Raw genomic sequence first — 288,358 nt, 5'->3', positions numbered from 1 at the left:
GTTAAACAACAGCCAATAATTGTTTCTAACAAAAGCACTGAAGATAAGGCTTTTATCACTGACTGAGCTCTGGGTTAGGTCAAATAAAGACAAGTACTTGAAAGGGGCTTTTCTAGGGAGCTGCAAGACCAATCAAATAATGACAATTCTCTGAAGATGAGGCTGTTCAGGAGCTTCAAATCCATTCCACCCCTCCAGAGGCTACTAAACTGTGGTTTTTCACAGCTACCATGGTTGCAAGGCTGCCTATTTTCAATGCTACCACAGAGTTGGGAACTGGGGAATGAGAATGTGGCAAAGTTAAGTGTGACAAAGCTTACTGTTCTTACAGAAATTCAGCAATTTTTCTTGAATAAATTCTCCTCAGATTGCTGCAAGCCTTAATTTCCAAAATTCTGAAAATGCTGATTTTGAATTTTTTTAGCATTATTCTCATTCTTTTATGGAGAAGTAGATTTTCAAAGGTCATGAGTTTTCCATTCCTTAAGTGCTCCTTCATTACATCTTTTGTTTTTAACAGTCAGCTGTTGAAATAGAAACTGTGATTGTGTTATTTGTTGTTCTAGCACTTAGTTTATCTGCCTCCAGTATCTGATTAGTAAAGTCATGTTTGATTAAATAATTCTTTTCTTTTGGTGTTTTATCCATATTAATATTTCCAAGGTTCTGAAGCTAACCAAATCATCAGCCACGCTGAAGAAAGCTTAAACCAACATAAATTTAATGAAAACATTTTATAAGAGACTCAATATACAGTGACATAGATCAAATCATCCATATTATGTAGACTTTTGCTAGCAACAGGCAATGAGCTAGACTTTGTAACTCAAGCTAGATAGAGGAGCAAAATAATGAATTTGGTAAAATGCATTACCGAATTGGTTATTACAATAATAACCATCAAGCTTTGATGTAAAAAATGAAAACGATCCATTTCTTAATGTAACCTGAAGTGAGAGAGACTAGTCAGGAGACAGCAGCTAGATTCCAAGCAAAACACAATAGCATCTGGATAAAGTTAGTTGGAGGAATTGAGGAAAATGGATAAAGATGTTGGAATACTGATATTCAGAGAGAGTCCCCCGTGACTGCTGAAAGACAGATATCTTTCATCTTCCCAAATTTTAATAGGCATATGTAATTCAGATTACATTTTATTAAAATATTCTGTATTTGTTCTATGATTATTTATTTTGATTTAGCAGTGCCATTTTATTCTTCCAAAAGCTTGTAAATTTTTCTATACATGGAGCTGTATATCTTCAACTGTCCTCTAAGCTAGATTAAGTGAAAACAGGGGGAAATCCAACCTAGTTAATATGTTTTATAAATAAATTTTAAATTATTTTGTTACAGGTGATGTAGAACATGAAAAAATCATGACAACTTAGTTCCAAACTCTCACTCAGTGGCTGAAGCTCCTCAACAACAGGACTAATTTCTATTGATCCAACCTGCATTTGGATATTTAGAGTGATGGGAAATTCACTCTTGCACGTAGCCTGCTTCACAATGGGTTAAATCAGATTGTGGGAAATGTCTTTTAAAAATTTACTCTAAATCTGTTTCACTGTAGCATTTGCTACGATTCTGCACTCTAGAGCAGGATTTCTCCATTTCAATATCATTAAGATTTAGGGTTGGAAAATTATTTATTGTGGGGGGTGTCCTGTGCATTGTAGAGTTTTTAGGAGCATCCCTGGCCTCTACCCTCTACATGCCAGTAACACATCCTCCCCCTCATTCATGACAATCAAAAATGTTTTTAGATATTGCCAACTGTCCCCTGAGGGACAATACCACTCTAGTTGAGAATTATTGCCCTGGATTAATTCAAAAGAACAAGGCTATGTATTAATAATGATCTAGTCTCAAAATCTCACTCTGCCAAGCAGTGTGACCTTGGGCACGTTATCTTCCCTTTCTGAGACTCAGTTCCCTTATTTTCAAAGTGGGGCTGATACTATCTACCTCGCAGAGATGCAGTGAAAGCAGATGAAAAGCACACAATATGTTTCCTAGTACTCAACAAATGATCAATAAATGCTAGTTCCTTTTGCAGCCTCAAAAAAGTTCCTGCTGGCCACACAGCACAGGGAGATCAGCTGGGTGCTCTGTGACCACCTAGAGGGGTGGGATAGGGAGGGCGGGAGGGAGACGCAAGAGGGAGGAGATATGGGGATATATGTATATGTATAGCTGATTCACTTTGTTATAAAGCAGAAACTAACACACCATTGTAAAGCAATTATACTCCAATAAAGATGTTTAAAAAAAAAGAATTAAGAGACTAATATGGACAGAATCTCAATCTTAAAAAAAAAAGTTCTTGCTGGTTGATTGACTCTGGTATACAGCTATATATTAAACTACATACAATTTAAAGAAAAAACTTGAGCAGTATATGATGACAGACTTTACAAATAGGAATAAACATTCCTGCATTCTGAAGCAGCCATGGAAGTGTGGGAATATACTCCTCCTAAAAATACTCAAAGTGAACATGGATTTCAGCCCACAGACACACACTGTACTTTTATGACCTTAAGGACATTGCCAACTGTGTTGGCACTGTTATGCTTTCCTGCAATCCATTCTCAATAAATGTTATGTTTCCAATTAAACAAAGGCAGAGAGAGAGAGAGTATCTTAAGGAAGAATGGGAAGAATGCATTTTCGTAATAAAAAAAAGGCCCCCAAAGTTTTCAAAGAAAAGGACATTGCTAAAACATTACCAGAATTAATTAAATTCAAATGACACAGAATATTTCAATGTGTATTGCATTGCATACATTGCTACAGTTTAAGAAATGACTTGCTGCATTCTGAGGTAAAGTTAGACCAAAGACCAATTTTACAAACTCTTCTCTTTCCTTTAATATTAGTCTTACTAGATAACATGCAGAACACCCAGTTAAACTTGACTATCACGTAAACAACACATAAATTTTTAGTATAAGTATGTCCCAAATGTCACATGGGACATACACATACTAAAAGATTATTTGTGTTTATTTGAAATTCGAATTTAACTGGTGTGAAAGGAAAAGCCAAATGGAGTCGGTATTGCTAAGAGAGCGCTCTAAAAAGGAGCTGGGAGGCCATTGAAAAAGTGTGACTTATGCACTCCTCAGCCCAGATGGAATCTAGCCTTTTGAACGCTTGTCTTAATGCAGGCATCCAGAACATGTGTCCAATATTCCAGAAACTCAAAATACTTAGAGGATGCTTATCCTAAAATAATTTGTGACAACTTAACACTTAAGGACAAATATCTCCTTTCTTGCATCAGAATTAATCATAATTCTTGAACAGCCTTGTGTTTTTTGTCTTCATAAACCCCTGACTCTTTCTCTTTGCAATACCCTATTCATTTTACCCCAATTTGTGTCTCCCAGCTTGTAATTCTTAAGACTTGAAATAAAGCTCTTTATTCTTTGCAGCCTTGATATTGATTATTGTTCTACACTGGGCATCTTGTTTTTGCTTTTGTTTTTTTGTTTGATTGATTTTTCTAATACTGGCCTACCTACTCAATATGTATTAAGCTTAATACAGGTTCTTATCATCTTTGCCCTGGAATACATGTTCCCAGTCTTCGTTCTCATTCAATCTCCCTACTCCAAAAAGCACAGAATGATGTGTTGCTCACCATGGACAGAGGATCATGTCCATACATAGCACCTTTCAAAACAATGTACCTTCAACCTGCCTTTACTGCTAATTACCCCCTTCTCCTCCAAAACACACAAATAAACACATTTCTTCCCCTAACAGTCTGTGCTCCATCCACATCATAGCTTTTGTACGACGCTCCTTCTGCCTGTAACAAGCTTTCTTTTCTGCATCCTCCCATCTTCTGCCTACTGTACACCTATTCATGTATCAAGTTCAAACTCAAATGCAGCCCCCTCTGTAGGCTTCCCCTACTGCAGACAGAGCTACGGAGTTTCTTCTCTATGGAACTGTGCTCTCACTTAACTGTACATCTATTCCTATTGCAGTACTTGCTCTATATTTGAATTACAATTCAATATGCATTGCCCCACAATAACAAGAAATTGGGTAATGCTCTGTTAGTAATGAGTTTCTTCACATACTCTCCACTCTTATAATGGGATAAAAGGCAAGCTAACATTTCATCTTGGTATGGGGAAAGAAACAGGAGACTGCGAACAGATACTATAGGCAACCCCATCTTGGGAAGCACTGCAGCGGGTAAACAGTGGATACTTGTCTCCGGTGTTCCCTGGGTCCACCTTCCACTGATTTGTAAATAGCACGGGCTATCCAAAAGCTTCCTGAATCATTAACAGTGTCCAGGAAAGCCACAACACCATAACTGTCTCCATTCTCATTTCGGCTGGAACAGACAAGCACCACTAGTTGATGTTAATTGCAACTCTTATAGAATAATATAGGCTGAATCCTGGAATATGAGGAAGGCTCGTTCTGTGCAGACTTGCATTCAGTAACCTTCCAATAATGCTACATTATTTTTTCACAAGAGTTTATATTTGAGGAAACCCACTTATCAAGTTAAGGCAGGGTATTCTGTGTTATTTTTCCCCAAAATATTTGCTTCATTGGACAGTGACTTCCGTAAGTACAATGACTATGGTTTACTCATCTCTGTAATCTCAGAGCCCAGCATAGTGCCAGACTCAGGGGAAGTGATTCATAAAAGAATACAAGTATTTGTTAGTGACTAAATGAAATATGGTATATCATTTGCTCTATCAAAAATGGAAACTACTTAATCTGGTTTTAGTATGAATATACAAATTCATCCCAGTTGCAGAAACATGCCATTGATATGATCACTCATTTTCAATACCACTTATTTCTCCAATAAAAAGGTATTTTTAACATTCATTATGCTAGTTAATAAAACTTCTTGTATAGATTTTGATAACACTATTGCTATGTACTAAAAATGTCACACTCGACAGTGTATATTCATGATTAAGGTGCCCTAAGCACCAATTAAACACACCTCCAGGGAGTTTTTCACACCTTAACTAAAAATCACTAAGGTACAGATTTGACTTAACTTGTATATACACAAACTGAATTGTTTATCCTGAAGTATTTTTAATTAATAATTTTTAAAATAACTTCTAACACCAACACTACCACCATATCTCCTGTTCAGGGATGGATGGTGGCATCCACATGTATTCAAATATTTAAATAATACTGAAGAAACTTGTTCCCTTGACCTCCGTCCACAAAAGTCACCTGTCATTTTAATGTGACTACATTTCAGGGTTTTTTTTGTAATAGACCCTATTTTAAGGAATTAAACATTTCTTTAGTCGACTAATATGTTTCAATGAAACAATTCACACAGTTAAAAGTGATTCAATTTACATATCTCTTTAGGAGTTCTCATATTGATAAATTTACTTTTTAAAGTAAATTCTTCTGAAGGGCACGTTAACTGCTTCATTTCAGAAATATGGTAAGCTACAAACCAGCCTCTTCACATTCAACCTTACCCAAAACACTCATGCATTACTCCATATCAGTAGAGGCTTTGGGTTCAACACTTTTTTTTTTTTTTACCTTTTTGACCGTTTCTTCATTCATTTTATTCCCTTTCTTATTTTCCTTATTAGCTAAGCCTGTCTTCTATAAGCTGCATGAAAATGAAAGAAAACACCTGCAATTTGTTTTTAAGTGTTATTTGGCTGCATTGAATTGCTCTCTAGAACAATGTTGTACATTATATTACAATGACATAGATTATAATAAGAATGGAGCTCTTTTCTCATTATGATGAATATAATGAGATTTTCAAAACACACTGCTAAGTTTCCTATCTCCTCCTTAGATGCTGTACATAGCCCTGTTTCATGATGCTATTATTGTTTTGGAAATTAAAGAAAAAATAGCTAACAGTTTAAAGCATCTGTGACACACACTTTATATATGTATACTACAATCTCTCCAATTTAGGAGACATTTCCCTGTCACAACACTGTTCAGTCCATGATTAATCTGTTTGCCATTGAGTTTAGGGGAATTTAGGGGAATTCAGGATTACTAAAGATTATGTATAGTGTAGTGGAAACAATTCCAAACTAGGAGTCAGCTGATCTGAGTTCTAGTTTCAGCCCTGTATCAGTTTCCTATTTCTGCTATAATAGATTAACACAAACTTACTGGCTTAAGACAACATGAATTTATTACCACATAATTCTGTAGGATACAAGCCTGATACAGGTCTCACTGGGCTAACTCAAGATGTCAGCAAGGCTATGTTCCTTTTGGAGGCTCTAGAGGAGAATCCATTTCATTGACTACCAGATTCTAGAGGTTGCCCCCATTTTCTTGTCTTGTGCCCCCTTCCTCCATCCTCAAAGCCAGCAATTTTGTATCTCTCCAACCATTCTTTGCCATTAACATTCCCTCTGACCCTGATCTCAGCCAGGAAAGGTTCTTCTAAAGACTTGTGAAATTAGATGAAGCCCATACAGACCATCCAGGATAAGGACCTCATTTCAAGGTCTTTAACTTTAATCATATTTGCAAAGCCCCTTTTTGTCATGTAAGGCAACATAGTCACAGGTTCCAGGAATTAGACATGGACATCTTTGTGGGGGCGGGGGGACATTATTTTATCTGCCAGAAGCCTTGTCATTAGTAAATCATTAACCACTTTAACTCTTGGTTTCCTCTTCAGCAAAATGAGGATAATTAATCTCTCTGCCAACCAGAGAGTGGTCTTTTTTCCCTTTATTCTTTGTCCCTTTTCCTAAGGATTGTCATAAGGCTAAACGCGGTAATAAATGTGAAGTTTTTGCATATTAGAAATCAAGTTATCATTAGTCCTGCATTTGTATAGCAGTTTGCTATGTTATTTATTAATTCATGTATTTAGTAAATAACTATGGAGTACTTACTATGTATCTAATATTATTCTATATTTCACAGATATAGTAGTAAACAGAGTACCTAGTGTCATGGAGTTTCAACGAAAAGATAGAGAATTTGCATAATTGAAAAAATACTGTGTCTTTATTCCCGTACTCCAATAAAGATGTTAAAAAAAAAAAAATACCAGGTGGCTACTCCAGTTAGGGTGAACAAGGACTACATTTCTAAGGAGGTAAGCTGAAAGCTCAATAACAAGATGAGAAATAAATTCAGATTGGCCTTGCAAGACAGGAGAGAGAGTATTCCAGGCAGAGAGAAAGGATCTGTGATGAAACAGCAGGGAGGCCTAACTGAGCATAATGAGCAAAAGGGAAAGAGGTAAGATCAGTGGGGTAGGCAAGTAATTGACAGAGTTAGTAATAAGAAGTGAGAAATGGTGAGGACTGAAATATATGTTCATGATGAAGACCACTGAAGTTTCTCTTTTTCTATTTTATTGATCTTAAAAGATAGCTGCTAAAATTACTTGCTTGGAGAGGAATTTATTAAAGTCAATACAGTTTTTTTTAATGAATCTGGATAATAAAGTAATATAATATTAAATGTAGGAAATTTGGAGAAGATAAGACATTAAAACCAATACTTAAATACTATCAGTGAAACAACTAATAACAGAGTCCTGAGAAACGCTTGGTCTTTGTCAACTGTGGTCTGAGAATGAGAGAAATTTGTCTTCACTAAATATACCTTTCTCACCATTACTCTTAAATAGGAAGTTTAGCTGAGTATTCTAGTTGGGTAATTTCCCATTGATATATAAGGATATTGTTTCACTATCTTCTGCATCAATTTTTACTGAAGAAAATAAAATTTTATTCCTTAGTAGGTAACTGGCCTTTCTTTTCCTGTTTTTACCAATTATTATTTTCTTCTTGCCTTTGGTTTCTGAAGTTTTACTATGAAATGCCTAAAGTACATTTTTCTCATCCTTCTAAAAATTCAGTATGGTTTTCAAATTGAGGATATATACCTTCATTGTTTTCAACAATTATCTCCTCAAATGTTGCCTCTTCCACATGCTTTGGTTTTGTTAATTTTACCTATTTGTATTCCTTATTTCCTTGACTTTTACCCTTAACTTCACTATTTCTTTCTTTCCTGATTCCCTGTGTCTATTCTTATCCAATTTTCTAGCTTCTTTTATTGAAGTCATTGCTATTTCCTCATAAACATAGTCACAGCTTTAACTTTTTTTACCAAATACTGCTTCACATTCATCTCACAATTTCCACATGCACTGCTTTTATTGTCATTCAGTTCTAAGTATTTCATCATTTTATCTTCATGATTTTCTCTTTAACCAAGTGATAATTTTATAGTTTATTTTGTTTTAAGTTCCAAAGCATATTGGATTTTAAACTATTCTTTGGTTACTGATTTCTAATTTAAATGCATTTCTATCTTGTTAACAGAGAACAGAAGCTGTACAATACCAATTCTTTTGAAAGTATGAGTCTTCCTTTGTGGTCTAGTTGTGTTGGATACTCTGCCCAGATTTCTTCAGGGCTGACTCACCTATGCCCCAGCTGCTGCAAATATCAGCTACTCACGGCTCCCAGCATATCCTTCACTGGAAATCACCCTCAGGTGCAGGGAAATGCCTCTGGCAAGGTTATGCTCCTTCTCTGGTGCAATTTGTAGCCAGTGAGAAGTCCCCTTATCTCAGTTTGGAAAAACTCTGAAAGTCCTTCCCAACCCCGGAGCTCCCACTAGGGATGTTGAGCTTCACTTGTAACCTCACTGTGGGTCAGCTTCCCCATCTGCCTTTCTCATTAATGTACCAGCATCTCTCCTAAGAGCATACCCCTGTAAAAATTCTGCATAAAACTCTCTACCTCAGGGGCTTCCCTGGTGGCGCAGTGGTTGAGAGTCCGCCTGCCAATGCAGGGAACGCGGGTTCGTGCCCGGGTCCGGGAGGATCCCACATGCCGCAGAGCGGCTGGGCCCATGGGCCGTGGCCGCTGGGCCTGCGTGTCTGGGGCCTGTGCTCTGCGGCGGGAGAGGCCACAGCAGCGAGAGGCCCGCGTACCGCAAAAACAAAACAAAACAAAACAAATAAAACTCTCTACCTCAGATTCTGTTTCCAGGGGACCCAATCTAAGACATTAGTACAAATTCAATGCTGTGACTGTGGCATGTGTATTAAGGAGAATGGGTATTCTGTGTTTATTGGTGTAAAATTCTATAGGCACATTTTATATGGAGCTGATTCATGTTTATTTTTTGTCATTGTGATCTAATTTTCTAAAAGGAGTTCTTAAAATCTTTCAACTACACTTAGTATTTTACCTGTATCTCCCCAATATTATCTAGATTATAACTTTGTGTATTTTGAGACTATATTGTTAACCGCATATGTAGTCAAGAACTTTAGGTATTCTTGATCATTATCAGTATGTAGTGATTTTCACTGACGCTTGCCACTTTCTGCCTTAGGTTCTTTTTGTTGGTTTATTTGATATTACAACTGTACCAAACTTTTACTTAGCTGCTATTTGCCTGCTTCACCTTACTTTCTATCTTTCCACTTTCAATCATTCTATGTATTGTAGCTCTACGTGTGTGAGACGATTAATAAATTGCAGACATGCTCAACAGGGTTTGCTCTACTATGAGGGGAAAGAATGGCTCGGAGTAGAGGAGAGCCAGGGATTCTATTTTCTCTCCTCCAGGTGTGTCAGCAACATGTACTCACTTAACCCTTGGTGGATAATTTCCTACCCTGTGCCTGCAATAGGACAGGAAGGACAGAGTTTTACCACCCATGGATTGTAGAGTAATATCCAGCCTAGGGTGAGCAGTCAGTAGTGATGGACACAGTCCAAACTGGACATTTTTGAGAGAGAATATTAATATTTTAGTTGATATTTACACCAGGACAACTGACATAAACCAGGACTGACCTGAAGAAACTGGCACATAGAGTCATCCTAATTCTCCCTCACCTTCCACCTCCATCCTGTAGGCTAGGTAAATAGAACAGTGTTTTTGAGGGAGAAATCTAAAGAGATGGAACAAAAGGAAAAGTCTAAAATTCTGCTCACAACTGAAGAGAATTTTCTTCAGCTTAAAAAAGAAAGGAAAACTTGTATACAGCAAACTCAATATTTTGCAAGAAAAAATAATAAGACACAATGCATATCTCGACATAGCCTGAAAATACCTCTGAATTAGATGAATAAAGAAAAATCCTCTAAGTATCTATGCAGAAAAAAACAGTTAATCTACAAAAAAACAAGAACCATGCTTACCTCAGATCCCATCTTAAGATGCTTAAAGTCAGGAAACAATGAAGTAATTTACAGAGAATTTGAGAAGGGAAATGATGTGATCTTTAAAGACTATAGTCAGCCAACTTATCTCTTACACATTGATAGCATAAAAAAGACATTCTCAAATACACAAGAGCTAAGAATATGACACTCACTTAACTTGGGTAACCAGGAAGCCAAACAGGAAAACAAAGGTGAAAAATTCAGAATAAAAAAAGCCTGGAAAATGTTCCTATGGGGATATACAGAAAGGTAACATCCAAACCATCAGAATAGTGCTGATGCCAGTGAGTACTATATAGATTAAGCGCAGGACAGCACTGAACCTGCAAGAAAGGGGAAGTATTTAGAATTCATTTCACAATGACACCAAAATGAAGCTTTAAAATAAACAATCTCATTTTAAATTATTATCTTGTTCACTGAGAATAATACCATAATACTGAACAAATAATTTCCCCCCAGAAAATCATTTTCTCAGGCAAGTTTATCAAAAAATTTAAAAGTCTAATAAATATGATTGCAACTTTTTTATTGACGAACTTAAGTCATTCTTGAAAAACATCTTACAAACAAATATGCCAGAATGTTGATGTGACTTTCCTTGGTTATTTGGATAAGATTGATTTCTTTATTCATGATTCTTCTCTGTAGTTTAATATAGTAGTAAACAATTTACTTTGTAAATAAGAAAATAAAATTCATATGAAAAAGAACCGAATGCCCAAATCTAGATTTTCCAGAGAAGCATATAATTATTAATTATAAGCTCAGGTCAACCATTCCCCTCATCTTCATCTTATCCTCCTGAATTATATTTCTAGGAGTTGTTTTTATCTCTTGAAAAAGCAAGAGTATCTCTTCAGGCAACAGAAGATGACGGAATATAAAAAGAGGAAGGGAATTTAGGTATGTTTTATTACAGTGTTTCAAAACTAGGAGTGATTTTGCCCCCAAGGACATATAACAATGCCTGGAGACATTTTTGGTTGTCACAACTGGGGAGAGAGTGGGCTACTGGCATCTAGTGGGTAGATGCTGGAGATGCTACTAAACATCCTATAACGCACAGGACTGCCCCCCACAACAAAGAATTATCCCTGATTAAATTCAATCCTCTGATTTTATATATATTTAAACACAAGCTCAAAGAAATTGCAACTTTTGTCCAAAGTTGAACAACTATTCTGTGACAAAGAGAGTAGGCAACAAGTGATAGTACATAGTGAAAGGAGAAAATTACAAGTGATTATATGAGTGTAGTTGTTTCTACCCTAGAAGCAGAGAAATGGCCAAGGTGAGGCTCCAAATTGTTCACATGGACAATTTGCATCTCTTCTTTGGGCAAGGGCCCATGCAGTCCCGCAACTGGGCAGATTCTGGCTTTTTGTGCTGTCCATCTCTCACCTAGCCCACCACGTAGGCTCCTGCAGTCCATCAAGGTGATTATTCCTGCTTAAATTTATAAACAGGAAGATTTCTCTTCCTCCATAGTTAATGAGGGTCTAAAAAAGGGTGCAGATTTTTTAAGTCTCTGCCAGACATTGTTTAACAATACCATCACTCAGTCTTTGAGGAGAATGAATTCTACCTGCCATGTGCCAGGTCACTGGCCCTAAAAGTTTATAGCTTCATTAATTTTCTTTATGTGGACATAGACAAGGCCAAAGTCTCAACCCCCTACTTGTTCTTTATAAGCATATCTTCCTCAGCCATTAGATACAGGCAGAGATAACCAAGTTGAAGCTATTATAGGCAAGGGTAGTATTTGAATTTTAACTTTCTTGGTGTTAAAGTCAAGGATTATGCATAGTCTCTCAATTAGAACTATCAATTTTGAATCATGTTGCATTTAGTCAGGGGACATTTGGTCTATGAGGCTGGAGCAAATTGTGTGAATATGCTACCTACAGGGAGGTACCAATTTATAGGGGTTTCAAGGAGAAAATAAACTAATATGATCAAGGGGAAGCCTAAGTAATATTCAGAAAAATAATACCAAGTTCCCACAAAGGCAAAGCAAGAAATAGGATATTTAACAATGAACTGAGATATCTGACATTTCAAAAGCAGGACAAAGTTACGGTCAGGTCAAAAACCATGAATAGGTTAAGAATTTTTTGTTCTCTTTTTGTGGTGCTTTTTCTATGTCATGTGGAAAAAAATTAAAAAAAAGAATTTTCTTAAAGGGACTGTACACAGCCCAATAATTAGGACTCAATTTTAGTTCTAGCAAAAAATTTAAATGCTGGAGTTGAAGAAAGAGACTTGGATTTCTTTGGTGCAGAACTCAAGATAAGGGAGCTCAGTAATGGACCAAGCAATGGAACAATGCCACCCTTTGCAGCAACATGGATGGACCTAGAGATTGTTATACTGAATGAAATAAGTCAGACAGAAAGACGAATATTATATGATATTGCTTATATGTTGAATCTATAAAGAATGGTGCAAATGAACTTATTTACAAAACAGAAGTGGAGTCATGGATGTAGAAAACAAACTTATGGTTACCAGGGGATAAGGTGGGGGAGGGATAAATTGGGAGGCTGGGATTGACATATACACACTACAATATATAAAACAGATAACCAATAATAACCTGCTGTATAGCACAGGGAACTCTACTCAATACTCTGTAATGGCCTATATGGGAGAAGAATGTAAAAAAAAGAGTGGATACATGTATATGTATAACTGATTTACTTTGCTGTACACCTGAAACTAACACAACACTGTAAATCAACTATACTCCAATAAAAATTTTAAAAATAAATAAAAATAAAATTCACATTTATATTAAACTGTGTTATTCTACTGATTCAAAAATTCAGCCAATGGACAAAAAACTCACCTGTATAAGCACCTTATAAAGAAAGGCAGAGGGGAATGTGGAGGAGAGGGAAGAGAGGGGAAGAGGAAAGGGAGGGTGAGCGAAAGGGGAAGCAGGAAGGAGTGAGGGAGAGGGAAATGTCTCCATCACCCGGGGGAAACAGGGGCCAAAAGGCTACCATGATCTCTGTTATACCATTTAAAAATTTCCTTCTGATTATCTTTCTATTTTAATTTTTTTAATTGAGGTATAATTCACTTATAAGTCTAATGCAAAAATCTGTTCTATGTACTGTTCAATGTACTTCTCTGCAAATTTTTATCTTTGTAGGCAGCATGTGGCCACTACCCAGATCAAGATTTATACTATGTTCATCTCCCAGAAAGGTCCCTCCTGCCCGTCCCAGGCAACGTGACCACTACAAAATCAGAGAGAGGAAGTCGCTATTCTAATTTCTATCTCACCATAGATTAATTTTGCCTTTGTCCTTCAAATTCAAATAAACATAACAATAGGGTATGCATTCTTTTGTGTCTGACTTACTTTGTTCAAAATAATGTTTTTGATATCCATCCATGTTGCGGTTTGTTGCTTTTTTGTTACTGTGTAGTATCCCATTGTCACTATTAATTCATTCTCTTGTTAATAAACATTTAGTTTGTTTTTGCCTTAGGGTTATTACAATTAAAGCTACTATGAACATTTTGTACAAATCTTTTTGTGGATATATCAGCTTTTTTCTCTTACATACATATCTAGGTGGGAAACGGTCAGGTCATAGGATGGTGGGTATATACTTAACTTTACTAGAAACCATGAGAAAACTTTCCAAAATATTAGAACTATTTAAGAGAAATGTGTTTCAAAAGGAATGTATAAGAGTTTTAGTTGCTCCAACATTTGGTAACATTAGTGTTTGCGGTTTTTTGGTTTTTAATTTTTAGCCACTCTGTTGGAAGTGTAGTGATATTGTGCTTTTAACTGGCAATTCCCTTGTGAGTAACAGTATCAAACAATTTCTTCATAAGTCTATGATTCATTTAAATATATTCTTTCTGAAGTGTCTGTTCAAGTCTTCTGCTATGGAGTGTAGGGATTGTGTCTTTTTCTTTTTGATTAGTAGGAATTCTATATAATTTCTGAATATGAATCCTTTGTCAGTATTGTGTACTGTATTAGGAATATTTTTCCCCAGTCTACAGTTTGACTTTTCTCTTTTTTACCAGTGCTTTTTGATGAGCACTAGTTTTTAACTTTAATGAAGTCAAATTTATTTTTTTCTTTTTTTGCTTAGTGCTTAATATCCTCACCTACGCTAAGGTCACAAAGACATCCTCCTATGTTTTCCTCTAGCCCTCACACTTATATCTATGATCTATCTCAAATTAATTTTCATATATGGTATGAAATAGGTGTCAAAGCTTGTTTCTTTTTCCACTGGACATCTAATTATTCAAATGCTACTTATTCAACACCCTTCCATTCTTCCATTGAATTTCATTAGCACCTTTTGTCAAAATTATTTTTTCTTTACACCAAAAGAGAGGGTAGATCACTTTGCTAAACAGTCATTATGCACTTCAGCACAAAATGTCCTTCACAGAGAAGAGAAATTCGAGGTACCTTGGGAATATAAGCAAGCTGGACCTCTCATTAGCTTTTATAATCAAAAGCCAGCCTCACTGCTCTCTCCCTCATTTCTATTTTTTTTAAATTTATTTTACATTTTTATTGGAGTATAATTGCTTTACAATGGTGTGTTAGGTTCTGCTTTATAACAAAGTGAATCAGTTATACATATACATATGTTCCCATATCTCTTCCCTCTTGCGTCTCCCTCCCTCCCACCCTCCCTATCCCACCCCTCTAGGTGGTCACAAAGCACGGAGCTGATCTCCCTGTGCTATGCGGCTGCTTCCCACTAGCTATCTATTTTACATTTGGTAGTGTACATATGTCCATGCCACTCTCTCACTTTGTCACAGCTTACCCTTCCCCCTCCCCATATCCTCAAGTCCATTCTCTAGTAGGTCTGTGTCTTTATTCCCGTCTTACCCCTAGGTTCTTCATCACCTTTTTTTTCATAGATACAATATATATATGTTAGCATATGGTATTTGTTTTTCTCTTTCTGACTTACTTCACTCTGTATGACAAAGTCTAGCTCCATCCACCTCACTACAAATAACTCAATTTTGTTTCTTTTTATGGCTGAGTAATATTCCATTGTATATATGTGCCACATCTTCTTTATCCATTCATCTGTTGAGGGACACTTAGGTTGCTTCCATGTCCTGGCTATTGTAAATAGAGCTGCAATGAACATTTTGGTACATGACTCTTTTTGAATTATGGTTTCCTCAGGGTATATGCCCAGTAGTGGGATTGCTGGGTCATATGGTAGTTCTATTTGTAGATTTTTAAGGAACCTCCATACTGTTCTCCACAGTGGCTGTATCTATTTACATTCCAACCAACAGTGCAAGAGGGTTTGCTTTTCTCCACACCCTTTCCAGCATTTATTGTTTCTAGATTTTTTGATGATGGCCATTCTGACCAGTGTGAGATGATATCTCATTGTAGTTTTGATTTGCATTTCTCTAATGATTAATGATGTTGAGCATTCTTTCATGTGTTTGTTGGCAGTCTGTATATATCTTCTTTGGAGAAATGTCTATTTAGGTCTTCTGCCCATTTTTGGATTGGGTTTTTTTTTGTTACTGAGCTGCATGAGCTGCTTATAAATTTTGGAGATTAATCCTTTGTCAGTTGCTTCATTTGCAAATATTTTCTCCCATTCTGAGGGTTGTCTTTTGGTCTTGTTTATGGTTTCCTTTGCTGTACAAAAGCTTTGAAGTTTCATTAGGTCCCACTTGTTTATTTTGTTTTTATTTCCATTTCTCTAGGAGGTGGGTCAAAAAGGATCTTGCTGTGATTTATGTCATAGAGTGTTCTGCCTATGTTTTCCTCTAAGAGTTTGATAGTTTCTGGCCTTACATTTAGGTCTTTAATCCTTTTTGAGCTTATTTTTGTGTATGGTGTTAGGGAGTGATCTAATCTCATACTTTTACATGTACCTGTCCAGTATTCCCAGCACCACTTATTGAAGAGGCTGTCCTTTCTCCAGTGTACATTCCTGCCTCCTTTATCAAAGATAAGGTGACCATATGTGCGTGGGTTTATCACTGGGCTTTCTATCCTGTTCCATTGATCTATATTTCTGCTTTTGTGCCAGTACTGTACTGTCTTGATTACTGTAGCTTTGCAGTATAGTCTGAAGTCAGGGAACCTGATTCCTCCAGCTCTGTTTTTCATTCTCAAGATTGCTTTGGCTATTCGGGGTCTTTTGTGTTGCCATACAAACTGTGAAATTTTTTATTCTAGTTCTGTGAAAAATGCCAGTGGTAGTTTGATAGGGATTGCATTGAATCTGTAGATTGCTTTGGGTAGTAGAGTCATTTTCACAATGTTGATTCTTCCAATCCAAGAACATGGTATATCTCTCCATCTATTTGTATCATATTTAATTTCTTTCATCAGTGTCTTATAATTTTCTGCATACAGGTCTTTTGTCTTCTTAGGTATGTTTATTCCTAGATAGTTTATTCTTTTTGTTGCAATGGTAAATGGGAGTGTTTTCTTGATTTCACTTTCAGATTTTTCATCATTAGTGTATAAGAATGCCAGAGATTTCTGTGAATTAATTTTGTATCCTGCTACTTTACCGAATTCATTGATTAGCTCTAGTAGTTTTCTGGTAGCATCTTTAGGATTCTCTATGGATAGTATCATGTCATATGCAAACAGTGACAGCTTTACTTCTTCTTTTCCAATTTGGATTCCTTTTATTTCCTTTTCTTCTCTGATTGCTGTGGATAAAACTTCCAAAACTATGTTGAATAAGAGTGGTGAGAGTTGGCAACCTTATCTTGTTCCTGATCTTAGTGGAAATGCTTTCATTTTTTCACCATTGAGGATGATGTTGGCTGTGGGCTTGTCATATATGGCCTTTAATAGGATGAGGAAAGTTCCCTCTATGCCTACTTTCTGGAGAGTTTTTATCATAAATGGGTGTTGAATTTTGTCAAAAGCTTTCTCTGCATCTATTGAGATGATCATATGTTTTTTCTCCTTCAATTTGTTAATATGGTGTATCACGTTGATTGATTTGCGTATATTGAAGAATCCTTGCATTCCTGGAATAAACCCCACTTGATCATGGTGTATGATCCTTTTAATGTGCTGTTGGATTCTGTTTGCTAGTATTTTGTTGAGGATTTTTGCATCTATATTCATCAGTGATTATGGCCTGTAGTTTTCTTTCTTTGTGACATTCTTGTCTGGTTTTGGTATCAGGGTGACGCTGGCCTCATAGAATGAGTATGGGAGTGTTCCCCCCTCTGCTATATTTTGGAAGAGTTTGAGAAGGATAGGTGTTAGCTCTTCTCTAAATGTTTGATAGAATTCACCTGTGAAGCCATATGGTCCTGGGCTTTTGTTTGTTGGAAGATTTTTAATCACAGTTTCAATTTCAGTGCTTGTGATTGGTGTTTTCATATTTTCTATTTCTTCCTGATTCAGTCTTGGAAGGCTATACCTTTCTAAGAATTTTCCATTTCTTCCAGGTTGTCCATTTTATTGGCATAGAGTTGCTTGTAGTAATCTCTCATGATCTTTTGTATTTCTACAGTGTCACTTGTTACTTCTCCTTTTTCATGTCTAATTCTATTGATTTGAGTCCTCTCCCTTTTTTTCTTGATGAGTCTGGCTAATGGTTTATCAATTTTGTTTATCTTCTCAAAGAACCAGATTTTAGTTTTACTGATATTTGCTATCGTTTCCTTCATTTCTTTTTCATTTACTTCTGATCTGATCTTTATGATTTCTTTCCTTCTGCTAACTTTGGGGGTTTTTTGTTCTTCTTTCTCTAATTGCTTTAGGTGCAAGGTCAGGTTGCTTATTCGAGATGTTTCCTGTTTCTTAAGGTAGGATTGTATTGCTATAAACTTCCCTATTAGAACTGCTTTTGCTGCATCCCATAGGTTTTGGGTCGTCTTGTCTCCATTGTCATTTGTTTCAAGGTATTTTTTTATTTCCTCTTGGATTTCTTCAGTGATCACTTCGTTATTAAGTAGTGTATTGTTTAGCCTCCATGTGTTGGTATTTTTTACAGATCTTTTCCTGTAATTGATAACTAGTCTCATAGCGTTGTGGTCAGAAAAGATACTTGATACAATTTCAATTTTCTTAAATTTACCAAGGCTTGATTTGTGACCCAAGATATGATCTATCCTGGAGAATGTTCCATGAGCACTTGAGAAAAATGTGTATTCTGTTGTTTTTGGATGGAATGTCCTATAAATATCAATTAAGTCCGTCTTGTTTAATGTTTCATTTAAAGCTTGTGTTTCCTTATTTATTTTCATTTTGAATGATCTGTCCATTGGTGAAAGTGGGGTGTTAAAGTCCCCTACTATGAATGTGTTACTGTCGATTTCCCCTTTTATGGCTGTTAGTATTTGCCTTATGTACTGAGGTGCTCCTATGTTGGGTGCATAAAGATTCACAATTGTTATATCTTCTTCTTGGAGTGATCCCTTGATCATTATGTAGTGTCCTCCTTTGTCTCTTGCAATAGTCTTTATTTAAAAGTGTATTTTGTCTGATATGAGAATTGTTACTCCAGCTTTCTTTTGGTTTCCATTTGCATGGAATATCTTTTTCCATCCCCTCACTTTCAGTCTGTATGTGTCCCTAGGTCTGAAGTGGGTCTCTTGTAGACAGCATATATACAGGTCTCATTTTTGTATCCATTCAGCCATTCTATGACTTTTGGCTGCAGCATTTGATCCATTTACATTTAAGGTAATTATTGATATGTATGTTCCTGTTCCCATTTTCTTAATTGTTTTGGGTTTGTTATTGTAGGTCTTTTCCTTCGCTTTTTTCCTTCCTAGAGAAGTTCCTTTAGCATTTGTTGTAAAGATGGTTTGGTGGTGCTGAATTCTCTTAGCTTTTGCTTTTCTAAAGGTTTTAATTTCTCCGTTGCATCTGAATGAGATCCTTGCTGGGTAGGGTAATCTTGGTTGTAGGTTTTTCCCTTTAATCACTTTAAATATGTCCTGCCACTCCCTTCTGCCTTGCAAAGTTTCTGCTGAAAGATCGGCTGTTAACCTTATGGGGATTCCCTTGTATGTTATTTTTTTGCTTTTCCCTTGTTGCTTTTAATAATTTTCCTTTGTATTTAATTTTTGATAGTTTGATTAATATGTTTCTTGGCATGTTTCTCCTTGGATTTATCCTTTATGGGACTCTCTGTGCTTCGTAGACTTGATTGACTATTTCCTTTCCCATATTAGGGAAGTTTTCAACTATAACCTCTTCCAATATTTTCTCAGTTCCTTTCTTTTTCTCTTCTTCTTCTGCAACCCCTATAATTCGAATGTTGGTGCATTTAATGTTGTTCCAGAGGTCTCTGAAACTGTCCTCAACTCTTTCATTCTTTTTTGTTTATTCTGCTCTGCAGTAGTTATTTCCACTATTTTATCTTCCAGGTCACTTATCCGTTCTTCTGCCTCAGTTATTCTGCTATTGATCCTATCTAGAGTATTTTTAATTTCATTTATTGTGTTGTTCATCATTGCTTGGTTTCATCTTTAGTTCTTCTAGGTCCTTGTTAAATGTTTCTTGCATTTTCTCTATTCTCTTTCCAAGATTTTGGATCATCTTTATCATTATTCTGAATTCTTTTTCAGGTAGACTGCCTATTTCCTCTTCATTTGTTAGGTCTGGTGGGTTTTTATCTTGCTCTTTCATCTGCTGTGTGTTTTTCTGTCTTCTCATTTTGCTTATCTTACTGCGTTTGGGGTCTCCTTTTTGCAGGCTGCAGGGTCGTAGTTCCCGTTGTTTTTGGTGTCTGTCCCCAGTGGCTAAGGTTGGTTCAGTGGGTTGTGTAGGCTTCCTGGTGGAGGGGACTAGTGCCTGTGTTCTGGTGGATGAGGCTGGCTCTTGTCTTTCTGGTGGGCAGGTCCACGTCTGGTGGTGTGTTCTGGGGTGTCTGTGGACTTATTATGATTTTAGGCAGCCTCTCTGCTAATGGGTCGGGTTGTGTTCCTGTCTTGCTAGTTGTTTGGCATAGGGTGTCCAGCACTGTAGCTTGCTGGTCGTTGAGTGAAGCTGGGTGTTGCTGTTGAGATGGAGATCTCTGGGAGATTTTCGCTGCTTGATATTACATGGAGCTGGGAGGTCTCTTGTGGACCAGTGTCCTGTAGTTGGCTCTCTCACCTCAGAGGCACAGCACTGACTCCTGGCTGCAGCACCAAGAGCCTTTCATCCACACGGCTCAGAATAAAAGGGAGAAAAAGTAGAAAGAAGGAAAGAAAGAAAGGAAGGAAGGAAGAAAGGAAGGAAAGAAGGAAGGAAGGAAGGAAGGAAGGGGATAAAAGCAAATAAAATAAGATAAAATAAAAGAGTTATTAAAATTAAAAATAATTATTAAGAAAAAAAATTTTTTAAGTAAAAATAAAAAACAAACAAAAAAACGGACAGATAGAACCCTAGCACAAATGGTGAAAGCAAAGCTATACAGACAAAATCTCACACAGAAGCATACACATACACACTCACAAAAAGAGGAAAAGGGGAAAAAATAATAAATCTTGCTCTCAAAGTCCACCTCCTCAATTTGGGATGATACGTTGCCTATGCAGGTATTCCACAGATGCAGGTACATCAAGTTGATTGTGAAGATTTAATCCTCTGCTCCTGAGGCTGATGGGAGAGATTTCCCTTTCTCTTTGTTAGCACAGCTCCTGGGGCTCCGCTTTGGATTTGGCCCCGCCTCTGCGTGTAGGTCGCCGGAGGGCGTCTGTTCTTCCCTCAGACAGGACAGGGTTAAAGGAGCCGCTGATTCGGGGGCTCTGGCTCACTCAGGCCAGGGAGAGGGAGGGGTACGGAGTGCAGGGCGAGCCTGCGGCGACAGAGGCCGGCAGGACATTGCACCAGCCTGAGGCACGCTGTGCGTTCTCCCGGGGAAGTTGACCCTGGATCCCGGGACCCTAGCAGTGGCGAGCTGCACAGGCTCCCCGGAAGGGGGGTGTGGACAGTGACCTGTGCTCACACACAGGCTTCTTGGTGGCGGCAGCAGCAGCCTTAGCGTCTCATGCCCGTCTCCGGGGTCCGCGCTGTTAGCCGCAGCTCGTGCCTGTCTCTGGAGCTCCTTTAAGCAGCACTCTTAATCCCCTCTCCTCTCGAACCAGGAAACAAAGAGGGAAGAAAAATTCTCTTGCCTCTTCGGCAGGTGCAGACTTTTTCCCGGACTCCCTCAGACTCCCTCCAGGCTAGCCGTGGTGCACTAACCCCTTCAGGCTGTGTTCACGCCGCCAGTCCTCTCCCTGGGCTTTGATGGAAGCCCAAGCCTCAGCTCGCAGCCACGCCCGCCCCAGCGGGTGAGCAGACAAGCCTCTCGGGCTGGTGAGTGCCGGTCTGCGCCGATACTCTGTGCGGGAATCTCTCCTTTTTGCCCCCCGCATCCCTGTTGCTGTGCTCTCCTCCGCGGTTCCAAAGCTCTCCCCCCTCTACCACCTGCAGTCTCCGCCCACGAAGGGGCTTCCTAGTGTGTGGAAACCTTTCCTCCTTCACAGCTCCCTCCCACTGGTGCAGGTCCCGTCCCTATTCTTTTGTCTCTGTTTATTCTTTTTTCTTTTGCTCTACCCAGGTACGTGGGGAGTTTCTTGCCTTTTGGGAGGTCTGAGGTCTTCTGCCAGCGTTCAGTAGGTGTTCTGTAGTTGTTCCACGTGTAGATGTATTTCTGATGTATTTGTGGGGAGGAAGGTGATCTCCTCATCTTACTCTTCCGCCATCTTCCCCCTCTCTCTCAGCATAAGCTTCCCCCTCATTTCTTTATAACCATTTCTCATTCACACCAGTTACAGGGAATGCCCAACTGCTGTTTTCTTTTCCAATTTCTATTTTAATTATATGATTCCTTGAGCAAAACAGTTATTACCAGATATACATGGCTTCTGAATGGCCTTTACTTGAAAATCTCTTTTGCTTGTTCCTGGGGTGACACGTCCTTTAGTGCTTGGAAAATTTCTAACTTGGGAAACCGGACACAAGTCCTTCTCTTCACTGATACTGTGAATGACCTTGGGCATGTCACTGATCAATCCTTGTTCTTAATGTCCCCATTTAACAAATGATAGTGTTACATGGCTGATCTAAAAACCCTTTGGCTCTAACATTCTAGGATTCAGTGAGGGAACGAGATGTTTTGACTTGATTAACTGCCTGTGCTTCATCATCCATTAGCGTTCTTGACAGCAGAGAAAAGAGTGAAGGTTTTTTTTCTCCCACACTTCTTTCATCCAACTACCCAATCCAATTAACTCCAATTAAAATTTGTAGTTTGTAATTAGTTTGTCTGATAGGTTTTTTTTAAAACCTTATAAATGTAAATCTTTGGTCTCCCTTTTTCAGGCTTGGCAGCTGTCTTGCTCCTTTTAATTTGAGCTCCTCTCACCCATTTGTGCCACTTCTGATTCATCATTCTTTGTTCTCGTTTATTGATTGTCTTTTTTCACCCTTTTCTCCTTATAGTGATAACACGTTGCTTAAACAGAATTTAGAAGAAGAGTGAAAAAGATTTTAAATTACCTAGAAACTATTTCATTCACAGGAGAATTAGGCATTGTTACAGGACCTCGAGCCCAGCTGAAATATGTCAGTATCTCGGACACAGGCTTTAAACACTTTCCACACTGTATATCATAAATCTGTGTATCACGAGAGATGACTCCTCTTGTGACCTGCTGAAGCTGATCATCAATTAAGTGTTCTGAGAAGTGCCAAGGAAACCCCTCGCATCCAAATATACTTCCCATAGTGGGAGATGTTCACTGATGCTTGGTTTTGTAAATTTTATTTTTGTTTATTTCCATTTTATTGAACTTATGTACATCAAAATAATTTACAAGGAATCTAAGTTTCATCAGGGCAAAAGTTTTTGTCTGCTTTTTAACACTCATACTCCTAGCACCTAAAACAATACTAGAAAATAATAGATGCCTGATAAATACTTGTTGAATTAATTAATTTATAAATTTAAAGCAAATGAACAAAGTAATTTAATTGTACTGTGTAATTTGTTATTTTACCTCAAGATTCTTGTCCTCTACTACTAAAGATTTATTGATAACAACATACCTTGAGTACTTACTGTGTGCAAGCTACTATGCTCAAGGTTTTAATAGGCATTCCTTCATCTACTGCTCAAAACAATTTTGTGAGGGAGTTACTATTACTATTTTTATTTTTTTAATTACTAAATTCAGATTAGAAAAAATAAGTAACTTACTGAAGGTATTAGAGTTAGTAAGTAATAGAATCAGAATTATAACTCAATTATAAAAAAATTAGACATCAAGAAAATAGAAAAGTAGTTCTACTACCCTAACATAACTACTGTCAGAATTGTATCATAATTCTGCCTAACTTTCCTTCCCATGAATTTTTGGTTTCATATTATGGCATCAGAATATATGTTTTTAGAAATTATGTTCTAACTTTTACACCTGGTGATAACTAGTCTTTATAGCTATGCCATTAATAGTCACATATGCCATTAATTAGTTACCTATCATACGCCCATATAATGACACTACCTTGGGGAGTAATCCCTTCTCTTGTCAGGCTAAAGTCATTCTCACCTAAAAAGCAATAATGATTATACTATAAGATATTATTATTGTTCTTACTATTGCTAGTACTGATAGCCAATATACATGAGCCAGGCATTGTGCTAAGTACTTTAGATGCAATACCTTATGTGGCAAAATATGCTTTTATTAACAAATTATACCTTATCAGCCCTTATTAGTGTGTTTGTCAGTTCTTTATCACAGAGAAAGCTTTGAAAACAATGAGAAAAATGGGGTGGTAAGAAAGAGGCCCCAGATAGAAAGGTTAGAAAAATGAAATAGTCTGTCTTAATTTTCCTGAGAGACATAATCAAGAAGTCCTTTATTATGAAGAACTAAACTGAGCAGAAGCTTATATGTAAATATCATTTGCTAACCCTTCCAAGCCCTGTATCTTTTTCCTCCTCCATCCTTTCTATCCACTATGCTATTACTTTGTTCCACCTCTTCCTTCCTATCAAACAGACCTCTACCACAGCCTCTCAAGAGTCTTCCTAACTCATTCCAAGCAAATGCCACAGGTCCCTGAAACATAGTTCAGCTTTATTAACTACCCCAAATTCCCCCCAAATCTCCCTACTTCCCAGGGAAACACCCACACACTCCTCTCCCTTTCATAAGAGGCAAGGTTCAAGTCATTTCCTCTTCCTGTATTATCACAAAAAATGCAATGCCCCGGTACTTTTTCCAAATCCTCTCCACACCCTATGCCTACCATCCACATGCTTCAGGTTCCATTATGTTTTCTTCCAAATTAGTAAATGAGTAATAATCCACATTACCATGTTCTGTGTCTTGTCTTGTAGTACTCCTTCCAATCCCTACATACACTCAGATTTTACCCAAAGGAAGAGCCACAGAACATTCTCACCAGCGACAAGCTCAGGAGAGGCAAGGGGATGGTGGGAAGGGGAAGAGCTGGCATTGTCTCAGTGCCAATGTCTGTTGAGTGGCAAGGATTGAGTCAGCTGGCACTATCACTCTTTTAATTAGAAACTTGGCTTAAAGAGGACTGAGTTCCTACAAATATCTCACATTGTGACATTACTAACTTGAATCCTGATCAGTGGGACAAGAGAGTCTTTTCTTAATCACCATACTTAATCATACATGTGTCTGTCCTACTCCTCACCTTCCTGGATCCAACTTTGCTATTTCTCCTCCTTTTTGTGTCTTTGCCTTTCTTGGCACCATGTTTCCAACCATGATCTCAATCATCTTGTGATTATAATTTTGGTTTTCCACTCTAGCAACACATTTGATTCCATGTGGTCCAAGGACCTGCTCAAGAGCAGAGATCTTGATCTTCAAGTCTAAGCCACTCCCCCAAACAAAGCACACATCCTCCCACTTTCTAATGTGAAATAATCCAGATTTCTTTACACTTCCCTGGGAAAACCAAACCAGGCTTTAAGGATATTCCTATTAATATTAAGTAATAGTAAGTAATAGTAGAGAAAGAAGAGTTGGTCCTTCAATTTTATATGCTACATGAGCATCTTCTGTCACTAGTCATATTATGTTTATCTCAAATTTCAAGGGGTTTCTCCCCTTCTTTTAGGATGTTCTAATCACTGACTTTTTGAGTATACAAATATGTTTCCAGACTTATTTCCACATTCACTATAGTTTTATTATACACTTTTTCCTAAACTATTTCCCCCATGTTGGAAGAAAGGGCTGAGTCTTTTCCTGTATCCACTAGATAAATGTTGGATTAAAACTCAAAGTAGCTATAAAATATGTCCAACTCATCAGTTCCCATTTTTAAAACTTTTGCCAATTTTATTAAAAATAACCTTTTAATCTCAACCTCAAATATTTAGTAAATACCCCCAATGATATGGCTAATACTTGTAAGGGACATTTATTGAATGTTTACTATATGCTAGGTACTTGTATAAAAGCTTTACATGTATTAACACATTTATTCCTCACAACAGCCCTATGATATAAGGTACTTCCATTATCACCACTTTACTAATAAGGATATTAAAGGATAGGTTCCCAAAGCTATTAAGGTCTGCGCTCAGACAATCCATTTTCAAAGCCTAGGAAATTATTCATCACACTATAGCTACTTTTCTATATTTAGCCCACATTTATTGATTAAAGGGAAGCAGATTGTTTTAAAACGCTGGTAGATGATATCATCACAAGATGGTTGAATTAAATATCAATTTGATACTAAAACTGAAAGGTGTATTATCAATTATCAAATCTAGCTCCCTTTCTCTTCCAAATAAAATAGGTTAAAATAAAATAAAATGATTCATAGAGAGATCACGTATTTGTCCCAAATCATGGAGATTATCTGGGATTTGAACAGAGATTTCCAGTGCTAATTTTACACCATCACACAAAATCAAATATACCCAACCTTTTAAGACAATGTATCCTTGATTTTTCTTTAGCATGATTCTCAGGTGTTTCTGACCACTGGACCATTTCATCAAGGCAAAACTCCCTGACCTGTCAGTTCCCTTCTCTCCTTTATACTTCTACAAAGCCAAGGTTAAAAAAAAAATCATCCTAGGATAATTAGAAAAATAACAATTTTTATAGTCAATCAAGGAGAGAAAATAAATTATAAGCCAATCAGTCTTATACATGTCATAAGGCAAACTATGTACCTAGTCATACAGTAAACATTTTTAAAAACTGCTCTTCCCTGGAGAGGATAATGAAACTGTTGCCCATTAATAGGGTATATATTTTAAATTCCTCTCTAACTGGAATATTCCATTCCTCAGCAAGACTTCTTCCACTCTGCACCCAAACCTTCGATTTTCCCTGCTAATTTCTTCTCCTTTGTTTCCTTTTAAAATCTTCGCCTTTGGGAGACCTTCTCTAACACCCACCATATGGTTAGTATGGTCAGGCACCCTTCTGTGTAATGCCATAGAATCATGGACTTACCTCCTGATACAGTATTTAGAACAGAGTACCCAGTGATTAATTGTCTGTGTTCTCCCCAGGACACCAACATATTTCAAGTTACACTGTGTCCTATGTCCGCATACTTAGATCACAATGTATTTCTTGAATAAATGAATGACCATCATGAGTTTGCACCAAGTCATACCCTGCCCAGCCCAGCTCCCTGATGACCAGCATTACTTATTGACAAGGACTCTGCTGACCATGGAATGGAGCAACAATAAGAGGCCTCATCTTATTATATATTTAATATATTATTATACATTATAAAGGAACATGGCCCATCATCACAGATTTGTATGTCCACACTCCTTCCCAAAGCTAACTTCTCCATCTCAAAACAACTCTCCATGAACACTAAAATAGTGACTCCAAACTTTTATATTCTTGGCCACACTTTAAATTCTAGAATTTGTATCCTAGGGATAGAGTCAACATGGTGGACGTGGAATTCATGTCTCCACACAAGTAGGGCACCTACCAGGCACTGGTGGGGGACCACGGACACCTAAGGGGATGGGAGGAACCCCCAGCAACCAGTTGGGGTTCTGTTTTACCTTGTTGTTGTTGATTCATTTATATTTTTAATTTTTCTAATAAATCTTTTATTTTTCTACTTTTATTTTATTCTTTATACTGTTATTGATCTGCTCCTTTTGGTTTGTTCCCCCTTTTGTTTTTTCTTTTTTTGTTGTTGTGGTTTGTTTTACCTTGTTGCAGTTGTTTCAATTATATTTTTATTTTTCCTAATACATTTTTTATCTTTCTAACTTTATTTTTTATTCTCTGTTATTGTATTGCTCCTCTTTTTCTTTCTTCTTTTTTCTTTTTGCCATGCCATGTGGTTTGTGGGATACTGGGTCCCAGGCTGGAAGTTGGGCCCAAGCTCCTGTGGTGGGACACTGATTCAAAACCACTGGACTAACAGAGAACCTCAGACCCCAGGGAATAGGAGTGAGGCCTCCCGGAGGTCCTCATCTCAGCACCACGTCCCAGCTCTACCAAACTGCCTGAAAACTCCAGTGCTGGATGTCTCAGGCCAAACAACCAGAAAGACAGGAATACAGCAGCCCATATCAAAAAAAAAAAAAAAAATGAAACGACAAAAAAATATGTTACAGACAAAGGAGGAAGGTTAAAACCTACAAGACCAGATAAATGAAGATGAAATAGGCAGCCTACCTGAAAAAGAATTCAGAGTAATGATAGTAAAGATGATACAAAAATCTCGGAAACAGAATGGAGAAAATACAAGAAATGTTTAACAAGGATCTAGAAGAACTAAAGAGCAAACAGTGATGAACAACATAATAACTGAAATTAAAAATACTCTAGAAGGAATCAATAGCAGAATAACTGAGGCAGAAGAACAGATAAGTGAGCTGGAAGATAAAATGTTGGAAATAACTGCTGAGGAGCAGAATAAAGAAAAAAGAATGAAAAGAACTGAGGACAGTCTCAGACACCTCAGGGACAACCTTAAACGCACCAACAATCGAATTATAGGGGTCCCAGAAGAAGAAGAGAAAAAGAAATGGTCTGGGAAAACATTTGAAGACACTATAGTGCAAAACTTCCCTAATATGGGAAAGGAAATAGTCAATCAAGTCCAGGACGGGCAGAGTCCCATGCAGGATAAACCCAAAGAGAAACGGGCCAAGACACATATCAATCAAACTATCAAAAATTAAACACAAAGAAAAAATATTAAAAGCAGCAAGGAAAAAGCAACAAATAACATACAAGGGAATCCCCATAAGGTTAACAGCTAATCTTTCAGCAGAAACTCTGCAAGCCAGAAGGGAGTGGCAGGACATATTTAAAGTGATGAAAGGGAAAAACCTACAACCAAGGTTGCTCCACCTGGCAAGGATCTCATTCAGATTCAATGGAGAAATCTAAAGCATTACAGGCAAGTAAAAGCTAAGAGAATTCAGCACCACCAAACTAGCTTTACAACAAATGCTAAGGGAACTTCTCTAAGTGGGAAACACAAGAGAAGAAAAAGACCCACAAAAACAAACCCAAATCAATTAAGAAAATGGTAATAGGAAAATACAAATCAATAATCACCTTGAATGTAAATGGATTAAATGCCCCAACCAAAAGACACAGACTGGCTGAATGGATACAAAAACAAGCCCCATATATATGCTGTTGACAAGAAACACACTTCAGACCTAGGGACACATACAGACTGAAAGTGAGGGGATGGAAAAAGATATTCCAAGCAAATGGAAATCAAAAAGCTGCAGTAGCAATACTCATATCAGATAAAACAGACTTTAAAATAAAGACTGTTACAAATTTACCACTGCAACAAAAAGAATAAAATTTCTAGGAATAAACCTACCTAAGGAGACAAAAGACCTGTATGCAGAAAATTATAAGACACTGATGAAAAAAATTACAGATGATACAAATAGAGGGAGAGATATACCATGTTCTTGGATTGGAAGAATCAACATTGTGAAAATGACTCTACTACCCAAAGCAATCTACAGATTCAGTGCAATCCCTATCAAACTACCACTGGCATTTTTCACAGAACTAGAACAAAAAATTTCACAATTTGTATGGCAACACAAAAGACCCCGAATAGCCAAAGCAACCTTGAGAACGAAAAATGGAGCTGGAGGAATCAGGCTCCCTGACTTCAGACTATACTACAAAGCTACAGTCATCAAGACAGTATGGTACTGGCACAAAACAGAAATATAGATCAATGGAACAGGATAGAAAGCCCAGAGATAAACCCATGCACATAAAGGAGGCAGGAATGTACACTGGAGAAAAGACAGCCTTTTCAATAAGTGGTGCTGGGAAAACTGGACAGGTACATGTAAAAGTATGAAATTAGAACACTCCATAACACCATACACAAAAATAAACTCAAAATGGATTAAAGACCTAAATTTAAGGCCAGATACTATCAAACTCTTAGAGGAAAACATAGGCAGAACACTCTATGACATAAATCACAGCAAGATCCTTTTTCACCCACCTCCAAGTGATATGGAAATAAAAACAAAAATAAACAAATGGGACCTAATGAAACTTCAGAGCATTTGCACAGCAAAGGAAACCATAAACAAGACCAAAAGACAACCCTCAGAATGGGAGAAAATATTTGCAAATGAAGCAACTGACAAAGGATTAATCTCCAAAATTTACAAGCAGCTCATGCAGCTCAATAATAAAAAAAACAAACAACCCAATCCAAAAATGGGCAGAAGACCTAAATAGACATTTCTCCAAAGAAGATATACAGATTGCCAACAAACACATGAAAGAATGCTCAATATCATTAATCATCAGAGAAATGCAAATCAAAACTACAATGAGATATCATCTCACACTGGTCAGAATGGCCATCATCAAAAAATCTAGAAACAATAAATGCTGGAAAGGGTGTGGAGAAAACGGACCTCTCTTGCACTGTTGGTGGGAATGTAAATTGATACAGCCACTATGGAGAACAGTATGGAGGTTCCTTAAAAAACTAAAAATAGAACTACCATATGACCCAGCAATCCCACTACTGGGCATATACTCTGAGAAAACCGTAATTCAAGAAGAGTCATGTACCAAAATGTTCATTGCAGCTCTATTTACAATAGCCAGGACATGGAAGCAACCTAAGTGTCCATCATCAGATGAATGGATAAAGAAGATGTGGCACATATACATGATGGAATATTACTCAGCCATAAAAAGAAACAAAATTGAGCTATTTGTAGTGAGGTGGATGGAGCTAGACTTTGTCATACAGAGTGAAGTAAGTCAGAAAGAGAAAAACAAATACCATATGCTAACACATATATATGGAATCTAAGGAAAAAAAAAAAGGTCATGAAGAACCTAGGGGTAAGACGGGAATAAAGACACAGACCTACTAGAGCATGGACTTGAGGATATGGGGAGGGGGAAGGGTAAGCTGTGACGAGGCGAGAGAGTGGCGTGGACATATATACACTACCAAACATAAAACAGATAGCTAGTGGGAAGCAGCTGCATAGCATAGGGAGATCAGCTCGGTGCTCTGTGTCCACCTAAAGGGGTGGGATAGGGAGGGTGGGAGGGAGGGAGATGCAAGAGGGAAGAGATATGGGAACATATGTATACGTATAACTGATTCACTCTGTTACAAAGCAGAAACTAACACACCATTGTAAAGCAATTAAACTCCAATAAAGATTTTAAAAAAAAAAGACTGTTACAAGAGATAAGGAAGGACATTATATAATAATCAAGGGATCAATCCAAGAAGAAAACATAACAATTATAAATATTTATGCACCCAACATAGGAGCACCTAACTACATAAGGCAAATGCTAAAACCATAAAAGGAGAAATCGACAGTAACACAATAATAGTGGGGGACTTTAACACCCCACTTATACCAACAGACAGATCATCCAGACAGAAAATAAATAAGGAAACACAAGCCTTAAATGACCAATAGACCACATAGACTTACCTGATATTTTCAGGACATTCCACCTGAAAGGGAAAGAATACACTTTCTTTTCAAGAGTACATGGAATGTTCACCAGAATAGATCATATTTTAGGTCACAAATCAAGCCTCAGTAAATTTAAGAAACTTGAATTTGTATCAAGCATCTTTTCTGACCATAACGCTATGAGACTAGATATCAATTACAGGAAAAAAACTAAAAAATACAAACACATGGAGGCTAAACAATGCACTGCCAAACACCAAGAGATAACAAGAAATCAGAGAAGAAATTTTAAAATACCTAGAATCAAATGGTAAAAAACATAACGACCCAAAAACTTTGGGACACAGCAAAAACCGTACTAAGAGGGAAGTTCATAGTAATTCAAGCTCACGTCAAGAAACAAGAAAAATCTCAAATAAACAATCTATCTTTACACTTAAAGCAACTAGAAAAAGAACAAAGAAAACCCAAAGTCAGTAGAAGGGAAGAAATCATAAAGATCAGAGCAGAGATAAATGAAATAGAAACAAAGAAAATAATAACAAAGATCAATAAAACTAAAAGTTGGTTCTTTGAGATGATAAAATTGATAAACCTTTAGCCAGACTCATCAAGAAAAAAAGGAAGAGGACTCAAATCAACAAAATTAGAAATGAAAAAGGAGAGATTACAACTGACACCACATAAATACAAAACATCATAAGGGACTTTTATAAGCAACTATATGCCAATAAAATGGACAACCTGGAAGAAATGGACAAATTCTTAGAAAAGTACAACCTTCCAAGATTGAACCAGGAAGAATTAGAAAATATAAACAGACCAATCACACAGGTAATAAAATTGAAACTGTAATTAAAAATCTTCCAACAAACAAAAGTCCACGACCAGATGGCTTCACAGACGAATTCTATCAAACATTTAGAGAAGAGTTAACACCCATCCTTCTCAAACTCTTCCAAAAATTTGTGGAAGGAGGAACACTCCCAAACTCGTTCAATGAAGCCACCATCACCCTGATACCAAAACCACACAAAGATATCACAAAAAAAGAAAATTACAGACCAATATCACTGATGAACATAGACGTAAAAATCCTCAACAAAATACTAGCAAAGAGAATCCAACAGCATATTAAAAGAATCATACACCATGATCAAGTGGGACTTATCCCAGGGATGCGAGGATTCTTCACTATACACAAATCAATCAATGTGATACACCATTTCAACAAATTAAAGAATAAAAACCATATGATCAACTCAATAGATGCAGAAAAAGCCTTTGACAAAATTAAACACCCATTTATGCTAAAAGGCTCCAGAAAGTGGGCACAGTGGGAACCTACCTCAACGTAATAAAAGCCATATATGACAAACCCGTAGCAAATATTATTCTCAATGGTGAAAAACTGAAACCATTTCCTCTAAGATCAGGAACAGACAAGGATATACACTCTCACCACTATTATTCAACATAGTATTGGAAGCCCTAGCCACAAAAATCAGAGAAGAAAAAGAAATAAAAGGAATTCAAGTCATAAAAGAATTAAAAATGTCACTGTTTGTCAATGACATGATACTATACATAGAGAATCCTGAAGATGTTGCCAGGAAACTGCTAGAACTAATCAATGAATTTGGTAAGGCTGCAGGATACAAAATTAATGCACAGAAATCTCTGGCATTCCTATACAATAACAATGAAATATCAGAAAGAGAAATTAATGAAACAATCCCATTTACCACTGCAACAAAAAGAATAAAATACCTAGGAATAAACCTACTTAAGGAGGCAAAAGACCTATACTGAGAAAACTATAAAACACCAATGAAAGAAATCAAAGATAACATAAACAGATGGAGAGATATACCATGATCCTGGATGGGAAGAATCAATATTGTGAAAATGACTATACTACCCAAAGCAATCCACAGGTTCAATGCAATCCCTATCAAATTATCAATGGCATTTTTCACAGAACTAGAACAAGATATTTTACTTTGTATGGTAACACAAAAGACCCCAAATAGCCAAAGCAATCATAAGAAAGAAAAACGGAGCTGGGGGAATCAGGGTCCCTGACTTCAGACTATACTACAAAGCTACAGTAATCAAGACTGTATGGTAGTGGCACAAAAACAGAAATATAGATTGATGGAACAGGACAGAAAGCCCAGAGATAAACCCTCACATATATGGTCACTTTATCCTTGACAAAGGAGGCAAGAATATACAATGGAGAAAAAACAGCCTTTCAATAAGTGGTGCTGGGAAAAATGGATAGATACATGTAAAAAATGAAATTAGAACACACCTTAACACCACACACAAAAATAAAATCAAAATGGATTAGAACCTAAATGTAAGTCCAGACACTATAGAACTCTTAGAGGAAAACACAGGCAGAACACTCTATGACATAAATGACAGCAAGATCCTTTTTGACCCACCTCCTAGAGAAATGGAAATAAAAACAAAAATAAATGGGACCTAATGATACTTAAAAGCTTTTGCACAGCAAAGGAAACCATAAACGAGATGAAAAGACAACACTCAGAATGGGAGAAAATATTTGCAAACAAAGCAACTGGCAAAGAATTAATCTTCAAAATATATAAGCAGGGCTTCCCTGGTGGCACAGTGGTTGAGAGTCGGCCTGCCGATGCAGGGGACACAGGTTCGTGCTCCGGACTGGGAAGATCCCACATGCCACGGAGCGGCTAGGTCCGTGAGCCATGGCCACTAAGCCTGAGCGTCTGGAGCCTGTGCTCCGCAATGGGAGAAGCCACAACAGTGAGAGGCCCACGTACCACAAAAAAATACCTATATCTATATCTATATCTATATATATATACACAAGCAGCTCATGTAGCTCAATATCAAAAAACAACCTAATCCAAAAATTGGCGGATGACCTAAATAGACATTTCTCCAAAGAAGACACATGGACGGCCAACAAATACATGAAAAGATGCTCAACATCACTAACCATCAGAGAAATGCAAATCAAAACCACAATGAGGTATCATCTCACACTGGTCAGAATGGCCATAAACAAAAAATCTACAAACAATAAATGCTGGAGAGGGTGTGGAGAAAAGGGAACCCTCTTGCACTATTGGTGGGAATGTAAATTGATACAGCCACTATGGAGAACAGCATGGAGGTTCCTTAAAAAAACTAAGAATAGAACTACCATATGATCCAGCAATCCCACTACTGGGCATATACCCTTAGAAAACCATAATTCACAAAGAGACATGTACCACAATGTTCACTGCAGCACTAATTACAATAGCCAGGACGTGGAAGCAACCTAAGTGTCCATCGACAGATGAATGGATAAAGAAGATGTGGCACCTATATACAATGGAGTATTACTCAGCCATAAAAAGAAACAAAATTGGGTTATTTGTAGTGAGGTGGATGGACCTACAGTCTGTAATACAGACTTAAGTAAGTCAGAAAGAGTAAAACAAATACCAATACCATATGCTAACACATATATATGGAATCTAAAAAGAAAAAGAAAAAATGGTTCTGAGGAACCTAGGGGCAGGACAGGAATAAAGACACCGACGTAGAGAGTGGACTTGAGGACACACGGAAGGGGAAGGGTAAGCTGGGATGAAGTGAGAGAGTGGTACTGACATATATACACTACCAAATGTAAAATAGATAGCTAGTGGGAAGCAGCCACATGGCACAGGGAGATCAGCTCAGTGCTTTGTGACCACCTAGAGGGGTTGGATGGGGAGGGTGGGAGGGAGACGCAAGAGGGAGGGGATATGCAGATATATGTATACGTATAGGTGATTCACTTTGTTGTACAGCAGAAACTAACACAACTTTGTAGAGCATTTATACTCCAATAAAGATATGAAAAAAATAAAATAAAATGAACTTAAAAGTAAAAGAAAAAAAAGAATTTGCATACTTGAAGACCACATTTTATTCATAGGTATTCCACCATTTCCTCAGTCTCCTTTCAGCATTCTATCGTTATCGAGTTGAACATTTGACTATATTGCTTCCTTCACTTGACAGAGATCCCCTGTATTCCTGTAAATAAGCCATTGCCATGTTATACCACACTTTTTGCCATCCAGCAACAAGGACTCACCTATACATAAGCTTGCACAAAGCCCTCAGTTCGATATTGCATCTGCTGTAAGTCAAGGTAATATGTATACTTAGTTGCTTCCAAAGCAAATTTTACACATCATTTAAAATTTGACAGCTGGCCCAATAATGAAGAGTTTGCCTGACACTTGTGTACCACAGCCAATCTGCTGAAAACTACATTCTTAAGAGGACTTTTACCACCTGCACATCTCTGACCACCAATGAAAATCATTTCACCATGGTCCTTTTGAACTCAGGAACTCACCCCTTTCTCAGAGAAAAATTGTAATAACATAACCAAAAGTGATCTCAGAACAGGGAGTTCTTGATTTTCCATCCCAGCAAACTTCCAGAGCTGCACTGTTATCATAAATGTTCCCATTTATGCTAGCATTATTTTATCATCTGCTCAATCTGTTTTGTGGAAAGGAGATGTTGAAGAAAGGAACCACAGAAAGTCACCTAGTTTTCTGGAAGTCTTAAGGGCAGTCACCCTGATCCTCTCTTGTATGTCTTTTCCATATATCATGATGGACCACTTTGCCACCCATTTTCTTTAAGGAAATGAAGAAGTGAAACATCAAGATTCAGTTAATGTGATAAATTAACGATGTCTGGGGATCCATATGGAATTTTTTTTCACTTTATAAGACCCAAAGCCACACGGTGACGTTTTGTCATTCAAAATGTGTGTGTTCATGAGGGGTGGGGAAGGTAGTAGGTGGGTAGGCATGCACACACTTGTGTTTAGCATTCAAGTGTACTTAACAAGAACTAGATTTCATCTTTTTCCTTAAGAGAATGGAAAAAAAGAAAAACACACACAGAAGCCATCCAGTATCTTGGTCCCTAAATCCCAGCCAGACTAACAGATTAACTGCATTTCTTAACCAATAATTAACCTCGTATCTGTACCTTCCATCCCTCCCACTCTTCCTACCCCCCCTACATTTTTTTTGTCATGAAAACAAAGCCTTGATTTTACCAAAGTTAAATTCAATGGAAGAGATATGACAAGCCAGATGTAAGTGTCAAAAATGATAAATAGGAGGAAAGAAGATGGACCTCTGCTTTATTTTCATAACACTTTTTCCAACCCTCTATTCTAACACTTACCATATTGAACTGTAAATATAATGCAATGGCTTGCCCACCAGTGTTTGATAAATGATGAATGAACAAATGATATAACATGGATTGTACTCAGCCTGGAAAGTTTCACAGTACCATGAGCAACTGAATTCAGTGCTGAAGAATTACTAAGAATTGGATAATCCAGAGGTAGAAGGTGACATGAATAAAGATAGATGAGAGGGAATGAATTTGACTCACTAATGGGTCAGTATTGTGAGCTGATCTCAGCCTATCTATAACCAATGTTGTAGCTGGACATGCCTTTGTGGTTCTTATTTTCATTGCAAGATGCCCTCAGCAATAACCATCAGGAAATTTTTTTGGGGAAAAAAAATGTTTCTTACCTACAAGTACTTGAGCATAAAAGGCACACCTGAAAAAAAAAGGCACACCTGGGGGTATATGGAGAGGTTGTGGATAGAGAATAGAGAGAGCCTGGGTGGTTTTTGTTTGTTTGTTTTTTCTTTCTAAAGAAAGAAGGAGCCTGGGGTTCTACTTTTATTCGGTTCAAGGGTAGGGGGCCTAGGGTTTCAGGGGCTTGCTCTTTATTGGTGAATTTAAAACATAAAACTGGGAATTTAAAGCAAGAGAATAGAAAAAACAAGGGATCCAAATGGTCAGTTATCAAAATCAACCAAGGTCTCTAAACAATAAAGCCAGGGGCAAAGCAGGGGTGGGGGCAACTGGCTCTTTAACTAGACCTGTGGCTGGCAATCTGTTTATTCAGGATAGCCATCTTTGAAGTAGATGCCTCTCTGAAGTGGATACTTCAGCAATCAAAGCTTTTGCAGGCACTTGCATACAAAAAAGAAAAAAAATGTCATGGTTTACCTACAGACAGTAGATTAGTCCAGGTACAGAAGTAAGGATGGCTTTAGAATCCTTCTTCTTTAGAATTTGTACAGTCTTTTCTACTTTATTTTCCCACCCCAATACTTCTAGTGAATGACTCTGGTCCTTTCAGCTCTTGGTGACTGCCAATTATATGGAGGCTACAAAGCAATGTGAACAAATAAAAGAACAACCTGGAAGTGCACATATATGACAGTTCAATTAAAAGTTTTATTTATTAGGAAATAAAGCTATTTCATTAAAACAGTTTCATTAAGAAAATGTAAATAACTTGGGAAAGCATTACCTGGATAACTTGGTGACGCTGAGTGATTAGTTATACTTTTAATGGCAAGAAACTTTCCAGTAGGAAAATGTCATCTGGAACTTTATCATTTACAACTCAGTAATGAAAACAAAAACTAATAGGAACTTTAATGCAATACCGAAGAGTCAAGGAAATAAATGTCACCAGAATGCAGAAAATAACATCTCTTCTGGCATCTATCATTTAATTTGGTTTTGCTTCAATCCTTGCCTTTAAAAAATGAAAAGCCCCTAGTCACAATCTCTAAGCTTACTGAGGAAGCCACTGTCTTCATTAACTTCCTATTACACAGCAGGTGATGTTAGCATTTCTGAGAAGTCATGACCTCCAGAGAAACTTTGGTAACACTTCATTTCCTTTATCAGTTTGCATTCACTGAGCACTTACTATGTTCTGAGCATTGCAGATCTCTGCAGGGGCAGAGGAAAATGGCAACAGTAAGTCAACTGGGACTCAGTTGTCCACACTCTTGACTGTTGTCTGAGAGCCCTCCAGACCTCAGACTGAATTTTAAGCTTAGCATTCCTTTTCAAAAACATTTTAAGGTATTTCATGCGTTATCGAGGCATTATCCTGTTTCCCAGGTCATCTACTGGGTACCTTGGAGTGGCCCTAAACTGCTCTTCCTCTCTCATGTCTGCCCTTACAGGTAAATAGATCTGTTAAAGACTTCTTCAGAAGACACGATTCTATCAGTTCTTGCTCTCTGTCCTCACTGCCACAGCCTGGGCTCATGCTTTTGTTCTCTCTGACCTGGCCTGCTATGATCTTATCCTCCTAATGGATCTATTCTCAGCACCTTCTCCTGGGGAAAAATGTGTGTGTGTGTGTGTGTGTGTGTGTGTGTGTGTGTGTGTTTTGAGAGCATATCAATTTTACACAAATAAATTTGGAGGGCATTGCCAATTATCTCTGAACCCACCATTCATTTATTCATTCAACAAATTTGATGTCTAGTTCCTGTGCTTTGCACTAGGGCCATAATAATTAGCAATCCTTGCCATAATAATGATCACTCATCCTTGCCAATATATAGCTTAGGTCTAACCTATATATTTAAATATATAAAATCTAAAACTCTCCTTTCACTCAGAAACCTACAAAATATTTGTCTTTACTAGAGGAGAACTGTAGAACAAATCTGCTCTAAATCTGCCTGATACTCCTCCTATTCTTCATAAATCCCTTGATTATTCCTAGGCTTAGAGTATTAGTACCTAGGGGTCAAAAGTGTTAAATCACCTCACAAAATTACTTCAGGTTATTGGAACTAACAATACTAATACATTATTTAATAATAACATACTATGTGATAATAATTATTATTATACATTAGTATTAATGGGGGTGAAGGTATCTATCTCATAGAGTTGGTGTGAGGAGTAAGTTTGTATATGTATGTATAATATCCAGCATGTAGAAGTCAAAAATGTTGACACAAAAAATGTTGATGCATTTTTTTCTTCTTGTTAAGACTCATCAAGAAAAGGATTAAATATGATAAATTAATGTAATGCCACAGTGTTTCATCAAATTATACTCTTTAAATATATCTACACATAGTTTTCTTGATCAATATTTAAAGTTTTTGATATTAAAATTATCACAGAATTATCAAGCTTTTGATTTAAAATAATTTTTAATCCCATTCTATTCTTGATCCGGAAGAGTAAAGAGTATCTGAGGATGCTGTATCCTCTGCACCCCATTGAGATCACTGCTACAGCTTATAATAAAATAAGGAAGCTCACGAGCAACATACATGAGTGCACTTGTCTGAGCTTCAAATGCCTAGAATTAAGCCTTCTGGAAAACATTTCTTATAGGTTTCAAACACAAGGGTGAGATTTAGATCCTTCACTTTTCTATTATAAAGGCCAGTGAGTTCATTACATAGACTTATCTCAATCTTGTCAGATTCTGCTTCCATCAAGTTGCCCATTTTGGAGAAGGTTCACAGTAATACTTGCTATTCCATGGTCTGTGTTTACCTGAGATTTCATAATCACTTGGCACCCCTGGCTTTCCTGAACTTTCCTCATGCCCTCTGACAGTCCTGTCCTCCCAGCAAGATATGAGGGATTTTGACACTCCAAGTTTCACATGTGATGAGGGCTGACTTTATGGCAGCTGCCTTTTCCTAATCCCATTCCCAAATAGCCATGTTGTTTGGCACATGACATTCAACAGGTGTGCATATGTCTTACAAGGTCTGTTGCTGCCAGAGGAGACATACGTAGAAAAGATCTAACACTTGAGTTGACCTGCAGGCATCTGTCATGGCCTGGTAGCCATGGCCATGGGCAGGAACCCAAATACAGAACAAGAGGGCATGCTGCCATCTTAGCAGATGAGCATGTATGTAGAAAAGTAACCAAGAGCCTCTATTAACAAGCACCATGGACACAGCAGCAGGACAGGATGTGCAGCCAATAACATTCAATTGACTCTTTATCTGTTGCCTAGGAACCTTGGGTTCATAAGCAACGTCCTTTCTAATTGTGACTTAAGCTGGGACATTCCCATCCTAAGAACCAGTATCTGTGAACTGCCGTGGATAAGTGTTGGTCAGCACAAGGCCAGCTGGATCTTTGAAACCAACAGAGCCAGCAATGAGATCTTCACTCGGGATGAGAATTGCCTCCCCTGGAGCTAGGTCAGCAAATGCAGTCTGTTTGTCAGAGCTAAGAGGTAAGGAATAAAGGTGGATCATTGCATGTTTGTGTTTTTTTCCCCTGCTTTCACTCTGAGTGAGCAGAAGAATCAGGGGAGGCACAAAATGGTCAAGAATAAATCCTTCCTGTAATGACAGTCCAGATTGGGGTGGCCTGAGTCAGGGCTAGAAAGAATAGAAAAATAAATGAGAGAAAATTGGACTCTGAATCAATAAGTTAAAGAACCAGTAGGGGCTTCCCTGGTGGCGCAGTGGTTGAGAGTCTGCCTGCCGATACAGGGGACACGGGTTTGTGCCCCGCTCCGGGAAGATCCCACGTGCCACGGAGCGGCTAGGCCCATGAGCCATGGCCGCTGAGCCTGCGCGTCCGGAGCCTGTGCTCCACAACGGGAGAGGCCACAACAGTGAGAGGCCCGTGTACAGAAAAAAAAAAAAAAAAAAAAAAAGAACCAGTAGGATTACACTAGAGGATCATGAGGCTTGGACTCAGAAGTCAGGTCATCTAATTCCAACACCAGCAACCCACTTATTACCTCTGTAACTATGGTCAAATTGCTAAACTCTCTGAGCTGCTCTCCACCATTTTTTTTAGAGATCTTCATTGAGTTTTATAACTAACCATCTGGGCCACTTGCTTTTTCTCTTCCTGGGCCTTTAAATTCCAACTATTATGCTTTAAATCCACCAATAAAGAGTGAGCCCTCAAAACCTCAGCCCCCCACTTTGACCCCAATAAAAGCAGAACCCCAGGCCTGCACCTGTGTTCTCTCCATGTACTGGTGAACTTGCTGTGTGACACCAGGTGTACTGGTAATTTCCAAGACTCATAAATAATAAACCTTATCTCTTTCAAAGTTTCCTGATGGTTATTGCTGAGGGTGACTTTAATCATAAAAGAATCACAAGGGCCAGTCTAGCTACAACACTAGTTATTGATAGGCTGAGACCTGTACAGAACACTACTACAAATAACAATATCCAGTACAGCTACCACAATCCAAGAAACTATCATCTCCCTCCTGGATTATTAGAATAGGCTTTTTTCCTTTCTTCTCCTATCTTTTTAAAAATTAATGTTTTTATGTTTCCATTTTTTTCTCCTTTATTGGCCTATTAGTCCTACCTCTTTGTATTTTTTTTTTCAGTCATTGCTCTAGGGTTTACAACACACATCTTTATTATGGTTTATCTTCATTTAATATTATAGCACTTCATATATAGTATAAGATACTTCCCACATATTTACCATTTGCTGTGCTCTTCATTCTGTTATGTAGATCCAAATTTCCATCCGGTAGTATTTTCCCTGGACTAAAGAACTACTTTTAAAATTTCTTGAGTGCAGATCTGCTGGTAAGGAATTCTCTCAGCTTTATTTGTCTGAAAAAGAAATCATTATATCTCTTTTATTTTTCAAAGGTTATTTTACAGATTATAGAATTCCAGGTTGACAGTTCTTTTCTTTCAGTTTATTAAAAATGTCATTCTATATTGTCTTCTGGTTGTGAATCTTATTTTGTTCCTCTGTATGTAATATATTATTTTTCTCAGGCTGCTCTTAAGATCTTCTTTTTATCATTGCCTTTCAGCAAGTTGATTATGGGGCGTATTAATGTAATTTTATTATCATATAGTCAGCTAAGAAATCGTTGGGCTTCTTGAATATGTGTGTTTGATCATCATATTTGGGAATTTTTCAGCCATTATTCAAATATTTTTTCTCTCATCTCTTTTTTCATGTACTCCAAATAAATATATGTGGTTAATCAGAAAAATAGAAGGAAAAGAAAAATCTGATGCTGATTTTGAGACAGCTATGTGTTATTCAAATCCAGATATCAAGAATGAACTTAGAAATGTATACCTGGAGCCCAGTACAGGTCGACTGAGGAATCAGAAATTTGGACACAATATCCTAAATTAGGTTCCAAGGAACATTAGTTATGCAAGATGTTCTTCCAAGAAGGGTTCCACAAAAAATAAGCTTGAGTAAGGCCTAATACTGGATCTTCTTAGTGAGTCACAATATTTATCAGCATGCCAAATGCCATGAAAAGATCAATTGTTAAAAATCCATTGTCTTCCAAACTTAGTAGTACACATAATTTTTAAATCAGCAGTCCTCTTTGCATCCCTCAGAATACCATATTTGGGAGTCATCAGCCTTAGGTAAAAGGTAAAGCATGGACACGGGCAATATTCCCCAGGGAGACTATGACAAGTGACACGGCAAGACAGATTTCCCTACATGTTTGTTCTGTTAAACTGAAAATGAATAAAGTGGGAAAGGCATGTTCAATTGGCATGCCCTAACTAAAGGAAGGTAAGGATAGCAATGTGGAAATACAGGAAAAAACTCAGTATAATGAAGAAAATTACTCTCATAGGGGCACAGCTACCTAATCCATCTTTTTTGAAGTAGCTGGAAAAAGATACCAGAAAGCAGCTGCTGTAAATCAGGGAGACAGTATCTGAAAGTACTTATGAGCTCAGATTGTCAGTGTGTGACGGTAAGCAGGTTTCTTAAACTCTTTAAGGCCCAATATATGCATCTGTAAAATAAGGATAAGAATAGTCCCCAAATTATAGTGTTTCAGACAGAAATAAATGAAACAATGACTGCAAAACAATTTGCATAAATTTTGTCCTATAGTGAATACTCATTAAATATAAGCTTCTATTTATTTTTTTCAAAGAAGCATGGAAGACACAAGAAAGAAATGCATGGCTTTAGAGTGAAGACGTTTTTACTAGCAAAGAGAGGGATATATAATCACAAAATTAAAAAGAAAGGTAAGAACAAGCAATGTGTCAAAATACAGAGACAGAAGTTTAAGTCCTGGAACTTTCCATGTTATTCTAGGGCTTATAGAGAAGTCAGCTCACCTCTGTATTTCTCAGTTTCTTTTTCTAAAAGTTGGAATAAAAATACTCTCTTGGGGCTTCCCTGGTGGCACAGTGGTTGGGAGTCCGCCTGCTGATGTGGGAGGCGCAGGTTCGTGCCCCAGTCCGGGAAGTTCCCGCAGGCCGCGGAGCGGCTGGGCCGTGGGCCGTGGCCGCTGGGCCTGCGTGTCCGGAGCCTGTGCTCCGCAGCGGGAGGGGCCGCAGCGGTGAGAGGCCCGCGTACCACAAAAAAAAAAAAAAAAACTCTCTTGGCTGGGTTGTTGAAAAGATTAAATGACATCGCAAATGTGAAGTCTCTGTAAAGGCACACACATCACGTACGAAATATTAAATGAGGATATTTGTATTAGTCCGGGTTCTCCAGACAAATGGAATCCACAGGATATATAATAAATTACAGGAATTGACTCATGGTTATGGAGGCCAAGAAGTCCCATGATCTGCTGTCTTCAAGCTGAAGAACCAGGAAAACTGGTGGTGTAATTCAGTCCAAGTCTGAAGGCCTGAGAATCAGAATATCAGTCTAAGTCCTGGACTGAGTCCAAAGGCCCAATGTCAGAGTGCAGGAGACAATGGATGTCTCGGCTCAAGCAGAGAGAAAAGATTGGCTCTTTCTCCACTTTTTGTGCTATTTAGGTCCTTAGTGGATTGGATGACTCTCATCTGCATTGGTGAGATGATTCACCAATTCATCAGTACTCAATCTACTGATTCAAGTGCTAACCTTTTCTGGAGATACTTTCACAGACACATTCAGAAATGTTTTACAGCTATCCGGACATTCTTTAGTCCAATCAAGTTAACACATAAAACTAACCATTACAATATTATTAGTGAAAAGAGTATAGCCATAAATAAAAAGAGCAGCAATATCTAGTCCAGATTCCATGAGAACTACTATCATCATATTTATATCAAAGTGGAAAGTGATGCAGAAAGAGGTTCAGTGATTAAGCAAGAACTCCCAGAGATGCAGAGAAAGAGCCAGGACTAGAATTTCAGATTTTTTGACCACATGTTCAGTTCTCCCGGTACAGACTTGGAACTGTACAGCCCTTCCTAAGTCTGGATCAATGACACTTTACATTCTGGTCATGAGAAAATCCCTCTCTGCTGCTGTTTTGATGCTTTGCTGCTGGCTGAAGAGTCCAAAGCTACACTGTACAAAAATCACATATCTCCCTTGAGGTCAATAATATTGACATTTTCTGCCTGATTTGGAGGTGCTTTGTCCACAAGCTACAATAAATCTGACTCAGTCTCATTCTCCATATCACTGATAATTCTGACTTTGGCAGGAGCATGTATCATGCCATAGAAACAAAGTGAAGAAGAGGAACTAGATTCTGAGATACAAGTGTGATATATGATGAATGATTCTTCAGTTTGGCTTCTGTTTTGTTTTTGTTTTTAATCTAGAAGGTTACCTCCAAAGAAACTTCGAAATAATTTTTTTTTTTAGCACACTGGATCAAATCCCACACAGACAAATTTTTATCACCACCTAATCTGGCTTACTAATAGCCTGTTCAACCAACTGTGCAAATTTAGTCACAAAAGCACCTTTGTACATGGTGACATAGGATGGAGGAAGTGTTAGGAGGGGGAAAATAACAAAATATGTCTTAATGAGAAATTCCATAGAGTATCTCTAAAAACAAGATAAAAATCTAGTTGAGAGATATGGAAATAGCCATTATCTTTTCTCATAAGGTGCTTTGGGTATTATGAGTCTCCATTCATGATGCATGAACCAATCTTGAATGTGTACTTAGCCCCCAGAATAAATTTAAAAAGAAACACAAAAAGAGCCTCAGCCTATCCCCTCTGCTAATTTGTAGTGGAGATATGTTTTGTTGTTGTAGCCCATCTCCATTCTTCTGGTAACAGAGAACTGCTTTTTCTATCAGAAATCAATGCTTCCACCTTCCATGTGGTCCTGGTGAAGCTGTCAATTATAGCTGTGAACATGTAATTAAGGCCAGCCAATCAGAGACTCCATCTCTCTAGTACAGTGATTGGATTAAGAATGGACACATGGCCTAAAGAAGTATAAGCCTTCCAGATAATAGATATTTGGAGACTGATGGGGGCGGGGGGGGCGGGGAAAGAGTTATTCTTTTTATGACTCACAAGCTATAAGGATATAAGCTTGGTTATCTCTCCCACCACAGAAAGTCTGAGAACTGAACATACATGTAGAAGGAAGAAGAGCTAAACGATGGAGACAGAAGAGACAGACAGCAACAAAGAAAACTTCAATAATACAATTTATGTCACTTAATTTTGATATGCAGAATCAAATGGTTCCAAATATATAAGCCAATATATTCTCCTTTTAGCTTCAGGAGTTTAAATTAGATTTCTGTGGATTTGGCTAAAATAGTGCTAATACAGTATATATTGTATACTGTAATACAGTATATATTGAAGTCTTTCATGATCATAATCTCTAGGACCATGTTTTAGCAGTACAAAATAAATATAAACCAACTTGCTTGTGATACTCCTTTTGAGTAGGGGACATGATTTATACAAAACTAAGAATATGAGATGGGGCAATCCTTAAACATTGATGATCTGAGTCACTGAAAAAAGTTTAATTGTCTTTAAAAGAACACTGAGCAAGACTTCCCTGGTGGTCCAGTGGTTAAGACTCTTCACTCCCAATGCAGGGGGCCTGGGTTCGATCCCTGGTCTGGGAACTAAGATCCCACATATCGGAACTAAGCCCATGCGTCGCAACTACTGAGCCCATGCTCTCTAGAGCCTGCACGCCGCAAGCAGAGAGCCCACATGCCACAAGTAGAGAAGCCTGCATGCCGCAACAAAGACCCAGAATAGCCAAAATAAATAAATAATAAATAAAAATAAATTTATAAAAAAATTAAAAAAGAACACTGAGGAACAAAATTCAGGAGATGCACCATAGATGTAACAATGAATATTGACTCCCCTCCCTGTTTAAGGGGTAACTATCCTTTCTCCACACCTACAACTAGCTTTGATTAAAGTTGATAAAAGATTATTTCATCAACTGCATTTTTCTATAAGTGATGGAAATACCAAAATTATTCTGAAATATTAATCAATGTTTTTATCCAAGATGTTTCTCATTACCCAACCTCTTCTCCTAATTAGAGCAACTAGGCATCTGGTCTTATTATTCCAGGGATGGGATGACCCAGCAGAATGTTTAATTCAGTTTGTAGCTTTCAAACTGTAAAAACCTAAACAGAAAAAAGTCAGAAGGAAATGAATGAGATTTTAGCTCCTATCATCAGGGGAATGAGCTCTTGAAACAGAATTATGAGTCACAGAAAAACAAAGGTTACAGTTCTGAAGCACTAGACAGAGAATCATACTTACTAGTGAAATGTTAAAAATAATTTTTCAGAATAAAATAACCAACAAAAATTTTAAGTCTTTTATTCGATATTTGCATTTGAAATTATGGATCACTAAGTTCTGTGTTAAATTTAAAAAGTCACTTTTGTTGCAGACAGTACATAACTCTGAGCCATGGCCTCCAAGACTCTGCATCTCTTGGACTTGTGTCTGGGGATATTTCCTCTTCCAGTTATCAAAGAATCTTCTACCCTAGGCCAGCATAGCATAACGATGAACTATTAACAATAAGTAAGGCTAAGCTCAAGAAGGTGGCCCACTCAGCACCCCTGCTGTACAACTGTCAACTCCAAACCCATCCTTTCCTCTAATAGAGGGTCAATAGAACTCATCTGTATGTGAAGCAAAGCACTAAGAAGTAGGGGAAAGCAATTCCCCATACTCCATGTTAGAATTGTCTGCTACAAAGAAACATCTTTGTCTTATTCAGCTGTGATGACGCATTATCCTTTTCTTCATTTTAAGAAGGGAATATGTGTTGAACACAAAATACGCATCAGGAGTTATGCTAGATGCTTTATGCGTGTTGTCTCATTTAATCCTCACAACAGCACTGTCTGGTCAGTTTTATTCCCATTTTCAAATGAGGCCAGTGAAGCTCAGAGAGGTTTAGTGACTCATCTTAGGTCATATAACTGACAAGGGGAAAATTCTGAATTGAAGTAAAATTAGCCTGGCTTTGAAGCCTGTGCACTTCAACTCCACCACACACCTCCCAAATTTGAACCACATTAAAAGGGTTCAAATTTTGACTTGATGGCTTATTGTTAACTGAAAATTCATTAATCACTGTGTGATGTTTGAGCAATGCTCATCCTTGCTATTCTTTGGCCAAGCATCCTCTGCTCCTTTATATTCATAAAGCTGGGTTTTCTCATCTTCTCATCTAAGCTAAAATGTTACTTCCTAAGAAAGACTGACCCTAATGACCTTATCGAAAGTGGAAGATTAGCCACACAGTCTCCAACACCCTGTCACATCAGCAGAGTTGTTCTCTGTATTTCTCACTTCCTAAGATGATCTCTTTCATCTATTTTCCATCTCCTCCAGCAGAAAATCCCCCATGTGCCCTTTAGCAGGTTTCTGACTTCCATTCTGTGTCTCTATCCTGATATCACAGTAGCCAGAATGATACTTTTAAAATATGTCAATTATTACATTCTTCTACTCAAAGTTCTTAAAGTCCTCCTACCTCATTCAGAGTGAAATACCAAGTCTTTACCCAGTTCAGTCTCCGAGAGTCTCTCCCTCTAGTCTCCCCAACTCACTCTGCTCCAATCACCACTTCTTGAATAGGCCTCAGGGCTGTGCCCTCGCAACTCATCTGCCTGGAATAGTAGTTGCCTTGATATCCTCACTCCCCACTTTTTCACTTCTCTCAAGTCACAGCAAATCATTATACCTGGTTGCTTAAAATATTAAAGAGTAACATAAATAAATTTTCACTTTTATATTTAAACAAAGTTACTTTACAGGCATCCTCACAAGGCTAATTAATTGTTTGTTTCTACTGAACTTTAAGCATGCAAGCTTCTAAAGGAGGAAGTAAAAATGTGCTCATCTTGCTATTTCCAGAAATTAAAAAAAATAGATTTAATCTACCCCCTACTGGCCAAAGATTTGAATGACCTCATTTGGCTTTTTTACCATTCTACTTTTCTTTCATTTCTATAAACTAACATGTATATATTTCCTTCATTGGTTCATATATTTATTCATTCACTCTTATTCAATGTACAGTTTTGAATATCTACTAAGTAGTCAGTGGTAGAGATACAAAAATGAACAACACCCAGTTCTTGTCCTCAAAGACCTCACAAAATCAAGGGAGAGACACTCCTAGAAACTATTAGAAGGGACATCATGAAACGTGCCATCTGCTGTTTCCATGGGGGAATTCTCCATTTAACTATTCCAGAAATTGAGAATTACAAAAGCAAAAAGAGCATTCTGGAATCTCATTTTTAGAGGGCTAGTGTAATAAGAGACATACTACAATTATGAAATTTAATGTTCATACAAAATAGTATGCTCCTTTTTATATTTGTAAGTATCTCAGTTATAGAGATTTGATTATGGCTGCATACTTTTCTTAATCCATTGTTTGGTGCCTGCCCAACCTGTCACATAGTTGATACCTTTGATGAAATCCAAGGGAAAGAGTAGAAGGTAAGGCCAAATTTGGTACTTATTTATTTATGATACTATGTAGCTAAGTGGTATCTCTCTTCTTCTGGTTCCTGGTCCTGGCTTCCACCCACCCCAACAATTCCTCTTGAGTAGGAAGAGTGAAGAGACGGTAGATGAAAGAATAAAGTATGAAGCGCAGGAATCACTGAAACATATTTTTCTTTCAGTTATAATTTATTTGTGACCAAAAAATTGCATGTCAGTGGAAAAGGGCTACAAGCAAAGTGCATGTAGGAACTCAGGTTATTCCTGAGTGCACAGGATTATGGATACATAGAGGAGGTGGCATTTGATTCTACTGGGGTAGAGAAGGTAATAACTGTAAAGAATTCTAGATTATGGAGGTTCTGAAATATGATTTCATTGCCTTGTTATAATTTGTGTGGCAATTTATATTAAGATACTTCCATATAAATAATAGTATATTATGTAGATCTGTGTTTGTGGGTGTGTGCACTGTGCATGTTTATGTGTGTGAATTAACTTTAATTTGCACCCTAGGGACAGCTACTTAGTACTTACAGTGCTGCTATCAAGAATCCACATTCCAAAGTGAATATGCCAGCATTTCAAATATTTATTCTAAATATATTCTAATAACACAGCTGTTAATTTACAAAAGGAATGTTGATTTTCCCCATTGGTAAAAATAAGTGGCGTTCAAGACCTCTTGTTGACTAGAAATATTTTATAAGCTCCAGTGCCTTTCCCTGAAACACATATCAAAATCTGCCAAGTGCTCAACACCTTCAAAGCATCACTTTAGCTCTAGAACTTATTTGGGACCTGGGTCCCCCTGGTCTAACAAATGCTCCTATCACCTTATCCAATAAGAAGGTGGCTAACCTAGAGTCCATTTTAGAAAGAACCGTTCAAACATGGTACATTTGGAGTGTTTGCAGTCATAGAATGGGGTGTCACATTACAGAAACAACAGTTCATGCCTGCTCAGTAGTAAAGTGATATAAGAATTTGGTAGGAGACCCTGTAACATCTCATTAACAGTGAGGTGTGAGCGAGGGAACTATACAAAGTCTATTGCCTCTAACCTCAGAGGCTTCTGCTGTACAACGCCCTACCGACTTAGATCAGTTTACATAATAGGCCTCCACCAGGGACCACTGTCTTCCTTTAATCTACTTTGAATCATAAGTCTTGGGTGTGGAGCTACAACAAACAATCCCTCCTCATTTACAAAATGTTTTATAGTTTTGGAAATCATTTTAAACCCACATAGAGGAATAAATGATTCACAATGCCCCAATCACCTGAGGCAATTCTGAGAGGTCATCTTCCTTGAACACAGTCTGGGGTACAATGGAAGTAACAGAATCTAGATTAGACATATCTCAATTATCATACAAGAAAACCTACTGTAAATGCCTCATGATTGGTGCTGTAAGAAATGAGTGTACAAAAAAATAACCCTTTAAAACATCTGTTAGAATAAGCACAAACCAATCCTCAGTTATTTAAATAGGTAATCTCAAAGAAGTACATCTTTGGTTAAAAGTTTCTGTAGAAGAAACATCATCTATTTGTTCTCCCAGTTTCCTAGACTGTATTAGTGGAGTTTAATAGGGAAAAATAAATAAATAGAATGGTATTTTGAAGCAACTTAAATCTTCATAAAGTTTACCTGCTTCCAAAATGATGTAAGTAGAGGAGCTAAGGGCAAGCAACGGGAGAATGAGATTGCTCCCTTAAGGTAATTGGTGTGTGATTATTCCTTAGTAGGAAATTGGGTGCTGCATAATTTTCTTATTGTTCATTGCTGCCACTTCATTATAATCTGAAAAGATCTGAACAAATCCAAAAATAAACAACAAATTCCCTAAAATGCTAAATTATCCTAATGGCACTAAACATCTTTAGATGTTTTGATCATCAGTAAAAAAATTTTTGAGGTTTGAAGGTAGGGGTTATATTAAAAATCATCTTTATTGTAGAATTTCAGTTAAACTGAATGTGCACAGAGTACAGACATCCTAAATAAAAGCACACTGCACACACAGAGTATAGATGGTGATTAACCTGTTGGTATAGTCAGTATAGAATGGCAAATAGAAGAATTCCATTCTAGGAACTGAATTGTCAATGTTTGTCTACAATGCTCAAATCAACTACATAATCTCTAAATCTTTACTGTGAAGCAGACTATCAGCCAGGGTTCTCCAGAGAAATAGAAGAAACAGGAGATATATATTTATATATGAGATTTGTTATAGGAATTCTCTTATGCAATTATGGAGGCTAAGAAGTCCCATAATCTGCCATCTGCAACCTGGAGAAACCAGGAAAGCCAGTGGTGCAATTTAATGTGAGTCTGAAGGTCTGAGATCCAGCAGCACTGATGTCTGAGGACAGAGAAGATGAATGTCTCATCTCAAGCAAATTCACCCTGCTTCTGCTTTTTTGTTCTAATCAGGCCCTCAATGAATTGGATGATGCCCACTAACACTGATGAGGGTAATCTTCTTTACTCAGTCTACTTATTCAAATGCTAATCTCTTCTGGAAACACTCTCACAGACAAACCCAGAAATGATATTTTACCAGCCATCTGGGCATCCTTTAGCCCAGTCAAGTTGACATATAAAATTAACCATCACAAGCAGTGTAAAGCATAGAATTGAGGCAATTCTCTAGATAATTTAAATTTGAAAGAGACACACACACATTTTAGCTTAAAATCATCAGAGGTATAGGTCTAAATATTTTGAATAGATAAAACTAATTCTCTCATTCACAGGTAATCAGCATAGAGTGGAGTTTTGCTATTATTCTGGTACACTGACTCATGTAGACATTCAAAACAGCCATGCCTTCTTAATTCTATTATTTTTCAAATCTGGAACAATTGCTTTCAATCTTCAAAATTCGACTTGGGTAGTTGGATGTTAAGACTTTTTCCTCTGTCCTTGTTAACTTTGTTTCTAAACAAATTGAATTTTTTGATTAAAGGTGAACAATGAGAAGAACTTACTGGTCCTTTTTGTTGTCTTTTGGTTGTTGTTATTGTTGTTGTAGACAGGAATAGAACCATACTGGGAGTAGATTTAGTGTTTTATGTTGGCTTTCAAATAGATATTGGTAAATAACAGTGTACTGAATATCAAGTGTAGTAACTACACAGCATCTCCCAACCCACGTACTCTCCACCTGACGCAGGAAAAAGACGGGCCCCCAGGGCAAACAGTTTGAGCTCATTCCTTGTGGACTCTGAGATGGGAATAACAGGACAGTTGAGAGAGGAGGCTGGACACTGTCCAGATAGAAGAGAAGAGACCACGTATTCCTCATTCTTGAAGTCAGGAGACCTCCCCGACTACACATGTGCAGAAAAGCTCCTTGGACGTCCAAAGGGGAGTAATGCCAACTAATGCTCACTTAGCCACAGGCCTCTTCGGTAGAATCCATCTTGGCTAAGAGATTCGCATGCACACGTGGGAAAATCCCGAACTATGCCAAATATGGACTTTGAACCAGGCAAATCAAAATGACTGGCCAAAGGAAACCCGGAAGAAATGTCCCATTAAAGTGATTCAAACTGCCACGAGGGCACGACTCTCTCTCTGAGCCTGCCCATGTGTCTATCCACACGTACTGTACTCTTTTATCTCCTAATAAATACTTTTCTTGTTTCACTACTTTCCGTCTTTGTGGGAATTCTTTTTCTGCAAAGCCGTATGGCCAGGGCCTTTTCAGTGACCACTGGTCTAGTGGCTAGGATTTGGTGCTGTCACCGCTGTGACCCAACTTCAATCACTGGCCGGGAACTGAAACCCTCCTGGAAGCCGCTGCAGACTGAGGCCACCGGAAATCTCACCCATTTCAAGGAAAAGCAACCCCTCATTCTTTGAATTGTGCCAGCAGAACTACCATGCTTCTGTATTGCTTGACTTCTGCTTCAAATTCTTGTTCCACATGCTGAGCCAATCAGAGCCCTTATCTGGGATTTACAGGATTCAGAGATAGTGTAGCTGCTGGTGGTAGAAGCTTAAAAATACAAAACTCAAAAGCTGTCACTGGCCATACCAATTGCCAATCAGGAGAAATCCATCTACAGTAGGAAAAAATTAAGTTAACCCAGCAGCAAGTAGGGGAAAAAAAAAAAAAAGGAGAGCAAATCCTGGTAGTAATTGAGACTCAGCTCTATTCCTTCCGTTTCCCCAATTTTGTGTTAAACTATTCCTTTGATTCTTTGATCCAATAAATTTCTACTTTAGCCCAACTGTGATTTGGTCTTACTAATTTGCAACTAAGCTAACATTAATTGACATATAATATCTGATTATCTTATTAATACCAGCATAAACCAATCAAAGATAACACATTTATTACAACATGGAAAGAAATCTCCTAAATCACATTTTAATCTACTCTAAAGCTGACATACAAACAAGATAATCTTGTTATATACACCCCCCTCCCCAAAATAAAATTGTCTGTTTAACACTCCACATCTGATTGTATTAACTTGAAGCCCAAATATACAATTAGAATTTTCAAAATGCTATAAATTTGGATTTAATTCCATATTGCTTTAAAAAATTTTAATGCCAAGCTTGTTTCCACCTCAGGGCATTTTCACAAGCTGTTTCCTCTCTCTGGAATACTCTTGTCCAGATACTTTCATGGCTCATTCTACCTCATTAAGTCATAATAAAATAACACTGTTTTTGAGAGACTTTTTCATATCAACTACACAAAGTAGACTATTCCAACCTCTAGTTACTTTCTATTATGTTATCCTGTTTTGTTTTCATTATAGCTCTTTGTGAAATTCTTATCTGTTTGTTTTTTCATCTCTACTTTGTTTAGACTATAGACTTCATATAAAAAAACATATCTGCCTTATTTATGAAGCACCTAGAACAGTGCCTGGCACTGTAGGCATTCAATAAATATCTGTTGAATGAAAGGAAGGAAGGAAAGATGGAAAATCAGAATGCAAACTCAATTGATGAGGTTTTTTTTATTAAATAAAAAAGATTTCAATGTTGGGAATGCATAACAGGAGTATTACCCAGGACTATCAATTGGCTACCAGCAAAGCTTCTGAGGGACAGCACCTCTTGCGACACGACATTTTCAGAGTATGGATTTCCATCTTAACATTCCAGAAGCTGCATATTCTTATTTATCCAAGTATGATTCAATTTTCAGTGGTAGCCGAACACTCAGTTAATCACACAAGACACTTTAGCAACCAAAATGCCACTGTGTTGCTTTGTAATAGATGAGCATAATGTATGTATTCCATCCCAGGGTCCCATGCTTCCCCCTTTCCATACTTAACCTTACTTCCTACCAGTATAATGGTATCAAGTAAGCCAACTGAATAATCAAATCATTTTTTGATAAATACAAAATTCAAAGGAGAAAAATAAATTGGTTTTAGGAAGCTACTGAAACCTCAGCAAATGCAATATATCAAACTTAACTATAACTGAATAGTTAAGAAATATGCTAGCTTGATCCAATATACTGTATTCTTTTCCTGCACAATATTGAATACACATTTTTAAACTCTTTTCTCTATGTGAGGCATTTCTCTTACATTAATATATTTTTCCCTTTATAAGTATTCATTTTATATCACTGTTCACCACAGGATCTAGCTTTCAGAGTTGAATTAACTTAGCTAACTCCCATGGTACAAAGCACCCCATGATTTTAGCCTACACAGACTAATTTTAATATTCGCCTTTTAAAAAGCCTAATGAAGTCCTTATGATCTTAGATACTGTGGGGAGAAAGAAATTTTCTTCTACCCTTTTAGGTTCTTCTGCCTAGTCTAAGGATTAAATTGACATGAGACATATTAACAAGAGAAAATCAAATAAAGTTTAACAACCTGTATACATGGGAAAGACCCAGCAGAACTGAGTAACTTTCCAAAATGGCTGAAACCCTCACTTTAAATAGCATCTTGAGCTAAAGACAAAAGACGATGGTAAGCGTAGGGGTTTGGGACTTCACAAGGGAGAAAGGCAATTCACATGAAGAAGGAAAAGCAAATGTTTGGTAAATAAATGTTTGCTGGGCCATACAGAGACAGTGGGACACAGAGTAGAATTTTTTAACAAAGAGACTGCTAGGCTCGTTTGTCTACCACACTAGTTCATACTAGAGTTATCTATGGTGATAGCTCTATTTCTGGAACAGACCCTCTAAATTCTTCAGGCAGTTAGGGGCAAGGTCAAATATTCTTCCCAAGTCTTTTGGGACTTGATTGTTTTCAGCTTGAAATAATCCACATGCAAAAGAGACATTTTGGAGTGGGAAATTTTGTTTCCCTAAAGTATACATATTTTTCCTTGACTTACAATGGGGATACATCCCAATAAACCCATCGTAAGTTGAAAATATTTTGAATACACCTAACCTACCAAACATCATAGCTTGGCCTAGCCTACCTTAAACATGCTCAGAATAGTTATTGCATTAGCCTACAGTTGGGCAAAATCATCAAACACAAAGCTTATTTTCTAATAAAGTTTTTAATATCTCTTATAATTGATTGAATGCTGTACTGAAAGTGAAAAATAAAATGGTTATATGGGTACAGAATGGTTTTAAGGGTATTGGTTGTTTACCCTGTTGATTCCATGGCTGACTGAGATCTGTGGCCTGGTGATGCTGCCCAGGATCACAAGTGTACTGTATATCACTAGCCTAGGAAAAGATTACAATTCAAAATTCCAAGTATGGTTTCTATCTCTTTCACACTATGACAAAGTTGAAAAATCCTAAACTGAACCATTTGAAGTCAAAAACTGTTTGTAAATGGGACATGAGCAAATAATACAACTCCAAAGGCTCTTCTCCCCAATTGATATCTGTCTCCTCTGAGATAACTTCACCTCTCTCCTGTATTGCTCTTGTTTCCTTAGTACTATTCGACCCAATAGAATAAAACAAATGTCATTAAGTGAGAAATAAAAGTAATATTGGGCAACTTTTCCCTAATGAAATGTAGTTTATAGAATACTAAGCAGTTGTCAGAAACAATGAATTAGAGTTACATACAGAAACACAGAGAGATCTTTAAACCACAGGATTGATTAAAAGAAATAAAAAGCATATTATTCATGTAAATTAAAACACATACATACATAAAATATTGTCTGTATGCTTATGTGTGGACATACATAACAATATTGCATGGATTTTCAGTGAGATATACATATCCGAAGGCATATATACAAAACATTAGAGTAGATGTGGAGATGGATGGGGGATGAGAGTAAGGAGTGGAAGTATGGATCAAGTACAAAGGTCACAACAAGGTAAAACAAGAAAAGATGGATGTTAATTATCTGTCACAAAGTGTACAGTATGCTTGACTCATCTCAGTACATCTTAGATCCCAAAAAAACTAAAATATTTTAATAAGTTAGATATATATAAACTGATATGGAGTGATATCTGAGTTATAAACTAAAAGAGGTAGTTGAAGAGAAGTTTGATTCCATTTGTGTAAAAGTAAATACTTGCATTCGCACACATACCTATGCTCCCAAATGTTCAGAGAATTTCTGAGGAGACTGGTTAGAGATGGTGGAGTAGAAGGACGAGCTCTCACTCCCTCTGACAAGAACATCAGAATCACAACTAACTGCTGAACAATCATCAACAAGAAGACACTGGAACTCACCAAAAAAGATACCCCATATCCAAAGACAAAGGAGAAGCCACAATGAGATGGTAGGAGGGGCGCAATCACAATCAAATCAAATCCCATAACTGCTGGGTGGGTGACTCACAAACTGGAGAACACTTATACCACAGAAGTCCACCCAATGGAGTGAAAGTTCTGAGCCCCACGTCAGGCTTCCCAATCTGGGGGTCTGGCAAGGGGAGGAGGAATTCCTAGAGAATCAAACTTTGAAGGCTACTGGGATTTGATTGCAGGACTTCGACAGGATTGCGGGAAACAGAGACTCCACTCTTGGAGGGCACACACAAAGTAGTGTGCGCACTGGGACCCAGAGGAAGGAGCAGTGACCCCACAGGAGATGGAACCAGACCTACCTGCTAGTGTTGGAGGGTCCCCTGCAGAGACAGGGGGTGGCTCTGTGTCACTGTGAGGACAAGGACACTGGCAACAGAAGTTCTGGGAAATATTCCTTGGCGTAAGCCCTCCCAGAGTCTGCCATTAGCCCCACCAAAGAGCCCGGGTAGGCTCCAGTGTTGGGTCGCCTCAGACCAAACAACCAACAGGGAGGGAACCCAGCCCCACCCATCAGCAGACAAGTGGAATAAAGATTTACTGAGCTCTGCCCACCAAAGCAACAGCCAGCTGTACCCACCACCAGTCCCTCCCATCAGGAAACTTGCACAAGCCTCTTAGATAGCCTCATTAACCAGAGGGCAGACAGAAGAAGCAAGAAGAGCTACAGTCCTGCAGCCTGTGGAACAAAAACCACATTCACTGAAATACAGGCAAGATGAAAAGGCAGAGGGCTATGTACCAGATGAAGGAACAAGATAAAACCCCAGTAAAACAACTAAATGAAGTGGAGATAGGCAACCTTCCAGAAAAAGAATTCAGAATAATGATAGTGAAGATGATCGAAGACCTCAGAAAAAGAATGGAGGCAAAGATCGAGAAGATGCAAGAAATGTTTTAGAAGGAATCAATAGCAGAATAACTGAGGCAGAAGAATGGATAAGTGACCTGGAAGACAGAATGGTAGAATTCATTGCTGCGGAACAGAATAAAGAATGAAAAGAAATGAAGGCAGCCTAAGAGACCTCTGGGACAACATTAAATGCAACAATATTTGCATTATAGGGGTCCCAGAAAGAGGAGAGAGAGAGAAAGGACCCAAGAAAATATTTGAAGAGATTAGAGTCGAAAAATTCCCTAACGTAGGAAAGGAAACAGCCACCCAAATCCAGAAAGCGCAGAGAGTTCCATACAGGATAAACCCAAGGAGAAACATGCCGAGACACACAGTAATGAAATTGGCAAAAAATAAAGACAAAGAAAAATTATTGAAAGCAGCAAGGGAAAAACGACAAATAACATACAAGGGAACTCCCATAAGCTTAACAGCTGATTTCTCAGCAGAAACTCTACAACCAGAAGGGAGGGGCATGATATACTTAAAGTGATGAAAGGGAAGAACCTACAACCAAGATTACTCTTCCCGGCAAGAATCTCATTCAGATTCGATGGAGAAATCCAAAGCTTTACAGACAAGCAAAAGCTAAGAGAATTCAGCACCACCAAACCAGTTCTACAACAAATGCTAAAGGAACATCTCTAAGTGAGAAACACAAGAGAAGAAAAGGACCTACCAAAACAAACCCAAAACAATTAAGAACATGGTCACAGGAACATACATATCGATAATTACCTTAAACGTGATGGATTAAATGCTCCAGCCAAAAGACACAGGCTTGCTGAATGGATATAAAAACAAGACCCATATATATGCTGTCTACAAGAGACCCAATTCAGACCTAGGGACACATAAAGACTGAAAGTGAGGGGATGGAAGATATTCCATGCAAATGGAAATCAAAAGAAAGCTGGAGTAGCAATACTAACATCAGATAAAATAGACTTTAAAATAATGTTACAAGAGACAAGGAAGGACACTACGTAATGATCAAGGGATCAATCCAAGAAGATATAACAATTATAAATATATATGCACCCAACATAGGTGTACCTCAATACATAAGGCAACTGCTAACAGCTCTAAAAGAGTATTTCAACAGTAACACAATAATAGTGGGGGACTTTAACACCTCACACCAATGGACAGAGCATCCGAACAGAAAATTAATAAGGAAACACAAGCTTTAAATGATACAATAGATCAGACAGATTTAATTGATATTTATAGGACATTCCATCCAAAAACCGCAGATTACACTTTCTTCTCAAGTGCGCATGGAATGTTCTCCAGGATAGATCACATCTTGGGTCACAAATCAAGCCTCAGGAAATTTAAGAAAATTGAAATTATATCAAGCATCTTTTCTGACCACAACACTATGAGATTAGAAATCAATTATGGGGGAAAAAACGTAACAAGCACAACCACATGGAGGCTAAACAATACGTTACTAAAGAACCAAGAGATCACTGAAGAAATCAAAGAGGAAATCAAAAAATACCTAGAGACAAATAACAATGAAAACACGACGATCCAAAACCTATGGAATGCAGCAAAAGCGGTTCTAAGAGGGAATTTTATAGCTGTACAAGCCAACCTCAAGAAACAAGAAAAAACTCAAATAAACAATATAATGTTATACCTAAACGAACCAGAGAAAGAAGAACAAAAAAACCCCCACAGTTAGCAGAAGGAAAGAAATCATGAAGATCAGAGCAGAAATAAATGAAATAGAAACAAAGAAAACAAGAGCATATATCAATAAAACTAAAAGCTGGTTCTTTGAGAAGATAAACAAAATTGATAAACCATTAGCCAGACTCATCAAGAAAAAGAGGGGAAGGACTCAAATCCTCTTTAGAGGATTTTAATTTTAATCCTCTAAAATTAGAAATGAAAGAGAAATCACAACTGACACCCCAGAAAAACAAAGGATTACAAGAGATTACTACAAGCAACTCTATGCCAATAAAACGGACAACCTGGAAGAAATGCACAAATTCTTAGAAAGGTATAACCTTCGAAGACTGAACCAGGAAGAAATAGAAAATATGAACAGACCAATCACAAGTAATGGAATTGAAACTGTAATTAAAAATCTTCCAACAAACAAAAGCCCTGGACCAGATGGCTTCACAGGTGAATTCTATCAAACATTTAGAGAAGAGATAATACCCCTCCTTCTCAAACTCTTCCAAAAAATTGCAGAGGAAGGAAAACTCCCGAACTCATTCTGTGAGGCCACCATCGCCCTGATACCAAAACCAGACAAAGATACTACAAAAAAAGAAAAGTACAGACCAGTATCACTGATGAATATAGATGCAAAAATCCTCAACAAAATACGAGCAAACAGAATCCAACAACACATTAAAAGAATCAAACACTATGATCAAGTGGGATTTATCCCAGGGATGCAAGGATTTTCCAATATACACAAATCAATGTGATACACCATATTAACAAATTGAAGAAGAAAACCCATATGATCATCTCAATAGATGCAGAAAAAGCTTTTGACAAAATTCAACACCTTTTACGATAAAAACTCTCCAGAAAGTGGGCATAGAGGGAATCTACCTCAACATAATAAAGGCCTATATGACAAACCCACAGCAAACATTATTCTCAATGGTGAAAAACTGAAAGCATTTCTTCTAAGATCAGGAACAGACAAGGATCTCCACTCTCACCACTATTATTCAACATAGTTTTGAAGTCCGAGCCACTGCAATCAGAGAAGAAAAAGAAATAAAAGGAATACAAAATGGAAAAGAAGAAGTAAAACTGTCACTGTTTGGAGATGACATGATACTATACATAGAGAATCCTAAAGATACCACCAGAAAACTACTAGAATTAATCAATGAATTTGGTAAAGTTGCAGGATACAAAACTAATGCACAGAAATCTCTTGCATTCCTATACACTAATGATGAAAAATATGAAAGAGAAATTAAGGAAACACTCTCATTTACCATTGCAACAAAAAGAATAAAATACCTAAGAATCAACCTACCTAGGGAGACAAAAGACCTGTATGCAGAAAACTATAAGACACTGTTGAAAGAAATTAAAGATGATCCCAACAGATGAGAAGATATTCCATGTTCTTGGATTGGAAGAATCAATATTGTGAAAATGACTATAATACCCAAGACAATCTACAGATTCAACGCAATCCTTATCAAAATACCAATAGCATTTTTACAGAACTAGAACAAAAAATCTTAAAATTTGTATGGAGACACAAAACACCCCAAATAGCCAAAGCAGTCTTGAGGGAATAAAATGGAGCTCGAGGAATCAGACTCCCTGACTTCAGACTATACTACAAAGCTACAGTAATCAAGACACTATGGTGCTGGCACAAAAACAGAAATATACATAGATGGAACAGGATAGAAAGCCCAGTGATAAACCCACGCACCTATGGTCAACTAATCTAAGACAAAGGAGGCAAGGATATACAATGGAGAAAAGACAGTCTCCTCAATAAGTGGTGCTGGGAAAACTGAACAGCTACATGTAAAAGAATGAAATTAGAACACTCCCTAACACCATACACAAAAATAAACTCAAAATGGATTAAAGACCTAAATGTAAGACCAGACACTATAAAACTTTTAGAGGAAAACAGGAAGAACACTGTTTGACATAAATCACAGCAAGATCTTTTTTGATGCACCTCCTAGACTAATGGAAATAAAAACAAAAATAAACAAAGGGGACCTAATGAAACTTAAAAGCTTTTGCACAGCAAAGGAAACTACAAACAAGACGAAAAGACAACCCTCAGAATGGGAAAAAATATTTGCTAATGAATCAACAGACAAAGGATTAATCTCCAAAATATATAAACAGCTCATGCAGCTCAATATTAAATAAACAACCCAAGCAGAAAATGGGCAGAAGACCTAAATAGACATTTCTCCAAAGAGGACATACAGATGGCTAAGAAGCACATGAAAAGCTGCTCAACATTACTAATTATTAGAGAAATGCAAATCAAAAATACAATGAGGTATCACCTCACACCAGTTAGAATGGGCATCATCAGAAACTCTACAAACAACAAATGCTGGAGATGGTGTGGAGAAAAGGGAACCCTCTTGCACTGTTGGTGGGAATGTAAACTGATACAGCCACTATGGAGAACAGTATGGAGTTTCCTTAAAAAACTAAATTACCATATGATTCAGCAATCCCACTACTCGGCATATACCCAGAGAAAACCATAATTCAAAAAGACACATGCGGGCTTCCCTGGTGGCACAGTGGTTGGGAGTCTGTCTGTCAATGCAGGGGACACGGGTTCGTGCCCCAGTCCAGGAAGATCCCACATGCCGCGGAGTGGCCGGGCCCGTGAGCCATGGCCGCTGAGCCTGCGCGTCCGGAGACTGTGCTCCGCAACGGGAGAGGCCACAACAGTGAGAGGCCCACATAGCGCAAAAAAAAAAAAAAAAAAAGGACACATGCACCCCAATGCTCATTGCTGTGCTAATTTACAATCGCCAGGTCATGGAAGCAACCTAAATGCCCATCGACAGACGAATGGATAAAGCAGATGTGGTACATATATACAATGGAATATTACTCAGCCATAAAAAGGAACGAAATTGGATCATTTGTAGAGACGTGGATGAATCTAGAGACTGTCATACAGAGTGAAGTAAGTCAGAAAGAGAAAAACAAATATCGTATATTAACCCATATATGTGGAACCTAGAAAAATGGTACAGATGAACCGGTTTGCATGGCAGAAATAGAGACACAGATGTAGAGAACAAACGTATGGACACCAAGCCGGGGAAAGCAGCGGGGGGTGGAGGTGGTGGTGCAATGAATTGGGAGATTGGGATTGACATGTATACACTGATGTGGATAAAATCGATGACTAATAACCTGCTGTATAAAAAGTAAATAAAATTAAATTTAAAAAAAGAAAATTTCTGACAATATGCACAAAAACCTTAAAATTTATGTCTGGAGAATAGATCTGGGAGGCAAAAGTTCAATTTTATGCATATGTAATCTTTTGACTATTTTTTATCTAGAAGGAGTTAATAAAGGTATAAATTTAAAAAAAAATAACTAGAGAGATTTGAAGACCAAGATAATTCAGAAGATACAGACAGAGAACCGTGCTTCACTTAAGACTCTGTAAACTTTGGAAACAATTCCGTAAACATTTATTTCAGATTCAGTAGAATGTGTGGGAAGTAGGGATAATAATATGTGCAAGTTGAGGAAGTTTATGTGGATGAGGTATTAATTTAAAAGTTAAACACATTTGTGCCCATGAGGAAGCTAAAGGAAGTAAAAAGATAACGAGAAAACTGTGTTTTTTCCCCACAGGGTTAGGGGTCAGGTTGGCTAAGCTGACAAATACTTGTAACAGTATATGTGACCTCAGAATCTTATTCTTCCGGGCAATCCTCCTCTCCCAAGCACATTAAGAAATAGCTCAGCAAACACGGAACACCATGTCATATAAGTAAACATATTATTTATATAGAGTAAAGGTAGGACTGGAGTACCCATGGAACTTCAACAACGGAGATCCCAAGGAGATGGGAAGTTTGGCAGGACTGCTGAGCATGTACATTGCCCACGTCCAAAAGCACAGCTCATGTTGAGCCTGTGTGTGTGCTCAGACATTTTTTAAGTGTCTTGATACCCATTTTTAATGCAAGAATACATATAAAACACTAAAACAGTGCCTGGCATACAAAAAGTGATCAATAAATTCAATTGCTGTGCTCAGTATATATTCAGTGCCTACTACTTAACAGGCATTGTTTGAGGTTCTGTAGAAATATCAATGAACAAAATAAACAAAAATCTAGAATTTCATCAAAGTTACATTCTAATGGGGAAACAGGACATAAGTAAGAAGAATATATAGTGTATCAGATGGTGATAAGTGTATGGAGAATGACTTATGAACAGATAAGGCAATAGAAAATGTAAGGTCAAGGCAGGGGTTTCAATCTAGACAGAATGAGATGGTGACATTGGACTAAACACCTAAAGAAGGTACGGAAGAGTCATGCAGACAGGTGCTTGGAGGGTTCCTACTCATTTAGCATACATCTTCGAACATTTGCTAATCCATGGCACTATGCCAAGTCCTGTGTGCATAATAATAAAAGTAGCAAAGTATTGAGCATTTATTATAAGCTGAGCAATGCACTAAGCACATTACTTTCAATATCTTACTTAATCTTCATAAAAGTGATTTTATGAAGGAAGTAGGACTTGGAGAAGTTAAGTGTTTAACACAAAGTCACTCAGTTACCCAGAAACAACACAAGGATTTTACCTGAGGGCTTAGACACCAAGTCTGTTATCTGAACCTCATGTTTACTTATTGAGCATCAGACAAGTTTATGCTCCCACAGAGTCTTGTATTTTTCCTTGATAGCACTTAACATTGTATTTAAGATATTCGTCATATAATTACTTCTTCAATGTTTGGGGGGGATTTTTTTTCACACTCGATTACACACAGTAGGAGGGCAAGGACCAACTGAGCTTCTCTTGTTCACCACTGAATTTGTAGCACCAAACGTCATGTCAAAGTATGCAGGAGGTGCTCATTTCATGTTTTATGAATTAATCAGTATAACTTATCTAACCATCACAATTTCTTTGTAATATTAGACTGGTTGCAATGAGAACATGTTACTTTTCCCAGCTTTCAAAAAATAGTTAATAAAGGAAATTTAAAGGCACTAAATGGCCTTGACATTCTGAGAAACATGACTGAAGTAGGGTTTTTGGAAGATTATTCCATTTTATGTGTTTGTAGTTGATGACTGTAATTTTGCCTGTCCAGCATCTATGTTTCAGATATAGCACCTTATCTGTTCTTTGAAATATCATCACTCTCTCTCCTGAGAGCTCCTTCTGTGGGAGTCTACCCCATCAACTAGCTTCAAGGATGATTAAATGACTCAGTTATAACATCCACAGATCTATCCTCTGGCCTCAAGTGTACCCAGCACAAAGCAGGCTAAAAAGACTCAGTCTTAGTCATATGCTTAAACTTTGGGGAAAGAGACAAAAGTTTCTCTGAGTTGCTAACATGTTAGGATGTATATCTGGAGTTACTCCTACTCATCTATGCCAACTCATAAGCAGACTCTGTCTGAAGAAAGAAGCCCACAGAGGGAAAAAGAAGATGCCGTTTGTCTTCTATAAAAGATATGTGAATAAACATATTCCTAACAACAATTGTTTGTATCCAAATACATCTATCCTTTCTTTAAAAATTTTACAGAAGTATAGTTGGTTTACAGTGTTGTGTTAACTTCTGTTGCACAGCAAAGTGACTCAGTTATACATATATATTCTTTTTCATATTCTTTTCCATTATGGTTTATCACATGATATTGAATATAATTCCTTGTGCTATACAGTAGGACCTTGTTGCTTATCCATCCTATATATAATAGTTTGCATCTGCTAATCCCAGACTCCCAATCCTTCCCTCCTCCAGTACATCCATCCTTAAAGCCATGCCCCTGGACTTTTCTGTTATGTGAACAATACTTTTTTTTCTTGAACCAATTTGAATTAGCATATTAGTTAACAATTGCTCATAATGCTCAGAATGAATTATTCCAACTTTAATGGCTTAAAGCCAAAAAAAATCACATTATATCTCACAGTTTCTAACAGTCAGGAATATAGGGTGGCTCAGATGGAATGTTCTGGTTCAGAGTCTCTCATATTGTTGCCCTTAGATGTTGACTGGTACTACAGTCATCCAATGGCTTGACTGAAATGGAGAATCCCTTTCTAAGATGACTCACTTACATGGCTGACAGGTTCATGCTGGCTGTAGGCTAGAGGGTCTCAGTTTCTTTCAACAAGGGCATTTCCACAGGGCGGCTTGAGTGTCTTCATAGCATGATAGCTAGCTTCTTTCAGAGTGAGCTACCCAAGAGCTCAAGGCCAAGGCTGCAATGCCTTTTACAACCTAACCAACTAAACTTGAATGTCATACCATCACTTCTGCCATATTCTATAGGTCACACAGGGTCAGCCTTAATTCAGTGGGGGAAAAAAACATTCAAACAGATGAATACCAAAGGTGAACACATTTAGAAGTCATCTAGAAGACTGATTACCACCACTAGGTTTCTGTCATTGCATTATAAAGAGTCCTGTCCGAATGAACAAGTTACACGAATATAAAGTATCATATGTACTGTGATAAAAGGTTCAAAGACCTATTAAAGAAAACAGAGAATAACAAACCAGCCTCATCAAGGTAAGCTCCAGGGAGGAAGCAGACTTGAATCAGGACTTGAACATTGTTTAACTTACTTATTTGTTTAGGTAAAGATGAAAAGAAGGCATTTCAGGCCTGAGAAAAGACAGAGGCAGGAAGGAGCAAAAAGTAGTTTGTTATGGCTGAAGTGAACGGAGGGATCCTAATGGAATGCAGTCAACAACTGATAGAACCATCTTATGTTGAGGCTCTCTATATTTTTTAGAGAGGTTATATTTCATTTGGTAGCAATTTTCCTCAAAAAATAAAAACAATATTAAAGTGACTGGAAAGGGTAGGCCCAACCCTGGTATCTCTGGTACACACATTGCTAAACTCAGACTTACCAACTTCTCAGTAGAAAGGTTTTTGGAATCTTATATGGTTCCTTTCAAAGTCTCCATGGGCAAAGACCTGATTCTTATCTTTTCAATGTCGAACATTCTCTCCTATTCATTTATTCAAGGTTGATTAGATTTAAGGGGACTAGTTAATGGGAATCAAACTCTCTAGATATTGATTAGCAACTTGAAATCTAATTTCTTCATTTATAATGAGAAACATTATTGCCTCATGGACCAAAATTCTCAAGTTAAGTGGATAGTGTGTTCTTTTTCTAGTAGCGAAGATTTCTTGGAAACTGAATTAATTTGAGAAAGTTGCTTGGTAAGTGCAGAGATGAAGGAAAGGAAATATGATGATCTTAATTTATAATTAATTGATTTCTCTTCTGTGTGTTTAGGGCACTTGACTTACTTGTTCATTCCACAAATATTTACTCAGCATCTTCTATGTGCCTTGCCCCATATGAGTTGCTAAGGCATGTTAAAATATATGAAAGCTAGCCTCTGCCATCAGTAGGAAGACAAATGGGGAGCCAACATTAATCAAGATCTTAGTATGTGCCACACCTTACACTAGGTGATTTATGGCCATATCTTTCAATTTCCATAACTCTATAAGGAATTTAAATTTTACTGAGGATGAGAAGTAATTTTTTAAAGGAAAAATGCAATTTAAGCAACTTACTCAAGATCAAAGAGGTAAGTAGTTTCATGACTGTATGTATCTGGGTAAACTGGGACGAAGTGAGAGAGTGGCATCAACATATATACACTACCAAATGTAAAATAAATAGCTAGTGGGAAGCAGCTGCATAGCACAGGGATATCAACTCGGTGCTTTGTGACCACCTAGAGGGGTGGGATAGGGAGGGTGGGAGGGAGATGCAAGAGGGAGAGGATATGGGGATATATGTATATGTATAGCTGATTCACTTTGTTATACAGCAGAAACTAACATAACATTGTAAAGCAACGATACTACAATAAAGATGTTAAAAATAACTCATTAGATTGTATACTTAATTGGGGAAACATGTCATATGTAAGTTATACCTCAATAAAAGTGATTAAAGGAAACCATGTCAGAAAACCAAAGAGAAGATTTGTGAAAATACATTTTTGAAAAAGGCTCTTACATGCTGTGAGTTCCCAACCCCCAAACAAGGAAGGAAAGTAAAATGGTACTTCTTTTGCCTCAAGCTTACTTAAAGGTGCTTCCTTGGTACAACTCAGAGAACCAGAATTGTATTCCTTAAGGTTCCCCAGATGATTAGCCCTGTGTAATGGTTAATTTTATTTATCAACTTGGCTAGGCTATGGAGCTCAGTTAGTTTTTTGGTCAAACACAATCTAAATTTTGCTGTAAAGGTTTTTTTTTTTCAGTAGTTACTAATATTTAAATCAGTAGACTTTGAGTAAAGCCGATTACCCTCCATAATGTGGGTGGGTCTCATCCAATCAGTTGAAGGCCTTAAGAGCAAAGACTGAAAATTCCCAAAGAAATAGTTCTGCCTCCAGACTACAACATAAATATTCTGCCTGAGTTTCCAGCCTTCAGACTCAAGACCAAAATATCCATTCTTACCTGAATCTCCAGCTTGTCAGCTTGCCCTATGGGCTTAGGACTTTCCAGGCACCAAAATTATGTGAACCAATTCTTTAAAATCTCTCTTTCTCTCTCTCCATATATCTATACCTATACCTATATCTATATCATATTGGTTCTGTTCCTCTGGAGAACTCCGACTAATACAGATTTTGGTACATGGAGTGGTTCTATACAATTTAGGATTTATATATATGGAATCAAAAAAAAAAAAGGTCATGAAGAACCTAGGGGTAAGACGGGAATAAAGACACAGACCTACTAGAGAATGGACTTGAGGATACAGGGAGGGGGAAGGGTAAACTGCGACAAAGTGAGAGAGTGGCATGGACATATATACACTACCAAACATAAAACAGATAGCTAGTGGGAAGCAGCCGCACAGCACAGGGAGATCAGCTCAGTGCTTTGTGACCATCTAGAGGGGTGGGATAGGGAGGGTGGGAGGGAGGAAGACACAAGAGGGAAGAAATATGGGGACATATGTATATGTATAACCGATTCATTTTGTTATAAAGCAGAAACTAACACACCATTGTAAAGCAATAATACTCCAATAAAGATGTTTAAAAAATAAAATAAATGCAGTGAAGATAGTTGTATCCCAGTGTGCCAGTGGCCATGTAGAGACATTTAAATTCCAAAGGAAAAATGGAGGTAGTTACTCTAATAGATAGCAGAGTCAAAGCTGTAATCAGAATAGTTTGACTTACAGAGATCTTATGACATTAGTTGATGGATCATGGTGTCCGTAGACGTTAAATATATGAGCAGTGTACTAAATTCTTACTTGATCTCTGTAAGTGGAAGAATCCAAGGTCAAGTACACAGAAGTCTGACTTGAATCATATGAACGGATTTGAACCATTCCAAAGTTGAGTCAGTTTACAGATCAAGACAAACTTTAATGAAAGGGAGACCAGGGCCCCTTAAGGAAGGACACAGCTATGCTGCTAAAATTTTATACTATTACTCTTTTTCCTATTTTTTTCCAAAAGGAAGGTCTGTTACCAAGGTGACTGTATAGTGGGGAAAAGGAAATTATCAGAAGTTTCAGAGAGATTACTGGACCTTGACTCTGAACTGACACTAATTCAAGGAGACCCAAAAAGTTGCTGTGATCCACTAGTCAGTGTAGGGGTTTATAGAATTCAGGTGATCAATGGAATTTTAACTCAGGTCCATCTCAGAGTATGTCCAGTGGGTCACTGTGATGGTTAATTTTATGTGTTAATTTGGCTGGACAGCAGTGTCCAGATATCTGGTCAAACATTATTCCAGATGTTTCTGTGAGGGTATTTTTGGATGAGATTTACATTTAAATTACTGGACTTTGAGTAAAGCAGATCACTCTCTATAACATGGGTGGTGCTCATAAATCAGCTGAAGACCTGAAAAGAACAAAAGGTGGATCTCCTCCAAGCAACAAGGAATTCTGCCAGCAGACTGCCTTTGGACTCAAATACAGCTCTTACCTAAGTCTCCTGCCTGCCAGCCTCCCTCATGATATTTTAGACTGACCAAGCCTGCACCACCATGTGAGCAATTTCTTAAAATAAACATATATTTTTAAAAATTTAAATATATTTAAAATAAATATAAATGTATATATAAATATATCATATGTGTGTATGTATGTGCGTGCTTGTGTGTGTGTGTGTGTGTGTATATATATATATATATATATATATATATATATATACACACACACATCTCCTATTGGTTCTGTTTCTCTCATGACCCTAATAATACAGTCTCCAAACCCATCCTGTGCTTATTCCCCCAGCTTTGGAATGTATAATTGGAATAGACATATTCAGTAACTTACAGAATCAGAATCCTCACATAGATTTCTTGAATTGTAGAGTTTATGCTATTATATAAGGTAGGAAAGGCCAAGTGGAATCCTCCACCTAGGGAGAACTGTCTCTACCTGGGAAAACAGTAAACCAAAAGCAATACCACATTACTAGAGGGATTGCAGAGATTAGTGCCACTATCCTATTTGTTTTGTTTCTCTGGAGAATTCTGACTAATTCAGTCTGACTCATACCTGGGAATATAAAGCAGGCCAGATTAGCAGGATAATGTTGGTTTACCTACATTTCCAATTTGTTGGGACAAGAAATGAATGCTTCCCATGGATCAATGTGGGTCACTTGAGGTCATCTTGGTCCTAATGAATAGGGCTACATAAAAATGGAGGCATCCCGGCAGCCAGAAGCTAGAGTGGACAATGGATACCTACGAGTGTAAGAAGGAGTCAACAGTTTCCACCAAGGAAATGCCCGGATCAAAGGAAGTATTGGATAAAAGTCCCTGGTATTGGGAACTTCCAACAAACGTAAGAAAGCACATCACCAAATTCAATCCATAAATATTTATTGAGTTCCTAGACAGTGTAAGTACTGTTTTAGGTGCTGGGGATATACCAGTACACAAGACCAACATGAATCACTGCCCTCATAGAACAGTCAGGCTAGTGAGGGGTGAGGACATAGATAATAAACATAAAAGTCAGAGCAAGGGGGATCAGGAATGCCAGGGTAGATGAGGTAGGCATCATTGAAAAGGTAACAATCTGAGCAAAGATGTGAAAGAGGTAATGGAGTAAGGCACAGAAATATAAGCAATAAAGAGACAGAACATTCCAAGTAGAGGAAGCAGTACAAAGACTCCAAAGATGGAAATTTTCCTAGCATGTTTAAGGAATAAGAAAAAAGTTAATATGGCTGTTGCCAAGTTAATAAGGAAAATTAATCATAAATGAAATCAAAGAGATAAATGGGTACCGGATTATGTTGGGCCTTATAGGCCAGTGTAACAACTTTGGCTTCTGCTGTGAGTCAAACAGAGCCATTTCAGGGTTTTAACTAGGATCACCTAGCTACTCATTAAGACTAAAGGGGCAAGGGCGGAGGCAAGGAGACCAGTAGGAGGCCATAATCCAGGTGAGAAAAGATGATGGCTTGGACTCTTCTAGTAACAGACAGAGTGGAGAATTCTGGATGTATATTGGAAGTAGCACCAATAGGACTTTCTGACACATCAGACTTTTAAAAAGAAGAAAGAATCAGAAATGATACCACAGATTTTGGCCTTAACAATTAGAAGGATGATTTCCTAAGATGGGGTACACTGCAAATGGAAAAATGTTTTGGGGAAAAAAAATGTAGTTCAGACTGGGCATCTTAAATTTAAGATGAGTATTAGAAATCCAAATGGGCATGCTGAACAGGCAATTGAAAATATAAACCTAGAAATTAAGGGAGAGATCCAAGCCAGTCATACAAATTTAGGATTTATTACCATAAATGTGATTTCACACAAAGGTATCAATGTACTTATGCCCTTAAAACCTCTTCCTACACCTTCCCGCTATTGTGTAAAAGACCAAAAAAGTGAGTGGAATAAAGGAGCAAAATCTGACTATACCTCCATTCCTGAAGTCTACTAGTCTTTACTTTAGGGGCATGGACAGGTAAGGGGGGAGTCTTACCTTTGAATGAATATTGAAATGTTTAATTAATATCTTAGACTGGAACATCTAATCTCTAAATTAAAGCCACATTTAGAACTTTATGGAATCATAAATCTATTATCTGAGTGTAAGAAGTAAAGTCATAGGAAATGTGCAAGTTTCAATCCAAGGTCATGAAAATATTTCCCCTAGTGAATACAGCTGGAAACAGCATTTAGAGACAAAAACAAAGTTGCTAATCATTCTTACAGCATAGTAATTATATTCACAATTAGTTTATGCATTATAATCTTTTTCACATATCCACTTAAGTTACTCCTTTCTGCACCATACGAAGAGAGAACATATTAGTGGTTTTTTTCCCCAAAAACCTTCCAATTATGAAGGAGTTAGCTAAAGGATGGAGCTCTTATGAATGTGTGAATGGATGAAGCTTAAGATTTCTGCAAGATTTCCTGCTCAACACTGAGCAAATTCAAATAACCAATTGCTCTCCATTGATATTTCCATTTTTACTGCAACCACAGGAATAAATGTCCTTGATTAGGTGCTGAGATAAATAGACTGTGATAAGGCAAGCTGCTTAGAAAGGTATTTGACTAGCTCAAACCCTTACTTTTATTCAGCCATAGTTCATCAGCTCAACTGATATGCTTCAGCACCAAGTTAAGAGTTGAAATGTCATGATGGTATACAACATTTTCCTTGATGGCTCAAAAAGCTCCCTGACTTAATTTACTTCAATTTTCCTTTTTTATTGTAGAGTTTTCTTCTGAAAAGATGCATCAGACTTTTATAACTGTATTAGAGGTGGAAATTATAAATGTTGCTTTTACAAAGCCCTCAGAAAAAGCATCAGGTGTCAAGATCTAAAAAGGGCTGTCAAGATGACCTTGCATTAACTGGTGTTCTGGCTGCTTGAAGGAACCTAAAAATATTCACCACCACGCAAGCCCTACTGCCCAGACACACATAAGAGGATGAAGCAGAGTCAGAGGCCAGCTATTTGTTATGAACATTAATGTAATAGAAGGCATTTGCTTGTTTCAGCAAGACTGCTATTATAAACCTTGCAGAGTAATACCTTGCCTTTAATAGCACAGCTCAGGAATCATTACAGACAGCAGCCACAATATGTCTAGTACAGTAATGGATGGCAGTTCAAGCTAGAATTTCCCACCCCACATTAGGAAGTTTGTAAAGGCGACCTGGAATAGTAAAAGCCTCAAATATCAGGCATTCTACCATAGCACTTTTCCAAAACAGATTGAGAGCAGAAGTGATGCACTTATCCAGGATACTGTCAGGCTGCTAAACTAGCCAAAGTTCCTGGGACCTGGCTAGGACTAGATGTTTAGTTCCATCTCTCCTTGCTCTCTGATTATAGAAGAAGAGACAAAGCCATTGCATGAAGGAGAGTCTAAATTTCTGCTTATCCTTAATCAAAGGTAAACATGTGCAAGATATAGAAGACTCAGATAAGAAATCAACCTAGATAAAACTATATTGCAAAAGGTACACTGCATACCTTTTATGCCCATTTGGACCACTAGACTTGCTCTTGCTTTCCCTCCCTCCCTTTTTCAGAGAATATTTGCTTCTTTATATTTTAAGTTAGCATATTTCTCTTGTAGAAAATATAAGCATTTATAAAGGAAAAACAGAAGTTTCCCATAATGCCTCCAACCCATGAAAACTGCTATTATTATTTTGGTATATATTTCCAGTATTTAATATTTTAAATAGACAAAGGCAAAAGTTGAAAATTTGGATACCCCTAAGATAGTATTCGTAGATATTTCCAGAATTGATTACTCAAATATGACTAGGAAAGAGAAAAGGTGGGAAGCAAAATATTTTTAAAATTAAGAAAAATATATGAAGAGCTGAATCTATTTAATCTTTCACAAAGTAAAACCTGAATTAAAGGTAGAATGGAAGAAAAGTAAAATTTGTCAAACACCTAGTAAGTGCTAGGCACTGTATATTATCTACCTTACTACTGTAAGCTAGTGAGGAAAATAAGGATAGCTTCAATTTTTTAAGCTGGGCATTGTGCTAAGTACTTTACAAATACTATTACATTTAATCCATATAGCAATCCTGATTATAGTCCTATTATATATTAGGTTATCCATTTACAAATGAGTAAACTTAAAAGTTTTCAAGATCAGATTGCTAAGTAAACCTAAGATAATATACACAAATCTAAGATACATGCACTTAGTTACTATGCTTTACTATCTCCTTGTGAGCTATGTTTAATCACTAATTTTAGAGCTCAAAAATTGAGCCTCAAATCCATTAAGAAACATAGCCAAGGACCTTCAATTCCAGATCATTTTGCATCAAAGCTCTAAATTAACCAACCTCAAGGGAAACAAATAAATAAACATTTCCTTGTTAAAAATAAATTTCTTGGGTCTGAAAGTATGGATGGCTTTTAAGGAAAACTATCAAGCAATGCTAATTAAATGAATAGGAAAGAAGCCTCTGATATTCTTCTAGGTAAGAAAAGCAAAGTTTCTCACCAATTCTAAATTCTAAAGGTTTTTTTTTTTCCATTCCAAAATGACCAGTCCTGAAAAAACGCCTACTCTTTAGGTCAGGATGTTAAATATAATTGATTATCTCTGCTTCACTGTAAGTAATTAGAACACGCAGTCATCAACAGGGCAAGCCACTTGAAACAAATCATTTGGAAATGCCAATGAAATAATGAGGAAATTTTGCTCTGAGCAGAGTCACCTGAAATAGCAATCCCTATAACAAGTGATGGTTCCACTATGGAAATTCTGATTTGCAGATTTTAGGATAGCTAGAACATATCTAAGTATAAATACATGTCAAATTATTTCTTTAAATAATGAGTCAGAAAAATTCTCTGTGAAAAGAACTTTACAGAGATCTAACACAGTCAGAGGTATTGTCAAAGTATAGAATTTACAGGTTAGAAGTTTGATGGTTTCTTTTTTTTCTTCTTTTTTCTTCATTTATTTATTTTTAATTTAGTTTCCTCTCTCTCCTAGGCTTTATCAAGTCAATTAGGCAAGGCCAGTTTTACTCTAGAACTGGTCTTCTGAATGCTGAAAAGACTATTCTTTGATAAACTCTACCCAAAAAGTGAATAAAATCTAAGCCAAGGAATATGTGGATTTAATATCTATCCTCCAGATTTAAAATATAATTAAAAGTAAAAACATTCTGAGAACTGAATTGGTTTGGGGGACACATCTCACTTCCTATCTAGAGCTGATCTATTCCCAGTCTTGAGCCATAATTAATAAATAACATACAGGAAAGAGTTTCATCGTAAGTGCAATTTATACTAATTGATAATAGCTATCTTCAGGGTTTCCTATATAACCTTCTGCAGTAATAGATATGTCCTATACCTGTGCTGACCAGCACAGTAGCAACTAGCCATATATACTCATTGAGGATTTGTCCTCAATGTTCATTAGTGTGATTGAGAGACTAAATTTTAAATTGTATGGTTCTTTACTTTCTTTACACTAAACTTAATGAACAACTTTACACCACTAAATCTGACAACTTGAATAAAGTGGACAAATTCCTTGAAAGACCCAAACTATCAAAGCTCACTTAAGAAGAAATAGAAAAACAGAATATTCCTATATCTACTAAAGAAATTTAATTTCTAGTTAAAATCCTTCCCTCAAAGGAAACTCCAAACTCTAGTGGCTTCATTGGTATATTAAACTTTTAAAAATGAAATAATATTAGTTGCACACACATTTTTCCAGAAAATTAAAAAGGAGGGAATACTTATAATTTTATGAGACTAGAATTACCCTGATACCAAAACCAGACAAAAATATTAGAAAACAAAATCATATACCAATATCCCTCATGAAGATAGATGTAAAAATTCAGAACACATTTTCAGCAAGTTTAATCCAACAGCGTATAGAATGGACAACAGATTATGACCAAGTAGGATTTATGCCAAGAATGTTTGGTTTAATACTAAAAAAAAAAAAAAATGAAATTCACCATATTAACAAACAAATCCCCCCAAAAGGGTACAATTATATCAATATATGCAGAAAAGAATTTGTCAAAATTCAAAATTCACTCCTGATAAATTCTCAGCAAAATAAGAACAGAAAGGATCTTTCATAATGTGACAAAGCACATCAATGAAATATCTACGGATAACTTCATTCTTATAGCGAAACACAGTGGTTTTGCCACTAAGATCAGGAATAAGGGAAGCATATCTGATCTTTATTTTTTTCCCTGCAAGTTTATACTTTTGACCACCTTCGCCCATTTTCCCTATCCTCCACACCCCCAACCTACTCTGTTCTCTGAGTTGTTCTTTTAGATTCTACTATATTTCTCTTTCCCCGTATGACTTATTTCACTTTGCATAGTGCCCACAAGGTCCATCCATGTTGTGTCAGATGGCAGGATTTCCTCCTTTTCTATACATGAATATTTTATTATATAAAAAGTATATATATCACATTTTCTTCATCCACTCATCCACTGATAGACACTTAAATTATTTCCATATCTTGGCTATTGTGCTATTGCAAATAACACTGCAATAAACATGGGGGTGCAGATATCACTTCAGGATAGTGATTTGGCTTCCTTCAGATATACACCCAGAAGTGGAATTTCTGGATCATATGGTAGTTCTATTTTTAATTTTTTGAGGAACCTTCACTGTTTTTTGTAATAGCTGCACCAATTTACATTTTCACCAACAGTGCACAAGGGTTCCCTTTTCTCCACATTCTTGTCAATACTTGTAATCTCTTGTTTTTTAGATGGCAGCTGTTCTCACGGGTGTGAGATGTATCTCATTGTGGTTTTGACTTTCATTTTCCTGATGATTAGTGATGTTGAACACCTTTTCATATATCTGTTGGCCATTTGTAGGTCTTCTTTGGGAAAAGGTTTATTCAGTTCTTCTGCTCAATTTTTAATTGGATAATTGGGGGGTGGGGTTGGAGGATTTTCTTGGTTTGTTTTTTGGGTTTTTTGTTATTGAGTTGTATGAATTCTTTGTCATTTTGGATATTAATCCCTTATCAGATAAATAACTTACAAATATTTTCTCCCATTCTGTAGGTTGCCTATTCATTTTGTTGACAGTTTCCTTTGTTGTGCAGAAGCTTTTTAGTTTGATGTAGTCCCACTTGTTTATTTTATTTTTGTTGCCTTTGTTTTTGGTGTCAAATCCAAAACAATCATTGCCAAGACATGTCAAGGGACTTCTTTCCTACATTTTCTTCTAGGAGTTTTATGGTTTCAAATCTTAGGTTCAAGTCTTTAATCCATTTTGACTTAGTTTTTGTTTATGGTGTAAGATAAGGGTTCAGTTTCGTTCTTTCATATGTGCTTTCCAGTTTTCCCAGCACAATTCATTGAAGAAATTATTCTTTACCTAATGTATATTCTTGGCACCTTTATTGAAAATTAATTGACCATATATGGGTGGGTTTATTTCTGGGCTCTCTACTGTTTCACTGATCTATATATTTGTTTTTATGCCAATACCATACTGTTTTGATTATTATAGCTTTGTAACTTAGTTTGAATTCAGGAGTATGATAGGCACAAAGAAACTCTGGTGAATGATAGATATGTTCTTGATTGTGCTGTTTTTATAGGTGTATACACATCTCAAAATTTATCAAATTGTAAACTTTAAATATATGCAGTTTATTGTATGTCAAAAACCTCAAAAAGTTGTTAATATTTTAAATTTAAATAATCAGATGTGTCAAATGGGTACAGCATTGGATAGTGCATATCTAGACTATCAAAGCATTCAGAGGTATTTACAAAGTTAATGAATCAAGTGTTACAATCAAATATGATATCTGCTTTGAATATGAGAGAGGAAAAGGAAGCACTTGTGTTTTAAGCTTGTCAGTACTTATTGTTATGTGACTTTTCTCAGAATTCCAATTACCTGGTGTATTCTGATCCAGTCATGGCAAAATGTAATAGAATTTCCAGGCCATTCAAAAGGATAGGTTTAGGTCCCTTGCCAGGGTGAAAAAAGAAGTCAGGAGAGGTTGCTAATGAAACAATAATATTGCTATTCAACTTTGACACCTTTCTTGGCATTTTGCATGTCATCATTATGCAATAAATCCTTCTTAACTTATAATTGTCATAGCTTTATGGAAACATAATTAGTGCTCAATTAATTTAAATATACTACAAGTTTTAAAGAAATAATCCTACCTACCTAGAAATAGGCTAATGGATCACAAAGTTTTTGTTTAAGATTTCATTCTTACCCTCTAAAACATATAATAGTCCACTCAAAAAAAACAAACAAACAAAATAAGAGTGCCATGGCTATAAGACTGAGAAACACTGATATAAGTTTACCTAGCAAAAGCTCTATCTTGCTTTTTAGGATTCATAAGAACTGAAGTGTTCATGCTATAGGTAATACATGGGGAAGGGAAGGCAATAGTGAAGGGCCTTAAAATAAATGAAATATGGTATTACTTTCTGAGAGTTAAAACTATAAAATAACTACATGGTAAGAGCAGTAAAGAATGTCAATATACAGAGAAAAACATAGATTCCATGACAGCAAGATGAGGGTGTAACTTAATTTCGGTTATTAACATAACTAAAGAAATAATATCAAGTATAAGAACATTAAGCAGTGATGAAAACATAGAAAAATAAAAGTCAGGAAGATGTGACTGATATTTGCCCACGTCCTTCCAGCACTAGCCAGGAAAAAGAGTGCCCTGTCAAGATGACTGAAGTATCCTCTCACCTTCAAGGCTTATCTATTCCTGGGGTGCATATTAAAGCATCCGTGTGTCAGAACTCAGGGAAAACAACCCTGTTCTCCTATCTAACAACCATTGCTCCCTTTTTTCCTTGTTAAAATAAACTGATTTTATTCAATTATCAGGTAGCCATATGTTTTAGAGAAATCTAAACATGTTCCAAGTTCAAGGGGTAAATAATAATGGACTTTAATATCAGTAGGGAGGTTTGGAAAGTTATCCCTCTGAGATACTGTCATCTGGAAGTGACACCTGGAGCTGTGGCAGCTATCCTGACACCATGAGGTTAGTCAACTTGAGAGGACAAGCCAAGAAAACAAAGTGATGGAAAGGAATCATCTTTGATAATGTCATACAGCCACTAAAGTTAACAACTCTAGAAGAAATTTAAAATAATCATCTTATCTTTCCTGTTTTCTTTTTTCTTGCTTTCTTCTTTTCTTGCTTTAGCCTGTTCTCTTTGCCCTTTCTTCTTTTACTTTTCTCTTCTCCTTATCTGTCTCTTCATTTGCTTCCTCCTCTCTCACTCCCTCTCTCCTCCCTCCCCTTTCTTTCCTTCTTTCCTTCTTTTCCTTCCTTCCTTCCTTCCTTATCAGAAAAAATCATGAGTCTGAAGAAACAACTGTAGGAGTTAGCTTTGGTAAAGTCCATACCATTATGATGCACACATTAAATCAAAGAAGTTGGAGTGACAAGGTCATTTATCAACTGATTGTTGAATAGAACGGTAGCAAATGAATTACTGTGTCTGCTCATCTTTCTCAGAGGTAATGTCAAACATGAATCAAATACACTGATTTTGAATTTCCTGGTGAGGTATAACAAAATATTTTGCTCACAAATTGGCTTGAGTCATTCCAGGCAAAGCTGGAGTAGACTGAGCATATCAGAGGAAGAAACTACACACAATGACATTGCTCAGGGTCATTTGTGAAAGACCCTTACTCTTCCCTACTTCCACTGACATCACAGTGTCATAATCCTTTCATAATGACAACCATCACCTTTACTTTTTTATATGTTTCCGATAAGGAAGAAATTACAATGAAATTTAGCATTACCTTGAAATGAGCTTGAAGTGAGTTTAAGACATGTACTAAATGTCTGTGTTACAAATTAGAGAATATTCTCTTTCCCTAGAAGTCTTCTATGGCAGATATAATGTAGACATAATTACAGATTGTCAGGATCAAATTTTGTTTCAATTTAACATAATTAAAAGTAGTTCTAGCAAACTCAGTGTTCCTTTTTTGTAGCAAGGATAACTTAATGTCTTCTTTCTGTAGTTATAAAACTATAAGCCTAATGGAGCATTTCTGTTTCAGAATTAAAGTGCCATGTTTGTCAAAGATATATCTAAATCCAAGGCCAAGGCTTTCATTAGCTATGTTATGACAATTAAATAACAGGTTTACAATTTAGGAGGCAAGAAATACCACATTTTGAATGGAATTTCTAAATAATTGAAAATTTAAAAGACATATATAGCTTTTCAAACACTGTATGATTATACAACCTGGCAGATTTTATCACCCAAAGAAATTTCAGTCCAGCTCTACAACAACTCCAGTAAATGGTCATTGAACCAGGATTGCAAAATTCTGGTTGTAAAGTACTTCATTCAATTTTTGGATAACTATGACGTAATTACTTCCTTCCTCTCTCCTTCCTCTCTTTTTCTTTCCTTCTTTCTTTCCACAATACTTAATAAATGAAAATATGTGACATGTTCTGTGTTAGGTCTATGGATGTAATAATGAACAAGATAAAGTCCCTAACTTCAAGTAGCTTATAGCATATACTGAGGCACAGTAACATTAAAGGCAATATAGGATGAAAATTGCCAAGACAGAGATAAGCTCAGGCATACTGGAAGCAAAAATCAGCAAATATTACTGGATACCTATTGTTTCCTAAGCACTGTGCTTAGAGCTTTGGAGCTCACAAGACACTTCTTACTTATGGTAAGGTAAGTAACTTTAATTCACTGCCCTCTGAAAACTTGCGGAATAATTCTAATCCTTTGCCATGTTTAACAGTCTTCTCAAAGAATATTCTTTCTTCTTTTTTTCCTTGGCAGGCACTAAAGAACAAACTCAGTGTATGATTATCCCCTAAATGTTCCCTTAAATTTTTCTTATGATGGGACTAGAAGGAGGAATGTTTGTTTGGAATTTTCCAACTTTATTTCAGCTGTGAAAACAAAGCACTAAAGACTGTGATCCTTCACAATTTCATTTTCCCAGAGTATGTCCTATGAACAGTGGTATTAATAAGTCATCTTCACCATCAACACAGAAGTCAGTGCTCAGATTAGCATTCCAGGCTGCACTTGCATTTCAGATGGGAAAAAATGCCAAGTCCTTAGAGGACTAAGTCTATCAAAGTTGAATTTTCTAGATGATGTGCAATAGAGACTTTAACTTTCCTTCATTTCCTTTCCTTTGGTAAAAATTTTTAAAAGCATGACAGGGAATTTAGGATTTGGTATATACATTGTTAAGAAATGTGAATTAACTGAAGAAACCATGGTTTGTGACTCAGGAGTCTTGGATTCTATTCCTAGTTATGCCACTAATTAGCGATGTGACCTTGAGAAAGTCACTTAATTATTCCAAATCTAATACCATCAACTAACTCTTGATAATATGAACCAAGTACCCCCTAACATCACATTCTATGATTCTGAAAGGACTTTACCAAAGAAATAGTTAAGAAGTCTGAGAATCATATGAAAAATGTGTCTATAACTCTTCCCCACACTTCCCCAACAACCCACCACTCAATAAATCTAAGGAATTCTATATTTCCCCCATATAATATTTGCCTTTTAAATATATAGGCCAAAGGATGAGGGTGGCTCAGCCAGAACTAAAAATAATTGTCTTCTAAATACAAAACAATATGCTAGATTCTTGACATACATTTTCTCATTCAATCTTGTAATCACTCATTTTGTATTCCTTTTTCTCTTCTTTCCCACACCATTATCATTGTGTTGTTTTAATTTCTGAGTAGTCTCGGATTAATCTAATACAATGATAACACGTAGTTGTTGCGTTCTTACTATGTACCAGAAAACATTCTAAGTGTTTATAAGCATTAGCGCAGTGCTTGGCACCTTTTAAATGATCAGTAAATGTGTGTCAAGTAAATAAACTCATCATAAGTAAATTTAAAACAATTTCTCAATAATTATTACATTCTACGACAAGTCTATGACCTATTGTCTTTGTGATCTGCTAAATGTTTGCCTTGAACCAGTGTACTTTTTATTCTCATTTTCTTATCTAGAAAAGGGGGGAAATAGTTCATGAAGTGCTTGCTAGGATCAAGTGAGATTAAAACAAAGTTTGTTCTGATAAATACATATAAAATTAGTATGGGTTTAAATAGCTATTGCCTAATCCTATACTTGAGATATCTGAAAAAGTAGATCAGTATTATAAATTCCAGACATGGTAGCAGGAGAGAAAGAGGAATCTAAAGATGGATGTTGAGAAAGGTGAGTTCTTACAAGCCATTCATATCTTAACATCATCAATATTATCACCATCATTATTCCAACCATCAAGGCCAAAAGTCCTAAAGCAGGGGTCAGGAAATCAAATGCTCACATGGTCTAAACAAGTTTGAGAAGTGTGGCATATGCAGGATATAATAAAGTTCAGAGCACGTAACTCATTTTAATTGTGCTGCCAGTACTCTGCTCTAATGCTGACCCTGTAGAAATTCAGGACCAGCATTACCAGACATTCCAAATCTTGCAAAGTAGCTGGAAATTCATTGTTTATTCAAAATTACCCATTTTTTAAAAAGTGCCATGCAGGACTTCCCTGGTGGCGCAGCGGTTGAGAGTCCGCCTGCCAATACAGGGGACACGGGTTCGTGCCCCGGTCTGGGAAGATCCCACATGCCACGGAGCGGCTGGGCCCGTGAGCCATGGCCGCTGAGCCTGCGCGTCCGAAGCCTGTGCTCCACAACGGGAGAGGCCACAGCAGTGAGAGGCCCACGTACCGCAAAAAAAAAAAAAAAAGTGCCATGCAAACTAAACACAGAAGATTTGCAAATCACATCTGTCCTGACATTCATTTTCTGACATCAGGCCTCAACTCATTTTGACTCTTTTTTTTTTAATCCCCTCTACTCAGTAGGTAATCATGTCCTATAATTTTAAGTTTATCCTTTTCTCTCCACATCCCCACCTTCACTGAAGTCTAAGCCCTTGTCATCTCATGCCTACATTATTGCAGCGATCCTCTAACTGGTTTCATTACTTCTTTGCCAGATTCTTTCTGAAACACTAATTTAATCAATTTAATCCCATACTGGATCATCTATAATGACTCCCTATTATCTATCACATTAATTCTATATTATTTTGCCTGATGTTGAAGATTCCCTCTAGTTGGAGGGAAACTTTTATTTATTTAATTTTATTCTGCTTTTCTATAAAGACAAGAATGGAGTTTCAGGAGGCTAGTCTCCCTCTGTCCTTGTAACCACCAAGTTTGCTTTCCCTATGCCTTTTCTCTGCTAGTCCCCCCAACCTGGAATAGGTTCTGACCTCTCCATACCTATCAGACATCTATTCTTTTCATGAAGGCTTCCTTGATACCCTCACTCATACTAAACATACTAAACAGACACGACTTTCTCTGAATTTCTATCTCACATACCTTCAGCAACAAATAGCTTAACAATATCCAATTATTCTCTAATTGTATTACATGTCAGAACATAGAAGCCTGAATAGGAAAACTTGAGTTTGAATAGGAGTTTTATTGTTACACAGACCTGGACCGAAGTACGGGATCTACCATGTAAGAGTTGTGGATCTTGGGCTCTGAAAATCAATCTTCTTATCTGAAATAGTAACAATAGCTAACATTATTGAATACTTACTATTCCAGGCCCTCTTCTAACTACTTATATCTATTAACTCAATAATCATCACAACAACCCCCAAGCTAGATAATTTTCTTATTCCCATGTAATCTGACATTTAAAAAAAAAGAAAAACTGAGAAAACTGAGGTGTAGAGAATAAGATTAAGTAACTTTCCCAGAATCACAGCTAATATGGGTTAGAGTCAGAATCTGAAACCTGGCAATCTTTGTTCGAAGTCTACACTTGTAACCACATTGCTATGGGAATAATATAGTACTTTCCAGAGAGGGTTGGTACCAAGTTGTGGTGATAGTGGTCAGAGAAGCAGTATCTGTTTCATCTTTGGAAAATTATTTCAGTTCTCTGGTGTTCAGTGTTCATTCTACTGTACCTACTTAATTGGAGCTGTTGGAATACACAAATGAGATAATTCACAAAAATTTAAGTGCATTATATAAATTCTTGTTGTTTTATTAACACTATTATACTGTGAAAGACTCCTCAGCCTTTCTATCACTGATAAGTTCTTGAATTTTTTATTTCTTCATGAGCCATTGTAATCAATACCAAAACCAGCCAATCAGGGCTTTTAACCTGCCACAGATAACAGATATCCTAAATGACTCAGCAGGTAGACTTCCAGGCCAAAACTTAAGTTTTTGTTTTTAACCTATACTGTATCATTATAGAAAAACATGTGCAATTTTTTACTAGGCTTTAAAAAAATATTTGGAGGAAAGTAGACAACACCTACATTGCTGCCTTGTGGATCACTGGTTGGGAATTACATGGGTTGGTAGAGAGGCTAAGCTGAGATTCATTTACCTCTCACCCTTCCTCCCCACAGACTCAAATATCTCAAACGGCCCTCAACTTACCCAGGAAAGGTTTTATTTACTGCTTTCTTATTTATCTACAATCGGTACTTATACTTGTTTTTTCAATCAGTCATATGATGACTGCTTTCTCGTTTGATTCAGCAGTTATAAAACCTTGCTGTGAATCTGTTCTGACTGATGACCCAAGAGAAATGACCAATAATTCTTCAAGTGAGGAGTTTGAGGAGAGCTAACATAAATAGTCCAACGGAGAGTAAATGAGGTAGAGCTCTCTTCTGGAATGCAAATATCCTGACCTCACAGAGAGAGTGGTTTAGCAGCCATTGGGAAAGATTTTGCTCAAATAAAATTTGAAACAGAGTGCAGAAAACTGCTCAGGAGTCTTTGTTACAACAATGAGGACCTCTTACCCTGGGACCTATGAGCTCTAGATTCCTGGAGGTATTCTAAAGACCAGCAGCCACCATTTGCTTGGGAGACTATTGGAAAGTTATATTGGTTTTACAGCATTCCACACACTTATGAGTTAAGCAGTATCTTCTTGGGTCCTGGCTAACTCAGACTGAAAGTATTCTTAAAGATTTTATCATTTTTAAAATTAAAACAATTTTTAAGTTCCTTCTAGCTAATACAATCCCCTTCTCAAAACCATAGCATATTCACAGATGTAGTTTGGGAGAGGAGTGAAGAACTAGGAGATGATGAAGAAAAACTAGTTACAGTAATGTTTCCCCTGTCCTAAGAGGCTTTATCTCACCTTTTAAAATTCAAACTAATATGTAACCAGAATTCTTGGCAACTTGTGCTAAACAGAGAAAATCCAAAATTCTACCTTTTTATTTCCCATATTGAGGGAAAGAGAGGTTCTTCACCTTTCTACCTCTAATTTTGTTTATAGAAAGTTGTGGCTGGGACAAAGTGTGAAAGCATATTTGTTTAATAGGTGTAATCCAACTTGATTAGCTATGAAGGAGAGAAACAAAGGACAGCCACTGTGCAAAATGTGATCATTTAATGCTGTTCTGCATAAAGATGAAAATTTTCATTCCCCTCTCAGTTCACTAATAACTACCATTAGACTTCAATATGCTTGATTTTAACTCAACATTATTCTATTCCTAAATAGTAGCAGCCATTAAAAAAAAAAACTTAATATGGAGGTGGATGGCACAGAGGGTATTCATTAGGCTTTCATTTAGAAATAATAATAATGTCAACAGTGACCTTATTCTCTTTTTCTCTGCTTGCTGATCTCTCTCTTCCTCTACAATAGTAAAACCAAAAGTGAATGAGCCAAACCAGCTCTTGCAGTAGGATGAATGCATACATCATCTTTTCTAAAGATAAGAGGCATCATTCTTAGAACTTAGAAAAGAGGAGAACATTTCTGGAAAACCAAATCTTTAATTTTATCCTGTATTTTCTAAGTGAAGAAAAAATGACAAAGGATTTAATTTTTTTGATAAATGCTAATAGGAAATAACTAAATCAACATTAGGAAAAAGTAAAAATTAAAAGGGAAGCCATCCCCAAAGTTGGCTCTATGTTTATCACCTTTCTCTTTACCAGCCTGTAGCAGAGGACCCCAAACCAGTATTTTATAGCACTCTGCCATGCCACCAGTGGACTGAGGGTCTGCCCAGATACTCATACCCGCAGCCTTCTTCATGGCCAGGTATGGCCTGGGGAAGCCAGAGCTGTTCATCTTTTATATAACCAGACCCATTAAGTTTCCCCAATGTGCCTACAAGTATTATCATTTTTTACATATGCCATTACAAGATAAAAGTAATTGCTTACAACAATCCTATATAAGCCTTCTCCATAGGATAGACCATACTAATCTAGCCATTTCTCTCTCTTTCTCTGTGTGTGTGTGTGCACACCTGTGTGCGTGCTTTTAGAATTAGCCAAACATTCCTAATATTCTTTGAAGGCAGAGAATCAATAGTATAAAATTTTGCAACACCATGGTGCATAATACAATGCTCCACTCATAGCGAGATCATGATAATATAACACTGGTTAATATCAGTCCATTTTGTGTCAATATGAATATGACAGGACACATCACCCACTTGCTCAACTGAGGCAGCACTGAGACAAATCCAAATGAGGGAATTACTTTCAGCATTTAAGCCACATTTCATGTGCTGCCCAAATTTCCAGAAAAGACTTTGCATTCAATGTTTCCAATTATATAACTGATGATTGGCATAGCAATATTGAAACAAGGGTTGGTGTGTAATATACAATTCAAATTGGTAGCCAGAAAGCTGCAAGCTAGTTGCTCGTCCTCAGAATTGCTTTAAAAGTTGTTCTATGCATAATTTTTTTTTTTTTAATCTCTTCCTTTAGTTTTAAGTCGCAAAGTCTGTGGGTTCCCCCTGCTGGTTCTTTTAACTGCTAGAATCAGAAGCTAAAAACACTTACGATATCTGTACACTGAAAACCAGCTCCAGAGAGAGGAAAGGCATCTGAATGGTGCCTGCTACTGGAAGATTCTAGTTCAAAAGTGCAGAGATGTGAAGATAGGACTAAGTCTATTAAAGCCAAGAACCAGTGAGACTCAGTCCATTTTCTTTGATATGTTCATTCACTTAATGTTTTCATGAAGTGGTTGCCAATATTTAAAACCTAGATTTAGTTTCCCTTGAAAGGTTGCCAACAGTGAGCCAATATTCCCCCAGACGAAGCGTACCCACTGTAGTTTGCCAGTTACCAGGATTCCCTGTGACCTAATCCACATTGACCTAATGTCAATTGCTCATTATCATCAGGCATGAGCAGTTAGTTTTTGGATATTCGGCCAATTTCACTCATCGTTTTGTGCTCCAATTCTACCAGGTATTTAAGTCTTGGAATTCTGCTTTGACACATAATTCAAAAGCCACTTTCTCTAAAAACTACCATTGATTGTTCCACATTCTCATACCTCAAACCCTTTCAAGCTATTTTTGTTATTTTGACATAAAAAGAGCTAATATGCCTGGGGAAAGTATGCTAAGTAAACTGTAATTCAGGACTTAGCTGCTTATAATGAGAAAGCTTCTATCATTTGGAGTTTTAAGCATGAGAAAGTACATATAGAGAGTTTTTTAATGAAGAAAAACTATCAAAAAGAATACAGTTTAGAGTCACTGTCTCATTTCTGAACTCATTTCTACAGCTACAGCAAGAGAGAGAGCAGTATCCAGAAAACCTTATCAGTCAAATAGCAGAAGAAAAAATGTACTGTGTGTGACTGAGAAAGGGATGAAAGGAATATTTGAGGTCTTTCAAGAAAAGACCATATAATCTTATCAAGACCTGCCCAAGACAGGCTGGAATTTAGGAAACTTAAACCTCCTTTTAAACTGCATTTGGACAAAAAAAGAAAAAAGCAAAGCTTTATTTGATCTGTTATTATATGCCCCCAAGAAACCTGAACCTGCTATCTGGGCTCACAGCTCTTTGATAACAGAGACTCCAGGCATTAACGGTTCACCAACACAGTCATTAAGTTTACTTTGCTTATATATTTGGCATAAAATGAGTTTTTGGGCTCGGTTTGGTTTTTCACTTTTTTTTTTTTTTTTTTAGCACTGGAACAGTTAAATAATGGTTTTCTGAGAACTTTCTGTTATAGGACCCTCCAATTCAAGCTCAATTTCTTTCCTTCATCCACCTCTCATTGCACATTGCAATTACTTCTTTTCCCACATCTCACTAGTTCCTTTATTGAGATAACAAAAAGGAGCAGCATAAAGATTATGGCCTGGGAGTGAGGATTTCTAGGTCCAAATCACATCTTTGCCAATGACCACTTTCTGGGCTGTTTTCTTACATTGGCAAAACACAGAGTTTGAAATATAGGAAAATACATTTTTTTCTTTAACTACTACATAATTAGACATCTATGCACACCTAGTTTAATATTTTTAATTGAAAACAGGTGAGTTAAAGGGTCCATAGTTGGTATATGAGAATTACCCATGACCCAAATACAAGTAAAGTGCATAGGAAGGCCATATCACATCTATTTTCCTTTTAGCAGGAAGTCTTTCACAAGGATCCCTCTTTTGTGATGAAGTATTAGTGAAATGAAACCTGAATAGCTCAAACTGCATAATGAATTACTATCAGCATCAAATAAAATGACTCATTGATCTAAGCCAGTTAGCCTGATTGCTGGGGAACTGGTCTCACAGAGAAATCGATGGTTAGGTCCCAATGGCTCAAGTGATCATGAGTGATAATCACATTTAAAACAAAAATTTTAGGGAATTCCCTGTGGGTCCAGTGGTTAGATCTAGGCGCTTTCACTGTGGTGGCCCAGGTTCAATCCCAGGTGGGAGAACTAAGATCTCACAGGCCACGTGGTGTGGCAGATAGATAGATAAATTTTAAAAGTCTCCAGGGCCAAGTTGGCCACTAGCTCATGGGGTGAATAGTGGGTGCCATGTATTAGATGATCATTAGTATCTCTTCACATTCAAATATTCCCCTCCTGGTCCTTTTTGCTAAAGCAGTATTTTTCAAAAGGCATTTCATGGGATTTCACTTGGTGTTCTAAAAAAAACCACAAAGGGTGGGGGTGGGAAGGTGGGGAGTGAAGGGGAAAAGATGGGAAGATCTATATTTATTTAGGACATGTTGAATTGAATAAAAACTGTCTTTTATTTATTTATTTTTATTTTATTTTTTGCAGTACGCGGGCCTCTCCCTTTGCGGAGCACAGGCTCTGGACACGCAGGCCCAGAGGCCATGGCTCACGGGCCAAGCCGCTCCACAGCATGTGGGATCTTCCCGGACCGGGGCACAAACCCGTGTCCCCTGCATCGGCAGGCGGACTCTCAACCACTGCGCCACCAGGGAAGCCCAAAACTGTTTTTTAAAAGGAATTATTCTCAGTCTTTAATACACCGAAAAAAAAATGCTCTCTGAATTTGCATAACGTTATAGCTACATTTGTTCTCCGTGAGATTTGGTACCCTCCATCAAGGGTCATTTAGAAATATTTTAGGGCAAATTTTGATTATCATGATGGCTGAGAACCTCCTTGCACTTAAAGGCCAGGTAGCATGGATGCTGAATGCCCTGCAGTACTTGGGACAATACCACACAACAAAGAATTGTTTGACCCTAAGTGCTAGTAACCTCTCATTGACATTGGAAGAGAATGCAAATTCCCCAAAGGAATTTGACCACAGAGCCTTTAATTTAGAGAGTAACTTGTGAGACTAGTGTTCCCTGGGATCATTTTGGGAAAGTTAGCCTACGGTTTATACTTCAAGGCTTTTTTTTTTATGGAAAGGCATTTTATTTTAAATATAGCAGTGTGTATATATCAATCCCAAACTCCCAATCTATCCCAATCTATAAAGGCATGGATTGTAGCACTAACCTGCAATCCCACCTGCACCCCCTCCCCACACTTATGAATTTCTCTTTTTTAAAACTGAGCTATTATTGACATATAACATTATATTAGTTTCTGGTGTACAACATAATAATTTGATGTTTGTAGATATTGCAAAACAATCACCAAAACAAGCCTGGTTAACATTCATCACCACATGTAGTTAACAATTATTTTTCTTGCAATGAGAACTTTTAAGATTTACCCTCTTAGCAACTTTCAAATATGCAATACTGAATTTCTCCTTCTAACTAGGACTAAGTGAAGACTATAATTATTTCAATTCCTTTAATCAAGATGAAGTGAAGGCAGTGGAAGGGAGATGGTTTTTTGTGAATTGAAATTCTGCTTTGAATCCATGGAGTCAAAAGACCAACTTTGTCTCTTTAGGATATTTATGGCTCACTCCTCTTTCCTCAAGTGTTAAGATGAGTTTATAATCAAAGCCTTTCCACACTGTAGGACAAATTGCTGAAGTGGAAGAAAACCATCATCTGTCTACTGGGATTGGTGTCAGGACTTTGACCAAAGATGAGAAGATAAAGAATTAGAAATGTGTTGGAAAAAAAAATCTGAGTCTTATATGTGTCTATACAATCAACTGTGGCATTTCCCCACTCCTGCACCAAGACATCTGTTTCTTTCCACTTTCAAAGAAACCTTCTCAAATTGTTACCCTTTTGGGACTTTTTCCCTACTTTAAGTGTTGCTTGCATCATGTGATTTCATTTCCAAATGAAATGAAAAAAGGAGAGTAGAAGGGGGATAAACTAGGGATATGAGGGCCATTTTCTTTACATTTCCTCCCCAAATGACAGCTTCTTTACCTAGTTCATCTTGGGCAAATCATTAATATTTTTGGAGTCTCAGTTCCCCTGTCTCTAAAACAGAGTGTCTAAAAATACCTACTTCAAAGGGTTGTTGTACAAATGAAATGAGATCAGGTAGCAAAAGCCCTTGGTCCTGGCATATAGTTAAGTGCTGAATACATAATACAACTGTTATTTTTATTATTAATAATAATGAAGTAGATCTTCTGACTCTTAGTCCACAGGTATTTGGCTATATAACATGCTCAAAAGGAGCCCTCCTGCTTCCACATATAGCTAAGAAGATGTCTTTTTCATACAGCTCAGACCATCCTGGTACAGGGAGATGGCAACTGCAGTCCACTAGCCTGGCTTCTTCTCCACCTCCCCAGGCTTACTTTTCTCATTCCCTTCTTCATCACTTAAAATTTCAATCAAGAAGGCACAGCAGCAGAGGCCACCAAATTAACAACTCCTCCAATATTCAGTTCTGTTAGATTTACTACTCCCTTTTCTATCTGAATTGATCCCCAGGGTAATTGCTAAATACCATCATATTTTTTAGTCTTTCTAAGCTGGCCCATTTGGCAGCTTGTGGGTAATATTTGCATAACTGACCCTGTACGGGAGAATAAAGAGATCCACAATCATCAGAATTGACTGCAGCTGTATCCAGCAACCAGCCCACCCTCCACATTTTTACAGAGGGGAAATCTGAGGCCTAGTGGGGGCAGTCACTTGTCTAGGCCTCACAGTGGGTAAACTGCAGAACTGGAACTGCAATTGGATTCTCTTGGTCCTTTCAGAACACAGAGAATACTATTTTAGCTCAGTGCTTCTTGCAATCATAAGCCAAAAAAGCAGGAAAATTCAGTTGTAAGAATATTAATAAACTAGCAATGTATTTAGATTAGATTCAGAATCCTTAAGATTACTGGACTAAATAATACCAACGCAACAAAATGCAACAGACCCACCAATACAGGTCATGAGAAAAAGAAGAAAAAAACATCCAGAAGGGGAACTTGCCCAAGAGGTCCTGCGGTTGACCTCCCCCCGGGGTGGGATGGGATGGCAAGATTCTCTTAACCCAGTTCTCACAGGCACCTTGCCATTAAGCTCTGCCTCTTACATCACCTCCTTGAACACTCTGGCTTAAGAAAGGCAAAAGCTATCCCTTGCTAGACTTGACACAATGAAGAGAAAGGGAGGAATCTTTACCGCCTTTCCCTACTTAGCTAGGGGAAGCAAAAGGGCAGTGACTATCCCCTCCCTAGACCCTTCACACAGCTCCTCTCCTCAGAGCTTCTGTAGCCTCTCCAGGGCAGTGCCAGGAGTCAGGGATTGGATCCCAACAGCCCCCGGACCCACACAGCTCCCCCTCTTTTCCTTAGCCATGAACTGAGGGAAGTCTTTCTCTGCCGTCCATTACTCCTACTCTCTCAGCCTCTTTCGTCAAACCCTAGGCTTCCTTTTCACTTTTCTCAATTGACTTTAGTGGCTCATTAAAATCAGGCTCTAAATCATTCCCCTTTGAGGGAAAAGAAGACTTAATCTTCAAGCCATCCAGGGGGTGAGGAGAAACACATTCAATTCTTGCAGGTTAGCAAAGAAAGGCAAGAAAAGCCACCCATTTAAGTTTCCACCTTAACATCATCTTAATATTTATCCTCTATCCTAATTGTAAATGTGAGGAAGGTAGAGGGAGACACAAAATTCTAATCTAAATTCCTCACTGCTCCTCAACTAATTAGCCTCTGCTCTCCGTTTCTGATCTCTTCAACCAGGGTTTCTGCCCGGTAAAACCTCTCACCTCGTTTAACCTTTAGTCTCTTCCTTCTTCTGTTTCTTCTTAGACTTAACAATTCCGACTCTTGAGAGCTGACAGTAGGGGAAAAATGGGGAAGTGCGGATGGTTCATGAGCATAGACAACATAGTTGTTCGTAGACAAGACAATAACCAGAGCATCTGTCACCGGCAAAGCCCGTTAACAATTCCTGGGCAATAAATATAAAATCTGGGTAATAAAATAAAGTCTAACCTTTTTTCCTTTGTGCTTCGTCCAGTTTCACTTGCTCGTAGAGGGCCACGTGCAGAGGCCTTGCACCAGGCACTTCAGACCAGAGCTCCTAGTGAGAATTGGCTGCGCGCGACACCCACACCTCAGTTCAAGATGGCGGCAGGCCGTTTGCGGAGACGCTGCCCAGACACAGGCATCTAAGCGACCTGCGCAGCGCACCTGCGCGAGCCCCGCGAGAACTGAGCCCCGCGAGAACTCCGCCCCTCCCCGCAGACAGGAACCCTATAAAGCAGCCCTGCTCATGGCTTTTCGGGGAAAGTGTGTGCTGAAATCTCGCACCTTTCCATTCTCTGATCAGAGCGTAAAGCTTTCCTTTGCTTCTGAACCGAGCTCGGTCTTGTTGCATTGGCTTAAGCAACACCAGGCAGGAAGACCCTTGTTGGAGCCCGACTCGAAATGGTCGGTAAAACATCCTGTTCTGTAAAATGGGGATAATAATAGGGTCTAATGTATTTTGTCATCATGAAGATTAAAGGGCGATACTTCATGTGAAGTATTTAGCCTGACCCTGGCGCATAAAATTGTCCAAAAAACGTTTACTAGTATTATATTTTTGCAACAAAATTTTCCTCAGAGAGTAACGCCCTCCCTTCCAGTGAAGAATCTAACCTCCACAGTACACTCCCCTCCTGGTGACACTATGCACTTGGCATCATTAGAAGAAAAATATCAGTTAATTCTTTTGCTATTGTTCTATCAGCTATGAGCTTTAAATGAGATTAAAGCAGAGAATCTTTTCTGTTCACTTAATAAGGGCCTATTGTTAACCAAGCATTTTCAAGACCCGGGGGGGAAAAAAGGGAAAAGGTAAGCAAAATTCTTGACACCAAAAATTTATAACATCACTAGAAAATGAATAATGCTTATGCTTTTGGGGGGCTGAACTGAAGTTTACTTTTCCCTTTTCTTACATGTCATATTTGTACTCAGCAAAACTCTAGGAAGAGTATTGTTTATAAGCCTTGATTCTCTGCTGTCTCTTGCCAAGAGTGTGGCTTACTGGCCTTTGACTGATTCACTAAGTAATCACCAAATACCGATTTATACGGTTCCTGTTTCTCAAATGATCTAATCTGGATGGAATTACCCTGAACTATAAGATTCCTGATCCATCAGACATTTCCAAAAAATGTTTTTACTAAAAGCTGGAATCAGACACCTGCCCCAACATATATTAATATACTAAGAAAGGAACTCAAGCAAAACCTTGAATTTCATAAGGCATATGCATATCCTTCAGGAGATTTATACATATAAGTAATATATAAAATACTATGTAAAGCACTATGTGAAATTTAACTATTTTATTAAATGGTCATTGCCAATGTAAATAAGAATAATAATGATGAACCATATCTCCAAACAGCTATTGTCATGAAGCTCCAAAAGGAAAAAATAATGTATTCAAGAAAAAAATAATAAATTCAAGAAATAAAATCCTTACCATTCAGTTACATAGTATGAGGAAGAAATATTATCAGTTATTCAGAGAACCCAACTGGAGTCTATACAGAGCATTCAAAAGAGCTCTGATTTTGAAAGCAAGTATAGAAAAGAGGGGTGCTAAAGAAAAATCACACTGGACAAGATGAGCAGACAGAAATTTATTTTATTCCAATACCATTACCATAGGGGAGAGACTAGAGACCAAATCTCGCTGCCCAGCTCCTTTGGGCAAAAGGGCTGGAGAGTTTCAAGAGCTGGGGTGGAAAGAGCAGGCCATCTGTGTTTGCTAACAGGCCAAACCCAAAGGAAAAAGTAAAATTTCTTGTACCTTCATGGCAGGAGGTTGTTTTACAATTTGGAGCAAGGGGCCAGCTGAAGTTAGTCTCCTACTAGCCTCCCACAGAGACTGGGAGAGAGGGACCCTGTCTTCCTTGATAATTACATTTCAGAGATGATTCTCAAGTCCTTGACAAAGACAGCATTCTTGGGTTGTAAAATTAGCAATTGGCTTTTTAAAAGATTTACATCTCAAAAGAGTAGGGAAAGGATTTGGGATTACAGCAGATTTTCTAAAGTAAATTCTCCAAGAAAAGGGAGGTCTGGGGGCCTGGGCTCTGGAAGAAACCAACGTTTAGTCAAGCTGTGGACAGGCTCTCAGTCAGGAGCACTTCTTTTGCACCTTTGCAACCTCATGTCAGGAAACTGAGAATAGTGTCAAAAAGGCTAAATCCTAGACAGAAACAATACACATCCATTACAGAAAGGCAGCTAACATACTGGAAAACCTTTTTACAAGTTGCAACAGGAACAGGGGCAAGTTTTGCACTTAGATTTAAAACACGAACGCACATTTTCAAGAGTATAGAAATTTTACCTAGCATCACTTCAGGTAAATAAACTTGGCTTCCTAAAATAACTAAGCCCTCACTAAGTAAACAGAGGTATAAAACGAAACCTACTCTGAACTGCTATTGAATTAATGTGGAGACACCTGAAGTGGCATCAGACCTTAGGATTGCTCAAGTTCCTCAAATGGAATTGAAGCAGGAGGGAAGGGGCAGGGCACAACCTTTAAAAGAATGACACAGCCGTTGAGGATACAACATAATTTGTTAGAACCTATTAGGCCCAAGATGGTGGAAGATTTGACTTCCAGTAGACATTGAGCCTCAGTATATGCTCATTGTAATGCATTAGCATGCTAAATGACACATCCACAGGTACCAGGACAGTTCCGAGGTCGACCATAAAAGGCCAAAAAGTGGGCAGTGGCACAATTCCTGGAAATCCCCACCTCTTCCCCCTGAAATAGTTGGAATAATCCTCCTACTCATTAGCCTATGAAATTACCCAGCCCATAAAAAGTAGCCACCCCATATTTCAGGACCTCTCACCTTCTGAGATGGCCTACACTGTGTGTGTGCAGTGTGTTTCTCCCATGGCCGCTCTTGCCTTTTGAAACTGACTGCATTCTGTCTATGGAATGTGTATCTCTCTAAATAAAGCCATTTGTTACTTACCACTTTGCCTCTTCCTGAATTCCTTCTGCGCCGACATAAAGAACCTCATTAAGTCCTGAGACCAGGTGTGAGATCTCAATTAAAAGACAGTGGGTTTGAGTCCCAATCTGGGTTTTGACTGGGTTCGAGTCCCATCTGAGTTGTGCGGTTTCAGAATGAGCAAAAACACAGAAAGTAAAGACTGTGTTTGGGGTCTCAAAAAAAAACCCTTTTAAATAATTGGTGCTTACATCTAACGACTCAATTTCTCCCATCTTCTGACTTTTAACATTCATTCAGTAAATGATTACCAAGTGCCTAGTATGTCCAGACACTCTTCTTGGGTATCTTCCTTTCATTTCCTCATGGTGCTTACATTTATTGGGGGATACAGACAATAAAACAAGTATATAAATATATATCAGATGATTATAAGTGCTGAAAAAGAACATAATATTGTTTAAGGAAGAAGAGAAGGGCACAGGTAGAAGTGATAGGGAGGGGGTAGAACCCCACGAGGCCCCTTCTCCACGGAAGCGCTCCCAAGTTGGACTTTCCATGCTGCTTCATCACAATGAACTTGTCCCATATTCTATTTGTTGCCTCTGACAAATTTTTGCCACGATAATAGAAGGTGCACTAAGCATAACAGATCACTGATAACATAATATAAATGATCCATAGTCTGCCGTTTAGCACATTTCAAAACAGGAACAGAGACTTTCACTCCTGCAGTTCTGATTCCTATCAATTTATAACATATACTTTTAAATTTGAGTTAAATGCTGCCTGTTTTCTTTGCAAGTCAGCTCTTCTAAAAACTGAATTTCCTTGCATGAAAGGAAAAGCTCTACTTAGCACTTAAATCTATCTGGGTGTTTTTCTTTGAATAACAAAAAGCAATAATACTTACATTGCTTTTGTATATTAGTATATTTTACTTATATGAATAGATAGTACTTCACATTTTAAAACTACTTTTCTAACTACTCATTTATTTAATCCTCACAAAAATCCTATAAAGAATTATTATCCCGATTTTACAAAGGAGATTAGTGAAGGTCACTGGTGGTAGTGCCTGAAGTCCTACACCTGGCAAATGTCAGCACTACCAAGAGAAAAACAGAAACAATCATTTATGGCTTTGCTTGGAAAGGCCTCAATCTCAACAGTGCTTTCTTTCCCAATTTAGAAATGAGGAGCTTAGACAGGCGTGGTTTAGCTCCCTTTTAGCTCTAAGTTTGTGGTTTTGCTTTGGTGGTTTTTGTAATTACAACTTCAATTCCGGGTCTATATGGTACTTTATCTCTGTTTGCACTATTAAAAGGCCTTCTGAAGGCACAGTTGTCTATCAAAGGAAAAACTCAACTCTTGAGTTCCCCTAGTGTTAAGAGGCTGGATGAGAATATATCTAAGATATTTCCCAGTTCTATTATTCTGCAAAGTGTTTTGTAGAACTGTAGTTTTGTAGAATTTTAAATTGTACAAAGTGTTTCTTATTTTTCTCTTCTCTTTCTACTGTAAATATGCTTACCAATATTTGTGCATTTTTTCTGTAAATTCACAAGAAAATCTCTTTGCATTCCCTAAGCGAACATGCACAAATAACTTCAGAGTCGCGGAAGCAGCCAATCCGAGCCCACCAACCACCAACGAACTGGAGATCTGCCTTTACTGGACTGAATAATTTAATATAGGTGATTCAAGAATATTAAAGTGTTCCTTTCCCAACCTCAATTGACATCTTATTCATCTCACTGAAAATTTATTTTCTAACCAAGGACTCAGATGAAACCACCAGAGCAGTTATGCTCTGTGAAAAAGGTTATACCTATACTGCATGTATTCTGAACAACTTGGCAAAATTTCCAGGCCCTTCTGCACCAAAAATGCGATTGGTGGTGGTATTATAAAACCACAGTGATCGCTCAAGATCCATACCCTTCCCTTATTTAAATGATGTGGCTACTCACTTCCAAATATAAAAATATAATTTATAGTATACAGCTAAAGGAACAAGCCAAAAAAGGAAAGAACCTCTGCAACTCAGCTGAATTTACATCCTCTTGATTAGCACCTGTGTGTATGAGGTCCGAAACAGAAGAGGAGAATGCCAAGTTTCACACACTCCCTCCATGGCATGGGGTAAATCATGTCTGCTCTCTGAGGCCTCAGTTTCTCATCTGTAAAATGAGGGGATGGGCTAGCTTAGTGGTTCCTGAACCCAGCAGGGTGTTGGAATGGGGAGGAGGGAGACTGACACCCACACACATGCACACACATGCACATTCCCACACCTTACCACAGATCACTGGAACAGCCACAGGTGAAGCGGGTAAGCCCAAGGCTGTATTTTTAACCAGCTGTGAAAGAAGCATTGATGATCTGTAAAGGCTTCCTGCCTCCTGCAGTCCTAGCCCAATCCCAGCTGCCCATTGCCCTCTAGTGTCTGCCCGGTTGCCAATAAACAGTGTTTCCTTAACTTGTCTACAACCCTCCCACCTCAGACTCCCACCCCCTACATATGCAAGTAAGTATGCTGGTCTACCTTTCACTTTAGAGACGTCTTTTCCTTCCATAATTGCTCCATAATTATCTCCTTCCCCCTAATCCTAGGAACACTCCCATTCTGCTACTTAGGTAAGAATTTCTTGGCTGTAATGAATTTGATTCAACTAGCATAATGGTTAAAAGCCAGGTTTTGGAATCAGACAAACTACACTGCCACTTACTGTCTGACATTAAGTAAATCACTTGACCTCCCTAAGCCTACTTTTTTCATCTGTAAAATAAGGATAGTATTACCTTTTCACCAGGTTTTTGTGAGTACATAGTTTCTGCCCAATGCATATAGCCATTGTTTTTGTTGTTATGATTTTAAAGAGAGAAAATCCTTTCGGAAGAACATAATTTGGAGGGGGAAAAACCATTTTAAATTGGATGAACTCATGAGGTAATATATAAATTTGACATATATATATTTATGGTGTAATATATATTTTTTAGATGTAAAAAATATACGGTGCCATATATATATTTTACACTGGATTGGGAATTGGAAGATCTGGGACCTGGTCCCATCTCCTCACTGTGTAAACTTAGGTAAGTCCCTTAGCCTCCCAGATAGTAAAATAAACTATCATATAGCTTTATGCTTTTTCCAGTTATCAATCTATTTCTTTTCAGGGCCAAATTCATGATTCATTTCCTGCTATGAAAATGGAGCTGGACCCTTTAACAGTTTTTCTTTGTCAGCAGGCACAGTGTTAAGCTTTGTCAGTAGAGGGCGCTGGAGAGACACTGCAGAAGGAAGGGGTTTTCGCTCCTGCTTATGCAGTGCTTTCTCGGCAGGGCTCTGCTGCACCCAGCTCCTGTAGTGAGTGTGGCTTCCCCAAAGCCTGGCTGCTGCCGTGCACAGTGGGCAACAGCTTCCCCAAGAATCCCCGCACCCAGGAAGTTCTGCAATTCAAATTGGTCGACTTTTTTTTTTTTTTTTTTTCCGGTACGCGGGCCTCTCACTGTTGTGGCCTCTCCCGTTGCGGAGCACAGGCTCCGGACGCGCTGGCTCAGCGGCCATGGCTCACAGGCCTAGCCGCTCCGCGGCACGTGGGATCTTCCCGGACCGGGGCACGAACCCGTGTCCCCTGCATCGGCAGGCGGACTCTCAACCACTGTGCCACCAGGGAAGCCCAAGTCGACTTTTCGTAGATAACCTTCCCCACCCCCTACAAGGTGGATTTCCTACAAGTTCAGAGGGCCCATCCCAGCAAATTCCACTAGTGAGACACCACAACAATCTCTCTACCACCCAGTGAACCAGAGAAGAGCCTCCTCTAACAAGATCTGGATCTCAGCCCTGGGGCTGAGAGGTGGATCTCCCATTGGGTGCTCTATTTCAGCCCCAGAGGTGCTAACTCCTCATTATATCTGCTATTCCTGTATTCTTTAGAACTTTCTTTACTTCTTCCTCACAAAGCCTCATTACTCCAATCCTGTTAGTTGATAATTCTTTAAATTAAACTTTCCCTACTCAATATGGTGTAGTGTTTGTCTTCTGACTGAGCATTGACTGATACACAGCTCTAAGATTTTGAGACCCAGAAATGCTGATTTCAGAGATGATTTTTTAGGAAAGGTGTCTTCTGATTTCACTGCTAAGCCTCCCGGTGGGGCACTGTTTCTGAAGTGAGAGGTGAATAGAAGGGAAAAAGGTTTTTGGAAAAGAACTATATTTGAAGGACAGGTAAACCTTAATTTAGGATGCAAAAGAGATATGCCTTTTAGATTCCAAAATCATGTAGATAATCAAGAGGAGGTATTCAAAAGCTTTGATGTGGTTCTGTTTGGCCAGGACTTAGCCAGATTTTGAGGTTAAGGGCACAACTTTTCAGACCGCCAAGCTGCCCAAGATTTCTGACACCAACTACAAGTTTGATGGTTCCACCATTGTTTTTGATAAATCACTAGAAAGTCTCACAGAACTCACTATGATACTTAAGGTTCACATTTATTACAGAGAAAAGAGGCAAATTAGAAAAAGCCAAAGGAAGGAATGCATAGGGCAAGGTCTAGGAGGAGTCCAGTCATGGAGTTCCAGTCATCCTCTCCCTGTGGAGTCATAGACAGATAGTACTACCTCCTCCTGGTCATGAACTATGGCAATATGCACAACTATTTCCAACCAAGGCACCTTACCTGAGCTTTGATGTCCAGAGCTTTCACTGGGGTTCATTAATTGGTTGAATGATTGGTTGAATCATTGCACATGTGGTTGAACTCAATCTCCAGTGCCCACTCCTTACCTGGAGATTGGGCTAACACCACATGGCCATAGGCACCCACCATGAGCACCTTTGTAGCAGGTAGCAGAAATTATCAGGTGAGGTCCAAGGGGTCCACCTTGAATAACAAAGATATTCCTATCGCTCAGGAAAATCCAAGGGCTTTAGGTTACTTCCCAGGAATCTGGAACAAAGGCAGACCTCTCTTCCGGAAGGTCAAATTTCTTACCACACATGCACCTAACATATTGGAGAGCTGAAGTAACATGAGCTATACTAGTTATTACACTAAAGTTTGATTTTATTGGAAACAAAAGTATTTGCTTACATAAGTCAGTCTCATTGAAAGGATAATAGATAGCATGCAGAAAGAAGAGGCAGTAACAAAACATTATAGGATTTGCTATCTCACCATTTTTTACCTGCTCTTTCAGGTTTGGGACCCAAGGTTTCATACAATGGCATGAAACGTTGATTTAGAAGTGAAATTAGTCACATTAAATCCCCATTTCCTTCCTTTTATATAACAACATTTTCATCTATATACACTAGTGTGCTTCATCTCACTGTAGATTTGCTTCCATAAGCATTCTGAAAGCACAGAGAAATCATTCTATGCCTGCTTCATCTCTCCTCAACCTCAGGAAGAGTTAGTATGTCAAAATGTCACTGCCCCATTAGATTCTGTGGTCATGTGATCTCTTCTGTCCTCTTGCCTCTTGTTTTAAGTGGTTTTATCTGCTAAATCACTGTTTTACATTTCTACGTATTCAATTACATCAGGAGTAGCTCCAGGGAATTTCAAAATGTTATTATAAATAGTGAACGGGCGGAACACCATGCAGACTGTTTGAAATAGACATAAAATTTTATTTCCATCGTTGCCTTCTTATTACATTTGTTCCAGCTAAACTGTATGTGGTAAAAGGCAAAACAAAATAAAGGTGAGTTAGTCAAGGAAAACAGATTGGATACCCATAAATTCACGGTAACCAACCTTGACACATGCTCAACAATGCCAGAACATACTCTACATTTGTCTGGTCAACTCATTGTTCTTCCTTTACTCTGACTTTATACTCTAACCTCAAATCTTAACTCACCCTTCTCCTCAAAATTTAGCAGCTGATGTCACCATTTAACAGAAAGTACAAGAATTATGTATATATATACACACACACACAAATGCTCCCTTCACTTGCCATGAAATATTCTAATTTGCCATATATATGGAACTAAGCTAACAGTGTTTCTTTTTGGTTGAAATAGGAGTACAGCACCTTTGCCTATATCAGGTTAGTACCTCTGTCTATGCTTTCAATCTCATCTTCACTCTTCTCTGGAAAAAGGCATTATTGATTATTCCCTTGATTCCTTTTCTTTCTTATATATTGCAACATCTCTCTAGATTGTTCTATTGGTGTTTAAACATCCTCAAGTCTCTCCAATTTAAAAATAGAAATCCTGGGAATTCCCTGGTGGTCCAGTTGTTAGGACTCTGTGCTTTCACTGCGGAGGGCAAAAGTTTGATCCCTGGTCCAGGAACTAAGCTCCCACAAGCCCCTCGGCACAGCCAAAAAATAAAAATAGAAATCTTTCTCTCCCTGCTACGTCCTATACCAGTTAGCAGCCTATCCCTCTTCTCACCTTTAAAGCCAAAATTCTATAAAGAAGTGTTTCAACTTAGCTCCTACTCAGTCCTCTAAATACAGCAGTCTGGAGTTTTGCCTCTATCATTCTGCTAAAACAGGTCTCATGAAGTGCACTCAAGGCCTCCTGTTGCTAAATCCAATACTTCTCAGTATTGTTTGATTCTTCTGTGCACTCCTTGAAATACTTTCTTCCTCAGGATCCCAGGACACGATATTCTCTTGATTTGGTCATAGCTACAGCTGCTAACTTTGAACTCTTTTTCATCCTTTACTTAGATATATAATGTTGAAGCTCCCAAAAGTTCTATCAGAGACCCTATTATATTGTCATTTTGCATGTTTTCTCTTGGAACCATCATCTATGCTCATGTGTCCATTCCTCCCTAAACGTAGATGACTCCCAAATCTTATCTCCAGCTCAGATTGGTTCTTTGTATTTCAAGCATGAATTTCCAATAGTCAACTTGGCAAATTGTCTCAAAATCTCTTCAAACACAGTACACCGAAACCACAATCATGACTCCCCTTCCTTCTCCAAAAGTCTTATCCTTCTTGTGATGGTACATGTCTCATCCATTCAATTGAATATGACAGAAATCTGGGGTTATCCTTGATACTTTCCTCTCCCATCCATCACCATGTTGAGTCAATTTTTTGCCTTATATCTATTTTTTTCTACCTCCATGCACACATTCCAGTCCAAGGCACCATAATAATACCTTCATCATGTTATAGCTAGAGTGTTCAAATGATGTCACTTCTGCTTAAAACACTTTAATAGCCATCTATTTCTCTCTTAGGATGCAGATCAAAATCCTTGAGTAGTTTACAAGGCTCTGTTTGTCCTGGCACCTACTCATCCCATTTGTCCCCTGCCCCTTGCTTTCTTTGTTTTAGCCACAATGGCCATCTTCAATTAATTGAAGTACCACACTCCTTCTTGCCCTGTGTTCTGCATGAAATACTCCTACTTCTTTGCTTTACCCAGGTCACTCCTAACATGTCTTTAGCTCTCACTTTATTCATCTCCCCTAAATAGCCTTCCTGATATTACTGTCTAGATAGAATCGCCCTATCATATGCTCTCATGGTAACACTGACCTCTCCTTCATTAATGTGTCACCTTCATAATGTTATATCATTTATATTATCATTTCTTTAATCTTTATCTCCCCTATAGGACTATACACTTACAAGAACAGAGAACAATCAACTTATTCTACCCCCAGAATGTACCGTAATGTCTGGTTATCATTTAAGTATTTGTTAAGCACATAAATAAATGGACTTGAGGACATGGGGAGGGGGAAGGGTCAGCTGGGACGAAGTGAGAGAGTGGCATGGACATATATACACTACCAAATGTAAAATAGATAGCTAGTGGGAAGCAGCCTCATAGCACAGGGAGATCAGCTCCGTGCTTTGTGACCAACGAGAGGGGTGGGATAGGGAGGGTGGGAGGGAGACGCAAGAGGGAGGAGATATGGGGATATAAATTTATGTATAGCTTATTCACTTTGTTATACAGAGAAACTAACACACCATTGTAAAGCAATTATACTCCAATAAAGATGTTTTTTTAAAAAGAAATATTACTGAAATACAAAAGAAACATTGTTTCTGAAATACAAAATCGGTTATAGAGAGCAGACTTACTGCATTTTAGGGTAACATTTACACAGGTATGGAGAGGAGGCATTTTGTGAATTTCCCTTCTGCTGCCCTTATGGATCAAAATGTGTCCCTCAAGCACTTAGGAAGCCTCAGAAGTGATCTAGAGATCAACTGGGAGGTAAACTAGCGGGAAGGTTAAATGGGGGGGAACCAAACACCTTCCATGCTCTCTGTTCCACTTGAACTGGGTTAACTTTGATTTTCTCTGCGTTTTACATTAGACTTCCATGGAATATTTTGTTTTATAAGTGCCTACTCTTCCTCTTCCTCCTCAAAAATTTTGAAAATTACTGAACTAGGTAAATTTCAGTGTACAGAGAAGAAAACTGAAGCCCACGTTAAATAAATGAAATAACCCAAAGCTGCAGAGGTGGTGAGTGTAGAATCTCTATATTAGATGGAAAAATGAAAAATCATGAAGAGGAAGTGAATCCCCTGGAAAGAATATGGTAGTCCTTTGACAACAAAGAGACATTGCTCTTTTTCCTCTCCTCCTTTCTTCCCCCTGGTAGTTCCCTTTCCCTCCTGCTGCTTTTATTCTTACAATACTTGCTACATTATCAAGTCAGTGGACTTCACAGACTGAATGTGAATATTTTGTTTTCTGACTTTGTAAAGGAGGGTCACTCTGGTAACTAAGTTTCCCAGGCAATTTCATTCTGTCATTTGCCAGATGGAAATCCCAGATAATTTTCAATGCCAGAACTCTCCCCAAATAACTAGTTGTCTGTCACTCATTTTTGTTTCTGAAGTAAATGTGAAAATATTCAAGCATTAGCTCAATCTGTATTGATACAATTCATGCATACCAAGGAATCCTGATAAGCAGGAAACAAATTAGAGGTAAAGTATATTGTCATCCCTTCTTTGCAAACACCAGAGGGCACTAAATGCTGAAAAAGTGGTCAGAAATTTTACAAAGGGTACATAAGTAGATTTTCTCACTAAAGGGAGCAAGAAAAGTTACATTAAAATAATATACTATATGCACTCTTAAAAAAAATATCTCTCTATAGAACACACATGCTGCTTTAAGATAACGGAAAAGGTAATTATGTTAATCTAGAGAAACATATTACTATCAGAAGAATTATAATAAAAATCAACCAGAAAAAATGATCTCTTCCTCAGGAATCTTAAAATAATGAAAAATCTATATCTATATCATATATTTCATTGCTATCCTCTCTCTCTGTGTCTCTCTCCTTTCCTTCCTTCTTCCCTCCCTCTATACTTATGCCTCTATTTCTATTTTTTTCTCCAGCTATAGGTCCAGCTTTATACCTTTAGCTATAGTATATTGGTACGTATCTCTCTGTCTTTCTAACTCTCCCTCTTTCTCTCTCTCTCTCTCTCTCTCTCTCTATATATATATATATACACACACACACATACATATATATGTCACATAAATCAATGAAAAACTCTAATATCTCAACAAAAATGTGAGCAAAGCATGAAAACAATTCACAGAAGTAGCATGGCAAAAAAATTATAAGAAAAAAGTTTATCTATAATAGTAAAAAGCAATATAATCTAAACAAAAACAAAATTAAAGCGTTAAATGCTAGTAAATATTATATGCAGCAAAATAGATACTCTCATACACCATTGGCAGGGGTATTAAACTGGTCAAACAAACAAAGACCAAAAACAAATTCCAGAAAACAATGTGAAGATGCATGTGTTTAGATAGATAGATTTTTTAACCTGAAAATTTACTTCTTTCAATCTACCTTAAGAAAATGAGAGATATGTAAAATATGAATGTACAGACATTTGCCAGAGCAATATAATAGCAACAAAGTAGAAATAAACTTAATACCTTACAGTAAAGAAAGTGCTATAATAAACTTCTGTTTTAGTCATAGACAGAATATGTTGTCATTAAAATTTAGGTATTCAAAAACTATTAAATGATATTTGATAACATTATGATATAATGTTAAATTTTTTTTATGGGAAATAAAATTATATACACAGTATGTTCCCAATACATTTTTTAATGTTCTTTTATTAATGGTGGTTAGATTTATGCAGTAGGGTTACAGATACATTTTATTTTCTTTAAAAATTTTTCATAATTTCTGAATTTTCTAGAATGGGCACATACCAATCTTATAATTAGAGAAAAGAAACATCTGTAAATTGTATTTTGAAAAAAAAATCAAAGTTTCCCCAAAGATGCAAGAATAGTAAAAATAGCTCTTATTAGGATACATTTAATAACTGAAAATGTTCAGGTTAAAAGATATATCACTATCTGTCTATTTACCTATCTATCTATCCATTCATCCACCCATCCAATCATACACCAAGACACATATTTATGAGTAGTATATCAGAGTACTTATTTTGTTATGTACTTACCAACATTGAATAATATAATCTTTTCTTATATAGCATTGCTTAATTACTATTGAAGCTGAATATATGTTGTCTTATGATTTTTTGGCCACTAGTAATTCTACTACTGTGTTAAATTTTCTGCTATTAAATAATGTACATTCCATATTCAAAATTTCACCTATATACCAGAAATTTCCATTTTAGAATTTTATTCTTCAATCAAGAAACTAATTCAGGGTTACACAATACATTTGCTTTCAGTATTTCCTTAGTGTCTGGAACAGTTCTTTAGGCTTTCTTTGTCTCTGGCAACATTGATTTTTTCAAAGACTACAAGCTAGTTATTATGTGTAATGTCTCACAAGAATTTGTGGGGTTTTTTTCTTATAATTCAATTCAGAGTATACTTTTTTGTCTGGGATATTGATGAGGTAATGCATCACATCAGATGTCCCATTTTTGGTGACTAGTAAGTAATTTCTGGGAAGATATTTTGAGATAATGTCTATATCGTATTTCTCATCAAAGTTTACATCATAGCTTTATCATCCTTTGATGATTCATGCCTGAATCAATTATTGCTATGATAATCACAAGATGGTGACTTTCTAATACCATCATTCCTTCTACTTTCAGTAGTTGGCATTCTTCTACTGTAAAATTTTTCCTTTCTCCCCAATTTACTTATCAGCAGTATAGGCACATGGATTCTTCTTTTAATCAATGGATTATAATTCATTACCATAATTCTTTATTTTGATATTCCAATTGTGCCAGATTTGGCCACTGGAAGCCTCTTCAGGCTAGGCCTTCATCATTTTGACGTCTCCATCTTTTTTTTTTTTTTTTTTTTGAGCACTTCCTTAATTTGTGGCACCACAAAATGTTCCAAGCTCATCTTGTACTTTTCCTGTTTCAATCATGGAAAATTCTAATCTAATACTACGGGGTTCCTTCTAGCTTTTCACTATTCTGTGTTTGTATCTCCCTTCTCTAAGAGTGACAATCCTGGCTCCAAACATCATGAATGTCTTTCCTCATTAGCTCAATACTGCAATATGCAAAAAGTAGTTTCCGAATTGCTAGACTCATGCTACTGTGAAATACAAACCTACTGAGTAGAGTTCAAAACTAGTTTATATATTTTTTTGTCTTTAGAATAAGGGTATAGTTCAAAAATTATTTGGTTTAAAAATATTTTTTAAATTAATTTGGTTAGTTCTTTTATTTCTTTTAGTTATGTTACTTGAAAAATTATTTTTTACAAAGCTAATTATATTTGGTTAAATTTAGCTTATATGAAAAAAGTTAATATGAAGGTTCTTCTGGACTTATTAATACATTTCAATTTGATGCCAAATTAGAAATATTTACTTCATTTTTTACAATATTACTCAAAGTATAAAATAATTATCAATGAGTCCATACTGATACAAGTAAATGACTGAGTAAGTAAATGGGGGACCAGAGACAAATCTCCTATGCAGAAAAATTCCAAATAATTTATGCCTTGATTTTGTCCTCAAGGAGATGGAGCATAACTCCTTACTCCTTAAGTATGGGCTTCCTGTCAAAGCGGACAGTATGAAAAAGAGTAACAGCAGTAAGGAAATCTACTAAACACTACCTCATCCAGGTAATCAAGGTTAACATCAATAATGATAAGTCATTTTGATAGTACTTACCCTTGATATAATGGGATGAAAATGGCACTTTGCCTCTGTGGTCTTCCCAAAATACTTTACCTCAATCTAATCATGAGACAAAGTTCAGACAAATCCCAACTGACTGATATTCTAGAAAATACCTGACCAATACTCCTCAGAACTGTTCAGGTCATCAAAAACAAGGAAAGAATGAGAAAATATCATAGCCAAAAGGATTCTATGGAGATGTGACCTACTAGATGTAATGTGGCATTCTGAGTGAGATCTTGGAGGAGAAATGACATTAGGTAAAAAGTAGGGAAATTTGAACAGATATGAACTTTATTTAATGATAATATATCAATTTTGGTTCATAAATGTAACAAATGTACTACACTACTGTAAGATATTAATAATAAGCGAACCTGATTGAGGGGTACATGGGAACTCTCCCTACTATCTTTGCAATTTTTCTGAAAATCTAAAGCTATTCTAAAATGAAAAGTTTATTCTAAAAATCAGTGTAAAATATTTGGAAAAGACAAAATGTATGAAGAGGAATACCTAAATCATCTTTTTCACCATTCCTACATAAATACCTTTAATATTCTTAGCATATTTCTCTCATTCTTAGTCTCTTTCTCCCCTTTCCTTCCTCCCTTTTTTCTACCTCTCTATTTATCCTTGTCCCTCTATTTCTATCTGTATCTCTTTCAATACTTTTCATACTTCCCTTTCTCTCTCTCACAGTCACTGACTCTCTTTGGGTAAGTGTATGTGTGAATTGACCGGATCCCAAAATAAAAGAGATGAGATATTTTAACTGATACTTGAAAGTAGCAACCAAATCAAGAATATGGAAGGATTGGAGAGCAGGCAGAAGAATTGGTGAAGAGATTTTCTTGGAGAAAGCTGTTTCTATACTGTGAGTCCTCCAACCACCCCACCCCAGACCTTGGCTAAACCTTTACTTGAAACCTATCAGGCAGACAAGTACTCACAGGATCACTCACAAGACTTAAAATTTGTTACTGTAATTAAGAAAATGACAACCAGTAAATGATTTGTACCAATACAGTCTATGGCAGCAAGGTAGAGAGAGTTACACTGGGATAGGCCTGAACTCTCAGGCTTTGTTGAAGCAAGGGGAATGAGAGAGTTTTCCCATTAACCAGTTGTAAACCATGCAGGAGCAAGAGGCAGTATTGGGTTATCCTAGTTTCTTGACCAACGAAGCTGCCTAGAAGGGTAGAGGAGCCCTAGCTGCAAGAAGCTGGATATGGCCGACAGAATCTTGGGGGCTAAGGAAATGTGCTATAAGCAACCACGTGGAATAAGGAAGTGGCCACCCAGGTCAAGGGAATTGCTGGAGAGAGGTGCTCAACAATGGTAGTCACTAAGGATCCAATAACATTTGTCAGCAAGTGAGATCATGAAGCCATCCAGTCTAGTCAGAATGCCTCTGTGCCTATTATGGGCTGAATATTTGTGTCCCCCAAAATTCATATGTTGAAGGGCTAACCCACAGTGTGACTATTTTGAGGCAAGGCCTTTAGGAGTTAATTAGATTTAGATTAGGTCATGATGGGATTAGTGCTCTAGTAAGAAGAGGAGAGATCTCTCTCTCCACCTACATACATTGAAGAAAGGCCATACAAGGACACATTGAGAAGGTGGTTTTCTACAAGCCAGGAAGAAAGCCCTCACCAAGAATTGAATTGATCAGCACCTTGATCTTGAACTTCCTCGTCTCCAGAACTGTGAGAAATAGATATCTGTTGTTTAAGACACCCAGTCTATGGTATTTGTTATAGCAGCACAAGCTGACTAAGACAATGCCTTTCCTCACTTCTACTTCCTTTCTTCTCAGCTTTGCCTCTAGAAACCAAAAACATCAGCTAGCAAGTGGATTAGGAGAAGGGCAGAGAGATGAAGGAGTCAATTATACAACCTCTTTCCTGAAGGCAGGCAGCTGCCATCTACAGACCTTAGCATAGAGGGAGGTAAGAAATCTTATCTTTCAATAATAATTGAATCACTTAATTGACATCTGGAAATGGGCACATTCTAATTACTGAATTGAAACAATATTTTGTAAAGTTAAGTGATACTTTAACTCTTTAAAAGCAGAAAAGTATTGGATTCTTTCTAAATACCATCCAGGGTTAGGAAATGTTTACCTCTACCAAACAAATATTTAAGGGACAGTGAAAGACTAACATGAATTAGTGTTTCAATTGTGCAAAAAATCATGTTTGCTCATTATCCTGAATATATATCTGTTATGGGTTGAATTGTGTTTGCCCCGAATTTCATATGTTGGAGGCTTAAGCCCCAATACTTCAGGACGTGACTGTATTCGGAGATAAGGCCTCTAAAGAATTAAAAAGTTAAAATGAGGCTGATAAGGTGGATCCTAATCCAATATGACTGGTATCCTTATAAGAAGAGGAAATCTGGATACACAAAGAGACACCAGGGGCAAGTGTGCACAGAGGGACAATGATGTAGGGACACAGAGAAACAATGGCCATCCGCAAGCCAAGGAGAAATAGAAACTGAACCAAACTGAGCTTGCTAACACCTTATCTTAGACTCCTACCCTCCAGAACTGTAAGAAAATAAATTTCTGTTAAGTCATCCAGTGGCAGCCCTAGCAAACTAATACAGCATCACCTATATATATTTGACATATCACATTTATTTCCCCAACACCTTCCAGTTCTCTGTTTCTAACCCTGAATGCATTCTTCAAACTAATTCACTTTCCTTTTCCTCTGTTATTGCCCTTGGCTTCCTTCCTAGGCTGAAACTGGAATCCTTTCTCCTCCAGTAAGCCTTCTTTTAGCCTCTATAGGTACAAAGTGAGCAGATCTAAATGGATGCTGGCACTTTTCCTGAAGCCTCTTTTACAGGGCTAATGCAACCACCAGATGCTATTCTTTCCATTCTCAACTCAAATCCTGTGGTTGAACTGAGCCAAAGTCTGCCAGCTATACCTTATAAATATCTCATCAACTAATATCCCACCAAGACTTGGAGAAGTGAACTTCCCCTAGGCATTGGAAATATATAGCAAGTCATACAAAAGCTGAACTACAAGTTCAAAATCTTTGATGGCTCCTCAGCACAAGAGGATCAGCCTCAGGAAAGGAGGTGTAATCACTGACAGCTGCAGATTTGCACTATACCAATAATCGTCTCCTTTCCTTCTACTTTTTCCTTATGCAATGTTCATGTCACCTGGAGTGGAGGTGTGTGTGGTTATGTGACTCTCCTCTCTCTTGCCAAAAGTCTCTTTGTCTGGAAGAACAAGGGTGTTTTTTTGTTTGTTTGGTTTTTTTGGGGGGAGTTTTTTCAAGAAGGAGGTGCCAAGGCAATGGAAGAGATGGAAAGGGTAGAGGCAATGGGATCATGTTTGCTGCCCACCACACCTCTTGGGTCATATGAGAGCTCCTGGGTAAGAGAGGAATTAGAATCAGGGTACGATGGAGCCCCTGTCACGAGGGACCTAGCAAGAGCCAAGGAACTGGCACTGCCCCTGTGGGACTCAGTTGTTAGAAAATTGAGCAGAGGATCATTCCCCTCCCTTCCTTAAAATATCCTGCTTTGACCTCCAGGGACCTCAGCAGCTTTAGTTTAACTACATGCACGTATGTCCCCTGAAGTTCCCTCAAGCAGTTGTGAAATGCTGGATTTTGACAAGGGAGAGCTGAGTGAGATGTAGCAGGTGCTATATGCCGCTTGTGGCTGAGCGGAAAGACTGAGTTTTGAGAATGTTTGACGGGTGCTCTTTGAGGATCCCTGGAAATGATAAGGGAAGATACTTTGCTGGGAGAGGGGGTATGGGGGTGCATTGGAAGTACTGACTGGGGATAAAATTAAGGTGGAAGTCTACCTCCTTTCTGCTTCATATTTCCATGTAAATAACCTCTAAATGCACAATGATCTCATCCCAATGAGATGTTGATCAATAAAGTTTTGAAGCAGCCTGTTTTTCTTTTACAGACTCCCATTTCTTTGTCTTTGAAGATGACTTTTCTGGCAATTCTGGGATAGAGCCAACCCCTCAATGTAAAGCAAGCATGTAATCAAGCAGGGTGGGCTCATTTTCTCTGTGAGTGACTGCTTGCAACTACAAATAAGTATCTAACTTGGGGGAACTAAATAAAGAATATGATTAGGAACTTTCTTCTTAAAACATGAAATTACAAACCACAGCAGGCTCAGTTACAAGTATGCTCATGATTTGCGGGGAGTCAAATATATTCTTGATGTTTCTTATGCTACTGGTTAAAACCATGTAGCCTTTGGGTGGAGTACTAGAAAGAGGATTTAATTAGGTAGATAAAATGCCAGATGTAACCACTGAGGCAGTGATACCCTTTAATTGCATTTTCTTTGTACTTATGATTGAAATTGTAACCAAATTAGGTACTTTGAAAATAGACTAAATTTGCACAAACATATTTTATAAAAGGCCTGGCAAATTTTAGTGTACAAAACTGTATGCTTTCACTATCTTGAAGCTCCTGTATTTCAGTTAAGTTTGGTTTTCTATTTAACCCAAGTTTTAAGGACTCCTTTAAAATTTCAATAGTGGGTATATTTTAGGGAACATGAATTGGATGACAGCATATTTAAATCCAAGCATTATATCATCTTTTAATGGGAAATTACTGTTTCTCAGAAGCTTTTATTTCATTGCCACAGCACAAAAGATCATCTGAACGCTAGATAATGGAGCACTTTAATCAATATGTGATTCTGCTGGGTCTTAAGAGTTCCTTCCATTACTTCAAGCAATATTTGTATCGATATGTTTATGCATGATGCATTTGATTTCAAAATCCAAAAATTTTTTGTTTGCTTCATAGATTACAAAAAGTTTTAGACTAATAAAAATAAATTCCTTCATAGAAATTAAAGGCATGGATATATATTTAACAATAAAAGGTTCCATCCTCTCAAAAACTTTACCACTTAAAGTCAACTCAACAACAATAACAAATACAATAAAGTGAAAATGGCAACCCATGGTTTAATATTTGAACAAGTGAAAACATATGAGTTATTATATTCATTGCACCAAACAACCCTGTGAGTTAGGAATTATTTTCTCCATCTTATAAATAAAGAAACTGAGGCTCAGAGAGATTAAGAGTCTCACCAAATATCATATGGTTAAGAACTGAGAGAGCTAAGATTTAAGATCAGTTTCATCAAACCCCAAAGCTGACACACTTATCCATAAACAGTATTGCTTGATGGGAAGGAAGAAAATCAACTATCAGGCTATCATAGTAATCAAAGACGGGGGCTATAAAGTGAAAGCAGTAGGAGATTACCCAGTGTGACTTCCAGCTGGATGAAATAATTTTCAATAACTGAAGAGTGACACATTTCAAAAGAAGAAATAACAGAAAATTGGTAATTTAGATATACATTTTAAAAATACTGCACAGGGCTTCCCTGGTGGCGCAGTGGTTGAGAGTCCGCCTGCTGATGCAGGGGACGCGGGTTCGTGCCCCGGTCCGGGAAGATCCTGCATGCCGCGGAGCGGCTGGGCCCGTGAGCCACGGCCGCTGAGCCTGCGCGTCCGGAGCCTGTGGTCCGCAACGGGAGAGGCCACAACGGTGAGAGGTCCGCGTACCGAAAATAAATAAATAAATAAATAATTTAAAAAAAATTGCACAAAATCAAAGCTGATTTTAGTTTCCACCTTGAAAAGCTATGTGGTGATGAAGAACACGAATTGTGGAATCAGGATATGATGGGTCCAAGCTCTCGCTCTTTTAATAGCTATGCAACTGTGGGCAGTTAACTTTTTAAGCCTTAGTTTACTAAATCATTTTTTAAAATAGGGATAAAAATAATAATTTCGTCTTAGCCTGGATTTCCCCTAATAGCAGAGCCCGAGGTAAGACTTATATACAGGATGATTATTTTGAGAAGTGATCTTAAGGAAGGTTTGGGGGTGGTTTGAGGGTGGGAAGAGTCAAACATACACAAACATGAAAGGAAGACAAGCCAATCCAAGGGCTAAAGGGGGTAGATCCCTCTGATGAACCCTTGAAGAGCTGTGCTAAATGCATCTCAGAATTGCCCCTCCAAGAAATAAAAAAGGGGAATATTTATCCCTCATTCCCAGTTGGTCAGAGTAGCTTTATGTTGTGTTAACGTTCTCCTACTTTATGGTGTGCATGTGTGTCAGAATAGTGTGGAGTGGACAAGCACAGGAAACCCACTTCATGGTGATGGAGAAACCCTCGGTCAGGAAGTATGAGATACTCAGTAGAGTCAAAGCAAGATTCTTTCAAACTGCACATGTGCATAACTAATTGCTATAGTAAAAACTGGCATATAAAGGTGAGCCAAAAAGTTAGTGATAGAAAGAATATCAGCAATTGCCAGAGGCTAGTAGATTGGATAAAGGGATTGACTACAAATGTGTGGAATAGTTTTGGGAAATGTTCTATATTGTGAATGTGGTGATTGTTACATAACTATATACATGTCACAAATATATCTAATTGCACACTTAAAATTAGTGATTTTAATTATTAATATAATTATAATTACTAATGTACATCATACCTCAATAAAGTTAATTTTAAAAGAGGGTGAGCCAAGATGTGTAGTACATACAGAGGTGTCTGATAATAAGTACCTACCTCACATCATCATGAGGAATAAATGTAGTAATATATGCAAAGCACATTAATTAATACATATTTGAATAATAGTAGCTATTATAATCACTAATCACCAACTTGAGATAATCCTGGTGACTTTGAAATAAGTGGGAGAGTTGAACTAGTTTGGAGGAAACTGATTTAGCCTTGTATCTGTTCAAATTAGAGTAATACTAAAACATACAAGTGACTTAAGAATTTAGAAATGTTCAATAAGCAGTTAGTGTGGAGCTGGATATTTGACTGGGCACCTCAAAGAAGAGAGAGTTAATGAAAAAAAAAGAGTAAATGAGAATAACAAGGGAGATTTTGCTGAAAGAAGATGAAAGAGGCAAGGAAATCATTGAATATACAAAAGAAAGATGAAAACTAGCATTCTTTTAATGTATACTATGTGCCAAGGACTTAGCATTATTATTTAATTTTCATAACCACACTGTTTGCTGGATATGACTGTCTCCATTATACAGGTTAGGACATTAAGGTTTAGAGAGGTTAGCCCACTAGCTAAAATTTATGCAGCCACTTCGAACTTGGACAGGTCTGCCTGATCCAGAACCTGACTTTAACATGCATGCTCTTTCTTCCATATCATACTTCCCAAAGAGTGGGAGAGTCAGAATTATGGTTGGAGACTCAGAATGGCACAGGCCCACTGTGAAGATCTGGAAAGAGGCACTGGATATAATGGCTGATACAAGGCAGTGAAGGATAAACTTTAAGGGAACAGCTTCTTTCAGCTGCATGACAAGGTTCAAAAAAGATACGATGGTAAAGAAAATCTAGACCCAGTGGGTGTAGTTTCCCTGATGGAAAAATTTATCTGTGAAAGATGAAAGGGAAATACAGTAATATAGGTATCTCCACTCAAGACCCAAGATCCAGATTCTTATTTGATGCAGCCAGTGTAGACCATATGGGTTCGTTTGTTTTTTTTATCTCCTGTTTATGTGTATGCCAAAGAAAAATAACAATCCTAAGCATCTGGCATTTAAACAAGAGGATGTGATTGCTTTATACCAAAGGACACTTGTTATTACAAGAATATAGTAGCACTAAAGCACAGATGGGTCTTTCTTACCTCTTGTCATCTGCTGCCGCCGCTTGCCAAAGGTCTAGAATATGTCTTCAAAGAGAAGCCAAGAGATTGGTGCTCAGATGGTGAGGCAAAGTCCTGATTTACTCTCTCTATCTCTGCCGATTCTAATTGTTTCTTTAGGTAAATTTTATTTTTTTTTTCAGAATTAGAAAATTATTTCTCAGAATGGCACTGAGCCACAAGCTGCTGCAGGTATGTAATCCAATTATTCTCCCAGATTCAGGAAAGCAAGGGAGGAGTCAGCCACTGACTCAGGGAATAGGAAATGTGATCATAGACCTTTGACGTATCATTCATTCAACAAATATTTATGAGAACCTTTCTATGCCAGGCACCATTCTAAGTGCCACAGGTACAACAGAGAAGAGAACTGAGAAAACCTCAGGCCCCATGGATCTTATACAAAAATAAATATGCATCAGCAATTAAATATGCAAAGTCAGAAAGAGATAGCAGCTATGAAGAAAAATGCCAGCTAAGAGGATAGTGATGTGAGGTTATTGTCTTAGGGTGGTCAGCAAAGTTCTTCCCAAGGAAGTGACATTGGCATAGAAAACTAAATGATGGAAAACAGTGAACCACCAAGCATCCGTGTGAAGATCTTTATGGGGAGAACAGTCAGTGCAAAGTGCTCAGGAAATGATGGAGTGCTCATTCGGTTTGAGGAACAGCAACAAGACAGCATGGCTAGAACGTGATGGGAGAGGTGGGAAATGGACTTAGATCACGTAAATATAGTGTGGCACTCCTACTGACAAGAAAGGTGTTTAGATTTTCCCTTATATGTGACAGAAAGTCATTGGCAGACTGCAGGAAGAAGGGCATCATTTGTAATCTCAGTGGCTGTTGCAAACAGGCATGAGAGAGATGAAAACATTCTTGTTCCTGGCCTTCTGCTGAGACAGTCCCCCATCTCTTCAGTCTGGGAACCAACTGCATTTTTCTAGTTACAAGGCATAGTAGACATGCCACCCAAGTGCTCAGAATTGTACTGGCTTTTCTGATGACCACAATAGTTCCAGAGGCCAGCCTGTAAAGTGAGCATTTTTTTAGGAAAGGGAAGAATGTCAGATGGTAGGAGCGATGAAGGTCCTAGTAAACAGGACTAGGGCTTATTGTAAAAGTCCAGGGCCTAAATAAGTCAGGATTCAAAGAAATAAATATTGCAAATAAGGAGACTTAGCCCCCTCCTCTGAAAACAGTACGTAGTGAGTGAGGAGTCTGTGTGGAGTGAGAAAATGCCTGCAAATCCCAGAGAAATGGTTGAAGCAGCATTTTGTTGCAGGGGACACAATATCCCACAACTATATCCTTACTGACTGGTAAATCTATAACTACCTCTGCTAGTCAATAAAACTGTCTCATATTTGTTACATTTTTATTGTTTCCAAAGTCCTTTCATGCATATGATTTGTTTGACTTTCCCAACAACTTTGGGAGATGGGTGCAACAAGTTAAGAGCCTTAATATTCACAGATGAGGAAGGAAGGATGCAAAGTCATCTGTTCAAGGTCATTGTGCCTTTTAGCTCATTAAGGGACAGAGACAAAGATAAAATGCAGGTCTTTTGACTCCTGATTCAAAGATCCATAACTTAGAGCATGCTATTTTATATGGATTGTAATGATGTTGAAAATACATGGAATAAATGAAACTTTTAGGGGTTAAAAAGTAAATGATTGCCAAGTAGCCCAAAAGGAGACACTTACTGTAGGAGTCAAAGCCTTGGCATGTAGAGAAATCGAGAAAGCCGACTGATCCAAACGACAGACTGCAGCTGCCATACCCTTGCTTTAGATACCAGCAGGGAGAAGGACTCATTAGATGACTTTCCAAGGTCTTTTCTGGCCTCCATAGTGTAGCTCATGAACTTGTCCTCTTCAGAGTTAAATCCATCTACTTAATCAGGCTGCTAGAATAAAAAATGTTCACATGCAGGTGTTGCTCAATTTCATACACTTAACTTTCATACAGCTCAGGCTTTCATGCATTATATACTGACACCCCTGAAGTGCTTTCCTAAAGAGAATTCATATTTTTTTTTTTTTTTTTTTTTTTTTTTGTGGTACGCAGGCCTCTCACTGTTGTGGCCTCTCCCATTGCAGAGCACAGGCTCCGGACGCGCAGGCTCAGCGGCCCTGGCTCACGGGCCCAGCCGCTCCGCGGCATGTGGGATCCTCCCGGACCGGGGTACGAACCCACGTCCCCTGCATCGGCAGGCGGACTCTCAACCACTGCGCCACCAGGGAAGCCTGAGAATTCATACTTTTACTTACCAGTTGGCAAACAAGTATTTTAAGCAATCATTTGACAGTTTAGTTACCAAAGTATCACCATTTTTATATCTGCAGCTGTGTTTCTATTGTCATTTAAACACTTTTGCATACCACCCTTAGTGTAGGACACAAGAGGCAAATTTAAAAAAAAAAAAGGCACTACCAGATGATGCAATAACATTGAAACAAAGGCTGAATAATCTGGAAACAAAGGCTGAAATTATTTGGAGGGCTAAAAAAGATAACTTTTTGGTCTCAATACAAAACTGTGTGTTCAATTACATTAAAAGAACATGTATTCATTATTCATAACGTAATTCTGGAAATGTATGGTTAAAGATTGTGTCTAAAGAGGCAGGGTGTAGCAATGGAGGAAATTGACAGATCCTAAAATGATGAATGGATAAGCAAAATAAAGTATTTCAGTGATAAGAATTCAGAGAAAATTTCTCAAGATCTCAAGAGTTATGGATAAGATACATACCTTTATCAAAAGAACACAAAGAGGAGCCAACTTTTTGTTAACAAAGTTTAGAGAAGTTGATAAAATATTAGCAAATTTGGCATCAAAATATTCCTTTTAATTTTGCACAAAATCATCATTAAATGTCTTTTCACATATCACTTCAAATATGGTACAGAATCAAGAATAGAAAACATAATTATATAAAATTATAGAACAATAATTTTATTGTTTTTATTTTTACTTAATCTACATAAAGCAAAGATTGTACCATCTGTTAAATCACAATATCTACAGCACCTAGCAGAGTACCTGGTATATGGGAATAATATGAAACAAATCACATCATAAACCTTTTATTAGACTCAAACAATGATTAATCAAGAAGAAAAAACCAAACGCTTGTATCATAACTAGCAATTTATTATAATTACATGTAAGTCTATTGCTTGACTTATGTATATTCACATTTCAAACACAATTCCAGAATGCATCAAGTAAGGAATTGCCTATAGTCTGAAATGACTTGACCAGAACTGATATATTCCTAGAGGTTTAAATAGAGAACAGATAGCAATGTATAGGAAAAAAAAGGTGATTTCCATTTCCACAGTTAACCATGACCTTCACCAAAACACTTGTCTCAAGGCCTATTTTCTCATCTGTAAAAGGTAATTCTTGGTTCTAAAACGTCAGTAGAAGGGGGGAAAAATAGAGTAACATGAAAATTAAGAAAGGTCAAGCCTTCTTTGGTTATGTCCTCCTTATTCTTAAATCATCCCATGCTTGCCCCAAACTCAAAGTCATGCCCTCCTTAGCACTCTCAAGGCCCTCAGCTCAGACCTCTACATCATCATCACTTACCTATTTTTCCCTTGTTAGAGGGTAATTCTTCTTATCTCCCAATTATTGGGGAGGTGGCAGTTGATAAGGTCTCAAAAACCTAGAACCAATTCAGAGGAGCCTGTGAAGAGTGTGACCATTCGCTCTGCCTGAGGTTGAAGTTCTCAAGGCACTAAGACACACTTTGAGCAGGGCTCAATGGAAAATGGGTTAGTCTTGATAGCAGCTAAATTTTTAACATATTATGCCCGCACTGTATAATGTAACCCTTAAAAGTCCCTTAGGTGGCTACTGTTAGGCTTATAGAAACTTGACCAATGCCATCCAACTTTTAAGGAGCAGAGACTGAATTCGAATTCACGACCAACATGTTTGACTTTCCACCAACTGTGTTAGAAATCGCGTTTGCGCCCCGGAAGCGGACCCTTTCAGCTGCGAAGTTAATACCCACGCGCAGGACTCGGGAGGGAGGGGGCTGCTAGAACCTTGGAGACCTGGCTACGCGCGGGCCTTAAGGGGGTGAGGTCGCCTTAAGGAAGGAGGGGTTTTTCTCACCCGACAAAAAATAACTCCTCAACTGGAAAGGGGTTCTTTTCGAGTGCCGCCCATGCTAGGCGGAGGGCTGGGCAGATGGAAGAGGACCAGGCCAACTGGCTGAGGACGCGGCTGGCACCGGAGGATAGTTCAGAGAGAGGGGAGGCGGCAGCCCGGGAGAACCGGGAGAACCAGGAGCCCGAGACGAGGGCCAACCCAGTGGGATGGGACCAGCAAGGCCTGTTGAGAAGGGAGCTGCCAGGCCGAGGGGCCCGGGGGACAGCGGGCCCCAAAGCGGGACAGGAGGCGGCGGAGCCGGGGCCGAGTGAGTCAGAGGGCGGGAGCGAAGAGGGGCGGGCTGGCCTGGAGCCCGGCGGGCCGGGGGGCGGGGAGACAGAGGCCCCGGTGGAGGACTTGGGGAGGAGTAGAGAGAGGCGGGGAGAGAGCGCCCAGGCGGACTCAAAAGAAGAGCGGCCAGGGAGCCAGAGGAGACAGGGCTCGTGGGAGCCGGGAGACCAGCAGGCCGGCACGTTCCGGGAAACGTACCGGGAGAGGTCCCAGGAGCGCTACAGGGAGAGGGCGGTGAAGCCGAGGGTCAAGGGCCAGGTCGACTGGAGGTACCGGCTGGAGAAGAAGCCCAGCTGGCTGAAGCCCCCGACGCTGGTGGAACCCGAGGAGAATGAGGTTTATAAAGAGGATCTCTTGATCCCGGCGCAAGTGCGGCGGCCCGTGGTCAGATTCAGTCTCCAGGCCAGATCTCGCCTCCAGTCGCGGCGGTCGGCAGTCTGCTACCCCTCGAGCAGTGTCATCAACGAGCTGACGAAGATGGGCGACCCGAATGTCCTGGAAATGGTGCAGGAGGAAGGTAGGAGCCGGCGGGGTGGCTGGGGGGGAGGGTCGGGCTCCGTGAGTGGACCGCGCCCGTCTAGGCGCGGGGACCCTGGGGGACGTTGGCGGCCCTGCGGCCCGGATCCCGGGGATGTTCGCGTAGCGGCTTGCCCTGCGCGAGACAGGGACTGCAGGCGAACACTCCCTGCCCGGGCCGGGGATTTTTTCGGGCTGCTCCCGCGAGGCCAGCACCTGTGCAGAGCCACCCGTGCGGTTCCGAGACCGCCCTCCTTGCTCCTCTGGACGCCGCGGGGCGGTCGCACAGTGCAGGGAGGCGAGGCGAGCACGCCGGGCGAGTGAACTGAGGTGCTCGGGCCTCTGAACCCAGGCGGAGGAAAGAAGGAGTCTCTCACCGAGAGAGCCTAAGCTTAGGGCGCATGACAGCAGTTCCCTGTGTGGGGAGCTGGCCCTCGAGTCTTGTTGCCCCTTTCTATTCGCCGATTACTGCTCAAGCTTTGAGATTATCGTTAATTATGGAAGGGCAGACCGAACTCTAAGGTACATCAGTTTGAGATTCTTATGCACTTGGGGAGGATGCTGTTTTACGAGCTTTCATTGAATCTTTAGTTCCGTTGAAAAATGTTTGCCCATTGTTTGCTTCGGGGTTTCCGTCTCCCAGTACCCGTGATACTTGGACTTTCTTCCTGAGCCATGCCTGAGGCCCCAGGAACCGGCAAGAAGCTAAACAGGTGTGGGTCCAGGGAAATACCAAGCCCTCTGGGACAGGACGGAACAGAGAGAAGGCCAACCCCTGGAAACTCCCGTGTGGTCACCCCGGACCTGTATTCTGTGGGTCTATTTTAGTACATGCATTTTCCTGAAAATGCATGTATTTTTCTGGGTCTATCTCCAGGGCCCTCAATGATACTCAGTTCTCTCAATGACACTCTACTTTCATGTCTTGTTTAGTGTTAGATCTAAACATGGAAACAGTTTTTTTTAAGTGATGAATGATCTAAGAAGTCATAATATTTAGTCTTCAAAGACACCAAGAAATAAAGTGCGTTATTGCATCCTCCTCCCCTTTCTTAACAGCTTGAGATATACTTTATTTACATACAATTAAAGTCACCCATTTAAAACGTACAATTCAAATTTTGGTATATTTACAATTTTGTGATCACCATAATCTAATTTTAGAACATTCTCATCACCCCAAATAGAAACCTCTTAGCAGTCATTCCTCCTCCCCCCACCCCCCCTTCCCCTACCCTCAGCTCTAGGCAGCCTCTAGTCTATTTACTGTCTCTCTAGATTTGCCTATTCTGGACACTTCATGTAAACAGACTCATACAATATGTGGTCCTTGTAACTGGCTTCTTTCTCTTAGCATAGTGTTTTTGAAGTTCGTCCATGTTGTAACTTGTATCAGTGCATTATTCCTTTTTATTGCCAAATAATTTTCCATTCTATAGATATATCCACATTTTATCCATTCATCAATTGGTGCACATTTGGATTATTTCCACTTTCTTGGCTACTGTGAATAATGCTGCTATGAAGATTTATTGCAAGATTTTGTATGAAAATATGTTTCAATCTTTCTTGGGTATACACCTAGGAGTGGAATTGCTGAATCATATGGTAACTCTATATAAAACATTTTGAGAAACTACCAAACTGTTTTCCAAGCGTCTGCATCACTTTTCATATTTTCGCCAGTAATATATAACAGTTCCAATTTCTCCACATCTTCACTAACATTTGTTATTGTCTGTCTTTTTTATTTATAGCAACCCTAGTGGTTGTGAAATGCTATCTCAACGTGGTTTTGACTTACTTTGTTTCGGTGACTAAATGTGTTAAGTAACTTTTTCAATGCTTATTGACCATTCATATATCTTCATTGGAGAAATGTCTTCAGATCCTTCGCCCATTTAAAAAATTGAGTTATTTGCCTTTTAATTATTGTGTTGTAAGTGTTCTTTATATATTCAGTTTATATGATTTGCAAATATTTTCTTCCATTTGGTGGGTTCTCTTTCCATGTTCTTGATGGTGTCACTTGAAGCAACTCCTCCTTTTTTAAACAAAAAATAATTTAAAGATAAAGGGAAATACAACTATTGAAAACTTTAAACTTTGACTAACGGCTCTGCTAAATAATGCAGTAAACTTGTTAGGGAAAATGATTGATGTTCAGTGTGCAAAAGAAGTCAAATGTCTTTTAGACAAATAAAATTAGAAGTCCTATTCTGTACTTATTCAGTGATTTACTCCTTTGCAGAGAATTATTTCCTATTGTAATTTCAGTAACCTGAAGCAATAGATTTTTTTTGCATTTGAAGCATTCAGTATTTACTTATAATCAGTCCTTCTGAAGTAAAGCTATGAGAAATATATTCTTCATTGAAGGAAGAGTGGAGGGAAAAAATGTGGGGTATGTAACTTTATACATATAATGAAGGAAAAAATATATCAATATTGCATTACAGAGATTGACCATTACTCTCTCTCAGATTTTAGAAGATCTAATTTAGCCTCAGGATAATTTTGCTTACTAGAATGTATACGTAAATCAGTGTTACTTCAGCTTGAGGTCATACTGAAGTATCAGTCCATCCCAGGAAGGTTTTAGAACTTTTCCTAGAGTAATTTCAGTTCCCCTTTTCTTGGCAAAGACTTTTGTAATTGATTTGTATTTCCTCTTGTTGTGATAAAAGCTTTGCCTCTGATTTGGGTGGAGGAAGGAGAAAAGGATATTAATGTGGAATACATGTATTTGATGGTTGGGTCTCACGAATGCATCCTGCCCAAATTCCTATAACCTGTTTTGTTCGTAGATCCAGAATCCAAATAGCAGAAGACAGTGGCATTGGTACGAGCAGAGCCTAAGGAGCAGGGTGGTCCAGCCCACTCAGATGACTCTTACTTTTCTAAATGTCTTTCAATATGTTGGTTAATTTGCTGAGTTGGTTTTATTGCCCATTATTAGGATTTCTGTTACTTCTAGGGTTATATGAAAAGTGCATTGCAATGAGGATATATTTTTTAACATTGACAGTCACGTGGATTTTTGGAAACCCAGTTCAAAATATATGTTTCTGGAGTTTAATGACACAGTTATGAAAACAGAAGTGTTGGTTGCAGAAGGCTGAACAATACTGGGTTCCACAGCATGAATTTTTAAGAGCTACTTTTATTCCTATGTTTTAAAATATAAATGGATTTCTTAGAGTAAACTCCCCAATATAGGTAAACCTGGATCTGTGTGTTATGTAGTTCCTAAATCAACTTTGAAGAGTAAATATGAGAAAGTTAAACAATTGATTTACATGTGATAAAATTTCTTCCCGGAGAGAGAATGTTAACATTGTGTCTTTCAGACATAATAGATGTTTCTAGGATTTGTCATATTTTATCAGTTTATTTTCTTAACAGTTGAACATTTAAGCAATCAGTGATCTCCAATTAGCTGTTTTCCCACAATCTAATAATTTTTAAAATGAAATTATAAGGGCAATGTGTAATAGACCATTTAAATAGTTATGTAAAGAAACACTGCTAGTAAAATATCAATGTTGCTGAAATTGAACTATTGACTGGTTGACATTGTAAGGAAGCTCTGATTTGAAATATTCTTTCTTTGGCTGATTTATGACACATTCAGCATTGGAAAAGAAAGTTTAAGGGTTTAACATTGGAAAAGGCAGTTTTAAAATTTAATATAAATTTGTTTGCATCTTTACATCTACATCAAGCATTGTATTTAACCAAACCACCTATCCTTTAGTAATATGAATATTTGATTGCATATATGTTATTTTGTGCTGCTGGAAGAAGTGTAAACTGAGAAGACCATTTGGTAAATGCAAGGGCTATTTTTGGGTTCTGGGTTTGTTGCAGTGTGTATTCTTAGTAATGTGCTTTCAGTGAAAACTCCAAGCTGTCTTTGGGCTGGCATAAATTTTAGCTCATATTTTATGATTCTCCATAGTGATTGATATTAAACCCTTGGTAGTTCTGGTTTCTAGCCCACAGGAAAAGTACAGTCAATTCTATTGACTTTAGAGGAAGTTGCAGGAATAATGAGAAGCCGATCTAGAGTTGTTGGCTTCAAATCTTGCCTCTTCAGATAAGCCTCTGTTTTGACAGAGGTTTGAAGATTATGCAGTTTCTTCATCTTTATACTCTGAGTGAGTGTGAAAGTGTATCTGAGTCTATGGCATGTGTGAACATCTGATTGCGTGTGTATGTGAGAGAGAGAGAGTGAGTTAGTGAGCACTATGTGTCAGAGGGAGCATGGTGTGTGAGGGAATACATCTATCTTCTTTAATCTTTCTGCTTTCAGAAAGGGATACGGTTTACAAAGTGTGCTCTACACGGCTCTCAGGGAGCTTGCAGTCTTGTGGAGGAAGGTATAATTGGGCTAGGTACCCACAAAGGGCTTAAGTTCAGGGTGGTATGGGGGCAGGGAAGAGGCTAACTGTGGGGCAGATGAGGAGGTTTCAGGCAAGGCTTGAAAGGAGGATGTCAAAACTGATATAAGGTGAAAAATAAGCAAGAATTAGACTAAAAAGATACTGTTGTTAGATCCAGGGCGAGGAAGCAGCAAGTTGAAAGGTGAAAGCATAAGAGAGAACTAGTACGGACAGGAGATAATCTGGAGGAACTGTATTGACCCCTTTCCACATTCTCAAATAAACACATTGCATCAAGTTCTGATAGCAGTTTGAAAATATTTTTTAACTAGGTGTTTTATGTTAAATGCAGCAAAAATAATTAGAGGAAGGAGGGGTTAATGCTTCCAGTTTTTCTACTTTATTTTCTAAAATACAGAATTATAAAATACTCTATAACTCTAGCTTAAGGTGTGCATTTGTTTGCTCTGTGCTTGGAACTATATTTAGTTCTATGCACAATAGTGACTGTTTTTGCCCTCAAGAAAATAAAAGCCTCCTTACATCAGTGTGCAAGTACAATACGTTGAGAGACAAAGCATGTATTTCTTAGAATCCTGTTCTTTATCAACTCATTATAAGAGTTTGCTAGATTGGTTTCCTTTTTTTTGGAAAGTCCAATGAGAGGTGGTCAAGACATTATGGAATTTTGAGCTGTACATCTAGACAGTATTCATGGGTAAAACCCTTTGATGATGGTACTGTATAATATTTTATATTTTTCAAATAATTTTTACTTATATTTTTAATCTTTTAGATGAGAAAACCTGTACTCAGAAAAGTTGTGATATGGCTGTAGCTACAGTTTGTTAGTTTTCAAGCTTTGCTAGCTATTAACTTTTTAATAGATCTTGCAACAAAAAACCTGAATACAAAAGATATTCTTTCATCTTTATTCTGACACTCTAAAACTCATCCCAAAGAATTTTAAACAGTTCTGAAAATTAATAAAAGAATAGAATATATCCTAATAATAATAACAATATCAACAAGAATAACTAATATTCATTGATCACTTCTGTGCTAATGACTGCGTGAAGCAATTTACACACATATTTTTCATTTAATGCTTGCACATATCTTAGGAGATAGACATTAATGCCATTTATGTGATATTTGGTAACTCTGAATTTATGTCATATTCTTAAGTTGCAAGGAAGCTAGGAAATGTGTTTTTTCGTTTTTTGGTTTTTGTTCTTTTTTTGCTAGAGCTCTTTGCTGTACCATATAATTAGTATTTTGTTAGTAAAGAACAAGGAAGAGAAAGGATATTTGTGGGGAGCCAGCAGCATCTGCTGTGTTAATTGCCCACCATTAATAAGCTTCCCCATTTCATTAAATGAAATCTCGAATTGCTGAAGCCTAGGAGTCTTTAATCTTCTTTGTCTCTCCACCTGCACATCTGAAATTTGATAGCAGTTTGTTTCCAATTTTTACTCAAATATCTAAAACCATTTATGTGCCTTCATTTGCACTGTTCCAACTCCAGGCCAGACTGCCATCATCTCTTGTGATTCATTGCAGCAACCTCATAATTTGTTTCCTTTCTCCGTTCTTACTTTCTTTTAACCCATTCTCCAGTCAGCAACTAGTGCTTTTCATAAAATTTCAATGTAAATTCTATTTAAAAGCTTTTTTGTGGCTTACTATTTCTCTTAGGAAAAAATACAGGCATACAAGGCTCTCCACAAACTGTCTCCCACTCCATGCCTGTCCAACATCTTCTCAGGCCTCTCTGCCATTTACTTACTCATCTCTAGCTTGACCTTCGTTTCTTTCAACACCTAAAACTGTTCCTGTCTCATAGCCTTTATGTGTTCTTATATGACTTGTATCCTCTCAACTTTCACATCTCAGTATAAACATTACTCCCTCAGAGAGGTTTTCTCATGTCTAACTTGCACCCCTCCCTGTTTCTCTCTCCCTCTCTCTTTACTCTTTTTGTCTTTTTTATAGCATTTATCACAATTTTTGACCTGTCTCCTCTACTGTACTGTAAATTTCTTAACAACAGAAAATCAATACATGTTAGCCATTATCACCACTGTCATTATCAATATTATACTGATGATCAATGTCAAGAGCTGTGAAAAGTCTGAGATTTTACTGCACATGGAAGTTAACCAAGTAACCTGTTACAATTTCATGGTTACTGGTAGAAGATATGAGACACCTGGATCAGAGACAAAGGACAGTTTCCTATTCACAGCATTAACAATAGGGTGAGTAGCAGCGTGTTCCAGTTTCCTGAGCCCAAATTGCCACAGATCAATGCAGAGAGGGCCTGCACATTCGGTGGGTGGTTTGCAGTACAGGAGAGCAATCTGAGCTTAGGGAGCTTGAGTCTTTTTTATTGGTCAGTAATTTGCCTTCCCTTTGCTCTGGAGGGAGACACTGATCCAGTCTTCCAAGACTGTAAGCAAATGTGTGCTTTGCTCCTGAAGGGGTCTCTATCACTATCTCAACAAAGATCCTTGAAAAGATAATCCAGAACAAAGGGCAGTCCGTGTCTCATTTGCAAGATGTGCAGAAACTTGAAAGACCCAAGGAGAATTGTATCCCAAGAACATCTACCCTTAACTGTTCATCCCTAAGTAACATACTTTGGTTTTGCATAGCTAACTTTATATAACTGAAATATTACTAAATATTTCTGCCTTTTTTGCTGAACTATTTTTGGGAGATTTATCTATGTTTTTGCATGTAATTAAAATTAATTCACTTTTGTTGCTAACTATAAAACGTGGTATGATTATACCACATTGTATTGATCCATTTTACTATTTCTGGATATTTGAGGTGATGTTGATTTTCTAGTTAACCCCAATAATACTGTTATGAACATTCTTGTACATTCCCATAGTGCATGTATTTCTACTGAGTTTATACCTAAGATAGCATTTTTAAACTTTTTGATCTCAGAACCCCTTTATACTCTTAACAATCATTAGAAACTTCAAAGAACTTTTGTGTATGTGAGTTAAGTTTATTGGTATTTACCAAGGATATCCACTTTTCCACTTCTATTCGACATAGTACTGGAAGTTCTACCCAGAACAGTTAGGCAAGAAAAAGGAATAAAAGACATCCAAATTGGAAAGGAAGAATTAAAATTGCCTCTGTTCACAGATGATATGATCTTTTGTGTAGCAAACCCTAAAAATTCTATAGAAAACCTGTTAGAACTAAAAATGCAGTCAACATTTATAAAGTATCATAATATGAAGTCAACACACAAAAATCAGCTGCATTTTTATATATAAACAATGAACAATCTCAAAAGGAAATTAAGAAAAATTTTTTACATTAGTATCAAAAAGAATTAGATACTTAAGAATAAATTAACCAAGAATGTGATGACTTGTACAAATAAGACTACAAAACATTGCTGAGAGAAATTTTAAAAGTCATAAATACATGCAAACACATCTCTTGTTCATGGATTAGAAGACTTAATACTGTTGAGATGTCAATACCACCAAAGTGATTTATAGATTCAGTGCTATCCCTATCAAAATTTTAATTATGTTTTTTTGTAGAAATTGGAAAATCCATCCTAAAATTCAAATGGACTCTCAAGGGACCCCAAATAGCCAATCAATCTTGAAAAAGAACAAAGCTGAATGACTCACTGATTTCAAAATTAACTACAAAGCTACAGTTATCAAAATTGTATGGTACTGGCATAAAGACAGATATATAGACCAATGGACTAGAATAGAGAGCCCAGAAATAAACTCTTGCATGTATATGGTCAAATTATTTTTTACAAGGATGACAAGGCCATTAAATGGGGAAAGATCAGTCTTTTCAATAAATGATGCTGGGAAATTTGGATATCCATGTGCAGAAAAGTGAAGTTGGGTCCTTACCTAACACCATATACAAAAATTAACTCAGAATGGATCAAAGACCTAAATGTAAGACATAAAACTATAAAACTCTTAGAAGAACACATAGGACAAAATTTCATGACATTGGATTTGACAGTGGTTTCTTGGATATGACACCAAAGGCACAGGCAAGAAAAGAAAAATAGACAAATTGACCTCACAAATATGAAAAAAAATTGTGCCTCAAAAGACACTGCAAGTAAAGTAAAAAGGCAAACCACAGAATGGGATAAAATGTGAGCAAATCATATATCTGATCCAGTTAGAGAACTCCTAAAACTCAACGATAAAAAACCAAACAACTTGATTTAAAAATGGGCAAAGGACTTGAATAGGCATTTCTATAAAGAAGATATAAAAATGGCCAAGAAGAACATGAAAAGATACTCAACATCATAATCATTAGGGGAATGCAAATCAAAACTACAAAGAGGTACCACCTCAAATCCACTAGGATGCCTACTATCAAAAAGAAAAAAATACAAAAGTTGGAGAGGATGTGGAGTAATTGGAAACCTGGTGCACTCTTGGTGGAAATGTAAAATGGTACAGTATGGTGATTCCTTAAAAAATTAAAAAAAGAATTACCATATGATCTAGCAATTCCACCTTGTGTATATACCCAAAAGAATTGAAAGCAGGATCTTGGAGATATTTGTACACCCATGTAGATAGCAGCATTATTCACAGCAGCTAAATGTGGAAGCAACAGAAATGTCCATCAGTGGATGAATGGGTAAGCAAAATGTGGCATACATATACAATGGAATATTATTCAGCCTTAAAAGGCAGGAAATTCTGACATATGCTATAGCATTGATGAAACTTGAGGACATGCTATGTGAAATAAACCACTCACACAATGAAAAATACTACATGATTCCACTTACATGTGGTACTTAGAGTAGTCAAAATCATAGAGACAGAAAGTAGAATGGTGGTTGCCTGGGGCTGGGAAAGGGGAGAATGAGGAGTTGGTAATGGGTATAGTGTTTCAGTTTTACAGGATGAAAAGAGTTCTGAGATGGATGTTGGTGATGGTTGCTCAATATTATGAATGAATTTAATACTGTTGAACTGTATGCTTGTTAATGGTTAATATGGTAAATTTCATATTATGTGTGTTTTATCACAATAAACAAAATTGGGAAAGAAAAGAAACTATACAAATGGTAGGTTTATATTTTCTGTATTTTCAGAATATATACTAACACTTCCTAAAATTACAGTTACTGTGGATGACTCTTAAGTGGTAGCAATATTTTATTCCATTCCCATTGTGATTTTCTCCCCCAAGTTTTTGACTTGTGAAATATTTCTCAGTGTTTTGCAAATTGGAGTCCCTAGAGAATAAGAATCAGAATTCTATATTTAACAGTTTTTAGCATCAGAAACTTATTTGAAGATGTATTTCAGTCCAAATGACTCAGCACATAACTATCATGAAGATATCTGTGTCAGGAAAGTAATTTGGCCTATTTAAAACTGGTAGTCCTCTGTTAGTACTTCACTTGTAACCAGTGTGGTTCAGTTCCAGGAAAACACACTGATAGAATAATAAATCTCACATGGTGGGAACAAAGAGAGAGGGATGGACATCCCTACTGAATGTTTTCCTCTCAGCAGTTGTGTGGCTATGGAATTACAACTGTATTCATCAGAGTTAAGTTTATTTCTTAGTGGGTGAGATTATAACCTACACATTAGTATTTGATGATTTTCCTCTATATTATAGACAGTTTTTGGTGCTGAATTCTTTTGAGTTTGTTTTGAACAACTTAGCTCCAGGAAGATCTTGGATGTTTTCTTCCAACATTATTTTCTTTTGACTTCTTTTGTTTAAATTTTGAATTCCTATTTTCTCCTTATGCAGACTTTTAACATACTGTGATTGGTTGGCCATTTTAACATGATTTTGTTGTTGTTGTTGTTTAATTTAGAGAGAAGAGCCAGTAGAGGAGAACGCTTTTTTGAAGTAAGTGAGGTAAGGTAAATATATGTGTTAGCCTCCTATAAGTCAGAACAAAAAATTGAGCCAAGGTTAGAAATGCACTTCATATGAATACTTAGGTCTTTGTACTCCAGTTATTTACTCATACTACATTCTTAATGTTTTGTCCTCCAACCTGTTCATTTTTAAGTAAGTAAAGCAAGTTCCATGTTTCATGCAGATTTAATACTGAATCTTTCTGGATGTTATAAGGGAGCAACCATAAGTTTGGATTTGTTTTGAGGCTTTCTGTGATATAAACTCAGAAATGCTGAGACTTGATATGCAAGATAATAGTATTTGGCTTAATACTTTGCTTGACTATAATGCAGGTATAATATTTGATAGCTTTTTTTGTTAAAGTTATTAGTAGTATGTGATTAGTGCATTTTTACTGAGGCATAATTGACATATAATATATTAATTTCAAGTATACAACATAATGATTCATATCTGTATACACTGTGAAATATCACCACAGTAAGTCTAATTACCATCCATCATCATACAAAGTCACAGATTTTTTTTTCTTGTGATGACAGCTTTTTTTTTAAACAGCTTCAGTGAAGGCTCCTATATTTTTATAAAGTCTTTATTGAATTTGTTACAATATTGCTTCTGTTTTATGGTTTGGTTTTTTGGCCCCGAGGCATGTGGGATCTTAGCTTCCCCCCAGGGATCGAACCCGCACCCCCTGCATTGGAAGGTGAAGTCTTAACCAATGGACCCCCAGGGAAGTCCCTTGTGATGATAGCTTTTAAGATTTATTCTCTTAGCAACTTTCAAATATGCAATACCATGCTATTGACTAGTCACTTTGCTATAAATTACATCCCCATGACTTATTTGTAACTGAAAGTTTGTACCTCTTGACACCTTTCACCCATTTTGCCTACCTCCAACCACCTCTCCTCTGGCAACCGCCTGTCTGTTCTCTGTAAGTTTTGTTCTATTTGCTCATTTGTTTTGTTTTTTAGACTCCACATACAAGTGAAATCATACAGTCTTTTGTCTTTCTCTGTCTGACTTATTTCACTTAATGTAATATCCTCAAGGTCCATTGATGGTAGCAATTGGCAAGATTTTATTCTTTTTTTATGACTAAGAAGTATTCCATTGCATATATATAATATATAGATATATATATATATACATCTTATTTATTAATCATCCATTCATTTATACTTAAGGTTGTTTCCACATTTTGGCTATTGTAAATAATGCTGCAGTGAACGTATGGGTGCATGTATCTTTTCAAATTAGTGTTCTCATATTCTTTGGATAAATAACCAGAAGTGGAACTGTCACATCCTGTGGTAGTTCCGTTTTTAATTTTTTGAAGAATCTCCATACTCTTTCCCGTTGTATCTGTACCAATTTATATTCCCATCCGCACTGGACAGGGATTCCCTTTTCTTTACATCCTTGCCAACACTTGTTATTTCTTGTCTTTCTGATGATAGCCATTCTGACAAGTGTGAGGTCATATCTCATTGTGGTTTTCATTTGCATTTCTCTGATGATTAATGATGCCAAACGTCTTTTCATGTGCCTGTTGGCCATCTGTATTTCTTTGGAAAAATGTTTATTCAGATCCTCTGCTCATTTTTTAAAATTGTATTATTTATTTTTTTGCTGTTGAGTTGTATGAGTTCCTTATATATTTTGGATATTAACCTCTTATTAGTTATATGATTTGCAAATATTTTCTCACATTCAGTAAGCTGCATTTTCATTTTGTTAATGATTTCCTTTGATATGCAGAAACGTTTTAGTTTGTTGTAATCCTGCTTGTTTATTTTTGCTTTTATTGCATTTGCTTTTGGAGTCAGATCCAAAAATTATCTCTAAGACTGATGTCAAGGAGCTTACCACCTATATTTTTTTTCTAGGGTTTTATGGTTTAAGGTCTTACATTTAATTCTTTAATCCATTTTGCGTTAATTTTTGTGTATGGTGTAAGATAGTGATCTAGTTACATTATTTTGCATGTGACTGTCCAGTGTCCCCAACGGCCCTTATTGAAGGAGACGCTATCTGCTCCACATTGTATTTTCTTGGCTCCTTTGTCATAAATTAATCGACCATATACGTGGGTTTATTTTTGGGCTCTCTATTCTGTTCTATTCATCTATGTTTCTGTATTTATACCAATACCATTATGTTTTGATTACTATATCTTTATAATATAGTTTGAAATCAGGAAGCATGATGCCTCCAGATTTGGTCTTCTTTCTCAAGATTGGTTTGGTTATTGAGGGTCTTTTGTGGTTCCAGACAAATTTTAGGATTGTTTGTTCAGTTCTTTGAAAAATGCCATTGGAATTATGATGGATTGAATTAATCTGTAGATTGCTTTGGGTAATATGGACATTTTAGCAATGTTAATCTTCCAATCCATGAACATGAATATCTTTCTATTGTTTTGTATTCTCTTCAGTTTCTTTCATCAGTGTGTTACAGGTCTTTCACCTCCTTGGTTAAATTTATTCCTAAGTATTTTATTCTTTTTGATGCAATTGTAAATGGGATTACTTTCTTAATTTCTCTTTATGAGAACTCATTGTTAGTGTATAGAAATGCAACTAATATTTGTGTATTGATTTTTTTTAACATCTTTATTGGAGTATAATGGCTTTACAATGGTGTGTTAGTTTCTGCTTTATAACAAAGTGAATCAGCTCTCTATATACATATATCCCCATATCTCTTCCCTCTTGCATCTCCCTCCCTCCCACCCTCCCTATCCCATCCCTCTAGGTGGTCACAAAGCACCGAGCTGATCTCCCTGTGTTATGTGGCTGCTTCCCACTAGCTATCGATTTTACATTTGGTAGTGTATATATGTCCATGCCACTCTCTCACTTTGTCCCAGCTTACCCGTCCCCCTCCCCATGTCCTCAAGTCCATTCTCTAGTAGGTCTGTGTCTTTATTCCCGTCCTGCCCCTAGGTTCTTCATAACCATTTTTTTTTATGTTCCATGTATATGTGTTAGCATATGGTATTTGTTTTTCTCTTTCTGACTTACTTCACTCTGTATGACAGACTCTAGGTCCATCCACCTCACTACAAATAACTCAATTTTGTTTCTTTTTATGGCTGAGTAATATTCCATTGTATATATGTGCCACATCTTCTTTATCCATTCATCTGTCGATGGACATTTAGGTTGCTTCCGTGTCCTGGCTATTGTAAATAGAGCTGCAGTGAACATTGTGGTACATGAGTCATGTGTATTGATTTTATACCCTGCAACTTTACTAAATTTAATAATTAGTTCTAACAGTTTTTTGGTGGAGTCTTCAGGGTTTTGGTTATATAAACTCATGTCATCTGTGAATAGTGACAGTTTTACTTTTCCTTTCCAATTTGTAGGCCTTTTATTTATTTTTCTTGCCTAATTGATCTGGCTAGGACTTCCAATACTATGTTGGCTGAAAGTGGCAAGAGTGGGCATCCTTTTCTTGTTCCTGATCTTACAGGAAAAGCTGAAAGCTGTTTAGTATGATGTTAGCTGGGGGCTTGTCATATATAGCCTTTATTATGGTGATATATGTTCCCTCTATACCCACTTTGTTGAGAGTTTTTAATCATAAATGGATGTTGAATTTTGTCAAGCGGTTTTTCTGTATCTTATTTTTATCTTTGATATGATCATATGACTTTTATCTTTTGTTTTGTCAATGTGCTGTATTATGTTGATTGATTTGCTGATGTTGAACCATCCTTGCATCCCTTGAATCAATTTCCTCTTGATCATGGTATATGATCCTTTTAATGTATTTTTGAATTTTGCTTGCTAATATTTTGTTGAGGATATTTTCATCTGTGTTCAAGAGGTGTATTAGCCTGTAATTTTCTTTTTTTTTTTTTTTTTTGTGGTGTCCTTGTCTGGTTTTGGTATCAGGCTAATGCTGGCCTCATAAAATGAGTTTGAAAGTGTTTCCTCTTCTTCAATTTTTTGGAAGAGTTTGAGAATGATAGATATTAAATTTTCTTTGAATGTTTGGTAGAATTCTCCAGTGAAGCCATCTGGTCCTGGAATTTTGTTTGTTGAGAAGTTTTTGATCACTTATTCAGTTTCCTTATTAGTAATCAGTCTGTTCAGACTTTCTATTTCTTTCTGATTCAGTCTTGAAAGATTGTATGTTTCTAGGAATTTTTCCAACTCTTCTGTGTTGTCCAATTTGTTGACATATAATTGTTCATAATAATCACTGAGTCTGCTTACATTTACATTAATTGTACTTATTACCATTTTGTTCATTGTTTTCTGGTTGTTTTCCTCTCTGTTCCTTTCTTCATCTCTTGCTCTCTCCCCTTGTGGTTTGATGAGTTTCTGTAGTGATATGGTTGGATTCCTTTCTCATTATCTTTTTTGTGTCTACTATAGATTTTTGCTTTGTGGTTACCATGAAACTCACATATATTAGACTGTGTGTGTGTGTACACACATACAGTTCATATTAAATTGATAGCTAGTTGTTTGAATGCATTTTAAAACGCCACATTTTTACTCCCTCACATGTTTTATGTTTTTGAGGTCACATTTTACATCTTTTTATTTTGTGTATGCCTTAACTAAATATTGTAGTTATAGTTATTTTTACTACTTTTGTCTTTTATCCTTCATACTAACTTTATAATAATCCACTACTTTTACTATATATTTATCTTTACCAGTGAGATTTTTACTTACATATATTTTCTTGTTATTAATTAGTGCTCATGTTTTTTCAGCTTAAAGAAGTCCCTTTAACATTTTGTGTAAGTCTGGTTTAGTGATAGGCTTTAGAGGCAGCAGGAGAGCACAGGGCTGGGTCACACCCACTACTTTTAGTGATGGAGCAGGAGGGTGCAGGGACGAGGCACTCCCACTGGCTTTAGCTGGACAGTGGGAGAGTGCTATCACTGTGTGCACCCACTGGTGCTAGCAAGGTAGAGGGAGAGGGCAAAAATGGCCCCCACCAACACCTCTATCCCTAGAGAGAGTCCTAACAGGCCCTGCCCCTCTGATAGATGCTTTAAGATTGGCAAATGAATCTTTTTCACGTATAATTTAGGTGATTTTCAAACTGCTTCTTTTGTGGTGGGTCCCAGAGTGAGTGAGTCTATAGATGAGCCCTTTAAGAGTAGAATCTTAGTTCCCTATAGCCCTTTGGGTCTCCTGAACATAAGCCCTGTTGGTTTTCAAACCATTCATTTTGGGGGCTTGTCCCTCCAGTGCAGGTCCCAAGGGTTGGGGTGCCCGATGTGGGGCACAAACCCCTCATTTCTCAGGAAGAAGCTCCATATTTGTGAGATCCTTCCTGATTATGGGTGAGCCGCACCCAAGAGTGGGATTTTTGGTGGGATTGCATTTCTGTTTTTCCCACCCTCATCATTGTGGCCCTTTTATCCTTTGTTTTGGAGGTGCTAGTCAGGTAGTTTTCATTTTATAGAGGGAATTGTTCCATTTATAGCTGGAGATTTGGTGTGTCCGTGGGAGGAGGTGAGTTCAGGATCTCCTTATACTGCCATTTTGAACCTGATAAGTGCTTATTGATGACTATGCCAGGGTTTAAGTTACTCAACCCGAATTAAGTAAATATATTAAATAAAATTATAAATAATAAAGTTAAATACAATTTGCAAAAATATAGGATTCTCTTAAGCAAAGTCCTTATTTTATTTATATAAACTTGCAAATAGATAATAACAACTTAATTTTTTTTTTTGTATACAGAGTGTAAGCATTCTAAAAGTATTTCAGATAAAATAATCTTTCTGTTAGGCTGTAGTTGACCCAGAGCCATACTCATAGAGTTGGATGTCCTTGAATTGGGTTAGGGAGAAACAGCCAAATAGAAAAAGTCTCTTTAAAAATAGCTTTTTAGGAGTGACTCAAATTCCCACCCTGGGAAACACAACTTACCAGAATGGGTTGGCTGTGTGCTACTTAGCTGGATAAACTGGCTCATTTAGCTGGTTGACTTAAGATTTCTAGAAGTTCTGGGATCCTTTAGAAGCTCAATGACCAAAATGCTAAGAAAAATAGAATATGAGAATTGAATAAACTATGAAAATCATTTGGTCCAGTTATTTTTACAGTGTAATTTGTAGACCACCTGAATAAGGATTATATAAAGAATTTCTTAAAAATGCAGACTCCTGGGACCAACCTCAGACTACTAATCAATATTGTTGGGGATAAGGTTAGGGAATCATGATTTAAAAAGAGCACCCCAGGTTATTCATATTGCCATTAAAGTTTGGAAACCACTGTCATAAAGCATAGGCCCCACAACTAAAGTGATGTAATGTGGCACAAAGAACATATTTATATATTTATTTATTTTGCGATATGCGGGCCTCTCACTGTTGTGGCCTCTCCCGTTGCGGAGCACAGGCTCTGGACGCGCAGGCTCAGCGGCCGTGGCTCACGGGCCCAGCTGCTCCGTGGCATGTGGTATCTTCCTGGACCAGGGTACGAACCCATGTCCCCTGCATCGGCAGGCGGACTCTCAACCGCTGCACCACCAGGGAAGCCCAGAACATATTTATTGAGTGAGTTAGTGAATTAAGACAACTATCTAGAAAATAAAGAACATCAAAAATTTAAGCTTATATGTCTTTGGAGCAGACTGAGGAAAGATTTATCTTATGAGATTGACTGATGCAACTTGAATGATAATAATATTGTCATTTTCATTTTGTTCATATTGACATAGCAATAATATACTTCTTACAGATCTTTATATGTATTGCTCAAGTTAACTTCAAGTAATTATGAATTACTTCATATTCTTTGCTTCTTTGTGTATCTTTCATATTTACATGTATATTCCAAACTTAAACTTCTGTAACAAAAAACATTCTCAAGTCATATTTATACTGTTCCTTACCTCTGCACATTTCAAGAGCAACCATAGTATTTTAGAAATAGCATATGTCATAATTTTTAGTTTTTTTTAGTGTTACTTTTATACGAAGGCAGTAAGTGCCAGGGAAATGTTCAACCCTATGAGAATAGCACTATCATACCAAACTCCCTTTAGACTTAACCTATAGTTAGGTCTAGCATATATATTTTTTTAATATAAAGTATGTTGGAATAAAGACAGCACTTCTCCGAAACAAAGATGAAGAATGGCTGATAAGGTTTAGAGTTATTAAATGGGTATATTTTTGAATTAGCTCCAAAGTGACTGTTGCTCTTACTTCTAGAAAGATGGAGTAGACAAAATTTTCTCTATTTCTTTTTCTAAGTATAGCTAAAAACCCTGGATATTATATGTAAAACAAACATAATAAGACTGTGAATGTTAGAGAAGAAGACAAACTGGCTAGGGACTTAACTCTAGGGGGAAAGCCATGAAAATGACAGCAGATTTCACATTAGAAACCATGGAGGCTAAAGGAAGCAATACAGATTTTTTCAAGAGCTCAGTGCCAAATCAGAATTCTGTAGCCAGTGAAAATACCCTTCAGGAATGAACAGAGAAATCAAGACATTCACAAAGGAAGGAAGGCTAAAAAAATTTTTCACCAGCACATCTATTCTAAAAGATTGGCCAAAGGAAGTTCTCTAACAGAAAGAAAATGATAAAATAAGGAATTTTGTAGCATGGAGATGAAGGGAAAAATCAACAGAAAGAGTAAAAGCATGAGTAAATGCAATAGACTTTCTGTCTCAAGTTTTCAAAATTATGTTTTGAAAGTTGAAGTAAAAACTTTACAACGTCTGATGTGGTTCTCAATATATGCAGAGAAATAGTTACGACAATTATAAACAAAGAAGGTTTGGGATTGTAAAGGGAAGTGAGGGTTTTATACTTCATTTGACAAGTAAAACATGTATACTGTAAACTGTGATAAATAATGTATATGTAATGTAATTAATATCAAAGCAACCACTTAAACTATACAAAGAGATATACTCAAAAGCTGTTTAGATAAATCAAAATGGAATTATAAAAATATTTCCAATAACCCATGGGAAGTCATGAAAAATAAAACAGAGAAACATAATACAGAAGAAACAAACAGAAAACACAAAAATAAAATGGCAGAACTTTTAATTCCTAATACACTAGTAATTACATGAAGTGTAAATAGTCTAAACACACAAATTGAAAAGAAAAAAGAGTTTGGCAAAGTGGATTAAAAAATGCAAGTAAAAGGATTAAAAATATACCTTATGGATGAAAATTAATGCAAACACTAACAAAAAGAAAGCATGAGTGTTATATTAATATCACATCATTAATGCCGATTACACATTGGAGTAAAGAAAATTACCATGGACAGAGCAGGACATGACATAATGATAAAAGGAATCCACCCAACAATGAAACATAGCAGTGCTAAATTTGCATGCACAAAATAATAGCATCAGAATATGTGCAGCAAAAACTAATAAATGGGAAGGAGTAATACACAAATCTATAATTATAACTGGAGACTTCACTCTTTTGTCAATAATAGATGGAACAACTGAATAGAAAATCAGTAAGATATAGATGAACTCACATCAATTAACAGGATGTAGCCAACATTTATATAGTATTCCACCTGACAGCAGCAAAATACACACCTGTTTCAAGTGCTGATGGAACACGTGCCAATACAGACTATATTCTGGGCAATAAAACAAACCTCAACATATTTAAAATAATTGAAATAATGGAATGTGTTCTTGAACCACAATGTAATCAAACTAGAAATCAGTAACCATTGTTAACAGGAACATCTCCAACTATTGGAAACTAAACAGCACACTTCTAAACAATCCAAGGGTCAAAGAAAACCTAAGGGAAAAAACAAAATGAAAACAAACAGACAAAAAAAAAAAGTGACCTGAATAAAAGTGAAAATGCAACATATTAACATTTGACGGATCTAGCAAGAGTAATGCTGAAAGGGAAATTTGTAGCAAATTTGTAGCACTAAACATTTATGTTAGTAGAGAGGAAAAGTCTTAAATCAATAATAAGCTTCCCTTTCAAGAAATAAGAGCAAAATAAAAACAGAAGGAAGGCAATTATAAAGATAAGAGCAGTAATCAGTAAGTTGAAAACAGAAAAATATTAGAGAAAAGCATTAAAACAAAAACTTAGCTCTTTGATAGGTAATAAAATTGGCAAACCTCTAGCTAGACTGACAAAAAGAGGAAAAGAGAGAGAGGGAGGGAGAGAAAGCGAAATATTTGAGTGATCTCAGGAGTACGTGCTGTGGTGTGCGGGCTATCATGGAGCGTGAAGATTTAAATCCACCGTACACCAAGGGAGGCATCACTATTACTTTAACTACAAGTGGTTTTGTGTATTTATATCTATGTATGGCTTTTCTCTTGGGTTATAAGTATAAATCCTTAAGAATTCTGGTGATGCATTTTCTAGGGTATTCACTTTAATAATTTCAAACAAATGGTGAAAGGCCTAAAATAGCCAATTAATTATGTCCTTCCTTTTGGTGCCGGTCAGGATTCAGCATCATTAAAAGATTGGAGCTCCTTGTTATTTCTCTGCAATGTAGTACTTCTTAATCATTTCTTGTATCTCAGAATTTTTTTTATGATTTGTTAAAGCTACCTACAAATTTCTCATTCTTTCTCAAGCTCCCTCTCTCTCTCTCTCTCTCCCCGCATAAACATACACACACATTATACACCCACACATGCACATGTATACACATATATACACGCAGTTTTGCATCCAATTTCAGGTGCTTCAGAGCTCCCCTGAGTTGTAGGTTTAGTACTTCTGCACAGAGAACCTAGAGTTTTTATTGTTAAAAGTTATATACTCCCCACTTGCATTATTATTATTAACAGCATTCTATCTTCTCCATGACGCTATTAGCAGGACCTGAACAGCAGAGAGTCCAGTTTTCTCATCAGTGAAGAACCAAGGGTAAGCAGCCATCTGTACTGTACTTTCTTGCGTGGACATGACGGGGTGTTTTTTTTGTAGTCAGCAATCATGACTATTTCTGAGTTCACAGTTGTTTTTCAGGTTCTTATACATGATATTAGAGAACTTATTACTTTGGAAAAAAATCAGTTTCTTATGGGAAAAAAATGTCGTCAGACACATTAATGAGAATGACACATAAAGCACAGCACTTTGCTAGCATTTTACTTTCTCAGTTTTACAGATGAGAAAATGAAGGATCTGAGAAGTTTAATGACTTGACAAAAATTATCCATTTGTTTAGGGGGGCAGATCCTGGACTAGACTAGAACTCAGGTTTCTGAGGCCTAATTTAGTATTCTCTCTCCATACATTTTTCTTCTTACCTGTACGTACATGCCTAAGAATAATCATGAAGAAGTACAGTTTGTTTAAAAATCAAATTTGAATATCAATTAAGAGGTTAATAAAGGGATTCAAAATTTTTTGTTAGTTGCGTAGTAAATAAAAGATGCTGTTTGGGAAGATGGGGAAATAGAGTTATACTCTTATACTGACAGTTTTGGTACAGATGTTTCCCTTTTCACTAGAGTACTGATCTTTATGTTCCAGAATGAAGGTTGTAGGATTGATCAGATTATAATACTTGAAATTTTATTGTTTTTATTTTTCTTTTTAATTTATGTTTATTTTTTGACCATGTAAAACATTCACGATTCCAAAGTTGAAAACTGTAAATTAAATAAAGTTTAGTGGAGCCTAAAGCTTATGCCATTTTGGTGTCACTTTTCTTTTTTTCTTTTTTTTTTTTTTTTGCTGTACGCTGGCCTCTCACTGCTGCGGTCTCTCCCGTTGCGGAGCACAGGCTCCGGACGCGCAGGCCCAGCGGCCATGGCTCACGGCATGCCAGCTGCTCCGCGGCATGTGGGATCTTCCCCGACCAGGGTACGAACCCGTGTCCCCCGCATCGGCAGGCGGACTCTCAACCACTGCACCACCAGGGAAGCCCTTGGTGTCACTTTTCAAGAAGAATAATGGGACAATAATTTACTTTAAAATTTTTACAAAAATGTTTGACTGTGAGAACACATTGCTAGAATCCTTCCTAAATCCTTGAAGGGACTGGTGCAAGTAAGGGGCCCTGACGCTTAGACTTTATTAGCTTGAAGGTAAATCTATCTCAGTTTGAAACTATGAAACAAAGCATTTCAGAGGAAAATTTCTTCCTTGTTTTTCCTCTTAAACCTTCTGTAGTAACCATTTTTATTTAGTTTATCTTTCCAATGTATCCTTTACTTTTCTGTGTGTGTGTGTGTGTGTGTCTACATACATATGTATATTTATATTCTTCCTGCTTCTTTGAAGGCAGCATACTGTATATACTGCACTGTTCTTTGGTTTTCACTTAAAAACATATCCTGGAGTTCACTCTATATACTGTGTCAATTTCACACTAATTTGTTAGTATGTGGCATAGTATTCTATTTTGCGGGTTTAGGATAGTGTATTCATACAGTCCCTTTACTGATGGATGTTTGGGTTGTTCTTAATCTTGGAAATCTTTTCTCTTTTTTTAGTCTTTAACCCTTGGGAATCAGTTTTATAATATTTTGGCCAAATGTATCTTTCTAAGTAGGATTTAAGTATCAAAAAATAAAGGCATATGTAATTTTACCATATATTGCCAAATTCCCCTCTGTTTTGCATTTATAAGAAATATATGAGAGTCCTATTTCTCCATAGCTTCATTAACAGTGTATTAATAAGTTTAGATGTTTGCCTGTCTGTTAGAGAGATAGATAGTGGACCTTTTTCAGTTGAGAGCTTTTTCAGTTTGCTCTGTATCCTAGGATAGTTTAAACTTTCATTTCTCTCAATATGAGTGAGACATTTTATCTTTTTCTACATTGATGGTCATTTTAATTTATTTTGCTGGATCATTCTGTGTATATTTCTTTGTCTATTTTCCTGTCAAGCTGTTAGGTTTTCTTTTTCTTGATATTTTTGGAGCTGGTCACATATTTATTATTATCCCCTTGCCCATGATACGTTACAAATAATTTCCCCGATTAAGTCATATACTAACAATTGAAGTTTTAAATTCCAAATGATTTTAAAGTGGTTTACGGTATTTCATTCTTTATGATGACATTGTCTTTGGTCAAACAGTAAGTTATTAAAATTAAACAGTAGGTTTCCCTTTTTTAATCTACTTTGTATTTTAGTATAGTTTTAGATTTACAGATTTATTATGAACATAGTACATAAAGTTCCTTATACGTCATGTACATTTTTCCCTATTTACATCTTGCATTAATATGATATATTTGTTGCAAATAATGAACCAATATTGGTACATCATTATTAACTAAAGTCCATACTTTGTTCACATTCCCTTAGTTTTTCCCTGGTGTTCTTTTTCTGTTCCAGGATCCCATCCAGGACACCACATTGCATTTAGTTGTCCTGTCTCTTCAGGCTCCTTTTGGCTGTGACAGTGTCTCAGACTTCTCTCGTTTTCAATGACCTTCACAGTTTTGAGGCGTACTTATCAAGTATTTTGTAGAATGTCCCTCAGTTATGGCTTTCCTGATGTTTTTCTCATAATTAGACTGAGGTAGTGCATTTTGGGGAGGGAGACAATAGGAGTAAAATGCTTTTTTCATCACATTATATGAAGGGTACATTGCCTACCCACGTGACTTACCATTCTTGATGTTAACCTTGATTGCCTGGCTTGAAGTCACATTTGTCAGCTTGCTCTGCTGTGAAGTTTTTCTTTCTATTCTCCCTTTTTATACTGTAGAAGAAAGTCACTGTGTGCAGCCCACTCAAGAATTGGGGAATTATGCTCCACTTCCTTAAGGGTAAATGAATTATTCGGAATTCTTTTGTATGAGAAATAGGTCTCATTTATTTATTCATCAGTTTATTTATACATTGTCTATTTATTTATATCAGTTTGAGCTCAGAGATATTTATTTTATATTTTGTATTATAGACTCAGTACTACTTCATTTACTTTGTTGCTCAAATTGGCCTTGCTTTGATTACTAAGAGCTTTTTGATTGATCCCTGTATCCCTTTGATATAACCCTATTGATTTTGCTTTGTTTTTAGCTTTTCTTACTTTCTGGCATTACAAGATGCTCTAAGCTCATCTCGTCCTTGTACTTTTCCTGTGTCAGTCCCAGAATCAACCATTTTTCCAGGGAAATTTTCTTTTAATGTTATAGAAATATCACAAAAGAAAAATCTGTATCAATCAGGGTCCTATTAGGCATACTCAAAATAGGATAATTTGAGGAGGACTTAAAAAAAAAACTTTTACAAATATGGGGTGCCAGAAAAGCCCAGTGTGTATAGATTTAGTAACCGTGACTCTATTATCATCCATAGAACTGAAGGGAATTGGGAGGGAACAATTATTAGATCCCAGGAGAGAGTCATGTACTTGAGACATTCTTGAGAGGCTTAATGACCTTCAGTGGAAGGATACAGCCTTCCTGAATCCAGCCTCAGAAAGGAAGACATTTACACTCTTTTCCCTCCTTCCAATCATTTGTGGGAAGCCAGAAGTCAAAGGAGCTCTTTGATATCTATCAGTATAACCAGTCGCCCTCCCAAGAAAAAAAGCAGGGTAGAGATGGATAGAGAAGGGTTCTGCTGAGACAAGCCAAAGATATCCAGCAGGATATCATTGGATATATTTTCCTTTTGGAAAAAATTTAATCCTACCATTATTATGATAGAACTTCACTACTAATGATTCTATAAATACAGAGGAATTCACATAATTTAACCTTTTATTTTAAATAAAGTAGTCAACAGTGGATTTGATTGAGTACCTAAATGGCTAGCTAAATTGCTAGAAGGATGCTAAAACCATTAAATGAAACACAGAAAAATGGAGAAAATTATACCTAAAAGAACCTGTCTCAGAGTGAGTGCCATTTATGTTGGGAGGATTAATTTGAAAAGTACTTAGTGTTTAAAGAAGGAGGAATGGGAATTAAAAAGGCACACTAGAGGCATGCCTTAGTAACAATCAACATGCTGTTAACAGGTTTTGAAGGGGTGTAGATCTTGTTCACCTCAGGGATGATATTCCAAATATTTAATGATATGCTTGACATAGGCACAAACCAGCCAGAATGTATAAATGAACCAGAAGCAATAAGTATGAATATAAATTAGTATTTATAATTGATCTACGTATGTATTTAGATATGATTGCTCTAGGACTCAGACATTTGTCTCCTAGAGATCTTATTCAGTCTCATGGCATTAAATACCAATGATATGTTGTAACACTTAAATTTAAGTTTCTAGTATAGACATCAGACTTAAATATTAAGACCTTCAGACTTAAATATCCAAGCCATTTCCCCATCATATGCATTTAAATATCTAAAGACATCTCAAGATTTACATGTCTAAAATGTAATTTTTTCCTAGACAAAAAACTGCTCTTTTGAAGTCTTTCATATCTTAGCTACATACAATCTATTCTTCTAGTTGTTCAAGTTAAAAATTATCATCTTTATTGTTTATACATTACATACAATGAAATGTACCCATTTTAAGTGTACGGTTTGACAAATTTTAACAAACCACAACAATCAAGATATAGATTTCCATTACCTCAAAAAAGCTTCCTTTTTCTGTTTCACCTCTGCCCTAGGCAACCGCTGATTTGCTTTTTTAATTTTTTTCTAAAGTAGTATGTTAATGGAATCATACTATATGATGTATGTAATAATATATACTATTTTGTGTCTGGCTACTGGCTTTTTTTGTTCAGAGACTCATCCAAAATTTCAAATGATACTGATAAATTGAATCTTGTTGAATATATCTGTAGTTTTTTGGTTTCTTTTATTTTGTTTTATTGCTAAGTAGTATTCCATTGTATGGATATACCAAAATTTGTTTATCCATTCACCTGTTGATGGATATTTGAATTGTTTTCAGTTTGGGGACCATTATAAATAAAGCTGTTAGGAACGTGTGTGAGAAGTGTTCGTATAGACATATATTTTCATTTCTTTTCATGAATTTCCTAGGTGTAAAATTTCTGGATCATATGAAAAATGTATGTGTAACTTTATATGAAACTGCTAAACTATTTTAAAACGTGGTTGTATATTTTTCATTCCTACCAGTAATGCATGAGAATTCTAGTTGCTCTACATCCTCACCAGCACTTGATATTGTCAACTTTTTAACTTTAGTGATTGAATGGAGGTTATCTCATGGTTTCAGTTCTCATTTTCCTGATGAATGATAATGTTACACATCTTTTCATGGGCTTATTGGCCATTCATACATCATCTTCTGTTAACTATATGTTCTAATCTTTTCTGTATTTTTAGAAATTGGATTATCTTTCTATTGACTTGTAAGAAGCTTTTATGTATTCTGAATGCAAAACCTTTGTCAGTTGTATTTATTGCAAACATTTTCTCCCAATCTGTGACTTTCCTTTTCCTTTACTTAACACTGTTTTTAAAAATACAAAGTTTCAAAGTTCAATTTCTCATACTTTTTCTTTTATGATCCATGTTTCTTGTGCTCTATCTAAGAAATATTTATCTGCACCAAAGTAGGGGAGATTTTCTCAGATTTTCTTCACTTTTATAGTTTTAACTTTTACTTTTGGTCTAGGATTCATTTTGAGTTAACTTTTGTAGATGACTTATGGTGAGAATTAAATTTATTTACTTTTTAAATATGCATATTTAGCACTACCTATTGAAATGACTGTCTTTTCCTCATAAATTACTTTAGAACCTTTGTGGAAACTGACTGTGTATGTGTGAGTTTATTTCTAAACTCTCTATTCTGTCCCATCATATGTCTTTTTTTTTTTTTTTTTTTTTTTTTTGTGGTACGCGGGCCTCTCACTGCTGTGGCCTCTCCCGTTGCGGAGCACAGGCTCCAGACGCGCAGGCTCAGCGGCCATGGCTCACAGGCCCAGCCGCTCCGCGGCACGTGGGATCTTCCCAGACCGGGGCACGAACCTGCATCCCCTGCATCGGCAGGTGGACTCTCAACCGCTGCGCCACCAGAAAAGCCCTGTTGTTTTTAAATAACAGCAATATTAACTCATCTATACATAGTAGGCTCATCAGTTTACAGAGCAGGGAGTTTCCCGCCTTAGTCACCAGTTGCTTAGGTCTCTTTAGCCTATTCCAGGAAAACAACAGTTTAAACAAAACTTTGCATGACAAGAACTGAAGCTCTTTATTGATCATTTTATTAGATAATTTATCATTTCATTATACTATAAAATACAATACTTGCCTTTTTTGTGCCATAGGTTTTCTTTTAAATATTGATTATCCCAGATGTTTTTAATTAATTGCTTTGGTATTTTAAAAATAATGGTCATGGTAATTGAAGACTGAAGACAACTCAGCATTTAAATAATCAAATGACTTTTCCTTTTTTTCTTCAGTATTTTGGTAGTGAAATATTTTAATGGTAATGAAAGATTCTTAATCTTTTTTGGATCTGATTAAAGCTTTGGAACCTCTTCCTAAAAAAAAAGTAATTACACACACATGTACATGATAATGGTAATTTCAGTGTTTTTTCAGTAATGAAGTATTTTACACTATTGGGTAAACTTTTCATACCATACATGGTCCCAGAATAACTGTAGTAATTTTGCTTTCTTTGTCGGATGTGTATAGGCATACTTAACAGAATACCTATTATACCTATTTTACTTTACATTTCCATTCTCATGTTTTCCTTCATTATTCTTTTTTCTCTTTCTTTTTTGTTTTCTTCTTAATCCAGGTCCACAAATGTGTATTATTTAAAGTTATTGTAAAGGGATTTAGGGAAATTTACTTTGAAGTCTCCTTTTTTTTTCTTTCATTTATTTTTTATTGTTTTCTTCCTTTTTTTTTCTTGTTCTTTTCTTCTGTCTTCTCCCACCCTCCAATTTAATTATTACACATACACATGCATATTCACATGAGTGATCATACTGAGGGTCTTGTTTGTTTGCGTGTCTGTTTTTGCAGGGGATCTTTTCTTTAATCCTGGGCAGGATTTGCTAACTCTCTGTTGATTGCTTCACAGTCTGCAAAGCGATACAATTTGTTCCTGAGGCGGCGTCTTATGGTAACCAGTGCTGAATGATGCTGCTTATGCTTTGGATGCATTGCTAGTGCTGCAGTGCTAGCCCAAGCCATTTTTGTTGCAATGAATACTATTGATTTGGGGGACTTTGTCACTGATTCCTATTCCCCAGGCAACTGGGGTTTTAGAATGGTGATTCTTAATCTTTTTTGGGTCTGATTCAAGCTTTGGAAACTTTTCCTAAAAAAATGTAATTGCATACACACATAAATACACACACACGCACATACACATATACACACATGCAGTTTACATAGTTTCAGAAGTTTACGAATCCCCAGCAAGAATCCAGGTTTATAAACCTCAGAAAAACGACCTCATTCAATAGCCACCCAGATATTTGCCTCACTATAAACAGGCATTTCCAAGAACAAATCAAACACAAATACAAATCTAAATACAAACCTCATACACACTGCAAAAAATGATCTTAATGTCATGTCCTGAGCAAAACAAAAGTGATGTGTTTTAATAGTGTTCAATTATATGTAACAGAATTATCAGGTTTTTCTGCCCCAGTTGGCTTCAAGCAGTTTTTGTTAACAGTCCTAAGATATGTACCTCATGGTGATTTACAAGGCTACCAGTGATTTCTCTGTATTTAAAAATTTTTTTACAGTTTATAGTTAGGATATGACATAATAATAGATATTTGGGTTTTTCTACGTAGCCAAAGGCTACCTTGGCTACCTTTCAGGAGAAGGGAATTACATACACCTATTTTGACTGAACATTCAGGAAATAATTAGATTCACTATTCTAGTTACTTTGTTTATTCCTTAATAGACAAGAACTCTTGAGTGTGATTTTTGTTGATTTCTATGTGCACATCTTCTATCACCAGAACTCTCTGTGGACCTAAATTTAGCTTGTTCAAACAATATGACAGCTTATAAATATATGGTGTTTAAAAAAAAACCTCTATCATACAGAATATGACCGTCCCAGATTTAGAGCAAAAAGATTATTGTTTTTTCCCTCTAATTTTTTGCTTTGATTATATTTAATCTAATTAGTATCTTTTTTCCTTCCTCAGTTGGCTCCACAAATTTTGGTGAATTTCATAAGATATGCTAATACTGTGATGATTTACAAGAGCTCAAATAATTTTTTTGTTTTGTTCACCTTTTTTTAATGATTTATAATCAAGATATAACATGATAACCGTTTGAATTTTTTCAGGGTTTTCTTTTTGTTTTACTTTCTTTTAGGAAAAGAGAGATGATTATGTATCCTTTGACTGGGGTGTAGAGAACTCAGACATAACATTTGAATTACTGTATTTTGATATGTAATCTCTAGACTCCCTGAATATTTTGTGTTTCTTCATTCTTTTTTCCACTCATTTCCTCCTGTGCACTGGGAGCTAGTTCTTTCTGAGACACATCAGTTATGCATTCATATAGATAAAATACAGTTATTCTGTTCACAGACCACAGATCAACCATGAGATTTTTGTCTTATTCTTACTTGACTGATCTACAACCAAGCCTTTTTATGGGTGATCTGCCTGGCCTGACTTGAATGAAAAACAGCATAGAGTACCATAAAAGAAACTCATAAACTAATATAAATACCAGTTATGAAAATTAAAAACCCAGTTCCCCAATCACAGGTTAGCTAAAGCAGTTGGAAAGTTGCCTATGTTATAAATTTGCATCACAGGGTTAGAGAGATCACTGACATGCACTGCATCATCTATTTACATCATTCTAGGTATTATATGTCGCCTATTCCAAATATTAACTATTACATATTATATATAAACTATAAAGAAGACCAAATCAGTCAAACATGAAATCTCTTCTTTCTGAAGCTCTCTAGTGTTTTTGCAGTTTTGAAAGGGGAGGAATTAATGAACTACACATGTGAAAGCTGAATTTGTAAGTTTGACGATTATACTGAGAGAATTGATAACACAAATTTAAACAGCGGATTGCATTTAGCTCACTTAGGAAGTTGATGTTGAAAGGAGATTTGCATGAGAGTTTACTTGTAGTGAAGCCAGCTGGCACGCTAACTTGCTTTCTAATTTTTAACTGCATGTTGATTTCATTTTAGCCCTTTAAAAGTTGAATTAGAAAGTAGCAACTTTATGAAAACATACATATAAGCATTAATCATAAGTTTATGTTCTTGCAGTGAGATTCATTAATTGGTCTATAATTAATTATACCCCCAAAGTAGTGAGTGACCATGAATTATTTGTTGGACTAATTGGTACGTTGTTTAATGAAGATAACAAGTCTCTCTGAATATGCATTTTGGGATCAATGTATACATGTATTCATTTTGTGTTTTGGTATAATTGTAGCATTTTTATTGTGTGTGCATGTAGTAAATATGCTTAGCTTCATCTTGAGTCTTTGTTGTTTAATATGTAACTTTATGGCATTTCACTTTCTAAAATAAGCATGATCTTCTGTTGATGAAAACTCTGGTTGTCTTCATCTGTCATTTCAGGACTGAAAAAAATTATATGCTGACCAAATTTTAGCTAACCCCTTTCATGTTTTTGCCATGTGAAAGTAAAACTATAATTTAAAGTTGTGTCATTCATGTCTCCTGCAGTTTAAAAAAGATGAACAAAGCAAAGATTCTATCTTCTTCAGAGATGGGATTAGGCAAATTGATTTTGTGCTTTCCTATGTTGATGACTTAAAGAAAGAAGCTGAACTGAAGGCAGTAAGTACTTATGTAAGAGAGATGGGAATAATAATAAGAAGCACGTTCTATACTTTGACAGGGATGTTTCCTCTGAATTATGTTGTAAAAGTTAGCAGCCCCAGAGTGTTACTGGAAACTGAGTGAAAAGACTACAAAATACGCAGCCTAAGAATGGATGTGTAAAGTCAATTTTATTTTTTGGATATTTTGGACAGTGACTTCTTTTTCTTCTCCCAAGTGACTGATATATTTTTTATATAGCTCACCTTTGATATTAAATGTGACCTCCAGAATTTGAGGTGTATATCTGAATATAATATTTATCTTTTGTGTTTAATTTCATTTTGACTTTCATTAATCCATTTTATCTGAGTAGCCTTGACATTATATTCTTTCTGACCTTATCACTTTCTGAACTTACATTATTTATTCATTTTTTTTACTTGTTTACTGTCTCTAACACCATAAATTAAGTTCACAAAACCAAGGACTTTGTCTTGTTCATTACGGTATACTCAAATGCTTAGAACAGCAGTTAGAGCATAATGGATGCTTAATAAATATTAGATATTTGAAATAATGAATTAATATATTAATTCATATGGGTAAGCATATAAACACACATTTGCTAACATACTTACAATAGGAAATAAATGTCACATAAAGTAAAAAACTGTAGCTATTATCCCCATAAGGCCCTGTACATAGCCATTTCTGTCCATTTCTTCCACCCTTTGCCTGGAAACTCTTCCACCAGGCCTCTAAAATTCATTCATTATCACCATATTCAGCTCTTCTCTGAATGTCCCCTTCAAGCCTAGCTCCTCGTGTGGGTTTGGTGCCTTCCACAGCAGTCCTCTCAAGCAGTGGTGGTTTTTCCCTTACGCTTTTTCTGGAAATGGATGAATGCCTGCTCTCCTTTTATCGTATTGTTGATTACAGTCTATCCTCCCTCGCTCAGCCTGGAAGCTCCTGAGTTTTAAATCTCATCGGAGTTATCGCTACCCTGCATTGTTGCTGTCTTTAATCTGTCCCTGGCCTTCTGTTCTATTTCTCAACAATTTTAGCTCCTGGATCACCATCACTCTCTCCACAAATACTCCCTTTTTAAGTATTGATTATCTCAATGGTTATCTAGATGATTATTTTGGCATCCTAGCCTCTCTGTTCCTTGAACTCCCTTTTGCAAGTATCTTAGTCTCTAACTCAGCCATTCACTCCCCTAGAACTTGTCATTACTAATAACTACAACTCTTTATAATCTCATTCAAAGTATCCAACTGTCTGACCAATCCCTCGAATATGTCTGACCAATACTCTTCTTCCTTCAGCTGCACCAGGACCAGATAAAATGCAATTATCTTAACTCCTTTTTACTGCTGCTCCTTATCTTTATGCTCTTCTTTATGCTTATTCAGTTTAAATCTCGTATCACATTATACTCTACTGCATGTGCCATCAAATCCCTTGCCCATCTCTCAGTTGTACTTAACTTTGGAAAACAATTTTAGTTAAACCCAACTTTCCACCTGCTAATGCTAGAACCATGCAGAAAGACAGACATACCATTCACTTACTGGTTTTATCTCATATTTGTGCCGATAGACCTCAACTCAGTCCTCAGTGCTATCTGGCAGTCATACTTCCTTAATTTATTCAGTTTCCCACTCTCCTGGGTGACTGTTTTATAACTTTTTCTCTCTCACACCTTCTATGTATCCTCCCCATTTTCAAGCTTAGCTGACCACTTTTCTAATTCACTGAGAAAACTGAAGCAAGTAGAAGAGAAATTCTTAATTTTCATTACCACATTTGTCCATCTACCAGCATCTTCCACCTGTATAATCTACCTTTCTTCCTTTTACCATAGATGTACTATTTATCCTTCTATCTAAAGCCAACACATTTGCTTGTGTTCTGGATCCCTTTCTTCTTGCCTACCGTTTAGGAGTCAACAAGACTACCCCCAGGTTTGCTGACTCACTAAAAGGACTCACAGGACACAGCATGTAGCCATACTCAATGGCTATGTTTTATTGCAATGAAATAATAAAAGCAAAATCAGCAAAAGGAAAAGATGCATGGGGCAAAGTCCAGAGAAAACTAGGAGCAAGCTTATAAGAGTTCTCTCCCAGTGAAGTCACACAGGATGCAGTTAATTCCTCCAGTAACAATGTATGACACCACATTGGAGGTACTGTTTACTAAGGAAGCTCATTAAAGACTCAGTGCTGTACGATATTATTGGGGGCTGGTCCTTGTAACCTTCTGCCTATGTCATACCAACATTCCGTAGTCCCGGAAGAAAGCAGATGTTCAGCATGAACTACATAGTTTGTACCAACAGTTGGGGTAAAGTGAGCCACTCTTAGTAGTTCTGGGAATGGTGGGAACCCTCACAAAAACCAAGTTCCCAGACACCGGAACCAACCTTGCAGGCAGACCTTTCTAAGGATAGCAGTTTCAAGCCTGTTATATTACCTCTTTTCTGTATACCTACTTAGGGATATTGCTTTTACGATTCTTTCCTCTCTCTTAAAATTGCATTTTGTTTTGTTCTTTACCGGATCATTTCTTTCAACAAATAAATATGCTGCTAATTCTTCCGTATTAAAAACAAATTAAAAAGCAAGCACAAAGACCTCCTCTTAATCTCAATTTCCCTGCCAGCTAATGTCGACTTCTCAATTTCCTTTTTGCCCAGTTTTCTCTTAAACCGATTCCTATCAGGCCTTAACGTCACCCACTCTGCTCATCTTCAGATAAATGAATCCAGCGATCAAGTCTCAACCCTCATCTTGCTTGACCTGTTAGCAGCATTTGCCACTGATTACCATTCCCTTCTCTACAGTTTATGTTCTTCACTCAGCTTCCAGGTCTCCACATTCTCTTAGTTTTCTTCTTATTTCACTAGCCGCTCCTTCTCAATCTTTTCTTCTCCCTGATTTCTTGTTATTGTAGTGCCTCAGGTTCAGTCCTTAATCCTCTTCTTTTCTCAGCCTACATTGATTTCTTTGATGATGCTTCCTGTCTCACAGTTTTAAAATTTAAAACCATGTTTGTGCTAATTCCAACGTTTACCTTTCCAGTTTGTACTTCTTTCCCCTGTGACTATTCTGCATCTCTACTTGGAAGTCTTACAGAATCTCAGACTCAGCAGGTCTAAAATGAACTCCTGGACTTCCCCTGAAAGCTGATTCATCTACAAGTCTTCCCCAACTACAATTATTTATCATACATTTCAGTAGTTGCAAAGAATATAATCTGTAATGTTTTGTAGATGGTCCAGTTTTTAGCATATATCTCTAGAAGGTAAATACCATGGAAATTTGACACTCACCATCATTTATTTTAAAAAATGAGTTATATGAGGAAACTCTTTTTTAACACTTTGAATTTTACATCATTTATTTTTCTCCACCTAAAATTTTCCTTCCACTCTGTCCGCATAATTTTTTCCTAATTTAAGTGTTTTATCTTTGGGAGTCTTTTATTGTTTGTTCAGTCTTAAGTTTGCTACAACAAATGTGTATATACCTTGAAATGTTTTTATTTCCTTTCACCAGAACAGTCTAAGCCTTAAACTTCTTCTTTTGTTTTGAGGTGTTTTTTGTTTTTTACAACTGTACAAGTGTATAATTGATAAAACATCATGAATATACTACAATATTTGACAAGTAGTTATCAAACATCAAAAGTAAAGTCATTCTAAATGCGTCAAATAATGAAATGAACACAGGGGCTTTAAACAATATTTTCCACATCTTACTCCTCCGCCATCTAGTGGGAAGCAGACACATAGCACAGGGAGATCAGCTCGGTGCTTTGTGACCACCTAGAGGGGTGGGATAGGGAGGGTGGGAGGGAGACGCAAGAGGAAGGAGATATGGGGATAGATATATATGTATAGCTGATTCACTTTGTTATAAAGCAGAAACTAACACACCATTGTAAAGCAATTATAGTCCAATAAAGATGTTAAAAAAAAACCCAGAAAACAGTATTTTCCTTATTTGTAGATGAATGAGAATTATTCCTAGAATGAGATGGTTCAGCTTCAAGTATATTCTATTTTTATATATGTTTGTATAAATTAAGCTTGTTCAGTTAAGTAAGTAGGTTGGAATAGAAAAGGTACTGTTTTAGCAGTTTGAATCTTTTTTGAGCTCCTGAATTATAGCCCCAAATTACAAAGTGATTTATCATAAAAGTAATGTTTAATGGTCTGTCACCTAATAATCCTCTTAGCTCAGCCTTCAGTTTTACTGAACTCAGAGAATTGGTGTCCACATGACTTGCAAAAGCATTTGTTACTACAGTGAGAAGATTCACTTTTTTTTAATACTGATAACAATATTTTGAATGTCCCTCTCTGCCCCTTGTTGTTTTGTTTTGTTTTTGCCTTCCTGGATGTTCACAGCCTGCCTTTTCTTTGGTAACCTAGGAGAAGGGCAATTGTGAAAGGGTATCAGAGAGAGGAGAATTATTCATAGACATATTCTCACATGTAGTAAACTTTGTAAATGGAGAAAAAGAACCCATTAAAATTATATTTTATTCCTTGTAAAGTTTGAAGATCTCTCAAGGTGGACATATCCATTTGAAGATGTGTCCTGTAACATCCTAGTGAAACCTTTTAAAATTTCAGTTACATTTTTCACACTTAAATCATAATTTTTTACATTTAAGTCACATTTACAGTTTTTCACACGTAAGTCACATTTACACTTTTTCACACTTACGTAAGATTTAAATCATACTTGAATCACTGTTACAATTTTTTCACACTTAAATCATAAAGCCAAAAGATTCTTTGACAATCATTGTTTTAAAGCCCACAGTAATGATTATTTGCATTTAATTGAATTAAATTTAATTTTACTTTTTCTAAGTGAAATTATTCTTCATGATTAAAAAGTCATGATGATATTTTGGCTTAAAATTGCATTAAATATGTCGTTTATTTGAAGAATACTGATATCTTTGTAGTACTGAATCTTCCCAACTAGGAGTATAATATGTCTCTCTGTTTATCAAATTTTTTATGTTAATTAGTAAAGTTTTCTGCATTTTTTTCAGATAGAGGTCCTGCATATTTCCTGGAGATTATTCCTAGATATATTGGGTTTTTATAGTTATACTGTGATTTATAATATTGGTGAAAAGCAGGCCATGGCACTCAGATGGGGGTAATACATAGAGTACTTTTTTATACAACCAAGGGACCATCTGGAGGCAGTCATTGTGTAACAAGTCTGTTTATCACTGGGCAAATAAAAGGGTTTTACATAATACTACTAATTTGTTTTTCCATAGGAAAGAAGAAAAGAGTTTGAACAAAATCTCAGAAAAACAGGTCTTGAGTTGGAAATTGAAGATAAAATGGTAAATGTAATTGTTAATCTATATCAGAGTCTTAGTTTTTTAAGTTTTGTTTTCTTCTCCTCTGACCTTTGACTGGCTAGACTTTGTGTTTGGGAGTAAAACAATAGCTTTTTTGGCTACTGACATGTAACTGAGGATGGTAGGGCCTGTGGTCTTCCAGGTAAATAAGTAGGTCAGTGCTCTGAATTTGAGATGATAAGGGATGAGTGGAACACTTTAAAAATAGGCATAAATAGTTCTAGTCAGGATCCAGAGAAAGTAAAGACATGGTTTTTGTTTCACATCTGTGTCATTTTGAAGGCAGCCTATAATCTAGCACCCTAACTAGTTAACCTGGCTCTCTTGCAACACAACCTTCTAGTTAAGCCAAGACACTTTTTGTGCTCATGAATATGCCAAGTTTTTTTTTTTTAACCTCCTACCATTTACTGGTTTTCTAGAATTTCCTTCAAAATTACTTTTAAAGACCTATTTCAGATCCCACCCTGTCCATGAAACTCTAATACTCTCTACTTCTAAATTAATAGTCTCTACTTCTTATTCATCCCTGTATTTTACTGAACTAGTAAATATGAATTATACCACATATTCTACGTGTAACTTATTCTCCTGTGTGTTGAACCCTTATTACCTAAAGTTCCTCCTTTAGGTGTAGGTGATACATCAAAACTGGGTAAGAAGAGGGAGTATATCTTATACTTTGTATGTATTTCTCATATACCCTAAACACACTTCTAAGCTTATAGCTAGTTGCTAAAAACTTAAGAGATTTCCCAGAACCACATGTGTTTCTATGGACTTCAGACTAGTGTACATTGACCCTGAAATATATTTTTTAAAATATTCTTTGTCTCTGTCTGTCTCTATGTCTCTCTCTCTGTCACACACACACACACACACACACACACACACACACACGTAGTATACACATATATACATATATATGTAAGTATAATATGTATAACTGTTATGAGCATTTGCAAAGTTTTGCTGAAATTTTTCAATAAATTGAAAATACTTGATGTCTTTAATTTGTTTGAGATTTTGTAAAATTTTCTTTCTTTAATCAACTCAGTAATCTTTCTGTTATTTTGCCTCCATCTTATACAGAACTCTGAAGATGGGAAAACTTATTTTGTCAAGATCCATGCCCCTTGGGAGGTATTAGTTACTTACGCTGAAGTGTTGGGAATCAAAATGCCTATTAAGGAGAGTGATATTCCTCGAGCTGACAAAATCCCTTTTAGCTGTATGCTTGGGCCTCTGAAGCTCCCAAGGAATGTGAAGCATCCTCATGCTGAATATTTCACTGCCCAATTCACCAGACATCGGCAGGAGCTCTTCCTCATTGAAGATGAGTCAAGCTTCTTTCCATCCTCATCAAGAAACAGAATTGTAGGTAGAGAAGACCTTTGGGCACATCCCTTGGTGTAAGGGATGTGTGCCTGTATGTGCTTTTATATGTGTGCATGTGTGATACTATGTCCACAAGATGTTTCTGTTTAAATTTTGATAAGTGTTCGGTGGTATTGGGCAGGTTTGAAAGGCTACTTGGACCGCTTAACGCTGTTAACCTCCCTACTTCTCCAGCTGTCGTTTAAAAATGAGTGGTTGACAGTGTGGACACAGCAAAGAGAGGCCTCTTGCAATATTGGGGAAATCACTTAATTGAGAGCCAGAGGACTTTTGTTTTGTAAGATTTTTGTAAAATGGTTTTATAAACTTATAGTTAGGTTTTATAAATTCAGTGCATAGCAGAAAGAATATTGGTCATTCCAACTGGAAATGGAATGTTTTAATTTCTTTATATATGGTGTTGACTGAAAAAAATACACAACCTGAAAGTTGAGAATTATGTTTTATTCAAGGACATTACTGCGAACTCTGAGGAACTGTTATAACAGGTAAGGGAGGAGCCAGGGTACATAGGACTTGTTGCTGGAAAAAATACATGTAGTGGGACATTAAAAGATTACTGCTAATCACAAAAACCAGATATCTCAAGTTAATGATTTTAGTGCTTTTCTATGCATGGGAAGATGCAAGAGTCTGGGCTCATTGAAATTATTCCTTTGATATGCCTCTTAACTATGTAGGACGTGTATCCTGTTTTTCTCCATCCTGAATTCCCTGTTGTGGGGAGGCTACAGTGGCTGACGGCTTGGTGGCAGGCAATATTCCTTGTTTACTGACATGGCAGGTGCCATCTTACTTTGTTCACAATAGATAGCATTTGAGAAACATCAGAACTTTTTCCTTCCATTTAAAACTGTTTTCAGTCTTTCTTTTTTTTAATTTTTGTTTTAATTTTTGTTTTCAGTCTTTTGAATAATAATATTTCCTCTCCATTTGTAGTCCTAGGGTCTTGAAACTTCCCATTGACAAGGAAAAAAAAATGTGTATGTGTTACACTATCACCCTTTACAAAATTATGTACTAATTTAGAGTCCTATTAACAACATAGGAGAATGCTGTTTTCCACATATCTTTCTCAACACTCAAAAGTACCAATCTTTCTTTTTCTTTCTTTTTAAACTGTAGCATAACATAAATAGAGATAGGCACACAAGTGTGCACTGCTCTTTGAATTCAATCACAAAATGAACACAGCTATGTAACCACCACCCAGATCAAAAGAGAAAACTTTCCTAGCCGTCCAGAAGCCCTAGTGCCTCCTTCCGGTCACTATTCCTGTCCCTCTCAGCAGAGGTAGAGTTTCACTTTTAACAGCAGAGATTAGCATAATCTGTTTTTAAACTTTATAAAAAATGGAGTCATACGGTATGTATTCTTTTGAGTCTGGCTTCTTTGGCTCAACATTTATTTGGTTGATTAAATTAGCTATGGTTGGTTAATTTTATTCATTAATTTTCATTACTTTCTATGGAAACTTATTTGTGTATGTATCATTATGGTTTAATTTGCAATATCAAATGAGATTTATCTCCTTGTTTATGTTTATTGGGCATTTAGATATGTACTTTTTTCTTTTTTTTTTTTTTTTTTTTTTGCGGTACGCGGGCCTCTCCCGTTGTGGAGCACAGGCTCCGGATGCGCAGGCTCAGTGGCCATGGCTGACGGGCCCAGCCGCTCCGCGGCATGTGGGATCTTCTCGGACCGGGGCACGAACCCATGTACCCTGCATTGGCAGGCGGACTCTCAACCACTGCACCACCAGGGAAGCCCTAGATATGCACTTTTGTTAAGTCCCTGCTAATGTCTCTTGATTTTGTTTTTCAGTTAGGTCTTCCCTTGTTGATTTGTAGGAACAGTTTATATGTTCTTTATTTGAACCCTTTATTCATTATATATTTTACTGATATTTTCTTACTTTGTGCTTCCTTTTTCATCCTTTTTATGGTTTCTTTTCATAAACAGATGTTTTTAATTTTAATGCACACTTGACTCTTGAACAACATGGGTTTGAAATGCAAGCGTCCACTTATGCATGGATTTTTTTCAATAGTAAATACTACACTACTGCATGATCCATGGTTGGTTGAATTCTTAGATATGGAACCGCAGATATGGAGGGACCTTGTGTACAGAAGGCAAACTATATATTATATTCACATTTTTGGCTGCCCAAAGGGTCAGTGCCCCTACCCCAATGTTGTTCAAGGGTCAACTGTAGTCTACTTTCTCGAGCCTTTACTTTATGAATAAAGCTGTTAACCTTTAACTACCACCAAGATCATGAAGTTATTTCCTGTATTCTAGAAGTTGTATTATTTTACTCTTCACATTGAGAACTACTGTCCACTTGGAATTAATTTTTCTTCATGGTGCAAAATAGAGGCCTTTTCTCCCCCATATACATATTTTCTCCCCTGTATAGTCATTTGACTTACACCAATTATTGAAAACATTCAACTTTTCATATTGTTTTACAGTTCCCTCTTTGTCATAACTCATGTGTCTAGATATTCATAGATCTACTTCTGGGTTTTATTCTGCTGCTTTGACCTATGTCTGTTTTTGTATCCATACTGACAATGTTGAACTTTGAGTGAGTTCTGTTCCCAGAAAATCGGGACAATTTAAAAAAATCTCCCACTCTTCTTGTTCTGTAAAACTGCTTACTGCAAAGAACCACCCTTCCCTATATGACTTAAAGAATATTCATAGATAACCCCCCCGTTTGACTTGACAGCACTGTTTGCCACATAATTTATTCTAAATTCATCTGCTAATTGAAGTGTTCATCAGTATTAGTTGTCTCTATCCCAATTAATAATAATAAAAATAAAAACTTCTCATATATCTATGTGGAGCAGGTAGTTACAGCTTGGAACCAGGTGCCTAGACTACACTCCCATAGAGCCAAGGAAACAGGGATGTTATCTTTCTTGATGTTTACATTTAAAAGAGATGGTTCCTGGAAAACTTAAGAAAAACACTCGAGTTATGAAACTGGCAAGAGGCTTATTTAGCTTTTAAAAATATTTACATACATCTCAAAGAGAAGAGAAAAAGAATTTATAATTACAAGTTCTCTAAAGGAAATGCTCTAAGATTTGGCACCAGGGAAATTTCAGTTCTTTCCTTCCTTCCTCCGTCCCTCCATCTTTCTTTACTCTCTTTCTTCTTTCTCTGTCTTTCTCCCTTCCTTCCTTCTTTCCTTCCTCCCTCCCTCCCTCCCTCTCTCTCTCTCTCTCCCTTTCTTTCTCTCTCTCTCTCTCTTTCTTTCTTTCTTTCTTATTGATACATTTTAACATATACCAAACTCATGTATCCAAATTTGTATTCGTCTTAAAGTAATCATATTTGCAAGTATATACTTAATCCAGTGACCCTGCAAATGTGCAAAATAATTTTGAGATTCCTTAAAATACTCTTACTGTTAATAATAGCAAACACTTAAATAGAACTTACTATGTACTAGGCATTTTTTTTTTTTGTACAACATAGTGATTCAACAATTTTGCAGATTATGCTCCATTTAAAGTTATAAAATACTGGCTATATTCCCTGTGCTGTACAATATATCCATGTATCCTATTTATTTTGTTCATAGTAGTTTGTACCTCTTATTCCCTATCCCTATCTCACCCCTCCCTCCATCCCTCTCCGCACTGGTAACCACTAGTTTGTTCTCTATCTTTGTGAATATGTTTCTGTTTTGTTATGTTCATTCATTTATTTTATTTTTTAGTTTATACATATCACATTCTACTGTAAGTGATAACTTACAGTATTTGTCTTTCTCTGACTTATTTCACTGAGAATAATACCCCCCAGGTCCATCCATGTTGTTGTGAATGGCAAAATTGACTTCTTTTTTTGTGGCTGAGTAGTATTTTAGATCTATATTTACCCTTACAATTTCTTCCTTTCATTATTACTTTATAGTGATAAACATTAGACACATTCCCATTCTTTGTTTCATAAATGGTTAGCTGAACTATGTATCCTCATTGATCCCTGGAAACAAAGGACTGTTAGGTAAATTAACCAAAATTCAGTTGAACTTACTTCCCCAAAAGACCCTAAACTTTGCTGCACCCTCAACCTTAGCCAATGTTGGCATGTAGACTAGCCCTTCCTTAACACAAAGAAAGACACTTCCTGAACTTGGCTTACTTCTCCCTATAAAAGAAGTCATTTTATGCAACAGTTCCCCTCATCCTCTTGCAGTAATCATTAAAATCTTTCCTAAGTTTGGATTTGTTTTTGTTTGACAACACCATGCTGTATTTATTACCATAGCTTTATAATAAGTCTTAATATTTGGAAGAGTAAAATTTTCCACTTTGTTAGCTCCCCAGTACAGAGTTATTTTTGGAGAATCGTTTTGGTGAATCTTTCCTAGGGAAATAATCCAAAGTATGTAAAATAGTTAATATTTATCACATTATTTATAAAAATCAAAACGATTTTGCATAAAGTATCATTTATTTACCAAGACATAATATTAAACTGCCCTTAAAATGAATAACCAGATTAAATAATGATGATTATCTAATGTTTGTCAAGGGTGAAAAACATTGCAATAAACAATTCCTTAAACAATAAAATATTTAAAAGGGGAGGCGAAGAGAAGTATATCTAAAACAGTGCTAAGAAGAAGGACCTTCAAGATGGTGGAGGAGTAAGATGTGGAGATCACCTTCCTCCCCACAAATACATCAAACACATCTACATGTGGAACAGCTCCTACAGAACACCTACTGAACACTGGCAGAAGACCTCAGACTTCCCAAAAGGCACGAAACTCTCCATGTACCTGACCATGTGGCTGACAGGGTCTTGGTACTCTGGCCGGGTGTCAGGCCTGAGACTCTGGGATGGGAGAGCCGAGTGCAGGACATTGGACCACCAGAGACCTCATAATATCAATTGGCGAGAGATGTCCCAGAGATCTCTGTTTCAACGCTAAGACCTAGCTCCACTCAATGACCAGCAAGCTCCAGTGCTGGACACCCCACACCAAACAATGAGCAAGACAGGAACACAACCCCACCCATAAGCAGAGAGGCTGCCTAAGATAATAATAAGTTCACAGACACCCCAAAACACCACTGGACGCAGTCCTGCCCACCAGAAAGACAAGATCCAGCCTCATCCACCAGAACACATGCACCAGTCCCCTCCGGGCAGACACCAAAAATAATGGGAACTACAAACCTGCAGCCTGCAAAAAGGATACCCCAAACACAGTAAGTTAAGCAAAATCAGAAGACAGAGAAGCACACAGCAGATGAAGGAGCAAGATAAGAACCTATCAAACCAAACAAATGAAGAGGAAGTAGGCAGTCTACCTGAAGAAGAATTCAGAGTAATGATAGTAAAGATGATCCAAAATCTTGGAAATAGAATGGAGAAAATACAAGAAATGTTTGACAAGGACCTAGAAGAACTGGAGAACAAACAAACAATGATGAACAACACAATAAATGAAATAAAAATTTCTCTAGAAGGGGGGCTTCCCTGGTGGCACAGTGGTTAAGAATCCGCCTGCCAATGCAGGGGACACGAGTTCGAGCCCTGGTCCGGGAAGATCCCACATGCCACGGAGCAACTAAGCCAGTGCGCCACAACTACTGAGCCTGTGCTCTAGAGCCCGCGAGCCACAACTACTGAGCCCGTGTGATGCAACTACTGAAGCCCATGCATCTGGAGCCCATGCTCCACAACAAGAGAAGCCACCATAATGAAAAACCCACGCACCACAACGAAGAGTAGTCCCCACTCACTGCAACTAGAGAAAACGTGTGCACAGCAACAAAGACCCAATGCAGCCAAAAAAAAAAAAAAATTCTCTAGAAGGAATCAATAGCAGAATAACTGAGGCAGAAGAATGGATAAGTGACCTGGAAGATAAAATAGTGGAAATAGCTACTGCAGAGCAGAATAAACAAACAGAATGAAAAGAATTGAGGAGAGTCTCAGAAACCTCTGGGACAACATTAAACACAACAACATTCGAATTATAGGGGTCCCAGAAGAAGAAGACAAAAAGAAAGGGACTGAGAAAATATTTGAAGAGATTATAGTTGAAAACTTCCCTAATATGGGAAAGGAAATACTCAGTCAACTCCAGGAAGCGCAGAGAGTCCCATACAGGATAAAGCCAAGGAGAAACACACCAAGACACATATTAATCAAACTATCAAAAATTAAATACAAAGGAAAAATATTAAAAGCAGCAAGGGAAAAGCAACAAATAACACACAAGGGAATCCCCATAAGGTTAACAGCTGATCTTTCAGCAGAGACTCTGCAAGCAAGAAGCGAGTGGCAGGACATATTTAAAGTGATGAAAGGGAAAAAACTACAACCAAGATTCATCTACCCAGCAAGTATCTCATTCAGATTCAAAGGAGAAATTAAAACCTTTACAGACAAGCAAAAGCTAAGAGAATTCAACACCACCAAACCAACTTTACAACAAATGCTAAAGGAAATTCTCTAGGCAGGAGACACAGGACAAGGAAAAGACCTACAATAACAAACCCAAAACAATTAAGAAAATGGTAATTAATAGGAACATGCATATTGATAATTATCTTAAATGTAAATGGATTAAATGCTCCAGCCAAAAGACATAGACTGGCTGAATGGATATAAAAACAAGACCCGTATATATGCTGTCTACAAGAGACTCACTTCAGACCTAGGGACACAGAGACTGAAATTGAGGGGATGGAAAAAGTTATTCCATGACAAATGGAAATCATAAGAAAGCTGTAGTAGCAATTCTCATATCAGACATAATTGACTTTAAAATAAAGACTATTACAAGAGACAAAGAAGGACACTACATAATGATCAAAGGATCAATCCAAGAAGAAAATATAACAATTGTAAATATTTATGCACCCAAATAGGAGCACCTCAATACATAAGGCAAGTGCTAACAGCCATAAAAGGGGAACTCGACAGTAACACAATCATAGTAGGGGACTTTAACACCCCACTTTCACCAATGGACAGATCATCCAAAATGAAAATAAATAAGGAAACACAAAATTTAAATGACACATTAAACAAGATGGACTTAAATGATATTTATAGGACATTCCATCCAAAAACAACAGAATACACTTACTTCTCAAGTGCTCATGGAACATTCTCCAGGATAGATCATATCTTGGGTCACAAATCAAGCCTTGGTAAATTTAAGAAAATTGAAATTGTATCAAGTATCTTTTCTGACCACAATGCTATAAGACTCAATATCAATTACAGGAAAAAAGCTACTGAATAACCAAGAGATCACTGAAGAAATCAAAGAGGAAATCAAAATACCTAGAAACAAATGACAATGAAAACATGACACGACAACCCAAAACCTATGGGATGCAGCAGAAGCAGTTCTAAGAGGGAGGTTTATAGCAATACAATGCTACCTCAAGAGACAAGAAACATCTCAAATAAACAACCTAACCTTACACCTAAAGCAATTAGAGAAAGAAGAACAAAAAACCTCCAAAGTTAGCAGATGGAAAGAAATCATAAAGATCAGATCAGAAATAAATGAAAAAGAAATGAAGGAAACAATAGCAAAGATCAATAAAACTAAAATCTGGTTCTTTGAGAAGATAAACGAAATTGATAACCATTAGCCAGACTCATCAAGAAAAAAGGGAGAAGACTCAAATCAATAGAATTAGAAATGGAAAAGGAGACGTAACAACTGATACTGAAGAAATACAAAGGATCCTGAGAGATTACTACCAGCAACTATATGCCAATAAAATGGACAACCTGGAAGAAATGGACAAATTCTTAGAAAAGCACAACCTTCTGTGACTGAACCAGGAAGAAATAGAAAATATAAACAGACCAATCACAAGCACTGAAATTGAAACTGTGATTAATAATCTTCCAACAAACAAAAGCCCAGGACAAGATGGCTTCACAGGCGAATTCTATGAAACATTTAGAGAAGAGCTACACCTATCCTCAAACTCTTCCAAAATATAGCAGAGGGAGGAACACTCCCAAACTCATTCTGTGAGGCCACCATCACCCTGATACCAAAACCAGACAAAGATGTGACAAAAAAAGAAGACTACAGGCCAATATCCCTGATGAACATAAATGCAAAAATCCTCAACAAAATACTAGCAAACAGAATGCAACAGCACATTAAAAGGATCATACGCCATGATCAAGTGGGGTTTATCCCAGGAATGCAAGGATTCTTCAATATACACATATCAATCAAAATGATACACCATATAAACCAACTGAAGGATAAAAGCCATATGATAATCTTAATCAATGCAGAAAAGTTTTCAACAAGATTCAACACCCGTTTATGATAAAAACTCTCCAGAAAGTAGGCATAGAGGGAACTTACCTCAACATAGTAAAGGCCATATATGACAAACCCACAGCCAACATTGTTCTCAATGGTGAAAAATTGAAACCATTTCCACTAAGAGCAGGAACAAGACAAGGTTGCCCACTCTCACCACTATTATTCCGCATAGTTTTGGAAGTTTTAGCCACAGCAGTCAGAGAAGAAAAAGAAGTAAAAGGAATCCAAGTCGGAAAAGAAGTAGTTAAAATGTCACTGTTTTCAGGTGACATGATACTATATATACCGAATCCTAAAGATGCTACCAGAAAACCACTAGATCTAATCAGTGAATTTTGTAAAGTAGCAGGAGACAAAATTAACGCACAGAAATCTCTTGCATTCCTATACACTAATGATGAAAAATCTGAAAGAGAAATTAAGGAAATGCTGCCATTTACCATTGCAACAAAAAGAATAAAATACCTAGGAATAAACCTACCTAAGGAGACAAAAGACCTGTGTGCAGAAAACTATGACACTGATGAAAGAAAGATGATACAAACAGGTGGAGAGATATACCATGTTCTCTGATTGGAAGAATCACCATTGTGAAAAAGACTCTACTACCCAAACCAATCTGCAGATTCAGTGCAATCCCTATCAAGCTACCACTGGCATTTTTCACAGAACTATAACAAAAAATTTCACAATTTGTATGGAAACACAAAAGACCCCAAATAGCTAAAGCAATGTTGAGAACGAAAAACGGAGCTGGATGAATCAGGCTCCTGGACTTCAGACTATACTACAAAGCTACAGTAATCAAGACGGTATGGTACTGGCACAAAAACAGAAAGATAGATCAATGGAACAGGATAGAAAGCCCGGAGATGAACTCACACACATATGGTCACCTTATCTTTGATAAAGGAGGCAAGAATATACAATGGAGAAAAGACAGCCTCTTCAATAAGTATTGCTGGGAAAACTGGACAGCTACATGTAAAAGAATGAAATTAGAAGACTCCTTAACACCATACACAAAAATAAACTCAAAATGTATTAAAGACCTAAATTTAAGGTGAGACACTAAAACTCTCACAGGAAAACATAGGCCGAACACTCTATGACATAAATCACAGCAAGATCCTTTTGGACACACCTTCTAGAGAAATGGAAATAAAAACAAAAGTAAACGAATGGGACCTAATGAAACTTAAAAGCTTTTGCACAGCAAAGCAAACCATAAACAAGACAAAAAGACAACCCTCAGAATGGGAGAAAATAATTGCTAATGAAGCAACTGACAATCTACAAAATATACAAACAGCTCATGCTGCTCAATATCAATAAAACAAACAACGCAATCCAAAAATGGGCAGAAGACCTAAATAGACATTTCTCCAAAGAAAATATACAGATTGCCAACAAACACATGAAAGGATGCTCAACATCACTAATCATTAGAGGAGTACAAATTAAAACCACAATGAGGTATCACCTCACATGGGCCAGAATGGCCATCACCAAAAAATCTAGAAGAAACAAATGCTGGAGAGGCTGTGGAGAAAAGGGAACCCTCTTGCACTGTTGGTGAGAATGTAAATTGATACAGCCACTGTGGAGAACAGTATGGAGATTCCTTAAAAAACTAAAAATAGAACTGCCATATGACCCAGCATTCCCACTACTGGCCATGTACCCTGACCAAACCATAATTCAAAAAGAGACATGTACCACAATGTTCACTGCAGCCCTATTTACAATAGCCAGGACATGGAAGCAACCTAAGTGTCCACTGACAGATGAATGGATAAAGAAATGTGGCACATATATACAATGGAATATTACTAAGCCATAAAGAGAAACGAAATTGAGTTATTTATAGTGAGGTGGATGGACCTAGAGTCTGTCCTACAGAGTGAAGTAAGTCAGAAAGAAAAACAAATACCATATGCTAACACATATATATGGAATCTAAAAGAAAAAAAATGTTTCTGAGGAATCTAGGGGCAGGACAGGGATAAAGACACGGACATAGAGAGTGGACTTGAGGACATGGGGTGGGGGAAGGGTATATACAAATGTAGACTAGATAGCTAGTGGGAAGCAGCCGTATGACACAGAGAGATGAGCTCAGTGCTTTGTGACCACCCAGAGGGGTGGGGTGGGGAGGGTGGGAGGGAGATGCAAGAGGGAAGGGATATGGGGATATATGTGTATGTATGGCTGACTCACTTTGTTATATGCAGAATCTAACAACGTTGTGGGGCAATTATACTCCAATAAAGATATTTTAAAAAAAGGAAAAATAAAGTTTATAGAACCAAAAAAGTAAAAAAAAAAAAGTTATGGTCAGCTTGGGAAGATTCTTTTAACCTCTATTCTCTCCTGCCTTAGAAATAAACTTTTTTTTTGAGATTAAAAAAAATAGAAAAAAAAATAGAACAGTGCTAAAATGACCAAAGTCAGCAGTCAGAAAAGCAGAAATACTGGAAAGTTCCTGCAAGACAAAAAACAGATGAGATTGAATTGAGAAATATACAAAAGCAGAGGACACAAAGCCCAAATTATATGGAGGAAAAAACTGATAAAAATATGTAAATGATTGCAAAGTAGTTGCAGAGGTGTGATAATCTTGAGTTAATAAATTCTGATATCAAGAAAAGGCCCTATTCAAAACATCAGAGTAATTAATGAAAAGTATTCAAGACAGCTTGGCCAAGTGTCAATTCTACTCCATATTATCCTACCTGAACTATTAGTAGCAGTGGTATTAGACTCTAACTTGAAACCCTGATTATAGTATGAATTCTGGTACAAAGGACTCCCAGGGGAGCTTGGGACAGGAGAAGAAAAATAACTTATATGACCCATTCCTTCTCTCCCCAAGGGAATAAGGAGCTCTCATACCCAGGAGGTGAAATACCTGTGACTCCATACAACCCCAACCTCTACATCTTCCCCCAAACAAAAAGGGGAAGGTTCCTTCCATAATCAGAGCCTGTACTGAGGCAAAGTAGACTCTGTTAAATTGTGACTTGAAAAAAATACAGAAAGCATAAAGTTCTGAAATGTGTGTTTCTTTATGCTTACCTTATAGGTTTATTATATTCTCTCACGGTGTCCTTTTGGCATAGAGGATGGGAAGAAAAGGTTTGGGATTGAAAGACTGCTAAATTCTCACACTTATTCATCTGCCTTTCCACTCCATGATGTAAGTATGTGCTTGGTCTTGAAATACTGAGCCCATTTTCCCTTTCCCACATTCAGAGGCTGCCTTGTTGGGAGAAGGAATCTTCCATTTGCTTCCTGTTTTATGACGGGTTGCTTAATCTCGCTCATGTTGGGAAAATCCCCACAGACTCCCTAGGTCCAAGCTGAGAACTATGCTGAAACACATAGTTAATACCTCTCTACATTGAGATTTCGGTGGAAATTCATTTAAAAATTATTACATTTGCACATGAATTTTCTTTAGAACACATATTGAAAATAGCAGTTTTATTAAAAGAATATTTTAGGACATAACTTTTGGAAATTTCTATCCATCAAATCTTTTCTTATTTATAAAGTTAAGTTGTAAAGGACTTAAATTGCATGCATTCATGTATTCATTCGTCAAATGTATAATTGGTTTTAATTATATGTAAAGAATTCTGTTAGGTATTACTGGAACACAACTATGAATCCAAGCTCACAGACTAGGAATTTCTGGGAAATAAAGCATAAGTACAACTGCAAAAAAAGCTAAAGACTTCAGTCCATAAGAAAGATTCAGACAAACAACCGAGATTCTGGAGTAGGATTGAGGCTGGCAGATCATGTACAAAAATATTGAGTTCAACAAAGAAGTGACATTTTATAAGGTGCACCCATTCAACCAAACCTAAAACTTGGCTTGTCAACTGAGATAGCCTAGTTTCTGGGGGTTTCTGAGAGAAACCTTTCCTTTTGGATATTCAGTGTTTAAATTTCATCACCTGTTGTCAGTAGATATTATTTGGCTGAACACATATAAACTAGTTTGGATCATCTCCTGGAACCTTGGTTTCCTTTTTTCCTGTTTAACTCGCTATACTTGTAAAGACTTTTTGATGATGACCTCTTTTCAAGAAACACATTCCTTTGGAATATAAAAGAACTAGGTATTTCTATTTAAACAAGTAGCATCTAAATCATTGCCCTTTTTTAAATTTAAATTTTATTATTTACTTATTGGCTGCATTGGGTCTTCATTGATGCACGTGGGCTTCCTCTAGTTACAGCAAGCAGGGGCTACTCTTCGTTGCAGTGTGTAGGTTTCTCATTGCGGTGGCTTCTTTTTGTGGAGCATGGGTTTCTAGGCGTGCAGGCTTCAGTAGTTGCAGTACACAGGCTCAGTAGTTGTGGCTCCCGGGCTCTAGAGTGCAGGCTCAGTAGTTCTGGCACACAGGCTTAGTTGCTCCTCTGCATGTGGGATTTTCCCAGACCACGGATCGAACCTGTGTCCCCTGCATTGGCAGGTGGATTCTTAACCACTGTGCCACCAGGGAAGTCCTGCCCATGTTTTTGAAAATGATGTTGCTGTCATGGTTTCCAAAAGCCCAAAGCCAATCTCTCTCTTTTCCAGCTTTCCTCTGTCAATATTTATTCAACAGTATGTTAACTGTTGACTCTAGGTCTGTTCAACATTGGTTAGTTGATTATCTTTGGTATGTTAGCGGAATTTTTCAAAATGAGTGGCAATTCTCAACACTAGTATCAATTCAGGTGAATTTAACTTGTATTAGAGAAACTACCCCACCCCGCATACACACATACACACACTTTTCCCTGGGGCAAAAGAACTTCTAGGGGATTATGGATTCTAAATGATGCCACAGCGTTTGATCAAGTAGAGAGATCTATAGTTAATAAACGCTTTGCAACACATTCTTTGTTAATCATTCTTCGCAAAAGGGCTCATTCTTCTTTTGAAGATTTTGAGGATTTTTTTGTTTGTTTGTTTGTTTTTAGGGCATTGATTCTTTTCTTACTCTCACCAGGTCATAAAGCCAAACTGTCCTCAGTCACCAGCAATTTTACTCCATATATCTAGCCTTCCAGAAGAGTCCTCCACGGTCACTAGAAAATCAGTGTTACTGAGCTCTTGCTACAGAGAACTATCATTTACTATTAATTTTACCTTTTTTCCTTTCTTCTCTCCTGAATACAGATTTAGGTACTGGATTTTTCTCTTATGTGCTTTAAAGAACCTTTTTTTTTTTTAAAGATACGCAAATAGGCAGCTTTTTTCTTTTTTTCTATTTCATTTCTCAATTCAGTAGGACAACCTAGAGAAGAAGACAAAATTTGGAATCTGGATGATATAAAATCTTATACCTTGTCATATAGAGATTTTCATATGTGCTTAAGTTTAGATTGGGTGTTTGCTCAGTGTTGTCTTCAGTAGTTTACTTGTCTAGGCAAACAGTTCAAGAGAAAATATTGAACAGCTATGTGTAGACAGTGCTCTGCTAGGCCCTAATTAACTTTATATTAATAAGCCTACTCAGTACCTAAAAGTGGGGAAGGAACTTATGAAACAATATTGAGGCTTTTAAGTGCTAAAGTCTTTTGTATATTTTAAGTCCTTTGGGAAACATATCAGCGATGGCCAGTGAGGACAAGACACGTTGCCTAGAGGAGATTCCAGTCATAGCTGTGTGACTTTGGATCATTCACTTAACTTTGCTTGGGGTTCAGTTTTTCCATCTATAATATAAAAATGTCAGCCTATTTCCAAAGTCCCAGCCAGTTATACAGTTGTGGGAATCCCTGAGCTGTGACTGTTGGAATTTGAGTAGAGATGAAAGGAGGACTCCAGGTCAAAGGAGCAGCTTGAGTAAAGCCAAAGTCTCAGACTTTAACTTGTGTTTTTAGATAGCTGGCTGTGAAAATTTAATAAATAAAGCACTATTATTTTCATTTATTGTACAGTGTAGCAAATGTACTACACTCTACAATACACTAAATGATTTAGTAATTTACATCAATAGAATATGAAAATCCAAATCGAAAAGTGAAAGAGAACATTTGCCTCATTCACTAGGCTTTTTATAAAGGCAGTGTTCCATTATTCACCCTTGTCTTTTGCTTTGTCATTCAGTAATTTCTTCTTGCGTGTCTGTAGGGTCAATATTGGAAGCCATCAGAACCTCCGAATCCTGTCAATGAAAGGTACACACTTTGCCAGAACTGGGCTCGGTTTTCCTATTTTTACAAGGAGCAGCCTTTTAATTTGATTAGGTAAGTTTCTTACACAGAATCAAACTGATTAAAACTTGATTATGTGGTTTTTATTCACAATGGCATCGTATTCCATTCTTTTTACTACTATTCTCACCCACTACGTTTCCCATCTTCCCAGTTTTGTATCTACACTACCATTTAGTCATTCATTTGTGAGCAAAATGCTGTTGTCAGAATGGTCTTAACCACAGTGCAGAGATAGCTTGATGGTTCAGAAGTTGGGCCTTAGCATTTAGGTACATGGGGTTCAAATCCAAGCTCTTTCTCTTAGAAGCATATAAATATGGTCAGGTTATTTAACCTCTATGAGACTTATATCTGTAAAATAGGAATAGCAATAGTACTTTCCTTATGGGGTTATTTGATAATTAAATGATATATGTATATTTTCTTAGCATGGGGTTGGCACTTAGTGTTTAACACAATAATTTTTTGTTTGTTTGTTTTCCTCTGCGTCTAGGAATTTAGAGGATAGAAGAAAGGTCATGTATGGATGTTTGTGTGTGTGTTGATCTCAGAAAGCTGTGAAGGCAATTGTTCTATTATCTCAATTCTTTAGACAGTTTCATTAGCTATGCAAGAAGACTATGGTTGCAGGTTCTTGCTTTGAACCATGACAATATTACATGCATAGAGGATGTTAGGAGACTCCTGCTATGATTTCAATAAAGAAACAATCAGGTTACAGACCCCTGGTTGCTAGTAGCAGTATTTTTACTCAGTGAGATATGCTTTTACTGCTCTGCTTGCACAGCATCACAGCCTCCTTTTTATGAGACTGATTTTCATGTCTACATCCAAACCAAGTGAAATGTTATTCCAACAGTTTCATTTAAGGCAAATAAGAGGGGAAATTTTTAAGAATAAATAGAAGGCAACTAGCATATAAACTGTGGTTTCTGTAAATCTTTATATAAACTCTTGATTGGATGGATATTTTAATTGTTCTGATTAATGACCATTTAATTTTTTTAATTATAAAAGTAGGACATGTATCTAAAAAATTCCAAGCAATAAAGAGATGTGCAAAGTTTTAAGTGAAATTACACCTCCATTGAATTCCACAGAAGTAACTATGGCTATTTGGTAATAGCCATTCAGTCTTATTTTTATGTGCATGTGAAGTAAAATACATACACTTTTTTTTTTTCCTGGAGCAATGGAATCTTTATTTACTTTTTTGCTAAGATTTTCTTTTATCACTAAATAGTATATTATTGGCATACTTCCCTTTGAGTACACACAGATCTATCTTGTGCTTTTTAACACAACACAGGGTACCATATTATAAATTTTGCATAACTTATTTGTCTATTCGTCTATTGAAAAAGATTAGGCTGTTTCAAACTTTTCACTATTACAATTAGTGCCCTTGGAGAATATTTTCATGGTATGTTTTCAAAAAAGCAAAGTTGTCAGAATGAGGTTTACATATTTTACATTGTTCAAAATATATTGAGAGTATTTAGCTGTCTACAGATGTTTCTGCTGTAAATATTCCCCAAAGGTTTGTACTTATAACCCTTGATACAGACAAATGCATTACACCTCAGGTCAGTACCTTGTTAGCACTTGCTGATTTTCTTTTACAACAAAGTGGAAGCTCAGATTTTTCCATCAGATGGCAGTATCTAGCTTAAATTTAATAACATTTTAAACCTTTTCATCCTATTATTGTAACTTTTCATTTATAGCAAATTATACTGCTTTTCCATTTCAGTAATGAAATAAGTTTTTAAATAAACTTAAATTTTTAACACAATTTAATGTAAAGAATTGATAGCTAGGTGTAAAGTTTTTAACTAGGTAATCAAAAAGACAAGAAAGAAAACACTATATTATCACAGAGGGAGGAACTGCAGAAAACAGCTCTTATTCCTAAGGTTTCTTCTCAGTGATTATGTAGGGTAATATCCTTATTATTAGTAATAGACAATAAAGTATTTAAGGGTAAAGGACCATGATGTACATATTCAACCAACTTACTTGCAAGTGGTTCAGAAAAAGGCATGTATATATGGGGAAATATAATATATGAAGTGAGATAAAATGCAAATGCAGCAATATTTTTACAATAAAAGAATTAAAGGATATATGGGTATTATTTGAATTATTCTTGTAACTTTTTTATATATTTGAAATTATTCCAAAGAAAAATCTTTAATAAAAGGAGAGTCCAGAAATAGATCCACATATATATAGTCAATTGATTTTCAGGAACGGTGCCTGGTCATTCATTGGGGAAAGGATAGTCCTTTCAACATATGATGCTAGAACAAGTGGCTATCTACATGAAAAATGTGAATCTTGCTTCTATCCTGTACAAAAATTTAAATTAACTTGAAATGGATGAGAGAACTAATTGTAAGCGTTACAACTATAAAACTTCTAGGAGAACATATAGGAGAAAATCATATGTGGTTTGGAGTTAGGCATGGACTTTTCAGATCAAATGCAAAAAGCACAATTTAAAAAATGTATAAATTTAACTTCATTAAAATTAAAAATGTATGCTCTTTAAAAGACAGTTACAAAAATAAAAAGGCAAAACACAGACTGGAGAAAACATTTGCAACACACATATCAATAAAGGACTTTTATTTAAGGAACTTTCGCAACTCAATAATAAGACAAAATTTAAAATGGACAAAAGATAAAAGATTCATCACCAAAGGAATATAATTATGGATTGCCAATAAGTACATCAAAAGATGTACAACATCTTTATTCACTAAGGGGATAAAAATTAAAATGTCATTAAGATGCCACCACACACACACTAGAATAACTAAAATCTAAAAGATTCGCAACAATAAGTGCTATCAGGGATATGGAACAACTTGAAATCTCAAACATTGGTGGTGGGAATGCAAAATGGTATAGCAACTTTAAAAAAACAACTTTGACAGTTTCTTATAAAGTTAAATATGCACTTTCTATTCTACTTGTCCCAAATCTATTATTAAAATGTTTATCATTGCCTCAGTGATTTGAGGTACCACCTTTATCATATGCTAGATTTCTATATGCAGTTGAGTTGCTTTCTGGATGAAAGCAACTATTCTGTTGATCTAGCTAACTATCCATGCAGGCTATTTATTTAATTTAATTTTTATTTTATATTAGAGTATAGTTGATTTGCAATGTTGTGTTAGTTTCAGGTGTGCAGCAAAGTGATTCAGAAGGCTCTTTTAATTGTAGTGGCTTACCTCTAGTATGTTTTAATATCTAGTTGGGCTAATACCTCGTCATAGCTCTTACTCTCAGTGTTTCCTTGTACATTCTACATGTTTATTCTTCCATATAAACTTTAGTATCAACTTGTCTAGCTTGTTACTAAAAAAGATGGTTGGTATTTTTATGGGTATCAAATTAAGTTTATAAATTAACTTAGGTAGGCTGGTACTTTTTGTTGTTGTTGTTTTTTTGCGGTACGCAGGCCTCTCACTGTTGTGGCCTCTCCTGTTGCGGAGCACAGGCTCCGGTCGTGCAGGCTCAGCGGCCATGGCTCACGGGCCCAGCTGCTCTGCAGCAAGTGGGATCTTCCTGGACTGGGGCATCATGTCCCGGTCCCGTGTGCCCTGCATCGGCAGGCGGTCTCTCAACCACTGCGCCACCAGGGAAGCCCTAGGCTGGTATTTTGATGATGAGACATTCTAATCAAGGAAAAGTTGTCAAGGGAAAGGTATGTCTTAGTTTAAGCCTACTTTGGGGTTTTTCAGGAGTGTTATAGAGTTATAAAACTTTCTTAAGTTTAATCCTAAGTATTTTATATTTTTGTTGCTATTATAAATTATGTATTTACTTACATGTTATATGTTATTGTCTTCTGAGTGTTAGTTTTATATTCTAATGCCCTGATGAATTCTTTATTGAATTAGTTTTATTGATTCATTAAGGCTATCGAGGTATATTATCATATAATCTTTAAATAGAAATATTTTACTTTTCTTTACCAATTCTTATGTCTATAATTATTTTCTTTTATTCAATTAATTGGTTGATAATTACAGAACAATGTTGAATAATAGTTGGTGTCTTTGCCTTGTTCCTGATCTTACTGGAAATGCCTCTGGTGTGTCCTCATTTAGTAGGAAGTTCTTTGCCTTTGTACATTAATTTATCATCTTGCCTGGGGCCTTGGAGAGTTTTGTTTGCTTGTTTGTTTGTTTTAAAATCTGATTGTTTTAACACATTATGTCTTGGAATTGGTTGTTCTAAGTCAGTTTTCCCTGTTCCTGGTGGATCCTTTAACTATGTATCTTTTATTTTGTTTGGTTTTTTTTGTTTGTTTGTTTTTCTGGAAAGTGTTCTTGGGTTATAGTTTTAAAATATAATTATTTTCCAGTGCTTTGATTATTTTCTTTGGACTCCAGTTATCTGTATGTTTGGTCTTTTTTGCCTGTCTTCATATCAAACAATTTTCCTGAGACTCTTTTTACTTCTCTATGTCATTTTCATTCTTTTGATAGGTATCCTGTTTTTCTTATCATCTTTTATTAGATTTTCACTTGGTGTCCATTTATTCTCTTGAATACCTCATAATTTCATCATCAGTTCTGACATGATCTTATAGGGTTCTTCTCTTTCCTCTGTTTTTTGGTTTCTTTCATCTCTTGTTTTATTTATTCCTGTTTTTTCCCACTTCTTATTTTTATATTTCTGATATTTTATTACATTTCCAGTTATTTATCTGAGAACATTTAATTCAGTTTGTACTGTTTTTTTTACAGTATTCCTCATGTTCTTTTGGGAGAATTTTCATCAGCTGAAGCTCTTTGTTTCACATTTTCAGGTTTTTTTAACATAATTGTGTATAGTATGCTCTGCTTTTTTCTGTTTGTGTTTAATTCATGGAGTTTCTAGCATTAGAGTACACTCTTCTGTTAGTTTATTTTCCTATTCCATGCAGTTTCTTTCATGGATGATATCCTGTGCTTGTCATGCACTTTTTCTTTCATTTCTATAGAATCCTAACTCTCTCTCTTTTCTGCCACTTTTAAGAAGTACCATCCTTTATATCTGATTCTTCCCCAGAAACATTGCTTTTCTGAGGCTGCCACTTCCAGGCTTACTCATTTTCAGATCCCTTTCTTTTAGCTAGTACTACGAATTACCAAGTCCCAACATGTGTTCAGTATTATGGCATTTAGTTAGACTTTTTCCCAGGGATTATTTTGTCTGTGTTTGTCTAATGTCCCCACCCTACTTCACATGTTTTCCCTAGAATTTCTTAAGCATCTTCTTCACTGCTCTCTGTACTTCAGGTATGGCAGCTGGTAATAGGTACTCAGTTGGAACTGGGTTTATTTCTTTACTTACAAGTAATTTGAAGATCATGGTGTTCTCTGTCATGATGCTTGAAGGCCTATATCAGGTATGGTTTTATTTCCTCTCCTTGTTGATTTTATGGTTTTAGGAAAGTTTTTTATGGGAAGACTTGTTAAAAATAAAAATATCCTTAAAAGTAGAAAGGAATTGTCTATAGATGCATAATTACAATGCCCACATTCCTTTAATGAGCATTTATTTAGCATCGCTAGATATCAGCAAGAGGCTAGGGCTATAAAGGTAATCAGAACGTGGTTTCCTAACACAAAGATATTTGCAGGAAGACACACAAGTGCATAATAATTACAGCAGAGTGATTCTCATGAAAGAACAGAGCACAGAGGAAAGAGCACCTACCTTTATGACAACCTCAGGGAAAGTTTCACAGTGATTATTCTTGAGTGTGTCTTGAGAGAAGTAGCAGGTTGCTAGGTAAACAAGTTAGTTAAGAATATCCCATGTAGAGAGAACAAGTAAAGAGCACTGGGCTAAAGAAGAGCATTGTGCATTTAGTTCTTCATTTAGGAGGCGTGGCTGGTAAGATTTGAATGTTTATCAATAAAAAATCATGAAGAACACTGCTAAGATGAAAGGAGAAAACCTTTAAAGGAGGAAACGGTCATTGTTTAATCTTGTGCTTTAGAAACATTACTCTCTTGGAAACAGGACAGATAGTAGAAGGATGCAAGACCGAAGTCAGGGAAGTAAGGAGGCTGCTAAAATTTTCCAGTAATAGGGCTTCCCTGGTGGAGCAGTGGTTGAGAGTCCACCTGCTGATGCAGGGGACGCGGGTTCGTGCCCCGGTCCAGGAAGATCCCATATGCCGTGGAGCGGCTGGGCCCGTGAGCCATGGCCGCTGAGCCTGTGCGTCCGGAGCCTGTGCTCCACAACGAGAGAGGCCACAACAGTGAGAGGCCTGCATATCACAAAAATAAAATAAAAATTTTCCAGTAATAGATATTGAAGGTCATATCCAAGGCACTGGTAACAGGAAAGAGGGGACTATGGATTAGAAAAAGGCTTTTATGGGACTTCCCTGGTGGTCCCAATGGTTAAGACTCTGTGCTTCCAATGCAGGGATTGCAGGTTCAATCCCTGGTTGAGGAACTAAGATCCCACATGCCTCGTGACAAAGCCAAAAAAAAAAAAGAAAGAAAAAAAAGAAAAAGACTTTTATGACAGAATTTATTGGACCTAGTGGATTGGATATAGAGGGTTAAAAAAAAATGATGACTAGGGGTGCCTGGAAAGAGATTTAGAATATAGGATTTGAATTCCTAGATTTCACATATTTCATGTTATCTCTACACCAAACTTAAGTTCCATGTCCAAATGTTTGTAAATATTTTTACTGCCTTTTGGGTACTGATCATTTTGTCATATTAGATTATATTTTTTCAGGGATAACTGGGAATACAAAGGTTACCATCAGTGGTTTATCAGTCTTCAATATTATATGCCTTCTGATCCCATTTTTTCTTTCCAATTTAAGAGCTCCAAATAATGTTTCTGATATCATCTATTGGGATGGCTTAATGCTTATAATTAAAATTGATATACTGCTATATAGCAAATAGGTTAGAACAAATATGTTTACAGTGACTATAATGGTGCTATTAAAAGCCAAAATAGTGTAATCGCTAAGCTAAGTTTCTCAGATGTCCATGAATTCATGGGAAAAATGAATCTCTTTAGACCAAATGTTTGCATTTTGTTCATTCATTCCTCAAGCCTATATTTATTTCAATTCCACCATCATTGTTTTGATTATTTGCTATGTCTCAGACTAAGTCCTGGGAATACAAAATTAGACCAGTGCCTTCTCACAAGATCTCACAACGAAGAATATTGAATGTCTTCTACCTATGAGATGCCCTGTTAAATGTTATGGGGCCACAGATGAGTGCAAAATCTAGCAAGTAAAATGGACAGGTTAAGAAATACCGTAAGTGTAAATAAAAGGCAAATTTTTCTAAAAAATTAATACTCAAAAGAAGTATTTATTCTCCTTATGTCTGATACTTTACAGAGTATCTCATATTATTGGCTTTTTCTCATTTTCTTTGTTATGAATAATAAGAATTTAACATCTTAAACGTTATTTCAATAATATGTAAATAATATATACGTATTTACCATAATACAAATCTAAGACATGTCTCTTGCTTTTTGCATTCTTAAGAGATGGTTTAGTTGTTAATCTATTATTAAGCTCCTCAAGTCCAAAGTTTAGTAAAATTATTTCTATAATTCCATACATAATAAATGTTCATTTGAGAATTTCTCTTTTTGAGAATATTTTAAATACTAATTAAAGGTCTGGAGTTCTTGAGGACTTTTTTTTAATTCTCAAGGAATAAGATTCTTGAAATTTGAAAGGAAGAAAAATGTAGTTCTTTGAAATATCCAGTTTCTTTATGAATTCCCAAATAATTTTTTGTTTAAGCATATAGCAGTAATATTGATGTTTTACCTTAAAAATGATTGATTCTATAATTTTTAAAACATCAAATGGAAATAGACACGATGAATAGTAAATTTTCCCAAATCAAATATTTTTATTCTTTTTTTTAGATTTTGATGTTATGCAGTATTATAATAATTGCTATGTTTTTCAACAAAAACAAAAAAAAGAGAAAAAGCAAGTTTACTCATCCTGTGTGAGTGAACCTAAGGAAGTTGTAAATGGTAAATTAACAAGGGAATACAATGGAATTATAATTTAATTTCAAGTTTATAGTAATTTGAAAAGCAGAACAAGGGAAAACAACAATGTAAAAATGTTTATTATCACTGAAAATAATGAAAAAATGAAAGAATGAAAGATGGTACAAGCAGAGAGATGCCTGTTTCATTAGAAAAGATTAGAAATTTTGAAAACTGAAGAATGGGATATTCAATAAAATTAATATTGAGTGAAAAAAAATTAAAAACCTTCTCATTGGGAAATTAAGTTTATGTTAAATAAGTTTATGTTATGTAAAATTTAAACCCTTTATGTTTAGATTTGCCTGTTTTTTGAGCATGTGTGGAAATTACAATTTAATAAATAGTGCTGTAATAGATTTATATATATCATGCTATTAGAGCCCAAAAGGGATTACATCTCTCTGTCTAGGAAACTGTGGTAAGACTTCACGGATTTGGTGAGCTGAGCTCTACGTGAATAAGGAAGAAGATTAACCTATTTTGTGTTGTTTTTTTAAAAAACCTGGTTTTATGAGGCAGAGAAAACCTTGTTCTCTGGTTCTTTGAGAGATTCCTTAAGGAGAGAGTTGGTTTAAAAAACAACAGAAAAAAAACCCCAAAACTTGGTTATAAGACTTGAACATTTATTCCAACTAATGCTGTCACTTTTTAACTCTTTGTAAAGCAAGTGCTGAACTGTATATTTTATGGAACTTGATTAAACACTCATTTTTGATTCCTTGGTTTGCTCCTTGTCTTACAATTCTATAAGCATCCATCAGAGCTCCAAATTTAAAGGAAGATGGAAGTTCATACATACAACCACTCTCATCTGTTGTGGTCTGAGTATATTCTTCAATTTTAGAGAGAGATAAAGCGAAAGTCCATGCACAGATTGTGAATGTGATTTTGATTTGTTAATTGCTAGAAGAATGTTCTGCACTTTATTTCAAAACATTTAAACTCTCTTTAAAATTTAAAAGCTTTTCAAATTACCTGATTATTTCAAAAGTAGATCTTAACTTCCACTCAGTTGGCTTCTTACTTACATGTGTTGTCTCTTCTAATCCTTACACCAATTCTATGGCTAAGCATTATCCTGCATTTTATGATGTGGAAACTAAGGTTTAGAAAGTTTAGTAACTTTATCAAAATTTCACAGCTGGAAAGCAATGGAGCCAAAATTAGAATTCAAGTTTGTCTGAATACAAAACCAAGACTCTCAGGACTGTATCATTCTTACAACCTCTGATTCTCTTTTTACCCTCTTTCATAGGGATTATTACGGAGAAAAAATTGGCATCTATTTTGTCTTTCTCGGATTTTACACAGAAATGCTGTTTTTTGCAGCTATAGTTGGCTTAGCTTGTTTTATTTACGGCTTATTATCGATGCATGATAACTCAAGCAGGTAAGTGCAGCTGCGTTGCCCAAATAGAGAATCTTATGCTAACTGAAACTGTTGCTATTATTTTTCTGGAATTTGTGTCAGAATGTTTCCTATGGCAGCAGATAATTGATGTTTCTGAAAAAGACCCAAACATAGCAGCTACCCCTCACCTGGTGCTTTATGGAAAATTTGTTTTTAATGATGGGCTCTAAAGATTCTGTTCCTCAAAGCATGATTTGATCTACAAAAATTGCTAGTTCATTTCCCCTTGTGCCATATGTAAGAAGCTGTATAATGTTGTTCCAATAAAAGCAGCTTTGGACTTTCACCCAAACACATCACTTTTAATATAACTTTGCTCTTGGGAATCTCTGGCAGTCTGGTGGTTAGGACTCTACACTTCCACTTCTGGCGGCATGGGTTCCATCCCTGGTCGGGGAACTAAGATCCCACATGCCATGCCGTGTGGACAAAACGAAACAAGACAAAAACAAAACAAAACAAAACAAAAACTCTCCTCTTCCCTCTGCAGCACTGAGATCTGTGACCCTGAGATTGGGGGTCAGATTATCATGTGCCCACTCTGTGATGTAATGTGTGACTATTGGAGACTAAATTCTACCTGTTGGGCTTCAAAGGTATGTATGTATTGTGGTATGTTAAAAAGACTTGCAATTTCCCTCCCTCATTTGATACTAAGTAGTCTTTGTGATGTTGTTATTGTTTTACAGTTCTCCCATTTATTTGACAATGAGTCAACAGTGTTCTTTGCAATATTCATGGGAATTTGGGGTGAGTAAATAGTTACATAAAAACAGCTTTCTCCATGTTATCTGTTTTATGGCCATTCATGTAACATATACAGTTGGCATACCTTATAAACCAAAGGTGATTTTACATCTTTATGTCTTTGCTAGCATCAGTACACTGATGGAGTCCACATCAATGGTCATTCGTCTTGATCCTTGGTCCAGAAAGGTCTCTATTAGTCATCTGCTCATTTCTCTGAAAAACACTATAATTTTTGAAACTTCATATGTAATCAGATTACACTGTCAGCACTGTGGTAAAAACAGGCTCAATAAGTGCTTAATTCAGGAGAAATAAACATAAGCATTTGGTGGCTGGAGGATATTGAGTCATGGATACAAACTGGAACAAGACTCAAAAATTGTTGAGAGCTGGGCTTCCCTGGTGGCGCAGTGGTTGAGAATCCGCCTGCCAATGCAGGGGACACGGGTTCGTGCCCCGGTCCAGGAGGATCCCACATGCCACGGAGCGGCTGGGCCCGTGAGCCATGGCTGCTGAGCCTGTGCGTTTGGAGCCTGTGCTCCGCAACGGGAGAGGCCGCAACAGTGAGAGGCCCGCATACCACAAAAAAAAAAAAAAAAAAAAAAAAAAATTGTTGAGAGCTAATACTCAACATTTGAATTTAAATTTCCTGTGTCAAATTCTAGTTCCAGCTTCCAGTTCCATTTGGTAAAAATCTCCCATGTAAGGTGGAATTTCCCTTAATTTTGGAAATGTCCCAGTATCTCTTCTATTTTGTATCATGTGGGAAGTAGAAGTGTTATGAAGTTATTCCCGCCATCAGTGAGGAAAGTATTTTCTGTAAGAGTAACTTGGCAAGAGGAGGCCTAAAGACTTCTAAAGCATGTCTAAAAATCTGGGGGACTCTGGTGAAAGACAGACTTTTTTCTCTCCAATTTAACAAAAAAAAATCTTTAAAAAGCACAAGTGTGTGCATTTAAAAACTGGCCAAGGAGGGACTTCCCTGGTGGCACAGAGGTTAAGAATCCAGCTGCCAATGCAGGGGTCACGGGTTTGAGCCCTGGTCCAGGAAGATCCCACATGCCATGGAGCAACTAAGCCTGTGTGCCACAGCTACTGAGCCTGTGCTCTAGAGCCCGCAAGCCCGTGTGCCACAACTACTGAAGCCTGTGCGCCTAGAGCCCATGCTCCACAGCAAGAGAAGCCACCACAATGAGAAACCTGCACACCACAACGAAGAGTAGCCCCTGCTCGCCGCAACTAGAGAAAGCCCACGCGCAACAACAAAGACCCAACGAAACGAAAAATTAATTAATTAATTAATTAAAAAAAGAAAAATACTGGCCAAGGGAAAAGGTAGCTTGATTCAGGCAATAGGACACCAACATTTGTGGGGGTGTGTACATGAAGCAGAGGTTCTTATGGGTTTCTCTTACTTCTGCTTGACTGCTATGGTCTGAAGAAAAAAGGCCAGATTCAAAGAGAGAATGGGAGACAGAGAAGTCTTACCCACAATTCTCCAGCAGCCTCCTCTGGTTAAGTTAGTATATGGACATCTCTTCATTATGTGGCTACCAAATCCTGCCTGTCACTTTTTGGAATCAGAAATGGATGATAGGTACACAAATTACAACAAATGTAGTAGTTTTCAATTCTTTCCATTGACAGAGATTGTACACCAACACTAACCTTATATGTCATAACAAATAGAGGAGCAATTATGCATAGAACACCCAGCAGCTGCAGTGAACATGGGGGTAAAGATATCACTTCAAGATAATGATTTTGTTTCCTTTGGATAGATACCTAAAAGTGGAATTGCTTCATCCTATTATATTTATATTTTTAATTTCTCAAGGAACCTTCATATTGTTTTCCATAACAGCTACACCAATTTACATTCCCACTGACAGTGCACGAGGTTCCCTTTTTTTTCAGTTTTGTTCTTTTGCAAAGGAATATCCAATTTTCTCAAAACCATTTATAGAAGAAATCCCCATTGAGTATTTTTGGCTCCTTTGTCAAATATTAATTGACCATAATATGTGGGATTCTTTTCTGAGCTCTTGATTGTGTTCCATAGGTCTCTATGTTTCTCTTTATGCCATGCCAAAAGTACCATGCTATTTTGATTACTATAACTTTGTAATATAGTTTGAGATCAGGAATATGATGCCTACTGCTTTGTTCTTCCTTCTCAAGATTGCTTTGGCTATTTGGAGTCTTTTGTGGCCCCATACAAATTTTAGGATTGTTTTCTCTATTTCTGTGAAAAATAGCATTGGAATTTTGATAGGGATTGCATTAAATCTGGAGATTGCTTGGGTAGTATGGACATTTTTATATTAATTCCTCCAGTCCATGAGCATGGGCTATCTTTCCATTTATTTGTGTCTTCTTCAATTTCTTTCATCAGTGTCTAGTAGTATACAGTGTACGTATCTTTCATTTCCTTGGTTAAATTTATTCCTGGGTATTTTGTTCTTTTTGATGTTATTGTAAATGGGATTATTTTCTTAATTTCTCTTTCTGTTAGTACGTGGTTAGTATATAGAAACACAATGGGTTTCTATATATTTATTTTTATCCTGGAACTTGACTAAATTTATTTATTAGTTCTAACAGTTTTTTGGTGGTGTCTTCAGGATGTTTTTTATAATTTCATGTTATTTGCAAACAGAGACAGTTTTACTTCTTTCCTTCTTTCTTACTAATTTATATGTCTTTTATTTATGTATTTATTTTTGACTAATTGCTCTGGCTAGGATGTCCAGTACTCTATTGAATAGAAGAGGCAAGAATAGGCATTCTTGTCTTGTCCCTGATCATAGAGGGAAAGCTTTCAGCTTTTCACCACTGACTATGATGGTAGCTATGGGCTTGTCATGTATAGCCCTTATTATATTGAGGTACATTCCATTTATACCTATATTTTTGAGAGTTTTTATCATGATGGATGTTCAGTTCTGTTAAATGCTTTTTCTGCATCTGTTGAGATGATTTTCTTTTATAATTTATTTTGTTAATGTGGTATACCATGTTGATTGATTTGTGGATGTTGAACTATCCTTGTATCCCTGGAGTAAATCCCACTTGATCATTGTGTATAATTCTTTTAATATATTGCTGAATTTGATTTGCTACTCTTTTGTTCAGGTTCTTTGCATCTATGTTCATCAAGTATAACTTCTTTACTTGTAGTGTCTTTGTCTGACTTTGGTGTCAGGATAATGACGGCCTCATAAAATGAGTTTGGAAATTTTCTTTCCTCTTCTAGTCTTTGGAAGATTTTGAGAAGGATTAATTCTTCTTTACATGCATGATAGAATTCACCAGTAAAGCTATCTGATCTGGACTTTTGTTGGTGGGGACGTTTTTGATTACTGATTCAATATCCTTACTGGTAATTGGTCTGTTGAGATTTTCTATTTCTTCATGGTTCAGTTTAGGTAGGTTGTATGTTTCTACGACTTTATCCATTTCTTCTAGGTTATCCACTGTATTGGCACATAATTGTTCATAGTAGTCTCATGATCCTTTGTATTTCTGTGCTATCAGTTGTCATGTCTCTTATTTAGTTTCTAATTTTATTTATTTGAGCCTTATCTTTTTTTCTTGGTAATTATGGCTAAAGGTTTTCTATTATCTTTTCAAAATAAAACAGTTTTATTGATCTTTTCTATTGTCTTTTTGTCTCTTTTATTTATTTACCCTCTGATCTTTGTTATTTCCTTCCTTCTACTACCTTTGGCTTACTTTGCTCTTCTTTTTCTGGTTCCTTAATGTCTAAAGTTAGGTTGTTTATTGTAGCTTTTTCTTGGTTCTTAATGTGGGCATTCATCACTATGAACTTCCTTCCTAGAACTGCTTCTGCTGCATCCCGTAAGTTTTGGTATATTGTATTTCCAGTTTCATTTGTCTCAAGATATTGTTTAATTTCTCTGTTGATTTTTCTAAGTTTGTTCAGTAGCATGTCCTTTATTCTCCACATATTTGTGAATTTTCCAGTTTTAACTTTTCCTGTAATTCTATTTTCATACCATTGTGGTCAGAAAAGATGCTTGATATGATTTCAAACTTTTGAAATCTATTGACTAGTTTTGTGGTGCTAATATATGACCTTTCCTGGAGAACATTCCATGTGCACTTAGAAGAATGTGTATTCTGCTGCTGTTAGATGGAAAGTGCTGTCAATGCCCCTTAAGTCCCTCTGGTCTAACATGTAGTTTAAGTCCAATGATTCCTTATTGATTTTCTGTCAGGATGATCTATCCATTGTTGAAAATGGGGCGTTGAAGTTCCCTACTATTATTATGTTGCTGACAATTTCTGTCTTCAGGTCTGTTAACATTTGCTGTATATATTTTAGGTGCTCCTCTATTGAGTGCATAAGTATTTATAAGTGTTATATCTTCTTCTTTGATGGATCTCTCTATCATTATAGAAAGATCTTCTTTTCCCCTTATTGTGATCTTTGTCTTAAAGTCTATTTTGTCTTATATAAGTATAGTTAATATTGCTTTCTTTTGGTTTCAGTTTGTATGGAATATCTTTTTCCATCCTTTCACTTTTAGTATATATGTGTCCTTACAGCTGAAGTGAGTTTCTTGTAGGCAGCACATAGTTGAGTCTTGTTTTTTTATCCATTCAACCACTCTGTGACTTTTGATTGGAGAATTTAGTTAATTACATTAAAGTAATTATTGACAGATATGGACTTACTATTGCCATTTTGTTAATTGTTTTGTAATTCATTTGTTCCTTTCTTCCTCTCTTGCCTTCTTCTTTTGGGGTATGATAATTTTCTGTAATGGTATGCTTAGATTCCTTTTTCTTTATCTTTTGCATGTCTTTTATAGGTTTTTGCTCTGTGATTATAGTGAGGCTTTTATAAAACATCTTATAACATTCTATTGCAAGCAAAACAAATTAATTCCAAATGCATACTAACGCTCTATATTTTTACTTTCCTTCCCATGTTTTATGTTTTTGATGTCACAGTTTATATCTTCTTAGCTTGTGTATCCTTTAACCAATTATTATAGTTATACAATTTTATTGTAGTTACAGTTATTTTTACTACTTTTGTCTTTTAACCTTCATAATAGATTTAGAAGTGAGTTACCTACCCCCATTATAACATGTATTTTAAATTTAACTATACATTTACCTATACTAATGAGATTTGTACTTTTATATGTTTTCATTTCAGTTTAAAGAGGTCCCTTTAACATTTCTTGAAAAGCCATTCTAGTTGTGATAAACCCTTTCCACTTTTACTTGTCTGGAAAACTTTCCAGGTAGAGTATTCTTGGTCCTCAAATTTTTTTCAGTACTTTGACTATATGCTACTCCCTTCTGGCCTGCAGTTTCTGCTGAAAAATCTGCTGATAGTCTTATGAGGGTTCCCTTATACATAAGTTGTTTTTCTCTTCTTGCTTATAAGATTCTCTCTTTGTCTTTAACTCTTGACCTTTTAAATATAATGTGTCTCAGTGTAGTTCTCTTTGTTTTCATCTTTTTTGGAACTCAGTGGGTTTCCTAGATATGATATTTGTTTTTTTCCCCGTGTTAGAGAAGTTTTTACCCATTATTTGAATATGCTGTCTCTGTCTCTCTCTCTTCTCCTTCTGGGACCCCCTATAATGCAAATGTTGGTCTGCTTGATATTGTCCCATAACTCCCTTAAGCTGACTTCACTTTTTTTCACTCATTTTTCATTTTCATTTCATTCATTTTTTCTCCTCTGACTGAATGAATTCCACTTCCCTTTCTTGGGGTTTACTGATCCTTTCTTCATTTTATGTAGTATGTGCTGAACCCTTCTATTGAATTTTACAATAAAATTATTGTATTCTTCAGCTCTATGATCTCTGTTTATTACTTTCTTATATTTTCTGTCTCTTTGTTCAAATTCTCACTTTATTCATGCATTGTTCTCCAGACCTCAGTAAGCATCTTTATGACCATTATTTCGAACTCTTTATCAGGTAAATTGCTTGTTTTCATTTCATTAAGGTCTTTTTCTGCAGTTTATCTTGTTCTTTTATTTGGAACATATTTTCCTTTGTTTCTTCATTTACCTTGCCTCCCTGTGTTGATTTCTGTTCATTAGGTAAAACAGCTACCTCTCCCAGCCTTGAAAGTGTGGCCTGTGATTGTTCAAGCTGCCTTCTTTGTTCTTAGTGGTTCCCAGTATTTGGGGGGTGTGCCAAAACCCATCAGTATCCCAAATGGGAAGATCTCAGTCAGCACCTAAATGCAGGCTGTTTGGAAGCTGGACCCTCAGGCAGCAGCTTTTAAAGTCTGCAAGTAGATCTCTTTCAAAGAAAGATTGGAAGATGGGCATTTGTGTCTGCTGCCTCTACTTTTAGCCCTGGGGAGAAAACCAGTTAGGAACTGTTTGTTTGCTGCAGCAATCAAAACAGTATGGTACTGGCATTAAGATAGACATGCAGACCGATGGAACAGAATGGAGCCTAGAAATAAATCCACATGTATATGGTAAATTAATCTTCAACAGGATTTCCAAGAAAACAAAATGGGGAAAGGATAGTCTCTTCAACAAATGGTGCTGCGGAAATCTGGACGGCGACATGCAAAAGAATGAAATTGGATCCTTATCTTTGTCAACTGAAAAAAAATCCACAACCTGAAAGTTGAGAATTATGTTTTATTTGGCAGACTTTCTGAGGACTTCAAGCCCAGGAGGCAGCCTCTCAGATAGCTCTGAGGAACTGCTCTGAAGAGGTAAGGGAGGAGCCAGGATACATAGGAGTTTTGCAACAAAGACCAGGTAGTCAGACATCAAAAGATTACTGTTAATTAAAGAAAACCAGATACCTTAAGTTAATGAATTAGCGCTTTTCTTTGTATGGGAAGATGCAAGAATCTGGGCTAATTGAAATCATTCCTTTGATATGCACCTTAGCTATCTGGGGCCAGTATCCTGTTCTTTCCCATCTTGAGTTCCCTCAGGGCTCACCATCTGGGCTGTAGTGGCTTGATGGCTGCAACATCCTTTGTTTACCGATATGGCAGGCAACATTTTTCATTCACATCTTACACCATCACAAAAATCAATTCAAAATGGATTAAAGGCTTAAACACAAGACCTGAAACTGTAAAAATCCTAGAAGAGAGTATAAGGAAAATCTTTATGACATTGGTCTTGGCAATGATTTCATGCAGATGGCACCAAAGCCCAGGCAACAAAAACAAACAAAATAAGCTAGACTACCTCAAACTAAAATGCTCTGCACAGCAGAGACAACAATGAACAGAGTGCAAAGGCAACCAATTGAAAGGCAGAAAATATTTGCAAACCATCTATCTGATAAAGGGTTAATCTCCGAAATATATATAAGGAACACCTGTAGCTCAATAGTTTTTAAAAAATAACAAAACCTAACCTGATTAAAAATGGACAAAGGACTTGAATAGACATTTCCCCGAAGAAGTTATACAAATGGCCAACAGATATATGAAAAAATACTTAATGTCATTAGTTATCAGAGAAATGCAAATCAGACCACAATGAGATGTTATCTCACACCTGTCAGGATGGCTATTACCAAAATGATGAGGATGTGAAGAATTATAATGAACTCTTGCATACTATTGGTGGGAATGCTAAATGGTACAACCGGAAAACAGTGTGGAAGTGCCTCAAAAAATTAAAATAGAACTGTCATATAATCTAGCAATCCCACTTCTGGGTATTTACCCAAAATAATTGAAATCAGGATCTCAAAAAGATGTTAGCACTCTTGTGTTCATTGTAACTCTCTCCACATTAACCAAGATGTGGAAACAATCTAAATGTCCATTGACAGATGAATGGGTAAAGAAACTGGTATGTGTGTGTGTGTGTTTATATATATATATATGTATATATGTGTGTGTGTGTGTCTGTGTGTGTGTGTGTGTGTAAACTAGTTACATCTATGCCTTAGAAGGGTTATAAGGGAAGGTTTTTCTGGGGGTGTTGGTAATGTTTTATATACTTTTCTGTAAATATGTTATTCTTTAAGGGAAAGTTTGTTTAAAAATTATATATATTGTATATTATACTATATAATATTATATATTATACGTATATATATATAGAGAGAGAGAGAGACAGAGACAGGGAGAGAGACAAAGAGAGACAGAGAGAGAGAGAGAGAGAGAGAGACATACTGTGTTATGAAATGGCTCCTATGTTTTCCTTAAATTTCCCTAAGCCTGAGAATGTGGTACAATTGCTTGAATGATTTCAGTAAAAGACATGCAAACAAAATCTAGGTGTTAGTAAAAAGTCAAGTTTAAATATTATTTCAAATTATCTGAATGAAGAGAGAGAGAATAGCGTGCCTAAAAAAAATTTTTCTTGCATGGACTGCTGTCTAAGAAACGAATTTGTATTTCTATATATGAGTTATTTCAAGACTATTACATAGTATTATGCCAAAATTTATAATTTTATCATCAAACAATGACAGAAGAACCATCATACAACCAAAATGATTTTTTAAAGTAAAGAAAAATCTAGTAATTATCTCCTTATTCACTTATTCCTCCATCTCTTTATTATATTTGTTCTTATGCATTTCTTTGCCCATAGTCACATTGTTTTTGGAGTTTTGGAAACAGCGACAAGCCAGACTGGAATATGAGTGGGACCTGGTGGACTTTGAGGAGGAGCAGCAGCAGCTCCAGCTGAGACCTGAATTTGAAGCTATGTGTACACATAGGAAAGTGAATGCAGTGACTAAGGTATATTAGGAGACTGAAATAGGCAGTATATTCCAATGGACACCAAGCTGTCGGTGGCCTCTCAAGTAATGATGTGTATTTCAATTTGCCTTTAAAATACTCTACAACATATAAACCATACAAACTTGTTTACTTGCTTCTAATATACATCTTGAACGCATGCACAAGTAGGTAGTAAAGTATAATGAGCCCCAGGATGGAATCATCACCCAGCTTCAATTATTATTATTTCATGGGCAATCTTCTTTCATTTATACACCTACCCCTCCCTGCCACTAGATTATTTTGAAGCAAATCCAAGTCATCATATCATGAAATACATAGTTTTAATACTAAGTGAAATAAAAGGAAATGGAAAATAGTGTGCATGCTGTGGGCTTTGTATATAAATATATAGACATGGAAATGATACTAAGTTAATGCGTGAAAATTAAAATAGTATTGTATTAAGGTAGTGGGCTTACGAGTGATTGCTTTATTCGACCAAAGTTTATTCACCTAGTCCATTCTAATTAATTATAATGGGAAGATCATTGCACTGGTGTCTGGAAAGGAGAGTCTAGATTTGGGGATAACTGGCAAACTGGCTGTATGTTGTTGACTGAGTTATTTGACTTCTTGGTACCTCATTTTTGTTTCACTTGAAAATGGAAGATACTTTGCAGACTCTTGGCTGCATATTCTTAGAGTCCCCACCTTTCCATAATCTATAATCACCATGTTACCTGATGCTATTAAAGAGAGAATAGAATATGTCTCTAAAAATCTCTTCAGTAGAATTCCCTACTCTGTTCAGGACACTGTTCTTGTGTATAATACTCAACATTCTTCTCATAGTACAGGCATTCACTAAACGTTTATTAAATTGCCTTGAAACATTACAAAATATTCAGTAAATGAATGAAGAGAAAAATCACCTCAGAAAATACATTAACAATTTGGGTGGCTATTTGAAATTAATAAAAAATATATTAAAAGAGATATTTTCATAATAATGACATGATGTGTATTTGTTCATACTTAATGGGCTAAAGAAGAAAATAAAAGCAGGCCTATTGGCTTTGCCAAACACCGTTGACCAAAAGCAAGATGTACTGAATGTTTACATTTGAAACAAGTTGAAAAACAATATGTATTGATTCACTGTGAATCGTCTACTTCACTTAGCTTTAATGGCTTTGGAAATGAGAGTTGTTTTTTTTTGTTTTTTTTTTTTTACTTCATTGCAGTGCTTCTTCAGTGGTTAAGCACAACCAGAATTCTTATATTTGAGTCTGTTGGGAACACATACATGCAGGAATGGACACACACACATGCATACACAAATATGCACACACACACGAACACACTGACACATTGGATACACACATGCATACACATGTACATAATCAGATGTGTCCACACACATCCTGGGGTTCAATAGAGCTCTTGGGCAGCCTACCCTGACTGCTATGTTCTGTTTGCGTTCAGTCCTTTCTGAAAAATCCTTGAGACTGTACAGATGTAAAATCTTATATGTTAAATAGAATTACATGATTTAGATTTCTGCTGACAACTATTTTTTACTGTATGACAGTATTTTGGCCGTAAGATCTAACTGCCTCTCGATATAGCTAAAAATATCAGCTGGTATAATTAATATCTTCCATTAATGACTTAAAAACCCATAATTGTAGAAAAGTCTGGGCCCCTGAACTGTGTGGAAGAAGACAATTAATCCTATAAATATAAAGAAGGCACCCTACTTAATATCATACAGAGCAATTACAGAGCAGTGCATTCAACTCAATTCAATTTAACTCAATTAGAAAATTTTAACATCATTAAGGCATGTCCACTTAAGCAGCAGCCCTCAGGTTTTGACTTTGTTTTTCCTGTCTCCCTCTCCCTAAATACAACTCTAATTCAACACTCAGGAAATAATGTGTATCCTTTATATCTCATATCATTTGTAAAATATTTCATCTGAGAGCCCTAAAGGTTTCTACCTAAACATAAGGAACCACTACTAGAATGTAGCATTCCATGAGCTGTGGTGAACCCATTGAGGAGGTTTCTACTTTAACATGGCTTTGTGATTTTGACTACTGCTTGGATTCCCAACTTTGTAGATTTTGAATTTTGCTGTGATTTCTTCAAAATTACAGGAGGTGGAACCTTACTTGCCTTTGTGTAGTCGTATTCCATGGTACTTTTTATCGGGAGCCACAGTGACTTTATGGGTGAGCATTGTTTAAAAACTATTATCATCTATTGATGTAAGATCATACTGGGATTACCTCAATAGTTTTGTCTGCAATGGCTTGAGTCCCTCTCTTCCCTCCCACTCCACAGTATTTTTTTTTATCTTGAATGGAGCTCTTATATAGAATAAACTGTAATTTGCATGGATGTGCCATGATTAAACCTTGCATAAAGAGTTGGGGGGAGAGAGAGGTGCTTTATCTTAAAGCCCGTCCCTCTCCCTCCCCCAGCTCTTTGTTAATTTGGTGATAACTTGAAACCAGAACAGTGAAATAAGTAATTTGATTACAGACTATTTGTTTAGTTTTTTTTAAAAAATTATTAATTTATCTTTTATCCATTTAAAATACTTATACAAAATGAAAAACTTTATACCATTAAGGTTCGTTCTCTTGCCAAGATAAATGGAAGAAAATGTTACATCTTCTACATGAAGAATTTAATTAGCATATCCCATTGTTAGGGAGTCAGATTTTTTCCATGCCTTTTACCTGATAGATTTCTCCATCATCATAATCTATTTCCTGCCCTCCCCTTTCAAAATGTATGTCCTCTTACAGTTGACCTTTAGTTTTAGGAAAACAGGCAAGGTTACCCTCTGAGAAGTTAGCCTGTTGAAGTATAAATAATTAGCAGTTGTAGACTGTATTTTAACCTCACCATTCCATATTGTCCTATAATATTTTATCTCTAACCTTTTTTGATAAAGGTATTGGTTTTTCTATTTTAAATGTGTGTTTTCCTATATGATATAACAATCATTTTAGGAGAGATGATAGAATAAAAGGGGGTGATAATCAATTTGGGACACTCCTTGAAAAATATTCTGGAGTGTGGTTCCAGAAAGATCACTGTCATTTATTTCTAGTACTCATTCAATTTGATTCAGTTCCTCAACTTTCACAATAAAATTCTCCAATCATTGATATAAAGATCTTTGTGATTTTGTAATATGTAAAGGTATAAAATTTATACAAATATCTAAACTACCAGGCATATCAGACTACTAATGGCAGTATTCTGAGGGGAAATGAAATCGAATCTTTAAACGTATTTTTCTTGAGAAAGTAAGTGATCTTCACACTACGCATTTAACTACAACCTAGAGCAGAGGTTACCAAACATTTGCTGTAAAAGATATATTATAGGCTTTGTAGGCCACAAATCGTCTCTGACACATAATTGTCTTTATTTTTCTTTACAACCTTTAAAAATGCAAACAAACAAACAAAACATATTCTTACCTTAAGGGCCACGCAAGAACAGGTAAGGCCACAAGCAGACTCTGGCTTGCTGGTAGTTTTCCAACTCATTCTAAAGGATAGACCTAGAGGATGGTCAATGAATACTTTTCTATTTTCGATTGACTCAGCTGCTACCATACACTTATCGCTAACCCTTTTACGTTCCTAGTTTTCATTTCCTGCCATCTATGGTGAGAGGGACTGACTTGTCTTGCTTTCCATGTCAGATCTGCTAAACTTAATATATGAGTTGAAGAGAAGAGTATGTTTCAGATATATATGCATCACAGGGATTCAGAGACCAGAGTGACCAGTTTTTGTTTCCCTTCCGCAGATGTCTCTGGTCATCGCGTGTATGGTAGCTGTGATTGTATACCGCCTGTCAGTCTTTGCTACATTTGCTAGCTTCATGGAAACTGAAGCATCCTTAAAGCATGTCAGAAGTTTCCTCACTCCCCACATAACCACATCTCTCACTGGATCGTGCTTGAACTTTATTGTCATCTTGATCTTGAATTTCTTTTATGAAAGGATATCTGCCTGGATTACAAAAATGGGTAAGCCGGCCAAATCATTAGTATGACTCTGAAAAAGGGTTCCTATCAATGCTATACCTCCATTCTGGATAATCCCCAAGGGAGTTCTTTTTTTGTTTGTTTGTTTTTGTTTCAAACTAGTTTATTTAGGGGTTCCATTTTCAGTCCTCAATAGATTTTATGTATTTCTCATATGCGTCTTCACTCATTAGTTCATCTAGTTCTGAAGGGTTACTGAGTGTCGTCTTGATCAGCCAACCATCTTCATAACAAGATTTGTTTACAAGTCCTGCATTTTCTGTTAGAGCTTCATTAATTTCAGTTACTTCTCCTGATAGAGGAGAATAGAGTTCACTAGCAGCTTTCACACTTTCCAAAGCACCAAATTCCTTTTGTTTGTTCAATTTTTTCCCAACTTCAGGCAGACTACAGTAAACAACACCTCCCAAAACTTCCTGTGCAAAATTGCTGATTCCCACTGTTCCAGCACCGTTTTCTGATGTTGCCCATTCATGTTTGTCTGTGAATTTACGACCCGACAGCAGAGTGGGGCCGGTGCGCAGCGCCGGACAGCGCCCGGACGGCGCCCGCCCGCAGTCCCCAGGGCTGCAGCGGGCAGGGCATGTTGGGCGCAGAGATGGCACGCAGGCTGCAGACCGCGGCCCGCACGCTCCGCGCCACTCGCAGCGCCATGTTCGCAGGGGTGCAGAGGGTCTCCGCACACCGGGAGTTCATTTTTTAAAGGCACACTTTAAGGCAGTTTTGCTCTACAGGTAGACCCATAGCCTGGTACTTCAGAATCCCCTAACAGCTACATTCAGGCCTATTATAGTGGAAGCAGGAAAAATAACTAAAAAGAATTAGGACTCTGTAGATCTTTCTGAGTATTCTTACCTTAATCCTTCCTTGATGGGGTTAGTTGAAGCCTAAATAAAATCCTCACACGTTTCTAAAGTCACAGATAATTTTTATTTCATGTGTATGGTATTTAGAATGTATTGGATTTTGAAAACTATTGTGAGGAAAACAGAACAATCAGGTCCTCCTGAATAAATCTAAAAGTTAGTGCTTCTCTTTTCAGTTGTCATGTGTTAGAACCTGGATTATGTTCTTTTAAAAATTTCTCCTAAAGCCATGAGGGAAGGTGAAGGGGTCACAGGTGGAGTGGTAGGTTCAGTCAGGAAGACTAGCACAGAGCACAGTTGCTCCTGGCCTTGCCCCCAGCAAGTTGGAGATGAGATCAGAGACTCAACTCCAGGCCTCAGCTTCTTCTGGGACTGCTCTCTCCAGGAGCTCATGCCCCCCTCCCCTAAATCTGTACACTGACAGTGTGCCCAGTGGTAACCAAAAAGGCAGCACAGTATTTACTCAGCACTAGAGTAAGCACTGGGAAGCAGCTGTCATTAAATCTATTTTCAAATTTGGAGTTCTTCTCTCTCAGTTTCACTTATTTTTTCTGCTTAGCAACAGCCAAAAACTAAAAAATTATAGCAATTAGCACCTACAAACAAAGCACCTAAAAAATATCTCAGCTTTCATCAATGAGAAAAATCTCTTGTATTCACATTAGAGATTTTGTAGAAATGCAGCTAAATTTCAGTAAAATGGAAGCGTTATCTGTGTCTTTAGAATATGTGCTACTGTTTCAGTGTTGCTGAAAATGTCATGGATTTGGCTGGATCAGCTTGTGCTCTTGGGAGATCATCAGTTCAGAAAAGCATGGCCCCTTACTCTTTCATGCCTCATGTTTTTTTACTGTGGTGTGAAGAGACTCTAACATTTTCTTATCTTTGGAATTCATAAAATGATAGATCATCATCATGCATTTTAAGGAAAGGAGAGGGAAAATATGTACTATTACGGCCACCGTTTGCATGACATTGTTTTCAAAACTGATAAAGCCGTTTAATTCATGAGAGGAAAGCACAATTCAGTTTGAAATCATCCTCTGCCCTTCATAAGATTCACCTTGTTTACACCTGATTGAAAACAGAGGAGCGAGATCTGATGTGTTTACAGGGTATCATATAGTGTTACGGGGATAAGCATGAGGCTCTTCAGTCTAATAGGCACTTGAATTCCATATTTTGACTGTGTGACCCCAGGCAAGTACTTCATCCCTCTAAATGTACTAATGACGGTTTCTCAGCCTTCTCTGTTGATTAGATTAATACACAATCTCTAATTGAAAGCCTAGTGCACATCCATAGCTACTTAATATTGGTCAGTTATGACCAGAGTGGGGAAGATTTCAACAGACTCTCAGAATAATATGACTAGATATCCACTTATCCCAGGGATTAAAAAAAATAAGGAGAAGCAGGAAGGTGCATTATTAAACCTTGGTGTTTTTTATTTACCAGAAATTCCTCGGACTCACCAGGAGTATGAGAGCAGTCTTACCTTGAAAATGTTCCTGTTTCAGTTTGTAAATTTTTACTCGTCCTGCTTCTATGTAGCTTTCTTTAAAGGGAAGTTCGTGGGCTATCCTGGAAAATACACATATTTGTTTAATGTGTGGAGAAGTGAAGAGGTAAGAATTCTCTAGAGAGGTGAGGTTTGTGGCTTCAGTAACTCAATGTTAACTAAATACCTTTAGGTGTGCCCCGCACTAACTCAGATTTTATCAAGCTGCAGGAAAAGTCAAAGACACTGACTGTCCACAGAGCATATTGGTCTTAGAATCCTGCTGTCTGATAGACTTTCCAGTTCGTTCTGGGCAAGAAGTTATATTGTACCTATTGTTTGGTATAAAATATGAACTATGAACTGGAATAAGTAAGTTCTGTATTCCTGAAGACTTCCATCAAAGGATGAATAACTTTCTAGAGGTACAGCAAAAAGGGCTCTACCACGGGTACAGAGTTAGAACAGTTCAGTGCTTTCCAAACCTGGCTGTGCATCCAGATCACATGGAGAAAATAACAACTTCCAGCCCTAACCCAGATATAATAAAGATTCAGAATTTTCTAAGGCCCAGAAATCTGTTTTTAACATATTTCACAGCTGAATCTAATGTAGCTAGACTGGTGATCAAGCTTGGAACTTGGAACTAAATATCCATTTATATTTCTTTAATATCTGTTCCAATGCAAATCTTCAGATTCTCACCCTCTGGTTTGGGATTTCTTTTGTTGCAGAAGTCCATCTTTCATCCTTTACTTTATTTTTCTCCTTTTTCTTCTTACTAGTGTGATCCTGGAGGCTGTCTAGTAGAATTGACAACCCAGTTGACCATCATAATGACTGGGAAACAGATCTTCGGAAACATTAAAGAAGCCATTTATCCGTATGTATGACTTACAAGTTTTTGCTTTTTTTTAAGCAAGCATGAGAGATTTCCTCTGGAAAAAATGGAATTCTTTGATTATCATTGTGCCTTTGTTAGCTAATGTTTAAGTCAACAGCAACAAAAAAACTTCACTTTTAATCAGCAGTCAAGAATATATTGGGACTTCCCTGGTGGCACAGTGGTTAAGAATCTGCTTGCCAATGCAGGGGATACAGTTTCGATCCCTGGTCCGGGAAGATCCCACATGCCATGGAGCAACGAAGCCCATGCACCAAAACTACTGAGCTTGTGCTCTAGAGCCCACGAGCCACAACTACTGAGCCCATGTGCTGCAACTACTGAAGCCCGTGTGCCTAGAAGCCCGTGCTCTGCAATGAGAAGTCACCACAATGAGAAGTCACTGCAATGAGAAGCCCGCGCACCACAACAAAGAGTAGCTCCCACTTGCCACAACTAGAGAAAGCCCGCATGCAGCAACGAAGACCCAGTGTAGCTAAAAATAAAAATAAATTAATTAGTTAATTTAAAAAGAATATATTAAGGTAATACAGACTTTTAAATATACATCTGTTGCTTGAGAAAGTTTAGGGAAAGGTAGTTATCTCTGTCTCCTGTGAAGTTTCCACTGGGAAATCTGTTATATGCTCTGTAGGTTATTCTTCGTGTTCCATTTTATTTCTCAAAATTACTAAAAGTTGAATTCTTTAAAAATATCTGTGTGTCATGGACACATCTGTTACTGAACCAAACTCGGGTCCACTCACCTGCCTGCAGTAAATCCAATCTACTGACACCGGGTTATGGTGAAGGAAATTGCAGTGTTTATTGTAACTCACCATACAAATAGTCTGGGACAGCTAGTGCCTGATGGGTTTCAGAAAAGCATTTTCAAAGTCCAGGTGAGGGAGTGGGGGGTACAGGGTATGTGATCAGCTCATGCACAAATATCTGATTGGTTGATGATGAGGTAACAGGGCTGTGTCACAGGGGTTAACATTAGGCTCTAGTAGGTCTGGGGGCTATGTGCTCATGGTCATCAAGTAGTTAACATCTTCCATTTGGTGGGGGTTTTCACATCTGTAAAACAACTCAGGAAATGTGCATCAGATAGTATTCTCTATTACTTCCTAGAGGAGCTAAAGCAGAAGATATGCGGAGGAGTCTGTCCCAGGAAGGCCCCATAGGGTCCTTCTCAGTTACACATCTAGGCACAGAAACCGTTTATGAATGAAATTCTGGCACGCGAAGGAATCACTCTCTGTCCCCAAAGCATAGCAATAATGAATACATTATGAAAAAAGAAAACCAAAATGACAGTAGATCTGAAATATAAGGTGAAAATTCCCATGTATAAAAAGAGGAAGAATTAGGGGCTTCCCTGGTGGTGCAGTGGTTGAGAGTCTGCCTGCCGATGCAGGGGACACGGGTTCGTGCCCCGGGAGGATCCCACATGCCGCGGAGCGGCTGGGCCCGTGAGCCATGGCTGCTGAGCCTGCGTGTCCGGAGCCTGTGCTCCTCAACGGAGGGGCCACAACAGTGAGAGGCCCGCGTACCGGGAAAAAAAAAAAAAAAAGAGGAAGAATTATAAGCCTGTAATCTTGTGGGGCTCTGAGTTAGGAAATTATAGTGTCAGGGTGTAACACCTATAGGATGAAGTGGACCAAAAGTGCACCACTTAAGACAGGGGACTACCAGTTTAACTGTACTTAAAGCCAGGGACTGGGTGTATTCTTACTTACTCATGAAAGATGGTTGAAAACACCCTCCCCCTCTTTCACCCACTGCCACAGTTTCATAGTACTCCTGGGGTGCTATTTCATGTGCTGACAAAGGAAGAACATAGATGTATACTTTCAAATGGTATTTGATACACCACATCCCTAATATTGCCACAGAGAAATAATACCAAACTGTTATTTTAAATCCTAGCTCTAGATTGAGAACCTGGAGGCAGAATGGAGGTAACCCCTAAACCAAACACAAGAGGGAAAATAAATAAATATGCACAGAGAGGAAAAGAGACAGGACAGTAAAAGAAAAAAGAAACAAGTAAATTTAAGACTACAGACCAAGATTCAAAAACTTACAAGATTTAATGCTACAAAGGCCACTAACAAAATCAATTCTTAGAAAGTGAACTTACTCAAGGTAGGAGATTCTGGCAAAGCCTAAAAACATAAAAGGAGGTGATACTGTCAATAAAAAGGGTAAGGAAATAATTTAAATTAAAACAGATATAAATGAAACAAGAACAAATGAATATGGGCTTCCCTGATGGTGCAGTTGTTAAGAATCCGCCTGCCAATTCAGGGGACGCAGGTTCGAACCCTGGTCCGGGAAGATGCCACATGCTGCGAAGCAACTTAGCCCATGCACCACAACTACTGAGCCTGCGCTCTAGAGCCCGTGAGCCACGACTACTGAGCCCATGTGCCACGACTACTGAAGTCAGCATGCCTAGAGCCCATGCTCCGCAACAAGAGAAGCCACCGCAATGGGAAGCCCGCGCACCACAATGAAGAGTAACCCCTGCTCACCGCAACCAGAGAAAAAGCCCACGTGCAGCAACGAAGACCCAACATGGCCAAAAAAAATAAGTAGAATAAAATAATAAATAAATTTTAAAAAGAGAACAAATGAATTTGAAAAAGAATTAATTATTAAATGTAAAATCATACTTTAAATAAACAGAACAATAGATGGTATCAATTACAGATCAGACACAATTGAAAAATGAATTAGTTAATTGGAAAATAGTACTGAGAAATTCCCACATTGTACAGTGCAACAGAGAGACAATGAGGTTAAAAATATTAAAGTGACAGGAGGCTATATAGTGGCTTCTACATTAATCTGCTAGTAGTTTCAGAAAAAGAAAATTGAGTAAACAGTGGAAAAAATCCTTTGAATAGGTAATTGCTGAAAATTTTCCAGAAATGAAGAAAAACATGAGTTCCAGAAATGAAAATGGATCCTGAATATGAAGCAAAATAAATAAAATTAAATTCACACCCAGATATGTTATGGTCAATCTACAGAACATCAGAGATAATCTTAAAATCTTTCAGAAGAAAAAGGAATGCCATCTACATTCAATAGATTTCTCACTAATAATATTAGATGCGAAAGTATTTTCAAGATTCTTAGTGAAATAAAATGTTCACCTTAGATTTCTAGAAGCATTTTAACTATTATATAAAGTACAGGTGAAATAAAGGCATTTTTAGACCTGAAAAAACTAAGAGTTTACATTCATAGACCCTCATTGGAAGAACTACTGAAAAAAGAAATGAAAGTGTGCAATGCAAGAAACATTGGTTAGTACAGCAATTGGTAGCTCAAAGAAGAATGTAGTACTTTGGTATAAATCTTTAAAATATATGAGATTTGTATGCTGAAAACTACAAGCCCTGTTGAAAAAAAAATTACACCTATGTGAGTGGAGAGAAACGTGTTGATGGATTGGTAGACTCAACTTAATAAAGATGCCAATTATCCCCCAAATTGATAAATAGATTTGTTATTCCAATCAAAATATCAGTAGGATTTTAGTAGATATAGATAAGTAGATGCTAAAATTTATATTGAAGGCAAATGAACTAGAATAGTCAAAACAAATTTGATAAAGAAGAATAAATTTGGAGGAATTACACTATTCAATTTTACGACTTACTATAAAACCATTTAAATCAACGTGGGATTGTTGAAGGGATAGACATATAGGTCAAATGGAACAGAGATTGAAGAAGTAAATCCACACAAATATGGCCATTTTATTTTTGACAGAGGTGCAGAAATAATTCATTGAAGAAACAACAGTCTTTTCAATAGCTGGTGCTGGAACAACTGGACATCCATATGCAAAATAACAAAACTCCATGAGTTAGTTCAAAAGTTAATTCAAAATGGATCATAGATGATAAAACTGTTTTTTTTTTGAGAAAGCAAGGAAGTGATTACAAAATTCAAGATGAGGGTTACTATGTGGGGATCAAGGGGTTTGTAATTGGAATGGAACACATAGAAGTGCTTCTGTGATTCCTAGCAAAGTTCTCTTTCTTGAACTGGGTGGTCTCTTTTCCTTTGTGATTCCAGTTACATGCATACCCATCTTTCTGATATTGTCTCAAAAATCTCAGGTGTTCTTTTCCCTTTTTAGCATTCCTTTTTTCTTTCTATTTTGGTTTTGATATAAGCAGAATATGTTTTCCTTTTAATTCACACATTTGCTGCAATATTTCATATTGTCTTATTTGTTAATTTTTGCCAATTTGGAGAGTGTAAATGATATCTCATTTTGGTCTTATTTTTCATTTCCCTGATTAAGAACATGAATGAGTCTCTTTTGACCATATGTGTTTTCTCTTCAATGAAGTGCTTATTTGTGTTGTTTAATCATCCTTCTACTTGTATGTTTATCTTTTTCTAATTGATTTGTAGAAATACTGTATAACTCTGGTTACTGTGTCTTTGTTTGTTTGCTTTTTGGTTATATGTGTTGCAAATATCTTATCCCAGCACAATTTTTGTTTTTTTATTTCTTAATAGTATCTTTTTTTTTTTTTTTGCGGTACGTGGTCTCACTGCTGTGGCCTCTCCCATTGCGGAACACAGGCCCCGGACGTGCAGGCTCATCGGCCATGGCCTACAAACCTAGCCGCTCCGCGGTATGTGGGATCCTCCTGGACCGGGGCACAAACCCGTGTCCCCTGCATCGGCAGGCGGACTCTCAACCACTGTGCCACCAGGGAAGCCCATTAATAGTATCTTTTTGGACCAGATAATTGTTTGATGTGAGGTGCTGTCCTTTGCGTTGTAAGATGTTTTGCAGCATCCTTGAACTCTACCTGCTATATGCCAGTAGCCCACCTTCTCCCCAGTTGTGACAGCCAAAAATGCCTCCAGATACTGCAAAAGTCCCCTTGTGGGCTAAATCACTTCCATTTGGGAACCACTGCTGTAGATGGACAAAAGTAGATACTTTTAATATAGCAAAATTTTTATCAATCTTTTCTTTTATGGTTTAGTATTTTTAAAGTCTCGTTTAATACACCCTTTCCTACCTTAAAATCAAAAACCTATTCTCATATAATTACATCTAAATATTTTTAGCATTTTAACATTATTGTTGCCTTTCTCTTTTAAATTCTTAATATACATGGAAAAGCTTTTTGTGTTTGATATGAAGGTCAAATTTAATTTCTTACACACACACACACACACACATATATATATACATATATATTACATATATATAATACATATCATGTTACCATTTATTGAGAAGTCCCTCTTCCCCACTCTCCATGATCTGCAATACCATGTATGCCAAATGGCAAGTACAAGGCTATTACTAGGCCTCCATTCTGTTCCAGGATTTGTCTATCCCTACACCAATACTACACTCTCTTAATACAGCTTTATAATAACTCTTCATATCTTCTGGGACAGGTTTTACCAACTTATTCCTCATCTATAGAATATCTTGGCTATCCTTTGTCTTTTGTCTTTCTGTGTAAATTTTAGAAACATCTTGTCAGATTTCACATGGGAAAGTATTTTGGTTTTTTGATTGAAATTACATTCCAGTTGTTTCAATAAGACAACTGACATTTTATTATGCCAGGTCTTTTTATTCATGAACATTTAGTTTGGACTTTAATGACTTCAAATAAATATTTAAACTTCAGCATACAAGTCTTATAAATCTTTGGTCAAATCCATTTCTAGGTACTTTTCATTTTAATTGCTATTGTAAATGGTATCTTTCTAAAAATTATATTTTCTACCTGTGTTTTGTGGGTATATAGGAGTGCAATATATTGATAAATCTATTATTATTTCTAATAATTTTTATCTAACTTCATTGGGGTTTTCTATGCAGATAATCCATTCACATTACTGTTAGTAATTATAGATGTCTCTTCTATTTCCAATTCTTTTGCCTTTTTCTTTTTCATTTTATTGTTCTGGCTAAGATCTCCAATAAAGTCTTGAATGTGATCATACACACCCTTATTTTGTTCTTGATTGTAAAGGGAATGCTTCTCACTTTTCCCTATTAAGAGTGATGTTAACCCCAGGATTTTGGTAGATGCTTTTGGTCAGATTGAGGTAATTATCTTCTTTTCCTACTTTTCAGTCATAAATAGGTTTTAGTAGGTGATTGAAATATATCAAATGCATTTTTCTTCATCAATCAACATGATTTTATATTTTTCTCCTTAAATTTGTTAATATGGTCTCTTACATTGATTGTGTTTCTGATAAAAATAATCTTTTTGTTCCTTAAGTAATCCAATATTATCATGATATATTTTATATAGTATAGAATTTAGTTAGGTAATATTTTATTTAGGATTATTGCATTTATTTTCATGTGTTAGATAACCTCTTCGTTCCCTAGTCATACATTTTCTATTGTAACCCACTCATTTCCCCAAGTGGCCTTCAGAGTATCATGACAACATAAAGAATAGTGAATTAAATAGATAAAAACCATCCTGTAGTGATCCTCTCCTCCACATGCTCTTTAACAGAACTGTCTCTGAGTAAATACACTTCCCTGCAGAGAGTCAGGGTTGTCTTACTTTCTCAATCACCCAAGTAAAGATCTTTTGCCTCATCAAGTACTGTGAACAGAACATAAGGTTCTGACTTGGACTTTAGCTGTAGTCTTACCTCTACATGTTCTGTGATCTAAACTTACTTACCCTCCCTTACCGCCATTTTTTAGATCTAAGACTGATTCTCTGACCCCTTTCTTTTAAACCCTATTTCATGTATTTACTTTACCACTTCCAACAGCTTGGTTCTGAATTGGTGGAGACGCCGAAAAGCTCGAACCAACTCTGAAAAGCTATACAGTCGATGGGAGCAGGACCATGACCTTGAAACTTTTGGTTCTCTCGGACTATTCTATGAGTACTTGGAAACAGGTAATTTTCAACCACTGCCTTGAAACATGGAATAGGCTGAGTAAAATAAGTATTTTTCAGCTCTTAATATTTCTTCCTACCTTGCACATAGTAGGTGTTCAGTAAATCATTGGCTAGTGGATGAAAAGATAGATGGGTGGGTATGGAAAAGATTGGTTCAGTATTTCTATTTCCCACCAAATATGAATGAAATTAATTTCAAAACACCAATCTCAGAGATATTTTTCCTATCAATTTAATGTTAATGCTGTTGAACCAAATAAAGTAAGGATCACTTTTTTTTGTGGAAACAATCAAAATATTTATTGACAGATGAATGGATAAAAAATGTGGTATAAATATACATATAATGGATTTTTATTTTATTCAGCCTTAAAAAAACCAAATCCTGCTCTACATGACAACATGGATGAACCTTGAGGACACTATGCTAAATCAAATAAGCCAGTCAACTGTGTGATTCCACTCCTACTCACATGAAGTACTTAAAATGGCCAAACACATAGAAGCAGAGATAGAATGGAGGTTGCCAGGGGCGGGGGGGAGGGGGAAATGGAAACCCTCCCCCCCCTTCAAATAACACTTAACAAGGGCAGCTTTGTTTTAACCTAAAACAGAAGAAATGAGTGCCAGTTACAAACATTCATACAAATCTCCAATATCAATTCTTGATAAAGATCTTAATTTAATACCTTGTCCAACTAGATTATTTGGCTTAGGTTTTTGTTTTGTTTTGTTTTGTGGCAGAGTCCTAACCACTGGACCACCAGGGAATTCCCCTTGGCTTCGTTTTATAAGGCAGAACACTGTCTCTCCCTCCATGTCCACAGGAGAAAGGGAATGTTGCCAAATCTTTTCTGAGTCTCTTTTTGTTAACTATGAAGACTTGCATTTTGTAAGGCTAATCTCTGGAATTCTGTTAAGTAAGGATCAGTTTTTAATACCTGTCTCAAATTAGTTTAAGTAGCTTTCTCCTTTCATTTGCCTCAGTGACTGCTCATAGAAAGAATATGTTGAAAAACATTTACAAAGCCTGACATACATTTAGTGTATGTCCCTTGTTTCAAGCTGAAAAGAAGAAGGCAAAAAGCAGTTATGCAAGGGAAACCCAGATTGAACGCAAGAAATGCATAAAATATTCTAAGGATTGAAAAGAGAAGAGAACTTGAGATGAAATTTTAGGAGAAATAATAATGGGGACTGCTTGTGGAGTTTATCCAGGGTGTTTCCTCTCAGATGTCCTTCTCTGCTTCTTTGGTGGAATTAAAGAGGACTGTTTTCCCAACTTATTCTCATGGCCCATAAAAGTCATGATAGAATAACGGAGATGACCTGAGTTTGTTACCAATTCTCCACTGTAACACATACATATGATACCTGGATTAAAATAGGTACATCAGGACAAATAGGAAGAAGTCTCCAGTTATAAAATTAGGTAGTCCTTGCTTTATGGAGTGATAAGGCTGTAATTTTTAATTAATTGCTTATGTTTCAAGTGAATTTGTACATAAATGTATCAGAGATTATAACTAAAATTAAAAGATGAAATCAGCGTTTCATAACAAGATTAACTACCATTTATTGAGACACCACTAAGAGGTAATTTATTCTAGATATTTTACATACACTATCTCTAATCTTGAAACATTCTACAGAAATAGTCATTTTATCTTAGAGGGTACTGAAACTTGGATAGATTAAGTAATTTACCATGGGCCACAGAGATTATAGGTAAAGATCTGGGATTTGAACCTGGAAATTCAAGCTGTTTCTACGTAATACTTTGTCTTAACTTTCTATTTCTTGGTTCAGTAGAGAAGTCAGGAAGGAGGCAGTTTGTTCCCTTGGTTTAGTAGATGACAAGACTGATTCTAATGAGAAATCTTATGAGAAGAGCTGAAATCCAGAAACACTCAAGATCTAACTAAAAATAGAGGACTAGTGGAAGGTTCTTTTCTTCCTTTTTCCTTCAATGGAAAGCCATTTTTTGTATCTCTTCTTATTTTTTCTTCACTCATGTGGGAAGCCCAGTTTGCCAGCTGCGTGGATTCTTTCACCCCAAGCACTGATGGAAACAAAAGAAGAAAAGTGGAGAGAGAAGCCAGCTTACACAGGTGTTAAGCCTCAATGAGGAAAGAGAGTAAAACTTATTTAGAAAGATGTGAAGTTAGTACAGAGGATCAGGACCTTAACAAATACCTCATTCCAGGATATGTATATTTCCTTTGCCCACATATATTTCTGATGCTTTATATGATTCATTTCCTGATTTGTTGTCAGATATCTTGTTTGTTCTGCCTTTTCCTCTGTTAACAGCTTCAAATCTTAAATAATGCATTCGTTCATAAGGCTTATAGTTGAGTGTCTTTATATACCCCAAACATACAAATGAGTCGGTCATTATCCCTGATCTTAAAAAGTACATAGATTAGCAAAATAGAAAACTTGATTACCCCACTGATGTGCCAATACCCATGTAAATGCTGGGGTAGCATAGACCTAAACATAGACCATAGTAAAAGACTGTGTTTTATGAATAATAACAATATCTTATCTAACAAGAATAAATGCTTTCTTCAGACAAGCAGGTCTCAAAAGAAACAGCAGGGATGAAGCTGAGCTGTACATGACCAGCTCAACAAATAAGTCACTGTGCTTCCTATAGGGAAGAGGATGTGGACAGCTGGAAAGAGACCTGGAGTGTTTTGCTGATGTAGATCCCTCCAAAATGAGGGAAGTTGCAGGAGTTAGGCAGAGTGTTCCCCGTTTTCCCCTCCACAATAATGAATTTGTGAATTTTTCTCTTATCCCTGCAGTTATCCAGTTTGGATTTGTTACATTATTTGTGGCCTCTTTTCCTTTGGCTCCTCTTCTTGCTCTCTTGAATAATATAATAGAGATTCGAGTGGATGCCTGGAAGCTTACTACTCAGTACAGGAGACCTGTAGCCGCTAAGGCTCATAGCATAGGTGTTTGGCAAGACATTCTTTATGGAATGGCTGTCCTTTCTGTTGCAACTAATGTAAGTAGACCTATTTCAGTGGAATAACTGTACTTTTTTCTTTTCTTGAGGATGGGGAGATGTGAATGATGTTTAACTCAATCTTTATTTACATTGATTTCATCATGGCCCATAAAGGTAAAACATCCCTAAACTTTTATGTGCTAAACAACATAGGCAACTCTATGACATGCAAACTCTTAGATATACAAGGAAAATTGTAAAAACATGTTTATTAAAATACCATGATATAGTTTCATAGCATGTGACAAAGTAGACAGAAAATAAGTAATGGCATAAAGGATTTAATAATACAATTAAAGCTTGATTATACATAAAGTTGTATACTACAAACAGAATACACAACATTTACCTGTCATTTTTATGGAGCACTTATTAAAAATGATAATAAAACTGAATTCCCAAAAGCAGAAATTTTACAATGAATATTCATCTATAATGTATAAAAAATGAAGTTGATAATAAGATAGCCAAAAAAGAAAATTTAACCACTTAACATTCATGCTTCCAAGGAAGGTTATTGTACAAAGATGAAATAAAATTGAAGTTATAAGGAAAGCTTAATTAAAATGAAAGCCTATCAAAATTTTCCTAGCTGATTTTAGGAATCAGCCAGAACCATACTTATGAAAACTATATACCAATAAATGCTTTTATTATTGAAAAAGAAGAAGGAAACCATGAGCTGATCATGTAACTTGTGAAACTAAGAAAAAATGTAAAACTAATCAATAGAAAGTAGTAAGAAAGAATTAATGAAGATATAAACAGAAATAAATTAGAAAACAGACAAAAAGCAATATAATTGCTAAATAAGTCGAGTTGGTTCATTGAAAAGATAAAATAAATAAAACTGAAAATCTCAAACAGAAAAAAGAATTACAGGGTACAAGTGAGAAAATTATAAGAATGGTATGTATGCATTTATTCTAATAATTTTTAAATCTATTTGAAATTGTCACTTTTTAGAAATAAAACTGCCAAAATATATTCAGTAAGTGATAATAAAACATGAAATGGACCAGTAACTATAGAAGCAATATTAAAAGATTTTAAAAATCTACCACTAAAAATGTAGATGGCAGGGCCAAATGCTTTTAAATTGACTTATCTTACCTAAAGGAAACATGACATTTATAGTATTCCAGAGCTTAGGAAAGAATGGGAAAATACCATTCCTGTGGCATCAAATACTGAAATTGATTGCACTGAACTGTGGGAAATTTACCAGTATGGTCTTCTATTTCTTCATTCTCCATTCCCTACACACACACACACACACACACACACACACACACACACACACACACGTCCAGGCCAGTAAATTTGGTTAAGAAATGTAAGAAATAGCAAGCCATGATGGAAGGAGATAGACACAGGCATGGTGTTTTTGGAGACAGATACATTTAGGTTAAATTTTCAATATAGCACTTTCTAGCTATGAAATCTTGGAATACTGATTATACACTGTAAATGAGCTATTTTATGTTCTAGGTCAAAGACTCATATATTAATTTGATTAATAATAGCATTCTAATCATTTTGTATCCATAAGGCATGTGGAACTGAAAGATATACAAATCAGACCTTTGTAAAACTGCATTGTTAGCTCACGATCTCCCTCTTGTTTTGTCCTTTAGGCTTTTATTGTTGCATTTACATCGGACATGATTCCCCGTTTAGTTTACTACTATGCCTACTCAAAAAATGCCATTCAGCCTATGAAAGGGTATGTCAATAACAGCCTGTCAATATTCCTGATAGCCGATTTTCCAAACCACACTGTGCCTTCGGAAAAACGAGACTTCACCACTTGCAGGTTTTCTCTTATTTTCATTTTGTTTTTAAATGTATTTCTTAAGTTCTCCATTTCCTTCATGTCTTACAAAACAAAATTTACTTGGGGCAGTAAAAATCCTGGATAAAGTGCATGAATTCTAGAATTCACACATTGTATGGTTCTGATTTGAAAAAGTAGAATGCCCAAAAGGAAGACAATATTATGGGTAAAGATAATGTCAATTTTGAATTGTTTCTTATTTTCTAAGTTTATTGGAAAAATTTTCTTCAACAAATACCTCCTTGGTCCCAAGTTGCAATATCTATAATCATACAGCATGGTCATATTTTACGTGCATTTAACCTACTTGAATTTAACTATGTGTCCTCAAAAAGAGGCAGAGTAAGGAAGAGAGAAATAATACGATTAGTTCACCAGCCATCACATTTAAAAGGTTTCTTCATGTGGGGAGTGTGAACTTGGATTTGTAAACCTGCTGCTTTCACACTCAGTGTCTCACGTACTGTGAGGATCTTTTTACTCTAGGATTTAAAGTTATATATATTTATTTATGTGTGTGTATGTATGTATGTGTGTGTGTATATATATATATATGGTACGTCAAGTCTTTTAAACTTAAACCTTAAACCAAGTGCTTCATCTGGGATTCCAACAACAACAACAAAAAAACCCAGCAAAATGTTGCAAAACAGGTAGACAAAAGCATTGTTATATTCTATATTTATATAGAGAGGAATCATAACATGGGCAACTGTCAGATTTCTTGATGTCATCACTTCCTACCTGAACTAAATCTTTGAACATTAATATCTAGACACTTGCAGAAAAAAATGAACTCACAAATTGAACACCAAGAAAACCCCAGAAGGCTAATAAGGAAAACAAAAATAATGCAGTGTCATATAAGCTGAGAAAATAGAGTTTCAAGAAAATAGGAATGGTCAACAATGTCAAGTTCTGTTCTTCACAGGTCAAATAAGATCTGGATGAAAATGTTCCTTCAGTTTAATGATAGGAGACAGTTGGTGTCAGTGGAGTGATGATAGAACTAAGTGTGTTAAGGAGTAGGAAGAGAGGGAATGGAATGGAAAGAGCAAATTTTGCTATAACTCTCTAGAGAAATTTGTCTCTGAAGAACAGGAGAGCAGTTTCACTTGTGTCTCTTGCTACATATATACTATACAAAAGTAACATATGGCTCTTCTTTTTATCTGTATAGGAAAGATAAATGTTTCATAATAGCAATTATTTTCCTTTGACTTGACTTTTGTTGTCAACTGAAAGGGTCTCTTACAAGAAATAATATGAATTTATACTAGGTCTCTTTGTTTGAAGTTATAGCTTATATTTTGCATTTACTTCCATTTTTTTCAGGTACAGAGATTACAGAAATCCTCCTGATCACGAGGAGAAATATTTTCATAGTATGCAGTACTGGCACGTCCTTGCTGCTAAGATGACCTTCATCATAATTATGGAGGTGAGCCTTTATTAACCTTCATGCCAGTTAGTGTCTTTTCTCCCTTTAGGCATATATTTCTAAGCATATTTGTTCCGCAGAAAATTAGCATTATCTCAATAGACTATTTTGAAGGAAGTATTTGTTCTCATAAAAAGTAAGTTAGGAATATTTTAAGTACAGTGGATTGCCTATTACTCACTTACTCTTGTTGAAGATACCAAGGTAACAGAAAAGAAAAAATGAGACCTCTGTCTTTGAGGTCAGTCAGAGGGCAGAGGACCCACTTATTTTACTGAATACCTATTATTAATAAATAGTGGTTGCAGAGGCTATAATAATAACTTTGTAAGTTCGGCTTTATTATTCACCCTTGACAAATGAATCCAACAGTCAGCAAAATTAGTTAGTTGGTTTAAAGATAATCGGCTAATATTAGAGCTGGGTTTCAATGCCAGATGTCTCACTGCCAAGCCTCTGCTCTGTCCACTATATTATGTTTCCTACCTTGTGGAAAATCTAGGGTAATTATGGATATAAGACATGCAATACAAAAGAACCAATACAGAGGGGGTATTTGACTAAGTTACAAATTGAGTGCTACAAATCATAAGACATGAAGGCCGATAAGGGAGAGATAAATAAATGTTAGGCATTTTTTCACTCGACAGTAAAGGCCAATAATAGACTAGATAAGTCTAATGCAAGAAAACACAAATTCCTATCAGTTTTTGTTTAATTTGTTTTATTTTTATCAAGGTTATACATGTAAGTAATTTAAATCCTCACCCCTCTCAGTTCCTTATGAATTTATCACTTTCATTCCCACATTTTCCATCAACGGTTTAGATCATCTTTCAGCCTGGTAAATTACAAAAGGAATTCTTTGGAATTTTTGTTTCTGTTTATTTTTTTTGATCATCCCAGGCTCCGACTCACCATCAATTCTGGAACTTCTCTTCAACTTCTCTTATACTGAATACTATATTTTCTTCCATCAATTTTTGTCCCATTCTTGAATTACTAGCTTATTTTGATAAAGCACATCTTTCATTAATTTTCTGAGGAAAATAATGGACAATTTTTGAGAACTTGAATATTAAAATTTCTTCTTTTTCCACATAGATAATTAAATGGTATAGAATTTGATTAAAAGTCATTTTCCCTGAAAATTTTTGAACCAACTTTTTTTAGGTATTCCTGAAATTTTCCAAGACATTGCTCTATTTTCTGTCAGCTTCTAGTGTTGCTATGAAGTACAATACCATTCTAATTTCCCATTCTTTATGATTTTTTTATGTATCAGTAAGCTTTGAGGATTCTCTCACTAGTCCTTTTATGAAACTTCACAAGACAGTCATGTGATGTTGGACTATTAATATTAATTGTTCTGGACACTCACTAAGCCCCTTTGACCTGCAAATATAATTACCCTTTAAGTTGAGAAAATTTGCTTGTACTATTTTTTTTTTTTTTTTGCGGTACGCAGGCCTCTCACTGTTGTGGCCTCTCCCGTTGCAGAGCACAGGCTCCGGATGCGCAGGCTCAGCGGCCATGGCTCACAGGCCCAGCCACTCTGTGGCATGTGGGATCTTCCCGGACCGGGGCACAAACCCGTGTCCCCTGCATCGGCAGGTGGACTCTCAACCACTGTGCCACCAGGGAAGCCCTGCTTGTACTATTTCTTTGATAATTTCCTTCTTTTCTCTGTTCTGTCTTTCTGGGACTTCTGTTATTCAGGTGTTACAACTGTTTTGAAATTCTGTTATATTTATCATTTATTTTCTCTCCTATAAATAGTCAGATTCATATCTTTGTTTTTTTATTCTACTCTTCTCTTGCTCTCATCATTATCTAGGTATCCTCTTAGTTCCCATTTGTGTGCTTCAGTCTTACCCTTTCATATTAGAGACTTTCTTACGTATTTGGTTGTTCTTGGCAATCTGCTCATATTTAAGAGCGAAGCAAGGAAAGCCGATTATAAGCTTTGTGTGCATACAGGAAGAACGTCACTTGGGTGGGCTTCACTGTAGGGTGATAAAGGGGCCTTTTCATTTGAGACCTACAAAATTTTGATATCTATAATTCTAACTTCTCTGATTAGTTATTTTTCCCAGAGAGAAATCCTCCAACCTCCTGTTTGTTGAGCTATTTCATGACTGTGTTGAGAGCCAAGAAAGGCAGGAGGGGCTAGAGATCTCATGGTTCAGAATGCTGAATTGCATTGAGTTGCCCTGTTTCCAGTATGGTGCCACACCTCCATCTTTCGCCATCTCTGCTGCCTGTGAGTTCACAGCTCTGTGTCTTAATTTCTGCAGAAAATATAATTTCTGCAGAAAATAAGGTACTCAGTTGCTGCCAGGGTGGGATTGGAGAGAAGTAGTTCCTGAACATGGTTGAGAGAGAGGCTCTGAAAATTCATCTGCCCCTTATACAAATTTTTAAATAAGCCTCTTATTTTTAACTCCACCCACACTACACCTTCAAAGTCCTTAGTTGAACTTTTCTGAACTTTTCTGATGATTTGAAACAAAATTGGCTTTTGTCTTGATTTCTACCATCACTGTATCACCAACTGCAAATTTAAGTGCTAGCTTTCTTCACTGTCTCGAGTCTGTTATCACTGTTTCCTCCCTTTTTTGTGTGTCTTTGTGAACAATACAATTTTTAAATTTCTTTACAAATATTTTATTAGGTTTTCAGGAGGAAGCATAGATGAAGAGTATATTCAATAACCACGTTCAACTGGAATCTCTGTAATCATGTATTTTAGTATATATTTGTTTGCTTAATGTTGGTCTTTGTAGGAAAGTTCCAGGACAGGGACTATATCTCTTTGTTTTTCCTTCTAGCTACTGTATCGAGCACAGTTTGTTGAACGAATGAAACAATTTGTATGAACATTTGACAACTCTAGCAGTGTGTCTGATTTTCTTTTGTTTCCTCTAGCATGTTGTGTTTCTAATGAAATTTTTGTTGGCGTGGATGATCCCTGATGTTCCAAAAGATGTTGCGGAAAGAATCAAGCGAGAAAAGTTAATGACTGTCAAGATTCTCCATGACTTTGAGCTTAACAAACTGAAAGAGAACTTGAGAATGAATTCTAGTGATTTTGCCAAGCATCTCATTATTCAGGAAAACAAAGTACAGCTGGCTAAATCAGCAACCTAATCAACATAACAAGTAAGCGGCTGGTTGCCTGCCTGACTTCACAGTTTTCCCTGGGTTTGGGGCCAGAAGCCAGAAGCCATGTGTCAATTTTACCCTTTCTTCTTTTTTGCTTAACTCAAAGTTTTTGTACACTCATATAGAGGCCAACTTAGTGGAGGCTGGAAGAATACCACTTGTCTGCTTCATTGGCTGGGCCCACCCCAGATATTGTTTTCTGGGGTTCTATAAATGATTGTTAAATGGATGTGTGAAATCAGAATATTGGAAGATCATGGGATGTTGCAGTTTAGGATTAAACACTGGACGTGAGCTGTCCCATCACCTTCCAGTGCAGCTGCACATTTTCATGGTCTTCATTCTATTGGGTTGTGTTATATCTCTGTCCCATGAAGAAAAGTATTGGGACAAAAAGAAAAGAAGTGAAGAGGTCTACTGAGCCATAAATATATCCTGCCATTTTAGACTATGCAGATGAAAAACCAATATCAGATGACATAAGAAAACTTACATATTAAAAATATTGGGTAAATCTCATGGCAGGGGTTTGTTCCCAAAATCATCCTGAATAAGGTAAACTTCCATCAGAATTCCAGATAGTCCTTCCAGGTAAATACAAAATTGATTTTTCAAGAGACTGAACATTTGGGTTTAAGCAAAAGACTAACAACTAATTTCTTTAAATATAACATTTCAGAAACCGTTTTAAGACTGGATTGTGGATTGTCTTATCTGGGAAACAGCATTAAGAAGGTATTAGATTGTTTCAGGTTTTTAAGTAAATGAAAGATACAGAGAAGTGAGTGTGTCTTCTTAGTAGTTAATGAATGCAAGATAGTATATATCAGTTAATTTATTGACTTCAATCTAAAAAATCATTGAATTATTTTTAAAAATAATTTTTCTTCCACAACTCCTATTTTGCATCATGAAGCCTGTTTGAGCATTAACTATTTGTATAAGTTAGGTACAAGTTGTTTATGAAATTCTATCTCGTTTAAAGCAGTCTCAAATCTTGTAATGAGTTTACGATTTTTTCTATTGGTGCACTGCTGTACAATGCTCAGTGCCTTGCTCCTATTCCTATGCCTTTGCCCCACAAGATGTGGTTGTACTGTTGATTTAATGTGATATAACATCTCAGGTGTGAGCTTCTTTTAGAGAAATTGTTAGTTTAACATCAATCACAGAGTTTAACACCAAATGTGGATCACCCAAGTAAGAATGAGGTGATGGATTTGATAGCTAAGTAAAAAAAATATATTCGTTGAATTATTTCTCTCATACTTAAGCCTATGGCACATGTACCCCAATTCTTGTCCTTCTTTCCCTTAAAAAGTACTTAATATATATTTTAAACACTATAGAGAGATGTAGTTTAATTTTATAACATTTGAATCTCTAGTTTCAAATTACACTTCATTTTCAAAAGAATAGTGTTTTTTAATTGCACACAAAAGAAGAAACTTTATTACAAGATTTTTTAAAAAGTAGTGTTTCATTATTTGATCCTAATAAGATTTTATAGAATTGCCAGTATTAAGTGTATGGCAGGTAGTATTAACTAATGATCAATATTAAGTATTTAGAACTGAGGATTATGAATTTATAAAACCATGAGACAGTTACCCCAGTATTGGCAGTAATTTATCATCCACTGGGTAGATTTTATGAACACTTTTGCATAATTTGAAATGATCTCATTATTGAAGAATGATTTTACCTGTGGAGGAGTTTATTTTCTTTGAGAGAACCAGTTAGTGTTACTATGAAATTAGCCACAGATGCAGTATTTTTGCTTGTCAAAGCAAACTCTGTTACTATGATGTTGTACAGCTCATACTGCTTCCTTCCTGGGAGCTAATAAAAATAAGGAAGAGCATGGAAAACGGTTTCTCAGATATAAGGTTTACTTTTTATGGCTTAACAGTGTTTATAGAGCTAGACTGTAAGATAAATAAAGACAAATTTAATTCACATGGTTATCTGTACACTGCAATCTTAAAACGAAACAACTCAAGTGTTGGGTTTCTAGGATGTACGGAGAAACTAGCAAGGAAAGATATAGTTTTTAAGATAAGTCAATAGTTCCTACGATGGGTAGATATTTTCCTTTTAAAATGTTGACAAATGCTTTATATTCACATTTCAGTTTTCTACCAAGAAGTTTCTCACATTTTAAAAGGAAATACAAGTATCTCTCACTTTCCTAAAAGCTTGAGGAACCAAATCCGAAAGCCAAATCACTTCAGATAGATTTGTCTTGTCTAGTTAAACCCATTAGTTGTCGTAAGAGGGCTGAGTTGAGCACCTGACTACCAGATGTAAGTTGATATTTATTAGCATGGCAGATGTTTTTATAATTCAATCAAATCCATAGTTATTTTTTTCAGAAATGTTCCAGAAATCATTTGAGACTTTCTTTGAAATAATATGAAGTACAAAATCCAAAGAAAAAAAAAACCTCTTTTCAAATGTCATCTCAAATTTTCACCTTCATCAGTTTTTCTTTGCACAAAAGAAGCAGAATCCACTTCAAAAGGAACCCATCAAGAAGAGGGGGGTGTCTTAATTAAATGGAATGCTATCTTATTTTTGCTGCCTCTCGTGACTCCTCTTGACTCTAACAGTCTTCTTTTAACTAAGCCATCAAGCAAATTATCAAGGAAAAGGAAAAGGAAAAGGAAAGAAGAAGATAAAGAAGAGGAGGGACAGAGGAAGGAGATAAGAGTTCCCTCCTTATGAACCTGTGTGTGCTCCTATGGGGAGAGAGGTGTTGTGAGGTGCATTGTGCAGCTGTGGATGCTAAGAAGAATGTCTCTTTCCTAAAACATCTAATGAGGGTGAGAGAAAAGCCAAAGAAATTTCAAGTTGAACACTATTATATGTCAAAAGTAAAACTTTGATTTCCAAGTGACTTTGTAGTGTCAGCTGCCATGTGTAGCCCTGGGTCTCTGTTGATTACAACAGTTGAGGCTGAGGAATTTGTGCTGCTGATTCAAAAGGTGAATATATTGTTGTGAAAGAACAATATATTCTCTTTTGTTTTTAATCAGTACCAGTTATTATGTTATCAAAGAATGTTATTAAGGAAAATAGCATTGCAAGAAGTACCATTGGCCAGGCTTGGATGTCTGCTCACATGAATCCCTATTACTGTTATGTTATTTTTTTTTCTAGACAGTATTTTACTCCACTACTTTATGTGTAATAATTCAAGTATGTCAGTTATTCCAGGATTATGTAAAAATTCAGGAGAATATTAAAACGTGGTTCAATGTGTGTTAAATACATTCTTCCCTCTCCTAAAACTGTTCGACTAGGTGTGTCTTTCCTATGAAAGATTATGTGCCATGGTGTTAACCAAGAAAACAAGTGCTTTCTTTTCTTCTCTTTCTTTCTTTCTTCCATTTTTTTTTGCAAGGAGGGTGGTATGCAGGTACACAAGAAAAGTATCTCTTAAGTTACATATACATAAATTTTATAAATCTCAAGAGATTCAAATATGCACAATGAATAAAGTAATACTTAATTTTAAACTACATTTTGACATGAGCTCAGCTTATTCTTACAGTAAAATATTGATATGCTTTTTCTGAATTTGAGTGCTCTAAGAGGTTTTGAGGTCATTTTTTGTTGTCTAGAAATATTAAAATGCATTACGTATAACATGTTTAATTCACAAAATTACATGTTTGTCACATTTAGAGATGCACATTCCTTGAAGAAGGAGTCTAGATGGTCCAGAAAAAATGGAGAAGGTGGTAATTTTTTGTTGTTTTGCCTTTTTATCTTTTCTACTTTGAAAGGTGATTAAAATGAACAAAAAGGCCCAAGGAGAAAAATAGTGTGTTGAGATATTTTCCAAATTTTTTTCTAGGTCCGCCTTTCCCCAAAAGAAATCCACAACCAGCTTCTTTGGAATTGTCTGGGCCGCTTGTGAGATATGCATATCCCTTGGTTCTATCCCATATCCCTAGGAACAGAGTCTCTTGGAGAGGAGCTTTTAAAAATCTTCAGGGTTACTTTGGGGGGTGGGATATAAGACTGATGAGAATTTCATAAAAATGCCAAATTCCCTAGCCAGAAGTATTTTTTGGAATAACTCTCAAACATTTATTTATCATTCCAACCTATCAGAGAAATATGTAGACTCAGGATTTCCAAATTTGTCAAACTGTTCTAATCCTGCAGTGTGTAGAAGTAATTGAAATCTTACACCCTCAGAACCCTAAGCCTGTGTAGTTAAGAAAATAATTACATAAAATAACTATAGAAAATACTTTTTAAAAGAGGGGAGATAAGATTAAATATATTTTATTTAAAATATATTTACCAATATATTTTTATTTTAAATATATTTTACCAATATATTCAGGAAAATAAAACTGCATACTGGTGAGAAATTAAATGCATCACATTGTAAGTTTTAAAAATGCAAATAGATTCTCAGGCAGGGTGTAATCAGGACAGCAAAAGTACTGTGAATATTGTAGAATAGAAGATTTGTTACAGAGATAGGCCTTTTGAAATTGTGGAAGGAACTGGGAAGTAATGGTCTGGGAGGGAGGTTTTGGAGGGTCAGAAGAAAGGTACCATTTAGCTCTCCTGAAACACCACCATGTGTGGACACATTGGAGTGTGCACAAACATCCAGGTGCTGTAGTGAGACTAGGGAGGAAAGCTCAGGAAGGAGTCTGTGGAAAGCTGTGGCTCCTGTGTAGCTACTGCTCTGAGGTTTCAGCCAAGCTTCACTCGGGGGCCTGGCCAGAAAGATCTGGATGTGGAGTGGAAGAGAGTATGGACAAGTAGAGCCCACTGGACCCCCTTCTGTGTGTCCCTCCCCAAAACTGGCTTCAAAGACACTCAGAAAGAAATAGCTGTGGCTTCCCTTCTGTCTGCCTCTTTTGTAACTCTAACCTGATGCCATATAAGGAAGAGACTTGATGGTCTTTTGGCAAATGGTGGTAAATGCAGCTTCACCAAGTTGACAGAGTACAAACTACCATGTGGACAAAAAAATTTTAAATAAAAATAAATAAAATAAACTATTGGTCATTTGAACAACGTGATTAAAAAATAACCTTAATTTAACTTCATGAAATGTTGTACTCAATAACTGAAGAATAGGAATTTCTTTTCATGCAAATTCTAAACATTTACAAAACCTGACCAAATACCAGGCCATTAAAAACAAACAAACAAACCAAAAACCCCAGCAATTTCAGTGGGGAAAAATTGATCAGATAATTTTCTCTGCTCACAATAAAAATGAAACTAGAAAACAATAATGAAAAGATAACTAGGAAAATTATATTACAAATTTTGAAATAACTCATAGATCATAAAATGGAATTTAGAAAATAATTTCAGTTACATAGTATTGAAAATACCGTGTAGCTGAAATTTTATGGGTGCTCTAAATACTTCTTGTGGGTGGTTTTCAGGGAAAATGTATAGCTTTTAATTGGGCTACTTAAAAAGAACAAAGACAGAAAAACAGTAAGCATCAAAAGAAGAGAATAGCAATATAATTTTTTTAAGAAAAGGAAAAGGAAGAAAAAAATCAATTTAAGAGGAAAAATTAATGAAAAGCATACAGAAAACATTATTCTTAATGGGAACATGTAAGATTCATCCTGTTTTTAATCAGCAACAAGAAATTACACTTCCATAATAAAATTCTGGGTTTTATTCAGACCCCTGAACCCTGAGAACAGCTAGAAAAGCTGGATAAAATGTTTTAAAAATTAATTGAAAACTTCAGAAAATATCAAGGCAAAGGGGGACTTGCCTTACAGAACCAGTATCTAGGAAAGAAAAAAACAGCCTGAGGGAGTTAAGGCGTTTATGGTGATTATTTCCTCTTGAGGAAATTGGAGATTCCAAAAGCAAAAATAATAGCTGAAAAGAAGAGAAGTTTGAGGATATGGGGAGGGGGAAGGGTGAGCTGTGACAGGGCGAGAGAGAGTCATGGACATATATACACTAACAAATGTAAGGTAGATAGCTAGTGGGAAGCAGCCGCATGGCACAGGGAGATCAGCTCAGTGCTTTGTGACCGCCTGGAGGGGTGGGATAGGGAGGGTGGGAGGGAGGGAGACGCAAGAGGGAAGAGATATGGGAACATATGTATATGTATAACTGATTCACTTTGTTATAAAGCAGAAACTAACACACCATTGTAAAGCAATTATACCCCAATAAACGTTAAAAAAAAAAAAAAAAGAGAAGTTAAGCTGAACATTCAACAGACTTTGGGCTTAGGAAAAATAGTTAAGTTAAGGTTCTGCCAAGAATGAGTAGCCCTGGTAAAGTCCCAGAGCTTTCTTTTAAAACATTCCATATAAGGACACAGAAAGGTTGAAAGTAACAGAATGGACAAAAGATATGCCAGGGAAACACTAAAGTAAATGAAATAAAATAAAACAGATTTATACATATATCAGAAAAAGATTGTGAGGCAAGATGTAGCATTAGAGATTGATATATTTTACAATGAGAAAATGGTAATTTAATCCAAAAATGGGCAGAAGACCTAAATAGACATTTCTCCAAAGAAAATATACAGATTGCCAACAAACACATGAAAGGATGCTCAACATCATTAATCATTAGAGAAATGCAAATCAAAACCACAATGAGGTATCATCTCACACCAGTCAGAGTGGCCATCGTCAAAAAATCTACAAACAATAAATGCTGGAGAGGGTGTGGAGAAAAGGGAACACTCTTGCACTGTTGGTGGGAATGTAAATTGATACAGTCACTATGGAGAACAGTATGGAGGTTCCTTAAAAAACTAAAAATGGAACTACCATATGACCTAGCAATCCCACTACTGGGCATATATCCTGAGAAAACCATAATTCACAAAGAGACATGTACCACAATGTTCATTGCAGCACTATTTACAATAGCCAGGACATGGAAGCAACCTAAGTGTCCATCGACAGATGAATGGTTAAAGAAGATGTGGCACCTGTATACAATGGAATATTACTCATCCATAAATAGAAATGAAATTGAGTTATTTGTAGAGAGGTGGATGGACCTAGAGTCGTGGAGTGGAGTCAGAGTGGAGTCATACAGAATGGAGTTAAGTCAGAAAGAGAAAAACAAATACCATAAGCTATGGTAACAATCTTATGGTTACCAGCGGGGAAAGGGGGGGAGGGATTAAACTGGAGGATTGGGATTGACATATACACACTACTATATATAAAATAGATAACTAATAAGGGCCTACTGTATAGCACAGGGAACTCTACTCAATACTCTGTAATGACCTTTATGGTAAAAGAATCTGAAAAAAGTGGAAAAAGGGAAAGGGAATTCTACACAATGATGGATACAGCTCAAACACCATCTCCTCCTGAAACTTACGTCAGTGTCTAGATGGGACAGATCTTTCTCTCTTCAGTTTCCTGCTGCCTCTTCTACAGTCCTCTGCCTCAGTTCCCATAACTCATCATTGCAGAAGTTTATTTTTATGTCTCTTTCCTCTACCAGCTGGATGGTTCTTGATGGTAAAGACAGTCTTATTCCTCTTTATATTTCTAGTCATTAGCATAGCACCCAAGACACTATGATTGATTAATAATATTGGTAAATAAAGGGATGAAAAACATAGGTACAAATAAGTGTACCTTTGTTCAGATGAATCTGAGTTTAGATTCTACCTCAAACACTTCAGCACGTGGGACCTTGGGTATTTTTACTTTTCTATCTGCAATATATTGCATTATTCTGCTATGAAATATTATATTGTATCATATGACATCACATACCTACTTCACAGGGTTGCAATAAGGATGAAATGAAATACAATTTATGAAGCATTTCAAACAATGTCTGGAGCTTGATAAATGGTCAATGGTATGTAATGCTTTTAGAAAGTAGGATGGCATATCAATGTGTTTTTATCTTTCTAACTAGAATCAAAACTCCGTTAGGATGGAAAATTGTCTTGTTCATCCCTTTATCCCCAGAGTCTGAAATAGTCTGATACATAGCATATGCTTATTAAATATTTTTTGAGCAGATGAATGAGTTGAATTTTGATGGAAATATATGGAAGGATCCAAAAATGCCTAATTTTGCCTTAACAATCATGATTTTCCTCATCTGTGAGTTCACTAAGGGGTTTTATAGGTAAGGATTCCAGAGAGGAACCAAAAGACTCCTTGATAAGTTTTATTGTGTTTTATTATTCTTATAAGTTTTATGACAAGTATACCCCTGCAGACCTCTGAGATGGGACATGCAGCTGGAGCTTGTGAACTAAGTGAGAAATTATCCTTTCCTCTCAATCTAGTTATTGGAATTGTACCAACTTTTTTTTTTTTTTTTTTTTTTGCGGTACGCGAGCCTCTCACTGCTGTGGCCTTTCCCGTTGCGGAGCACAGGCTCCGGACGCGCAGGCTCAGCGGCCATGGCTCACGGGCCTAGCCGCTCCGCGGCATGTGGGATCTTCCCGGAACGGGGCACGAACCCGCGTCCCCTGCATCGGCAGGCGGACTCTCAACCACTGCGCCACGAGGGAAGCCCTGTACCAACGTTTGTACAAACACATGAAGAAAGAAAAACAGAAGAGACAAGAAGGCCAAACCTTAATATTCTCCCTCAGTTGCATTAATGAAAGAGGTATAAAAGGGACAACACAAAGAGGTGCTTGATGCTTTAACCTAGTCACCTGGCCCATTAGTACATGTGGACTAACTGATGTTTTACATTTCATCTGGGGAATCAAGTCTCTTTTGAGGGAGGAGCAAGAAGGGAGCTGGAGCAAAGGAAGTCAGGGGCGTCCTTTAAAAATAAAAAATAATTTAAAAATATATAGTGTATATTTATAAATGAAACCGTTTTTATCTATACTCACATATCCTTCCCAGTTATTAAGCACAGTTTGTTACTGAAAGAGAGAGAGAGAATCCATCTTTCCTGGGTCACCATATAAACAAAATCCAAGGTTGCACTCTTTCCTGTGGAGGATAATAGAACTGTGGACTTGAAATTCAGTGAGCAGAGGAAATAAATCTTCAACGCCCTTCTAGTCCAGGACTTGCATGATGCTGCATCTTATCCTTCAATGGAACAGCTGCCTCTAGTAGGTGAGCCAAGCATGGGGGAAAGAGATCTGATAACCTGTGGCATCAGGTATCAGTTTGAATCTAGTTTTGAATCAGGATTTAGTTTTGAATTCTGAATCCAAAATACCAAATTGCTGTGTGACCCTAGTCAAGTCACCTAATCTCTCTGCTCCTCAGTTTTATCATTTGTGAATTAAGATCTTTGAACTAAATAATCTTTAATTTCTAAAATTATGTCTCAACCAAAAAAAAAGTCATTGTTTCAGTTTCCTCTATTTAAGGAAATATAAATGACTTCAGCGATCAAACTGCCAGGTCCCCCCACCCCAAAGTAAAGTTAAAACCTGTGTGATTCATGACTCATTTTCAAAAGAAAGTGGCATTTGCACCAGAGTTTCAAACCAGTTCATTCTAATTGCAAAGCTGCGTCTCTTCTGCTGTGTAGACAATGCAGAAATAAATATTGCTTGCTTTCCAATGGACGTATTTATTCCAGAACACTAATTTATTCTTAGGGTAGTGAATAATTTTCTTTTAAATATTGAAGCTGCTTTTCTTAATGTCCATATAGCATTGTTTTTTTCCCCCTAGACTGTAGAGAAGCTCATAAAAAGCTGCAAAGTCCTGATGACTTTCTATCCCTCCTCATACTAAAGCATTGTTGCCTCCAGACACACTTCACCCGTTAAGGACCCAGACTTGCCTTAGCTGATCTTTTTCGCTGCCCTCCCAGAAGTATTTGTCCATCTCTAAAAGACCACCCTAGGGCTAGAAACAAATTGGATTCTATGGACCTTTTATGTTTTAAATTCTGGTTTTAATGGGATAGTAAAAGTTATAATAGAGGAAATTATTTGGGTCAGAGGTGTTAGGCACCTCTTCCATTGGGCTCTCTAGCTCCTTGGGTTAGAGAAAATCTCTAATGAGGACAAGGTCATAGGAGCATATTAAATTGCCACACTATTCTGCTGCACAGGCTGTATTCCTAGATTTGGCCAAAAACTTGGCTCATTCATTCAGTATTAATTCACTCACTTCCTCAACTAGATGCCAGAAACTGAAAAAAAATATTAATACTAAATAGCCATTTTTAAGCACCTGGATGTACCAGGCACTGTGAGCTCTATGTTTTACATACAGGATCTCATTTGATTCGTACAATTGCTTGATGTAAGTAATGTTATTACAGCCATTTCATATGAGGAAACTGAGACTTGAGCAGATTAAGGAACTCACCCAAGGAGGAAGAGGGAAGGAGCCAGGATTCAATCCCAGGCAATCTGAGTCCTTATCAAACTAAAGAGAGTTCTCCACGGGGAGTCAGACACTAAAGGTTAATTAGCTAAAGTGTATTCAATTACTATTTGATCATAATCATTAACCAGCCATTATACAATTGTGATGAGGAATGAGAAAAGGGGTTGAGGACTATTAGATTCTATTGAGACGTCAGAGAATGCCTCCCTGAAGAAATGACACTTAAGCCGAGACACGAATATTTAGAAGGAGTTAGTCAAGTAAAAAGTGGGAGGGGAAGTGAGCTTTCCAGGTGGACAGACCTACCCAATAAAAATAAATAAATAAATAAAAGAAGAAACCAAGACTTATTGACTGATTAATAACAACCGGGCTATACTAAGTCCTTTATAAGGCTTATCTCTTTTAATCTACATAGAAACTCTTTAAGGTAGATATTATTATTTATCCTTACTACACTCATGCAGAAACTGAAACTGGGTATAGTTAAGTAATGTAACCAAAGCCACAATCCAGTAACGGTGGGACAGGGCCTGGACTTAGGCAGTCAGGCTAGAATTTATGTTCTTGGTTACAATTTGTTGTAAATGGGAAGGAGCCTTGTACATACTTGTCGTGTGTTGAACAGTGTTTCCACAAAACCCGTCTACCCAAACTTTGGAAGGTGACCTGATTTGGGCCTTGAGATGAAATCATTCTGAATTTGGGGTGAACCCTAAATCCAATGACTGAGTTTTTTGTAATAAGAGAGGACACGGAGACACAGAGAAGAAAGCAATGTAAAGATACAGGCAGAGATTTGAGGGACACATCTACACACTAAGGAACTATAAAAATTGCCACCAAACGCTAGAAACTAGGAGAGATATGGGACAGTTTCCCCCTCACAGAAGGAAGCAATCCTGCTGACACCTTGAGTTTGGACTGCTAGCCTCCTCCACTGTGAGACGGTCAGTTTCTGTTACTTTAAGCCACCCAATAGGTGGTAACCTGTTATGGCAGCCCTAGGGAAATAATACAGTATACTTTGACACAGGGGAGCCTAGTAATAAAGTTTAGGAGGATTTATTTACTTATTCAACCTTATTCACTGTTTATACTGTTTGTCAGATATTTTGACAAGAGTTATGAAAAATGCACATGATGCAAATATGGAATCCGCTTTCAAAGACTGCAAGGCAGAAACTGATAAGTGTCATATAAAAGTATAGATTAATAATAATAATCACTCTCACGTATTAAATACTTATATGACAGGCACTGCGAGTGATGGTTTACACACACTTTAATTTAATATGCAAAAGGTAGATATAACTTATTACATTTAACAGATAAAGAAACTGAAGCATGATGAAGTCTAATTACCTTCTTCAAGGTTGTACATTTCTGCCAATGTCAGGGCTGGATCTCAATTTCCAGTGAGATGATAAAGGAAGGAACTCAGTTAAAGAGAATACGTTTGATCTGGGTCTTGAATGGTGAATAATGTTGGGCATTGATGAGCGAAAGGCAAGGAAAAAGGATGTTATGGGTGAGAGTAACAGTGAACATAAAGGCAGAAAAACAGAGAATGGGGCTTTTGTTAGCGATAGAGCGCTCCAATTTGTTGGAATGTGTAGTACACTGAAAAACATGGGAAACTGATTTGGAATATGGTAGATTCAGACCGGTTGTTGACCCCTGAACAACTGTCAGGAAGAACTGGGAAATTATTCTTTGAAGAGATTGAAGTTCCGAAAGATTGTGCTAAAGCAAGTAGAACGATCCGATTGTTGCTTCAGGGAGATGAATCCCACCGGAGTGTGAAAAATGGACTGGAGACTGGCACAGACTGGTAAGCAAAGGTCCATTTAGGAGCCAAATGTCATAAGAGAGAGGGGCAGAAGCCATTCACATTCCTCGGAAAACAAATCGTAGTCCAAACCCCACCTGCTCGGTGGTTTGTGACCACCTAGAGGGGTGGGATAAGGAGGGTGGGAGGGAGACGCAAGAGGGAGGAGATATGGGGATATATGTTTATGTATAGCTGATTCACTTTGTTATAAAACAGAAACTAACCATTGTAAAGCAATTATACTTCAATAAAGATGTTAAAACAAAACAAAACAAAACCTGTTGAGCCTTTCTGTGCTACCCAAGCAGGAATTCATATGAAAATGTCCTGGTTTTACATCATAACTTAAAGGAAAACTTTCACAATGTCTGGAGCCCTTGCTATCCTGCAAATGAAGGAGGAGGATGTCCTCAAATTTCTTGCATCAGGAATGTACTTAGGTGGCACCAGTGTTGACTTCCATATAAATATACATCTACAAAGGAAATAGGTGATGACATCTACATCATAAATCTGAAGAGGACCTGGGGGAAGTTTTTTCTGATGGCTTGTACCATTGTTGCCATTGAAAATCTGGCTGATACCAGTGTCATATCCTCCAGGAACACTAGCCACAGGGCTGGGCTGAAGTTTGCTGCTGCTACCAGAGCCATTTTTATTGCTGGCCACTTTGCTTCTGGAACCATCTTTAATCAGATCCAAGGAGCCTTCCAGGAACCAATAACGTCTTCTGGAGGTTATTGACCCCAGGGCTGATCACTAACCTTTTACAGAACTGTCTTATGCTAACCTGTCTGCCATGGCTCTGTGTAACATATTCTCTGCACTATGTGGACATGCCATCCTCTGCAACGACAGTGGGTTGGACGTGGTGGACACTGGCGCAGGAAGTTCTGTGCATGTGTGGTACCACGTGAGCACCCATGAGAGGTCATGCCTTATCTCTATTTGTACAGAATGCTGAAGAGATTGAAAAGGAAGTGTAGGCTGCTGCTGGAAAGGATGTGACCCAGGAGGAATTTCAGGGTGAGAGTAACAGTGAACATAAAGGCAGAAAAACAGAGAATGGGGCTTTTGTTAGCAATAGAGTGCTCCAATTTGTTGGAATGTGTAGTACACTAAAAAAGAAACACTCTGTTTATAAGCGTGTTTATAACACTCCAGCCCCTGAATTTACTGCCACTCCATCTGAGGTTACAGACCCTGCATCTGAAGGCATAGGTGCCCTCTGTGCCTATTCACCAGTTCCCTAGGGAAGACTGCAGGGCTCAGCCTGCCACTGGGGACTGGTCTGCAGCTCCCACTGGTCAGGACACTGAATTGGTAGGAGGAATGACCACTAAGTGGTCTTAAGCTGTTCATCCACGGGCTCCTCCACAGAAAAATGGAATACGATTGACTGAAAATAAACATCAGTTTCTTTAAAATAAACATACAACAACAAAAAACTAGGACCAGATTCTCCCCTAGAGCATCTAGAAGAATGCAGCCCTGCTGCCATCTTGATTTTAGCTTCATGAGAACTGTGTCCAACTTCTAACCTACAGAACTCAAAGAAAATATATTTGTGTTGTTTTAAGCCACTAAGCTTGTGTTCATTTGTTACCACAGCAACAGGAAACTAAAACAGATAAGCAGGAGAAAAGATATTTTTAGGTAGTATTAAGATCTAGAACAAAGAAAAAATTTTAAAGGATAGTATGATAGTGAGCCAGTGAAAAGTTCCTCACACTTGGCCTGCGTTCTTGGTGTGTATAGAGCAAGAATGAGAACCATTAAGACGGAGATGGAGGGCTTCCCTGGTGGCGCAGTGGTTGAGAGTCTGCCTGCCGATGCAGGGACACGGGTTCGTGCCCCGGTCCGGGAAGATCCCACATGCCGCGGAGCGGCTGGGCCCATGAGCCATGGCCGTTGAGCCTGCGCGTCCGGAGCCTGTGCTCCGCAACGGGAGAGGCCACAACAGTGAGAGGCCCATGTACAGCAAAAAAAAAAAAAAAAAAAAAAAGATGGAGATGGAGAAATAGGCTTCATTAGAGAGGAGATAGTTTAACATTCTGCGTGAGATCATCTAACTCTGATCTCAATGAGGAAATTTAAAACTGGTGTAGGCTCAGACATTAGAATTTTTTCTGTGATGAATGTTATGTTTTATCTATGCCTAAAAGAGAGAAACATGGGCCCTCTTTCGAGTTTTACACAGTAAAGGTAGGGATTTCTTTTTTTAAAAAATTAAGGCGTTTTGTAAGAGTTTAAGGTTCACAGCAAAATTGAGGAGAATTATATAGATTTCCCATGTACCCCCTGCCTCCACACATGCACAGCCTCCTGCATCATCCACATCCCCCGCCAGAGTGGTACATTTGTTACAATTGATGAACCTACATTGGCACATCATAATCACACAAAGTCTGTGGTTTACTTTAGGGTTCATTCTTGGTCTTATATATTCTATAGGTTTGGACAAATGTATAATTATATGTATCCAACAATATGATATATTTTCTCTGTCCTAAAAATCCTCTGTGCTTCAGTTATTCATCCCTCCCCCACAAACCCACCCCTACCCATAACCCATGGCAACCACTGATGTTTTTACTGTCTCATAATTTTGCCTGTTCCAGAATGTCATATAGTTTCACATAATTGGAATCATACAGTATGTAGCCTTTTCAGACTGACTTCTTTCACTTAGTAAGATTCATTTAATATTCCTCCATGTCTTTTCATGGCTTGATAGCTCATGTTTTTTTAGCACTAAATAATATTCCATTGTATGTAAATAATATTCCACAGTTTATTCATTCACCTACTGAAGGACATCTTGATCACTTCCAAGTTTTGGTAATTATGAATAAAGCTGCTAAAAACATTCAAGTGTAGGTTTTTGTGTGGACATAAGTTTTCAGCTGAGTTTTGTTTTAAATATAAAATGGACACAGATTTCCAGTTAAATTTGGATAATTGAACATACAGTTTGTGTTCATTTTCTCCAAACGTTTCACTAAAATGATGGTGAAAAAGTTTTTTAAAAAGCTATAAACCCCCAAGAAAAAAAAAAGTGGAACACCAGGCAACAATATTTAGAAGATGTTACCCAGCTTTTAGACGATGGAAAGCTGATAGAAAAATGAAAAGTGACCTAGAGAGTGGGGAAGGGTGATTTCTAAATGCCTTTCAGTGGAAACCAAAAGGAACTCATCTAATTCATGCATTAACTGTAGAAAAGTTTGGAAATTGAAATGACCAGGTAACTCTGAAAGCAGGATGGTTGACTGAGGGTTAAAAAATGATGATTTGCCGCAATTGTATATGAAGAGGAGTTAGACCCACCCCAGCCTACACAGACCAGCAGACAAGCAAATGGACCTCACCTATCATGGAAGAATATGGAAATATATCTCTGCAGGGTGATCATATAGTCCCAGACCTCAAGGACAGAGGTGTAGCTGAGGTCTGGGGTGAGATGAGATGCCTTACTGAAGTCAGGAGGAAAAATGAAAGTTTTCATACTGAATAGTAAGACTCTACCCCCAGCTCCTTTCTCAGTTCAGCTCCTAGAATGCTGGTTACCAGATGTTTAATCTTCTTCAGGAAAAAGCTTGGAGAACTCCTGTAGACAGGAAGAGGGGAAATTATCAGGAAGATTAAATAAGAATGTTTCTTGATTTGAAGGACTTACAAGGCTCTGCCTCTTAGTGACAAGCACAAAGACAACAAAAAGTCCCTTATTAAAATTTCAGAACACTAGAGATAGAGTACCATAATGATTCCAGAGAAGGATTTTTTAAAAAAACATACACAATGCTTCAGGAATCAGAATGGTATTAGTCTTCCCAATAGCAACATTAGAAGATGGAAAACAATGAGATAATACCATCAAAAAATATTGTATCAATACTTAGAATTCACAGAAGCAAACTATCAATCAAGTGTGAAGGTAGAAAAAATCAGTCTTCACATTTGCAGGGTTTCAAATAACAAGATTTGTTATAAATAAATAAGTAGCAGGCCCCTGTTTATATACATAAACAGGCTCCTGGTTTAGGAAACTGTGGGAGTATGTAATCCAGGAAGGATATAGGATCCAGAAAGCAAGGAGGTGACACAGAAGAGAGATGGAAAGCCCCCCAGAGGGATGGTGACTGAGAACTCCAGGTTGGCATGTATATGACAGAACTAGAAAGCATCTAGTGTAGACTGAAGGGCAGAAAGCTCCAGGAGAAATGTTTCCAGGGGAAAAAAAGAAACTAATAGATTACCTGATGAGTTTGATTATATCAAGAGGAATTAGTTCTCTTGGTATGTTTTGAGACGGATTAATGACAGGAATATAGAAACATAATAAAACAACATCAACACATAGCAGGATACAGTTATGGACTCTAGGGAAAAGAAAATGGTATATAAGAAAGGAAATGAGGGGCTTCCCTGGTGGCGCAGTGGTTGAGAGTCCGCCTGCCGATGCTAGGGGACGCGGGTTCGTGCCCTGGTCCAGGAGGATCCCACATGCCGCGGAGTGGCTGGGCCCGTGAACCATGGCCGCTGGGCCTGGGTGTCCGGAGCCTGTGCTCCGCAACGGGAGAGGCCACAACAGTGAGAGGCACGCGTATCGCAAAAAAAAAAAAAAAAAAAAAAAGAAAGGAAATGAAAGCAAAGTAGCCCTATAGTTTGGCTGTGAGCAGGGAGAGGTGGATGGCTTGAGGTGGAATTCTAACTCTGCCACTAAACTGTGTGATCCTGTGAGAGTTGCTTGTCATTATTATTTTGATTGGTATATTAACATTACAGTTTTATTTAAATAAAATTAGTGAGAGAATGGGGGATAGCAAGTGTGTGTGTGTGTGTGTGTGAGAGAGAGAGAGAGAGAGAAAGAGAGAGAAGTGTAAAGCAGAATTAAAATTAATTCCTCATCTTTCAAAGGAGGATGTCAATAGATGTCAAAAATTGAACATCAAACAAGAGCAGTGTAATGATTATAATAGCTGACACATACAGTGCTTACTTATTCTATGCCAGGAACTCCCTTATCCTTTAACACACACATGCACATTCACACACACACACACACACACACACACACTCATTTAATCTTCTCCACAAAAGTGGTACCTCTTAGTAGCAAGAATTGTCAGTAGGTTAAATGAGTCAAAGGACTGCTGCTGTTAAAAAAAAAGTTTGACTTCTAAATCTAGTTTCATATATCACTTTGATAAAATAAAAGTTAAACTAAATGTAAAATGTATAATGCATTAGAGATATGTTTGTATTGTCTTACTTGCTATGGTAGAAAAGTTCTTTAATTTCTGTTATTACCAAAATTTTGCCTCCCTAGAATATGAAGTCATGAACTATTGAAAATTACTCTCCTCTCCCCATCTACCCTCTTCTGATCTTATAGCCTCCGGGATAGGAAGCACTATAAGAAAGCTGAGATCCATGCAAATATCGGGGTTGATTTGCACACAATTTGCACGTCCTGATATTGTTTCAAGACTCATTTCAACCTTGAGGACTATCCCTAGAAGGAAAATACAAGTGGCCAAAGAGTGGGGGTTTCATTTGCTCCTGAGTCATCTCAGTCTAAAAGGAGTCAGTTCCATCAGATCCATTGTTAGCTGCATCTGTCCCGAGGAGGAATTTTTAGATTGTGAAGGGCCCAAGGGTAGAAGAGTAAGGGCTGTTGATTGATGCCATTTGCCATTGACATTTTCCTTTTCTCCACTCACTAAATAAATGTGCTAATTTTTCTCTTTGGATGTCTGGGGTCATGCCAGTGATGAAACAGGAGAGTGGGCTAGGGAGAAATAAAATACACTTATTAGAAATTAAGTTATCTCACAGAAGCAATCTCCCAATGTCATTTGAGTCCATAATTTTCAAACTGATCTAAACAAGTGTTCTAGTGATGGCTCTTTTGTACTATCTACATGTCTGTGGATAATTTTTCCCCAATTCCTGAATGACTTAAAAGTCTGATGATCATAGGGGAAAGGAGACTATTTTTTTTTAGGAGACTATTCTTTTAAAATATTTTATTGGCTCACACACAGACTGTTACAGTAGCTAGTTTCTGAATTGAGACCCCTTTGCCTTCATCTTCTCTCCACACATTTTATCATACTGCTGCCTGATAAACTTCTAAGAACATTACTGTGCTTTGATAAAATCATTTCTTTGCTCATGATTAAATTTTTTTTCCAATTATCCATAAGAAAAAAATCTAAATTTCTTAATTAAAATCTGAGGCCTCTAAGAACAAGATACGTGTCTTATTTATTTCTTCTTCCCTGGTATCCAGTAAAAGCATGTAATTATGACTTAGCAATGTTAATAAACATTTAATTGAATTAACTTGAAATTTAAGGCTACCTTTTGTCTTACCCTGTTCTGCCTTTCTAATAGTTTGATCTATAATTATTCTTACATGACCCTTCCCTCTTTCCAGTACTTTTAATTTATATTCTAAACCTTGGATTTGTCTATCCATCCTTTTTCCATTCATCCATTTATCCATTCATAAAATACTTTTAAGGTAATAAATCAAAATACTCTGAGTCGTAAGTAATGGAAACTCCAACTCCAATTGGCTTAAGTGTTAATTAAATGGGGTTCATTGACTCAAAAATTTGGAAGATCAGTCTAGTTAGAGGGCAGGTTTCAGGTATGGTTTGATAAGAGCTCTGACTCTGCTTCTCCACAATGAATGACCGAACATATTGGCACTCTGTATCCAGAGTCTCAGTGAATGACCACAGCCTCTCCATTTTACACAATAAAACCTACCCACTGTGGTTCTCACCACGGTATAATGGTGTATTTACTGTTATTATAATCCCACCGACAGGCACAAAAAATTGTGTAAATTGCACATTCAATCCTGATTTATCAGTGCCCCTTTATTCTTTGTATTAGGAAAAAAGCCATACATATAATATAAATGTTATTTGAAGCATGTTTTCCTGCTGACTTTCAAAAAATTAAAATCAACTAGCTGTAGATTAGCCTTTTTAGGTCAAAGAAAATTTTCTATTTGATCACTAGAGGGCAGCAGTTCGAAAACATTTATAGCTGCCATTGCATTTCATTACATTTTTGTTGTTCCTTCTCCAAAATTTTGATTAGAGTATGCTTATAGCAGTTAAATATTCTGTATTTTAAATATTCTATCCTATTATCAAACTATGTATTCAGATATTTACTCTGGAAAGGGTAACTTTAAATATTCTAGAAATGAAATCTTTTTACCTTCTGCCTCTCACAGTATGACTTAGAAAACAGTGTGAAGAAGTTAAACAGACAATCTCTAGGTGTTTGCAGCCAAGTGGGTGATTTCAATAATGTTATATGCTTTCTTCCAAGGAATACCATATTCCACAATCTGGAATGATAAGCATAATGGTACCCAAAGGGAATCAGTAACCCAGGATGATGAAAGCAAAATAGCATCCCTATAGGACTCAAAGAGAGCGAGAGAGAGAGAGAGAGAGAGAGAGATTTCAATTAGGTAATATTTCATCAGACCCGAAGAACATTACATATTACTTGTCATTTAATCTATTTATTAGTCTGTAAAATACCTTAAGTCAGGGTGATCTCTGTTTTAGACTCCTTAATGTTGAAGTATGTATTTCTTTAATTCTCTTTACAAGTTGCATCTCTTTTCTATTAATTGTTTTCCAATATTCTCTTATACAATCACAGCTTTTACTTTAAGAAAAAAATTTTTTGAGAGTTTAAAGAGGCTAATACTTTCAAAGTCCTTTTGTAATTTATCGCATTGCTCTATGTATATAGTGTGGGATTCAAAACTAGGAATACTTTTCTGGCATTAGAAGAGAAATAGTTGGTCTTCATTCACTTTAACACTTGGGTTTTTCCAAGGGACAATGTTGTGTAAGTGAATGAGAATTTTTTCCCCTTGGGTACACAAAGAAAGAAATGGAATAAAATGTATACATCTTTCTAATGGTAAATTATAAAGAGTGAGATGCACACAAAAAGGACACATTACGTATATGACTATATACATGTATTTTGGTAATTAATTATATATATTTAAGATTACAGTTTATTTAGAACTCCCTACTTCCAAATTTTAAATCAGACAGATCACAGGTAAATCAAAAGATAATTTATATTAGGCCATTAAATATAGCAGTGCAAAGTACTGAGTTATGTACACAGATGTGGGTAAGACAAACTAAATTATTTCTTCTATCTCTGTTTCTCTAGAAATTGTATAATCATAATTTCTTGGAAATGTCTCTGAAGCTAACACTGCAAAGTCAAATAAAGCTGAACTAAAATCCATCCACTTAAAAACCCTTGGTAAGAAAAAAGTCACAGATGAATCCTAGAGCTTATTTGTATAGCCTCAACCTGAAAGAAGGGTGTAATTAGAATGAACATTGGTTTAAGTATTCAAAGTCAAATAAAGCCATACTATAAAAAACGTTTCCAAAGCAGTTTTCGCTTTAGGAATGTGCACGCTGTACAACTGCTATGAAAAGCTATAAAACTGTGCTGAGTCAACTGGTTTACTACATCCTAGAGAGAACCTAGCCCACAGTGAGTGCAAATATCTGTTGAGTGAATATTTGTTGATAAATATTTTTTGAAATAAATTTGCCTTAAAAACACCTTACCAGTGATTTATAAATAGCCCTAATTATAATGCCTTTAAGTATATATATATATATATATATGCATATTTGGTGATGAGAAAGGAAGTTTATCAAACTTATATAACTATTTCAAAATACTTATAAAATTATCACAATTTATTCTGTTGGGACTGAAAACATTAACCCATTTTTACCCCATGATTACCACGTCATTTCTAAATCTTAACAGAGTGAAGTTTCTTTATAATGACTCTTTCATTAACTGAGGGACTCCCAGACAGCCAAGTTATTTCTAAGGACATTTAGTATTTTGTCAGGTAATTGCAAACATATTGCCCACAGAGGATGTTCATATTTTTAGGTGTAGATTTTAATTTAACAAGTGCCAAGAAAGAAGGAGAAGGAGGAGGGAGAGGAAGAGAAGAAAAGAAGAAGAGGAGGAAGAGGAAGAGGAAGAAGAAGGAGGAGGAGAAGGAGAGAAAGAAGGAAGGAAGGAAGGAAGATAGGAAGGAAGGAAGGAAGGAAGGAAGGAAGGAAGGAAGGAAGGGAAGGGCAAGGAAGAAAGAAGAAAAAGAAAGAAAGAAAGGAAAGAAAGAAAGGAAGGAAGGAAGGGGGAAGGAAGGAAGGAAGGGAAGGGAAGGGAAAGGAAGAAAGAAAGAAAAGAAAGAAAGAAAGAAAGAAAAAGAAAGAAAAGAAAGAAAGGAAGGAAAGAGGGGGAAGGAAGGAAGGAAGGGAAGGGAAGGGAAAGGAAGAAAGAAAGAAAAGAAAGAAAGAAAGAAAGAAAGAAAGAGAGAGAAAGAGAAAGAAAGGAAGGAAGGAAGGAAGGAAGGAAGGAAGGAAGGAAGGAAGGAAGGAAGGAAGGAAAACAGTTTTAATTACATAATTCAAGACAATTGCTTCTAAAATAATAACATATCCTTCCACCAGAGGGCAACATTTGCAAGACATTTAAATGATCTCTCAAAAGTATTTCCTACCACAAAGATATAAACAAATGCAAACGTAACATTGCTATTGGGTAATATCGTATGTAAATTTCAAAGACTACTATGATGACAATTATTTAAACAATTGCTTATAAAACTTAAAAATACTCAGTAAAACACAAACAATAAATTGACTTCTTTAAATATGTAAGAAAATAGAACTTTCAGAAAGGAACATATTTCTCTATATCATTGGCATTTTTTTTTTCAGTTCATTATTAGCTGTTTAGTTCAAATACAATAAAAAAAATCTTAGGGTGGAAGAAATGAAGAAAATATTGTTCTACATCAATGAATAAATTAATGAAAAAGTCAGAGACTTTTATAAGTGGAAGGGTTGATAGAGATCACTTACTGCAAGCCTTCATTTGTACAAATAAGGAAACCAAAGTTTATTAAAGTTAAGTAATTGATTCAAAGTTGCAGGGATGCTAATCAGCAGAGCCAGGACCCAAACTCAGGTCAGCTGATTTCACATTTCATAATCTACACCATTGATATTCAAATCGTGATCCACAGGTGCAGCCCTGAACTTGTTAGAATTGCTGAATCTTGGGCTCCACTGTAGAGCTATTGAATCAGAATCTGTATTTTAACAAAATCTTAAATGGTGAAAAACTACTCTAACCCATACTGCTTCTTCATCACTGGTTGCATGACTTCAGGCAATTCATTAAATCTCATTTCCCTCCTCAATAAACTGGGAATAAAAAAAAACTGGGAATGAAATTAGTTATTTTGAAGAATCATTCCAAAGAATAAATGAGATAATGTAAATGAAAGTCATTCATAAATTGTAACACTACACACGTTAGTTATAGTCAATGAAACCTTCTCCTTTTATTGCTAAGAGTGCTTGGATAAAGGGGACAACTCTACCAGAGAAAGAATTGCCTAATAATGTAATTTAAGGCTAAAATTGGATGGAAAATATTAACAGTAAGGGAAGGTGTCCAGAGAATGAAAGACTTTTTCAATGTCCCTAAATGAATGCCATATGTATAACTACTAATATTTCCTTGCATAAAGATAAATCTGGTGAAAGTAAGGTCACAAAAGTACATGTTCAGTGTTTGGATTTGGGGACCATGCATGAAGAAAATATGTTGGATTAGTAAGTAATATGTAAGTATGTGTCTCTAATATTGGGTGTAGCTGTTAAGAATAGCCTAAATTGTAGCCTAGCAACAATTCTTGTAATTTTTCACATACAACATTTTCCCCTTGTTTATGACTTTGCTCAAGATGTCTCTCCTCTGGCTGGGATCTCCCCAAGTGCCACCATCATTCCCCACCCAATTTCCTGGGCTGTCATCATTTTTACAGGACTAAGTTTCTCTTCAAGTCTTAAGACAGACAAGGAAACATCACTTCCTGAAATCTTTTCTGTACACTTTATACTCCCAGGCTGGGTTACTTAACTTGTCCAATTTCACCCAGAAGTATCTGTCATTGTATTTATGTGTCTATTTCCCATGCAGCTTGTGAGATCTTTCAGGGAACAGCCTCAGAACCTAGTGAAATTTTTAGCACTAAATAAATATTTTTAGTATGAATAGATTAATATTAGCAGTAATTCTGATTTAAACACTCACACTTTTATCAAGAGAATGGAGGAGAGAGCCAAATGACATTGATTTCAATAAGATGAATGTAATTATTTTACTCTACAAACAATGCTTTTGTGTTGGATTTGTATCATTCATATATATGGTATATATGAATATATATACACACACACACACACATGACTTAGCAATCAAGTTTGCCAGTGGTTTAGATCTCTAATCATTTCGGGTGAAACTTAGGCAGGAATGCTTGGAAAAATCATTTTTATGTCACCATCATAGCTTCACAGATATTTCTTTGACTTCTATTTTTTATATAACTTTCTGGAATTTCAAAATAATGGATATCCCAAATGAATTAAATTTAATGAACTTGGTCACTAAAGATTTGAAAAACTTAGATATTTTGAAAAACACTTGATGAGTCAAGTCCTGACAAGCTTGAATCTTTTGTTTGGAGGAAGGTAGTTTAATGAGTTTTCTTTTTTCCCTTTTTACAGTTGATCACCTTGGGGGTAGATACTATTTCGAGGCATTCCAGAGTTTTAGAAAAATCTTGTTCAGTATTGTAATAGGAAATATATATTTTAATGCACAACAAAATAAGAGAAAGATGCTTCCGGTATCCTTTTCTTTATTATAATTCATAGAAAATATAATTTGATAAATATTAAATTTAATAATGGTAGTTTTAGCTACTTTTGAAATTTTTTTCAACTATCCATTCAGTGTATGCATATTCATTGTGTTATTTGGCCTATTTGGGTAATATTCTTACATGATTCTGTACTTAGATCCATACTTCTGAGATGCGGTAACAGAATCCCTAAGAAAAATCTACTCCCCCTGTTGGCTTAAAGGAAATTGAAGGATTTCGACTTTGCGAATGTGTTTCAAGGACAATCTGTTTTGTAACTATTTGCCTGAATTTCATCTAAGAGGTTCGTGATTCATGTCAAATGCATTAATAATTAACATTAAGCTTGCATTGTTTTCTTGCTTTGCTTAATGAAATAGATTCATTGATGCTATTCCTATATATGTGAAAGCAAATATCTTACATGAATTTCTCTCTGTAGTTCTGCTTTAGGAGAAGATGGTACAAAATAAAAATTACATTTTAAACGATTATAAATAATTTTAAATAAATCTTGAAAATATAATCAATGATAATTTGTTAACAAGCACAAGGTATAGCCACAAATTTCATCAGTATATTGGTATTTCAGTAGTGTGCTGAAAATTAGTTAAGTGAAGAAGCATACAATTCCAAGGAATTTATATTAAACTGCTTCTCTTTTATTTAACCAAGAACACAGGAAAACTATTCTTTTTAAAATTATTTCTCTATTCCCTCCCCCACCTCCCTCCTTCCCTCTATCCCTCTTTCTTGCTTCCTCCTTCTCTTTCCTCCTTTCTTCCTTCCTTTTTTTTCTTACCTATCAGGGGTTAAAACAAAACACAGGAACAATATAATTATGCACTTTGTATACATATATTTTATATTCAAGGGAGCCCCGGTGCCCCAAATAACACAAACATAAGTAAAATGTGCTGTAATCTTCCTTCCCTGCAACACTGTCAGAGCTGGCATCAGCGTGCTGGGCAAAACATAGGAAACTAGAAGTAACTTGTCAATTTTTAATAAAGTCTTTCTCTTTTGCAGAGCTCAATGCACCATGCTCCCTGCAAACCCTGGCGATGATGACATCTTCTCACTTGGTTTCCATAGCATCCATTCCTGAAGATCCCCAGTATAGTCTTTGGTCAGGGCCATCCTCCCAGTTCCCCTAGAAAGTTGGCAACCTGGCCAGCCAAAAGAAACCTCCCCTTTTCCTGAAACTTACTCTGTCCTTGGTGCTGAACAATTTTTCCGAGAAGCGCCCAGACGGGCTCTGTCAGCGGTGCTGAAAACAAAATCTTCCCTGACGCTGCTCAAATCAGAACCGTGTATCTGTTATTTACTCACGTCCTCAAAGAGCAGCAAGCTTTCTCCATCTTAATTCGACACTACCGCAGAGCGGAGTTTGCGCCGGCGTGATGGGAGGAGGTCGTGGGCAAGGAGGAAAAACTATAGCAGTATCGCTCACTTGAGACCTAAGATGCTCCCATGAGTTTTGGAATTGCTCTGCTCCTTACCGCAAAGGCACCATTTTAAAAAGTACTATTCTTTTGACTTTGTCCTTACACAAGGGTTCTGTGGTATTTCCGCCCACGTTTAAAAGGCAGAAGATTTGACAGCAACAAGGCTTTCAAAACCGGGAATTTACATTGTTTTCCAGTGGACTGACTTCCAGGACAAGGACTCATCTGCACCCGCCCAAATACCATGGCACTGCGTGCGCCCTTTGCCACCGGATCCTCCCCTTCCAATGAGACTTTCTGATTGTGTCTACCAACTCTCCTATTAGGAAACCCGTGGGTTGCATGCAGCTATTCTGTTGTATTCTCATTCTCACTCTCCCTCCCCTCTCTCACTCGCACTCTTGCAAGAGGCACACCGATACCGTTCTGCTGAGAAGAAAAAACCTACAACTACCTTAAGCGATTAAGACAATATGCGCAACTCTCCCCTTTCCTAGCGATTTCTATTTAAATCTGGCAAGAGCCGACACCACGCTTTGCAGGAATGGAGTCGGTAAAACAAAGGATTTTGACCCCAGGAAAAGAGGGACTAAAGAATTTTGCTGGAAAATCCCTCGGCCAGATCTACAGGTAAGGAAAAGCAAACCTCTGTTTGCCTGGGACTCAGCATGAAAAAAAATCTGCAGAGCTATTTCCTTAAGTCCTGGTTGCTTAGAGAGATTGTAATATGTTCGGAAAATCTTTTTTGTTGCTCATTGCTGAAGCGGGGCTGCTCTGGAAACCTACTTAGTAATTCAGGAATGTTGCACTAAATTAACCTGTCTGGTGTGTGTGTGTGTGTGTGTGTGTGTGTGTGTGTGTGATTTTTGTTTTGGTACCTGCAGATTTTTATCCTTTCCTACCGAGGATTTATCCCCTTTACAATTAAGAAATGACCTGCACCTGTTCAAAGAGCCTTTCTTTTGTTGCTTATAGTGACACCAAATTAAATTCCTTTAATGCAGAAAAATGAATAAAAAACACAACCACCTAAAAAATTAAACAATAAAATTCCAAAGAATAGTGGTGAAAAGAAAGCTGGGTCTCAGCTTTAAAACCACTTGAGTAGAGAATCCCCCAGTGGAATCTTCCTTCTGTACTGAAGGAAGAAGAATCAAAATATATCAATAATTGATAGCTGAAATAGTTCCTCTCTTTAAATCTGAAACAATGTATATGCATTTTTAATTATTTGACCTCTCCTAGAAGTCTATTTCTTGCATGGGAAATGTCACAGTGCTTTTAAGAAAAGCCATAATAATAACCAGCAAAATGACTTTGGAAGTACTAGAAATGATTTAAAATTTTAATCCTCCCTGTAGTCACTATACTAATTATTCTGTAAATTTTACAACTTTAAATTTTTTCAAGATATTAAATGAATACACATTTTCTTAATAATGTGAAAATCAAGAAGGGCAGAAACAAAAGGATAAATGATTCTAAGAGAGCGCTAATTTTTGCATTTGAGAAATTGAAGCCTTTGGAAATGTATAGGATATGTAAAGAAAATGACCAAGGCACCTCCCAATTTTCCAAATCTCTCTGGTCCTGGTGGGCTTCTTGTAGGCACCATCATGCACCTATGCGGCAGTAGATACTGCAAAGGCCCTGCAGTCCCGCAGCTGCCCTGGAAAGAGCTGTTCTTTCCCAGCTCAACTGCCATCAGGTGGGGAGTTCAGGTGCGGAGTTTAACTTTGCATATATGAGCACATGAAGGCAATATGAAAAAAAATCACATTAGTTGAATTTTTCTCTCTTAGAATAAATTGCTCTGTACGCTAACATTGGAATTGGGCTTTAGGAATAAGTATTAACATAGCCGCAAATGCAGTTATGATGTTTCCCCAGTTGGTATTTTGTAGAATTTGGAAGTTTGACATTTTTTTTCTGGTAGTTCTCAAATTGCTTGACAGCCGTCTCCCAAGCTATGCATTCTTGAAATTGATCTAAAATTTTCATTCGCTTTACCTGCGGGTATGAAAACAATTGTGTGTGGATATAATCATTTAAAGGGGCACACATAGAAAAAAGATATATGGTGGATTGGAAAACATCTGCAAATCGTAAACGGAGAGGTTCTTTGTTTAAATATCCATCTCAAGGGTCCACGGTGTGTTACCCTTCACATTCCTCTTCTTTTAAACAGAAATTTCGCTGATATATTGTGGACCAAAACAACACTATCAGCTTTTAGTAAAACCATTCTATCACTCTGCTTTCCCCTTTCCCCTCCCCACAAGGAGGAAAGCCTAAAAGCAACTGAATCAGTGGGGTGAAATCTTAGGAAATACTATGCAAGTTAAAAAACACAAAACGAAACATAAATGTGAGATCTTCTACCTTGGTGTGGAACATCTTACCAGAGTTGATTTGCGGGTGCATTGGTATAATCTGGGAGTCTCATTTTACTTCTTTGGAAATGGGTCCATGACATTTTTCGGTGTTTGTAACTGAGATAGTAGTGACACAAGATTGTGAATAATTAATTATTCATGTTCTGGCAGTAGGAATCTTAGGTGTCGGCCATATGTTGTGGAGGCCTTTGTTTCAAACTCAAGTAACAAGGGATAAAAGAGTAAGCTGTGTAACAGGAGAGTAAATGTTGAACTGGCATCCTAGGAGCTGGAGGAAGGGGAAGGAGAGTGCGTGACACTGAAAGAGCGTTCACAGACCTTCTCCGCTTGGGCACCGGACGGGACAGGCCTTGGTGCCAGGGGCTCCAGGGCTTAGCTGGCGGGCAGGGGGTTGGATCCCGGTGTCCTCAACCCGGAAACCTTCAACTTGGCTGGGAAGGAAGGAGTAGCGTGGGTGCAGGACTGTGCCTGGGCCCGCCCACCAGGGAGCAGCCCTCGGGAGGCTGGGTGGCTGGATGAAAGCGGCTGTCGCCTGGGCAGAGCACTGCACGCGGGAGGTGTCTACACAGGCGCTGAGAAGGCGCCTTTCGGGTCACCCTCACAAACTGCAGACCCCGCAAGAAAGTTAGGCTCAGGCGGTGTACGTGAATCAAGACGCTGTGGGGTGGATCCCGAGGGAATGGGCACTGGTTGCCATAGGACAGAAGATATTAAAGTTGAAGAGATGTTGCCGCGGGGAGGGAGCCTGGAAGAAGGCTGGAGAGCCCGGGAGGTCCTGAAGCCTGGTGGCGCCCCAGTCCCCTAACCCCTGAGGGAGGGGAAGCAGGTCAGGGCCCATCCCCCGAGTCCTGACCGGTCCTGGGAACTGGGAAAGGGCCGGCGTCAGGGTGTCTAACCCGTGGCGTCCTTGCCTCCCCACGGTGTGCCGCGCAGGGTGCTGGAGAAGAAGCAGGAGACCGGGGAGACCATCGAGCTGACGGAGGATGGGAAGCCCCTGGAGGTGCCTGAGAAGAAGGCGCCGCTGTGCGACTGCAGGTGCTTCGGTCTGCCACGTCGCTATATCATCGCCATCATGAGCGGCCTGGGCTTCTGCATCTCCTTCGGCATCCGCTGCAACCTAGGCGTGGCCATCGTGGACATGGTCAACAACAGCACCATCCACCGCGGGGGCAAGGTCATCAAGGAGGTGGGCAACAGCTGGCCCTGTGGTTTCGCAAAGCCACTTCACCTGTTTGAGCCCCACTATCCCCATTGAATGAGGAAGGCTTGTCCGGCCCCTCGAGCACTGCCCTTCTAGATTGGGACGCGACAGTATAATCAAGCCCTTTTCAGGCTGGAGCAAGTCTCTTCTGTTCTCTGGGCCTTCCTCTTCTCCCCTGCAAAGTGTAAAATAAAACATCTGGCTCACTAGGTTTTTGAGGAGAGTGACTTTATACAAGGAATTGGTCCTTAATACTGTCCGCTAAATCTAAATCGAACTATTTTCTTTTACTCGGAAGAATAGAGCAGCAGGTTAGTTATAATTTTCCCCGGCTTCCGATTCTCGCCAACATTCTCCATAACCAAAATGAAACGAAACCGAAAAACAAATCAAACAACTGTGCACACACATCGGCAGTTTTAGCCGAGGGGTCTTTAGGAGCGTCCCACCTGACTGTCGGAGGGGAGCCGATGCAGCGCAGGACAGTCTCGGGGTCACGGGGAAGCCAGTCCCGTAATCTTAGGATGTGCGTTGGGTGACGCTTAGGGAGAGGAGGGTCAACGTCAAGGTCACAGAAACCCGTGGGCCCCGACTTCCTGTTTAGTGATCTGAGCTAACGTAAGCCAAGCAGAGCGAGGGTTGGGGGTTGGGATGCAAAATTTGGGACGGGCTGTGGATGGGAAGCTGTGAGCGCTGATGGGCCCTGGGTATTCCGGGAAACAGTGCAAAGTGCGTTTGGTTTCATAATTTTATTCAAAGGGGGGAAAAATAAGGGTCCTCAGTTCCCCAGGCCGGATAAGGGCTCATTCATCTTTCCTGCGCAGAGAGTTCTCCCCAGTGTACTGTAAGGTTCACCTTGTGCAGCGGACCAGGCTGGTGAGGGCGGAGTTAGGCCCCGACCTTCAGACACACCCTCTCCCGCTCTTCTGACCACCTCTGAACAGCCCCTTCCCCTCCACTGAGTCCCCCAGTTTCCCCGGGCTTTTCCAAATCTTTCTGGCCTATGCCCATCCCCATTGTGCTGGGACCATCCTTCCTACTAGGTCCTCCGACTTCAGCACCTTCCATCCCAAGCTCCCCACCTCCCTTCCCCAGAATTTCTCCAGCTGGGTTCCATTCTCCAAGCGATTCCACTACTGCGTGGTCGGCGTCGGCTAAATGGACCCGCGTCAGGTGTCTCTTTCCCCAGCCAACGAACAGAATCCCTTCGTGGGGAGTCCTCATTTCCCAAACTCGAGCCCTGATGACTCCTCGCTCGCAGAGGCGATCCGACCTTCCTGGCAGTCGTCGGGGAGCAAAGCCAGGGCGCCCAACTTCGCTATTAATCACAATCCATTTCAAACGAGCACGGTTTTTCAGTTAAAAGAGGCATTTCTTCTCCGTAAGAAGATACAGCTTCAATTTTGTTAGGAAACGAAAATTAAGCCACCCCCATGCTCAGAATGCTGGGAGTACCCCGGGCGGTGAGGGCTGTTCGACCGAGAATTACTGAACATGAATTTTCAGCCCAAGCACTGACTCTACTCTCTCCCTCCACCTGTTTTTTGTTTTGTTTTGTTTTCCTACTCCCCTAGAAAGCCAAATTCAACTGGGACCCGGAAACCGTGGGGATGATCCACGGTTCTTTCTTTTGGGGCTACATCATCACCCAGATTCCGGGCGGCTACATCGCTTCTCGGCTGGCCGCCAACAGGTAAAGCATCGGGCCCGGCGGGGGCTCGGGGAGGTGGGACTTATACCCTCCGAGGGGCAGCGGAGGCCGCGGGCAGGAGCGACGGCCCCGCGGGGTTGGGGAACTCCTGGGCGAGGTCTCCTAGTACCCTGGAACCCACTCGCGGGGCTCGAACACTGTGCCTCGTTCCAGAATAAGGCGCCCCAAAGGATTTGGGTTTTCCACGGCGGGCGCACTTTGTCGCCGCCGCCTCCCTGCCCTGGCGTAACCTGCTTCTCGAGAAATGGTCGACGTGCCTCCGTGGCTGCTAGGAGCTGAGGCCAGGCGGGGAGCCGGGGAGCAGAGACGGCGCCGCCGAGCGCACAAAGGGATGGGGGGCGTCACTGCGCTCTGGTGTGCACGTCCTTCGGGTGCCCCTGCTCCGTGTGATGCTGACCTCCCCGTAGAGCGCAAAAAACAGCCCGCCCAGATGGTGCTCTGGGTCTGCAGGATTTGTTTCTATGGAGCCAGGCGGGATTTCAGGCGCCCCGGGTGCGACTCCACCTGTTAATGAGCTCTGCTGAGTAGGGGCGGGGGTGGGGAAGGCGCTCAGCTGCTGCCAGAGGCCTCCAGCCTGGCCGCGGTGGTGGCTGCAGCCGAGGTCCTAGCGCCAGCCCTCAGCAGTGCCCCCAGCGCCACCTGCAGAGGCACCCCGAAATACGAGGCGAAAGGACTGATGGGATAAGGGTGTCAAGGAGCACAGCCTGGCACACCGACTGTGAGAGACAGCTTCATTTGCTTCATTGTGTGTATTTTGATAAATAAAACTAAATGCTTCTTGAATCTAAGTGTTAAGCTGAGAAAGAAAAGATGCACTCCGCCCTTTCAGTTATTGCTACATAGAGACCCCAAATAAAGACTTTGGGCCTTCTTTCAGACCCTGTACCTATGACTTCACCCCTCTCGCTCCCCGCAAAAGGTCAAGTTTTCCTGGGAAGTAATCTAGAACTGGGCACCTCTCTAGTCTTGATCTCCTCTTTGCTTTCCTAAACTGGTCGCTCCCTATCCCTCAGTGAAATCTCCAAGGCCCCTTCCCTGGCTTTTGTCACCTACAATCCATTCACCAGAGGTGTTTTCCTGCGCAAGATTTCTCAGTCATCTCCAAGGCCTAGGGAGAGATTCTTGGAAATTTATTTTAGGCTTAATGCCCCTAGGGTGAGGATTTTTGGTCTGGCCTTCAAAATGTCGAGAGGAGAGTGCAATAGATTAGGAATAGTGCCTTTTGAATATCATCTTTACCTTGACATGATTATGGTTAATACTCAGACCCAACAGGAGAAAAAAATATTCTTTTTAAAAATGAATCAGTTTAAACTGAAAATTATTAACTGTGTAGAGAACCCAATTTTATGGATGGGATAAATTTTAAAAATTGATATAAGGCAGAAAAATGTAAAGGAATATTACTGGTAATGAACATGTTAGAGTTTTGACTTTTATATCCAAAATGCAGTGTCTTGAATCTCTCTTTTTCCTAAAAATATTTTCTAAAGCAAAACAAACTTCCCAGAAAGATACTCCAAACATACATATGTAAAATATTTTCACTTCATTGGGAAAACATCCAACAAGTCACCAAAAAAGAAAAAAGGAAACTCAATAAAATGTGAAATAAAAATATAATGGCTGTGCCTTTAAGTCTTTTTTCAGAGTCAAAACCTTCAGCTTGCCAAATGTTAAAATGCTAACATTTTCCTGCCAGGAAAAAACACCAGGGATGCTCCAGCATTCCCTCTTTCTAACACTGGGAGGTCAGTAAACAGGTTTTCTTAGTTAAAAAAAAAAAAAAAAAAAAATCAAGCTCATTGCTAGCATTTGTGTCATGTTTAGTAAAGAAAAGACTGATGTTGACTCAGGTTCTAATTTGTTTGGTAGATTTTCCTCAAGGGAAAAATTTTCTGAATTTTAGAATTATTATTTGAATCCAAAATCACCTTACCTTTAAGTGGATATTTAGGGAAGAGAAACAATATTTTCATACACAATGCTTTGTATTCTCCAAGGCTGAGAAAATAAAGTCAAAATTTATTGTAAAATCTTGTGAACAGATAGAAGAGTATAGATTCATTTCCTTATCACATTTTAAGATTTTTACATACTTGCTTTATTTTGAAAATAATATTACAAAACATACAGTGAGAAATATACAGCCTCCTGTGAAAACAGGTTTAAAATGTATAACATTCCCTTTTCTGATTATAAAAGTATTACATATCGAATAAAAATATATTAAAAAGAGGATAATAAAAAATCATAAATAACATAATCACCCAGAAACACCTTTATTGACAAGTTGGTGAATGTCCAATTAGTCCTATACATGCTACATAGAATTTTATCTTGGAAGACTTTTTTAACACAAAATTTTAAAGATTTTTAGAATTTGCTTGAAAGATGTATATTTCCTTTTTCAAAAACAGTAAAAAACAACACAGCAAGACCAGTTTTCCACCTACAGGCATTGTATACCCATTCTCCCTTCCCTATAGATCATTTAATAATAGAACAAGATTTCCCTTGAGTGAGATACTGGGGACAGAGTCCTTTCCCTCTAGGTGTAAAAGAAACTCATTTTGGAAAGTGTTTGCCATCAGCATTGTGGGTGGAACTAGAGCAGAGGAACTGAAGTGTGTGGAGACAGTTCCTCTAGAGAGAAGGGCTTCTGGTTACACTTCCTGGCAGATTTCTCAATGAAAAACAAATGATAATTTGGCTTCTCCATTTCATGGATTAAGCAAAAGCAGCCCTACTCTTGGTCAGAATACAGATTCTTGGTCCTTTTTCTTGTCCTATTCTAAGTATGCTTGCTGTCCTGCTCAATGAGGAGAGAAGGTGGGAGAGTAGCAGCGAAAGGAAACTGGGTCTCAGGGAGACCTCTTGCATCATTTTTTTCTTTTGCCTTTCCTTAAAGGGCTAATGCACATCCTGGGCCAGAGAATTTAGTCAAATCCATGGAGGGCTTTAGAGTGGGGAATCAAAGGAAGATTCCTCACAAAATCTGTAATGTTTAAGATGAGAACATTTAATACAGTGATAAGAAGGTATTGGAGGCAAATTAATTTTGTCTTTAAACAATAAAGAGCATAGGGCTTACAGTAACTCAAAAATTTATGAACGTGAAATTGCTAAAAAAACTATCTTTATCTTGCATTTAGAGAGTGATGAGGAACCTGGTCAAGTATTTAGTGGGAGAAACAACACAATTTTTACAAAGGCATAACCAAAGAGGTTCAGATTTACCAAAGGAAGTTTGGTCAACACTATATTTTTAATGGATGATATTGTATTCACAAAGACTCTTCTTGCCTCTGTCTAGGTGGCAATATTATTTAAGCCCTGTTTAAAAAATTTCCCTGTTCTGCTTCTGTCCTCCTGACTTCCCAACTCTGCTTTAATTATTTATGTAACACTATTGCCAGCTATCATACCGCTATTTTTCTTTCTGATCTATAACTAAGAAATAACTGCCTTCCTACAATAAAATGTAAGCTCCATGAGTGCAAGCAGTTTTGTCCTTGTTACTTACACTGCTCTATCCAAAGAGACCCTGACCCATAATAGATACTTGTGGAATAAATGAAATAAACATCACAAAGTGTTTTGCACCTTTTACAAAAGGCAATATTACATAGTGGTTAAGATACAGGATCTAAAGCCAAATGGCATGGGTTCAGACTTCTGAATGTATTACTTAATAACTGAATGACTTAAAACATTATTTAACATCTCTGAGCCTCAGTTTGCATTTCTGTAAAAGGGAGCTAATCAAACTATCTACCTGATATGAGTATCATGACAGCTAATTAAGAGAATATGTGTAAAGTTCTTAGATATGCCTGGCACTCAATAATTGTTGGCTGTTATCATTTATTTTCAATCACATCTTAATTCAGAAAAAATTGAAAGAAAAAACCTCTTGTGATCACTCGATATCACTTGTGTTTAAATTTGCTGTAAGTATTAGTAATGCAAAAAGATTATTTCTATTGTGATAAAAATACCTCTTTTCACATGTCAGATTTCTGCCTTTAAAATTATTTTCCCATACACACTTCACAATTAAAATTATTGTTCACTGAAAATGTCATAAGTCTCATTTGAAGGCTTGTAAAGGGCTGTCTTAAAAAATTACTTATAGCCAAGAGTGTAGAGAGTGCTAGTATTTCAGTGCATGCAATCTTTGAATTCTGGCCAGGCATTATAAATGCGCTTAGAGAAATCCATTTAAGTTTGAGGTTAGTCTTCTCTGATGAAAATTAAAGATTATTTCCCCCACCCCTATCCTTTATTCAAAGAGGGTTCAGTTCCAAGTGCAACATTTTACCTTTTCAGGTATTTCTTGAGTTTCTAACTTGACTTTCGTTAAAGAGAAAACAGTTCTTTATTCAGATAAGAGACTGAGGATCACATGTATGTGTAGCATATAGTGAACTCCCTATAACAGAAAGAACCCATATTAGACCTGGACAGGGCTCATCTAATCCAATCCTCTCACTTTATCCACCGGGAAGGGAAATGGAGAATCAGGGAGGCAGTGACTGGCTCAAAGTCACAAAGAGATTGTGACTAAAACTCAGGTGTCCAGTAATACATGACCACAGGCTCTCTCTATGTTGAAATGTATCATCCCTGCCTCATATTATTTGCTTTATGGCAAAGTTCACTTTCAGTAGCAAGCTGAGCCCTCTGCTCTCTGAATGAGTGCCTGCAATCTATCATGTCCCAAATCCAGGACAGAAATCCACGAATTAGAGAGAGAAGGCTTTAGCAGGCCCAAGGGATTCTTAGATTTTCGTGGCAGGAGAAACATACTGTATTTTTGTGTGTGTACTGGCTCCCAAATTATTTGGCCATAACCTGAGTGCTTCTGTTCTTTTCCCTGCAAAAGGCAAAATCCAAACTTGATAAATACTTAGACAAATAGTGTGATTTTTCTGGAGGAAAAAACGTGGTATTTGGAACTTTTTCTCCTGATGCAGCCCTTTGGGAGTTTGAGCTTCTAGAAGATTGAAGAGGTTTGAGCGTGACTGGGATAGCTTAAAACTTTTGTCTGCAAGAAAGAAGAGGTTCTTCCTTGCAATTTTGATTGATACAGCTCAGTTTGTACTACTGATATAAAAAAGAGAAGATTTATACTTAAAAATGAACAAATTTTAATACATGGATTATAGAACTGTTTACTAATGTGCATTTGCATTTATGTAAGTGGAGTTTGATATACTTTAGGTAAATATATGGCTTGCCTGATTATGAAAATGTGAGAATGATCTTTAGGAAGATGAACAAAGATATTTTAAACACATCTTCATATTTTAAGTCCAGAAAGAAATAATTTTACTGGTGTTATTCTGTCATTTTTCTTTCACAGAAATAAAATAATGAAGATGGGCTTTATATATAGTAATAAGCATTGGAAATAGACTCTTAAGTCTCATCACCAAACACTGTCTCCCTCTCCCTCTCTCCCTCTCTCCCTCTCTCCCTCTCTCCCTCTCTCCCTCTCTCCCTCTCTCCCTCTCTCCCTCTCTCCCTCTCTCTCCTATCATCTTTTTTCCTCTACACTTACTTATCCATTGTAACGTGGATTGCAAGCAGGGGTTTCTTAACACTTCCAGTGAGAAATATTTGCAAATTCCTTTTGGTGAGAAAATAATTCAGATTATTTTCATAAAGCCTGCTGCAAGAGACCACCATCCTGCTATGATGGAATTGGTTTATAGTCCTCCAGTCTTTCAGGGCCAGAGGTGACTATCTCTATTTCACTCATCTAGCTGCCTATCAAACATCTAGCCATCTTCCCATTGTGGGCTCTATAGGTTAGGTATCTGGGGCAATGCAGAAGAGGCCTTCTTTTCTTCTGACAAAAGAAAATACCCTTTCCAGGAGATGAATAGATGTATCTGGGAGGAGGGGTCCCTAAGGGCTTGCACGTGGTTTGCTGACACACGCTTCTCTCTCCTTCCATTCTCCTCTCCTCCCACCCTTACTAGGTCTGCCTTCCCCTGCGGCTGCCACAGCCTACTACTGCAGTGCAGAAGCAGCCTCTGGGGGGAGGGACGTGATTTTGAGGGAGGAGAGAGTCAGGTGGGCAGCTGGTAGAATGATTCTCCCGCTGCCATATGCCACTGTTGGGGCTGTCTAATTTCTCTGTCATGAGTGATGAAGTCATTTTTACAACATAATGAGGTACCAAGGGACCCAGAGGGCTGGCTTGTGCTTGTGTATTCCTTTTTTAATTTGGGAATGGGGGCATCAGATGTGACAAAGGGAGGCACTGGAGTCCTGATTTGATTAGATTAAATCCATTAAACAGCCTGAATCAGTCTATTCCTGCAGACCCTCTAGAAGAGGATTAGTGCCACACCTGGGGTGAGGAACACTAGATCCCTGTTAAGTGACAAGCCCCTACGCAAATGGAAACTGATTGATTGATTCCGGGAAAATAGATATCATCTGTAGAAATGACAAGTCACCAGTGTTCCTGTCACATCTTCCGGGCAAATCCTTGTCGGGTGGGCTTGATATGTGAGGTTGTTTGTGGCTATGGGTCATAGAAAGAGAAGATGACTGGGAATTTCACAGCTAACTCACTCTGGGTCACAATGAATGTTAATCATCAGGCAGGGCGTGATGCCGGTTCTCAGCAACTGCATTTGCTTTTCCAAACATTTCTGTATCAGGGATACTATATGCCTCTCAATTCTGGCAATCCGTTTGGTAATATAGAAACTCCTCTCCCTCTCTCTATCTTCTCTCTCTCTCTCCGTCTCTCTATCTTCTCTCTCTCTCTCTCTCTCTCTCTCTCTCTCTCTCTCTCTCACACACACACACACACACACACACACTTCTTTTCCCTTTTTTGTCTTACAGTGTGAAATGATTATATTATCTTACATATAATCACTTTAAGAATACTGGAGTGTACGTATGTGTGTGTGTGTGTGTATATAACAAGCAGAAAAGAAACAAGTAAAATGAGGTTTTAACTTGAAAATAAGCAAATTGAATTCATCTTAGTATGTCATTTGCTGCAAGAGAAACCATGAGGAAAACAACAATTTTAAGTAGCTTTCAAGTGGTTTATCGTTTTGAAAATCAATCTTAATAAGCAAATGGCTCTTATTTCATTTCACAGAAATTGTAACGATGTTCTTTGAGACATTTAGAGCACCCATCAGTTTCTAATCCTGTTCTTCAGGCACAGAAAAGTTAAGATTTTTCATATTTAGTTTGCACATTTCTTTGCTTTTCTTTCTCAACCCAGTTACTTACTTATGTTTGCACCAGGAGTGGGTTTTCAAGGTAGCACTTTAGCTGCCAATTATAAGGAGAAGGGCTTTAAACAGAATAAAATATCATTTTAGTTGAGATTCATCTTATTACTTGGAACTTCAAGTTCAGCAATATTTATCTAATTACTAATTAGATAGTTTGACTATTTGTTCAGCAAAAGCAATATATTAGTTTCATTTATTGCTAAAAAATTCGTGTAATTTGCTAGAATTTTCACTGATGGTTTATTTTTATATATGGTATTAACATAAATATAAGTACACTGATATAAATATACTGCCTGATATTACATATACTGATATAAATACTGCCTGATATTATAGATAACCTAGATTTACAAGCCAGAAAATCAAAAATTTATTTAAAAATGGAAAAATATTTATTTGGGGGAATTTATTTCTAAAAAAGTTTTTTAATATAAAATATAATATTTCTTTATTTTTCTTCACATTATTCACCTTTATTTGGAAGAAGCAGTGATCAGACCTTATGTGAGTTTCTTAACTGAAATGGATTATAAAGCAAAAAACAAAAAAAATGGAAAGCCCAGGCTATAAATCAGAAATTAGATTAATTTTACAAATGTGTAATTGGTTAATTATACTGAATAGAGTCTTAAATGTCTATTCTATAATCACCAATTCATTAAAACATTCTCAGATAAACTACATTATTATTTGATATGTTTTAAAGTTTAACATTTAACCTATGGCGAGGCATTGAAAAATGCACCTGAAAAAATCCACAGTGGAATTTCAAAAGACACAAAGATTGTAAAAATGAATCTGAAAAACAGCACAAATTTTCTCTTTGAGCCTCCTGACGTCAAGCAGTAGCATGACTGTTTAATTTATATGATGGAGTAGAGGACAGCCTTCTCCTAATCCATAGTTAAAAAGAGTCCAGAAATCTAGCTTTTAGATTAAAATGGGGAAAAATAGAAAGCCAGCTCCATTGCATGGAAACACAGAAGAGACACTCTAATTATGTGAAATGGAAAGGGGTGAGTGAATATCAGAAGAGCTTTTCAATCAATGTGAAGTAGATCATTGAGGTATAAAATTTCTACCTCACCCTAAACAGTACATTTGTATTGGGGGTGGGAAGAGAGAGGATATGAAATATAAATTGTCTTCATAATTGCCTTAGTTTTCCATTTCAGGAGGCAGATGCAATTAGAATTAAATAGAATAATAAATATATGTATCACTAAACTTTTTATACATATCATCATTCTTCCTTATAGCAACTCTATAAGGCAGACATTATTATACTTGTTTTACTGATGAGAGAACTGAACAGAGAATAGCAGAGTTATTTTCCCAAAGATCACTATCTGGTAAGAGGAAGATCTGGCATATGAACCCCAGTATGTCTGATTTCAAATGATGTGCTTCTTTACTAAATATATTTTTCCTATTGGATAGATTTGTGTGTATGTTCTTTAAAAAAATCTATTTTGTAGTCTCTTTTAAAAAATTACTATATTACTTAGTGCTGGGCTAGGTCCATAGGAAAGAGCAGCACAGCTGTGGAATAATTTAAAATATCTATTTATTTGCATGGTTTTGATTTTTAGACAAGTCTTTTGATAAACTTGAAAAACAGGTAATGCTGGGTAATATTTTCAGGGCAATATTGCTGTGAAATGTAATTGTGTGTCAGAGACTGGTGCTAGGGAAAATAAAACTCACATGAATATTAAATGTTTCTTAGTATGTAATCTATTTCCTTCTGTTGAGTTATCAAAAATATATTCAATGCTTATATTTGTTTTTGTAACATCAAGCCAAACAAAAATCATGACTATCAAGCATAATACAACATACACAACTATGTTAAATATTGATAAATGGAGAGATTCTTTAAGAGAACAATATATCACCTCTGAAGCACCTAGTTTAATTTTGAAAGCAGAGCTTCAAAGACAGTGGTTTCAAAAGCTAATGAGGATGTTGTGCTGAACAGAAAGTGTAATGGCAGTTGGTTTCAGGAGATTCCACAATGTTGTCTGGAAGACTTAAGGATGAGGCCAGACTGGGTCATGTACTTGAACTCAGCAACTATTTCAAGTGAGGATTTATCCACAGGAGTACTCTAAATTCTATAGTCCATAGCTACCATCCTATAGTTATTCTATGAGAGTAACTCAGCTTCCTAGATTGTTAGGATACCCAGAACAGCAGTTTGTCCCCATTAAAAACTCGAGAACAAATAAATGGTCAATTGATTTTAAGGCTATTGGGATAAAGAAAGCTCAAAGAAAAAAATACCTGTTATCACCTACGTATATCTCAGGAAGGGAAGATTTCATTTCCCTCGATTTAAAATCTTTATAAAAAAGTAACTGGTGATCATTTCTTAAGAGCATGCCACAAGCAAAGTATTCTGCTACCATCAAGGAGTTTGAAGAAATGAAAGACCTAGACTGTGCCCTCCAAGAGACACAGATAACGTGGGGGATGGAGGAACACATGATATCTTGGGTTAAGTCTTATAAAAATGATCTACAGTGCTTTAGGAATATCTGAGAGAGGCAATTAGCTGGAAAAGAAAGGCATGCGTGCGTGTATGGTGGGTAGGTATTGGGGGCAAGTCTGTGGGGATTCCAAGACAAGTAAAATTGATCTGAAGAAGGCTGTCAATTTTTGTTTGTTTCCTGTCAGGTACTTTAGATGGACTGTTGAGGCACAGATTGAGAGGCTGACGCATTTTAATCAATTCTATATGCCCTCAGAATGGGAGCTAGAATTCATGCACTTTAAGCTTCTAGAATTTCAGGATAATACAGAATGACTTTGAATCCATGGTCACAGAAATAGCATTATTAATTAGGGCAAAAACATTCTGGAAGAAAAAGACAGAGAATAAAACTTCTCTGAAAACTCTGTTGAATGTTAGGGAATTTCTATATTATGATAACTGATACTATAAACTACTTACTGTTAACCAGATACTGTCTCCTTTCATAAGTGATTTATTTAATCTTCATGATAATCCCTTGAATTATGAAGACATATTATCTCCATTTTACAAATGGAGAAGGTAAGGCTTAGAGAACTCAAGTATTAACAACTTGCACAAGGTCAGACATAGTAAGAAATTAGAGTTGGAAATTGAATTCGTACAGTGTAACCATAGAACGTGTATTCTTAACTAATGTTATGTCATGCTGTTCATATGCCCCCAAGAAAAATATGGCAGCTGCTCGGTCAATTTGGTTAATGAAGACAATCAAAACCAGGTCAAAGAACTTCACTTTGGGTCTTGATCAAATGATCTAATTATGATTTGTGTTTTATAAGGGACATTGTCCTTTTCAGCAGGTGTTTCCTTTCCACCCATGCTGCTCCCCTCTATAATAAAAGGTAAGGCTCTTACTTCAGCTGTGGTGACAAGCTCTGTTCTCTCTGGGCCTGTCCCTTGCCCCAGATCTGTCTCTTCTGTGATGGCTGGGGGAATATCTAGCATAGTACTGCTAAATCAATGATTCTAATATCAGGAAAAGCGACATCAGCCTCACCAGGGAACTTGTTAGAAATGCAAATTCTCAGGCACCGTGCAAACCTAGGGAATCAGAAGCTCTGGCACCCAGCACTCCATGTTTGAACAAGCTTCCTAAGGTGTTGATCATACGTGAGGAACTCTGGAAATCATAGTGCTGACCTAGGTTATATCCTAGAACTTCTTTTCCATACTCAGTTTTACTATTTCTTCCACTTCTTTTGTGAAGCTTAGATTTTGTTCATAAAAAGACAACCCTCCTGAAATGGGCCTCTCCATTTAACTACTTACTTCAAAGCCAACTACTAGGTATAAATTAAATAAGTTACAAGCATGTAAGTACAGCACAGAGACTATAGGCATTATTTTATAATAACTTTGTATGGAGTTTAATCTATAAAAATATTGAATCACTATGTTGTACACCTGGAACTAATATAATGTTGTAAGTCAACTATACTAAACAAACAAACAAACAAACAAACCATAGGAAGGATAGAGTAGAATTCTGCTCTCACTCCCCACTGCTTTGACAATCCATCTTTCAATAATGTTTTGGTCTTTCAGAGCTTTTGTTATTTTATCTGTTGCTGCTGGCACTATTAGTGCTAGTATTAGTTCTGCCCCTATTAAAGTGCAATAGAGCTTAGTGGTTAAATACCTAGGATCTACAATCAGACTGAGTCATTATAAACCATAGTTCCCCACTTAATGTCTATGTGACCTTAGCAATGTATTTAACTCACTGGGACTTGGTTATTTTATCTGTGAAATAAGAATAGTAGTGGTGGCCCTCTAATATAGTTGTTAGATTAAAATGAGAATTTAGAATAGTGTCTGGCACACACTAGCATAACACCATTGGCTATGATTATTTCTACTTGACTGACTCACATTTATGGATTTATTTTTATGTGCCAGGCACCAGACTAAGCCTTTTAGGTATATTATTTCATTTAGCCTCACAGCAATCCTATGAAATATAATAGATTAATATAATCATTGAACAACTAATACCTCTTAAATGATTAGGATATGCCAGACATTCTTCTGGGTGCTTAATTTGTAATAACTCATAGGTTCTGTAAATATCCATGTTTTGTAGATGAGGAATGAAGCATAGATAGTAAAATAAACTGTTCAAGATCACTCAACTAATAAGTAACAGAAATGGGCTTTGAATCCCAGATGTCTGGCCTAGTAACCATGCTCTAGACCACTACACAGCACTGCCCTTTTTATAGACAAGGAATCAGAAGCCTAGAGAGATTAAGTAACTTTCCAGTCACATAGTTATTAAGCAATAAAACTAAAGTTTTACAAAAATTTCTGTACAATATTTATGTCATCTTCTTTTTCTTTACCAACTTTATTGACCTTGGCCCCTTTACTCCCCTGCAAGCCTTCATCTTACTTGAACTTACATGCATGCTGGTCACCTTCTGTCTCCCTGACTTCATAGTTTCCTCTCTTCTCAATTTCAGTAAGCTTCATACTTACTTGACTTTAGGGGCATAATTGATTTCCCTCTATGATCACCCTAAACTCCATCATCTCCAAGATGTCATGGACTTATGGTCTCTTCTCTTGCCTTCCTTATCCTATCTACATTTCATCAAACCCTCTTCACAACTTCCCTTTTCATCACCTCACTCCTGACGTTCTTACTTCTACTCACGTGTACTACTGTGTCCAGCCATTTCCAATACTGCCCTAGTTTTTGGTATGTAATTTAATCTCTTCTATGTTTCAAAACTTTGCTGATCCATTTCCTCTTTGGAATTTCTTCATTCATTTTTAGATTAATCTTCCAAAGCCCAACTTTAAAGTTTCCTCCTGATGGACTTGTTTCCTGGTCACCCCAGCTGGAATGGACTTTTCTCTCCTTTGCTTTCCATTTGTACTCTTGTTTTGGCCTTTGGCATATGTTGTCTCTTGGCCACTTGTCTTTCTTTTTTTTTTCTATTACACCAAGGACATCCTTGCCTTTTTCTAGCTGCCTAGTTGCATCATGTAGATGAAAGAGCGCAGATTTACAGATTTCCGTATCTGACAGTTCTGGATTCAAATGGCTCTATTGCTTGCTTTTTTCTTGCACAGTCTGTCTCTATTCTCTGATTTATAAAATGAAAAGAAAGTGTAACTCAGAGAGTTGTTGTGAGGATTAAGTGAATTAATGTAGGTGGAGAAAGTATAGTAAGTGCTCTGTAAACTGTAGCTCCCTTCTCCACACAGTACCTTAAATATAGTCTCACAGAGGTTTGGAGTGTGAATGCATAAATGAGTGTTGAATGAAGTGGCTGCTTCAGTTTGGGCTGTATGTAGTACATCAAGAAAAACTATAAAGTCTTCCCATATTGGCCAAGAATTTTGATAATCATAATTTTAATAACTTGGCTGTTGATTTGGATATCATTTTCATGAAATTAGAAAAGAAGACTAGGTTCTGAAAATTTCGATGGATCGTATTCTTAAATAGTTAGAAAAAAGTCAATCCATTTATTTATTTATTTATTTATGGCTGTGTTGGGTCTTCGTTTCTGTGCGAGGGCTTTCTCTAGTTGCGGCGAGCAGGGGCCACTCTTCGTCGCGGTGCGCGGGCCTCTTACTATCGCGGCCTCTTTTATTGTAGAGCACGGGCTCCAGACGCGCAGGCTCAGTAGTTGTGACTCATGGGCCTAGTTGCTCCGCGGCATGTGGGATCTTCCCAGACCAGGGCTCGAACCCGTGTCCCCTGCATTGGCAGGCAGATTCTCAACCACTGCGCCACCAGGGAAGCCCAGTCAATCTATTTTTATGATGCAATGGCCACTAATAATGAAAATGGATTGTTAAACAGATTAAGAAAGGTAAAAGTAGGAAGCATTTAGAAATGTCACAGATTATATAATTGGAAACTATATTCAGGGTAAGAGTGGAAAATAAACATCTAAAGTGATCTATTGACATTTTATCTCAGGAATAGTAGTGTGATTTCAAGTAGCTTTGTGAAGATGATTATTTAAATTTATGGTTAGAATACTGAAACACATTACTAACTACATATTATGTGCATAATTAGGTATAAATCCCAGTGGCAAAACCCACTGACTTTGGAATCAGACTAGATTTGAAACAAGGCTCCTCTACCTAGAGCTGGTTAACAACTTGGGCAAGTGATTTCACTTATCTCAGGTTTAGTTTCTTCATCTATAAGATGGGTGTATTAATAATGCCCATGTCATTAGGTTGTTAGATGGTTGTGGGTTTTATGGCATGTGAAATGTTCATGTCCTGTCTAGCAAGTTAAATAAGCACTTATTAAATTTAGCTCTGACTATAGTATGAGTTGAGTAACAAATAGTTCATAATTGATTCAGCTCTACTAGCAGGTGATTTTATCCCCCAAGGGATATTTTGCAATTGCTGGAGACATTTTTGGTTGTCACAACTTGGAGGCATGTGCTACCGGCATATAGTGCATAAAGGTCAGGGGTGCTGTTAACATGATACAATGCACAGGACTACATCCCACAGCAAAGAATTAACCATCCTAAAATATCAATGTGTGGAGGTTGAGAAACCTTGAGCTAAAGAATGGATAAAATTCATCTCTCTCTAGTTTATCTAGAGATAGCAGTATTTTAAACTCTTTCAAATAGGGAGAAAGAAACTGATGATTAAAAGCTATATTCATAGAAAATAAACATCATGCATCATTCTTTCAAAATAAGTACAGTATTAGAAAAGACATATGTTAGATAAACCTGGATTTTAAAAAGTACAGTGTTTTTTTTGTTGTTGTTTTTATTTTTTTTGTAAAACTTAGCATGCAAAATTAGCACCTGGACTACTTATTAGAACAGATTTCCAGGCTTCACTCCTAGCACATTCTGGTTTGGAAAGTCTGGAGTGAGAAATCTGCATTTTTAATAGCACTCCAGGGAATTCTAATGCAGCTGGTTCATAGATGACAGTTTGAAGGAATTCTTCCAAAGGGCTGAATGGGGTGGATGCATAACTCATATAGACAATTTTGAAAATCCTTTAGCACCATGTAGCTCTGGTTCTCTTTATCCTTGATGTCTTAAGCAGCCCCAGTCTCATTATTATCAAGCATAATAAGCAAAATGGGATGGATCTACAGAAAGATACTCTCAACACTGGTTTTTCAGTATCAAGGCCTACCCATATGCCCAGAACTCCTGTGTCATCTGCACTTTCTGCCTTCATCCTCTCTGTTGTACATGTTCAACATTCAAACTCCCAGAACAGGGGGAAAATATGTTTTCCTCATTGGGCTTTGAGATCAGGTACCATTTACCACTATGTCCAGGAAACTTGCTACATACATTTCCTTCTATCTAGTTCCTCTCAGCCCTAAAGGAAACCTCCAAAGTGTTCTGGGGTTTGCACACAAGAACATGCGTATTTCAGTCTTAAAAGAGGTGAAAATTCCTTTAACTTGAAAGTAATCAAGCATGAAAATACATTTTAAATCAATTTAAATAACAATTTTGGATTTTTATTTTATAAAGATAGGTTATGGGATTTTTGCATTTATTTTCTAAAAAATAAATCCATATTTGGCAGAAGTTTAATATCACTGCATGTGTGGCATTTTAATGAGAATAATCATTTCTAGGAATAGAAAGTTTCTATTTTGTGCTCAACATTTAGGAAATAAGTTATTCTTTGACTCAAACTCAAAGATACCTATTTAGCAAACAGCACAGAGGAAGAATGGAACAGAATATTCACCTCCTGAGTGACTAGTTACCTCTGAAGAAAAGCCATTGAGGACACGTACATATTAGGCTACATCAAGTAAATAAATGTATTTGGCCCAGTCTATGATTCATAGAAAAAGAGCTGATCCACTTCAGCCCTTCATAAAGCCATTTCTCAAATTTCAGGAGCAAATTAATAATGATCAAGACCCCTTTCAGAAACTCATGTCTTTAACAGTTACATTTCAATGGGCCCTTGGAAAAATGAGAGCTTCTATGAGGCAACCAATCTTGACTGAATCCAAGGCTCAAAGTTTGACTTGAAAAAACTTGCACAGAACACACAGCTTAGCTCATTAGATATAATGTGTCCCCAAATTTCTTTGCCAGAAAATATTTCTAAATTTGCCCAGTTAAGGGGATGTTTTTCTTGCTTGGTATTAGCATTATGGAAGATTTTTCAGTTGATGATGGAATGGAATTTTTACTTGCAGATGGATAAAAGTGTTAGCAACTTTGAATTGTGGTTTATATGTATGCAAGGGCAGGTGTGCCTCAGACAGAATCCCACCACCTACCCATCTACACAAAAAGACAGACAAACCTGAGATAGATATATTAAGTGATCATGATTTCTATTATAAACATGTCCTGAGGGAGCTGATCATGAGATTTGTTTCATAAAATTTTATGAATGGAATCATATTTACCATACTTCATGGTATCACATGAGTTACAATTCCATTTAGGCATTTATTATTTCTTCAACAACTCTTCAGTGAGTATCTACTATGTATCAGGCACTGTGCTATGCATTAGAGATACAAAAGTGTATCTAAAAAACAAGCTCTTGCCCTTAAGCACCTTACATTGTAGACTGATATATAGACCAAAAACATATACAATGATTAATTATCTATTTACAATTTGTAATTAGGTCTGTGAAGAAAGTGAAAAAATTAAGTATAACCAGATTTATTGGGTCTTTCTTTTATTTCTTGTGCTTCAAATGATATAGCAATGCAAGGTAGTCCAAGTATCTATTTGCAGTGGCTAGCCAATCAAGTTCAGAACATTCTTATTCTTTTAGAATAAAACAGTCTACCTTAAAATTGCTTGCAATTAACCTTGATCTGAGAAATGTAGATCTATTAATTCCTTTTATTTTTCAGGGTTTTTGGAGCTGCCATACTTCTTACCTCTACCCTGAATATGCTAATCCCATCAGCAGCCAGAGTGCATTATGGGTGTGTCATCTTTGTTAGGATACTGCAGGGACTTGTTGAGGTATGCAACTACAGGATGACATCATTTTAAGGTTGGCATGCTAGTAAGAATCAGAAGATTATCTTTGTTTTGATCTACAAATAAATATATTTTATTAGGTTGTGTCTACAGAGTGCTAAAAAAATTGGAAAATTAGAAATCAGATGTCTTTAAATGATGACAAACTACAACTGTGACAGCTTACCCCACTTCTCTAGAATTTAGTGGTGTTAAAGAAATGTCTAGTGACTATTTGATTTAAAAAAAAAACAACAGGCACTTTTGTTAATGTGCTGTGATAAAAATTTTGAGTCCATCCTCTGCTGGTGATAACCTTGAATTAATACCTTTGGAGAGTTTTATAACAAGTCCCTGTTGGCTTTAAATCACGATCTGAGTTTTCACTAAAACATTTCATTGAATGTATACTTTTGGCGTCTAACTCTAATGATTGACTTTTGCTCCATCAGCCTGTAGCCTTTGAAAGAACATCACTTAAAAACTTGAGAATGGCGTACCTGTTGCCCCTTCTCTTTCCATGAAGTATGGTGGGAGTAGACAAGCCAGATAAAGTGTTAAGGCACTGAAAACAATTTCCTGTCTCTCCATAAAGAAAAAAGAAATGATAGGATCAAGATAACAGAAAAAGAATATTTTTAAGGTTTTAAGTTCTAGACACTAATTTCAGGAAGTATGACCTTCAAGGATCTAAGCGTCACCATCCTCTGTAGGGATTCCTTATAGTTAGGAATAACTGAGTTTAACGCCTCACAAAAATGTGTCTCAAATTACTCTAACTGTTCAGAATTGCAGATGAACTGAGTAATAGAGGATCTTTTCTTTGGCCTTAATCAGAAGAAACTTGAGGTAGCAGGAAGTCTTGAAGGGTGGGAAGAATTTGAACAGTTGACTAAAAAAGAGGCCATGTCTTACCTGGTCTGGGCTGAAAGTTTTTAAAATGGAATTTCATGGAATGAGCAAAGAAAGGCCCATGAGTGGCAGCTTTCCCTAAGACCTTGCACCCATTCTAAGGAAACAGCATTGCATCAGAGAAGTGAATGTACTTATTTTCCAATGATCCTGCATCCTAAATGGTGATGGATATCTTCTCCCATCATAGGGCGTCACCTACCCAGCATGTCATGGGATATGGAGCAAATGGGCCCCTCCTCTAGAGAGGAGTAGACTGGCAACCACCTCCTTTTGTGGTGAGTATTATGTGCAGATATAGTTATGGCCGGCAAAAGCTTAGGAACAACTTTGATAAGAGTTGGAAGTTGGTAAAGCTCACCTGTAAAACCATTTGTGGTGTGTCTGTATGTATACGTGAGGAAAGGTTTTTGACCCACCATTTCAATTTCTGTAATTATTATTAGTCTCCTCAAATCCTCTATTCCTTCTTACATTTTGTATTTTATAGTAGTTTGTTCATTTCATCTGGTTTTCAAATATACTCATGAATAATTTTTATTATAGTCTTTTAAATGTTTTTTTAAATTATAGTATTGTATTGTTTTTATATATCTGACTTGGGTAAGTAGGTAATATTCACTTGTGTAGTCTTGTACTCCTAAGGCTAAGTACATAGACATATGTATGTGTTTGGATGTGCATGGGTGTGAGTGCACACACACCCAAGTGTGCAAGGGTGTGTTTGTGTGATCCAACCAAGAAACATGAAATGAAGTCAAGAATTTTATTGATTTCACTTACCTTCCTCCCATTTTCTCTTCTACTTTAGGTTCCTATGCTGGAGCTGTGATTGCAATGCCTTTAGCTGGCATTCTTGTACAGTATACTGGCTGGTCTTCAGTATTCTATGTCTATGGTATGTTGCATTTCTATACAATAGAGTTAAAAGAAATGTGCATAAACTAAAACAGTAAGATAGATCAGTGACTATATTGTGTTTGCTAATTATTATTTTTTCATTAAGATTCCTTTCCTTTTATTCTGAGAAGATCAAGGAAAATGTTTTATCTCTGTGATATTCTCTACACTGTTATTTTTTGTTTTTCAAAGCAACCACATTGCTGATGGAAACTTTGTAATGTATGGTATGTGTTGTCCTTGATTATGAAATAATTAAATTAGCTCTTGATTCAAAGCTGATTAGGAGGAAGAAGCTGGGCAGCACCCACTTCTCTTTTTCGGCTACTGCTTTTTTGGGCATTTCCCTAATCCTGCTTCCTCAAGACTCAATAGGGGTAGAAAGCTGAAAGGTGATATTAGCGCTAATGCAAAAATTCAGTTTTGTGATGAACTATTAGCAGTCAGCTGCAGCAGCAGCACATTTTAGTCCATATTTCCCCAGAATTAAAGAAGATTAAGTGGAAAAAACTGACACGAAACCCAAAGTCCAAACTCCCCTTCTGTTCACTTTCTAACCAGAACCTGGAAGCATAGTACTTGAAAGTATCCCTGTAGTGTCTCTCTAAGAGATTCTTTTTTAATAAAAAGGAAAGAAGAAATATAAGAGATCTGGATTCCAACTGATATTGTCACTGATTAATACCATTTTTGAACATGGGCAGAAGAATCTGAAAGATTAATGAAGTCATGGTGAGCAGAACAGGACCTGGCTGCTTCCAAATTTGCTATGATCCATTCTAATTTTGAAATGTTCTCATTAAAGCAAGTTCTTGTATTTGCAGAATGTTGTTAAATGTACTTTATGGTAGGGTCTCTTATCCTGGTTCAAAAGCCATGGTTGGTTCCCACTAGCTATCTATTTTACATTTGGTAGTGTATATGTGTCAGTGCTACTCTCTCACTTCGGGAAGCAACTGCATAGCACAGGGACATCAGCTCGGTGCTTTGTGACCACCTAGAGGGGTGGGATAGGGAGGGTGGGAGGGAGACTCAAGAGGGAGGGGGTATGGGGATGTATGTATACATATAGCTGATTCACTTTGTTATACAGCAGAAACGAACACAACATTGTAAAGCAATTATACTCCAATAAAGATGTTAAAAAAAAAAGCCGTGGTTGGGTTTTGGATTCATGAATGCCCTAAATGGTAAGCCATACATGTACTTGTACATATTTTTGTGTTCTAGGGAGATCTTTTTATCAGATTTTAATCCATACCTTTTGTTTGATTTTTTTAAAAGCCCATAATTCAAAGAGGTTTAAAGCACTTACTTATAGGGTATATATTACAAGTTGGTATTGCCATCCATTAAATTCTCTGATTTGTGCCTTAGTCCATTACTTAATTGAAGATGTGATGTGACTTTAGAGTAAGAATATTAATTTCCACAGAGGACTCATGACAACCAACCTCATTATTTCAAGTTATATCTCAATATTTATCATTGAATGCTACAAAGTTTAAATATCAATCTGAAAATGTCATATAATTGTACTTGTTTACTTGCTGTGTGTAACAAAAATTTGGTCTTTGAGCCACACATTCAATATTCATATTTTAAAAATTAATGAGATAAGACCCATATGGCAGCTTAAGTTAAAAAAATATAATGCATATATAGCAATTAGCAGAGTGTCTGGCATTTTAGATGTATTCAGTTAGTGGAAATGATAATTATTACTAAATTACAAGAGTTCTCATTTATTGAGTGCTTATTTTGTGCCATCCTCTGTGCTAGTTGTTTTATGTATTACCTCCTTTAACTTCTGTTTGCAACAATCTTATAAAAAAAAGGAATTATTTCATAGCGGAGATTTTCAGGGATTTAGTTACTGATTAGAAGATGTAGCTAATGAGTGACACAGCCAGGATTCTCATCTGGGAAGAGCCATACTCCATAACTGCTACACTATACCAAATTTTCATACACCATCTGATTCCAAATAGTGTTTGCTGTCATGTTCAGTAATTAAAAGGGCACAGCACATCAGAAGTTATGGTATTCAGGAACACTTGGAGATTGAACAGTCAAAAAAAAACCCAAAACAGTATTATAGAGGTCAGGGGCATTTATATTGTTACCCAGGGGGGAAATAGAACAGCATGAGGCAGAAATGAAATGGCCAGTTGCTGGGAAACCAGAATAAATTATGTGAAAGTTTTCTATTATTAATGCTTCAGATTTATATTGCACAATAAGGGTATATTTTAATGGTGAGAGTGCTATATAAAGGGATGAAAAAGAACTTGCAGTAGTATATTTATTATATTGGAATTCATAACTTTCATCTGCCCAAACAATGATCAATAGGCAATAGTATGTGCTGTGGTATACAGTCACATAAACTGCTGAATGTTATCACATTAATTACAGAAGCCCATTTTTCATGTATAATAGTTATTCAGGCTAAAATATTCTTCTAGATTTTATTTAATAGTCTGTTTACTAGATCTGGAAGTGCTAACAGGAGAGGGAAACAAGCATTTCTTTTCCCTGGAAATGCAGACCACTGGCACATATTAAAGACAGACAAAAATAAAAGGATTCACTCCTAGAGAAATTTTTTGAGGACAGGATTTTTGTCTTGTTTATCATATTTGTCTCACTCAGCAGAGTGCCTGGAAGAGTAGCTTCTCAGTAAATCTTTGTTGGTTGTATGAACATGTTCCAAACTACACCATTCAATAATTGTTTATTGTGAATTTCCTGTGTATCCACATTATTTAATAGTGACAAAGAGATAAAACTACAGGACCAATTTTCAGGATGCTTGAAGTCTGGTGGCAAAAGACAAGCAAAGATGGCTAGATTCATTTGGAGAAACATAAGCTTGAATTCATATTCTATGGAATATCACAAGATTATTGTAGTTTTATTCCAGTAAATGACTGTTAAATGGAAGTATTTATGATGGCTTTTCCTTTTGAACTTTTGCTTTCAGGAAGCTTTGGAATGATCTGGTACATGTTTTGGCTTTTGGTGTCTTATGAGAGTCCTGCAAAGCATCCTACTATTACAGATGAAGAACGTAGGTACATAGAAGAAAGCATTGGAGAGAGTGCAAATCTTTTAGGTGCAATGGAAGTAAGAACTTTATTATGGTGTATATTCCTATTCTTGTTCTCCATCTCACCTCCCTTTGACCAACAAGATTATTTTATGAGTCCCTATTCAACAAAACTAATTTGGTATCAATCATGATTGTTTTCTTTACTCCATGCATATTCCCTGATTTAGAAATTATTGCTACTTCCTCCATCTATGATTTATTTTCTTTTCCTTATCTTTTCTTATGCATCTTCAAATTTCAACTGAATTATAGCTATGACTGTAAACCTCAGCAAGTTTTTAAAAACAGTTCAACATAGCTTATAATTGAAACAAATTCAACCAATATTTGTTAAATTTAGATTATAGGAAATGTCAAATCACCTAACACAGTCATGAAAAGGGCTAGTTTTGTTCATTGAATATTCTAAATCTAAGTTTTATACATGTGTATTTCCATGTGATTTAGTAAGCATTAGTAAGCATTAGCATGCCAACCATAGGTAGCTAACCTGAAAAGTATTCTTAATATAATATAACCATTTTATTGATAAAATGTTACCAATTTTTTAGGACTACTATATGAAGATCAAGTATTATAAAGATAATGTTGTGAAGCCTTTTTCTGATTATGATTTAGTTTCTTGGGCAGGATTTGCTGATGTAGAGAGAAATGCAGTTGTATATCAATAAGTAAATATTTTAGCACACATATTAATACATCATAAATAGTAATTCATGAATAGCCATCTGATGCTACAAAAAAGAAAAGAAAAGAAAACTGTTAAGCAAAAGTAATGTATTTAGACAGGTTCAGTAATTCAGCACCTAATCAGTAGCTCAATTTCTTTATGCTAAGAGTTGGAAGTTACTCTGGCTGAGGAAGTTACATTGGCTGAGGAACCAATGCCCCTCATGCATTATGCTTCTCCTCTTTCTTTTAAAGGCTTCTCTCCAATTTCAACTCTATTTTATTTCAGCTCTGATTCTCTACTTCATTTATTAGGGAAGGCCTGTCTTTGACATCTCATCCTAGGTAAAAAAAAGGTCTGTCACCCATTGTTGCTGAGGGTATCTTGGCCTTTAATGAATAAGAAAAATGCCATATTGGATATCATTCAGAAGTCAAACCAGTACTTAAAAAAAATCTTACATTATAATTGTTCCATTAGCTAAATAGAGTGGCATTAGAACGTGCCCCTCCTGTTTCTTTCTGTAAAGAGACTGGTCATTTCTTTCTAATGGTAGCTACTCAAGAAGCAAGTGGTGATATGCGGGGTGGTGTGGATGTTGGCAGTAAGCTCTGGTGCCCACCAGCTCCAGTTGCTCTGAATGGAATCTAAACATAGACTAATCTATGGTGAGTTCAGTACTTTGCTTCAATTTCTAGTCAAAAATAGTCTGATTGGCCCATATCTTTAGTGATCAAATATACTTCTTTTATTTACCAGTTCTCGAGAGGTTGTGTGTCCAGGTCAGGCATAAATTTTTTAAAACAATAAGAAATTTAATCTAATTGAAAACCAATTTCTGGAAATGAGCCAAAAAGGAATAATTTGTAGATTGATAAAACAGTATAGATAAGCTCAAACTCCCCATTTTCTAGACCTTACTGTGTTTCTAGACACAATATTTTACTTCTTACTGATGTTTTTTACTTTCCTGAAGTAAATTTAAAAATGAGATCAAGTGGGAATAGGACTTGTACTTTAGTTATTTTGAGCTTTTTGTGATCAATTTCAATAACAATTGAAAGAATAAGTAACAGGAACATCCATATATCCACTGTATAGAAACAAGTTTTTAACATCTTGCCTTATTTATTTCACTTTTCTTTTTGCTGAACGATTTTAAAGTAAATGAGGTATCATAACTCTTTACCCCAAAATACATGCATCTCTAGAAAAATAAGAATATTCTCCTTCACAGACTAAGTACTATCATCATACCTAACACAACTGAAAATAATTCTCTAACATTATCTAATAACTAGATCATTTTCAAGTTTCTGATACCCGATTCAAATCCTAATACCTAGTCAATATTCATGTCTTTTGTAGCCATTTGTTTTGAGTCTGGATCCAATTAAGGATCACATATTGCAGTTGACTCTAATGTCTTTTAAATCTCTATTTTTTTCTTTACAAGATAATTAAATATAAATACATACAGAAAAGTGCACAAATCGTAAGCAAATAGCTTGCTGATTTTTTATAAACTAAACACACCTGTGAAGCAAACAGCAGTTCAGTAAATAGAATGTTATCAGAATACCATAAGCCCTCCTACAGCTACCAACAATTTTTTAAGATATATGATTGGACACTTTTCTCTTATATTTGTTGAAATGTTTTGCAGCCTGAAGAAAAAGTACTTAATAGAGATGATCCTGGTATGAATTAAAAACAACACCTTCTCAGCAGGAAAAAAATATTTTCTTATGATGTTCTGAAGTTATTACTTATTCAACTATAATGTTATAATAGACATTCCTGCATTTGGCCATCTTTGAAATAAGTAGATTCATCTAGCACCACTTTTCCAGAACACATCAGAAAAAATTCTTTTAACTCTGCACTTTTTGAATCTATCTATGATGGTGTCACTAGAACTTTTATCTAAAGCCACAATACTCACTGTTTATTATTAGGACAGGTTTTTGTGTTTTGATTTGTTCCTTGTGAGCACCACAATATATCTTCCTACTATATTGCTTTAAAGTGATCTGTAAGAAGTTTCATTAGATTCACAATTAATACTAGCAATTATGAGGTTCTACATCCAGGAATAATTACTAAATCTGTGTAAAATATGTATGCCACCTCTTTTACTAATTTGGTCAGGTTAATAATCCAAAGCTAGCATTAAACACAGTTAGAGTAGGCTATTGTTTCTTCACCAAACAGTATTTCAGTGCTCAAAATAAAGAATTGAGAAAGTGTTTGGAACTGTGAGAGATGTTAAGGTCTAAAAGAGATGTTAAGGTCTAAAAATATTAGTCTTGGGGAAAGATATTTGTTTTATATTTGGGCATACACAGGATCTTTAAGTATACTAGGTGTAATTTTTTGAGTGTCATAAGCAAAGCCAATCATATTTAAGTTAATTTTGAATGTCTTGAATATCATAAATAACTAGTTATGATGTATCCATGGTGTGCTGGGTGGCCACATGCTTTAACCCAGATGTATACCATGTGAATTTTACCGAATCTTGCACTCCAGTGTCACAGAGTTTATACTGATATGCACTGGCTATCAAGAGAATTTGTAGTTAGGTAGTGTTATCATTGACTTTTGATAGGGCCTAGGATATTGCACTCTTAATTCTTCTTATTTTTCTCCTCCTAACTATTGATACATTGAATTTTCAACATTTTAAATAAAATATGTCAGATACCAACAAGGTCACTGATTTGGCAGTGAGTTTTAGCTGAGACCTGATCTATCACTGCCAAAACAAAACAAAGATCTTGGAAACTAGGATCTCTGCTTTTGGAATTACTTTTCTATAAATATAGAATCTTGTATATTTCTAAAACTAAATCAATTTAATCAGAACGAGAGACTGATATCCTTTTCTCTTCTTTCAACAATTATTCATGCAGCTAAGTTTGACTGGACTGTTGCAATTAATGATTCACTACCTCCTGCCTACCTCCTACTCATGCCCCAACGTACATATCCTAAAAATGCGAAGTATCTATTATTCCCATTTAAGTTAGAAAATATTTATAATGGTCAGAATGGCTCTCTTTTTGGGATTTCAGAAATTCAGGACTCCATGGAGGAAATTTTTTACATCTATGCCAGTCTATGCAATAATTGTTGCAAACTTCTGCAGAAGCTGGACTTTTTATTTATTGCTTATTAGTCAGCCAGCATATTTTGAGGAAGTCTTTGGATTTGAAATCAGCAAGGTATGTAAAAATTATCCTTCTTTAACTAGAGCATTATTTTTTTACTTAAGTTCCTTTGCCAAGATTTTACCTTCTAAATTTCATGAGTTATTCATTTATTTATTCAACAAATAACTTCTAATAAACAAAGACTAAGTAAGGTGTATGAGTGCCTACTACAATCAAGTGCCTGATAGAAATGGCTCTTTGTTGCTGGGAGCACAGACAAAACAGACCTATTCTCTGCCCTCAGAGAGCTTACATCCTGGTTGAGGTGGGTAGCAATATAGCCTTTTCCCTGTAAATAAACATAATTCCCTTGAAGTTTCAGGTCAAAGACAATACAACAGTGAACAAAAATTCTTTTATTACAATAGAATTGTATTTATATAATTATCAATCTAACTTTTCTTCAATGCTCTCAGAAATCTGTCTGGCTAAAAGATTTGAGGATAGCAAAAATATCTGAAAACATTCTTGTATGTTATTTATCCAGTTTAATCATTTAGCAAGCATTTGTGGAACATGATATGTGAAGATTTATGTGTTAGATTCAGAAATAAAAACGTGGTTCCTTTCCTCAAGAGTTCACAGCTTGGTGGTGTAGACAAAAATAATACATTTACAATTATAGCACAGCATTCTCAATGCTACAGACATTTATTTGTCGCTATGAAAATATAATCATTTTGAGATTTTTAGAAGGATAAAATGAACATAAAAATACTACTTTACATGAAATTTACAAAGTCCTTTCATACTCATGAACAACCTTGTTTGGTCTACCAGCTGGATAACTTTCGTCATTTCTATGGAAATGACGGAGAAACAGAGACTAGGGAAGGTATTTAAATTGCCTAAGGCCAAGCTAACAATAAGTGACAGAATCAAGTGTAAGCCCATATCCTTTGATTTATGTTTCAATTCCCTTTACTATGCCATTCAAATTCAGGTAAACCGTAATTCATTTAAGCATTTCACAAGTATTTGTTCAATGCCATCTCTGTGCCAAGCCCTTTGCTGAACCCATTTGTCTATATTGGCCATGGACTTGCTATTTCTCTTCATGTCATTACGTAAGTCCAGCTGGGCTCGCTATTCATATTATGTCTCTACTTGAAAGACTATCTGAGGCCTGGAACTGAAGAAAACCTGAATTTAGGAGTCTCTATTCTAAGAGCTCTTTTGTAATCCCTGTTTCTAAGGAAACTGTTTCCTCCATTCTTGAGACGAATGACTGCTTTAGACAGGGCTCCTCTCTCTGGAGCTGATCAAACATTGCAGGGTAGCCTTTGGGAGCTCTGAGAGGTGTTATACTTCTCAACAAAGGCTGCTGGAGGTGTGAGTCCATTTTCACAATCTAGGACAAATATGACACTGAGAGGCTATTAATAAAGTCAGATCTCGTCGGGGAGAGTGAAGGAGCCAATTGATGTTAATGAAACTGTGTGGTCATTCTGGCCTTGTAGCTCCAATTAATTGAAAATGCCTGAGTAAAAGCAACGATCTCTTGCAAAAACTAAATATAATCAGATATGTTGCTCTGATTCACTTACCATATTTTTAACTAAAATTTTGGATAAATTCTACACAGATTGGCCTGAAGATTTTAATTATACTGGTTAAAAAAAATTACTGACTTAACCTGAAAAATGTGAAAAGGAGGTGATTGAGGAAATAAAGCATGGGCTTTGGAGCCAGGCTGACATGGTCCCAAATCCAAGCTCTGCAAGAGACTGTTGATACATAACATAATCTTGGGCCTGCTCTTGAATAATTGTCATCCTCAGTTTTCTTACCTGTAAATAATGGTATTAAGACCATCTTTCAGAAGTGCAACAAAATTTAAGTGAACTAAAATATTTACATGGAGAATGGTTCTAACCAACCTTAGTTAAATTGAGTATCCTGTAGACAAAACCACAAGTGCAATGGCTTTTTCATACACACACACACACACACACAGAGTCTCAGCCTATACTCATATATAAAACTTCTCAACCCCTTGAGAATGACATAACCCTCCTTTAAGTCACAGTTTCTTCGTCAATGCACTGAGAATAATAATATTAAAAATTTTCCATCTGGAGCGAAAGAGAGAATTAAAGTGCTTGGATATTTAAGGTATTTTAGAGTCTTTTACTACCTTAATTACTAACCATACCATGTCAATGGTCGTGACACCACAGTATACAGCATTATAAAATAGAATCTTTTCTCAAACCTTCAGTAATCTAGTTCGGAAGGGCATGTTTATACAAATAATAAACATTTATCTAATACTTAACATTTTCCAGGAATTGCGCTTCAAAGTATACTTAGTAAAAATCTTCCTTGTATCTTTATACATACAAAATGTACTAAGTCCATATATGTGGTAATATAAAATTAACATGTATTTTGTTCATAATTTCTGCCCCCGTGATGTCCAGAGGACAATGTCTTACATATAATTATTGATCAGAACGTGTGTTTAATTGATGCTGGCAGGTTAGGCTTTAGATTGGGCCATTTAGTATGAAATTAGTACAGAAACTATATACCGCTCTATGACAATGTGACCAAGTATTGGTATTTGACAAGGAAATGCCTAAAACTGAGAATTGATTTGCATTTTTCTGGGCTCTTAATCTTTAGAAACTAAATATAAAACTCATAAGAGATATATATTTAAAATGGAATTAGGGTTTTAGCCTTATTATAAATTAAAATGAATTTTAAAATAGTCTCTTCAAGGTTTGTCTAATGTATTTCTCTTCTCTCTGACTCTGTCTCTGTCTCTCTTTCTCTCCCGCTCTCATGCTAATGATGAGATTTTGCAAACATATTTAAGACTATAAAAAGGATACATAAATGTGAATCACTCTGTGATAAAATTCAGGATAGTTTACTCATAAACTCAAAATTTACTGACTCAGAAAAAACGTATTATCTTCTAGAAGATAAAAAAGGATCAAAGTAAATTTGCTTAGCTTTTCTCATTTATTCTGTGGAAGTTATTGCTTATTCTGGGACTAAGTAAGTAAGTGGTCATTTAGAGACAGTATTTTTTTTCTTCCTTGTCCATAAAGAGCTTATGAGACTATTAAATTGCCCATATTACTTATGGTCACGTATATTTCTCCCCTTTCTGTTTTTCATCAGGTTGGCATGCTATCTGCTGTTCCACACTTAGTAATGACAATTATTGTGCCTATTGGAGGGCAGATTGCAGATTTTCTAAGAAGCAAGCAAATTCTTTCAACTACTACAGTAAGAAAGATCATGAATTGTGGTGGTAAGTACATAAATGATGTTAAGAGCATGTGTTTATTTCATGAAGTTCCAACTGATGTGAGTGAGTCAACTTTTTCCATGTGTATCAAATATGCTGTTAAATTTGCACCCTCGCTGTTCATTCATAATCATTCTCCCATCTTCAAATTTTCATAACTCCTAGTTTTAAATAATTGCATGACTAACTTTACCTTTCCCACCATTGAAACTTAAGGTTGTTTTTATTAAAACACAAAGAAGGCTTCAGTAACCTCTGTGCATAAATTATTACTGTTATTATTATTTTTTAAGATAGACTCCCTGAAGTGGTTTGCTAGGTCAAGTATTGATGTGTGATCATTTTTAACAGTTTTGACTCATCAGAAGAATTTACATAAATTTCTGAAATATTTTCACGTGTCTGTTTCTGAAGGTTTTGGCATGGAAGCAACGCTGCTTCTGGTTGTTGGTTATTCTCATACTAGAGGGGTAGCAATCTCGTTCTTGGTACTTGCAGTGGGATTCAGTGGATTTGCTATCTCTGGTAAGATACTTTTTAAAAAAATATGTACTTGTAACACTTTGATTTTTGTTAGTGATAAAAAGTCTATACATTCTACTTTCCGCTTTAACATTTTGAATGTTGAGAAGGTTTACTCAACATATTTCCACTAGAAAATAAAAATAATAAAACATTTAGAAATTATTATTTGGATATGTTACGACTCACTACTCACTTTTCCCCTGCTTACCCTTACTCTTTTTTTTAAGTGAATATCTCCTCCTCTCTGTGGAGTGACTATCACATATTAAGTATTGGATAACAAATCATACCTCCTTTCATTCTCATTATACCCCTGAGCTAACTTATCAAAAAGTAGTTATTAAGCACATGCTATGAACCTGGTATCTTTTAAGGAGGGTGGTGAATGTGGTAGAGGATACTCTATAGTCACCCACTTCTTAGAAGTTTGGGATTCTCTGAGCCACATCTTCTGTGTGTATTTCAGGTTTCAACGTTAACCACTTGGATATTGCTCCAAGATATGCCAGTATCTTAATGGGCATTTCAAATGGTGTTGGCACATTGTCAGGAATGGTTTGCCCTATTATTGTTGGTGCAATGACAAAGAATAAGGTAAGATAGAGCAAAAGAGATGTTCACTTGTAGAATATCTCTCTCATGGTTGGGGAAAAGCATTAAAATATTCTCTTTGGCATTCTCTTTGTGACCCAGTCACCACACCTCCGAGTAGGGGAGATAACTGAGGTTCAGAAGAGAATTTATCTCTAAGAGCTCTGAGGGAACCCTCTTCCTCAACCAATAAGTGTATGCTTTTCAACACCTTTTAATATTTCTGATATCCCTGGTGAGGCAAAACAACAACAACCTAGCTCATTATTAAAAACAAGTGGAAGTCTTCTGAGCTTTATTTGTAAACATCAATTCAGACTTCTCTGCAGTAATTGATGGAAGTATATTGTTATCAGCTATTTGTCTTTATAGGTAGAGCTTCTAAATTATGGTTTACCAAAAGGAAATAAAAGAAGTGGGAGAAAAAATATGTAACTCAATGGAAATTAAAAGATAGGTTATGAATATTTTAAAAATTAGCAGACCTTAGATATATTTGGAGTTCTATTTCAGAACTTTAGATTAAAATTTTTTTTAATTTTTTGAATGAAAGTCATAGTATTATAGAGCATTTCTATCACATTATTTGCTTTGTGTGATCAGAACAGGTGTTTCCCCTGAAGATAGCATTTTATGAAAAGCTTGATGGTGGAACATTCAGAGATGTTAGGCTTTTCAAACATGGGGAGTTTGTTCTCACACTGCCACTTTTTGTCACTGCAGTCACGTGAAGAGTGGCAGTATGTCTTCCTGATCGCTGCCCTAGTCCACTATGGTGGAGTTATATTTTATGCAATATTCGCCTCAGGAGAGAAGCAACCCTGGGCAGACCCTGAGGAAACAAGTGAAGAAAAATGTGGATTTATCCATGAAGATGAGCTTGATGAAGAAACAGGGGACATTACTCAAAATTATATAAATTATGGTACCACCAAGTCTTACGGTGCCACAACACAAGCCAACGGAGGTTGGCCTAATGATTGGGAAAAGAAAGAGGAATCTGTACAAGAAGACGTACAAGACTCATACACTTACAAGGACCGAGGTGATTATTCATAACAAAGCTAATTGCTGGATTTATTTTTAGTGTTTGTGATTAAATTAATTGTGATTGCACAAAAATTTTTAAAAAAATGTGGTGTAAACATGTAAACATATCAGCCAGGCAAGTCTTGCTGTAAAAATGAAATCAAAACAAACTCATGAAGTTACCACCAAGTGCAATCTATAGAAGTTGTGAAATTCCATCGTTTCCATTCAAGTCATCCATTCTTGCATTTGTGATTTAAAGGTTGACTGGTCAAAACTGTAGAAGCAAGTAGTTAATCATTGGATTCATATGAGCGAAAACTCATCACCATTTAATAAAGCACAACTAAAACAGTTGGCACATCCCGTCCTACAAAGGTTAGGAAGCCAAAGCTACTTGATCATGCAAAATGCACTTATGTATTTGTTACACTGTAGGGCAAGATATCGTGCAGAAATCCTGCTAAAAAAAAGTGAAATTGTCATGTTGGCTGCATTAGATGTTGGCGACATTTACTGACTTAAATCATGGAGTTGAGATATCTGTCATGCAGAGAAGAATGTTGTGGGCTAGCAACTAGCAAGGTGTACTAAATAATTATTGTTATTACATAATGTAGAATATTTTGTTGATTCTCAAGAGGAATATCTTGCAGTGTTTTATATGAAATGCTTTGGCACAAACATTTATATCTGTGAAAAGGAACTTGTAAAGTGAGGGGTATGCTTCATGTTCTTCCATTCATTTACCTAACAGTATAAAACACTTCACACTCCAATAAAATCTGACTTTTCATGTAGCATATCACTTTTTTGCAAAAAATATTAAAAATAAACTCCAGTGTATTTTTTATTACAACTTTGTACTGGTTGTAACTGGCATTAGAAAAAGAAAAGATGCATACACCATAAAGAATCTAATAAGAAATTTACTATGGAGATATAGCCCTTAAAATGCAATATTAACAACAAAAGAAATAGAAATGATATAGATATCCTTCTTCCTTAGTAATTAAATATAGATAAAACTTGTGCCACAGAGCTATATATAATATGAAAAGATAAACTTAATAGAGATATTGTAAGTAGACAATTTTATTACTTAAATTCCCATTAAAATATTTGTCTTAAATATATAGGACAATAAATTATATTAAAATTATATCTATCTATATATCTGTATATCTTATACATATCCATACACAGATACATAATAAACAATCTTCAGAAAAAACCAAAAATAGCATACACCTAATGTTGGGTTAGGGGACTGCAATTTCTACTTTCATAGAGTCATAGAATTTTAGATGGGGCAGAGGCATTTTGCTTGTCATTTCTTAATATAACTCAACAGGAATTGTAACATTTGTGTACCGAGCAATAAGTGCAATGAATAAAATTTCCTGTCTGTATATTATCTTCATTTTGCTTGTGGTAGCTGTTTGGGTGGTTGGAATGAATTTTTTCCTTTAAAAAGTTAACATCAGACCTCTTTATAATGTTCTAAAATGACAGTGATGCATTTCCCAATTCAACTTAAAATACTATTGGTGTGTTTAATTGTCTATTCTGGATATTTGATCTGTTCATTGTATTGTGCTAGTGACTGGAGGCCCTGCTAATGCAAATATAAAACATAAAGTTTGTTTTAAAAATGCAAACGATTCTTGACCTTAAGATAATAAAAATATCTTTTGCTTTGCGTCTCAAAGTGATGTAATGTAATCATCGCTTCTGTTGTGTTGAATGAAAAGATGTGGACTATCATTTTGCTGCAGCAAAAAAAAAAAAGTATTAATAAAATGTTCTATTTATCCTTTTGCAAAAAAACAGTACATTAATTTGGGTTTATTTTATGTTGTTGTAGCTTGGCTTTGTATAGTTTAGCTTGTGTACGTCCCAACAAAATCAAATGCAGGCTCAAGAACATCAGCCTTTTCACCCACTTGAGGTTTAATGGAAGAACATGGCATTCTTTAGATTGTGTGGGATGTGGTTCCACAAAGAGAGTTTTACATCAAGAAATAGGAGGTCTCTGAGTCAAACTCTTATCTTTCAATGCCTGTCTTCTCACAACTTGTGCTAAGCTTTAAAAAAATTAGGAAAAAACTCAACACTTGTCAGGTCAATGATACTACCCAATTTTATTTGTTTATTTATGGCTGTGTTGGGTCTTCATTCCTGTGCGAGGGCTTTCTCTAGTTGCGGCAAGCGCAGGCCACTCTTCATCGCGGTGCGCGGGCCTCTCACCATCGCGGTCTCTCTTGTTGCGGAGCGCAGGCTCAGTAATTGTGGCTCACGGGCCTAGATGCTCCGCGGCATGTGGGATCTTCCCAGACCAGAGCTCAAACCCATATCCTCTGCATTGGCAGGTAGATTCTCAACCACTGCGCCACCACGGAAGCCCCAATACTGCCTAATTTTGACTGTACATATACCTTGTGCGGGAACCGCCCTAACCATTTTGTGTGGAGTATCTTATGGAACACCACAAGGACCCTCCAAAGTAGGTACTCTTTTTGTTCCCAGATTACAAATGAAGGAATTGAAGCTCACAAAGTTTCAATAACTTTCCCAAGGTAAAATTGAGTCATGATATTTTAGTATAACGTGTCAGCCAAACCAGCAAATAGTGAGCAAGATTTCTCAGGGAAGCCAATGGAATGTCTATGTCACTGGAAAGGTGATCATTTGCCCTGATTTCCAATTTTACAGATGTGTAGAAAGGGAAGACCATCATTATATAACATTGGTAACTGAGATTCATAGAACTTATTACTTAACGGGACTCACAGGACGATTTAGTTGACACTCCTTATTTAACAAATGAGAACACTGAAGGTCAATAAGGGAAACTGACTTGATCAAGAGGACACGGAGGATATTATGGATTTGGAAAGAAGTTGTTATAATTAGCTGTGTTTTTGCTCTTACTTTGATTTTTTTAGACTGGTTTTTACTTAAGGAATTAAATAAGAATATTTATTGGTTCAACCACTACCCCATATCCACCACTCACATAACCTCAGAGTGGGAGGTGAGGGAATATATTTTCTCTTCCCGTAATCCTCTGCATAAAGAAACAACAGCCAGAGGCCTCGCCTAATTTTTAAGGAGGCCCACAAGCCATCTCTCCATAACTTGAGGGCAGGAATGAAAATGTCTTCATCTAACACTCTGGAATTTTTCCAGTTCCATAATACAAAAGTTTACAGTTCCTATAAGAAAATTGTTCTAATGATGTCTCTAAATTTTACCACTGGCCACACTCATTTACTCTGATCTCAATCATGCAAAGTCACTTTCCCTTTCATTTTCCCCCTTATCCCAATGCCCACCCCCATCTGTACTGTTGTATGCATCTAGTATTTTGCAATTTACAAAATGCTTTCCCATGCATTCCCTCATTCCATCCACACATCTGCCTTGTAAAATTGAAAGGCCGCATATCAATATTAGTATTTCTATTCTCCAAGTAAGGGAACGGTCTAAGCAGTATAGTTAACTTCCTAGTTTCCACAGGCAGGATTAGAACAAGAATACAGGCTATCTGGCTACAGCAAGAGAGTAATTTATTTTTTACTTTTAAATCACTTTATTAATCTTCTGATTATAAATGTAGGATGGGGGAGGGGATCTTCATTAAGGAAAGAACAGTATTAAGAACAGTGAAAATAAGGGTAATCAAAAATCTTACTATCCAGAGATAAACACTGCTAAAATTTTTAGGTTATTTTCTATGAAAAATACACAGAAAACTCTCATATACTTTGTGATTTACAAATTTGAAGTCATACTTGATCTACTGTTGCCAACTACCTTTTTCGTTTAACAGTGTGGCATGCATATTTTCCTATTTGATTATTGGAGATCTATAGTCTAATATATTACATAACATAGGCTATATTTAATCTATTTATGCAATACCTTAGTTGTGAACATTTCATTTTTGCACCCTTTTCCCTTTATCTTTCTGCTTGCGTGGTGTTTTGGGGAAACCTGACGTCACATATACATATACCTTTAACTTCTATAACCATAATGGATATTTAAGTTACTATTTGTAGTTTATTGTTCCTGTGTTTGTCTACAGAGAGTATTACTGGCAATTGGCTTTTCTGAGATTCATTTACTAGTTATTCATTCAATAAGTGTCTACTAAGCAGCTACACTGTGCAATCAGGGGGGATACACGGGGGAGAAAACAGCCCCTGTTCTCTTGGACCCTAAAGTCCAGTCCCCTTCTTGAGATGTTGGCGACACCCCCAGCTGCCCAGTCAGGCCACACAGATGTGACGGAGAGACGAAGCTCCTGTCTAGACACCAGAAACTTGCTAACTTTCCTGAGAAAGGATTTTTCTTAATCCCCCAAAGACCTAAAGTGGGCTGCATTCAATATACTCCCTACATCATTTTTTAAAAGTTTCAGGTGAGGAAACTTTTCTCAGCCTCAGAGATGCCTGTGCTGCAAGGAGCCTAGGCTGTGGGGTTGGGCTGGGGTGGGAATCAGTGTCAACCATCTCCAGTGCCTGACTCTCTGCAGGAGGGGAGAGGGATGGACTGAACTTCTAAGTGCATTTTTTTCTTTTCTAAATTTCTTTCTGTTTGTGCTCCTCCCCTGGGTTTTTAAGGACCTATATATTTTCTCTTTTCATTTTTTTCCCCTTTATCTACATGCTGCCTCCCTAAGTTTTAACCTCAAATAGGGGCTATTGACATTTAATTCTAGTGGGTTTTTCTTTTCTCTCCATCTTCATCTCATGCAAGACCTCAAACCTGAATTTTCATTCAGCAGCTGTCAAAAGCACTTTATTTGTGAAGGTTATCGGTCTATGCTATACAGTCCCTTCAAATGCTCAATCTTCTCCAAGCTTTCCCCTGAATGCATCAGGCACCTGAAAGCTGCATAATCTGGACTCTTATCCTGTCTCTTGTCCAAATTCAGTAGCTTTTATGAAATGAAACCCTTGGCTTTCACCAAGAGCAAACAAAATGAAGAAACCCCTCCAGTTTTGTTAAATCACATTTGAGAACATGTTTTATTACTTTACTTAATATGCGTTAGATAAATATAAAAGAGTTTGAGGAATGCTTTTCCTGATGCATTAGAGCACTGTCAACGATTAGATAGGAAAGGACCTGGGATCCACCATGGCTCCCTTGTCTGCTTCTCAAGGAGCTTAGAGACACTCTTTTTGGCTCAATTGCTGCTTTTATCTCCCTTTCTCATTTTCATTTAGTTTTCGTCTTTTACAGTTTGTTGGTTTGTTTAGGTGTTACTTACCTTTGATTTTATTTTGAAGGAGGATGTGAATGAAGGATCAAGTATAAAAATTATGATAATAGGAATTATTTATAGCTTATGAAATGCCAGATACTACTCTCAGGGTTTTATTTGTATTAATTCACATAATGTTCACAATAACACTTGATGGTAGATACTACTATCAACCACATTTATAAATGAGGGAACTTTGGCACAGAGAAGTTAAGTAACTTATCTGAGGTCATACAACTAATGGAGTAAAGTTAGAAAGTGAACACAAGCCATCTGGCTCCAGACCCTGTACTCTTCATCACTACCATACACTGCCTCTAAATAGGTGTGTGACTTTGGGAAGTTACTTAAGTCTACTGACGCTCAATTTTTTAATTTGTAAAATGACAATCTAACACCTCATTAGTAGCTGGTTTTGTAACTAAATCAAATAACAGAGAACTTCTTAGCACAGCAAGCTGCACGTAGTGTTTAACAAATGTCCTTTCCCTTTCCCCTTCCTCATTACACTAAGTAAACACTAGACATTAACTCTTCCAGTATAACTTCGTCAGATTCATCAAAATGGACCATTTTGGAAACTATCTTTAGAGAAATTTTTATTTTTACCATAACTAAATTACTCAGGTTTGTTCTCTAAATTATTTTTTTTGAATTTGTATGTTATCAGTTATGTGACACAAGTGCAGAACATTAAACACTGTTGGATGCGACTTATGTAAAATATAATATATACTTATACAAATTTAAGAAAGTATATACTGCATAATGAAAGGATAAAAACATAGGTTGGAAGGATACACACAAAAGTATTCATAGCAAAGGACAGCCTCTTCAATAAGTGGTGCTGGGAAAACTGGACAGGTACATGTAAAAGTATGAGATTAGATCACTCCCTAACACCATACACAAAAATAAGCTCAAAATGGATTAAAGATCTAAATGTAAGGCCAGAAACTATCAAACTCTTAGAGGAAAGCATAGGCAGAACACTCTGTGACATAAATCACAGCAAGATCCTTTTTGACCCACCTCCTAGAGAAATGGAAATAAAAACAAAAATAAACAAATGGGACCTATTGAAACTTCAAAGCTTTTGCACAGCAAAGGAAACCATAAACAAGACCAAAAGACAACCCTTAGAATGGGAGAAAATATTTGCAAATGAAGCAACTGACAAAGGATTAATCTCCAAAAGTTATAAGCAGCTCATGCAGCTCAATAACAAAAAACCAAAAACCCCAATCCAAAAATGGGCAGAAGACCTAAATAGACATTTCTCCAAAGAAGATATACAGACTGCCAAAAAACACATGAAAGAATGCTCAACATCATTAATCATTAGAGAAATGCAAATCAAAACTACAATGAGATATCATCTCACACCAGTCAGAATGGTCATCATCAAAAAATCTAGAAACAATAAATGCTGGAGAGGGTGTGGAGAAAAGGGAACCCTCTTGCACTGCTGGTGGGAATGTGAATTGGTACAGCCGCTATGGAGAACGGTATGGAGGTTCCTTAAAAAACTACAAATAGAACTACCATATGACCCAGCAATCCCACTACTGGCCATATACCCTGAGAAAACCATAATTCAAAAAGAGTCATGTACCAAAATATTCATTGCAGCTCTATTTACAATAGCCCGGAGATGGAAACAACCTAAGTGTCCATCATCGGATGAATGGATAAAGGAGATGTGGCACATATATACAATGGAATATTACTCAGCCATAAAAAGAAATGAAATTGAGCTATTTGTAATGAGGTGGATAGACCTAGAGTCTGTCATACAGAGTGAAGTAAGTCAGAAAGAGAAAGACAAATACCATAATGCTAACACATATATATGGAATTTAAGAAAAAAAATGTCATGAAGAACCTAGGGGTAAGATAGGAATAAAGACACAGACCTACTAGAGAATGGACTTGAGGATATGGGGAGGGGGAAGGGTAAGCTGTGACAAAGTGAGAGAGAGGCATGGACATATATACACTACCAAACGTAAGGTAGATAGCTAGTGGGAAGCAGCTGCATAGCACAAGGAGATCAGCTCAGTGCTTTGTGACCACCTGGAGGGGTGGGATAGGGAGGGTGGGAGGGAGGGAGATGCAAGAGGGAAGAGATATGGGAACATGTGTATATGTATAACTGATTCACTTTGTTATAAAGCAGAAACTAACACACCATTGTAAAGCAATTATACTCCAATAAAGATGTTAAAAAAAAAGTATTCATAGCAATTGCATCTGGAAAGGAAGGAAGGGAATGGACCTGGGAAAAGCATAAAATAAATTTCAAAATTGTCATCTTTTAATTTCAAAGAAGTTCTGAAGCAAATATGAGAAAAATATCAATATTCGTTTATTCTCAGAATTCACATGTGGCTTTTAATTATATTTTTCATGATACTTTTCTATATTTTAAAGTGTAAAAACAAGAAAACCAGATAAGATATATTTCCCAGAGAACACAAGTCTTATCTCTCTCCAGTTTTTTTTTTTTTTTTTTTTAATCTCTGGGCTGCCAATGGAGATATTGTCATGATCTTCAAGAGCATTTGACAGTTTTCTGAAGCCACAGAACTTAATACAACAGTTTTGGGAGAATGTTTTTATTTTATAAAGTCAAGGTAAAGGTAGAATTATATGTTTTCATGAACAGATTTATGAATCCAAATGAAGATCTTCTGTACAAAGCTAACAAAAGTGTGCATGAGAATAAATGTCACAGATGAAAGCCATCGTTCTTGACAGATCTCATCATAGTCTATTGGACTGCTTCTCAAAGATTTAAAAAAAGGAGTGTTGGTGGGTGGAAGGGCATGTCTATCACTATGAATTCAGGGTGGAAATTAGTATATTGCCATTAGTCTAAAGGCACATTAACTTTCAATTCCAGTTGCAATGGGATCACAGATAAAACAAAATTATTGGGGTTCATGCCCTAGACCTGCCACTGCCCCTTTATATAATCCAAGACAAGCCATGTTGGCCCTCTGGGCTTGGGCTTTCCCATCTGGAGAATAAAGGGATTGGTTATCCTGAGTGGTTTTTGATCCTCCCAGCTCTGAAGCTCTGAAATTTTCTGTCTTTATTCTTGCTGACAAATAGCTGAGTTCCTCAAGTTAACTTGATGAAATATAACTGTTCTCAGAATTCTGCTGAATAGAAGACTAAATATTTTCTGCTTACATTCCTATTGACTTTTAAAAAAATTAGCCACCCATCTCAATAGCTAACAGGTTGGACACTATTGAAGGCTCCCTTCATCCTAGTGGGCTTCTTACTGAGACGCTCCTTTCATTCTGACTTGAGATTTGGGAATTTCATGAAACCATTTATTAACTAAACACCCTGCAGTGAGTTGAAATACTTGTATGACAAACATGAGTCAAAGTTTCCATAACAGGTCACACTCAGCTTTTACTGGTGTAATGGAATGTGTTATGGAGTCCTGGCACTGGAAAGGATGGAAATACATGCTCAAACCCCTTCTTTCTATAGATGGGGACGCTGTAGGTAGAAAAATGAAAAGACAGGCTTAAGTCTACACAACTAGTTAGTGACGGAGGGGTAACTTGGACTTATATCTTGGGATTCAAAACAGTGCTCTTGAGATAAAAACCACTCTTTCATTAAGTTAGTTTTTCAAACAATAAATATTTATTGATAACGTATTATATGGCTGGTCCTAGGAATACAGTGGGGAAAATGACTAAATGAGTCCTGCCTTATAGAACCCTTAATACAGTGGGGTGACAGATGGTAAAAATAATGAACAAAAATATCTATTACAATTGTGATAGATGCTATAAAATAGAAGTATAGGTGCTCTGAGGATTTCAAATGGGGACTTGATCTAGTCAATGTGTTGAGGAAAATTTCTTCAGAGATGTGACATACAATGTGAGACCTCAGAGGTGAGAAGGAGTTAGCCTGACAGAGCACTATGTGCAAAGACCCCAATGTGGAAAGATCTTGCCAAGTATTTTAGTATTTAGTGTTAGCATTCCCCAAATGTTAATGAGGATATATGGGATTTAACTAATACATAGAAATGCTAATCAGCTAATGCTTAAATCTAGCATGCTAGAACATTTTTTTCAAGAGCTACAATGTTTGCCTATTCATTACCTCATTCAACATCTATTAAGCTATGTGCAAGTATATATTGCACTATGAGGATACAAGAAGGAATTAAACATGGTCTCTGCTCTGAGAAACGCTTCATTTAGAGGAGAAGAATGATACACATAGAAATAGATATAGAATGTCTTCAGAGCAAATGAAAGATAACTTCATGTATATAGAATCTGTCATTTAGGCAGCGAATCCTGCATATCAACAGATTTCACAATTATTCCTTACATAAGTATACCACTTAATGTTTTCAGGGTACTCTTAAATATGATTTATCACAATTTTCACTTAGACATTTGTTTGTTTATAACTTTATCATATATTTCTCCCACTAAACCATAAACACTATGAAGTATATCTTTTGTTCTCTATACTATATCCAAGGTCTAACATAGATTAAGAACTCAACTAATAGTTAATGAATGGAAAAATGCATGGTCATATTTGATATGCACAGAAAATTATACAGGTAGGCAGAAGGGTATTATCCTCATTAAATTAATTCTTCTTTCCAGAAAGGAAGACAGAGAAAGAAAGAAGACATAGAACTAGAATTTGAAAGTGGAATAGATATTTGTCTACCTTATAAATGGAGAACAGGCATAGAGGCAGAGGCCCCATCATTAGCAGATCATGCAGGTGCATCTACCATAATGTGTCTGGAGGAGTGAGTGTGGTTGGACTATCAAGTGAGCTTAGGAGCAGATATGAGGCTATATAGGACGATTAAGCTAGTTGCGCAGTGCCATAGATGCCAGGCTAAGGTGTTCAGATGTTTTCTTATAGTTGAAGGAATTTTAAGTGGGGACTGAGTGATAAGATCTCTCTGGTAGAATGTTGCACAGGAGTGGGAAGAGACTGGAAGCAGGTTCTGGACAAGAGTGTCAAGGAAGACATGGTGGGGTGGGGGGGTGGCACACCCTGGGGACCATGGTGTATTTACAGATGTCAAGACAAAAGCTTGGCATATTTATTTCCATATCTACCCACTCACAACTCAAACCCCAGAGCAAGATGTGGATAATGCAAATATATTAACGAATACACAATTCATGCTTTCCACACCTTGAATAATGATTCCAAGGCAGCGTGATCCACTTGTCCCTGGCTTCTACAACTCTAGACAGATAGAACCATGCACAATATTTATGAGATAATACTTCCTTCATTTTCAAAATTCAGTATGAAACTCAAGGTTTATACACAAGAAGAAGAAAAAGTATCTCAATTTTGACTTTGTTTTCTCTCTCATGTCAAGGGGCATATTTATTCCAGAAGTATCCCCAGGTTAATCTCTTTCCTCAAGGAAATTGATGCATTCAACCAAGGGAACAATAGCCGTAATGGTAGATTCACATTAAACTTTGGCCATATCCCCATCATTTTTTGTGCTTTATTTCCCCCTTGTATTTCTTCCTTTTTCCTTGACAGAGCATAATTATTCGTGATGTGTCTAGAAACCTCTATGAAAACTTAATGTATCACGAGGGCTTTCAAGGTCAAAATCACACTTTTTCGTCAGTAACGATGGACATTATGGTTGCCTGTATTGGGATTTATTTTAAAAAAAACATAGAAAGGGCTGGGTGATCCAAAATATCCCCCTCACTAGGTGTTGCCAAGTGCAATGATACGAGCATTGGACTTGCCTCCACTTAACACCTCTAATCATATATAAGCAAACCACTTCATTTTTCTGAGCTCAGTATGCTCATTTGCAAATGGGAATAACAATGCATATTTCACCCAACTATGGTAAAAATTGAGTGAGATGATTTGATTTGCATGTTTTGTAAATCTTTATAAGGTGTCAAACAAATACAGTGTTTTCAAGTTCTTCCATTTAGTTGAAGGTGATACTCTCCCAGAGGCTCCCAGTAAAAGTGAAATATAAACTGGATGCCAATATATTAGGCCACTAATAACTATGAATATTTTATGGTCTATTATATGTTTTCAAAGTTCCTCTAGACATTGTCTCTTATTTGATCTGAGGCAGAATGGAGAAGGATCATTATTCCCCCTTTTTTTCCCAAATAATAAAAAAAAAAATCAAGACTCAGAGAGAATATTTGATTTGTTCAATGTGAGGTTAAAACCCAGGACTAGTGCTAATTCAGATACACCACAGTACTCATTCTTAGATCAGAGACCCAAGTGAAATAACTCACAAGAGGGGTGGTAATTGGGAAGAGCTGCTCTCTAGGAAGGGTAGGTTTGGTAGGGAGACCTCAGGCAAGGGTAGGCAGGAGAAGCCATGTGACTGCATGGGAGCCCTGTGTGGGGTGAGGAGAAAGGGAGCACTGAGAAGGAAGGGAATCGGTCTAGTACATCATGCGTTCCTCTGCTCACTGACAGCAAGTTACTTTTATTTCCATGTAGCCCTTATTTATCATTGTCTCATTATTTGTGCCTAAATTAGTGTTCCCCAGAGAACTCACTGAAAGTAGGAATCATGTCTTATTTTCTTTTCATATATTCCCATGTTACCAAAAACTATGCCTCCCACCTAATAAATACAGAATTGAGAGGAGGGAAGCTCAGAATACCTCTGTACAAGTTTCTTCAGGCTGTTGTAATGAAGTACCACAAACTGGATGGCTCAGAACAACAGAAGTTTATTGTCTCAGTGTTCTGGAGGTCAGAAGTCTGAAATCAAGGTGTTCCTGAAATCAACAGGCCCATGTTCTTCCTGAAGGCATTATGGAATGATGGTTGTTCCAGGCCTCTCTCCTAGTTTTGGGTATTTCCTTGGCAGCATAACTCCAATCTTCACATGGCATTCTTCTCCCTGTGTGCATGTCTGTCTCTTCACGTGGAATTCGTTTTCTAAAGGTACTGGTCACATTGGATTGGGGACCCACCCTAACCCAGTATGACCTCATCTTAACTCAACTAGTTACCTCAGCAATGGCTCTATTTCCAAATAAGGTCACATTCTGAGGTACTGGAGGTCAGGAATTCTACATATGAATTCAACCTATCACAACCTCCCTCTGGTCTTAAGAGAGCCTACCAGGCTCTCCATTTTTCAGAGCTTGTTCAGTTAGTGATAACGAAGTGGCTATTTTTTATATTCTCTCTCCATTACTCCTCTTTACTGTGGGTAATAAGACTCTTGCAAAATGTTGCTACACTTGGCTTATTGTGGGCATTGGTTTCCCAGCATTTTCTCTAAGACATGCAGGAATGTGACCATCTCATCTTACCGCTAACATGTCCAGAAATGGGAGAGTGAACACGCATTCTGGACAGCAAGGAAAACATCACAGAGACACTGCACGGCCATTCTGTTGACAAGGAGTCCATCTGACAAGACATGTTGTCGATCCCCTCAAGGATCAGATGGTAGAA

The 288,358-nt window shown here is 36.9% G+C and overlaps 2 protein-coding genes, 1 long non-coding RNA gene and 2 pseudogenes across 17 annotated transcripts; 4 read left to right on the top strand and 1 right to left on the bottom strand.

Annotated features, from left to right (window-relative positions):
* The first annotated feature begins 40,114 nt into the window (after positions 1–40,114).
* LOC137231266 (uncharacterized) lies at positions 40,115–45,620 on the top strand. The gene is made up of 3 exons (XR_010946433.1): positions 40,115–40,265; positions 41,526–41,601; positions 45,327–45,620. It is a non-coding gene; the product is annotated as an uncharacterized lncRNA (long non-coding RNA).
* A 73,250-nt stretch (positions 45,621–118,870) lies between these two features.
* ANO5 (anoctamin 5) lies at positions 118,871–217,358 on the top strand. 15 transcript variants are annotated; one of them, XM_067749602.1, is made up of 23 exons: positions 118,871–119,742; positions 129,999–130,042; positions 139,892–139,942; positions 147,038–147,079; positions 149,669–149,782; positions 155,081–155,149; positions 156,260–156,544; positions 168,004–168,117; positions 171,055–171,170; positions 180,469–180,603; positions 181,115–181,220; positions 181,314–181,374; positions 189,959–190,110; positions 192,258–192,332; positions 193,933–194,155; positions 196,498–196,667; positions 197,326–197,423; positions 204,234–204,364; positions 207,181–207,386; positions 209,027–209,205; positions 210,562–210,667; positions 213,596–213,829; positions 214,512–217,358. In XM_067749602.1, exons 1-22 carry the CDS (start codon positions 118,974–118,976, stop codon positions 213,815–213,817), a joined length of 3,468 nt encoding a protein of 1,155 aa, XP_067605703.1. In that variant the 5' UTR covers positions 118,871–118,973; the 3' UTR covers positions 213,818–213,829; positions 214,512–217,358. The 15 variants fall into 15 exon arrangements, with proteins under 15 accessions (XP_067605703.1, XP_067605707.1, XP_067605705.1 ...); XM_067749606.1 differs by having other exon boundaries at positions 118,872–119,742; positions 129,999–130,033; positions 139,895–139,942; positions 213,596–217,358; XM_067749604.1 differs by having other exon boundaries at positions 118,872–119,742; positions 129,999–130,033; positions 213,596–217,358.
* On the bottom strand, positions 194,249–194,851 carry LOC137230356 (glycine cleavage system H protein, mitochondrial-like; annotated as a pseudogene).
* A 9,003-nt stretch (positions 217,359–226,361) lies between the features above and the next one.
* LOC137231265 (small ribosomal subunit protein uS2-like) lies at positions 226,362–227,350 on the top strand (annotated as a pseudogene).
* An 11,695-nt stretch (positions 227,351–239,045) lies between these two features.
* On the top strand, positions 239,046–277,394 carry SLC17A6 (solute carrier family 17 member 6). Its single transcript, XM_067749600.1, has 12 exons — positions 239,046–239,890; positions 242,590–242,842; positions 244,432–244,550; positions 261,247–261,361; positions 262,461–262,548; positions 263,082–263,168; positions 266,157–266,299; positions 270,033–270,182; positions 273,306–273,438; positions 273,850–273,960; positions 274,427–274,554; positions 275,275–277,394. Exons 1-12 carry the CDS (start codon positions 239,805–239,807, stop codon positions 275,608–275,610), a joined length of 1,749 nt encoding a protein of 582 aa, XP_067605701.1. The 5' UTR covers positions 239,046–239,804; the 3' UTR covers positions 275,611–277,394.
* The last annotated feature ends 10,964 nt before the right edge of the window (positions 277,395–288,358 follow it).

The sequence above is a fragment of the Pseudorca crassidens genome, chromosome 9 (assembly GCF_039906515.1).
Source record: "Pseudorca crassidens isolate mPseCra1 chromosome 9, mPseCra1.hap1, whole genome shotgun sequence".
Lineage (NCBI taxonomy): Eukaryota > Metazoa > Chordata > Mammalia > Artiodactyla > Delphinidae > Pseudorca > Pseudorca crassidens.
This window is presented reverse-complemented; position numbering and strand designations above follow the sequence as displayed.

What these genes read in the sequence shown, in the direction of transcription:
- ANO5 (XM_067749602.1), top strand. Translation starts at nt 118,974, where the DNA reads ATGGAAGAGGACCAGGCCAACTGGCTGAGGACGCGGCTGGCACCGGAG. An exon ending in CCTCATCAAGAAACAGAATT is followed by an intron (nt 156,545 to 168,003) that starts GTAGGTAGAGAA and finishes CTTACCTTATAG; the next exon opens with GTTTATTATATTCTCTCACG. An exon ending in CCTTCATCATAATTATGGAG is followed by an intron (nt 210,668 to 213,595) that starts GTGAGCCTTTAT and finishes TGTTTCCTCTAG; the next exon opens with CATGTTGTGTTTCTAATGAA.
- SLC17A6 (XM_067749600.1), top strand. Translation starts at nt 239,805, where the DNA reads ATGGAGTCGGTAAAACAAAGGATTTTGACCCCAGGAAAAGAGGGACTA. An exon ending in GGGGCAAGGTCATCAAGGAG is followed by an intron (nt 242,843 to 244,431) that starts GTGGGCAACAGC and finishes CTACTCCCCTAG; the next exon opens with AAAGCCAAATTCAACTGGGA. An exon ending in TACTGCAGGGACTTGTTGAG is followed by an intron (nt 261,362 to 262,460) that starts GTATGCAACTAC and finishes CTCCCATCATAG; the next exon opens with GGCGTCACCTACCCAGCATG.